The sequence below is a fragment of the Mustela lutreola genome, chromosome 11 (assembly GCF_030435805.1).
Source record: "Mustela lutreola isolate mMusLut2 chromosome 11, mMusLut2.pri, whole genome shotgun sequence".
Taxonomy (NCBI): Eukaryota; Metazoa; Chordata; class Mammalia; order Carnivora; family Mustelidae; genus Mustela; species Mustela lutreola.
In genome coordinates, this window is record NC_081300.1 from 69,770,341 (window position 1) to 70,033,106 (window position 262,766).

Consider the following 262,766-nt stretch of genomic DNA (forward strand, 5'->3'; position numbering starts at 1 on the left):
AGATGAATGTCTTCTTGATTTACATCAGAGGTGCCACTGTAATTACAGAGGGGAATGATGTTGGAATGATGGATGTATGTGGAGATAAATGAAGCCTGACTCACAAACTAAACAACAAAGTTTCCTGTTTAAATATATCATAAATTAAATTTGAAAGCTAAAACAATCCAACTTCCAAATAAAAGCATAGAAGAATATGTTCCTGATATTGGGATAGGTAAAAAATGTTAATACAATCACAAAATGAAACTAAACTAAAAAGGAAAATTGATATATTGGACTTACCTAAAATTAAGAATATCTAAAAAAAAGAAAAAAGAATATCTGATCATCAGAAGATATCATTCAGAAAGTAAAGAAACTGTAGACTAAAGAACTCATATACAAAATATATGAAGAACTACAAAACAAGCAAAAGACATTCAGTTTTAAAATGAGCAAAAGAGTTGAGCAAACATTTCATGAAGGGATTTCCAAGTGGCTAATTAACATAGTTAAAGGTAATCAGAATCATATCCAAAAAATGCAAATTAAAACCATAGTAACATATTCAGCAGAACTGATAACAAGTTAGGCTGTCATTATCAAATGTTGCTGAGGATATGGAGTAACTGGAACTCTTATACATTATTATTTGGCGGTTTCCTATAAATCCAAACGTAAACCTACCATGGGCTCCAACAATCCCACATGCAAGCCTATGCTCAAGGAAAAGTAGTTCATATGTCCACTGGAATACTGCTGGAATATTGCTGGAATACTATCAGCAATAATAAAAATGAACAGACTGTTAATACAAAGAATATGTGTGAATCTCAAAAACACTATGCTGACAGAAAAAAAGCCAGTCGCGAAAGAGTACATGCTATTCATATGATATTCATATGAATGTATGTATGTTCATATGTTCATACATACATTCATATGATGATAGAAATCAGAATAATGGCTACCTCTGGTGTATTAGGTATTGATTAAATGAGGCACAAGGAGTCCTTCCAGGGTGATGGAAATGGCCTATATCTTGAGCTAGGTGGAAGTTACGTGGTATATACTTCTGTAAAAATCTGCATGTTTAAGGTTTGTGTGCATTTTGCATGTAAATTATACCTTAGTAAAAATAGGGGGTTTTTTTCAAGATTTTATTTTTATTTATTTGACACAGAGAGAGAGCTCACAAGTAGGTAGAGATAGAAATCACAAGTAAGCAGGCAGAGAGAAAGGGGAAAGCAGGCTCCCCACTGAGCAGAGAGCCTGATGTTGGGATCATGACCTGAGCCGAAGGCAGATGCTTAACCCACTGAGCCACCCAGGCGCCCCTTATTTTTAATTTTTTTAAAGATTTTATTTAATTATTACAGAGAGAGTGTGAATGTGCACAAACTGGGGGAGGGGCAAAAGGAGAGGAACAAGCAGACTCCCTGCAGAGTGTGGAATCCCATATGGGCTCAACATGGGGCTTGCATTCACAACTCTGAGATCAAGAGTTGCACACTCTACTGACTGAGCCAGTCAAGTGTCCCCAAAATAATTTTAAATAAAATTTACTGAGGACCCCAAAGAATCTTTATGTGAATAATATCTATGATATCTTACCATATTAGAAATTGAAATGGAGGGCGCGCCTAGGTGGCATAGTGGGTTAAGCCTCTGCCTTCGGCTCAGGTCATGATCTCGGGGTCCTGGGAACAAGCCCTGCATCGGGCTCTCTACTCAGCGGGGAGCCTGCTTCCCCCTTTCTGCCTGCCTCTCTGCCTACTTGTGATCTCTCTCTCTGTCAAATAAATAAATAAAATCTTAAAAAAAAAAAAAGAAATTGAAATGGAGAAATTATAGATATTAACTCATTTTAAAAGTATAACTCATTACATATTAAAAGTATTTTTATGAAAATGACTTTTCTAAGACAAAAAATATAGGGGTGACATTGTTTTACATCTTTGCAAATTTCTTTAATGTTTGGCTTAAAGAAGACAGCTGGATGGATTCTCAAACCTGCTTCTGCAACTAATTTGTTTGTTTGTTCTTTTTAAAGATTTTATTTATTTATTTGACAGAGAGATCATAGGCAGGCAGAGAGAGAGAGAGAGAGAGAGAGAAGCAGGCTCCCTGCGGAGCAGAGAGCCGGATGCAGGGCTTGATCCCAGGACCCTGAGGTCATTACCTGAGCCGAAGGCAGAGGCTTAACCAACTGAGCCACCCAGGTGCCCAACTAATTTTTTAAGATATCATGTCATGCAGCCTTTTGGAAACTACTATATGCATATAGGAGAAAATGAGTAAAAAGACAAAAAGCAGCTTATAATAATACTTTTGACCTTATGATCCTCTGAAAGAGTCTCAGAGCCCTTACTCTAAGGGCCCCTTCACTACACATTGGGAGCCCCTGCTCCCACCTTGCCCACCTATGCTGCCTCTTTAGCATGTTGCCAGAAGAGAAGTGAAATACCCAAGTTTAGAATGGGGGCCATGTTAGCTACTATTTATTATACAGCTTCATTACTATCTTTTTCATTTTTCACAGTTCTGTCCCCTGCCTCCTTTACATTTTCAGGGTTCGATAACTATGGAGATGAGGATATTTTTTTCCTCTCTACCCTGCCCCTCTGTAGTGGAGGCCATATTCCAACAGCAGGTAGATGAAAGCATAAGAACACATGAGCAGAGCAGGAACTAAGCTCCATTTCAAGGTAACCATTGTCAATCCTCCCTCTTAGTATAATTATCATCATAATTTGCTTCTAGAATGAGACTTTGTTTCATCTTTCAACTAAGAGTCACCCCTGGGACCACATGGGAAACACCTTTGGGCCGTGACTGAGTAACCTCAGCTGTCTCATACCAGTTCACATTGATGAAGTTCTAGAACCTAGATGAGGTTTGGTGGTGTGAGGTCCAGAGCCGACCACTAAAAAAGAATTCTTAAGACATCTCTGGTGCAAAAAGGTGGTTTATTAAAGCACGGGGACAGGACCTGTGGGCAGACAGAGATGCTGCCCCGCTGTCCTGAGGAGTGGCTGATTATATACACAGGAATTGGGTAGCTATTGTTGGGAGAAAGGTTATTTATTACCAATAATAAAAATCTTCTCGTGAGACCCTTTAGATGTATATCAATGGGCCATATGCTTGGGAATGATTGTCGACACTATCTTGGAGGTTTAGAGATAAGGTTTCCAAAAGGAATCGTTAAAGTAGACTTAAGGATTCTGGTCAGACCTGTCGGAGTAGGGGGTTGGTCAGGCTAGGATTGTCCTTAGCAAAACCTCAAGGTAAGGGCAGTTGAGTCCCCAGGGGAGAGCCACTCTGTCTGTTTCAAGGGATTGTCAGTAGGTAAGGATTTTTAATGATTTTCCTCTGCCTCTGTTTCCCACATCAGCTAAACTTGAGGTGGGATGGCCTTAATTTTCTTGGCCTCCACAAAGAGGGGTTGTCACGGTAAAGAAGACTGTCAGGATATTGGAGGCCTGGTTATTATTGTCAAGCCAAGGCTGTTTTTCCCTCTAATGAGGCACTAACATGAAGACAGTTGGGAGTTTCCTGGTGGAATGTCACATTCCTCCTGTCAAACATCCTTGTCAGTGAGATTTAGGTTTAGAAGAAATTTAACTTTATTTACATTTCCTTCTGCCTCAGCCTCCTTCAGTTTATGGAGGGGAGGGCGACATTAGGGCTTGAGGAACTGAGTTATTTGTCTCTGGAAATTGGGCTATTGATAAGATAGCTTCTTTGTTGTAAATCTCTAGGACATTTGTAGACGGAGGGAGACTCCTGTCTTGCAGGATTGTGATCTCTGCAGGTTAACTATTTGTTTTTCTTTTAGGGCAGCCAGGGGTGCCTGAGGAATGTCACACGTATTACCGAGGGGAGCAGGTGCAGAGGGTGTGCAAGGTGCCAGCTTTTGCTTTGTCCTCAGCCAGCCTCCTGCTCCCTCATCAACATTACTGTACTTTCCAGAGTCAGTGCTGCGTTAAGGACCTTGACTTGGCACTCTCTTGCATTCTTAGTGTGTTTTTAGTTATAGTTTAGAGCTGCTGGATACAGCCAGATAGATGACTGTTAGCAAGATACCGACTTTCTAAAATGCATCTGATGTGAGGGAGTAGGACATATACTTCAGAATTTTTCTAATATTTTATTATGAAAAATTTCAAACATACAAGAAAATTGAAAGAATTTTCTAGCAAATACCAGTATACTCACTGCCTAGATTTTACAATTTACATGTTACTATAGTTGCTTTATTACATACATACATCTAATTATCAATCTTTCTATCCATTTCATAAATCATCTTTTTATGCATTTGGAAGTAAGTTCCAGACATAAATATACGTCACCTTTAAACATTTCTTGCATATATTTAACTAGAGCTTAATATTTGTTTATAGGGTTTTAGTTTTTTTGTTTGTTTTGTTTTTAAGGATTTTATTTATTTATTTGACAGACACAGATCACAAGTAGGCAGAGAGGCAGGCAGAGAGAGGGGAAGGGAAGCAGGCTCCCTGCTGAGCAGAGAGCCCAATGTGGGGCTCGATCCCAGGACCCTGAGACCATGACCTGAGCCAAAGGCAGAAGCTTAACCCACTGAGCCACCCAGGCGCCCCTTACAGCGGTTTTTTAAAGGTGAAATTCACATACAGTTTACCCAAAGACTTGAAAACTTACATCCACACAAAACCTGCACACAGATGTTTATAGCAGCTTTATTCATAATTGCCAAATCTTGGAAGCAACCAGATTGGTTGCTGGAAGCAACCAGTAGGTGATGGTTAAATGAAGTGTATTATAGCCAAACAATGGAATATCATTCAGCACTGAAAGGAAATGAGTTATCAAGCTGTGAAAAGACATGGAGGAAACTTAAATGCATATTATTAAATGGAAGAAGCAGATTTAAAAAAAAAAAAAAGCTTCATCTTGTATGATTTCAATCATATGGTATTCTGAAAAAGGCAAAATTATGAGGACAATAAAACATTTCCAGAGGGGCGAGTAGGGGATGGGGTGGGAGCGAAATGGTGACTAGGTGGAGCACCGAGGAATTTTAGAGCAGTGAAAATACTCAGTATGATACTATAATACTGAATACATGTCATTATACATTTATCCAGACCCATAGAATGTACAAAACCAACAGTGAATCCTAATGTAAACCATAGATTTTGGTTATTTAAGATGTGTCCGTGTAAGTTCATCATTTATAACAAATGTACACTCTGGTGAGTGATACTGATAATAGGGGAGGCTGTGTATGTGAGGGGCATAGGATGCGTGGGAAATCTCTACCTTCCTCTCAGTTTTGCTGTGAACCTAAACTACTCTAAAAAAAAAAAATTAAGTCTTTAAAAAAAATTGTCAAGTCAGGAGAACAAGTTCTGCCTATAGAAGACAAAGATACTGTTAATTAAAAAAAAAAAATCATGTCCAGTGAAGTGAACAAATTGTGATTATACTCTGGTGAATTTTGACAAACATATTCACATAGGTATCCTACGCTGAATTATAAACTATCATTGTTATCCCAACCAGAAAATTATTTCATGGCCCTCCTCAGTCAATCTGAGAGACCGTTCACCACACTCACCATACTCCCAGAGGCAGCATCCTATTTTTAGAATAATTTTTTAACAAAATTTTTAGCAAAATTCCCTCTTTTAATTATTTGGGAACTCTCTGGATTACTTAGGCCCACTGTTCTATTGAAGTCATAGAAAATTTCTAGTCATTCTTTAGATGATAATAGGTATTTTGTATATACAACTTTATTTCCTATAAGTCATTTTAAATTACAAAACAGGGGAACTGATCTTCAAGCAGTAAAGTGTGTTCAATACAAGCATTTTATTTCCATAATACCGAATTACATAGGGGGTGCCTGGGTAGCTCAGTTAACTGTCTGCCTTTGGCTCACGTCATAATTCTGAGGTCCTAGGAATCAAGCCTTTTATCAGGGGAGTCTGCTTCTTCCTCTCTCTCTGCCCCTACCCCAACTTGTGCACTCACTCTGTCTTTCTGAAATAAATAAAATCTTAAAGAAAAAAAAAAAACCTGAATTTTAATGGGTAAAGCTTCCAAAAGAAAAGAGAAAAACGGGTCACTATTACTCATTCCCATTTATCAACAGTCTATTGAAGGCAAATCTTTCAGTGTATTGTGCAAGGTGAAAAGGAAGCTCTCAGGCGTGAGTCGCAGGTTATTATTAAAGCCCTGGGACAATAAACCAGACTGGCCTCAGGACCTGTTTCCCACAAGAATGCATTCAACATCAGCACTCCAGGCAGGTTGGAGCCTTTCAGACCTAAGAGAAAATATTTCCTGCAGCGCTTAATCAGACTCATCTTGAGGACTGAGGATAAACTCCGTATCAAAAGAAGGCTTGAATCCCAAACAACAATGGAGTGGCTTGCTTATTCTTTTGTCCCACTAAAATGGTTTTGTAGTGCATGGATAATTGCACAGGCGTTTATTTGTTAAGTTTTCCTATAGACTTATTCCTGTGGAACATGAGGATGAAAACATGATTCCAGACTTGAAGGGGTTTGCAGTTGTTCAAGAGGAAGAATTTCTTCTGCCCTTTAGCTGGACTAAAAATCAAATTGGTATGAGACAGATTAATGGGAGAAAATCAGATTTAATTCCATATATACTAGGAATCCACACAGATATCAAATTCTAAGACAGTCAGGCAAAATGAGGTATATATGTCATTCTGAACTAAGGATAAAGGGATAGGGATCTGGGACTTCAAAGGAAAGGAATGTAATTTCACAGGAAGATGAAAAAGAGTAAACGTTTTATAAACAAATGTTTGCTGGGCCACTGGGAAACAATGAGATGTAGAGGACTTTGATCAAATAGGCCTTCCGGGGTTCCTCTCTTTTTGCCATACCTAGCTCATTTCTTTCTTTCTTTTTTTTTTTTTTTAAGACTTTATTTGTTTGGCAGAGAGCATAAGCAGGGGGAACAGCAGAGAGAGAGGGAGAAGCAGGCTTCCTGCTAAGCAAGGGCCCTACATGGGGCTGGACCCCAGAACCCTGGAATCATGACTATAAAGTTTTGCAGGCGAGGTAAACACAACACCAGGCAAGGTGGGCACAAGGCAAGATTTATTAAAGGCACTCTCCGGTGAAGTTTCAGGGCTCAGGAGATGGGGAGCCAGGAAAGTCGCACTGGGAGGAGTTGGGCACCCTCTGTCGAGGTTCCTCAACTCTGGCAAGGGGAGTGGAAGAAGTCAGGCTGGGAGGGAGGCAGTGGGGGTCTTCTATCAGGCCAAGGCAGGGCATGGGCTCACATCCATATATGGTAGGGTATTTGGTGATCGGAGGGTATGGGGTGGGGGGTCCTGATACTTCTGTTTCCTGCATAGGTATCGGGTTACTATGGAGACATGACCTGGGCATACATCCTTTTGGCGGTAGAGTCAAGGGTTAAGGAAAGGTGGGGGTGGGGGGGAGGCTGGAAGATGGCGGGGCCTGGCAGCCATTTCTATTGTTCCTCCTGCACTCCTGGAACCCCCCAACCCGACAATGACCTGAGCCAAAGGCAGAACTTTAAGGGACTGAGTCACCCAGACACCCCCTAATTCATACTGTAGTTATCTGTGATAATAGCCTAGCCCTCTTCCTGGAGCAACTCCTCAATCTAAATTCTTTTCAGGCAGTTGACAGGGAGGTGAAGAGCTTTTCCTGAGGGGTGTCTGGGTGATTCAGTCAGTTAAGTGTCTGACTTCAGCTCCTGTCACGATCCAGAGTTACAGGATCAAGCCCCACGTTGGGCTCCCTGCTCTGCAGTGAATCTGCTTCTCCCTCTGCCCTTGCCCTGCTCATGCTGTCTCTCTCATTCTCTCTCTCCAATAAGTAAGTAAAATCTGCAAAAAAAAAAAAGGGGGGGGGGAGCTTTTCCTGAATCTGCTGGTTTTGATTACTTTTTAAATCAAAATAATGTTTATGCCAAAGTGGCATATTTAGGAGCCACCTGTTCTTTGATGCCTACACTAAGTAGTTCTGGGTTTTATGGAGAGAAATGGGAGCATTCTGACTCAGAGGCTTGGAGAGGGGACTCACGGAAAGGGGACTCATGGAAAATGGAAAATTTGAACTAAACCTTAAAAGGTTGGTGAAATTTTGACAAATATGAATGAGAAGAAAGACCCAACCATTTTTCATACTGCAGCCTGAATGACTTTCCTGAAGCACAGATCTAATCATTGCATTCTTCTATCTAAAGCCCTTCAGTGATGACAAATACTAATATTCACTTTGTTTTGTGAGATAATGGTACCCAGCATACATTGTGGATGAGGAAATGAGGCCCAGTAGGGACCATGTCATCCTCAAAGCCAGTGATTAATGGTACAACCAGACTAGAGCTCAGTGCCCCTGGAGAATAGAAAGCTTCATTAAGTTGATAAAAAATATTTTTCACAGGTCATTAGCAAATTTTCCAAAAAAACAATAGAAGGACTTAAAAAATATATATTTTAGAGAGAATGAATGAGTAGGGGGCTGGGGCAGAGGGAGAAAAAGAATCCTGAAGTAGACTCCCTGTTGAGCATGAAGCTGATGTGGGGCTCGATCCCAGGACCTCAAGACCATGACCTATGCCTAAATCAAGAATGGGCCACAGACCAGGGCACCTGGGTGGCTTGGTTGTTAAGCATTTGCCTTCAGCTCAGGTCATGATCCTAGGGCCCTGGAATCGAGCCCCATACCAGGCTCCTTGCTTAGTGGGAAGCCTGCTCCTCCCTCTCCTGCTCCCCCTGCTTGTGTTCCCTCTCTTGCTGTCAGTCTCTCTCTCTCTCTATCAAATAAATAAATAAACATCTTTAAAAAGGGGGGCGGGGCACAGAGCACTTGTGTGTGGCAGTCAATTAAGCATCTTGGTTTCAGCTCAGGTCATGATCTCAGTGTCATGAGATCAAGCCCAGTCCATCTCTGTGCTCAATACAGAGTCTTGCTTGGGTTTCTCCCTCCCTCTACCTCTGCCTTGCCCTTCTCTCTAATAAATAAATATATCTTTAAAAAAAAGTTAGGGGCACCTGGCCACTCCCGTCAGTTAAGGGTCTGCCTTTGACTCAGGTTATGATCTCAGGGTCCTGGAATTGAGCCCCCACCTGGGGGGGGGGGAGAGAGTGTGTACAGGGAAGGGGAGCTGCAGAGGGAGAGGGAAAAGCAAGCGCCCCACTGAGTAGGGAACCTCATGTGGTGCTGGACCCCAGGACTCTGAGATCATGACCTGAGCCGAAGGCAGATGCTTAACCAACCGAACCACCCAAGCACCCCTATTTTTTTTTTTTTTAAGATTGTACTTCTAAGTAATCTCTGCATACAACGTGATACTTGAATTTACAACCCTGTGGTCCATAATCTCATGCTTTCCCAACTGAGGCAGTTAGGTGCTCCAAACAGACTTTTTTTTTTTAAGTAATATCTGTATGCAGCATGGGGTTTGAACTCACCCCCTAAGGTCAAGAGGCCCATGCTATACTGAGCTAGCCAGGCACTCCTGGATAGTCAAATTTTATATTGCAAGCCTTTTCTTCTTCCTTAAATTATACACTGAAGACAAGTAAGTTCTGAAGTTCATCTGAAGGAGGGGTGCCTGGGTGGCTCTGTTGGTTAAGCATCTGACTGTTGGTCTCAGGGTCATGAGTTCAAGTCCTATATTGGGCTTTATGCTGGGTGGGGAACCTACTTAAAAAACAAAATAAAAAATTAAAGTTCATGTGGAAGAATAAACACATAAGAAGGAAATTCTGAGAAAGGATAATGGAGGTGTTAGAAGACCTACCCATTTAGACATTAAGACATTGTATAAAGCTATAGAAATTAAAACAGCATGTTATACGTCAAGAATAAACAAATCAATGGAACAAAGTCAAAAACAGACTATATATATGGTAATTCAGTGTATGACTAGGATAACTTTCACATCATTGGGCAAAGTGTGGACTAGATGATGTTGGAAAATGAGCTAGTCATTTGGGAAAAATGATCACATTAAATGCTGACTTTCTACTTAAGTACAAAGATATATTCTAGATGGATTAAAAACTAAATTTAGGGGTGCCTAGGTGGCTCATTTGGTTAAGTGACTGCCTTTCGCCGAGGTCATGATTCCACCATCCTGGGGCTGAGCCCTGCATCAGATGCCGTGCTCAGCAGGGAGCTTCCTTCTCCCTCCCCCTGCTCTTAGGCTCTCACTCTCTATCAAATAAATAAAATCTTACCAAAAACCCTAAATTTAAAATATAAAACTACATAAAATATAAAGCTATACCCATATATATAATTGGAAAAAGTTGAAATTAAAAAATCTTGGAATAGAGAAATTTTTATGTAAATCATAAAACCTAAAAGCGGAAAATGCTAAGGGATGTGACTATAAAAAAAGTAGCAGGGCTTTGTAGAAGATCCTGGATCAGTCAGGAAAACAGCAGCCATGCTGATTAATTTAACAGGAAGAGCTTATTGGAATGTGGTTCTTTAAAAAGGTATGGAAGTTTCTAAAAGCAGAGGGGAACCCTGAGGTATCATGGAAATTGTACCCATAGGAAACAGCTGTCACCCCTGAGGCTGGGAAAACAAGGGAAGAGTTTGGAGTTATGAGTACCTAGAAGCTTGGAAGAGGGTCCCAACAAAAGCTGGAGCCTCAGCCTCTGATGTTAGAGTATATATTAGTTTTCTGTTACTATTGTAACAAACCACCACAAATTTAGTGGCTTAAAACAGATTTATGCTCTTACCATTGTATAGGTTAGAAGTCTGGCACAGATTGACATCAGTCTCACTAAGCAAAAAAATCAAAGTACCAGCTGGGCCATGTTCCTTTCTGGAGGTTCTTGGGAAGAATCCATTTCCCTTTTACAGCTTTTAGAGGATGCCCGCATTGGTTTATGACTCCTTCCTTCATCCCCCAAAGCTAGCAGAGGCTGGCTGTGTCCTTCATACATTACACCACCCCGACACTGGCCTGCCTGCCTCCTCCTGCCACTTTTAGGAACCCTTGTGATGACATGGGGCCCACCCACTGAGATTATTCAGGATAATCTCCCATCTCAAGGTTCTTAACTTACTCATATCTGCAAATTGCCTTTTGCACTGTAAGATACCATATTCAGCAGCTTCCAGGGATGGAAGAGACAGGTATCTTTGATATTGTACTCTCTTTAACAGAGTACTACCTGTCTGGTACCTTCGAGAGGTGTAATAAATCTCATTCTGGAAGTGCTACAAAGAGCCTGGAAACTGGAACTGAGTGCTGCCTTCATGGTAAAGAACCAGTCCTAGAGCAAAACTGATAGGAGCAGCAAGCAAAACAGAAACGCAACTCCTTTCTCCTGTATTCTTGTCTCTCTCTCGTGCCATGGGTGGGGTTTGTCAGGAAGCCAGCTGGCTAAGGAGAACTGTAGTTTTGCAGAATTTCAGTCCCACCATTGCAGAGCAGAATGTAGGAGGATGTGTTTAAGGCTAAAAACAATAGCTTAGTAACTGATGAAGATATCATTAAATAAAGTTTAAGCAAGTGACAGCCTGGGATTACATTATATTTGATAAAGAGCAACTCCAATATATTATTTTTAATAAGCCAGTAAAACTAAGACAACCCAATAAAAATGGGCAAAAATAAGAAAAATTTCACAATGACCAGTAAACATAGAAAAATATCCTTAACTTCATTAGTGAGCAGGGGAATGCCTTAGGGCCTAGACCCAACAGAAGGAGTTAATTCCTTTTGTTTGGAAGATATCTTGATCCTTTATTCTGACACAGCTAAAACACAAGTTGGCACTTCAAGAATTAGTGGATCAGTGAATAGTGTTTCTCCAGATACAAAACAGAAAGACAGTATATATATACATATGTATATATGTATGTATATAAACATTAGTATACAAGTCATGCTAAAGGAAGGGCCTTCGGGCTCCTGGGTGGCTCAGCCATTGAAATGTCCAGCTCTTGGTTTCAGCTCAGGGCATGATTTCGTGGGTCGTGCGATCAAGCCCTGCATTGGGCTCCATGCTCCTCAGAGAGTCTGCTTGAAGATTCTCTCCTTCTGCCCTCCCCCCAACTCACACTTGCGCTGTCTCTGAAATAAGTAAATCTTTAAAAAGGGGGGGCTTTCATGGGCATGTGCAGATATAAAAATGTATATGTTAATTTTTTATTTTTTTAAGTAATCTCTATACCCAATATGGGGGCTTGATCTCAAAACTCTGAGATCAAGAGTTGCATGTTTTGGGGTGCCTGGGTGGCTCAGTGGATTAAGCCACTGCCTTCGGCTCAGGTCATGATCTCAGTGTCCTGGGATCGAGCCCCGCATCGGGCCCTCTGCTCAGCAGGGAGCCTGCTTCCCCCTCTGTCTCTGCCTGCCTCTCTGCCTACTTGTGATCTCTCTCTCTATCAAATAAAATAAATAAAATCTTAAAAAAAAAAAAAAAAAGAGTTGCATGTTTTACTGACTGAGCCAGCCAGGCACCCCTAGGAATTTAATCTATAGAGTAACATTACATGTAATATCTGCTTTTAGAGAGCTCTTAGTCTGAAAAGAGCAGCCACTTTAGAGAGGTAGCTTGCCCCACTCCTAAGAACCCCAGATCAATCTCGTATGCCATAAGCCAAATATAAGAAGTTGTAAGAAGGAGTAAGACCAGGGTACAGGGCAGTGGTGTGCCTGAACAGACCTGGGAAGGTTGTAGAGCCAGGAGAAACCAATAGAGTCCCTAGGCAATGAGGAGTCACATAGATCATATCATTTATCAGTGTCAAATGAGGTAAAATAGATTACTAAATATAGGAGAGTGACACTAGCATCATGGTGGAATAAGATGCCCTTCATTTTCGTACATTCTCCCCCAACACTAATTCAGCATCCATCCATAGAAAAAAATGCCTTTGTGGGAGCTGTGGGATCTAGCACCATACACACCAAGGGGCCTGGGAGGAGTCCTGCCCATCCATGCATTAGATAATAGACATATAAACCTCAGTCATGGCTGTGGACCCTGCAGCGGCCTGTGAATTGGCTCTCGCCCCACCTGGCTACAGTTTGAGATTTCCTGGAGAATACTCTTAGGATCATCATAGATACAGAAAAAGCATGTGACAAAATCCAACATTTTTTATTATAAAAACCCTCAACAAACTGGGTATAGAAGGAACATACCTTAATATAGTAAAGGTCATATGTCACAAGCCTTCAGCTAACATACTCAGTGGTCAAAGGTTGAAAGCTTTCCTCCCTCACCCCACAGGAACAAGATACTGGTGCCCACATTTCCCATTCCTATCCAAAGAAATACTAGAAGTCCTGGCCAGAGTAATCAGGCAAGATAAATTAAAAATAAATGCAAATTTGGAAGGAAGAAGTAGAATTGTCTTTGTTTGCAGGTGATATAATCTTATATAGAAAATTCCAATGAGGGGGCGCCTGGGTGGCTCAGTGGGTTAAGCCTCTGCCTTCGGCTCAGGTCATGATCCCAGAGTCCTGGGATCGAACCCCACATCAGGCTCTCTGCTCAGCAGGGAGCCTGCTTCCCCCTCTCCCCGCCTGCCACTCTGCCAACTTGTGATCTCTGTCAAATAAATAAATAAATAAATCCTTAAAAAAAAAAAAAAAAGGGAAAGAAAATCCTAATGATTCCACTAAAAAACTGGTTAGAAATAATGAATGAATTCAGTAAAGTCAAAATCAGAAAATGCAGAAATCCGTTGCATTTCTATACACTAACAGTGAAATGTCTGAAAAAGAAAACAATCCTATTCACAGTAACATCAAAATAGTAAAACACTTAGAAATAGATTTAACCGAAGAGATGAAACATCTGTACACTGAACACTGTAAGGCCTTGATGAAAGAAAATTTAAGTAGATAAAAATAAATGGAAAGTATCCCATGTTAATATTGGAAGAATTAATGTGATTAAAATGTTCATACTATGCAAAGCCATCAATAGCTTCAAAAAAATCCCTATCAAAATTCCAGAGGTAGTTTCCACAGAAATAGAAGAAGCAGTCCTAAAAGTCACAGTTCCTAATTTCAAACTATACTAGTAAAAACTAGTAGTGGCATAAAAATAGAAACATAGACCCATGGATCGGAATTGAGAGCCCAGAAGTCACTCTTACATGTATAGTCAACTAATATTTGACAAGGGAGCCAAGAATACTCACTGGGGAAAGGATAACCTCTTTAATAAATGGTGTTAGGAAAACTGGAGAATGAAATTGGACATCTCTCTTATGCCACTCATAAAAATTAAATCAAAATGGATTAAAGACTAAACAAGGTCTGAAACCATAAAACTTCAGTAGAAAATATAGGGGGAAAGTTCCATGACTTGGTCTTGGCAATGATTTTTTTTTTAATATGACACCCAAAACACAACAAGGGTAAAAATTACTAAGTGGGACTACATCAAACTAAAAATTCTGCACAGCGAAAGAATCAACAAAATGAAAAGGCATTTTATAAAATGGGAGAAAATACTTGCAAACCATATATCTGATAAGGCTTAGTATCCAAAATATATAAACAATTCAATAGCAAAAAAATAAATCCAACTTAAAAAATTATCAGGGATCTGAATAGACATTTTTCTAAAGAAGACATCTAGGGTAACCTGGGTGTCTTAGTCAGTTAAGCATCTGTCTTTGGCTCAGATCATGATCTCTGGGTCCTGGGATCAAGCCCCATGTCAGGCTTCCTGCTCAGCAGGGAGTCTGCTTCTCTATCTCTCCTCCTTCCCCCACTGCCATTCCCCACTGCTCATTCTCTCTCTCCCTCTCTCAAATAAATAAATAAAACCTTTAAAAAAAATAAGACATCTAAATAGCCAATATGAAAATGAAAAGATGCTCAACATCCCTGGTCATCAGAAAAATGCAAATCAAAACTAAAATAAGATATCACTGTACACTTGTTAAAATGGCTTTCATCAGAAAGATGAGATGTCAAGTGTAGGCAAGAATGTGGGAAAAGGGACCCTTGTGCACTGTTGGTGGGAATCTAAATTAATTCTGCCACTGTGGAAAACAGTATGGGGTTTCCTCAAAAAATTGGAAGTATGGTAGGATCCAGTGATCCCACTTCAAAGTTATATATCCAAAGGAAATGAAATAAGGATCTGGAAGAGGGATCTGCATTTCCATGTTCACTGCAGCATGACTTACAATAGCCAAGATAATGGAGACAACCCAAGTGTCCATTGATGGATAAACAGATAAAGAACATGTGTTATGTATATGTACACACACACACGGAATATTGTTCATAAGAAAAGGAAATTCAGACATTTATGACAACATGAATGGACTTTTTTAAAAAGGCTTATTTACTTGGGGCGCCTGGGTGGCTCAGTCTGTTAAGTGATTGCCTTCGGCTTGGGTCATGATCCCAGGGTCCTGGGATCGAGCCCCACATCGGACTCCCTGCTCAGCGGGGAGTCTGCTTCTCCCTCTGCCTACTGCTCTGCCTTCTTGTACTATGTGTCAAATAAATAAATAAATTTTTTTAAAAAGGCTTATTTACTTATTTTAGAGAAACAGCAAGTTGGGGGAGGAACAGAGGGAGAGAATCTTCAAGCAGAATCTGTACCAAGCACAGAGCCCAGTGCAGGGCTTAATCCCAAACCCCCTGAATAATGACCTAGCTGAAACCAAGACTTAGATGCTTAACCAACTGAGCCACCCAGGAGCCTCACCATGGATGGGCTTTTAAAGAGCATTATGCAGGGGCGCCCGGAGGGCTCAGTCAGTTAAGCCACTGCCTTTGGCTAAGGTCATGATCCCAGAGTCCTGGGATTGAGTCCCGCAGTGGGCTCCTTGCTTGGCAGGGAACTTGCTTCTCTCTCCGCCTCTGCCTGACGCTCTGCCTGCTTGTGCACTCGTTCTCTCTCTCTCTCTCTGACAAATAAATCTTAAAAAAAAAAAAAAAAGACATTATGCAAAGGGAAATAAGTCAGACAGGGAAAGAGAAATATGATGTCACTTATATGTGGAATCTAAAAAGCCAAACTCATAAAAACAGCAGAGTGTAATGGTAGTTGCCAGGGGCTGGGGAATGGGGGAAATAGGGAGATGTCGGTCAAAAGATACAAACTTCCAGAGTGTTTTTACCTACTTTTACCTCCTTTGTTTTGTTCCTAAACCAGTGCAATTGGTCTTCATTCCCCCTTACTGAAATCTTTATACTGGCATTTAATGGGTTGGGTTTGTCTTTTCTAGATGACAGATTTAAGCACTAAAAGTCCCTGAAAGAAACCCAGATAAAAACTCTGAAAACTTAAGAAATTATTCTTTTATGTCAAAATCCTACTTTTAGATACAGTTGGCGGTTCCTCATCCAAGATACTGCAGAATGGAGTAGTCACCCTACCATGTTGCCCTGTCACATCTAGAATAAACTATTCATTGCCCGAAAGATAAGCGCCTTCTCCAGTGCTCATGGATCCCAGCTAGTGGTAAAATTGTTTCTGCACTTCCCCATTTGGTTACTTTTTGGTCTCTCTCTCTAGAGTGAACTTCAAAAGATTCCTGGATACCCATTTCTTTTCAGGTTGCCCTTCCCTTTCTCTGCCCATATCTGCCCCATGTCAGCCTGGGTTTCTGGTTCCACTGTGGACTGTAGAAATAATCCTGGGCCCTCAGTTCTTCAGAGTGGAGCATATGCTGGACCAAAAAACCTTTCTCTTAATGTTTCTGATAGCTCCCAGCACATATTTTTGTGATTTATGCTAAGTGGCTCTCTCTCGGGGTAGACAAAGGAAGAAATATAGGGGTCCTGTGAAACAGGGAAGACTTAACTTCCATAAAGTCAAACCACATACTAGACCTTTAGGGCCAACATAAGAGTTAATTTTATGTTTGGATGCTGCTAGGCTTTCACAGTGTTGGATGATAATGTACACTTTGTCTTAGAAAAAAAAAAAAACTATAATCACTTAGGGAACTAAATTTGCATATAGGATTATAACATTTTATACTACACCAAGGGAATATTAGAGACCGTAGAGATGGTTGGATGTGTGTGTGTGTGTGTGTGTGTTACATATATATATATACACATATATATTTACTCGCTCTGATGAGAGGGCCAAACAGCAATGACACCCCAGTAGCAGTGGGCATATCTAATGCCCAGATCTTGGTTTCTTTTTTTAAATATGTGTTTTTATTAAGCAAACCCTATGCCCAACTTGAGATCAAGAGTCACATGTTCTACTGACTGATCCAGCCAGGGGTACCTAGGCCTTGGTTTCTTAATTCTGTTCTCTAATAAAAGGAACCAGGCCTCCTTGGAGAAACAGCTGATTCTAGGACTGAAACAGGAAATATACAAGATGAGCCTTATGTAAGGAAGAAAGTAAGGAAGAGTGACTGGGTGGCTCAGTCACTTAAACATCTGACTCTTTTTTTAATTATTATTAACATATAATGTATTATTTGCCCCAGGGGTACAGGTCTGTGAATCATCAGGCTTAAACATTTCACAGCACTCACCATAGCACATGCCCTCCCCAGTGTCCATAACCCAGCCAACCTATACGTTCCTCCCCACCATCCAGCAACCCTCCGTTTGTTTTATGAGATTAAGAGTCTCTTAGGGTTTGTCTCCCTCCCAATCCCATCTTGTTTCATTTTTCCTTTCCCTACCCCTACAATCCCCTGCCCTCCCTCTTAAATTCCTCATATCAGAGAGATTGTATGATACTTGTCTTTCTCTGATTGACTTATTTCACTCAGCATGTTACCCTCTAGTTCCATCCATGTCATCGCAAATGGCAAGTTTTCGTTTCTTTTGATAGCTGCATAGTATTCCATCGTGTGTGTGTGTGTGTGTGTGTCCCATCTTCTTTAACCTTTCATCTGTTGATGGACATCTAGGTTCTTTCCATAGTTTGGCTATTTGAACATTGCTGCTATAAACATTCGGATGCATGTGCCCCTTCAGATCACTCCATTTGTATCTTTATGGTAAATACCCAGTAGTGTGATTTCTGGGTCATAGGGTAGCTCTATTTTCAACTTATTGAGGAACCTCCATACTGTTTTCCAGAGTGGTTGCACCAACTTGCATTCCCACCAACAGTGGAGGAGGGTTCCTCTTTTCTCCGCATCCTTGCCAACATCTGTCATTTCTTGACTTTCATAAATTTTAGCCATTCTAACTGGTGTGAGGTGGTATCTCATTGTGGTTCTGATTTGTATTTCCCTGATGCTGAGTGATGTAGAGCACTTTTTGATGTGTTTGTTGACCATCTGGATGTCTTCTTTGCAGAAATGTCTGTTCATGTCTTCTGCCTATTTCTTGATTGGATTATTTGTTCTTTGGGTGTTGAGTTTGATAAGTTCTTTATAGATTTTTGGTACTAGTCCTTTATCTGATATGTCATTTGCAAATATCTTCTCCCATTCTGTCAGTTGTCTTTTGGTTTTGTTGACTGTTTCCTTTACTGTACAAAAGCTTTTGATCTTCATGAAGTCCTAATAGTTATTTTTGCTGTTGTTTCTCTTGCCTTTGGCCATGTTTCTAGGAAGAAGTTGCTGCGGCTGAGGTCGAAGAGGTTGCTGCCTGTGTTCTCCTCAAGGATTTTGATGGATTCGTTTCTCACATTGAAGTCCTTCATCTATTTGGAATCTATTTTTGTGTGTGGTGTAAGGAAATGGTCCAGTTTCATTCTTCTGCATGTGGCTGTCCATTTTTCCCAACGCCATTTGTCGAAGAGACTGTCTTTTTTTTATGGACATTCTTTTCTACTTTGTCGAAGATTAGTTGACCATAGAGTTGAGGGTCTATTTCTGGGCTCTTTTCTGTTCCATTGATTAATGTGTCTGCTTTTGTGCCAGTACCATACTGTCTTGATGATTACAACTTTGTAATAGGGCTCGAAGTCTGGAATTGTGATGCCACCAACATTGGCTTGCTTTTTCAACATTCCTCTGAGTATTCAGGGTCTTTTCTGGTTCCATATAAATTTTAGGATTATTTGTCCCATTTCTTTGAAAAAAATTGATGATATTTTGATAGGGATTGCATTAAATGTGTAGATTGCTTTAGGTAGCATAGACATTTTCACAATATTTCTTCTTCCAATCCATGAGCATGGAACGTTTTTCCATTTCTTTGTGGCTTCCTCAATTTCTTTCATGAGTATTTTATAGATTTCTGACTACAGATTCTTTGCCTCTTTGGTTAGGTTTATTCCTAGGTATCTTTTGGTTTTGGATGCAGTTGTAAATGGGATCTTTAATTTCTCTTTTTTCTGTCTTACTGTTGGTGTATAGAAATAAAACTGATTTTTGTGCATTGATTGTATATCCTGACACTTTAATGAATTCCTGTATGAGTTCTAGCAGATTTGGAGTGGAGTCTTTTGGGTTTTCCATAGAAAGTATCATAGCATCTGTGAAGAGTGAGAATTTGACTTCCTCTTTGTCGATTTGGATGCCTTTAATTTCTTTTCATTGTCTGATTGCTGAAGCTAGGACTTATATTACTAGCAGTGTTGATAGTGGACAGCCCTGCTGTGTTCCTGACCTTCAGGGAAAAGCTTTCAGTTATTCCCCATTGAGAATGATATTTGCTGTGGGGTTTTCATAGATGGCTTTGATGATATTGAGGTATGTACCCTCTATCCCTACATTTTGAAGTTTTGATCAAGAAAGGATGCTGTACTTTGTCAAATGCTTTTCCAGCATCTATTGAGAGTATCATATGGTTCTTACTCTTTCTTTTCTTAATGTATCGTATCACATTGATTTGCAGTTGTTGAACCAACCTTGCAGCCCAAGAATAAATCCCACTTAGTCATGGTGCATAATCCTTTTAATTACTGTTGGATCCTATTGGCTAGTATTTTGGTGAGAATTTTTGCATCTGTGTTCATCAAGGATATTGGTTTGTAAATCTCCTTTTTGATGGGGTCTTTGGTTTTGGGATCAGGGTAATGCTGGCCTCATAAAATGAGTTTGGAAGTTTTCCTTCCATTTCTATCTTTTAGAACAGTTTCAGGAGAATAGATATAGACTCTTCTTTAAATGTTTAAATGTTTGGTAGAATTCCCCTGGGAAGCTGTCTGGCCCTGGCTCTTGTTTGTCAGGAGACTTTTGACGACTGCTTCAATCTCCTTACTGGTTATGGGTCTGTTCATGTTTACTGTTTCTTCCTGGTTCAGTTTTGGTAGTTTATATGTATCTAGGAATGCATCCTTTTCTTCAGGATTGTCAAATTTGCTGTCGTATAGTTACTCATATTATTATAATTGTATTTCTTTGGTGTTGGTTGTGATCTCTCCTCTTTCATTCATGATTTTAACTTGGGTACTTTCTTTTTTCTTTTTGATAAGTCTGGCCAGGGGTTTATCAATCTTGTTATTCAAAGAACAGCTCCTAGTTTGTGGATTTGTTCTCCTGTTCTTCTCTGATCTTTATTATTTCTCTTCTCCTGCTGTTCTTTCTCCAGCTCCTTTAGGTATAGGGTTAGGTTGCGTACTTGAGACCTTTCTTGTTTCTTGAGAAAGGCTTGTGTTGCTATATACTTTCCTCTCAGGACCACCTTTACTGTGTCCCAAAGATTTTGAACAGTTGTGTTTTCATTTTCATTTGTTTCCAAGAATTTTTTAAATTCTTCTTTAATTTCCTGGTTGACCCATTCATTCTCTAGTAGGGTGCTCTTTAGCCTCCATGTATGAGTTCTTTCCAACTTTCCTCTTGTGATTGAGTTCTAGTTTCAGAGCATTGTGATATGAAAATATGCAGGCAGTGATCCCAGTTTTTTGTACCATTTGAGACCTGATTTGTGACCCAGGATGTGATCTATTCTGGAGAATGTTCCATGTGCACTAGAGAAGAATGTGTATTCTATTGCTTTGGGATGGAATGTTCTGAATATATCTCTGATGTCCATCTGGTCCAGTGTGTCATTTAAGGCCTTTATTTCCTTGTTGAGCTTTTGATTAGATGATCTGTCCATTTCAGTGAGGGGGGTGTTAACATCCCCTACTATTATTGTATTATTGCCAATATGTTTCTTTGATTTTGTTATTAATTGGTTTATATAATTGGCTGCTTCCATGCTAGTGGATTTGGTTAGTTTAGTTAGTTTAAAATTGTTAGATCTTCAAAAAAAAAAAATGTTAGATCTTCTTGTTGGACAGACCCCTCAAGTATGATAGAGTGTTTTTCCTCATCTCTTATTATAGTCTTTGGCTCAAAATCTAATTTATCTGTTATAAGAATTGCTACCCCAGCTTTCTTTTGATGGCCATTAGCATGGTAAATGGTTTTCCACTCCTTTACTTTAAATCTGGAGGTGTCTTTGGGTCTAAAATGAGTTTCTTGTAGACAGCCTTTTGATGGGTTTCATTTTTTTTTTATCCATTCTGATATCCTGTGTCTTTTGATTGGTGCATTTAGCCCATTTACATTCAGGGTAACGATCGAAAGATATGAATTTAGTGCCATTGTATTGCCTGTAAGGTGACTCTTACTGTATATTGTCTCTGTTCTTTTCTGGTCTGTTACTTTTAGGCTCTCTCTTTGCTTAGAGGACCCCTTTCAATATTTCCTATAGGGTTGGTTTGGTGTTCGCAAATAATTTTAATTTTTGTTTGTCCTGGAAACTTTTTTTTTTAAAGATTTTATTTATTTATTTGACAGACAGAGATCACAAGTAGGCAGAGAGGCAGGCAGAGAGAGAGGAAGGGAAGCAGGCTCTCTGCTGAGCAGAGAGCCTGATGCGGGGCTCGATCCCAGGACTCTGGGATCATGACCTGAGCCAAAGGCAGCGGCTTTAACCCACTGAACCACCCATGCAACCCTGTTCTGGAAGCTTTTTTATCTCTCCTTCTATTTTCAATGAAGCCTAGCTGGATATAGTATTCTTGGCTGCAAATTTTTCTCCTTTAGTGCTCTCAATCCAGTCCTTTCTGGCCTACCAAGTCTCTGTGGATAGGTCTGCTGCCAATCTAATATTTCTACCATTGTATGTTACAGACCTCGTGTGTAAAGCTGGTTTCAGGAATTTCTCTTTGTTACTTAGAGTTGTAGGTTTTACCATTAGATGATGGGGTGTGGACCTACTTTTATTGATTTTGAGGGAGGTTCTCTGTGCCTCCTGGATTTTGATGCTTGTTCCCTTTGCCATATTAGGGAAATTCTCTACTATAATTTGCTCCAATATACCTTCTGTCCCTCTCTCTCTCTCTTCTTCTGGGATCCCAATTATTCTAATACTGTTTCGTCTTATGGTATCACTTATTTCTCAAATTCTCCCCTCATGGCCCAGTAGTTGTTTATCTCTCTTTTGCTCAGCTTCTGTATTCTCTGTTACTTGGTCTTCTATATCACTGATTCTCTCTTCTGCATCATTTATCATAGCAGTAAGAGCCTCTTTTTTTATTGTATCTCATTAATAGCTTTTTTTATTTCAACTTGGTTAGATTTTAGTTCTTTTATTTCTCCAGAAAGGCATTTTATTTCTCCAGAGAAAGATTCTCCAATACCCTCCATGCTTTTTTCAACCCCATCTGGCATCTTGATAATCATCATGCTGAACTCTAATTCTGACATATTACTGATGTCTATATTGATTAAGTCCCTAGCCATCAGTACTGCCTCTTCCTTTTTTTTTTTTTTTGTGGTGAGTTTTTCTGCCTTGTCATTTTGTCCAGATAAAAATTGATGAATGAGAGAAAAAGAACAAATACTAAAAGGGTGGCAAAGACCCCAGAAAAATATATGCTAATCAAATCAAAAGAGGTGCAAAACTGGGGAAAGAAGAAAAAGGGGGAAATTTTAGAAATATATATATTAGAATGGTGAATAGAACAGAGCCACCCACTTGATTTTGGGTGTATTCTGGTCTCTTAGATGAAACTACCTCCCAAAATTTCAAAGAAAGAAAAACTTTTATACACACACACACACACACACACAAATAAGGGTAAACACGATGAAGGATGGAATATAACTGTAAAGATGAAAATTTTAAAATATTCTAAGAAAGGAACTGAAAAGAAGTTGGTTGGAAAAAGAAAAAAGAGGAGAGAATGTGATCAGGCTGGAGACTAGAACAAAGCCATGTGCTAGATTAAGGGTATATTTTGATCTATGAGAAGAAATTGTATCCCAGAATTTTAAAGAAAAAAAAACCTGAATGTATACAAAAAAATAAGGTTAAATACAATGAAGGGATAGAATATGAATTTAACAGTGAAAATTTTAAAAGATTTTTCTTTTAAAAAAGGTATTTGATAAGATAAAATAGTTTTAAAATGTTAAAATAAGAAAGAGGAAAAGTTAGGGGCTCCTGGGTGACTCTGTGGGTTGAGCCTCTGCCTTCGGCTCAGGTCATGATCTCAGAGTGCTGGGATCGAGCCCCGCATTGGGCTCTCTGTTCAGCGGGGAGCCTGCTTCCCCCTTTCTCTCTGCCTGCCTCTCTGCCTACTTGTGATCTCTCTCTGTGTCAATAAATAAATAAAATCTTAAAAGAAAAAAAAAAAGAGGAAAAGTTAAATAGAATAAGAAAAAAATAAAATTTAAAAAAGTTAACTTTGAAAGGCTGAAGGATCATGGGAAAGAAGCCATGAATTCAATGTGTTGCTTTCCCCCTAGCTTTGGAGTTCCGCAGTTCTCATTGATCGGTGAACTTGGTCTTGGCAGGATGTTCTTGATGATCTTCTGAGGGAGGGGCCTGTTGCATGATTCTCAAATGTCTTTGCCTGAGGCATAATTGCACTGCCCTTGTCAGGAGCCAGGCTAAGTAATCTGCTTGGGTTCCCTCTCTGTAGCTTTTGTTCCCTGAATGCTTTCCATACAGCTTTGGGGGATGGGGATGAGGATGGTGGCTTTCAAATCTCTGGCCTGTAGGAGGGAGACAAGAGCTCGGGACCCCACTCCTCATTGCCCTCAGAGAAAAGCAGTCAGTCCCTCCCATCTCCAGGTCTCGGGCTGCACTTGGAGCTCACCCATCCTGTGACCAAGCGTTTGTATCTCTGGCATGTGGCCACCCCATTTAGAGTCTCCAAATCCAGCAGATTCCTGCCATGCACTCCCACACTGCTCCTCCCGGAGGAGGAAGGAGGGGATCTCTCCGGATCTGCCACTTGTGGGGTCCCTGCTCAAAGAGCAGTGGCCCAACTGTGCCTTGGGTCATGGTTTAACACGTAACCCTGAGCTGAGAGCCCCCTCCTCGTCTCTGTCTCTGCAGCCAGCCTCCCCACTCCAATACCTGGAAGCTCTGCCACACTCAGACACTCCTGGTCTCTCTATGACCGCATGGGTCCTGAGACTACACTGTCCCTGTGAGGGCTCCACCCCCACTTAGCTCTGGAGTGACTTCCCTCAGTGGAGCAGACTTCTAAAAGTTCCAATTTTGTGCTTCGCTGCTCGCTCTCAGCCCAGTAACCGGCCCCTCCCTCTGCGGTCTGTCTTCCCGTTGCTTCAGATTCATTTCTCCACATGTCCTACCTTCTGGAAAGTGGTCAATTCTCTGTTCTAGAATTGCTGCTCTTCTCTTCTATCTCCTGTTGAGTTTGTAGGTGTTCAGAATGGTTTGATAACTGTCTAGCTGAACTCCTGGGACCTAATGATATTTCAGTCCTACTCTTCCACCCTCTTGCTTCCTCTCCCTCAAACATCAGACTCTTGATCTTAGCTTAGGTCTTGATCCAAAGGTTGTAAGTTCAAACCCCACATTGTGCTCATGAAACAAACAAACAAACAATAAAATAACACAAATATGGCATATTCCAGAGGGCACAGGAGCCAACTAAAAGAGTCCCCAGTGGCCAAGATTAGAACACTTTAAACAATAAAAATAAAGTAGAGCATTAAATTTGCCATCAGGATTAGAAAAGTTTATACTGGGGCACCTGGGCACTCAGGTGGGCTAAGCCTCTGCCTTCAACTCAGGTCATGATCCCAGGGTCCTGTAATTGAGCCCCAGGTTGAGTTCCCTGCTCAGCAGGGAGTCTGTCTATCTCTCCTTCTCCCTCTGACCCTCCCCTGGCTCATGCTCTCTCAAATAAATAAATAAATCTTTAAAAAAAAATAAACTACACCACAGAATGTCAAAGAGACTAGAGATTGTCACATGTAGAAATAGTGTTATCCATCAGTGCAAAATCCTAAGAGTACCCAAGCAGGCAAATAAACCTTATGTCAACTCTAAAGGAGTATAATCCAAAGTGTAAAGTACATATTCATGAGACCATACTGATATTAATCAGTGATCATATAAATAAATTAAAAGAGGAGAACAGACAAATCCCCTTTGTAGAACTCTACATGATTAATATAGATACTGTGCTCTCAGTGGGATAGACCATGACTTCCTACTCTGTAGGTGTGGGCTTCACATAATGATTTCCTTCCAACATTCAAAGTATGGAAAGGGGGAAAAAGAGTCATTTTGCAGTGGGGAAATCTGACAAACACGACCTCAACCAGGTGATCCAGGCCAACATGAACAGGGACATGTTGATAGTATGTACCCTTCAGTGGCTGTGATGAGAATGACACTTTATTTCTATATTCTTTCTCCTAAAAAACCCTAGTCTAAGCATGAGGAAAACATCAAATGCTAATTAAGGGGTATTCTACAAAATACCTGATTAGTACCTCAAAACTGTCAGTCATCAAAAATAAGGAAAGTCTGGGGAGATGGATGGCTCAGTTGTTGGGCATCTACCTGCCTTCGGCTCCGGTCATGATCCCAGAGTCCTGGAATGGAGCCCCGTGTCAGGCTCCCTGCACAGTGGGAAGCCTGGTTCTCCCTCTCCCCACCCCCTGCCTGTATTTCTTCTCTCACTGAATCACTCTCTGTTAAATAAAGAAAATCTTTTTTAAAAACAAAAAGTAAGGAAAGTCTAAGAAAAGCCAAGTAGATTCTAAAGAGATGCTTATTTCTTTTACATAAATCTATGTATATTTTTAAAAATTAAACTGTGATTATATGCTCAACCCAGAAATGCCACTTTTTAAAACCAAATAAAAATATTTACAAAGCATACACAATATATGTAAAAACTACTAAGTGTAATTGTTTTTAGAAAGCAAAACATGGGTAACAATTTACCTGTCCCTATATTGGAAGGCGATTGTATGGTATTGCGCCTGGCAGAATTCTAAGGTGAAGCTGCAGTGACCCTGCCCTTGAGTGTGGATGAGACTTGGAGTGGGATGGATTCTGTTTCCCTGATTAGGTTGTCAGATGGCACAGCTGACCTTCCAAAAGAGAGGTTATCCTGAGTGGCCCTGACCTAAGCAGGTGACTCCTCAAAAAGATTCAACTCTTCCTAGAAGAAGTGTGAAGCTTGAGGTGTATTTGTTACTGGCTTTGAAGATGGAGGGAATCACCTGGTAAGGAATGAAGGAAACCTCTAGGGGCTGAGCGGCCCCAGTCAACCACCAGCAAGGAAGCCAACTTCAGTCCTGAAGCTGCAAGGAAGAGGATTCTGCCAACAATCTGAAAGAGGTTGGAAGAGGACCCCAAGTCTCAGATGGGGGGGCGGCCCTGGGAGACTGTGAGCAGAGGAGCACAGCCACACTGTGCCAGACTCCTGAACACAAAAACCGTGAGGTAACGGCTTTGTATCATTTAACCTGCGAATTCAGTGGCAATTGGGTTACACAGCCGTAGTCAGCACAGGTCTGTCCCGGCTGTGGAGCACGATGCCGCCAGTCAGACCAGGGGGAAACCCACGATTACTGCTGGAAAGTTGGAAAAATTACCTGTAGCATGATCCTGTCTTCGTGAAACTAAGAAGTCTGTGAATGGCAGAAAAGTCTGGGATGATAACACTGAAATGCTAGCTCAGGGGTGGGATTTAGCAGAAGGAACTTCCGGTTGTTAACATACACTTCTTTGGTGCTACAGAGTTTGTTTTGGTAGAGGGTGGTTCTTAATTTATTTACAAGGAGCCTGCACTTTGTTTCTAATTAAAAAGACAAACCAAAAAAAAAAAAAAAAAAAAAAAGACAAACCAAATCGAACTAACAACCCTCTGCTGACCCTGAGAATCAGGACCAAACTCCTTACAGAGGCCCCTCTGGATCTAGCGTCACTGACCTCCAGTCCAAGCCTCCCCTGCCACCTCCCCCTCCTCTCTGTCCAGTCCCACCTGCACCTGAAGCTCCAGCTCCACGGCCTCCCTGTGCTCTGCCTTCTGGACTTAAGATTTACTCTTCTTCCTTTATGCCATTCTTTCCCTCTTTTCTTTGAGGGGCCCACTTGCCCTTTGTGGCTGGTGCTTTCTGACATACTCTCTTCCCTGTTTTTTTGGCACCATAACTTCATTCTTTCCTTTTTGACCCTCTTTGCCAACTCCATTTTTTCTCCCTGGTCTTTAGGTTAGTCCTTGGCCTCCTGTTCCTTCTGTCTGGGCAAGCTCCTTCCCATCCACTGTTCCAGTTCCATCACTCTGCCTCAAATGGCACACATTCCTCTCTACCCCAGACATGCCTCTGCGCACAACACTCAGAGAGCCTTCTTTAGAACAAGCCCCCAGACTTCCCCAGGACACACAGAGCCTCACTAGATGACACCGCTGTCCTTCCCACTGTGCAAGACTGAGATCTGGCTTATCCCCTCTCTACAACCCACACACTTCTCTCTTTCTTTTTTTTATTTTTTTAAGTTTTTGGGTTTTGTTTTTTAAGATTTTATTTGTTTATTTGACACACAGAAAGAGTACAAGCAAGGGAGTGGCAGGAAGAGGGAGAAGCAAGCAAGCTCCTGCTGAACAGACAGCCTGACATGGGACTCGATCCCAGGACCCTGGGATCATGACCTGAGCCAAAGGCAGATGTTTAATTTACTGAGCCACCCAACGCCCCCCCATACACTTTATTGCACTGCTCCTCCCTTCTCATCTGATTGCCCCAGCAAGTGCCCTGCACCCCTTCCAGAAGCCTCTTAAAAACAACTCTGATGAGACACCTGGCTGGCTTAGTCGGGAGAGCATGCAACTTTTGATAACAGGATTGAAAGTTCAAGCCCCCACATTGAGCACAGAGCCTACTTTAAAAACATAGACCCTGATACTACTATTGAAAATCCTTCAAAGATCTCCCCTGGCTCTAGAGATGACAACCACCTACTTTGGGTTCAGACTCAGCTTATCCTAACCTGAACTCACATCTCCTCTTGCCCTCTGCACGCCTCTCTGGTCTGTCAGTGCTTCCCTCAAAATGGCCTTGCTTCCAGGGCTCCTTCCATGCTAGTCCGGCCTGAACATGCCCTCCTAGTAGCCTGCCCTGGCTGCTAGTTGGTGCCCAGTTACCACCTCTGTTTCTGGTCTCAGAAATCACACTCCTCAAGGGATGCCTGGGTGGCTCAGTTGGTTAAGCCTCTGACTCAATCTCAACTCACATCTTGATCTCAGGGTTGGGGGATCAAGCCCAGTGTTGGCCTCCATGCTCAGTGCAGAGTCTGCTTGGGGTTCTCTCTCTTTCCCTCTCCTCCTCCCCCATTTGCATGTGTGCAGGCATTTGCACACACTCTCTCTAATAAATAAATAAATAAAATCTTTTAAAAAAATTAAAAATCACACTCCTCAAGTGAGCTTTCCTGATGCCCAGACTAGACCAAGCCCCTGATGTGGGCACTCAGAGCCTCCTTTCCTTTCCCCCATAGCCCTTCTTACACTTTGCCACAAAGGTTTGTGTGATTATGGATTCACTAGACCTAGGGACTGGGCCTGCTTTCTTCCTATTGTATTCCCCAGACCTAGCAAGGTTAGGCACTCAATGAATAGGAACGTAAAAGTTGAGGGAGAAGAGATCGAATAAAAGGGAGAAAGTACGTGGAGTAAAGAATAGTTTGGTGTGGCTGGGATGCAGGCTCTAGGGCGATAGAGCTGGAAAGCCCAGCTGATGTCAGAATGGGACGCATGCAGATACCAGACGAAGGAATTCAGGCTTTTTGTGAACCAAGGATGTAGGCTAAGCTTCCTGAGCAGGGCAGCAGTTACATGATCAGTTCAGTGGGGAATCAGTGGGATGACCTAGTACATTCTGAAAGCCTTTGATAACCAGTTTGAATTGATACTGGCTATGAACAAGGAATTTGGGGGCGGATTATATTTTCTGTCGATATTACTGCTGTAAGTGACACTGGAAGAATTGCCACTCAGAGGTCATAGTGCTTTATGCGTGAGCTCATCAGGATGCAAAGGGCTGTGATCATAGGCGGCAGAGCATTTCTGCATCCTGTTTAAAACAGCAAGGAATCTAAGCAACATTTTTTTGGTTCAGTTTTTTAAAAAATAGGTGTTTACTGAAGTAAGCAAGGATTTGTGGCTGTTTGGAGCTGGAGTGGCAGATGGAACCAACTTGGAGTCTGGGGCAGAAGTATGAGTTACAACCCAGAGGCTGCTGCATGATGCCTAGACATCACACAGGCCACCTCCACACTAGGAGAGCTGAGCAGGTCTCAGGTAAAGGGTCCCTGATCACTGAGTGATTAGGCTTGCAAGAGAACATACTCTCACTGGTGGGGAGGCCTTGGTGGGAATTTTAGCTTCAAAAGCCAGGCTGGGATTACTCAGTTGCTATTCCCTCTACCTCCTGAGGGACCCTAAGTTGTATTTAAGCAGGCCCATGTCCCTACCTATCACTGAGTATGCCAGAGGAAGTCAGACATGTCTCTGCCTAAGCTATAAAGAACTAATTAACCACACTTAATAGCCCATAATTTGTTATTTCTGCATTTTAGTCCCAAGGTTCTCTCCTAAGTTATTACCCAGGAAGAAACATAAAACTGTATTTCATAGAAACAAAGAAAGTGAACTTTTTTTTTTTTTTTTTTTTTTTTTGCTTTATCTCCAAAGCAGTGGGTCGTAGTTGGAAATGAGGCTCATTCCCAGAGATGGGAAAGAATGCTGCTCCAGGTTCCCCATCATTATGACACAAGTGTACAGATAGGACCAGCTACATAATCTGTGGGACCTAGTGCTAAATAAAGATGTGGGCCCCTCATTAAATACAGTAGGAATTTCAAGCCTGCAATAGAAGACCATTAAAGCAGGGGCAGGGCCCTTCTGAGCGTGGGGAGGCAGAGGCTGCTCCCACAGAATGATTTGAGCACTAGGATGATGAAGGGGCTTTGCCTGAAGGAACTCAGCAGCCTTAGTAGGGAAGGAAGTGTCAGTCAGAAAAGATCCGGTGAAAGCACGTGGCAGCCATAGGGCCACTTCTGTGAGAGTGATTGGTATGGCTAAGGACAGCATTCTCTCGGCAGTCCTGGGTCATGTTCTGCTTGGGGTTTGGATATCAGAGGGACCAAGGATCAGAAAAGAATCAGGGTGCCTTTGGACATCAGAAGGAAGGGGTGATGAATGGGTATAGAGAACACAGGGATTGAGGAGGCATGAAGAGGGGGAACTTTCTAGGCATGGAACTCTCCCTGTTTGGTTTTCGTTTAATCAGCCAATTTTTTTAACTGAAGTAGAATGTATCAAATTTAAGTGAATGATTCTTTCCCTTAAACTTCCTTCTCCCTTTTCTCCATCTTGGTAGGTCATCTGGGTGGGTCACTATTCACCCAGTTGATCAAGACAGAAACCAGGAGGGGCGCCTGGGTGGCTCAGTTGGTTAAGTGACTGCCTTCAGATCAGGTCGTGATCCTGGAGTCCCAGGATCGAGTCCTGCATCAGGCTCCCAGCCCAACGGGGAGTCTGCTTCTCTCTCTGACCTTCTCCCCTCTCATGCTCTCTCTCTCTCTTAAGTAAATAAAATCTTAAAAAAAAAAAAAAAAGAAAAGAAAAGAAAAGAAACCAGGAGCCATCTTTGATTCCTCCTCCTTTATCTCAGTACCATGTACTAAGTCCCATTAGTTCTACTTGTACTGGTACCTCCTGAGCCCATACATCCACTTCTCTCCATATCCTGATGCGCTCATCTTTTCTGGCCATGACTATGACAACAGCCTTTAATTAGGTTGGCTTTTTTTTTAAAAGATTTTATTTATTTATTTGACAGAGAGAGATCACACGTAGGCAGAGAGGCAGGCAGAGAGAGAGGAAGAAGCAGGTTCCCTGCCAAGCAGAGAGCCCAGTGCGGAGCTCAATCCCAGGACCCTGGGATCATGACCTGAGCCGAAGGCAGCGGCTGAGCCACCCAGGTGCCCCTAATTAGAATGGCTTTTAAATCATGCTGACTTGAGTTTAAGTCCTCATTCTGCCACCTGTTAACTAGGTGACCTTGAATGGGGCTCTGAAGCTTTTTGAGCCTCAGTTTCCTCATCTGAAAAATGGGGACAATATACCTAACTTAAAGGGTCATTGTCAGGACTAAATGAAATGATGCCAGTGGCTTAGCACACAGTATGTACTCGATGAATCAGCATCTTCCTTCTCTTTCCCTCATCCTTCAGGCCTCAGTTTAAACATTACTTCCTTAGGTCCCCCTCTCTTGATTTGCCACAGGCTCAGTGCAGGTTCCCAGCAATGCAACGTTCCTCTGCAACGTTCATCACACTTACCTGTCTTCTCTCAACTCTCCTTTCCATCAGGACAAGGATCCTGTTTTCTTATGCCTAATGAGGTGCCTGACAAGGGTTAGAAACTCCCATTTTGTTATTTGACTAGAATCCTCCTACATAATCAAAGGTTCCCGCCCGTGGATACACCAAGGCTGCACCTGTATACGTAGCAACTCCACTGAGAATGTTCTGAAGACTAGCAGAACAGCTCTTCCACAGCTAAAGATAGAAAGAAAGCCACATGGAGAAGAGTAGGAGGGGCAAAGGCATGTTCTAGTTGGGACCCATAACCCTGGTACAGTGACTCACTAGTGGGAGGGATATCACAGACACAGAGATCGTCCCTCAGAAGTGAGGGGTTCAAATCCTGCCCCCTCATCAGGCACCTCGAGCTATGGAGATCTGCACTGGGAAGAGGAACCCTCATAACATCTGGCTGTAAAAAAATCAGTGGTGTGTAACTTCAGGAGCTCTGAAAATTAGCAGGGCTGATCAGGAGAACTGGAGGGCTGTGGGAAAGTGAGAGTCCACTTTTAAAGGGCCCATGTACAAGCTCACTTGCCCTAAGACTCAGCACAGAGGCAGCAGTTTAAAAAGTGCCTGTGCCATATGGGAAGGAGATTTATTGACTAATTTATTTTAATTGTTTATTTTAGGGTCACCTAAGTGGCTCAGTTGGTTAAGCATCTGCCTCAGGCTCAGGTCATTATCTTGGAGCCCTGGGATCAAGCCCCAAGTCAGGCTCCCTGCTTAGTGGGGAGCTTGCTTCTTCTTCTCCCTTGGCCCCTCCCCCCTGCTCATGTTCAAATAAATAAAAATTTTTTAAAAAGAAATTTTTTATTTTAAGTAAACTCTACACCACACATGGGGCTCCAACTCACAGCCCTCAGATCAAGAGTCTTGTGCCCTATGACTAACTAATTTTAGAGTGAGGGCATGGGCTAAAGGACAAGGATCTGTCGGGGCTTTCTCTGAGAATGGAAGCACTGGCAGGCACCCCATTTCTTTCCGTCCCTCTGTCTAGCTGGCCTAATGCTAGACAGATCCACTAGAGGGGAATCCATAATAGCAGATTAGATAGTGCAGAAGAATGCATCAGCAATCTGGAAGACAGGGTAGTAGATGTCATCCAAGCTGAATGGCCAAAAGAAAAAATATATATATTTTTTAAGATTTTATTTAGGGGCAGCATGCAGAGGGAGGGGGAGAGAGAGAACCTCCAGCAGACTCTGCTCTGAGCACAGAACCCAATGTGGGACTTGATCTCAAGACCCTGAGATCATGACCTGAGGCAAAATCAAGAGTCTGACTGTAGTTGCTGAATATGAAGTGTTTCATGTTGGGAACCTCCTGGTTGGAGATGGCCAGGAGTTTCTGTCACCCCTGGAAAGACCTGATCTATTTCTCTCTTCTCTCTGGTTTGGCAGAGTAGACATGCTGTTGCCTTCAAGCATGGTCCAGACAAGGATTCCTGCCGCCTCCCACTTTGGACTACACTGGAAAGCTGGTAAGGTGTGGCGAGTCTGTCAGAGTAGGCATTCAGTGTCACTTGCAGAGCCACTAGGCTGTAAAACATGGTTTTCTTCATGGAACAACAGCCTTGTGGTTTGATTGGACAAATATCCCCATAAGTGAGAAATTAAAGCAGAGTACAGTGGTCAAGACCACACCCTAAATAAGCAGCTAAGGGGGCTAGTTCACAAGTCCCACAGTCTCTGGGTCTGGGCCACCTAGGGCTCCACACACATCAACACCAGACCGTGTCTTCTTCAGGCTAAGAGCTATCTTGACCCTTCATGGAGTTGGTGTCTACTGCCAACAGATTTGTCTCTGTGCGAGAGGTCGAAGGCTTACAGTTGAATGAGGGAGCTCCTCCTAAGAAATTTAGTACATTTTAAAGAGTAGCTAATTCCTTCTTGCAACATGGACTACTTTGTGTGAAATGTAATGTGGTTCTGTATTTTGAAAATGAATAGTCCTGTGTAAATTCAGTGCAATAGCTCTAGTACTCCAAGGGTCCCTTTGGAATTGCTCCTGCGCCTTCTCTGCTCTGATTCAGGCCTTTTATCCTGCACGTGGCCTCTCACTGTTCTTCCCACTCCTTCATCCTCCTAGCACCCACTCCCAGCTGGCTCTGACCAAGGAGAAGCTGGGTAAGAGTGTGTTCTCTAGAGGCAGAGAGCTGGAACTCAAACCATGGTTCTGCTACTTATTTGCTGTGTAACCTTGAGCCAGGGCCTTAACAGCAGTGCAGGCTCTGTTGTCAAATTTTCTTTTCTTTTCTAATTTATTTGAGAGACAGAGCACAAGCTGGGAGGAGAGACAGAGGGAGAGGAAAAAGCAAACTCCCACTGAGCAGGGAGCCTGACGTGGGGCTCAGTCCCAGGACCCTGGAATCATGACCTGAGCCAAAGGCAGATAGATGCCCAACTGACTGAGCCACCCTGGCACCCCTCCACTGCCTTATTTTCAAATGAGGATAGAGTAGTATTGACCTACCAGGTTGATAGAATTAAGTGTGTTAGTTAATTCAAGTAGTTAAACAGTGTCTGACCCATAATAAATCTTATATCATCTTTTTCAGTTCTCTGTTCAGAAACCCCAAATAGTTAAAGAATCGAGACCAGTGTTTAACCGAAAATAGACTTCCTTGGCCTCTTTTTACAAGTACTTCCTCATTTGCTAAACTGTGCGCTCCAACTCAGTTCCCCAAACCTGCCCTCCTGCCTCGGCTCATGCTGACCTAGTATTGCCATGAGTTGACACCACTGCTGCCCCTTCAGGGCAGGTTCTCTGGTCAGATGTGCTGATGGGCTTTCTTATTCCTTTAAGCCGTATCTATGTAGGCCTTCAGAGTTGTAGAGGAAAGCTAAAGTCAGAACACGTGAAAAGTATTCTCCGAACAACTGAGCATATAAAAAATTACTTTCCACTTAGACATTGTTAAACAATAAAAATTCAGCTGAGTAACTTCAGAGATCAAATTGGCTTTGATTCAGTGACTCCTTAGTTGGGCAGGTCATGAATTTACATAGGACCATCCAGCAGCAGAAAGGCGCTGTGAAGGGCTGTACAAAATGCAGGGTTCTTAAAAGCAAAAATGGGATGGGAAAGGGGAATGGTTAGTAAGGAATGCATTGTTTCCGCAAGATGGCCTTTCTCCCAGGATCAGAGGGGGCTATATAAAGTGGATTCTCTCACCAGTACTGACTAGGTAATTCCATGATGACTGGTTAAAGGTTCTGCCTGGGGAGCTGAAGGTACAGTTCAGGTAGCAAGCCAGGATGTGTGGACGTGGGGCTTTGCACAGCTGACTTCATTTGGGGCCTGTTGTCTCTTTTTAAGCATCCCCGTGCTTACCACTCTCCCCGCACCACACCCCCCCTTCCATCTCATACTTAAGATTGTGAGATGTTGTAAATTTCTGACGTTGACAGTACAATGAAATGGTGCCAGAGTACAATTTAAGTTTTAAAATGTAGAATGTCATAAAGTCACAGAGTATTGGTGGGAAACTGCTCAAATGACTACAGTCACGCAAATAAGGGGCTGAGGGTCAGGTCCATTAAGAAAGGAAGAGCTTCGTGGAACCAAAGAGGTGCTTCAGGGGGCAATTTGAGTAATGGAATAAGAGAGGCTTCGAGAGAAACTGAGGAAGCCCCTAACTTTTGCAAAAATGACTGCCCCACGGAAATGTATCCTGTTGTGCAATCGTGTAATTTTAGGAGGGAAATACGTATAAAATAATTTTGTTCTAAGAACTAGCCCATAGTTGCAGTTGCACTTTGAGACCTACTAGTTTTAGTAGTAGTTTCGTTTTCCAGGAATTTCCAGTCAAACCTTTTCCACTGTTCATTATATGTAACTCTAGTCTCCATTTTAAGTAGGTTGACTCAGAGGCTTTTTCAAGCCTCAGTTCTTTTTGGATAATGAACACCCTTTAACTTAACTTTTATCTGCCCCATCTTCCCTAACAGACGGCACACTCCTAGGGGAAACAGCGTCAAGACAGAAATGCCATGTCACCACCTCTTAGGGTGATGGGGGCGGTTATGTGTGTGTGAATCACCAGTGAAGCCTGTGCCAACCCACGGCCCTCAATTACTTGTTAAATGAATGAGTCCTGGTGTATCCAGAGCTGTTGAAAGCAAAGACCTGCAGTGAGGGGCCAGCAAGGAGGAGTGACTAGGTGATCCCAGATAGCCAGGCCCTTGTCCTCAGCTCTGTCTGGGCTTTTCAGGCATTGGCAGAGTTCTCTAAAAGCCTGGAGTGCTCTGCAATGTAGGGCTGGGTGGAGGTCGTGGGAGAGGCAAGGGTGATCAGTTAAGGAGAGGCAGGTGCCCCTGCTGCCACTCCTCTGGCTTCCCCCCGAGTAGCAGACGGAAGCTATATGAGGTGGCGCTGGATGCTCTGGTTTATTCCTGCCTGGTATGGTTTAGAACTTAAGATTAAGCTTCATAGCCAGACTGCATGGCGGAGTGTTTCCCAGTCCCAGGGAAGTGTCTGCAAAGACGTTAACTTCTTACTTGGGTGCGGAGGAGAAAGGGCAGAGTGGCACCAGTGTTCACGCCAGCTCTGGACACTGACCGGTTAGGTCCCCCAGACCGAGCAGAGGACAAGCCCGGTGCTGGAGGCTGTTTGCAGAGGTGTGAGCGCCGGCTGGGGGTTGCCTTGTGGTAAAGTGTACTTTGAGAAGGAATGCTCTGGGGCAGGGACCGGAGCACATGGCTAGTCCTCAGGGACATATGAGCACAGTGGGGGTGGTGGTGGCAAGAGGAGCCTCTGAGGCAGCACCTGGTTTATCATTCAGATGAAAGAATTGCCTGAGGTGCCAGAGCACAGAGGTCATGTCCCAAGAGTTGACATTAAGAGTGGGAGCTGCCCCAGCGAAGACGGTGTGCTAGCTGGTCGCGGCACCTCCACGGCAACTTGAATGAACCACCAGTCTAGGGCCTGACCTTCCACATGACAAGGTGTAGTAGGGCAACCATTTACAGTGAACGCTAATCTGGTTTAAGTTGGGTGACAGAGCCTTAAATACGTTCAGCTAGCTTGGGCTTCTTTGGCACAAGAGATGGCCAGGGTGGAGGGATGGGGATCATATGAACCCAAGGTCTTTTGCTTCGTTTTCCAACCTTGGGGTCTAGGGTCCTCACGGAGGTTTTCTTACTAGATAGCGCACACAACCTGGGCCCAGGCCTCTGCCTCAGAGATCTGCACGGCAGAGGTTAAAGGCCACCTGCTTCTGCCTCCCCTGCTCCTCAGCCTGGACAGCTGGTCTCTGTCTTTAGTCAGGAACCTCAGCAAAGTGAGGCCATGTCAGTCTCCACAGGGCTCAGGAGTTCTTAGGTGTCCCCTCAACCCCAATAAGTGGTTTCTTTCTCTCGGGCCCCCTTCCATTGCTTTTACGCAATTTTAAAAGCATCAGAGCACCTGCATCCATAAGAACATTTTAATCCTTTAATAAAATACATGTATGAACTTTAAAGTTTTTGAGTAGTGATAGTTTTACAATACATTGCAAATGTCAGACCAGAATGCTTCAAGGTCAGAATTTTACCTCCGTAAGGTGGAAGACCCAGTGTGGGGCCGGTTGTCTCCTAGTCTCAATACATGGTGCAACAGACGTCTGCCAGACATGCAGTGTCTGCCAGCAGCCAGAGATAGAAATGCCATCTCATCCCATGAACAGTGGGGAGGGGAACATTTACTAAGCAACCACCTTCAACCGGCTCTTCTGGCAAAGCGCTGTGCTCTAGACGAGGAAATGGCTCAGCTCCCCACCCGCCCACAAGGGAGCTCAGCTGGTGCTGCAGGGCTGGAATTCCAAACCCAGATCTGTGGGCTCAGAAACTCAGGTTCTCTCCACCAAACTAGTGGTTTTGAAACTGGCTTTTGTGGCAGCGCTTCAGGGGTTCTCTGCAAACACTTCAAATAGCTGAGATGGTAAAAATCGTCGCTTATGTGCACAGGAGTTTAAACTGCCTGAGACGTCACTGTGAGGCCTCCACAGCCGCCCCTGAGTAGGCCTGAGGGCTGAGACGGAGGGCGCTAGCCTGGTGGTGGATCGCCAGGCCCAGCTGCTGCTCAGTGCTAGTGGCTCTCATTGTAATTTGAGGGCTTATTTATAACCCCTAGGTGTTTCTTACTACTGATGTAGCGAGGATAAGGATTGAAAGCAGGTGTTGAGTATTCTTCTATTAACTTCTGTTAATCCTTTTTTCCAAGCATCTACTTCACTTCTGTCAATAACCAGAGATTGCAGACAAGCTGTGACTATTAACATTTGCAGCCACTCACCTATTATATGATTTTTTGCTCTAAAGCAAATTCAGAAATAAATTGGAGGCAGAGACCATTCACGACTAACCCATTTGCAGTAGTAAAAATGCCCCCCCCCCCGTCCTGCTGATTTAAGACAGTGTTATTACTTCAACTTAGACAATTCATGCTAATAACACATATTTGAAAGGTTAAAGACAATGATTATAGTATCAAAACTTTTCTTTTTAGATTTATTTATTTGACAGACGGAGATCACAAGTAGGCAAAGAGGCAGGCAGAGAGAGAGGAGGAAGCAGGCTCCCTGCAGAGCAGAGAGCCCGACGCGGGGCTTGATCCCAGGACCCTGGGATCGTGACCTGAGCCGAAGGCAAAAGCCTTAACCCACTGAGCCACCTAGGCGCCCCTAGTATCAAAACCTTTTGATTTGGCTTGGGAGGGAGAAGGGGGCTCATTCTTTAAGCCTTTTGGTAGCATTTACTAAGCTCTTCTCTAAGATTTCTAGCTCAGAGGCAGGTTACCGTAGCCACTTATCTAAGGTTGTCTTCTGGAAGCCCAGGAGCACTGGCAGGTGGTGGAGGTGGAGTTGGGAAAGTTTCTTCCTCAGATTTTGCTGTTAATTCATTGACAATCTTGGGTAAGTCTTTGTGGCTCCCTGAGGCTGTTTCCCTCACCAAAAAAACAGAGGAGTTTGGATAAAATCAAATCATTTTCAGACTTTTATTTTAAGCACCAAAACCTTTCTTCAAATCGTATCTTACTTGTAAGTATAATACTGAATGGGCGTGGCGGCTCCCTCCCCACAAAATAGCATGAAAACCATGAAACCAGATCATTGAAACCAGATCATCTAAGATCCCTTCCATGTCTAATCGTCAGGATTTTAAGTCCCCTGCCTCTGACTCACAAACGCTGCTCAGCTGCCCCTTCCCGGCCAGGCCCCTCCCTCTCCCAGAGGGACCAAGGAGCTGAACTGACTCATCCCAGCACCCAGTATGCTGCTGGTCACCGCACTGACTAAAGAACCACGGTGGCAACCAGAATCCAGGGGCCAAACAACTGTTTGTGGGTGAAGAGGACACGTTTATTTCATTTACATGGTCACTAAGGCTACAGAATCATCAACGGTGTTACAATAGGCAAGCACTACTGTCTGTGGCAACACACAGCGTTTCTTAAACAGCATCCAAGCCTCACAGGTTATGTTTGCATTAAAAAAAAAAAAAAAAAACCAACTTATGAACCAATAGGGAAGCAGTTAAAGGCCAATTTTAAATGCCAATGTAAAACAACTTTCAACTTGAAAATACAATTGAAATGCAACCACTAGGAGCAGCTGTAAGAAAAGGTGACCCAACGCAGGTAGAAAGACAAGATAGGAAGTGGTAAATAAAATACAATAGCCACATTTGAAAACCTTGTGATTCCCATAGGGAGTGGGGGTGGGGAGAGACTCCTTTCCTTCAAGCCTCTGAACATGGGCCTTGCTCAGGAGAGGCCTGTTCTGCAGGGGAGGCAGCTGGTACCTGTGCAGACTGTGCAGCAGGTGAACGCTGCACACAGGAGAGGAAGCATCAGAGTGGTTTCCTGCTGCGGACGGCAGGCCTTGTGTTTTAAGAGGCAAAAGCATAGGAGGGTCACCTCTTACTGCCAGAAGCCTCTCACACATTCTAGGCCGGCCCTGGAGACACCAGGTCGGTAACCTCGACTTAAAACAAATGCTCTTAGAAAACGGGACTAGAAATTAAATAGCTGGGATTCTTGCCATGTTATTCCAAACTCCGAATGGATAATCAGTCACTGCTCCGTGACTTAGGGTCCATTTTTAACTGTGCTGTTAGCCTTTCCTTGGTGAACTCACTTGGGCAGGTGCAGCTGCAGCATTGGGGACGGGTCGCTTGAACAGGCACTCGCTAAATGAAATCCTGCAAGAGCACCTTCACATCAGTCCTAAGAGATGGGGAGAGGCCAGGGCTAGAGTTAACTTCAACAAACATGGAATCTAATCTCCTAGCTTCACGCACAGCAGCCCGAAGTCTATCGGCTGTCTCAAGAGCCTGTCATCTTACTCTAGGGTATATTCTTGATTCCCATTTCAATATATTCGATAGCTGCATGTTGTCTAACAGATCTCCCAGCGCCATGTTTTTCGTTTTCCTTCAGATCTGCCACAGTACCTTTCTAAGTCCTAGAATATGCTTTGTTAACATAGGAATCCACAGTGAGAATATTAGCAAAATAATTCAAAAAATTTTCTGTACTTCCTCACTAGAAAAATCCCAGTGGATTAAGGCAGCCCTTTCATTTTTTAGACTCGGATTAAGGCCAAAGTAAAGAAAGAAGGTAAATATTGAGAAAGTGCCAGGATCAAGTTCAGAGATGAGGAGGACATCCTGGCCAATCACTGTTAGTACCTCACTGCTTCACACCAAGTGCCGCCTCGTGGGGGCCTGAAGAAAGCTGGCGTGGCCCTTGGCCAACCACCGTTCTCTGTACACACACCTCTCCCATAGCAGCTCCCAGCCTCAGCCCCACACTCTGTGCAGGTCTCACCAGCACGCTGGCTTTCATCTTCACCTCCCCCCAGCAGCTCCCCACCTGTAGGCCCCAGCCAGCCTTGCTGGGTTTTCCTCGTGTTTTAACTGGCCAAGGTCTAAACCATCAGACCTTAGGAACAGGAGCAGTGTGTGGACACACGGTGGCTGGAACACACTCATTTTTACAAACTGGTCTGAATGTGGTCTGGCCTCCCTGCTAGCAGGTGAAGGGGCACCTTCTCCCAAACAGGCCATTGTCAAACACCTGCTGGATGGCGCATGCAGCTGAGCTCCCCTCTTCAGGTACTTTACACAAGCTAGGCAGAGTGTGCATCCAGAAAGTGACCGTGGAAAAGCCTGTCCTGGAGTTGAGGCCCTGAGGGAGGCTCTGAGCAGGTCACTCTTTAGAGCCTGGCCAACCCACCAGAGATGGTGGGCACTACTCAGGACAAACCTCTAGGGAGGAAGCACATGATGTAGCTCTCCTACAGACCTGTGCGGTGGAAGGGTGCCCCAGGGTGACGCAGGGAAAGAAAATCCACCTCTGAGAAGAGCAAGAACTAGTCAAGAAGTGACCATTACTATGGTCTTGCCTGCTTGGCTGGTTCTGCAGGTCTACAGAGCAGAGGTTGGGCGCTCGGTGTGGAGGGAGGATGACCTGCAGTCAGACACATGATCCAGTCACACCCATGTCAGCTTCTACTCCGAGGGTCTCTGGGCCCACCCACTCGCTCTCATCCAAGCACAGGAAGCAGCACTTTCTGGACACCTCCTCCTGCCTCAACATCTCCCCATGCAGGGCTCTGCTTAACCAGCCCTGCAGATGCCACTGTGGGCTTAAGGGGCCAGAGCACCGGCTACTGGGGGGACATGGCTAGAAGCCAGAGGTAGTTTACTGTATTTACTACTGATGCTCAGTTCTTTGGATGAGGAACACCACCCCACCCCCACCCCCACCCCCGCCTATTGTTAAGATGCCTGATTGCTTTGCCTTTTTAGCTTGAGAGAGAGGTTAGGGGCAAAACCATGAAGGAAAGGTGTTCCAGTGCTTGGGCACTGTGGAGCACCTGCTTGCCAAGGTCCAGAGTAGAACAGAAACCTGTAGTTCCCTTCTCCAAAGTTCAGCTTCCCGGCAGCACCTCGAACTGCTGCTGTGTAAGAGGGAAAAGGGATGAAGAGGGAATAAACCACAGGGCAAACAATTAGAATGTGTTAGCAAATGCTACCATGCGGAACACTAAACTTTATTCACTTTATTTATATATTTAACAGTTCTAAAGTATTTACTTCCTGCTTTGACAAAAAATGAAAAATATAGGAGCAATGACTGTCTCCTCTTTAGGAGAAAAGGGTTATATGTACAGCTACGGAGAGTTACGGTTCCTCCTTTACATACAAAGAAAAATATTAATAAAAAAGTGCTTCATTGATCGAAAAGGGCTAAGAGCTGCAAGCATTTATTCACACTGTACATCAGACCCAAGAAACCCGTATCATAACCTCTTGGCACCTGTCACTAGGAACTGCACAATCTTTAATTAGACTGACTTCTCCCCACCTGCACGGCCAGACCATACAGAGTGTGGAGAAGAACTACACCCTGTTTCACTAAAGTCAGACTCTGAGCTACCTGCGGCCACTAGGAAGTCAGAGACTCATTCTGATGCTCTTGGCTTTGCCTGGACTGACAGCTCCAGGGGAGGCTCTGAGCCACCTCGTAACCACACCCAGGCACACACAGGAGCACCTTCCTGAGACACAACTTCCCTTGGCCAGGGAATTGCTTCTGAAGGGTCAGAGTTCCCTGGCCTCATCCCCATCTGCTCACCACGATCCGCCATTACCAGTTAGCAGCTTTTAGCAGAGCCAAGCATGGCCCTTCCCCAAGAGGGAGGGCAGGCACAAAACATGGATGCCAAGATTACAAAGCACAAACCTTCCCCACACTCACTCTACCACAAATATTCTTGATTTAAGGCTCTTTTTGGACCACACCAAACTTACTGAGGAAAGGTGCCCCAAATCTCCTACGGGCTGTGTCACAAATTTCCTAAAGAACCCTGCAGAGTCACCAAGTGTCCCCTCACTGCTGGCCAGCAGCACAGGAGCAGGGCAGGGGGATCGCTGGGCCCTTCCCACTGCCCCAGAAAGGGAAGGGAAGGAGGAGGAAGGCTGATTGTATAGGACATGCTCCCCTTTCCAGAGGCTTACACTCTAAAAGGCTGATTCTTACCCCTTAAGGGGGGAGATCCATGATTTGTTTGTTTTGGGAATGGGGAATTTTTGGAACCCTGAGTCTGGATTTCCCTGTGCTGGTCAAGGGAGAGAGATTGTTTGGGGGAGAGGCTTCCAGGTGTGCCCAGGCTCAGGGCAGGCTTTGGCCTTGGCCACAGCAGCAGGACACCGCACTCTGGCCAGTATGCACTCTTATGCCTGAGGGTGGGAAGTACTACACAGCCTGGCCGAGAGGCCTACTCATGACAGTGAAGGGAGCCCTAGACCATCCAGGGTCAAGTTAAAAACAGAATCCCATGCAAAAGAGAACATGCCACCCCCATTCCCAGTCCCTCTCACTCGCTTCAGAGAAACAAACACCTTTCTTCCCTGAAAGAGGGCCTGGAAGGGTTCCATTTACTCTGTGTCCCTCCCTCAAATGCCAATCCCATTCATCTCTGAGGTCGGACAGGCCCAGCTCCTCTCAAGAGAGAGATGGCACTCGGGGCAGTGCTCTGAGGGAAGATGCTTTCAGCCTCCTCAGCAGCAAAGGTTTTTCCAATCAGCTCTGATGTGGCAGTAGCACGAGAAATGGTCACAAACATCAGCCCTGGCTTGCTTCCCCCCACTCACTCATCCTGGGCCTCCACTCCTGACTCTGACCAGCCACCTCCCATCCTGAGGAACCAAGCCAACCTTCAGCATCACAGGACAGCAGGCGGCTCAACAGTTTACATGGGGCCTGGTAACCTCTGGTCTTTCATTTAAAAAAAAAAAAAAAAAATTTAAGACAACCAGGGGACTTCTTTCTTTTTTGGAGGCAGAAGATGCAAAAGGAGGGAGGAGGGACAACAGGAAAGAAAAATCGATCTACAATCCAGTGGTACATCCCAAATTTCTGTCACTCTGCGCAGGTGGTTCCATGCCCCCATTCCAAAGTGCACGGGCCTCTCGGTCTGTCCAGGCTGTGTGGGCCTGTCAGAGGAACAGCAGCTTGGCCTCTGCCCGCCCCAGGTCACTGAGCTTCAGTTTGAAGTGGCAGCAATGGGCTTATCCAGTTCAAGGTCAATGCTGGAGCTTGTGGGATGAAGGCTGCTATAGCAAGACTTGCACACTCGACTGGGTTCAAAGAGCTGCTGGCTGGGAACTGGAACCTTCTGATTACAACAACTGGAGCAGAACACATTCCCACAATTCCTTGAGATGGGAAGAAAAAAAACAAAACACAGTTAGTTTCGGTCGCAGGTATGGTGTGAGGAAACCAACTTCAGAAGACAGAACTTGGTTGTGGTAATTCGAATGTGCTGGAGACTCCTCCAAGACTGAGCTGTTTCATTTTCTAGCCCAGGAAAAGCCAGGGTGGGGGTGGGGGGCAGGAAGTCCCTGCCTAGTATAGCTGCACAGCACTGTGACTTTAGGGCCAAGGACACCTGGCTGTCTCACCATATGGCTCAAGGTTACAGGTGGACAGGGGGGATGCTGCTCAAGAGAGATCCAGGAGAACAAAAGGGCCCCACGCAGCAGTAGGTTCTAGAACACTGGCTAAGTCCTGGCCCAAAAAACCCAGTGAGCCATACCCACTTGGGCAATGGCCTCTGTGTAGCTCGTGGTCACAGAGAGACCAGAGTCCAATGGAACTACCTCCGAGCCCTTTAGAGAAGACCAAACTACCTAGCCAAGCTGGAGTGGGGTGAGGAGCCTTGTCCAACAGGCTACATCCCCAGAGGCTCGGAGGCAGCAACATGAAGAACAGACTGCTGCCATCTAGGACTGCCCTGCTGCCAGCATGCAAAGCCAGAAGACAAGCAACACATGCTCAAGGTGAAAGGACAAGAGAGCACAGATGAACACACGTGCACAAACACCCCCCCCTTATTAGATAGGTGTCAGTCAATTACAGCTCACTCCCCTGCCCCCATGCATTTACCAGGAACTATCAGAGCTTTACCCGAAGGCCAGACTGTACTCAGGCCCCAGGGCTCCCCTCTCTTCCACTTGAAAGCCCAGCTCTGACGTGTCCATGAAGCAAAGGTGCCCACAACCAAACAACTGTCCTTTAGAGCTAAGAGGAAAAGGAACTGGTAGAGAAGTTTCCGCTCACCTTACAACCCCACTCTGCTAGGCCCTAAAGTACAATTCAATCTCAATAAACCCAAGAATGGGAGACTTCAAGGAGCCTGACATAGCCCACCAAAGACGTGGGGAAAGCAGCTGAAGGGAAGTGCTCCCCCTTAGCCAGCATCACTCGCTACCTTTTCATTTATGCTCCTCAGAATATAAACCCACAGAATGTAAACTAAGGACCACCTGGGCACAGAGGAGAGAATACTAAATACCCTCTGGGGACCAAACAACAACAACAACAACAACAACAAAAAGACCCACAAAAGGAAAGGCTAGACATGGGTCAATGGAAGGACAGAACTAAAACAAACACACATAACTTCATCTTCTAGAACGCAGTAAGAACCTCATGTTTCAGAAAAGCATGAATCAGCAAGAACCTGTGGTTTCACAGGAAAATTACCTAAATCTACTTCTGAACATATGCATTTGTTTAATATACCTGCTGGAGTTCATCTTGATATGAATCTGACCAACTAAGCTTTCCTATCTGGCATTTTTCAGGGGATCCTGACAGACCTCAAGTGGAACGCTCCACTAAAGTCTTCCCTGATAAAACAGTTCTCTGGGAAGACCACCTCTGTTCAGTCCTGGTCTCTTTGTTTTAAAAAAAAAAAAAAAAAAAAAAAAAATTGGAGCAGCAATGCTCTCTGACTCAGATATCATGAAGCATCATTCTAGGATCCTACTGAATGACTAACCCAAAGAAAATAGCTCTGAAAACCCAACTGGCTCTGCCCCAAGAGCAGCCCCTGCTGAAGCCCAGCTTCTAAGTCACAAGCAGGACGGCTCCACTGACCTGTGTGGCCAGGAGGGGAGCACATGGCTGCAGTCTGACTCAACCCTAACTGTCTCCCCAGTTGGCTGCTCTGGTTATCCCCCAAGCCCACCTGCCTGCCTGCCTGTGCTCCCAGCCCCAGGCTTCATCCCAGTGAGTGCAGAGAGGGGGAAATGGCAGCGTTAGTGTGAAGTTATTGTAGATGTGCAGACATCACAGACAGGTTGTTGCAAATGCTCACCACGTTTGATCAACACGGTCAGTGTCCCTGCAAGGAGGGGAGAGAGAGCTCAGAGGAGAAGCCAACCAAAGACATACGGGCTTGGGGTGCATGGTAGGGAGATAAACGATCCTGAAGCATCATTACTAGACAAAGAGGTGGTTCCATTTCTACCTGGGTTCTCTCCTGTGGATGAGCTATGTCAGGATTCAGATAAACTTCCTACCCCATGAACACTGCACAGTCAGTCACCACCCTAGTTGGGGCAAAGCATTCCTAGCAGCTAACTACCCCAACCAAGAAGAAAGAAGTCGGGAGCCTTAAGGACTGAAGACTACGTCTCCTCAGCTGTCCCTACTAGTCCCCACAGCTACGTCTCCTCACTACTACCACAAGACAAGTTTGGGGTCAGGGAGCAGGATAAGGAGTAGGAAAATGAAGTTCCCTGCCCACAGCAGGAAAATTTTTCTTGCTCAGGGCAGCCATGTTGAATGGGAAGAACTGGTAGGAATACGAAATGGTAGTCTGGGTGGCGGCTATTGCTCTGCTAATCCAGGAAGCAAAACAGAACAAAAGGGGACATCATTTGCACATTTTAAAATTTCGTCATGATCACTCTGAATTGGAAAAAAACCAAAACAACAAATGCAAAAACCAATTTCAGAGGCACAAAAGATGAGCTGGAGTCCTGTAGACCGCAGGTTCTGCCTCAGAGGGGACACTGCCAGCCAGACGCCTGCATCTCTCCAAGGTGCAAGCTCTGTGGGTCAAACCTCAGCCTCCAAACCCTGGCCCATCCCACCCCCACCACACACCCAAACGGCACCTGCAGTGGTGCTTCCTGCTGGCGAGCCAGAAGGCGCTGTCACACGCATAGCAGTGGGCAGCCAGATGGTCAGGGAGCCAACGGGTCATCTGTAAAACAGGTGGGGCCAGGTTAGTGACTGGAGATGGGCCATCGAGCTGGAGCCAGCAGAGCCATGCTGGGAGCAGCAAGAGTCACAAGGACCATACTGGCTCCAGCGGCACCAGCCCAGCAGGCTGATGTCAGCAGTACAAGAAAGGCGTCCAAATCGTTTCCCTAGCGGGGACTCCAAACTCCCCTGAGATAAAGTATCAGGGTGGCAGCACCCTGGGTCACCATAAGACTGGGCAAGGCTCCAGTTCAGAGAGGCAAGGAGGAGAGAGGACCAGACTGCTGGGTCTCCCTGACTCAGAAATTCTTGGCTCGATGGGGATTCACAGAGGCTCAAGGCTAAGTGTGCTATGAGATTATTCCTTGGCCAGGGGCATGGGACAGGGATGGGGGTGGAGAAGAACCGCAAAGCAGTTGCATGGACGGTACTCAGAACAGGGGCTGAGCCTGTACCTCCGTGTCCTGTTTATCCACCTGCTCCCAGCTGGCTTCAGAGAAAATCTCTGTGCTGCAGCGAGACAAACAGTTCTGATCCAGATTGCTTTCCGAGTCGGGGATTGAAGTCTGTTGGCAAACAAACAGAGCTGAACAGAATGAACCTGGCTCCTCCCAGAAGAAAGGGCTTAGTAAAGAAGGGAGCACTGGGGACTTCGGGTGGGCCTGAGTATTAAGGGCTGCCAAATCTGTTGGCACCTCAGCCATCAAGAAATGGGTTGAGCAGGTGCAGAGACAGGGCTAAACTCAGGTGGAAGAGAGATGCACAGGTCTAAGGCTGTGTGCAGTGACTGCAGGGGAAGGATAGGCCTTGGGCTCCAGGAAGTGACCGGGGTGGCGTGTGAACTCTGAGTCAGCTGCTCCAGTGAGTCTGTTACTCCAACCCTGCCACTTACATCTGTGTGTTGAAACTGAGTGCTTTGGGCATGTCCTCCTTTCTCTGAAGGACTCTTTGGGAAAATGAGAAACCATCATTAGTATGAAGGAAATACCGAGAAGTCAGTTTGAATTGAAAGTCATTGGATGAGCCCGCCTTTAGTGTACGCTGACTGCTTCAGAACCAGGCTCCTTCTTGTACTTGAACACATCAAGTCAGACCCAGCCTGTGAGGAGAGCACCTCCCGGAGAGCCTCCCTTCACGTAGCCACCCCCCGCCGACTTCCAGTCACCAGGCACCATCAGTGCTAACTCCTCCACAGTGCCAGAAACCAATTCCGTCTCCCCATTTCTACTGCCATCACCTGCCACAGGGCAAGTACAAACATTTGTTAATTAAACTACAGCTGAGGGGAGGGGGAGGCAGGGGAGTTCACAGTTTACTAGCTACTGGGGTAGGATAGGCATCATAATTTGACAGAAATATCTGATATTGCCCTACTAATGAACCCAGGAGTTCATGCCTTTTCTTAAAACATGATCCTCTCTCCAAAGAGATCTGACCAGCCACATACTGAGTGCTGTCTTCCTTATTCTAACTGCCTGAACAGGACCCCTATGGTAAGCAAGCAAGGCAGGAAAGAACAACAGGCCGACTGCCATTCACAGCTGATGCTGATTTCCAGCCTCTCAAAAGAACTACTCTGGACCTTTCCAGTTCTTCTAGAAATCTGTACCAATTACCGTGCACAGGGCACAAAGAGCACCCAGCCTCAGTGTGCCCTCTCCTAGGGCAGCTATGGAGGCACTGTGGTCAACTCACCACTTCATCCCCAAAGTCCCCATTGAAGCGGAGGGAGCCAGTCAGGTACTGGCTCTCCAGGCGACTCCTCAGCTCCTGTACTTGTTTCTTCAAGGTCTCCACTTCCTGCTGATGGCCTGACTCAATCTGACGCAGGCGCTGCTGGATAGTGTCCGTGTACACAGGCATGCCATCATCGTCCAGGTGGCTGCGGGAAGGCTGGTCAGGGCTGCCCGTTGTAGATGGCCTCCCCAAGTGGCTGTGCAGCCACTTGTGGTGCAAGTTCCTCGAGTGTAAGTGGGCAGAGCCGCAGCTTGTAGCAGACAGCTGGCGGCTCAGTGAGTCCTTGCTCTTGCCAGCCTCGCCATTGGTGCAGTGCCCGTTGGGGGTGGCATGCTTCTGGAGAGTGCTAAGCCCTGGGGGCTGCTCTAAAGCCTTATTTTCAGTCTCTAGGGCACCATTGCACACAAGCCCCTCTTTACATTCGGCTAAAGGCAAGGCACAAGGAGAATGTGTTGGGCTGTGGGTGCTGCCAGGGGAAGTCCTATGTACCACAGATGCCACCTGGGGCCTCTCAGCTAGGCTCTTCCCCGAAGGCCGGGGCTCCATGGTCTGAGGAAGCATGTGCTTGTCACTGAACCAGCCACTGTTTACCAGGCAAGGTGTATGATGGCCTTCGGGCCCACTTTCCGACTTGACTTGATCTTCTGTTAACCTATCCATTGAACTGTCTATATTTGGTCCTCTGGCCTCAAATGGTACTTGGGAGGGCAGCAGAGAACTTGACTGTGAGGTACCATAGCCATCTTTTGCATCTACTGGGACTGGAAGAAAAGCTTCCTCCCTACCCTCTGTGGTAGCTCCTATTTGGGGCTGTTCCATAGGGACCTCCTGGGCATCCTCTCGCTCGAGGGACTCTGGGAGAAAACTGGGGAGAACACTGTGCCTACCCTGCTGCTCAGGAATATCCTGGGAGAACACAGAAAGGCCAGTGTCTGGACAGTTCACCAGAGCAGCATCACCCAGTTCTGGTTCTTGAAGAAAGATAATGGCTGAGCCCTCGGGGGTCTTTGCCCTGATCTGCTTTTCTAAGACAGCCTCCTCTTCGACCTCCTGCATCTCAACGCTCCCCCTATGGGGAGGTTCCTCTACCCCACTCTCCTCTTTGGTGGCCTCTTGCAAAATGTTCTCCATCTGCCCCTCAGCCACTCCAGCCGCGACAGACAGCTCGGCACCGCCCAGCACTTTGGTGGGCTTTCCCAGGCTGTCAGGATCGAGAGGCTCCTCCCCAGGACCAGCTAGGCTGCTCAGTTCCAGTGAGCGCCGGTGCTCCTGCCACTTCTCGTTCAGACTTGGGTCACTGCTGCGCCGGCTGGCCAGAGGCACTGTGTTGTCACAAGCTGTAGTCAGATTGTCAAATGATCTAGTCTTTGGTAGCCTAAACAAAAGGAGTTTGAGGGAAATGAGAATCTGAGGCTGTTCAGAGGAAAGTAGCAGACAACTGGTTTTAACAGGCAGTTGTTTCATAACTGGGTCCACTGTAGCTCCTCAAGGAGCCATGGCATCTCCCAAGCGTGGCTCAGACTGACAGGCAAAAAGCCCCAGGATTGGCCCTTCTTCTAGTCTGCAAATCTCCTCTCAACCTACCCGACTAGCCCCACCCCACCCCACGTCCCTACAAATAAACAAATAGCAAATGCTGTATTTAAATATTTTAAAAAACATCATGATACTGCTCTGTTTCTCCACTAGTGGCAAAGGAAAGTAGCACTGCTGGTTTTCTATTACAATATTTTAAATTAACATGTTGTTTAGCAGTCTGAATTCAGTAAAGTTAATTCTCCAGTGGCAAAGCCAAACTGACAGCATTTGCCTTTCAACCCCAACAAGACAAATGACAGCAGAAAGGCAAGAGCACAGAGCAGTGGCTGAAACTCAAGCCAGAGGGTCACAAGGAACCTAGAGGTTTGCACATTAACTGAGAAATGGCTTGTTGCATGCAGCCAAGCAATACAGTGACAGGGCCCAGTGCCCTTCAGGAAATGAGACTCTCATGGCCTCAAAGCCTGAAACCCTTATAACCTGCCCTGAGTTAAACTTCAGAGATCTAGGTGAGACATGTGGAGCTGGACGCCATGATCTCTGACCATGCCTGTGTGTGCCCAACACAGAAGCACACCCATGAGGGATTGGAGGCTCAGCATCAAACGCGGGCTCACCGGCTCAGGGGCGGATCATCAGGGCTGGTGCCGGGGGCTGGGTACGGTGCACAGCTGTCGTCCACGGGGGTGGATGGGGATGGACAGGGCAGGTACACTGCGCTCCATAGCATCAGGTTACGCACGTGACACACAGGGTACAGCACCTGACAGGAAAGCAGAGGGGATACAGGTTTAAACAAATCCAGAAATGAGGGTCAAAAAGTCACCAAGCTGTAATCCAAAAGGTGTGTACCAGCTGCATTTCCCACCTGAGGGCCTCCTGTGGGCATGAAAATCTAAAAGATTTTTAAAAATCTATTTCTCATTAATTACTTCTTAGGTCCCCTTTATTGAATGACCTACTTTCATATCAGCTTGGTTTTAGTTGCTTTTACTACATATGAAAGTGAGTCATTTCACTAAATGGTAACTATGTTTCCTTGTACAAAAACGGTGGCTTCCGAAAACACCATCAAACCTGTTGTATAGGATCACTTAAATTTGGGAAAAGAAGGGAATTTTCTTCCTATACTGTGACCGAAAACACTATCAAACCTGTTGTATAGGATCACTTAAATATGGGAAAAGAAGGGAATTTTCTTCCTATACTGTGACTTCCCCAGCAGGCACAGTGAAGGAAAGAGAGAAGCAGTGTAAATCTTTCCTTTGACTACTTAAATGTAGTGAGAAGCATGTTAACAGTCTAGCGAAGCAATACAACCTCTCATGAAGCTTCTTGACTTCTTTAGATTTAAGATGCATTCTGACAAAAGGAATATCACCATGTATCAACACAGATGTGTGTGCCTCCTTTCCTCTGCTTAACTGAAGGTGCTCCTTTGCAGAAAAAAGTCCACCAGCTCTCCATGTGAGCAGAAAATCACATGGACACACATGCTAGTGTCAAACACACTTCTGCTCTCAGAGACAGGAGCTGCAGTGCACATCATCACCTGATGGCACTGGAATGGTGCCAGGGGCCTGGTGGCAGCTCCTAAGCTATCATGGGCACCCAGGGGACAACTAGGTTCCCCTTCCATTTGTTAGACCGAACATGTCAAGAGTGAGTTAAGCTCTAAAAGAGGTGTCAAAAAAGATTCGTGTCTGGAGTGGCAAAACAGAGATGGGTATTAAATCAAACCACCCTAAGCAAAAAGGGGTTAGAAGCAGATCAGAGCAGCACCAGGAAACAAGCCTTCCTCGGGACAGATGGAAGAAACAGAGAAAACAAGTTTGCTTGAGAAAACAGAGATGCCTCTTAGAAAACAGTCACTACCGAAAATGGCTCCCATATGTCACCACCCCCAAATTCCTTCTGCTGATCAGAGAGGAAAGGCTGAAGGATACATACGGCTTCCGACTGAGAGGAATACAGTAGGTTTTTGAAAGCCTTGTTGCCTGCCCGAAGCAACGACCACACAGAACACGTCCGCTCCTGAGTATGCTTTTCCCCTCTCTCCTTGGCATTGTTGCACAGGAATGTTCCAAACAGGCAGGAATAGGTATGTTGCACCAGTTTCACCTATAGGAGTCCAAAATCAAGCAACAGGGTATATGTCTCTGGGGGAAGGGTAGCCCTGCTGAGCCCCCATTCCCCAACATCTCTGAGAGCACCTCAGAATTCACTCCGTAAGGATGGGGAAACCAAGGAAGCCACGGAAGAGCTGCCTCCTCGTACCACCAACCCCAACCACTAGCATTCCTGATTCAAAAGAGCAAAGACAGATTGCTGGCACCCCACTCCTCTTGGCCTCCCTGCAACCAGTTTGAGAAGTCCCGAGTTAACAGCCACACTCCAGAGCGACAGATCATTATCACTCAGGTACAAGAGCAGGTCAGTGTGCAACACAAGTCTGAACTGAAAGCACATTTCTAAACAGCTTTTCACTCAACAAATCATCCTGAGCATCTGACACACCCCAGACATTTCTAGGGGTACTGGGTAGGCGACGACTCTCAGATGACTCTCCTGCCTTGAAAGAGCTGATTCTAACTGTGGGGGAGAGGTGACCACTGCTGTGGACCACAGTAAGGCAGGGTAAGAGGGACAGGGCACACATAGGGCAGCAGGAGAAAGAAGTGAGAGAGCAAGTTAAGAGGGTATCTGAGGGGGAAATGCTCCAAGCAGAGGCCAACAGCCAGCAGCCAGCACAAAGGTGTTGAGGTGAGCGCATGGTTGCAATTTCTAAGAACAGAAGGCGGCCAGTGTCACTGAAGGACACTGCACAAGGAGGGCAATGGCAGGAAATGAATCTAGAGAGGTAAGCTCTAGGACAGCTCTGCAGGCCATTTTAAGGACTGGCTTTTACTGTGTGAAATGGAAATCATTGGAGGTTCTTGAGCAGAGGAATTACATGGTCTCAGTTATGTTTTAGAAGGACTACCCCTAGATCCCTCTAGGAGCCAGGGTGGCTCAATCAGTTAAGCAGCCGGCTCTTGATTTTGGTTCAGGTCATAGTGTCAGGTGGTAAGATCAAGCCCCACATCAGGTTCTGTGCTCAGCAGGGGATCTGCTTCAGATTCTCTCCCTCTCTCTCTCTGCCCCTCCCCCTGCTTGTGTGCTTTCTCTAAAATAAATGAATGGATAAATCTTTAAAATAAAGAAAAAAGAAAGATCCCTCTAGTTGCTGGGTTGACTCTCCAGAATTAAGGCAGGAGATGGTGATAACTTTGGACCAGTGTAGGAATAGTAGAGATAGCAAGAAGTAATCAGGTTTTAGATAGATTTTGGAAGCAAAGCTGCAGATCTGACAGACTGGACATAGAGTATGAAAGGGGGAGGAGGAGAGTTGGGCAGGCCATATGAGTTTCTGCCCGAAGTAAATGGAAGGACTGAGTTGCCCCCTGATGGGGGCGAAGACTTCTGGAAGATCAGATTTTGGGTGGGAAGATGTGGAACTTAAGAACCAAGCTTTGAACAGGTTAAGTGTGAAATACCATTAAGACATCTATGTGAAGATACTGAGCAGTCACAGTTGGGTATGCAAGTCTGGAATTAAGTGGAGAGATCTGAGCTGAAGACATAATTATAAATGTAGGAATCATGGATAGCAATCAGAGCCATCGAGACTGGAGGAAATCCCCAGAGAGGCAGTGAGATACAGAAGCACCTTTGCGGCTGAGTGCTGGAGCATTCCAACATTCAGTACTGGGAAGATATGAAGGAACTAGCACAGGAGACAAAAAGGACCAGCTAGTGAGGCAGAGAAGAAATAAGGCAGAGTTTGTACTGGCAGTCAACTGAAGAAAGGGTTTCAAGAAAGGTGTTACTAAAACAGTGCCAAAGAGTAAACTGAAGAGAGTCAAAGAAACGAAACTCCAGGTATAAAATAAGTCAGTCCTGGAGATGTAATGTACAGGATGGTGAATATAGTTAATACTCTACTGCGTATCTGAAAATTGCTAAGAGTAGGTCTTAAAAGTTCTCACAAGAAAAAAAATTTGTGTGGCAATGGATGTTAATTATTGTGAGTATTTCACAATATACACAAATATAGAATTATGTTGTATACCTGAAACTAGTATTATATTGTCAATTATACCTGAATTTAAAAACAAACAAACAAACAAACTTCTTAGCAAGATGAAGACAGAGAGCTGATCACTGGATTAGCAACATGAAAGCCACAGCTCTGCTAAAGTAGTTGGGGGAACACCTGAACCTGACTGGGTTTAAGAGAATGGGAAAAAAGGAATTTGAGACAGTAAATGCAGAAGACTTGAGCTCTGCTGTGAAGAAATGAGATACAGGAAATAATTAATAGCTGGCAAGAGATGCAAAGCTGAGAAAGGGTTTTCAGGGGATGGGAGGTACTATGCCACGTCTGAGTACTAACGGCAACGATGTGGTAGAGAGGGAAATACGCCAATGCAAAATGCAGAGGAGAGAAATGCTGGCACCATGCAGCTGAGGAGAGGACAAGCAATGGAAGGCGGTGCAGCAGTGGATGGAGAGGCTGGAAAAGGGCAAAGATAGTGAGTCCTCTGTCAAAGGAAAGGGTGCAGTGAGTGTGGGACACAAGCCAGGGTCCAGGGGGGGAAACGGGACAGTGAGGAGATTGGCAGATGGACTGGAGGGAGCCGAGGATATTCTATTATTTCTCTTTTATTTTTAAAAATCTCTACACCCATCGGGAGGCTCGAACTTACAACCCCGAGGATCAAGTGTCAAATGCTTCACCGACTGAGCCAGCCAGGCACCCCCATTATTTCTCTAAATATTTAGGACTTCTATCATCTATTTTAAAAGCTAAGTATAAAACAACTCAAAGACTTTATGCAAACCTAATATATCTATATTCATTGAATAAACACATACTTCTTACTGTTTTTAATTAGAACTGGGAGAAAGAATGGCCCTTATTAAATTCTAAAAAGAATTCATAGTTTCATGTGAAAACTAACCCACTAACATTTGCATTGATACCCCATAATTTTAGAAGGTCCCCAAAATAAAGAATTACAAGCCCAAACTCACAAGGAATGCTTCATTGAACTCAAAAGAGCAAGGAAATTGCCTCTGAAGCTGATGAACGCAGTCAAGCCACTGCAGAAACACGGGGCAGCGCTCGTTCAGATCATCGGAGTTCTCCCCATGACCACACCGGTCAGCAAACTTGTGACCAAAATCCAGCCACTCCATCTCCACGAGGACCTGGAAACCCTGCAGGGAAACACCCGGGATAGACGATTTGTACTTATCTATGCAGACTATGACAGTCCTGAGCCTGTCAGGACTAACAGTAATAATCCCTTTTAATACCCTCCCAGTAAGCCCAACAGGAGGGCCTGACCCAGCCCCATAGCCAAGGTCTCCATGGAACACATCCTTAGGGCAATTTCCCACTTCACTCAACTCCATTCCATAATTATCAAATGGGTACTAATGATTTATCTAAGCCTTTCCTGAGTCTGTACTTTCTTTCAGTATGTACTGTAAGAACCACATTTCTTCTAAACTTATTTTTTCATTTCTTTATTTTGTGTTATACTTAACTAAGTCTTGTTTCTAATATCTTTCCCTACCCCAGATTTACATGTATTTTAGGGCACCTTTATGGCTTTTCTTGTATCTTTAACCCACCATGTGGTTCTTTCAGAGTAGGGCTCTTTCTCTACACAACACTGCAGTGATATCTGGACCCATTATCAGGATGAGCATGCCAAGATCCTACTATAATATCCCCATTTTCCTGGAGCAGCCAAAACTTTTCCAAGTAAATAGACACAGGGGGAAACATGTCTAATTTCTCAATACCTTGTTATCCACAATCTGCTCCATTTTAAAAGACACAAGAACTGTGGGAGGCACCACCACAATTTAGCTCAAGGTAAAGGAGCAATAGTTTTAAAACAAATTTCACTCTCTTTAGGCCTAACCACCAAGACCAAAACTGATCATAAAACCATCCAAGGTTTCGCCCACTCATACTGATGTACCAAATCCTACTCTTGGGATGCACCCACCTCTATGGTTCGGTAATACGGATCCAGCAAGAGCTTAGCCAATGCCACAATCTGGGGAGTGCGGTCCCAGCCATCTGAGCAGTGCGCTAGGACGGGCCGCTGATCACGATCCACAGCGTGTACTACCAGAAGTGCCGACTTCAGGAGCACAGACAGGTGATGGAGCCATTTTGTGCTTTCAAGGGCTGAGAGCCAACTATAAAAATAAAAACAGAAGGGGAAAGGAAATGCAGATTTTTATGATTTACTGCATCATGCCAAATACCCGTGAAATTAAAAGGCAATTCCCAAAGATCTTACCCTCCAAATAAAACAGTGCCCAAACAAATCTCTGTCTTTATAAAGCATGTATATAGATGCAGGTTAACCCCTACTATGCAATAGAGGACAGCTTTAGAAATAGGACAGTAATTAATAGAATTTTTGTTCTAAAAATCTTAAGGCTAGTTTCTGAGAATGAGTATCTAGTATTTTTCAGTCCATGGTAGTTATATATCCCATATAAGTAGTTCTTTCTGGAGTCTTTTGAAGGAAATAGTAATTATGCCACTTGGTTAAAGTCACATAGTCAATTAGTAGCAGATCTGCTGAGACCTCAGCCAGGCTCTTTCTATGGCCCACCTTTGCAGAAGAGAGCACTGCTGGCTATGTAGCAAATACGAGTTGCGATCAGATCTACTGAACAGAACCCAGGGAAACAGCTATGGGCTCTAGCACAAACACCAGAAAAGAGAAAATTCTGTCTTCTTTGGCACCATTTCTGGCTTCCTGAAATAGTAAAATAGGGTCTTTTAAATATTTATCTGTCTGTATTTGTTTCACAGACCATTACTGCTAATTTTTCTTGTATTCAACCAGTTCCCTTGGGTGGGCGGGGAGGGAGTTACTTCACCTACCTCACTGCAAATTTTAACAAGCAATTAAAATGTGGCAATGTTCGTAATGAGAGAGGGTAGTTTAGGACTCAGAAGCAAATGTAAAAGGATTTCACCAAATGGCAAGTTTAACCCTTTTTTACAACATGATGAATAAATATTGACTCAAGGTAAAAACACCCCCCTCCCCAGTTCACAGCAGGTAAGTTTACCTATAGGATGTCAAAAACCAAAGAATTAAAAATGAGCCAAAAACAATGCAGAATATTAGAGGTCCCAGGAAAAACAAGAAGGCAGGGCTTCTGAGGACTGAGATCTGTTTTGTGCTCCACATCTTTAAACCTTTCAAAGGGCTAGATTTTTGCTACTGTGCTCCTAACATAGAAAGGAGAATGCACACAGGGACTGAAAGTAAGACCGAAGTGTACCAAGAAACAGAAGAAAAGATACCTCCAAACTCATTAAGAAAGAAAGAAAAAAGGCAATGCAAAATTAAAGCTAAGGCCAAAGTCTTACTTTCCCGGATCCGGCATCTGTGTGCACAGCAACCGCAGAGACTGAAAACTCCTCCTAATTGAATGAATATTTGCCATCCCCATAAACACGACCTCACAGTTTGGGTAATACTCTGCAGAGAACAACAATAAAGAGAACAAAAATATGTTGACTTTAAAGCCCACATGGCCAAATTTAAAAGCAGCAAACAGGCTATAAAGCAAATCCATTATAGTTGCTAACGAAAGAAACTGCTATTTTGATGCCTATTAGTCTAGTCCTTTTATCACAGGAAAAACAGTGCTTGAATTTTAGCTGTTTCTGCAAAAAGGAAAGTTAGATTTGTGAAGATATGGACATAAAGCAAAAGTTTTTTTGTTGTTTTTTGTTTTTTTAAAAAGATCTATAGCCTGCTATCCCATCTCAGGTTAACTTCTTGGGCCACATCTAACTTGTAGCTCTGGAATCGCTTCGAAAAGAAGCTGGCAGAACAATGCATTTTATGTATTCACATATCGCCTTCACACAACTGCTTTCAATTTCCAGTTGAGATCACATCCTGATGAAGGAGCCTGGAACCTCTCCCTGCTCCATCAGCGTACCACTGGCACTGAAGGGGTCCCTCCTTGGAGAATACATTCAGAAAGCAGGGGTGCTATAGGTCAGGACAGAGGTGTGCTGCTAGAGTCCTATATTTGGTGCTCCACCTTCCACCCCAGCCTTTCTAAGTAGAAGCCATGTGGGAAGTTTTCTCTGAGGTGAGTGAGGAGTAAACCCACCGTCAAAGGCAACGAAAAGCTTTTAGAAGGCTGAGAAATTGAGCCACTAAAGAAGCAGCTTCCAAACATGAACAGGCCTTATTACGGGGAGGATTTACTTTCTTTATCATCTAAAGGTTAGGAAGGAAGATTATTTGGTTTCCCTGCACCTCCTCCTCCACTTCCCTGAAAAGAAACAAGTGTTAAGAATCCAAACAGCTCTGGCTCTCTCAAGATAGGCTGAAGAACATAGTTTGCCGTTCATTTCAAATTGAGAACTAAGACCTAGCCGGGCATGGGCTGGGTTCATGAGAACAGTATCAGGGGACAAAGTACCATACACCTCACCCGGGCATTCACAGCCTCCTCCTTTGGCTCGGTTTGCCACAGCTGCAGCATAGGAACGTGCGTCCAAGATCAAAAGCTTCTGCGGTTGGATGGCTAAACTGTCTGCTCCTGAAGCATTTGACAGAGAAGAATCTAGGAACATCACGGGTAGGAGTGAAAAACTAGAATGAACCCATCTCTCCCCAAAATTGTGCAAAATAAGAATTAAAAACACCTCCTACAATACCAAGAAATAAAAACCCTCAATTAAATGAAACCCACCTAACCAGAACCCTTAATACACAGGACTTCTCTATCTTCTGTTTTGTCTACCAGTCTCCTTTATCTCATTTCTACATGTATAGTCTTTTCATGAAGACTGGTGACTCCTGTCATGGTCTGGAGAAATTCCAGGTCCCCTATCACATACATACCCCACTGTTGTCACAATGACTAGAAAGACAACAGACACATTAGCCCTCTTAAGCCAAGTCTGAAATAGTTGTCTGGTTCACTGTCCAGACCTATGATTCCTCAAATAATCCCATCAACTGAAGCTTCCGCCTCTCTCTCCTATGAAACAAATTATAGGTCTTACAAGGAAAGGCTACTCAAGAAAAAGTTCTCAAAGATACTCTAAAAATTTCTGCTGCTGGATCCAGGGAGCATCTTACCAAATTCCACATCAGAAAGGTCTCCCGCATTGGGAAAGTCTCGAGAACTGTTCCTAGTAGACAGCTTGCTGCCACTTGATCGGGAGTCAGAGGCACAAGCTTTGGCTACCGACTGCACCAGGTGCTCATCATCAGCATTTCGCCAGCCCCACCAGCTGACCTCCGGCTGTCCACAGCGGGCAATGACAGCTCCATTACTCTGGTGCCTGTGCAAGGAATAAGACCCCATTACCCATCTCAGCGGCCCCATTCTGATGCTCTGTGCTCATACAAAAGTCAGATAGTGGATTTTAAATGTGTTAATGAAGAGCATGAATACAGGTAAGTGATGGGTGAGCTTCAAGTCCTCTCAGGGCAGAAATCTTCTATAGCATCAAGAATAAACAACAAAACCTATCTGAATCTACCTCAAAAATTGATCATTTTTGAGGCCCTTGTAAAGTCAGCAACAAAATGATAAATGTGTGCTCTTAGAAAAAAAAATTTATATTCATTAAGCAAACATTTGAATCTTCAAATTTATTTTTTGAAAACTGGGTAAAAATATAATCTACAAATACTACACTAATTCTGCTATTCAATAATGAAACATTAATCTCTTCTTAATACTGCGCCTGAATATCCTGGCATAATAGATGCTGACGCAGAAAAATTTGTTTCCACAACAACTTCTGAGGGCCCACTGCAGCAACTGTACACTTATGGATGGCTTGGGGATTCTTTTTAAAACAAGATCCCACCTTTGGGATTCAAACATTAACCTGGCCCACAGTGGACCATTCTACAAAATCTTCTGAGATTTCATGACTCACAAATTGCTCTTATTATAGGCAGATAGCTCAACATACCAGCTACCTTTCCTTAAGCTCTCAGAAGGAACAGCATAAACCTCAGTAAGCCATACTCTGACCCTTTTTTATTTTTTGATAGATCTTTTGTAAAAATTAAGACCAGAAATCTAAATCAAAAGTCTTTAAAGTGATATTAAAACCTAGTGTCTTGGGGCACCTGGATGGCTCAGTCAGTTAAGCCATCTGCCTTCGGCTCAGCTCATCATCTCAGGGTCCTGAGATTGAGTCCCACATTGGACTCCCTGAGTCTGCTTCTCCCTCTCTCCCTCTGCAGCTCCCCTTGTTTGTGCTCCCTTTGCGCTCTGTCAAATAAATAAATTCTTAAATAAAACTAAAAAAATAAAAAGTAAAACCCAGTCTTTTCCTAGTTAGGAATTTAGTTAGGCAATTTTAGCAATTAAAAAGTTATAAAAGGGGGCGCCTGGGTGGCTCAGTGGGTTAAGCCTCTGCCTTTAGCTCAGGTCATGATCTCAGGGTCCTGGGATCGAGCCCCGCATTAGGCTTTCTGCCTCCCTCTCCCCCTCTGTCTGCCTCTCTGCCTACTTGTGATGTCTCTGTCAAATAAATAAATAAATGAAAATCTTTTAAAAAAAAAGTTACAAAAGTAGTATTTGGCACAAAAGGTATAAAGTTCCAATAAATGCTACAACATGGATGAACCTGGAGTATGTTATGCTAAGTTAAAGAAACCAGTCACAAAAGGCCACATATTGTATGACTGCATTTATTAGAAGTGTTCAGAATGGGCAAATCTGTACAAGGTAGATTACTAGTGACTACTAATGGGTCTGGAGTTTCTTTCTGAGAGGGTGAATATGTACTAAAATTGACTGTAGTGATGATTGCACAACTCTGAATATATTTTTAAAAATCCAACTACAGTGGCACCTGGGTGGCTCAGTGGGTTAAGCCTCTGCCTTCAGCTCAGGTCATGATCTGGGACTGAGCCCCGCATTGGGCTCTCTGCTCAGCAGGGAGCCTGCTTCCCCCACCTCTCTGCCTGCCTCTCTATCTACTTGTGATCTCTCTGTCAAATAAATAAATAAAATCTTTTTTTAAAAAATCAAACTACACAGGGGCGCCTGGGTGGCTCAGTGGGTTGAGCCGCTGCCTTCGGCTCAGGTCATGATCTCAGGGTCCTGGGATCGAGTCCCGCATCGGGCTCTCTGCTCAGCAGGGAGCCTGTTTCCTCCTCTCTCTCTCTCTCTGCCTGCCTCTCTGCCTACTTGTGATCTCTCTCTGTCAAATAAATAAATAAAATCTTAAAAAAAAAAAAATCAAACTACACATTAAAAGGGTGAACTGTGATACTCACAAAGTAGTTTTTAGAAAGTTATAAAAGTAATCGGTTCGTTATAAAACTAAATTAGCAGAGTAAGTAGTAAGCAAAATGTTTAAATGCCTCCCAATTCTATCTCCCGGAGGGGAAGTATCTATGTCTTACTTCCCATTAAAATCTAAATACAGGGCCGGAGTCGTCGGTTAAGCATTCAACTCTTGGTTTTGGCTCAGGTCATGATCTTGGGGTCCTGAGATGGGGCCCTACGTTAAAGAAACCAGTCACAGCACAGAGCTCAGCACAGAATCAGCTTGTCCCTCTCCCTTTGCTCTTCCCCCACCTCACACGCACTCTCAAATAAAATCTTTTAAAAATCTACATACATACATTCATATGCATCTATAACACATACATAGGAGACAGATCTAAATAAAACATACTACTGAATCTATTTGTCATCTTTAAGAAACAATGTGAGAACAGTTTTTATTTTTAATCCTAAAGCTCACAGGCAGTCAATGAAATTCAGCAAGAACCATATTCCATTGGAAGCATCAGTTTACTTTAGTTTTTAAATCCTCCAGAACAGAGAGACTAGCAGAAACTAGTCTCCAGTCAGAAACTAGAGACTAGCAGAGACTAGCAGTAACAGAAAGCACTAGCCACTATGCTCAGTGGGCTCACCTGCTGAATGGAGCCCAACTGGAAATCAAACCTAATTCCCAAAACGCCTACTAGCACATGTAATAGGCATTGGGAAACAACAGAGCTGACCTGTGCCAAACCTTCACAAAAAATGCTAGCAGGGCCTTTCCTGAGCATCTTCTTTCTCTGCAGTGCTCCTAGCAATGCCCAAGAGGAACAGAAGATGGCACTCTTCAGCTTAGATCTTGGATTTAAAGGGTCATAGCATTTCTAACAGCCAGCCTCAACTGAACTGTTGCAATAAGCAGTTTTCTGCAGTCTTCCAAAATGCTTTTAACTGCATGATCAAAAACTAAAACAATACAGCTAAAAATCATGAAAGAGCATTTCTACCATATCAACAAACAGAACCAAGGAAAAGGTATAAAAATGAAGATGTCCAATGGATGAGTCCCCTACTGAACACTGAATGCTTCAATTCTATATAGAAATACATAAATACTTAAACTATTCCTAAGTTAGTATTAAGCAAGCTCACTAAATGATTAGAAATTTCTAATAATCACTCAGTGCACAAAGGGGGGAGCTGTGAATTGCACTACAGATGGATGCCCTTTGCACCTTGCTAGGTTAGAGCAATCTTGGTCTTCAGTAATAAACCCAATTAAACACTCTCTCATCACCGTGGGAAAAAAAAACACTAATGAGGCACTGGTTCAGCATGATGCTGTCAAGTAACTGCTGCTAGCAACTTCAGGAATCCTTACTGCAGTCTACAGACAACTAAATTCAGTAAAAGTATGCTGAATTTCAGAAGCAGCTTGCCACCTGGCCTGGCAAAGCAGAGAGTCGCAGAGTATCCCCAAAACAGTCTTCTATACACCCCTTACAAAACTTCCTGACCATTTTAACAACCCAGTTTGGGGCTCAGAGATTCAAAAATGTTCCCAAACAGAGGCTAGTTCCTAAAAGCCTAGCTGAGTTTGTTTGGACTATACCAAGAACTTTTTTTTTTTTTTTTTTTAATACCAAGAACTTTCATTTGTAATCCTTTGAGAGCAGATTTTCTAAGAGAAATTGGAAATAAATTTTTCATTTATACATATATACTATAATCTCTAGAAAGGGCTGGGGGGGGGGGGGACCCATGGCCCATGCCCTCTGGAATAAATTTTAGAAGGGAAAAAAAGGTTTCTGTTGTTTATTCTAAATTTTTCTTTAACTTGCACTTATAGGCTTCTCTACCAACAAGGAAAATTCACCTAAAGCCCTGTACTTTGAAAATGACAGTCCTTTCCTCTTATGCTCAAAGTCCACAAACCCTACAAATACTAGGGCTGCTGATCTAACACAGCTGTTGGCCACAGAGCAGCAGCTGGCTGCTTTCCCTATTTGAGATAGGCCAATCACTGCTAAGACACAAATCCTTTCAGCTTTCCCTGCTCTCTAATTCCTGTGTCATCCTTGTCACTAGAGTGATAGGTAAATTTGGTGACCTACTTTTCTAGGGGTGTCTGAAAACAACAGTGATGAAAATTGAGATTGAAAACTTAATGGATTCCACTGGGCCAGAAACAAATACTTTTTCATTTCTCTCTATTCAGGACAGCCATCAGAATTTGCCATCAGTGGACTAAATGAACAAGCTGGTTACCTCAGTGGAAATCCCACAAGGAGATAAATCCCTTCCTACAACATCAATATTTAAACGGAATGCTTCCTGGCATGGAAGTCTCTGGGTGAGCCCCAGTGGCTAGGCCCAAATTCAAGGAAAGCCCAAATCTGCAAACTGGAAAAATGGAATGGAGAATGTAAATACTATAAAGAGATGACATCTGAAACAATTTCAAAATAAGAGGCAATGTCTTCTTCAAGTCTTAACTTGAGTCCTTGAGAGCTGAGCTATTCAATGAATTATATATAAAAACAGTCCCAAGGAATACAAACTCCTCCATGTACTGCTTAGAGCAGCCCAGTATTCACAGATGCATTCATGCAGCTCAGCATACCTCTGAAGGAGGACCGTCATTCCATTTTACTAATTAGGAGCAGGCTGAGGTAAATTAGGGAATTTACTCAAGGTGCCTTAGCAAGAGTTATCAGTGAGAAGACCTGAACTCCCAAACCTGTGCTTGACACCATGCCACCATTCCCTTTTAGAACTTGCCTCCCCTGGCTCTTAGGTCTTTGATCTTTTTAAGATCTTCTATCTAGCCAAGCCCTAGCCTTCTCCTTTTAATGCTCCCTCTCAAAACAGAGCTCTTTCATGTGTCAAAGTTTCAACCACAAAGACGATCACAAATTACTTGACTTTAACTCCTCTCTCTCAATCCAAAGGCCAAATGCAGTAACACATTATCTTCCCACAGAATGTCAGAAGGCTCTTAAAATAGCAAGACTAGCCACTTTTCTATTAAAGTTTTCTTATCACCTGAACCATCAGCAAGTATTCTGAATGCGGTAAGTATCAGTGTGTCACTGTAAGAGTGGCTTTAACTATAAGGAAGCACAAGCTTGCCTGGAAAATTCTCTGAACCCTTTCCTTCCTTCCCAGGTTAGCGGCAACAGAGCAGCAGACCACATGCAGTGGACAGCAGCACCAGACCAGGCTGGGCCTGGCTAGGCTTACTTACCTGTAGACGACGGCAGGGATGCGCTTCCAGGACCTGAAGCTTGCTACACTCTCTAGTTCTTTGTCGGTGATCCAGGCAGGCACTATGAGCTCCTGTGGATAGCTACCACATAGCCTAATGGGGAAGGTGAGAAGGAGGGAGTGGGGGAAGAAGACAGGGAGGGAAAGGGGGAGAGACACTAGGTGAGGCCAGTATAAGGATGCTGATCAAGCTACCCAGAGCCAGTTAAAAGGCAATATGGAGCTTTAAGTGAGTCCTGGTCTACTCAGCAAAACTAGTCACCTTAGGTGTTTACTTATGTGTATGTCACCTGACAGTATCTGGCACTGTTCTACTTTAGGCTACCTTTGGGAATTTGGTGATCCTAACATCTGAAATAAGGGGAGCCCACAGGCAATCAGTTACTTCACTCTAACATTCTCTTATAACAAACATAGAAGTCACTTCTTAACTATATAAAGTTCACAGTCCAACTACAGAAGAGAAAGTCTGTCAACCTCTACCAGACCCCCTCACTCTTTCAGGCTTCTGTCAAAGGGAAACATGTGAAGAAAGACAAAAGTCTGCAATTTCAAGTTTCCAGATACCTTACAGAATTACTAACATATTCTCTGATGTGTCCTAATTATAGGTAACAGGTACAGGCAGGGTATGCAGAAACAGTACCAGAAGTCAGGACACTGCATACATAATCACAGTTAGTAATATGAGTAAGCTGTTAATCATAATTTCATAAAACATACTTTAGAACTATATTCAGGGGGGATAAAGCTCTTTTCATTAGGGAGGAAGATAGTAGCTACATGCTAGTCAGGCTGGTGCCCTAAAAAGCAGTTCTTTCTGACAGGTTTTTCACTTATAGGACATTGTCTCTCTATGGGTATCCTAATATTCCTTTTTAGCAGTGAAGGGAAGAAGACCTTTAATCCGAATCTTAAAATACACAAATTCCTCCTCCTCCTGTACCACCACCTGAAGCGGCCCTTGCCTACCTTATGCAGTGGGGGAAGAGGCAGAAAACACCAAGTAGTTTAGGATCATTCTGCAAAAAATATCTACAACATGTTCTCAATTTCCAGAAGATTAAATATCAAGAATTTAAAAGCCACTGCTCTGATGGCTACCCACAAACAGACCAAGAAAATGGCTATCATAATTTGAGGCAGTTTGAAAAACAGAATGATTAATGCCTCCAACTGCTAGATCTTAAGAGGAGAAAAATACTAATTTAAATCTCCTGAACAATTTTCTTTTGTTTCATAGAAATTTAGACCACCAAAATCATAATAGTTAGCTGCCCCCCAATACCAAAGTATTCACACCTTTTAAGGAAACAAGAAATGGGAAATATTTAATAGTGATTATATTAATATTTAATGATTAAATGGTCATAGCTATTTAGTTGGAAAGTACAGAATAGTATTTATGCCTATTTCATAGAATCTGGAGTAAAATTAAGTCATAAAAACTAGCTTATAAGTGTTGTATCACTGCTTTGCGATTACAGAGTCTATCTCCAATGTGACATTAAGTGGTGACGAGACCAATGGAAACTGCCTGCCTACATGAGAACACAATACTGTCTAGGAAACGCACGCACCTGGAACAACAGAGATCTGGAGGGGGGATGGAAAGGAAGGTTCCAGAATCCTATGAAATACCACTTTTCCACTCCAGTAACAGCAATGGGAATAGAAGGCTCAAGAAGTACTCTGAAGACCATGCAGTTAGATATAATAAAATTCCACTGAAAAAATAGGTCTATGTCTAAGTTCAAATGCTCTGCCGCATGAGAACTGGGGTTTCTGCAAAGGCACTGGCTGTGAAGCACAGTCCATAGGCACCCATACAACTCACTTGTACTTCTCATTGATGTTGGAAATCCTCCAGGCATTGTTCATATCAAAACCCATTCGCTCCACTTCGTTTTTAAACCTTGACGTTACATGCTCCCCTAGGGGCCAAGGACAGCAAAAAGAAAGAAATGAATACCATTTTGTAAAACAGGTAGAATAAAAGCATAGCTACCCTGCTCAGTTATATAAATAACATGTACTTAGTTTTAGTTTAAAAAGTCCCTGTCAGCGTAAGACTATACAAAGGAATGAGGAACTAATTTTTAACAGAAATATAGCTAATCCAATTTACATCAGTTTCAGGTCTACAACATAGTGATTCAACAATTACATATATTATGAAACGCTCACTGTAAGTGCAGGTACCATCTGTCACCATACAGAGTGACAGTTATTACAATATTATTGCAATGTTATAATATTGCTATTATAATTTTATATCACAATATTATGGTAGTTATTACAATATTATTGACTATACTACAGTATTACAATAAAATATTATAATATTATTGTATTTACAATATTACTATATTCCCTATGCTGTACCTTGTATCCTTTTGACATATTTCTTACTGAAAGTTTATACCTCTTAATCCCCTTCACCCATTTTGCCCATCGCCACCCCCTACTTTGGCAACCAGAAAACTAATGTGTTCTCTGTATTTATGAATCTGTATTTTTTTGTTTGTCCGTTTTTAGATTCCACATATAAGTGAAATCATATGGTATTTGTCTTTCTGTCTTATTTCACTTGGCATAATAACCTCTAGGTCCCTCCATGTTGTCACGAATGGCAGGTTTTCTTTTTTATGAGTCAGTAATATTCCTGTATGCGTGTGTATGTACACAACGTGCACATGCGCGTGCATATGCCCCATCTTCTTTATCCATTCATCTATTGATGAACACTTAGGTTGACTTAGGTTGTTCCCATTATTTTGGGGCGCCTAGGCAGCTCAGTGGGTTAATGCTCTGCCTTTCGCTCAGGTAATGATCTCAGGGTCCTGGGATGGAGCCCCACATGGGGCTCTCTGCTCAGCAGGGAGCCTGTTTCCCATTCTCTCTCTCTGCCTCCCTCTCTGCCTATTTCTCATTTGTCAGGTAATTAAATAAAACCTTTAAAAAAAAAGAAGTTATCTCATTTAATCACTACTACCAACTCAGAGTGGTTATCACCGAGTTCATTTTACAGAGGATAAAACTGAGACTGAGAGAGGTTATTATGGTAGGTCTGTCCTACCATAATCCAGTCCCTGTCACTGGCTACTCTCCCATTTCCACACCCACAATATACATAAAACATAAAATAAACAAGTTCACCAAGAATAGTAATATAAATCTACAACTCCTCATCAGAAATCCTATGGGCCAGATTTCAAAACTTGAGTTTAAAATCGTATATATAATATAGTATTAGATTAACACTCTCAACAGGGTCTACTAATCAAAACATTAGTATTTCTACAGCGAAATGCATGGATAATTCCCACTAAATGGTAATAAGTAAAGCAGCAAATAGCTTCATGTCAGCTCAGACTGGGTCAAGCTACCAAGTAAGAAGACTCTTGATTTTCAGAGCCTTATAGATTACAGAACTGCAGATAAGAGATCATGAAATTGTAACTTCCAGTACCCAAGAATCTCAGGAAACACCATACTACTAAGTAAAGTGCTAAGCACTTGTAAGAACATCCACCCAAACAAGTATAAACCACCTACATCTGCGCTAATGAAACTGGCTTTCTCTTCCTAAAGACAGCAAGCAACAAATGCAGAAGTGAACCAAACATAAAAGTCATTAAATCTGAAATAACTTTCTTCCTTGAAAACACACAGAGTCCTAGGGCAGTAAAACAAACAAACAGAAAACCATTAAGCAGTATCTTTATATGTAGTGTTACAGGTTGTAAAATAAATTCTGGTGGGGGCTGGGAGAAACTACAATAATAAAAGCACAAAGCAGACCAGACTGCTTTGGTGATCAAAGTAGAAAGCTTTGCTTTCCCTGGGAAAGGAGCTTCAGAATAGGAAACAGCAATTACTTGAATGAAGGACAATTCTATAAAACTACTTCCCATTTAAACTGCTTTTTGTGAGCTTAAACTAGGTATCATATGTTTCCTGAAGGAGAGCTATAAAAAAATGAGGTGCAGAGATTTAGGAAGAAATAATCAACTGAATGTATCCCATTGTGGAAAAGTTTTAGATGTGATGTCGGCTTTCCAAATAGGAAAAAAGCTGTCTGAAATGGGATGCCATCTGTCTATAAATTTCAAGGAATAGTGACCATCAAGAATATTGGAGAGTCCTTCACTTTTAATCCCCATCTAAAACAGTAAAACTTTAAAAAAAAAAAAAACAGTAAAACTATGACAATTTCCAAGTTCATTAATTAATGAGATTCTTCCCACCTGTAATATAGCTCCAAGTCTTGGCAAAAGGTAAATGTAATTAATGACTCTAACATTAGTACCTCTACTCTGGGCACAAATACTCAGCCCTAAAAGGACCCTCTAATTTTAAAATAGTAACTGGCAAATCACCACCACCAGCACTGGCAATTTGCCAAAGAAAAGCTTAGAAGTATGAAATTCTTAGAGTATGAAATTCTGAGCTACATACAAAGAAATACATACTTTGTAACAAGCATAAACATGTTACTGTATAAACAAGGAGAACAAGGAGTTTAGTTACCTTTGTATCCTCTGAAACTGCAAGTTCCTAAGTTTGAAACTGACCATCACAACCCAAATAATTAGGTTTTACATCATAAGCCACTGAATGTTTATTTATTTATTTTTTTTAAGATTTTATATATTTATTTGACACAGAGAGAGAGAGAGATCACAAGTAGGCAGAGAGGCAGGCAGAGAGAGAGAGAGGAGGAAGCAGGCTTTCTACTAAGCAGAAAGCCCAACGCGGGGCTCGATCCCAGGACTCTGAGACCATGACCTGAGCCAAAGGCAGAGGCTCAACCCCCTGAGCCACCCAGGTGCCCCTGCATGTTTATTTTTAAAAGCTTTACTAAACTACCCACCCTTGCTATGTGGGATACATTTTAATATTTTCTATCCTAGGTGTTTCATTTTGTATTTCATTCCTTAAAACTTTTGATTTTATGACCCACAAGTGGATCACAACTTAGTCGGAAAAGCAATGCTTTAAAAAAAAAAAAAAAAAAAAAAACTAGCAACAGACCTTAAATACAGGAGTAATTCAATTGGCTTTTACTAAATTGTGTTAGAAGCTCCCTTATGTTTTTCAGCTAGAAAACTGAATGCCAAGAACATCTATTTGCTGATTTCCCTTATGAATCTCCCTCTAAGAATTCTCTGGTTTTCACTGATTCAATATCAGATATACTATCATATCCTATTTTAAATATTACGGTTTTAAGTTTGTTTGGCTTTGAGTTTCCACTGCAACCCTCCTGTCTGCTCTCCCCCCCCCAATGAGGATGTGTCCTTTTTAAATGTTTATTTCTTTTTTTTTTTTTTTTTTTTTTAAAGATTATTTATTTATTTATTTGACAGAGAGAGATCACAAGTAGGCAGAGAAGCAGGCAGAGAGAGAGAGAGGAGGAAGCAGGCTCCCCGCTGAGCAGAGAGCCCGATGCGGGACTTGATCCCAGGACCCTGAGATCATGACCTGAGCCGAAGGCAGCGGCTTAACCCACTGAGCCACCCAGGCGCCCCCTAAATGTTTATTTCTTGTACTAAAAATGCAAACAGTCCAGCAATTCTTTAGTGAGAATGAAAACCTTTTTTAAAAAAGATTTATTTATTTTTTAAAAGATTTTATTTATTTGACAGAGAGAGAGAGAGAGATCACAAGCAGGCAAAGAGGCAGGCAGAGAGAGAGGAGGAAGCAGGCTCCCTGCTGAGCACAGAGCCCGATGTGGGGCTCAATCCCAGGACCCTGGGATCATATCCCGAGCTGAAAGCAGAGGCCCTAACCTACTGAGCCACCCAGGCGCCCCGAGAATGAAAACTTTTTTAAAGCAATGAGACCCTCTATCATAACCAGTGTCAATAGGCAGTCTAAAAATATCCCCCCCTCAAAAGTCTAGCTCCCTGGGTGATTCTGAGCATTCAAAAGCCCACAATTATACACAGCCTAAAGGTCTGAGAAGAGCCAGTCCTCTATACAGGATGTGAGGAAAAGAACTGCTTCGGAATCAGAGAAGGTGAGAACCAGCCCTCCCAGATTTTCAAATATGGATGGAAGAATCATTCTGTTCTATGAACAAACATTCCAGGACAGTCATCTAAATTTACACTTCGCGGACTTCATTCAAACTCCTAAGACTTGGCTTTTTTACTAAACAGGTAGCTGCACAAGAGTTGTGAGACCCAGACTCCTATGCTGTTCATGGTTCAAGATATGCTTAATGGGCATCTCACAGAAGAGAGATCAGAGAGAGGAGCCTGATGCTACTAAACTAATAACTGAATTGCCCAGTCATTTGTCAGTACCCCTGCTTAATGCTCAAGGACAGAATGATCATCAAGAAGGCAGCTACAATGAAGAGAAGAAAACCAAGCACATGGGAGAGAAGCTTTAAGCTTTCAGTCCATTCCTTTTTTAGAGTTTGAAATGGATCTAAGAGTCAAGAGTTTCACAAAGACTTCTGCAAGTTTCACAGGTAAATTCCAATAGCAATACTGGGACTTCTTCCAAAGCAGATTAAGACTCAGAGCTTATGGCTGGCTTAACTATGACAGCTTCAACAAGTCAGAAACTTAAGATTTATATGAATATAAGGCAATGATACAATTTTCCCATTTCTCTCCTTTCTGACACATTCTACTCTTAGCAGTCTAGGCATAGAGAGACAGAATCCATAAAACCCTTTATTAACTGCTAAAAGACTAAACTCACTTCAACTCTTCAGAGTCTATGTGCTTATGATCTCATATGTTGGAGCAGATTATACAAAGGCATCACTTTGAAATATCTCAAGTGTTGTCTCACCCTAAAGATGACTTGTAAGAATGTGGTTGTCTGGTATGCTCCCACTTGGTGAGTAATGCTGTAGCCACCACGAACACGCAATAATACTGGGCAGAGACAAAAGAACCAGGTTGACTGGCTTTAAAAATGCCACCACAGTATTTTTTTATTAGGACCAAGTTTTCCCTCTGTACTCCACAGTGAAAATATATAAAAAGGAAAAAGCCATACATATATATAATAAACACACTCAAATCAAGTCACAGAAGTACAGTAAGATTCCATGTAAGTGGTAGCAGGTTAACTTCAGTGTGGATTTGTGACATTAGAAAGAAACAGAATACAACCTTTACTCAGATTAAGCTCCAACCAATCAGTTACAATGGTATCACCTTGTATATTCATAAAACCCAAAATGTTCTGACAAGTATGGCACATAGGAAGCACTCAGATATTTACTGAACTGAACTCTCTAGCAATAACAGATTTGATCTTCGCGATACCCAGATCAGCTTGGGTAGGAAGAACAGGAATGTCCCAGTCTGAAGAACAAAGGAAACTGAAGTACAAAGACGATAAATGGCTTGCCCAGTATTTTTTTTTTTTTTAATTAAATGGTAAAGTAGGGTTTGAGTTCAGGTTCCCTAGTTCTTAGTTCGTTACCCTCCAAATACCTCCACCCATCACAAACTAAGGAAAAGACAGAACAGTGTTGATATCTGTAAGCTCTGGCAGCCAAAGAATACCAAGTATCATCAGGAAGAGAAGGATCTAGGGACAGAAGTCATCTCAGCTCAAGACACAGCCATCCATAATTAAAAGAGTGAAGTTCTGACCTGGCACACCTTAGTAATAGCCTAGGAGATGGCTCAAATCCAAAAGAAACTAATTTTATCAAGGAAATAAGGAGTCATCTAAAGAGATGAGGAATTTCTAGTCTGTCATTGTGAAAAAACAGGTTAGGAGAAAAAGCAAGCCTTGCTGACTAACCACCTAAAACTAGGGGTATGCCCATTAGGGTTAGGACTCTTTAACAACTGAAGTTCTTATATAACACTATGCAGCTAGACAGAACTCCCTAACTTCATTATCCTAGGAAATGGTAGAGACTAAAAATTCAGTAAGACACATTGACTAAAAATGCAGCAAAAATACATATAAGATTTGTGCATTTCACTGTATGTAAATTTTACCTTGAAAAAAGAAAAACTTGAAAAGAGCCATAAACAACAATAGTAACAAAATACGATGGCATCTCAATAAAAAAGGAAAATGAAAAAGATGCAATGGATGATCGAGTGAAGTCAGAGACAGTGCAAGCACATTTTCATAACCTTTTCCAGGATGGTCTGAACTCCTGTGGCTGACTCCGGGATTCACTGGCCTGACCAGGCTCATGGGTAGCTTGGATTCCTGAGGCTTTCCTTGTTTTTCATCTCTGCATGCACAACACCCCACAGAGTCAACTCTCAATAGCTGAGAACTGGGGTTCAGTCCTAGCTCTGTCACTGACTGGCAGTGGGACCCAGCAGCAGGCTTTACCTCTGAGTTCCATTTCTGTGGCTCCCAAAACAGAGACTCAGTCTATCCTGCCTGCTTGATGAAATCATGAGGGTCAAACAAAAGTATATATCAAAGCATCTTTAAAAATAAGATGATGCTTACTATTATATTTTAATTATGAACCAGAAACTTCAACCAGTGAATGAGCCAGGGAACAAAGTGATACAAGCAAAGCTAGATTAGCCTCAAATGTTTAAAATCACCCAGGGCAGAATAGTTAAGATATAAAATTCAGGATTAAAAACTGAGGTTTAAAGAAAAAAGTCTCTAGAGTAAGCTGAGTTGGAAGGAGCCTCACAACTCTTCATTGCTTAGAAATTTAAAAAAAAAAAAAAAAAAAAAAAAAAAAAATTCAAGACTTTGCTTTCAGGCTGGACGTAATAAAGAACGAGTGTTGGACCAGCAAAGTTCTATTTATGGCAGCCTAAAATTTACAGAAAAATACACATGGAGAAATAACACGAACTTGATCCAAGCCATTTCTGAAGGAAAAAGAGTGGAACAAAGATCTCCTGAGAAGGCAGGAGGCCTGAACTCCAGCATAAGCTCGGCTTCTCTATTTGTCTCGAGGAAAGTCACCTGGCCTCTCTAGACCTCTGTTTCATCACCTAGGAGATGAAAGGGGTAGGGATAGGAAATCTCTGACATGAAAAGAAGATAGGGAAAGGCCATTTTGTATGCCACTATTCTGCACGCTACCTTCACATACCTATGGACCTTTGTTCATGCAACTTGTGCTAACATTTTCCCCCTTTCTCTAATCAATGAACCCTTCCTTATTCTACCTTCAAAACCTACTCAAAAGCAACTGTGAATGTGAAGTCTTCCCAAATGTGTATACAACATTCATGGTTCCCTTCCATTAGGCTCCTTTCAACCCCCATTAAACCATACTATAGTTGTTTTTAGGCCCAATAGACAGTGATACCAAATATAGTGTTCTTCCCTTCCCCTGAAAGGCAGGAAACATGTTCTATTAAACTTAGAAGTGATGGGCACATGCTAGGTGCTCCATAAAATAGATAACGAATGAATACACATATGCTTAGAGTCCCATTTCATGTGAAGGGTACCTCAAACAGTAGTTCAAAAAAGACACTATTTGGGGTGCCTGGGTGGCTCAGTGGGTTAAAGCCTCTGCCTTTGGCTCAGGTCATGATCCCAGGGTCCTGGGATCGAGCCCCGCATCAAGCTCTCTGCTCGGCAGGGAGCCTGTCTCCCCCTCTCTCTGTGCCTGCCTCTCTGCCTACTTGTGATTTCTGTCAAATAAATAAATAAAATCTAAAAAAAAACAAAAAAAGACACTATTTGCACATTTTAGAAAGGTCTACCTGGTCTGCACAGGTCTCCATGTTGTTCTTTTTCACTGGCGTAGACCTCCATGCACCAAGCGTGGTATGCAAACGAAAACAGATCTTCTATTTTCGCAGGTGGTCGGATTGCATTGTTCAGTCTCTTGAGCCACTCTTGACACTGCTCAAAGGTTGAGAACTGACACCTTTGTAAAGCCAAACAAGTACGGATGTAATTAGCAGATGGCTGACAATGAAACTTGAGGGAAGCCACCATTTCAAGAGTGCCTACGTCCTGGTGCAGTGACAGCTACAATCAAAAGAGCATCAGAGGTGGCCATTCACACGTTCATCATTTATGATAAAAAGAGGTCCAATAAATTTTAGCCAATGGTACAAAATGCCAAAAAGAAAAAAAATGGACGTGTGAAAAACTTATTTTTAGGCTGATGAAACTGCTTCTGAGATTGATTAATGGTAATTATTAAAGTAAAATGGCAGTGTTCTCTTTCATGAATAAGGTTTCCTTCTATGTCTTCCACCAAAGCTTTAGAAAGGTTGTCAAGAAATAGGTTATAACAAAACAAAAAGAACTTCTCCTAAACCTATCAGGCCAAGCTCAAAAATAAATCACAGCACAACTTTTGGCCAGTTTGATAATAATTTCAAAATCTAACTCAGCAATTAGAATAAATCAGCAACTGTAGATCCAAAATAAGACCCTGAAACTTTCAGCTGTGACCATGTAGAGAACCAAACAATTCTATTAGAAATTGTAATTTTAGGTACATATTGTTTGATTCAATTAGGGCAAAAAAATACTTCACCTTTTCAAATGCAGAGAGTGTTTAAACTGAGTAATTAATAAATAAGCTTTTTAAATGTAAGTTGTAGTTAGTATCTATCAAAAGCAAGCCAATCTCAATGGCTAAAAGGCAACTTATATATCTTAAAACAAAGGAGGTCACTTGAACCTCTTGCTCATTCCAATCAATGTGGTTCATCAATATGCCAACACACAGTGTTTACTAGCACTCCAAAATCAAAGAGATAAGGGAATTCAGAACTTCTAGAGCTATTAAATTTAAAAACACATTTCAGGCATCATTTTGCAATCATTAGAGTAAAGATTATATCAGATAAAAACCATAATGGATGTTAAATCAATGGAGAAACTTGACGAAAAGCAGGATATTTTCATTGTCTTAAAGTGCCTTCTATAGATAGTTTATTTGTTGTGAGGGAGAAAATGAAGAAATTGCACAGAAAGCAGGGGACACCTCAACCAGAATGATCAAAATTAACATCACCAATAAGGGACAGATGGACACTGCTTGCCTCCAGATGTAATAGAGTACCCTGAGAAGGATACAACCTACACATATAATACTGTAGCCAAGAATAAAGAACCTCAATTTAATCATAAGGAAACACTGTACAGGCATAAAATGAGAAACATTCAATTGAAAGATTATATTATTTAAAATGTGAATGTCATAAAAGAAAAAAAGAGAGTGAAAAATGTTTCAGAGTGAAGAAGGCTAGAGCGGCGCTTGGGCAGCTCAGTCAGTTAGGTGTCAGCTCAGGTCATGATCCCAGGGTCTGGGACAAGTCCCACATCAGGCTCCTTGCTCAGTTGGGAGCCTTCTTCTCCCTCTGCCTGCCGCTCCCTCTGCTTGTGCGTGTGCGCTCTCTCTGACAAATGGATGAATAAAGTAAATAAATTATAAAATAAAATAAAATGAATGAATACATATTTTTTAAAAACTAAGAAGGCTACAGAATCACAGCAACTAAATGCAATACCTGACTTTGCATGGATCCTATCCTGAATAAGGTGGGGGTGAGAGAAATGCTATAAAGGGCATTATTAGGTCAAATGACAAAATTGGAACAAGGACAGTAGACTGGATAAAAGTATTATGAGTGTAAAGTTGTGAAGCCTGATAATGATACCATGGTTATGTAAGAAAATATCCCTATTCTTAGGAAAGCACACCAAAGTATTTCAGGGTGAAAAGCCAGGATTACGTAACTTACTTTCAAATAGTTGAGAAAAAGAATCAATCACTCAAACACACACATGCGCGTGCACACACACATACACACACACGGCACCTGCAAACAATAAAGCAAATGGGGTAAAATGTTAACAATATTGGTGTTCTTCGTAATATTTTAACTGCTGCACTTTTTTTGGTAAATCTGAAATTATTTCCAAGTAAAAAACTTAAAAATTACTTTTCAAATAGGAAAGTAGCCTAAAGATGAAATATTTCAGGCACTAACTACTCAGAAAATATTCCTAACAAGGCTGACACTCAAAAGCTGTTTTTGTTACCAAACCATGAATCCAATCTTTTAATAATACATAGTTTCCACACTAAAAAACAGCATAAACACATCACATACCTGATAACTTTGCAGTCTTTGCAAGTCAAATGAAGCTGAAATATATCTCGGCATTCAACACTTTCTATAAGCTGTAATGGAACCTGCAATTAAAAAAGACGAAGACCCCTTGTCAAGAAGGCATTAATCCCGCAGTTTTCTCAGTGGGTTCAACAAGAAAGATCCAAAAGCTCTACAAGGGAAAGCAGCAAACAAAGCCACAAATTTATCTGAATCAGTAGTATTCAAGTGATTTACTACTGAGTCAATTAGGGTTTCCCCTCCTTTCCCTCTAAATCAATAGCCTCAAGTCCTATCTGAGCAGGAAGACAAGGAATGAAAGAGCAGGGAAACAGGTCATCTCTCAAGTATCAAACTCAAAATCTCTCCAGGTACTACTTTACACACTACAGCTAGCTGTGATTTGCAATGACAAAGCAGCTGAAGGGAACCAGAGTGGTAATCTGGTCTTGTTCACAGAGAAGTGCAGATCAAGGTGACGGCAGGACTACACTTATTTGCCCCAAACAGCAAAGTGGACTTGTGGCTTTGTTTTAGCAAAGGAACATCCTGAAAAACATTGGAGATCTAAACTGCCCACAAGCCACACCGGAAAGATGTGTTTGCTTGTCAGACTCTGTGTTCAGCAGAATAGACCCATCTAACATCTAGAGGTTAGAATAAACATTAAAGTGGAGGGAACAGGCCACACAGTGGTCAAAGGTCCTAAAACTACCTAAGTCTAATTTGCTTCAAAAGACCAGGAAGATCCCTGTCTGCCAAGTGGGGCTTGATGTATGAACAAGCTGGAATGGTCCTCTCCCTGCCAATCTGGTGAGCAGACTCTACAGAACACAGAAGTAAGGATAATAGCGGAAAGGGCTGGGAGAAGGAAAGGGAGGCAGACAGGGAAAGCATCTTAACAGGTGACAAATCTTCAAGCTGATATCAGAATCCTCCCCCTCTTGGATCAATTCACCTTGACTCAACCCTTGGTTTCAGAAACTAATTTCTAAAACTTCTCAAGAGAGCCTGGTAAAATAATTGTAGATACACTCACTCTTTAGAGAAGGGGTAGACTACTGTTTCTTATACTATATCATGCCCAGGCAAAATATAGCTCTGACAATTCCAAGTAGCATTCCAACAATTCATGTTTAGCACAGGAAGAGACAGGCAGTCTCCAGCACAAAAACAAGAGAGTGCTGCCTGCACAAGGTGGCCATCATCTTAGCTGAGCCAGTTTCAGAAACGGGCTTCCTGCAAACTCTGCCCCACCACGCAATTGCCAGAGTTAGCAGAGAACTCTCAGAAAAATGATGTGAGAATCAAAAAGAAGCCCAGTGCTGGATGTCTGGGATAAGAAACAGAAACTGGGGCAGGGATTAAACAAGAGAAGCAAACAAAATAATATATAGAAAATGGGAGTTTTTACCTCAGAACTCAGAACCTTCTTGCTTAGTTCTAAGTCTATAAAACTAAAACTTCCCTCATAATAGGACTGGGAGTAAGTGAAGAAATCTTGTATTCTGAGAAAAAATGAACTCTGGCCCTCTGGGGTTCTTTTTTTTTTTTAAGTTTTCTCGTTTCTGTTTTTTGTTTTTTTAAGATTTTATTTATTTATTTATTTATTTGACAAGACAGAGATCACAAGTAGGGAGAGAGGCAGGCAGAGACAGAGGAGGAAGCAGGCTCCCTACTGAGCGAGAGCCCATGCAGGGGCTCGATCCCAGGACCCCGGGATCATGACCTGAGCCGAAGGCAGAGGCAACTGAGCCACCCAAGCGCCCCTGGCCCTCTGTTTTTCAGTCCAAGTGCTGTGAGAAACTATAGCTGATGCAGCTAAAAATTCTTTCAAGACCTGTACATCTCAGAAGGAAGAAGGCAATATACATCAACGGGTAGGGATAAGCTGTAATGGAAGAACACATATTAAAAAGATAGAGATAGGTGGCACCTGGGTGGCTCAGTCTGTTAAGCGGCCTCAGGGTCCCAGGATGGTGCCCCACGCCAGGCTCCCTGCTCAGGGGCAAGTCTGCTTCTCCCTCTCCCTAAGTTTGTGCGCACACATACACACTGCCACCTTCTCTCTCCAAAATAAATAAATAAAATCTTAAAAAAAAAAAAAAAAAAGATGGAGATTGGAAGAGGACACTGATCTGTCTGCAGGTCAGTCCTTTGGGTGCCCTATAAGACACTTATACTGCTTTTGGATGCCCTGTAACAGACTCTCATATTGCATTTGCTTTGTTTTAATATAACCCCTTTCCCTTCTCCCTCCCTCCCCAAAAGTGACTGCAAGAATGGCAATTAAGAAGCCTGAATTCTAATCTCAAATTTCTAAAATTTTACCAACTAAGTCTGCCTACTTCCCAATTTCCTTGGGCCAATTTCTAACCTGCTTCTATGTTTTCTGAACATCAAATGGTCACAGCACAGGAAGTCCCAGGCAGAGGGAACAGGAAGGGTCTGGAGTGGAGTGAGAGTAGCTTTACAAACCCACATGGAAAGGCTACTCTCTCAGAAGTCACCTGCATCCCAGGTCCCCTTCAGTCACCTTCCTTATAACTATAAAATCTGAAAACCAACTAATGCTAATAGCAGCTGCTGGAGGAAGTGAACGAGTCTGTGCTACTGTGCTATAAGGAAGAGATAAGCTTTACATGCCCTACTGTTGGATCAGCCTGTGTCCAGACTTCCAGAATAAAGAAACACCTTAGAGCATGCAAAATATTTGCTACCTAAAATGCATTTGATATGCAAATTTTCACACATTTTAACATCACAAATTTAAGGAAAAGGCTAAAAATACCAGATGCTAGTATGCAGATACTACTAGCAAGTCACCATAAACCACCATGTGTACTCAAGTCATAGATATGGAAAACAGATTTTAATGTTCATGCAGACTGTCACATGCAGGGAAGTTTAATATGCAGCAATTTAAAAAAAAGAGACATATAAGAGAAATAAGTGATTTTATATACCAAATGAACAACTCCCTTTTTTCTTCTCCTATCTAGCCCAACGTTCCCTTTGATGTTCCCTCCACAGACTGCCTCCTCTTCCAAAAATGCAGAACAGGCCTTCTCCTCTTACACACCCAACCAAAACACACGAAGTTTCTCTACTTTAAGGCCTGCTCCATTGCTTTAGGTTTCTCAGTTTTCCTCACACATCAAGAGGATCTCTTACCATTTCTGTAAGCAGGCAAACCCCATATTCAACCCTACTAGCAAACAATTATAAATTGTCTTCAATCCATACCATTGAATCCAGGCCATTTTATAGCCCAGGGAGGTTAAGCTTCTACACTATAAGCTAGTGGCAAAGACAGGACCAGAATCCATGCACCTGTCTTCTAGCCCAAGCTCCTTCCATTATAATGGTGCACCTTTCCTTCTTCCTCTAAGATTGCCCCTCCTTGCTGTATGGGCTCTACTTTAATGTTTCTCTCAGAATTAAGTGGGCTCTCCATCAGGGACCTTCAAGAGGAGAATAGAATTTAAACCAGAGTCCTTATGTACAGTTCTATCCATGGAAGAGTATGAAAAAATCTAAAGTCACATACATTCAAATCCTCCCTAGAAAACTGATTCAGTGTTTTGTAGCAACTCATTTTCTTTTTGCTTCTTTCGCCTCTACCTTCTTCCTGCAAGACAATTTTAACTTCCTTTACAGTGATTTTCCTCTTATAATCTCCACAAAACTCGTGCTCAAACGATGCATCAAACACACTCAGTGCTGTTAATTTCTCAAAAGGCCAACAGTTACATCATGGGCATCAAAATCTTAAGAGCATCAATCCAAAAAAGCAGAAGAGCAGCAGTTAAAAATTATAATAGACATGCACAGTATTAAAGATCCATAGTACTATCTCACTCCAGAGGGAATTTTACGTCATCATATCCTAGTATGTTTACTTTAATTCTTTCTCAGTTTGTGTGTGTGGACATGCACATGTGCAGTATTTTTAAGCACCAGAATTTAAAAGTGGGATAGGTCTACCTTTTAAAAACAATGCCCTTTTTATAGCCTGAATGGAAAGTACTAATTCTGTACATCCATTTGAATTAAAAATGGCAGTAACTGAGTGAAAATAATGAGTCTAAACCTAAAATCTGTAATAAGCTGTTAAGTATCTGGGCTCTAAATCTTATATAGAAACCAGTCAGAAGAAGACTGTCACCAGTTAAAGATCCAAACTCTACTGCTCACCTTTTATACTTTATACATCAGTGCTCTTCTAGCACTGATGCAGACACTTCTGCTGGCATATGAATACTGCGGCCAAGGTACATGAAGGAAAGGTTGACAGTAACCTCCTTCTGATACTTGGGTAATAAAGATTTTTGCTATACTACAGTTAGACAAAAGAATGTGAAAAAACGCTAAGGAAAATGTTTGCAGGTGCTACACTTGCACATTTTTCCTAAAAAGCATTAACAGGCCAGCCTGGAAATAGAAGCTTTACTATCTTTTTAAATACTAATTTTGATTTTACAAATTATTCCTAGTTGAAATTCACTTTACATTTTTTGAGGATCACAATTCCATCTGTTTATGTACACACTATGGGGCTTTTTCCTCACTCTACAAATTGTTCTCATCATAATGTACCAGTAACACTTTGTCTAGTAAAATGGAAGGAAGGGACTCATGCAGAGAGGACAAATTCTGCTGCTTTGCAAGGTGAGCTTCTGACAGTCAAAACCAACTTGTTCCAAAGCACGGTGCAAAAACCACCTAGGATTCTCATGCTACTTACTGGGATTTCAGAAGCAGCAGACTGAGAGGCAGTCTATTGAATTACACAACAAAAATTGTTTTAAATTTTCATGAATTCACTTGAACACTTGTTTATAAATGAGCTGAGCAAAGAAATAAACCTGTACATATGCAAAAATACAGTTTTGGAAAAGCACAGAATGGGAGCAATTCATACCTTAAATGTTACAAATGAACTCTCCTATAGATGTTCTTTATTCTAGGACTTGAAAAACTGATACCCAGTGAATATATTTAAAGTAATGATATTATGGTATCTAAATCTACAGGCATGTTTTATTCAATGTGCTATAAAATTAAAAGTAAATATATGATATCAGGTAGCTATTTAAAACTTGATGGTAAGTCATTTTCTAAAGTGCTAAATATGTTGATTTAAAAGGCAAGGAAGGAAGGAAGGGAGAGGGGAGTAGAGGGAGGAGGGGAGGGGAGAGAGGGAAGAGAGGGGGAGAGGGGAGAGGGAATTGTAAAGGTGGGGCGACACCACCAACTCTCTGGTCTCCCCCCAGGACCTAGTACAGGAACAACCACTGTTTTGTGAAGTAGTAAACACAGGTTTAAGAACCTTAGCACTAACCATGATGTGAGTATTTGTATGGAGAAATCCCAGTCTCTCTTGATCTGAAATGTTTAAAGTTGCTGCAATGCCAAAATACTTTTGAACAACCATTTCTGAGTGCAAAGCCATTATCTTGGGACTTTTACATGACATGCAGGTTCTATGCCTTAGATGGTTATTATGCTGAGATAACACTTTTAGGTGAGGAAATGGGTCAAAAGTAAGAACAGTGTAAGTTTTCTTAAGCACTATACCTCAATCATAATGGGGAGTCAACAATTACAGTATACAGCCTACTACTCATATACTACTGTTAGAGATGATGTTGACACAGTCCTAGTCACACAGAAATTTGTTTTTAAATGAGCTTTAAACCCAAAAAGGGTTTTAAAATGGTCTAATATCCATTTCAAACTCATATTAACTTCAATTCACTTAATATTTACTGAATACCACAGCACCAGGAAACATGCTAATTCTGAAGATACAAACATGAAGAACCAAAAAATTAAAACACACCTCGTAAGTGTTGTAAAGGCATGCTTGAGATACTGAAGAAGTCAGAGGCAAGGGTAACAAACTGTCAGGGAGGGAACAGAGAAAGGCTTCACAGAAGTTACCACCTAAAATGGGTTTTGACAGACGAAGAGAAATTCCCCAGGCAGGAAACAAGAGAGAGAATTCAAAGGTGTGTGGTGTGGCTCAATACTTTAAGGAGGGTGGTTTTATTAATAATACAAAGGGGAGAAAGAGGATAAGAGAGAAAATGACAGAAAAGCTGACAGAGACGAAGGATCACACCACTTAGCCTGATACCATGCTAAGTAATTTCATCTTAGAAATACTGAAGAAACAATGGAGGCCTCAGACTGGTAAATGACATGATCAAATCGATGCTTTCTCTCCAACAGACCCTATTTCCAAATAAATCTAAAAACAGCCTCGGAAATACCTGGCTCTAAGGCAGTAAGTTGAGAAATAGGAGACAATATGGAAAAATACAATAACATGAAACTGTATCATCCCCTCATGCAATTTAGTTACAATTCCATTAATTCCAATCAGATAAACAAACACAAGATTAAAGTGGGCAATTCTACTAATTATACTGTCCTTACTTTCACAGTGGCTGGGAAGCAAATTCTGGTTGCCAGGATTTTATAGGAGTTTTCATCCTGTTCCCTCCTATCATGACCAACCAATATCAAATGGACCCTTCTGAACACAGTGCTATATGGTATGAATGCACAGCATGCCTCTTTCCTTGATGTATTTTTAGCTGATGGACAGTCAGAGCCCAGATCTACACGCCAGGAGAAATTCAAGCCGAAACAGCTCTTTGATATAAATGTTTAACTACAAAAAATACTACTACTACATAAATAATAAAAGCCAATTATTTTAAAAAAGGACAGCATTTCAACAAACAAAAGAATTTGACAAACGAATTATGTAACTTCTGGACCACTGAGTAAAGTAAACTTAAGTGACAGATTTCAATGAACCCTAAAACACACAATGTAAAGTTTGAATGAAAGGAGAGTTCTGAACTTTTATAAGAAGTCTTAATACATTTCTCAGGGCTCGAATCAAACTGCAGAAAGAAAGCCACAATACCAGCAAAGGAAAAAGGAAGAAGGCATTCACTTAGTGGAAGTATATGAACTTGCATATCTTTGTGGTGAAGGCACATTCACTGAAAACTAACGATGGCAGTGCATTGAAGAACCAGATCACTGAGAATACCCTCATAACTGAAAAGGGCAAATGCACTCTTGAGAACTGAGGGCCTCCCTTTTCTTCAGTAATACAGTCCATTATGCAAATAAACATTGTATTTAACATCCATGCTTATTCCACTAAGAAGCAATTAGCATTAACTTCGTCCTATAATGAAAGTCTGCATGGAGTTCAAAGTACACCTCATCACTTGACATCAAGGTACCAGAAATTATCTCAACTGAGGCAGCTGTTAAATACTGAAGAATAAAAGCCTCTACAGCCTTTGTGTGTAATGATACACCATTACCTAGTACAAATCGTTTGGTGTTACTAAAAAATGGACAATTCAGCTGACTACATTTATCATTCTGAATCAAGAGTAAGAGTTGCTTGTTAACCTAGTTTCCCCTGAGTGCTAAAGTAAGTGAGAGAGAGAAAAGCAGAGCACACAATGTTTTCATACCCAACTGTGTATAACACTTCTCTGAGAACATAAACGATTTCTTTGGGTTTTTTTACTTCCTTTCTCCCTCTACTTTAGTGGGAAAACAGTTGGTAATCACTTACATTAACAAGAGACTCCTTGAACTTGATGTGAAGTCTATAATTAGAAAGGGCAATGATGGCATCCTCAGCACGGCCCACATACTCTGTGCTTTCTCCATGAAGTTCGAGAAAAGGAACCTTCAAAATGGAAAAAGAAACCTTTCAGAGTTCTAAAGCAGTAAAGCAAAGTCTTCAAGTACAGGCTGGACAAATGGATAATTAAGACCTGTCACTCAAAAATAAATAAATAAGGGACTTAAAAAGGATGATTTATATCCACATATCAAATATACCTGGTTATTCAAATTCCAGACTATTGAAGGAATGACAGAGAGATGATCCTCTCAAATAACGAATTCTCAAGAAATAAGTCTTTCTAAAAAGAGAGATTGTGGGGTGCCTGGGTGGCTCACAGGGTTAAGCCTCTACCTTCAGCTCAGGTAATGGTCCCGGGGTCCTGGGATCAAGCCCCGAATTGGGCTCTCTGCTCGCCAGGGAGCCTGCTTCCCCCCCTCTCTGCCTGCCTCCCTGCCTATTTGTGATCTCTTTCTCTGTATCAAATAAATAAATAAAATATTTTAAAAAAATAAATAAAATAAAAAGAGACTGCTTTCCAGGTTGCATTTCTACTATGAGTATAGTTTAGGGAAAAACAAAAGTATACAGTGCATTACTTCAATCCATTAGCTCTGCTACTGTTACTATGAGGCTAAATACTTACTTCATAATCAAAGTGGCCTGTAATTACCTGAAGATTCTCATCCTCCCGGATCAGCTGCTTCCTGGGAAAAATCTGATTGGCCTGGATGCACTCAAGGCTGTGCCGAGTCTCTTCATCCTGGAAAAACCCAAAACCTTTAAATAATTTCAAAGCTCTCAGTCATCCATATTTTATTTTTCCGCCATGTCGAGTAGCATGATCACAATTCAGAGTCCAGTTACCAAGGTAAACAGGCAGAAAGCTCAAGGAAAAAATATTCATCCCCAAAGTATTCCATACAATATATAAGGTGTCTCTAGTGAGAGAGTACATGGATAAAAAAAAAGTTTTGAGCATAAAGAACATTTTTACCAAGCACAAATAAATTGTAACACATTACTTGTAAGAGAAACCAAAACAGTTTTTTCTCCTTGCTATAACCTTAAATTCTTATTTTTGAATGCTATATCCTGAATTACTGAAGAATTAAACGGTGTAATATCTACAATTTGCTTCAAAATAACTGGAGGGGGAAGGGTAGAAAGGAAGTGAGTGGGAAACAAATGAAACAGGATTATCCATGAGGAGAAAACTGGGAAAAGCAGGGGTTCACTAAACCAGTGTGTCTACTTTGGTTAGATGTGAGAGATTTCCACAACAGAAAGGTTTCTTTAAAAATTTAAGTTTAGGAACTGAATCCCTCAAAAACTGAAAACATGTGACCCACTGTCCCTAGTTTAATCTGCCTTAAATCACCAAACATTTCTATTACGACAATTTCAAAAAAAGAAGCACTAGGGCGCCTGGGTGGCTCAGTGGGTTAAGCCGCTGCCTTCGGCTCAGGTCATGATCTCAGGGTCCTGGGATCGAGTCCTGCATCGGGCTCTCTGCTCAGCAGGGAGCCTGTTTCCTCCTCTCTCTCTGCCTGCCTCTCTGCCTACTTGTGATCTCTCTCTGTCAAATAAATAAATAAAATCTTTAAAAAAAAAAAAAAAGAAGCACTAAATTCTCATCTAAATAGCACTTGAACTAATTATAATGTGTATTTTAAAAGTAGTTTTTTATACTATGAATTTTTATGGTTTAGGAAGACAGGAGTAAAGCAATCTACTGGAAAGCCTAACTGTAAATTATTATAGAATCTGTTTTATACAGCACATTTTACAAAAGCAAAAGCCATATTGTGTCCTCTGACACCATTAAGAATTATAACCACTAATTAGAGGACAGTTCTACCTACATGTTCTGCTTAACACAATTCCAGCAATTCTTTAAATTTCCTCAAAGGAAAAAATAAATCCTACCTATAAATCCTAACTATAAACCCACTTATGGTTTTACCTAATAGCAATCTTAATCATAACACAGTAACACTACTAATGTGGCTCTCAAAGTGAGATCTACAGATTCTAGGACCTTTCAGGAGCTCTATGTGGTCAGAAACACTTCTACATTAGTAGTGAGACATTATCTGCCTTTTTTCACATTGACCTTTGTACTAACAGTACAAAAAGAATTAACAGATAAAACTACTGACACCTTAGTATAAGCAATGACACCAATTTCACTCCAGATGTCTTGGATAAAGCTGAGGAAAAATGATAAAATTTTATTTAATCTTGACCCTTTGTTAAGTCTTTTTTTTTTTTAAGATTTTATTTATTTATTTGACAGAGAGAGATCACAAGTAGACAGAGAGGCAGGCAGAGAGAGAGAGGGAAGCAGGCTCCCTGCTGAGCAGAGAGCCCGATGTGGGCCTCGATCCCAGGACCCTGAGATCATGACCTGAGCCAAAGGCAGAGGCTTAACCCACTGAGCCACCCAGGTGCCCTGGTAAGTCTTTTTATATATAGGAAATAATATGAAACACTTATGCTACATACTGACATGTTATGGTTGTCAAGGTAAAGCATCCGTGCAATGGTTGTTTTTGGTTTTTTTTTAAAGATTTTATTTATTTATTTGACAGTGAGACAAGCGAGAGAGGGAGCACAAGCAGAGGGAGGGGGAGAGGGGGAAGCAGGCTCCCCGACCTAGCAGGGAGCCCAACGTGGGGCTCAAATCCCAAGACCCTGGGATCATGACCTGAGCCTAAGGCCAACACTTAATGACTGAGCCACCCAGGTGCCCCTGTGCAACTGTTTTAGTTAACAGCTAAACTAACCAGTCCCTCCCCCGCCATTAAATACCATTTTAATTGAAAGAACATCTGACAAACTATAATTCAGATTTAAACTCACAGGGTTTTTTTCCTACAAATGACATCATTAATTACTAATGATAAAGCTTTTATGTGAAAATTTGAATCTTGGAAAACGCATCATTTGCTAAAATGAAGAGCTCCACAGATTGCCAATACTTAAGCAGACTTTTCCGACAAAATCAGAGCCAATACTACCAAATGTGATTTTTATTTTCTTTTTTTTAAAGATTTCATTTACTTATTTGTCAGAGAAAGAAGCAGCACACACGTACACAAGCAGGGAAAAGCGCAGGCAGAGGGAGAAGCAGGCTCCTGCTGAGTAAGAAGCCCAAATCAGGACCCAAGCTAAAGGCAGATGCTTAACCAACTAAGCCACCCAGGCACCCCCCAAGTGTGATTTTTGAAAGAAATTACAGAGGTGCCTGGGTGGGTCAGTCAGTTAAGCATCCAACTCTCAATCTCAGCTCAGGTCTCAATCTCGATCTTGGGATGATGAGTTCAAAGTCCTACAATCGGTTCCATGCTGGGTGTTGGAGCCTACTTAAGAAAATAAAAAGTAGGGGCATCTGGGTTGCTTAGAGGGTTAAGCCTCTGCCTTCAGCTCAGGTCATGGTCTCAGGGTCCTGGGATTGAGCCCCGCATTGGGTGCTCTGCTCAGTGGGGAGCCTAGTTCCCCTTCTCTCTCTGCCTACTTGTGATCTCTCTGTGTGTGTCAAGTAAATAAAATATTCAGAAAAAAAAAAAAAAAAAGAAAGAAAAGAAAAGAAATAATAAAATTATAAAGAGAAATAGGTCTATATTTGAAAGATCAACATTATTCAATTAACAATTATTTTCAAAATGACAAATGCATAAATAATGTTACAAAATCATGCACGGATAAAAAAGATCCATTTGAAGTGCAAGATAGACCAATGGCTTTAAATGTAATAGAATATATTGGTGGTGCCGTCAGTTAAGTGTCCAACTCTTCATTTCAACTCAGGTCATGATCTCAGGGTCGTGAGATCGAGTCCCGTGTCCGGCTCCATACTCAGGGCAGAGTCCACTTAGGATTCTCTCTCCCTCTCCCATTGCCCCTCCCCCATCCAAAATAAATAAATCTTTTAAAAAACTGTAATATAATGTAGTAAGTTCACTGATACGGTTTCAGATTCCACAATGCAACTAACTTTTAAAGAAATATTACTTGCCCCCCCCCAAAAGGAACATATATTCCTTGCTTTGGTATAACAGAAGAATACACACAATATTCTCCAGATGGAAAAACTATTAAAATATTCTTCGAACTATATATCCATGTGAGGCCAAATTTACTTCATATTTTTCAACATTTTTTTTTCAACAACAAATTTTAACAAATTAAAAGCAAAAGTAGATATGAGGATCTAGCTATCATCTATTAAGCAAAACATTAAAGAGATTTGTAAAAATTTTAAAATAATGCCACTGTTTACACTATCTCTGGATGAGGAAAAAGTTACTTTTCATCAAAAATGTGATTTATGTCAACATTTAGTTGGTTTTTGTTACTTCTTTTTTTTTTTTTTAAGATTTTAAGTAATCTCTACACCCCACATGGGGCTCAAACTCACAACCCCAAGATCAAGAGTTACGTGCTCTAACATATAAGCCAGCCAGGCACCCCAGTTACTAGTGTTTTTAAATGAACAAAAGAACATTTTAAAGACTTCTCAGGTTTAATTCCTAATAAAGTATAGACAGACATACCCTATGTAAACAAAATCTCTCTAGGGTCCTCAATAATTCAGCAATGTAAGAAGGGATCCTCAAAGCAGAGCTATAGTTTTCTCAACTCTATCTACTATACTGCAACTCAAAATACCATTCAGGTGGGCTCATTTCAAGTCACACTTCCTCTAAAACCATTCTTCCAGCACTAATCTGTGACCAGAAGAGCCATTCAGAAATTGAGTAACAATCCCTCACCCATCTACCACCATAAAAGCAGTCTCTTGGCTACTAGCTGACTGGGCCCATTCCATCCACCCACTTTATTTTGAGGCAGAAGAATCTTACCTTTTAAAGGTTTGATATTCAAAATATAGAAAGACATTACTGACTTCAAGTTCTAAAAATAAAACTGTAACAGCTTTACAAATGGCTCATGAAATCCAAAAAAATTTACGAAACATCAGTCATCATTAAATAAAGTCGTGTTATATCTGAAAACAAATGAGGTGTCAACAGAGTCACATCCCTAGGGCTGTGAGGTATTTACCTTGATGAATTAAGAAATTATGACTGATAAATAATTATAAAAGTTAAAGTGTAAAAAATTCAATTTCTCATAGTAAAAAAAAAGTTTAATCAATGCAGTATATTTCAGTAAGGTTAATATCATGTGGCTTAGAACCTCTAAAAATATAATTACTTGGGGTGTACAAAGGTTTGTAAAAAGGCTCTACTCCCATAAACACCAAAATAACTTGTTAGATAAGAAGAAATCTGTGTCAGTCTGTTCCATTTTTATCCCTCTTCAGTCATTTCCTCCGAGGTCAATGACTGAGTGAAGGAATAACAAGGGATACAGTTATATTTGGAAGGAACTCATTTTTCTGTAAGTGTTACCTTTTTTTCTTTTAACCAATTCTATTTCCATTATTAAGAGGTAGCTCCTGACCCAAAGATCATTGAGTATTTACACTTAAAACCAAGAAAAGATAAGAGGAATCTTGATTTTAGGAAGATTTTTCTCACAAAAAGCAACAGAGGAAAGGTAGGGAACACTATGAGGGGGGGATGCTTTTAAAAATTACTACATAAAAGGGGGGCACCTGGGTGTCTAAGTCAGTTAAGCATTGGATTCTTGATTTTGCTCAGGTTGTGATTTGGGGGTTGTGAGCTCGAGCCCTGTGTGAGGCTCTGTGCTCAGTAAGGAGTCTGCTTGAGATGCTCACCTTCTCCCTCTGCCCCTCCCCCAGCTCTAAAAATCTTTAAAAAATTATTGCATAGGCGCACCTTGGTGGCTCAGTCATTCAGCGTCTGCCTTCAGCTCAGGTCATGATCCTGGGATACTGGGATCAAGACCGGAATCGGGTTTCCTGCTTGGCAGAGAAGCCCGCTTTTCTCTCTCCCACTCTCCCTGATCGTGTTCCCTCTCTGCCAAATAAATAAATAAATAAATTTTTAAAAATTATTACATAAGGGGCGCCTGGGTGGCTCAGTGGGTTAAGCCTCTGCCTTCGACTCAGGTCATGATCCCAGGGTCCTGGGATCAAGCCCCGCATCAGGCTCTCTGCTTAGCAGAGATCTCTGGTGATCTCTCTCTGTCAAATAAATAAAATCTTTTAAAAAAAAATTATTACATAAAAGTAAACATGCCTCCCTGGCATCACATTAACTTTTTAACTCACACAAACATATAGGCCTAAACTTATATTCTCTTCAAGATCATTTTACAGTCATTCATTTCTTCAAGTGATTACTGGACCTAGTTTTTTACTGACCTCTCAATAGCACAGAATCAAAATACTGTAGCAAGCTAAAAACAAAACCAAAAATGAGAAGCCATTACAAATCTACAAATCTATTCTTGCTGGCACATTCACTTGGATGCTAATCTATGCTAATGTATATAACCAAAATAGCCAGTGAAAACTAAAGATGGAATGAATGGCATTGAACATAACAGAGAATTAAGTCAGCAAGGCAAGATCATGAAGTAATATTTTCTTCACAGTCAAATAAAATAAGTGTGCTTTTTAAGACTATCTCAATTCACATTACCTATAAGGCTTTACAGCGGATTTCCCCCTTATACATAAATATGCATTTAATCACTAAGGACTTAATTAATATTAGGACAAGCTACTGACATCCTAAAATGGTATTTCATAACATAAGTTAAATTAACTGCCTAATTTATTACTTTCTAAATTTCATGGGTAAAAAAAGGTCAAACCTATTCTGACAGAATAAGGAGCTGGAAGGAGACAAAAGGGAAGGAAGAAACAGACTAGCAAGTCTTGGCCTCCTAAGAGGCTTGCAAAATTTCTCCCAGGCTACAAGTAGTAATTTATTAGTACTAGGGAGCATATATTCCATATGGTCGATTTCCTAGTATTGCTGAGGGACACCAGATATTGTGGAATCTGGCAATTCTTAGTCTCTACCAGTTCCATAAGGTCAGTGGGACTACCTACAAAATCTTGAAAAGGGATTAGTCACCACAGTTCCAGGCTAGTTTCTGCTACTGGCTTATATAGGGAAGAGCCATAATCCATGCATTAGAGGGGAAATCAATATTACAAAGAAATATTTAAAGAATACAGGAAGCAGAGACTGCCAACAAGTCAAAATACCCATTAATTAAATTCACATACAAACTCCCAGGCTTTAAAAAAAAGAAAGAAAGAGGGGCGCCTGGGTGGCTCAGTGGGTTGGGCCGCTGCCTTCGGCTCAGGTCATGATCTCGGGGTCCTGGGATAGAGCCCCGCATCGGGCTCTCTGCTCAGCAGGGAGCCTGCTTCCCTCTCTCTCTCTCTCTCTCTCTCTCTCTGCCTGCCTCTCCATCTACTTGTGATTTCTCTCTGTCAAATAAATACATAAAATCTTAAAAAAAAAAAATAGAACGAAAGAAACTACTGCTGAGAATAAAATATGTGTAGGAATACCGGACAAAATGTAAAAATGAAAATAATTATCAGTCTCATTGTCAATCCCAGTCATTATTCTTAAGACTGGTATTGAAGGCCATCAAAAATACAAATTTCTCTTGACACAATGCTTGGGATTTGTTTCAAAATAGTCCAAAATAATCCAAGAGTTGATAGTGAAGGAGTCAGAAAAAACAAGTATGGCCATGAATTAATACTTACTGCAGTGGACTGATGCATATAATCGTTCACTGTCTTTCTGTACAAGCTTGAGATTTTCCGTAAAACATGAAAACATACTCTCCTAATGCTGAACATATGAAAAAAGGCTTCAAACTCACTTAATCTTTATAAGATTAAGAGAGAAGATGTTACTCAAATTAGTACAAAGGTATACATTTTAAAAAAGAAAATTTGGGGAGCACCTGGGTCCTGGGATAGAGCCCCACACATCAGGCTCTCTGCTCAGCAGGGAGCCTGCTTCCCCCCCGCCCTGCTGCTCTGCCTACCTGTGATTTCTCCCTCTGTCAAATAAATAAATAAAATCTTAAAAAAAAAAAAAAGAAAGAAAGAAAATTTGGGATGCCTGGTTGGCTCAGTGGGTTAAGTGCCTGCCTTTGGCTCAGGTCATGATCCCAGATCCTGGGATCAAGTCCTGCATCTGGCTCCTTGCTTGGCAAGGAGCCTGCTTCTCCTTCTCCCTCTGCCTGCTGCTCCCGATGCTTGTGCTCTCTGTCAAATAAATAAATAAAATCTTGAAAAAAAAAATTCAGTACTCCTGAATGCACTACACAAAAAATAAGGATTAAGCATATACAACCAAAATGCTGAAACAACAGAATACATCAATTAATTAGGATATTAATTAAATCAATGGTTCAACAACTTGCAAAATGTTATACAGCTAGTAAAATGAACATTAGGAATCCAATGAATCAATACGGGGAAATGTTTAATTCCTTTAGTGAAATAAGCAAAACAGAAATTTAATTATGCTTTAATTCCAAATACATAAAAAAATATACATGAGGACATGAACTACATAGAAAGGACTACAATCATGGGTTTTGGTGGTATAATTATCAGAGTATTTGTAAAAACTTGTTATAATGTTACTTTATGAGAAATTTTTAAAAAAACAGACACATGGCCATACTGTTCCCCAACTACAGCACATAAAAGCTTCTCCAGAGCACACCAGAAGACTATTCGCAGGTCACCAGCAGAGACCCCAGCAGCACCAGTACGAGAACCACACTCTTCCTAGCTACATGGTCTACAATAAAGGACAAACCTTCAGTACAGAACAGAGCTGCTTTTATAAGGCTGTCATTTGTTATTCATTAGCATTAGCATACATACCACATAAATATTAGGCAAGTATTTTTTCAATTCATTAAACACTCTGTGGGAAAACCAATAAAATAAAATGTAGTCTAGAGAAATAATATTAAAGGTTCATCAGTGCCAGGATATATCAAAAAGTTGTTACACCCACAAACTAAGAAAAAACTGGTCCAGCTTCAAAATGAAAGCAGTTACCTTTCTCCCTCTTTTAATATGACACTTTTGCACAACTAGTTTTTCTGCTGTGTTTTAGTTTGTTTTTAATTTTAAAAAGCATTTTCCACCCATGTCCCTAATGAAGCTTGAAATTAACATGGCCTTTTCAATTCCTTCTTTGTGCGCCAGCATGAAACAGTCTCAATCTAGGAAACATAACAAGGTAGAAGCAGGACAATATTACAGAGCACCATTTCTTTTTTAAGCCTTGAAGCACTGTTTACATATGCTCAGGACTGATAGAAATGTGGCTGGCTCATTGCTGCATCTTTTCTGCTTAGACGGAGCACTAAATGGCTCACAAGTCACTGAAATGGCCATTATACGCTCTGTTGTCAAAGACACAGGTGGGGGTGTGGAAAGCTGCTTCACCTTCATTGGGATAAAAATACTATCTTAAACAGAAAGAGGAAGGTAGGGATATACTGCTATCCAGAAAGGTGAATTCATAAAGAATATGTGTATGACCATATCATAATTCTTCTACAGACATAACACACACACACACACACACACACACAGTTTTCACTACATCCTGCTTCCTAGAAAAAGATAAGAAACCTAGAACCATGAATTTTAGTCTTAATTCCACTTACTAACTGACTGAAAAGTAACATACATTATCTAATTCACAGGATTAAACAGAAATAAACTATTCTCAGGGGCGCCTGAGTGGCTCAGTCATTAAGTGTCTGCCTTAGGCTCAGGTCATGATCCCAGGGTTCTGGGATCAAGCCCCGCATCGGGCTCTCTGCTGGGTGGAAGGCTTGCTTCTCCCTTTCCCTCTACCCCTGCTGGTGTTTCCTCTCTCACTGTATCTCTGTCAAATGAATAAGGAAAATCTTAAAAAAAAAAGAAAAAAAGAAAGAAACTATTCTAAAACACTAAAATGCTCCATTATTACTGAATAAACAACAAAAGAAAGGTAACAAGAAGAGAGTTCAGGAAAAGAAAAGTGATTTAAAAAATAAAAATGTGGGGCGCCTGGGTGGCTCAGTGGGTTAAAGCCTCTGCCTTTGGCTCAGGTCATGATTCCAGGGTCCTGGGATCAAGCCCATCGGGCTCTCTGCTCGCAGGGAGCCTGCTTCCCCCTCTCTCTTTCTCTGCCTGCATCTCTGCCTACTTGTGATCTCAGTCTTTCAAATAAACAAATAAAATCTTTTTTAAATAAATAAATAAAATAAAAAAAATTTTTAAATGTATGGACCTATTAGTGTTCACTTAATTTCAGGATAGAGTTCAATTCCAATTTTCCTGTTATTTCTTTTTACTTACCATGACAGGAGGCCCAGATTAGGAGGAGAAATCCCCTTCCTTTCTTCAGTGTCCGGCAAGACTTTCCTTTACACGTGGATCTTTAAAAAGGAAAACAAAGGGGGGGAAAGAACAAAATTGGCAATCTTCCCCTACTTGGCCATATTTTAATTAAAGAACCACACATACATGGATCTGCAGACCTGACCAGAGTCACCCAAGAACAAATATCACCCAGCCAATTCCCCCTAGTTAAATCCAAACTCCATAATGCCTTTGTGAAAATCCTCATTTTCACATGTGAAATTCCTAACATATTTCAGCAAAAATGCAGCAAAGACTCAAGTTTCTAACATTGATAATAGTATGGAAAATGTTATAAACTTTGAATGAAATAATAAAAATTAAAACCAACCTGCAAATGCAAAAACAATATTCTTGTAATACAACCATTTTTTTAAAAGATTTTATTTATTTGACAGAGAGAGAGAGAACACAAATAAGCAGAGGGGCAGGCAGAGGGAGAGAGAGAAGCAGGCTCTCTACCAACCAGGGAGCCCAAAGTGGGGCCCGATCCCAGGACCCTGGAGTCATGACCCATGCTGAAGGCAGCCGCCGAGCCCAGGTGCTCCTATACTTGTAAAATTATAGGATGTTTCTGTGCTGATCTATAAATTCAAAATGGATCTCCCTATCTGTGAGAACCAAACTGGCTTAGTAAGCAAAATATGGAAAAACTGCCTTATTGCCCCAATATTCTATGTTCATCTGAAAGTCACACAATAAAAAGGACTGAAATACTGATACATGATAATATGTGAATGAACTGTGAGAATACTATACTAAGAGAAAAAAGCCAGGCAAAAAACCCCATTATTAAATACCGTTTATATGAAATGTCCAGAACAGGTAAATCCACAAAGACAGAAAGCAGGTTAGTGGTTGTCAAGGATTAGGCTGAAGAAGGTATAGGGAGTAACTGCTCATGGATACAAGGCACTTTGTGGGGTAATAAAAATGTTCCAGAATTAGATAATAGTAGAGTTTAGCACAACATTATATACATTCTAAAAATCCCTCAACTCTAAAAGGTAAGTTTCAAATGATGTGACTTATAGCTCAATTTTTAAAAAAAAATGTAGTTAGGGGTGCCTGGCTGTCAATGGAGTGTGCAACTCTCTGGAGTGTGCAACTCTCAGGGTTGTGGGTTTGAGCCCCACACTGGGTGTAGAGATTACTTAAAAATAAAATCTTAAGGGGCACCTGGGTGGCTCAGTGGGTTAAAGACTCTGCCTTCAGCTCAGGTCATAGTCCCAGGGTCCTGGGATCAAGCCCCACATCGGCCTCTCTGCTCAGCGGGGAGCCTACTTCCCTTCCTCTCTCTCTCTGCCTGCCCCTCGGCCTACTTGTGATCTCTGTCTATCAAATAAATAAAATCTTTTTAAAAATAAATAATTAATTAAAAAATAAAATCTTAAAAAAAATTTTTATTTTTTATTTTTTTTTTAAAGATTTTATTTATTTATTTGACAGAGAGAGATTACAAGTAGGCAGAGAGGCAGGCAGAGAGAGAGAGGAGGAAGCAGGCTCCCTGCTGAGCAGAGAGCCCGATGCGGGACTCGATCCCAGGACCCCGTGATCATGACCTGAGCCGAAGGCAGCGGCTTAACCCACTGAGCCACCCAGGCACCCCTAAAAAAAATTTTTAATGCAAAGAGTGTGCTTATAATCAAATTCTTCATAAAAAACTAAAAAATAATCTTACATCAAAAAAGTTATGGAGCCAGTCCAGCAGAAATAAGCATTCTAGGCATCTACAGTATGGTCTCTAAAGACTAATTCCCACGGCAACTTAAAAAGTGTCAATGTTCTGTAATTTAAAAGGTTAAATTAAATATATACAAAAGCAATACTTGTATTAATTCTGAAGCATATTTGTACATGCACAGAAAAATGATACATGAATTTTTTTCAATGGCTACCCCTCTAAGAAAGAGAAGTGGGAGTGGGGACTTTTAGTTTTTATACTTTTAGAATTTACATTTGTAATTAGGAAAATAAACTTTTATAAGAAGTTTTTTTTAAAAGAAACTCAGGGGCGCCTGGGTGGCTCAGTGGGTTAAAGCCTCTGCCTTCGGCTCAGGTCATGATCCCAGGGTCCTGGGATCGAGCCCCACATCGGGCTCTCTGCTCAGCAGGGAGCCTGCTTCCTCCTCTCTCTCTCTCTGCCTACTTGTGATCTCTGTCTGTCAAATAAATAAATAAAATCTTAAAAAAAAAAAAAAAAAAAGAAAGAAACTCAGAATAACATTGCATAAAAGGTTTTCCATTTAATCTAAGGCAAAGTGTAAAGATAATGACCTCAATCAAAAAAAACAGTAAGAAATGAAGGGGCACCTGGGTGGCTCAGTTGGTTAAGCGTTGTGCCATACTACTAACTCTATGACCTTGAAAGCAAGTCATACTAACCGCTCTGAGCCTCTGTTTCTTCACCTATAAATAAAAATTAACAACTTCATGAAAGACGTGTGAGGGTTAAAGGATAATGCATATGGTGTGCTTAATATAATTACTAACATATAGAAATAAGCACCTTTTAAATCATTAAGATATTCCATAACATACAAAGAACTTGGATAGGATAGTTCCCACCACTGTCCTGTTTTTCTGTATGTGTGCATACACAGTTACTTATTTTTGAACCATTCTTTTTAAAGACTTTGACAGAGAGAGAGACAGAGAGCACAAGTGGAGAGAGGGACAGAGGGGGAGTGAGAAAGAGATTCCCTACTGAGCAGGGAGCCTGGCACAGGGCTCAATCCCAGGACCCTGAGGACACGACCTGAGCTGAAGGCAGACACTTAACCAACTGAGCCACCCAGGTGCCCCTATTTTGGAACCATTTAATAGAGAGCTGTGGTGGTGCTTGGTGGTGCAGTCAGTTAAGCATCTGGCTCTTGGTTTCAGCTCAGGTCATGAGCTCAGAGTCCTGAGACTGAGCCCTACGTTGGGCTCCACGCTCAGCACAGAATGTGCTTAAGACCCTCTCTCCCTCTACCCCTCCCACCCTTCTCTCTCTCTTGCTCTAGAATAAATAAATTTTTTTCAAAAAATGACAACTGTGGGTGCCTGGGTGGCTCAGTTGTTTGGGCAGCTGCCTTCAGCTTGGGTCATGATCCTGGAGTCCCAGGATCAAGTCCCACATCGGGCCTCCTGCTCAGTGGGAAGTCTGCTTCTCCTGCTGACCTCTCTCCTCTCATGCTCTCTTTCATTGTCTCTACCTCTCAAATAAATAAATAAATTATTTTTTAAAAATGACAACTGTATACACCATGCCTCTTTACTCCTTATTACTTTAGTATATACTTCCTAAGAACAAAAATAATCTTAAATAATCACAGCATTAGTATTAAAATTTCGAAAGTTTAACACTGATTTGTACATTAATCTACCTTCTATATTACAATCTGCTCAACGTAACCAATTTCATACCTCATATTAATTTTTTCCCTCAACAGAGGATCCAGTCTAGGATCACATACTGAATCTAGTTGTCCTATCTCGGGTCTCTTTTAATCTGTGACCCATATTATATTTATTCAAATAATGTTTCCTGGCATCAAAATTAATTCAATCATCTCACATCTTTCCCTCCAAACCTAGACCATGTTTCTTAAGAATGTAATATTTTTTAAAACGTAACACTTTAAGAGTGCCTGGAATGGCTCAGTTGCTTGGGCTTGTGATCCCAGGGTCCTGAGATTCGGCCTCAAGTAGGGCTCCCTGCTCTGCAGGAAGCCTGCTTCTCCCTCTACCCCCAACCCCACCACCTCTGTCTCTCATGAATAAGTAAATTTTTAAAATCTTGAAAAAAAAGTACTTTAATTTATTGTTTGCAAATACAGGTATTAGATGCTTTATCAAGTCAATAATGATTCTAAAAATAAAAATCAATGAACACTTACATTATTATGGCAATGTAAAATTTAAACCTGCAGAACCAGGTAATAAATTAGGATTACACTTCCTTCTTTAAAGGTCTAATACAGACCCACTGGGCCAAATGAAAGATAATTTTTACTCCAAACATCAAAGTCAAATGATTGCTCTTTTCTTAATATATGCATGAGAATTTGACATCTAGGATCTGCAGGCTTCTCAGGGCTCTATCATCTGTACCACCCATAGATGCAACTTCTGAGGAGTCCTAACAAAAGTAAAATATCATTTCATCTTCCTAGTGAACATGGTATCTCATCTTTCAGGCACCTATAAAGGAGAAATTACCCAATTTCTTTCTCAATAACTAAAACTTACACTCACAAACAGTAACTCAACTGCAACTCAGACTATAAGGTCATAGATTATATGTATCATATAAACCCTTCATTATACAGAAAGAAGGAAAAAAAATAGTACCCTGAATCAATAAGATTATAACTAATCCCTACTAAATTAGATTAAAATTAGATTATAATTTCCTAAATTAAACAGATGGCACAAAATCTATTCTCCTTTATTCTTATCAAACACACACTCACTCCCACCAAAAACAAAAATCTTACTTAAAATCAAATTATTGTGGAACTCCTGAATCCCAGGACTCTGGAAATGTCTGTGTGAGTTGAAAATTCAAACATGAGCATAGTTTTTGCCTTCAAGGTGTTTACAATCTCATGGGGACAACAAACAGATAACTAATAAGGCAGGATGTGAAAAGAGATACAGAAATAGAACTCCATGAGGATGCAAAAGACAGAAACAGATTCTGGTCTGGGCACTCAAGGAAGGCTTTTTGTAACAACTGAGCTTTTTAATAGTTGAGCCAGTCAGATTCTGAGCTACTGAGACAGAGGGAACAGAAATGGCACAAGAAAAGAACGAGACCGATTAAATAAACAAACAAACAAACAAACAAACATGCTGGAGAGTACTGAAGGGAAAACAGGTCAATGTGGCTACAGCAAAAGGTGCCCCTAGGTGTATGGGGAAATGTTTAAAGCCCACTTCTCAAGAGCCTAAAATGCCATGGTAATGAGCTTGATCCTTACTCTGGAGGCAATGTCAAGCTAAAGGTTGTGAAACAAAGTATTGATATGGATCTAAAAAGTTAAAACTAAAACAACAAATTCTCTTTTCAATAAAATTAGATTATAATTTCGTAAATTAAACAGATGGCAGAAAGAAGAGGCAGTAATGAAGACTGAAAAAGTCATAGATACACACCAGTCTATGAAAAGAACAAGGATTAATAACCACATTGGGGACAAGATTAAATTTTTTAGAACTTTTTTTCTTAAATGTCACCTTAGTACTATTTCTAATGATGAAACATTTTTATATAGATATGTAACAAGAAAACTCAAAACAAGAATCTTTTAATGTAAAAGAATTCCATGTTGTTAAGAACCATCTACTCCATAAACAAAATATTAGGGGTCCAACTTATTTAATCTCAACTTAAATACAAAGTTTCCAAGTATAGTATACTGTATTATGACAAATTATATATTGAAAAAATAATCCGCCTTGAGCCCTCATATTTAGAGATTTAACATTAAAGTGAACATGTAAGAGCTCATCTAAAGGGGCGCCTGGGTGGCTCAGTGGGTTAAAACCTCTGCCTTCAACTCAGGTCATGATCCCAGGGAGCTGGGATAGAGCCCAGCATCATCTGGGCTCTCTGCTCAGCCGGGAGCCTGCTTCCCCCTCTTTCTCTCTGCCTGCCTCTCTGCCTACCTGTGATCTCTGTCTGTCACATAAAGAAATAAAACCTTTGGGGAAAAAAAAAGAAAGGAATATTTTAAAAAGCTCATATAAATAATTATGTACATGTACAAAGAGACCCGCCCCCCACAATTAATCTGTAAATTAGTTTCTGCTGCTCAAAATAGCACAAAGTTGGGCGGAGGGGTACAACAAACTTACCAAGTGAAGTTTGTCCCAAGAACTTTCTCTATTAGAAGGTTTCACAAGTCAATCTGCAAAAGAAAAACCAATAATTTTACAAATATCCTAAGAATCAAGTTAAGCCACTTAAAGCTCTCCAAAAGATTTTCCTCTACAAGGTAGAATGCTGTGACAACATATTTTTTTAAAGTATTTGTTGACTATTTAGTAACAGATTTTAGAGTGCTTAACTGCCCAAAATGAGCCCAGTCAGGCCTCAGGATGCCTTTAGAAATTATAGAACTATTCAGACAGAACTTTCCAACAACCTACAGATACTCCTATATATGGATTTTTCCTCAATCAATCATTTCTGATGGTTTCTCAGCTAAACCTTTGTCACTACATGAACCAGTACTTTAAAAAAAAGAAGATCTTATGTTAGACTTAAGACTTGGTAATATAAGGTGTTTTGTACACACAACTGGCTTCTACCAAGGGATTTTTTTTTAAAGATTTTATTTATTTGTCAGAGAGACATAGAAAGGAGAGAGAGTACAAGCAGGGAGAGCAGTGAGCAGAGGGAGAAGCAGACTCCCCCGTGAACAAGACCGATGCAGAACTAGATCCCAGGACCCCAATCATGACCTGAGTGGAAGGCAGACGCTTAACCAACTGAGTGACCCAGGCATTCCTACCAAGGGATTTTTTTTTTTTTTAAGATTATTTATTTATTTATTTGACAGAGAGATGACAAGCAGGCAGAGAGGCAGGCAGAGAGAGGGGACTACCAAGGGATCTTTTATGTGTAAGAAAAAAATCAAGGCGGAAGGAGTATGATCTAAACACAAATTTTGTTACAACTAGGCACCAATCTGATCTTTACAAAGATAAAATACCTAATTAACTTTCTTTTTTAAAGATTTATTTGAGAGAGAGAGACTGCACACATCATGGGTAGGGGCAGAGGAAGAAAGAGGGAGAATCTCAAGCAGACTCCCTGCTGAGCACTCCTCTGAGCCCAGGTGCCCCATAACAGGATTCCTTTGTAATGATTTCTCTCAGTATTTGCACACAACTCATTCTTTTGGGCTGTTAGAGGACATGAAGTCACATAAACAAAACTGTGTAAAATATTAAAATCTTTAAATAAAGGAATCAGTCAACATAGCACATTACATCCATAACTTCCAGAAAAACAATTTTAATGGGGTAAGAACCAAAAAAGGGAAGCTAAATATGCAATAATCAAGTGTTTTAACAAGTAGGATTTTTGTTTGTCTCCCATAACTTCTAATTTAAATTTTATAACTTAGAGACCATATTAACCACATACTATATGGGAAATAAAGCTGTTAATAATTTACGACGAGATACAAACCATATGAAGTATCAAGTTTAGTCTTTTTTTTGTTTAGAGATTTTATTTATTTAACAGAGAGAGAGCGAGCACAAGTAGGCAGAGTGACAGGTAGAGGAAGAGGAAGAAGCAGGCTCTCCACTGAGCAGGGAGCCCAACTCAGGGCTTGATCCCACTGGGATCATGACTTCAGCCAAACTTATAAACTTCAACTTAACCGACTTAGCCACCCAGGCACCCCTCAAGTTTAGTCTTATTATTTTAAAAGGTACAACACAATACAGAAGAAAAGTTGGAGGTCTATAAATCTGCAGGACCTTTTCTTGCTAGAATGTAATTTTTGCTAAGCACTTAAATACTAAAATACATTTAATTTCTTCCTTTTAAGTTATGTCAGTAGGTACATTATACGATGATTTTTTAAAGATTTTATTTATTTATTTGAGAGAGAGCGCACAAGCAGAATGAAAAGGTAGAGGGACAGGGAGAAGCAGGTACCCCGCTGAGCAGGACCCTGAGACCATGACCTAAGCCAAAGGCAGATGCTTAACCAACTAAGCCACCTAGAGACCTACTACCTAAGACTTTTACTTTAGGATAATAAAGAACTGCTTGTTAAGAAGAACTGCTTGGTCTCTAAGTCTTTGACTTAAGAAAAAAAAAATGAAATAATGTATGTCAAGACACATTTCACATAAAAAGTATTACAAACAAAAAATGATGAAATACGGCTCATTGTAACTCAGCAAGTGTCAGGATACTACAAGGTTAACTGCCCAGTGATATGCATGTGCTCAGAGTTCAGGGGAGAACAGCACAGGGAGACTTCACAGCAGATGAAGACTCTTAACTGTGTTTTATAGACTAGATGGGGTCTAAATAAAGAGAAAAAAAGGATAGGGATAATTCAAGACAGGATAGCTATTAATACTACAGTAGGAAGAAAACATGACATTTTTGAGAAAGAGGTCAGAATATCAAGAGAGAGTTCAAGAAGAGAAGACTAGAAAGGCAGGACACAACTGTGGGCCTTCAATGTCAGGGTAAGGAGTCAGATTTAATTCAATAGCATGAAATCAAGAGCTTTATAAACAGGAAAAACCACAAAAGTGGTTGTGTTAAAACAACAGCAACCAGCAAGCTGAATGGTCTGGAGGGGGAAATTGACTTAGGATGTTCGTGGACTAGTAGTTCAGATATGAATTGCTAACAGCCTAATATCTCAACTGTAGCAGAGGAAATGCGGGGGAAAACATCAAAGTGAGTAAAAGCATTAACTTCCTGAGCTTAATAATTTATTAAAAATGGGAAAAAAAGAGGCAGAGCAAATTGTCAAAGGTAACTCCAAAATGTTAATGCCTGGGGTTAGTGGAAAAAGGATAGTATCATTAAGAAATGAAAGGTAGGATGCCTAGCTGGCTCAGTCAGAAGAGCATGCAACTCTTGATCTTGGGGTCAAGAGTTTGAGCCCTACACAGGATATAGAGATTACTTAAAAATAAATAAACTTAAAAGAAAGAAATGGAAGGTAGTTCCAGGAAGCAATGTCAAGTAGATGTATATCCAGCAGATGGAGGGTAGGAGGGATTAAATTCAAGAGACAGGTCAAGTCTAGGGATAATAATGAATTGATTTAATTCAAAGTGCTAAATTTAATTCAAGGAAATCACCATATCTACTATAAAAACCATATGACATGTTTTAAGTTACTGGTTAATTTTTTTTAAAGATTTTATTTATTTATTTGACTGACAGATCACAAGTAGGCAGAGAGAGAGGGGGGAAGCAGGCTCCCTGCTGAGCAGAAAGCCCAATGTGGGGCTCGATCCCAGGACCCTGAGATCATGACCCAAGCTGAAGGCCGAGACTTTAACCCACTGAGTCACTCAGGCGCCCCTTAAGTTACTTGATAATTTATTCTGTCAAACATATAAGAAGGCCATCAATACAGAAATGTTTGTGTAAAGTTTCCACAGTGTGTAAAGTTCCAAGAGACAGACCAAACAACAGGTAGTTTAAACAAGAAGGTTCAGGCAGGTCTGCTTCAATGCTGGCAATGACTCTTCTTCCCAACAATTACAATCAAAGAATGACTTGGTTGGAAACAAGTATGTCAGTGTGAAACACTGCCAACATCAACAACAACAAAAAACGGCCCACGCCTCTTAGGACTATTTGTCAGATAAAGGCCATGCAGAGAGGTAAGTCTGAAAGAAGCTCTCTGGTGCCATAAGCTACCTGTCAGTGGCAGCAGCAGATATCCTATGATACAATCATGTATACACATGCCTCACAGAGTAACAGCACTTAGGTTTGGGTGACGCTGAATATATACTGAATATATTTCAAGAAGTCCCAGGTGGCTCAAGTCTATTAAGTGCCTGCCTTCGGCTCCTGTCATAATCCCAGGGTCCAGGGATCCAGCCCAGCGTCGGGCTCCGTGCTCAGGGGGGAATCTGCTTATCTCTACCTTTCTCTCTCTCCCTCTAACCCTCCCCGTGCTCCCTCTCTCTCTCTCAAATAAATAAAATCTTTTTTTTCCCCTAAAGGTCGGAGGGCTGAGGAGAGGAACAACAGACGAATGAATAGACGGACGCCATTAGCTTCAACAGGGCAAAGAGGCACACCAATCTGGGCGTTTTATATAATAAAAGAATTCAAACCACAAAAACAACCAGATTGAAATAAAAGGCATCCAAACTGTCAAAAAATAAGTCAAACTCTCACTCTTTCCAAACGATATGATACTTTATGTGGAAAACCCAAAAGACTCCACCCCAAAACTGCTGAAACCCATATAGGAATTCAGTAAAGTGTCAGGATATAAAATCAATGCACCGAAATTTCTATATACCAACAACAAGACAGATAAAAGAGAAATTAAGGAGTCGACCCATTTACAACTGCACCCAAAACCGTAAGATACCTAGGAATAAATCCAACCAAGAAGAAACAATCTGTAGTCAGAAAACTATAGAATACTCGTGGAAGAAATTGAAGGAAGACACAAAGAAATGGAAAAACGTTCCATGCTCATGGATTGGAAGAACAAATATTGTGAAAATGTCTATGCTACCTAAAGCAATTTACACACTGAATGCAATCCCTATCAAAATACCATCAACTTTTTTCAAAGAAATGGAACAAATAATCCTAAAATTTATATGGAACCAGAAAAGACCACAAACAGCTAGAGGAATGTTGAAAAAGAAAACCAACGCCAGTGGCATCACAATTCCAGACTTCAAGCTCTATTCTAATCATCTATCTAATCATCAAGACAGTATGGTACTGGCACAAACACAGACACATAGATCAATGGAACAGAATAGAGAGCCCAGAAATAGACCCTCAACTCTATGGTCAACTATCTTCGACAAAGCAGGAAAGAATGTCCAATGGAAAAAAAACAGCCTCTTCAACAAATGGTGTTGGTAAAATTGGACAGCCTCATACATAACAATGTAACTGGACCATTTCCTTATACCGTACACAAAAACAGACTCAAAATGGAGTCCTTTCTCAATGTGAGAAAGGAATCCATCAAAATCCTTGAGGAGAACACAGGCAGAAACCTCTTCGACCTCAGCCGCAGCAACTTCTTCCTAGAAACATCTCCAGAGGCAAGGGAAGCAAGGGCAAAAATGAACTATGGGGACTTCATCAAGATCAAAAGCTTTTGCACAGTAAACAGTCAACAAAACCAAAAGACAACTGATAGAGTGGGAGAAGATATTTGCAAATGACATATGAGATAAAGGACTAGTATCCAAAATCTATAAAGAACTTAACCAAACTCAACGCCCAAAGAACAAATAATCCAAGAAATGGGCAGAAGACATGAACAGATAGATGTTCCTGCAAAGACGACATCCAAATGGCCAAAAGACACATGAAAATGTTCAACATCACTCGGCATCAGGGAAATACAAATCAAAACCACAGGGAGGTACCACCTCACACCAGTCAGAATGGCTAAAATGAACAACTCAGGAAACAACAGATGATGGCAAGGATGTAGTATTGGTGGGAACGCAAGCCAGTGCAGCCACTCTGAAAAACAGTATGGAGGTTCCTCAAAAAGTTAAAAATAGAGCTACCCTACGACCCAGCAACTGCACTACTGGGTATTTACCCCAAAGATTCAAATGTAGTGATCCGAAGGGGCACATGCACCCCAATGTTTGTAGCAGCAAGGTCCACAACAGCCAAACTATGTAAAGAATCCAGATGCCCATCAACAGATGACTGGATAAAGAAGATGTGGCGCGCGCGCGCACACACACACACACACACACACACACAGAGGAATATTATGCAGCCATCAAGAAATGAAATCTTGCCACATGTGATGATGTGAATGGAACGAGAGGATATTACATTAAGCGAAATAAATCAATCAAAGAAAGACAATTATATGATCTCACGGACATGAGGAATTTGAGAAACAAGACAGAGGATCATAGGAAATGCAGGGAAAAATGAAAGAAGATGAAACCAGAGAGGGAGACAAACCATATGAGCCTCTTAATCTCAGGAAACAAACTGAGGGCTGCTGGATTGGAGGGAGGATGGGAGGGATGGGATGGCTGGGTGAGGGACATTAGGGAGGGTATGTGCTATTTTAAGTGCTGTGAATTATATAAGACTAATGAATCACAGAACTGTACTCCTGAAACAAATATTGTATTATATGTTAATTTAAAACAACTAATCAGATTGAATCAATTCATGAGAAACGAAGAGACTCAGGCCAGGCATCTTAAAATGTTGGGTGGGGGAGATTAGGCATAGGTGGCTAAAGCAGCACTTTTTTTTTTTTTTTTTTAAAGATTTTATTTATTTATTTGACAGACAGAGATTACAAGTAGGCAAGAGAGGCAGGCAGGGAGAGAGGAGGAAGCAGGCTCCCTGCGGAGCCGAGAGCCCAATGTGGGGCTCCAACCCAGGACCCTGGGATCATAACCTGAGCCAAAGGCAGAGGCTTTAACCCACTGAGCCACCCAGGCGCCCCTAAAGCAGCACTTTTTTGGCTAGTGTACATTTTAACTTTAAAAAAAAAAAAAAAAAGGACTATTTTACATATTCCTGTCTCACTTTCAAATGCTGGGTAATTAAGAGTTGAAAACTCTGAGAAGGCAACACTGAATAATTTTAAAGGAATCTTTTATTTTCACTGGATGTCAAAGAAATGCTTTTTCTAAGACATGCACTGCATATTAAGAAACAGATTTACAGCAAAATTTGAGTATGGAGGCAACATAAAATAATTCAGAGATGTTAACTGTTAAGTGGCTTTCCAACTGCTACTATTTAAGGCAAGTTTTTACAGTTTCTTCATGATTCCTTATAACTTTCCTAATAACTTTTCAAATATCTGATGGATGGTATAACCTTCCTATACTAGGATCCTGCATGCTGGGTGGGATTATTCCATGGTGGAGAGATGATTTAAACACCAGCACTCACCAGCTGAGTAAAACTACTATGGCTCTGGGGCCCCTGGGTGGCTCCGCAGGTAAAGCCTCTGCCTTGCGGCTCAGGTCATATCAGGGTCCTGGAATTGAGACCCACATCGGGCTCTCTGCTAGTCAGGGAGCCTGCTTCCCCCCTCTCTCTGCCTTCCTCTCTGCCTACTTGTGATCTCCCTCTCTCTCTGTCAAATAAATAAATAAAATCTCTCTTAAAAAACAAACAAACAAACAAAAAAACCCCTACTATGGCTTGGTCTTACTCCTTAAATAGAAGTGCAAACCTCAGGTTTTCTAAAATCTTTGCCGCTGAAGTCAACCATAAATAAAAAAAGAAACAAGAGTTCAAAAAGCATGCCTGCATTCACCTATCATGGCAAATTCACTGTGAAGGCTCATTTATTTGACAAATATTTGGGAGTGGTAGGCACAATTCTAGGCACTGGGGATTGATGCAGATATGAACAAAACAAAGTTCCTATCCTTAAGGGAGCTGCAATTTTTTAAAATTAACATATAGTGTATTATTTGCCCCAGGGGTACATCATCAGGCTTACACATTTCACACAGCACTCACCATAGCTCCCCCCCTACAATGTCTATAATCCAGCCATCCTATCCCAACTCCCACACCCCCCAGCAATCTTCAGTTTGTTTTGTGAGATTAAGAGTCTCTTACAATTTGTCCAGGAGCTGCAATTTTTGTGTCAACCGTACTATTCTCACATGGCTGAATGTCCTCAGTGTGACTTTTCTCCCCTACCTATTAGGTCTATGCTTTGAAAAAGATAAAAAGAAAAGTAAATATAAAATTGTGTCGGTTACCTTGTTCAGTGAAATTGCTAAACAAGATGATGAGAAAGACGAAGGAACTGACTCTACATGTCTTTTCTATCCCTTTAGAAACACTAAGTAATGTCTGTGAGTTTTGAGAGATCCAGATGCAAATTCATGATCTATGTGCATTTCTCTGCCAGCTGTAGAGCACAGATAAGCAGCTAAAATATTATCATTTCCTAACCAAAAAACAACCATCTTCTCCTTGAAAAAAACCCAGTAAGTTGACAGAAACTGTCACTTAAACTCCATGTTGCAATCACATTTCTGTATCAAGAGCCTTTCACTGGTAATACATCTCTTGAACCAGCAACACTTAAGATAATGTTCAAAATAACAAAAAAGCTCTGTTTCAACAGATAATCACCAAAGATCAATCTTGTATAATCTGTGACTACACTAGTGGTACAGAGTGTGGTTCATTCTACATTCTACATACGTAAGTATATGAATGTATGTTTGTATGCATGTATGTATATATATGGGAATGGGGGGATTAAAGGTGGGATAAATTCTGCATATATTCCACAAAGGAGGCTCTGCAATACACAGAATTTCAAACAGTTGGGTTAGTAATCAATACTTAAAATCACTGGGTGTCATTTAAGTGGCTGAAACACTGACAGTTGCTTTTTCAAAAGTGGACCTCAAATGTGAGAAATCAAAAGCAAGAAATTATGCTCTAGCATTTTTAGACAAAGTTCAGTTGCACTTCAGATGAATGTTACTGCTTTTCCCATCTCAAGTCAGCAAAAGGAAGCCCCAACCATGTTCTCAGAAAAGATTAACTATGATCAAACCAATTTTAGCAAATTAGATTTGTATCTTTATTTTTTTAAACATTTGAATGGGGAGGGAGAGGGAGAGCACAAGCACCCGGGGGCAGGGGGGAGGGGTTGCGGGGAGAGGGGGTGGGTGGTGAGAAGCAGACTCCCTGCTGAGCAGGGAGCCCAGGTGGGACTTGATCCTAAAACCCCAGGATTATAACCTGAGCCAAAGGCAGATGCCCAACCGATTGAGCCACCGGGGTACCCCTGATTTGTACCTCTTTTTTTTTTATTTGTACCTTTTTTAAAATCATTTAATATACAAGTATTTTCCTTTTATTTTTTTAAAGATTTTATTTTTTTATTTGTCAGAGATCACAAGTAGGCAGAGAGACAGGCAGAGAGAAGGGGAAGCAGGCGCCCTGCTGAGCTAAATCCCAGGACCCTGGGACCATGACCTGAGCTGAAGGCAGAGATGTTAAACCCTTGAGCCACCCAGGCACCCCAAGTATTTTCCTTTTAAACTTAATCCTTATACAACAGGGTAGGCAAGGAGAGGGGGAACATAAATCCTAACATGATGTCTTGGTGAAGATATTTTCTGATGGTGACCAGAAAAGATTAAAACCACGGATCACAGTGGCCCCTTGAGTGGCTCAGTTGGTTGAATAACCAACTCTTGGTTTCACCTCAGGTCATTACCTCATGGGTCAGAAGATCGAGCCCTACCTTGGCTCAGTGCTCCGTGGGAGTCTGCTTAAAGGTTGCTCCCTCTGCCCTGCCCCAAACTCACATGCTCTAAAATAATAATAATAATAAAATAATAATAATCTCTAATATAATCTTAAAAATAAAGAAAAACCATGGATCACATACTATTTCCTAAAAAGGGTAAAAATCAAATGATTTTAAGAATGCAAAGATTTTTTAGTGTTCTGGCTTACTCTTTATAATGACTTCTGTAACAGAAAACATTCACTTCATACTACTCAGATATATTACTAATAGTACTCTAAGAAATGTCTATGTGTAATTTATAATGTAATTTTCTGACTCCATGTCCTCCATGAGACAGAAATCACACGGTAGGCATTTTATTCCTGAAATTAAGAATTTAATTTTATAAGGCAGCATTTAAGTTCATCACCTTAAATGAAACATTCCCCACCCTCCTATAACAGAAAACCTTCTGTTTTCTGTTATAATTTAACAGAAAACAGAAGAAATACTTAAGTCTTGGATGTTAAGATAGGAAATCCAGGTATTCAAATCACTAGAAATTAACTGTATTTTTAAAGCCAAGCAGATCACTCTACTTAAGTGCCGGAGGTAGTTCAAATTTATAATCACTACAGAAAGATCAGAAAGACTGGCCGCCATGTCGAAAAAATGTTTCCTGACTTCTCTTTGACTAGTTCTGAGGTCTACCTTTGAGATTTAACATAAGGCAAATTCCTACACACATATTAATGTCCAGCTACTTGCTCCCAGTTAACCTCTGATAAAGACGAAGGAAGTTAACTTTGTTTCCTCTTGCACTTCTCCTTTCTTCTCCCCCACCTTGCCCCCATATCAGAGCTCTCACTGGCACTACATAGGTCAATGTCCTATTTAAAAGAAAGAGAAAAACATTCCTGATTTTTGATCTATAGCTTCTCACAGAAATTTAAATTTTCTTAATTATAATTTCCCCCTTAACATATTATACGATTCTCTCTTAGCATGAGATTACAGACTCTGTCCCTGCTTCCTATTGTCCAAAGAATAAAATTTTAAGGGCATTTTTTGGGACAAAACACCTAAATGACCAATCCCTATGAAGATAAGCAGTTTTATAATAGGGTCTCAAAAAGTTTTTAAAAGCTACAGGGCACCTGGTGGCTCAGTCATTAAGCTTCTGCCCTTGGTTCAAGTCGTGATCCCAGGGTCCTGGGATGGAGCCCCAAATCGGGCTCCCTGCTCCGCAGGAAGCCTGCTTCCCCCTCTCCCACTTCTCTTGCTTATGTTCCCTCTCTGGCTGTCTCTCTCTGTCAAATAAATAAATAAAATCTTTGAAAATAAATAAATAAATGCTTAAATTATCAATTCCTGTTTCTTACATACTCAACAGAAAAAAAAACTAGAGGTGCTGAAGGAGCAGGAGGCTGGCTGAGGACAAAGCAAAGGCTGGCGCCTTGCACCACCCCCCTTCACCCGCTCCCCTCCATATGTGTAGCATTCCTCAGGCACCCCTGACTGCCATAAAACGATAAATAGTTAACTTGCAGAGATCACAGTCCTGCAAGGTAGGAGTCTCCCTTGGTTTGCAAATGTCCTTGAGATTTACAACAAAGAAGTTACTTTATCAATAGCCCAATTTCCAGGGACACAGAACTCAGTTCCTCAAGCCCTAATGTCACCCTCCCCTCCATGAAAACGGAAGGAGGCGGAGGTAGAAGGAAAAGTAAATAAAGTTCAATTTCTTCTAAACCTAAATCTCATTAACAAGGATGCTTGATAGCAGGAATGTAACATTCCACCAGGAGACTCCCAATTGTCTTTACTTGATAGTAACTAGGCCTTCAATATCCTGATAGTGCTTTTTTCCCCCCGCATGCGTGGGCTAACCGGCCAGTTCTGCTTCTGTAAGATTGCTTTGTCTGCTTTCGAGTGGGGTCCCCTGACCCAATTCACTGACGCCAAGTATGCCTGTTCAAACTGTCAATCAATCAGCTCAGCCCCACCTGAAACTGTCTATAAAAACCCTGCACCAACCCAGCTCTCGGCGTTATCGGCAACGAGCGCTGCAGAGGTCCAGGTTCGAACCTGCAATAAACGACCCTTGCTGATTGGCTTTGACTCACGTCTCTGGTGGTCTTTTAAGGTGGGGGTAATACTCAATTGGCATTTCAGTGCCTAGGTGGCTTAGTGGGTTCAAGTCTCTGCCTTCGGCTCAGGTCATGATCTCAGGGTCTTGGGATCGAGCCCCACATCGGGCTCCCTGCTCAGCCGGGAGCCTGCTCCCCTTCCCCCAACACGCCCCGACCTCTGCCTGCCTCTCTGCTTGCTTGTGATCTCTGTCTGTCAAATAAATAAATAAAATCTTCAAAAAAAAAAAGAAAGAACGAAAACTAATCAAATGAGACAGGCAGCAAAAACCAAAAATGTAATTTTAAAAAAGGCAACTAAAATACAGGCAAAATTCAACACACCAATTTCATTTTGAAACTTGCAGATTTACCCGTCTTATTCTAATATGCTTTCCTCAGGGCCCAGCCCTAAAAGGAACAAAAACATAATCTCCAAACCCCACCCATTTTACACCAATCCTCCCCACTCACAGCTGCATAAGAAGTTTCTTTTCTAGAAAGACAAACAAAGTAATTTGAAGGTCAATTTACCATGGGAACTCAACAGTGTGCCCCTGTGTAAATGAGCATGATTTTCCTGTTTTGCCTAAGTACTTGAGATGTTTAACGCCAATTCCAGGAAAAATGTAGTAAACTACATTCTTTAAAAAAAAAAAACAAAAAAAAAACCACCTAATCAGTATTCCAAACCCAGCTAACCTGCGTATTGCTTATTAGTATATTAATATTATATTTAGGAATGTTAATATTCCTCTCCCAGTCTATAAACAGACTGTCCAAAGCTCTGGTTCTTTCCACTCAGTTTTATGTAGAGTAACGAACATCAAAATGGATAAGGAGCAAGGAGTGCCTGGTTGGCTCAGTGGTTTGAATTTTTAGCTGCTGTATTCACAATTAAAAACTGTCCAATTCCCGCTAGCCAAAAGGTACACCCAAGAGGAGAAAAACAAAATTCAAATTATAAAGGTTATGTGCAATGAAAAGAATCTACTCTTCTACTAGCCTAGTTAAAATTAATATTCTGGCAATTAGGTAGGGGGCTACTCATATTTTTGAAGGCAAGCCAATAAAAACCCAAACAACCTCCAGTAACCACACACTACAACGCAGGCTGTGTTTTAAATGGCAAGGTCAAACACCTACCCCCCCCCTTTTTTTTAAGATTTTATTTATTTACTTGCCAGACAGAGATCACAAGTAGGCACAGAGGCAGGGAGAGAGAGAGAGAGAGAGAACGAAGCAGGCTCCCCGCCGAGCAGACAGCCCGACTCGGGGCTCCATCCCAGGATCCTGAGTTCATGACCTGAGCCAAAGGCAGAGGTTTTAACCCGCTAAGACACCCAGGTGCCCCAAATACCTACCCTTTTGAAGCCGTTCTCAATTACTAAATAGCCAAAAGACCTGAAATTGTTTGACCAGAACACCATCTTCTTAAGACCATCCTTTTAAGACAATTAATTCAACAGAACCCCCAGAGAAAGACCCACAATTTTTTTTAAAGATTTTTATTTATTTATTTGATAGACAGAGATCACAAGCAGGCAGAGAGGCAGGCAGAGAAAGAAAGGAAGGGAAACAGGCTCCCCGCTGAGCAGAGAGCCTAATGCTCAATCCCAGGACCCTGGGATCATGACCCGAGCTGAAGGCAGAGGCTTTAACCAACGGAGCCACCCAGGTGCCCCAAGACCCACACTTTTAAACTAGTAACATTTATCTCATGTAAACAGAGAACAACATGTCACTGCCATCCAACTAAATACAAGAAGAAAAAACCTTTCAGCTAAAGTCAAAAAAGTAGAATTCATCAACATTTTTTTTTAAGGATTTTATTTATTTATTTGACGGAGAGAGAGAAAGAGAGAGAGATCACAAGTAGGCAGAGAGCCAGGCAGGGGCGGCGGTGGGGGAGAAGCAGGCTGCCTGCTAAGCAGAGAGCCTGATGAGGGGCTCAATCTCAGGACCCTGAGGATCATGCCCTGAGCCAAAAGCAGAGGCTTAACCCACTAAGCCACCAAGGCACCCCATCATTGACATGCTTTAAACAAAAGGAGGACAAAAGTACTCCAGACTAATAAGAAATGAGCTCTTTAGCTAAAGAGATTTCTCCCTTTTTGGTTTTAAGTAACTACAATTAAAACAACCACTCTAAAAACTCAAGTCATGGGTTCATACTGAAGACAAAAATCCTTAAACTATCATTTTTGCTTAACCCATTAATGGGGAACAGGGAGTAATAAAAAAAGCATACTGGCCTAAACAACTTCTATTTATACTAAACATATTAAAATATAGGTAAAATACTCTCTAAAACAAGATGAAAAACTTCTCAAACATACAACCTACTCTAAACCTATTCTGTACAAATTATGGAATATTCCAAGTATATTGCTTATACATCACAATCTTAAGTACTATTCAATTCAACATGAAAAAAAACAATCCAGGCGCCTGGGTGGCTCAGTCATTAAGCATCTGCCTTCTGCTCAGGTCACAATCTCAGGGTCCTGGGATCGAGTCCCACATCGGGCTCCCCGCTCTGTGGGAAGCCTGCTTCTCCATCTCCCATTCCCCCTTGCTGTGTTCCCTCTCTCACTGTGTCACTTCCTGTCAAATACATTAAAAAAAATCTTTAAAAAGGAAAAAACAGGGGCGCCTGGGTGGCTCAGTGGGTTAAGCCGCTGCCTTCGGCTCGGGTCATGATCTCAGGGTCCTGGGATTGAGCCCCGCGTCGGGCTCTTTGCTCAGCAGGGAGCCTGCTTCCTCCTCTCTCTCTCTCTCTGCCTGCCTCTCTGTCTACTTGTGATCTCTCTCTGTCAAATAAATAAATAAAATCTTTTAAAAAAAAAAAAAAAAAAAAAAAAAGGAAAAAACAATTTACACAAATAATTCAAATTCTCAAGTTTCCAATAAGCGTGTGGACATAACTATTAAAAATAACATCACACCTCCAAGGTCCATCAGCACCACTCAGTTTCTTGCATTTTCCAACCTGAAAATAGTCAGAGGAACCAATGCCTCAAAAAGGCAGAAAGAATAATGTGTTTGCATAGCTCTTTGGTAAACAGCAGGCCTATGACTAAACAACCCATTGTGTACTACTGTTTTCAATCAGGCCACTTACATATGCTAAAATGCAAAGAAACAGAGGGCCTTAGAGCTTATCATTTTTTCTTTTCTATTGATTTACATCCTCAATATTTAACCCAAACCCTACATTCTACAGCATATAGTTATATTTTCAATTACCAGTGTTTTCATTAAGTGGTATACAGGCCATTAGGATATTTGAGATGACTTAAATGGAATATGAATACCTTAAAAAAATATATTTATGCACGGAAAAAATTCTGCACTGAAAGAAATTTCCTTGACTCTGATGCCATTAAATTCAAAGCACACTATTAAACTTACACACCTCTAAGAAAAAAACTCCAATTAAATTATAACACGCCACTGATTCTAAGATGCATTCCCATTTAGCATACAGATGTTGAAAAAAAACATGCAGGTAATGTATTAATGAGAGGTCTAGGTGATAAGATATGCTACTATAAATCCTTCATATATAGAAATTATTACGCAACTATCTTTCTTCAAGATGCTTTATTCTCTCATTTTTCTTCATAAGACATCTTTTCAATTCATTAAAAGTCTGAACCCATTCATAAGCAGACCTGACCAGGAACACATGTAACAATAGCATCTCGTCCTTCCCCCACACAAAAGATAAACTTAAGGTTTCTGCTGCCACCAGAGTTCCCGCACCTTCCCCAACCCCAGAGACTATTACTAGCACAGTACCACAGGGTACAGGGTCTCCCCTGAACTGTCACTGGAGCTCATATCCTAACTCTACATATCCTTAACAAAAATCTATCATCAGCCTCCATCCCCTCCCCCCACCATTCCTTCTTTCTTAATACTCCACTGAAAATCTCAGTAGGCCTAGGACTTCAAGGCTAGCAATCATTTGACCATTTCCAATAAAAAAATCTGATGCCATCTCCTACTGCTCTTCCTGAAATGTTCAATTTCCCTATTTCCATTCCATGAAACTAGTATCAACACCATTTGGTCTAGCTAACTGATTCTCAAACATTTGAATTAAACTTACGTAGACCTTAGTTACCTAAGAAACAAAACAACCAGTTACAAATGAAGTCACAAAAGAACTGGTTCTTTTAACATCACCTGACAAATCCAATCCGATCAATAGAAGTTCCACTAAAACATCCTTGCTCAAAAAAATATGCCCCTATGACATTTATATCCAAAACGAACAACTTGAAGGTGCTTTCAAATTTTCCATCTATGAGTTTTTGTCACTGCTATTACTTCCGCCTAATTTACTCATACTGCTTTAACTATCTGGTTAAATACTATGTATCCTTCAATTCTTCCTTGAAAACAAAGCTTTCACTGTGAAAGCCTCCCTGCAGAGTTCATGTGCACTTTCAATATAAATATAGCTATATTTTATAATACCAAATGTCATTATGATTATTTACATTTCTGTATGTTCTACTAGACAGATTATGATTTCATATGTAACGTCATTTTACTACTTAACAATGGAACCCAATGACCTTAGACTACGCATTATTGAGAGACACTACAATATAGCTTATTAGGTAAGATCACAGATTCTAGAATCAGACTATTCTAGATAGGAATTTTGACTATAAACTTACTTGTGTAAGTCTGGGAAGTTCATGAAGTTTCCTCATCTGTAAAATGGAGATAACATTAGAAGAGTTACTGCACAAGTATCTTCAAATCAAATGAATTCTGACAAGGACAAGAAATATGCTCAATATATACCTTCTGAATTTAAAAAAACAAACCATAATTTAGGTAAATACAAGAAATAAACCATGGCCTTCTATTTAGCACCCATGTCCATTTAAAACCTCTATAATTCTAGTTTTTACCATAAATCCAACAATTCTACCTGCCTGTCTTCATATAGAGTAAGGCCTTATTTCCAATATGCACTTTAACTTTCATATGCATTATAAACTTTCAAAGTTCAAAATAAAAAAGTAGTTATGTGATTTTCTGAAGCAAAAATTCTAGTAGCCATTTGACACTTAAGAAGAATCACTTAACTGAGTGAGCCAAGCAAAATTAACTGCTATTCTTTACACACAATCAACACCTGAACTCTCAGGATACCAATCATTATAGTTGTCAAGATCTAGTGCATCCATCTCAACAATAAGGTCTTCCCAAAATGAGGCCCTTTTCTCTCAAACAATCGGGTCTGCCTCAAATGAGGGTCTTACTCTTCCCCTCTAGGACATTCTATATTCATTCCAAATTCCTTGCCATTGTTTATGTTGTTCCCTATACACAGACTGGACCTTTTACCATGAAACAGATCATCAGAGCTCTTCCAGTATTTTAGACCACTAAGCTTTTACTGCATTTTTGCAGGTACACATGATTTAGCATTTATTATCTTTTACCAAATTCCACTTCTCCACCTTTTCCAAATTCTTCTCCCTCCTTCCCTCTTTCTCTTTCTGTCTCCCTCAAAACACACATAGTCTGCAAGTTCCCTCAAGAGCTACTCAAAATGCTTTGATTAGTTAATGAAATAATATTTATCTCTCTTTAAAGGTTGGGGATAAATCATGAAAAATTTTCTCATAAACAATTAGATAGCTATAGGTGATAATGCTATAGGTGAGGTGCTCTCTACTTTCATGTTCTAACATTAAGCTAAAAATAGGTAATACGCGATCATAATTAATGGTATAATGTTGTCTGACTAACACATAAAGACTTCCTGAAGTGACTAAGAACTTGGTAATAGCTGCAATATCAGTCCTGAACTGGTATTAATAAAAATGTCACTTTTGAAAAAAAAATAATGCCACATATGTATAAAATAATGGTTTTTGTAAAGATAAAAAACACTGCTTCAAGACAAGGATATGGAATATAAAAGTGACAGCAAGAGGGAAGTGGCTTTAATCCTCTTTGACTTCTTTGAAGCCATCATATAAAAGCAGGAGTTCTTATGATCAAGCCATTCTTAGAAAATCCTTTTTACATTCCATTCCTTGTGTAATAATTTTGCTTCTCCCCTGAAAACTGCATTCCTTCTGTCCTTTTCTCAACTTTTCCTGAATTAACAAAGGAAGAGCAGACAGGTTCACAAATCAATGAGACTACATAGTTCCAACTTGAAGCCAATATAATTTTTCAATTGTATATATATAACAATTTCTGATAACTAGCAAAGAATCTGAATGGTACTGCATCCACATGAATAGCTAACTCTATAGCACCAGAAAGCAATGGTAATAATATTGGGCATGGTACTTAGAAAAAACAAAGCCAATTTTCTTTTTTTTAATAATGCTGGTTTTTGTTTTTGTTTTACAGTGACAACAAGAACAGGGAGAGAAAACGCTATCACTACAAGGATAACCTCATATTAATGGGCAACTGAGACCAACTGTTAAGGATGTTTTAAGCAGGGGCTCCTGGGTGGCTCACTAGGTTAAGCATCTAAGGTCATGATCTCTGGGTTCTGGAATCGAGTCCTGCATCAGGCTTCCTCCTCAGCAAGAGTTTATTATAGTTACAGTTTTAGCTCTTAAATTTAGGTCTTTGATTCTCAATTACCCAGGTAATTATGAAATCACAAATATCATGCTTTCAAATCCATAAGTTTTTTATAGTTTAAGTATTAGATGAGACTTAACAGGCTCTGTGCTATGAAAATAGAGATACACAAGATGTTAATTTATGCCCTGCGATTCTGAAACAAGTGTAAATAGGTAAATTGATATACCCATACAATGGAATACTATGCTCTTGTAAGCAGAGGAGTGGGTGAATATCGATCCCCCCCAGGTTGACCAAATTATAGCCTATTCCCTCAACCACATGATCCAAGAAGAAAAACAGAATCTTTCTCCTTTTACACTTGGCTCGCTCAGTAGGTAAACATGCAACTCTCTATCCCAGGGTCTTGAGCCCAATCTCCACACTGGGCATAGAGATTACTTTAAAAAAAAAACAAAAAAATCCCTCCTCTTCTTCTAGAATCACGGTTTCTAAGCTGTGTGTTAAGGCACCTTGAGGGTACCACAGTAAATTCACAGGGGCACTACAGGGAATCTTAAGTTTCTTGAGGGAAATAGCAGTAACTGACGTATGTGAACCACACAAACAACGATCTGACATCATTCATAATTTCAAAAGTAGCTCAAAAAAATTCCTTTCAATACTTAAGAAACAGGGTTTTTAGGCAAGCTGCTATGATAAAACCCAAGTATCATATAAAAATCAGTGCCAATGGGCACCTGGGTGGCTCAGTGGGTTAAAGCCTCTGCCTTTGGCTCAGGTCGTGATCCCAGGGTCTTGGGATTGAGGCCCACATCGGGCTCTCTGCTCAGTAGGGGGCCTGCTTCCTCTCTCTCTCTCTCTCTCTCTCTGCCTTTCTGCCTAGTTGTGATCTCTGTCTGTCAAACAAATAAATAAAATCTTTAAAAAAACAAAAAAAATCAGTGCCAAAAAGGAAAAAAAGCTGGAATACCTGATTCCAAGGTTTGAGAATTTGTATAGTACCCAAAAGGCACACATATTAAAATTAAAATGTTTTCTTTCAAATCATATATATTAATTTTTCAAGTAGCTAAACTATTAGGAAATACTCAAGCTGTTTGGTCCAAACTACCTAATAAATGGAAATATTACTATTTCTTTTGGTGAAGGGGCACAGTGGAAAATATTACTGAGTCACCAAAAGGAAGAAGAGACTTTCTTCACCATGAGCCAAGAGAAGCCTGAGAGAAATCACAGCAAAGCCCAGCAAGATGCCAAACTAGAATAATTAAGACACTGTACCCCCAATTCCAAGTCCTCTATCTGGCTGTCACAGTTCTTCAATTATATGAACTGCTCCAGTATCCTAAGCCATACCTTCTTTTACTTAAGCTCTCATTCAGTTTGTCACCAGCAACCAAGAGTCCTGAATAACAAAATCAGATGATCCACATATTCGGCCTGATTTCCCTAATAAAATCATAAATAATGTATACCAGCTTGTTTTTTTAAACAAGTTAGGGCATTACTAATAACTCAAATACAAATTATCCCAATTACTATGTCCTATATTAACTGAATACAAGATAACTTCTATTGGATATTGCATGCTGAGGCAAAATTTAGTTTTTGAAGTTTTATAGACTTATTTATTTGAGAGAAAGAGAGCATGAGCAGAGGGGAGGGGCAGAGGGAGAGAGAGAAGCATACCCTCCTCTGAGCAGGGAGCCCAAGTGGGGCTCAATCAGCCTCAGGATGCTGGGATCATGAGCCTAAGGCGGCTGCTTAACAGACTGAGAGATCCGGGCACCCCTAAAGACTTTTTTTTTTTTTTTTTTGGAGATTTTATTTTTTCCACAGAGAGAGACAGAGTGAGAGAAAGAACACAAGCAGGGGAAGAGGAGAAGCAGGCTTCCCACTGAGCAGAGAGCCCGAAGACGGCTCAATCCCAAGACGGCTCAATCCCAGGACGGCAAATGCAAGGCAGACACTGAATGATTGAACCACCCAGGCACCCCTATAGATTTCTTCTTGACAAAAACCTCATTAAACTTTCACAGCATGGTAATAAAAACTAAACTATACCACGTTTTTTCTTTCACACCAAGATTACAAATTAAATAATTTCTAAGTAATCTAAAGCTCTAATATACTCAAAATTACAGCTTCAAAGAAGAAAAGTAAAATATTTTATGAATATTACAAGAAGTCATCAAACAGGGGCGCCTGGGTGGCTCAGTGGGTTAAGCCGCTGCCTTCGGCTCAGGTCATGATCCCAGGGTCCTGGGATCGAGCCCCACGTCGGACTCTCTCCTCAGCAGGGAGCCTGCTTCCCTTCCTCTCTCTGCCTGCCTTTCTGCCTACTTGTGATCTCTGTCAAATAAATAAATAAAAATTCTAAAAAAAAAAAAAAGAAGTCATCAAACATTTTCTTAAATAATACTTAAAGCAATTCATTTCCAGAAATTAACCTGGATCTTATATTAATTTTGATTTCTGGAGAAATCTTTTATTAAAAATCAAAGGCAGTAGTAATTTTAGCAATAAGCACAACTAATAGTTCATTCATTGTAACTGTTAAACAGATGTTTATTTCAGTCAGAGAGAAAAGTAAACCTTTCCAAAAACGAGAAAACCCAGAAATATACCAATGGAAAATGGAAACTACAGCTAATCTTCATCTGTGATAAAGCATTTATATAGATTACAAAAAGAAAATTTTATCAGAAAAAAAAAGTAACCATCAGCTGGCTAGCACTCAATTTTTTTTTTTAACCTGCTCATTGAGTATTCTGCCTTGCTCACATTAAAAACCTTAACAATTAACTTATTCCTCAATGAATGTCACTTTACCATCATATTAAAAAAAAACTACCATCTTGCTTCCGCAGAGCATCCATACGCATATTCGTCCCGTCCTGTTTGTGTTGTGTCCATATAAGAAGTTAGATTTGGGGGTACCTGGCTGACTCAGTTGGTAGAGCATGCAACTCAATCTCGGTCATGAGTTCAAAGCCCACACTGGGTACGGAAATTACTTTTAAAAAAAAGTCGGGTTTTTTTTTTGTCTTTTTTTAAAACATTTTACTTATATTTATTTGCCAGAGAGAGAGAGACAATGCACGCACAGAAGCAGGGGGGAGCAGCAGAGAGGAGGGGAAGAAGCAGGCTTCCTGCTGAGCAAGGAGCCTGATGCAGGGCTTGATCGCAGGACCCTGGGATCATGACCTGAGCCAAAGGCAGATGCTTAACCAACTGAGCTACCTTGGATTTATTTATTTATTTACTTACTTATTTATTTTGGAATATTTGAGTAATCTCTATGTCCAATGTGGGGCTTGAACTCACGACCCCAAGATCAAGAGTCACATGCCCGTGGATTTATCTGTCTTATATAATACACAAGTATGTGCATACACACATATTTAGCCCCAGTCTGTAGAAGAAAATGCAAATTTTTCACAGACTACTTCCCTTTTGGATCTGAGTATATCTTCCCTAGACAAATATCCATTTTCATGTAGCAATGTTTATAAAAAATTAACTATTCAGTATTACTTAAATATGTTTAATATTTAAAGTGCCTCTTACCCCAATGCAACCCTGATCTGATGAGACTGCCTAAAATTTCAAGGGTGAAACGTGTAAAAGTCTAAAAAGTTTTTAAAAGCTTAAATGTAAATCTCTGAAGACTATACTGCACATGTTCAATTAAACATCTCCAAAGGAGAATCTGGACTATCAGTCTACTGAGCTGTATAAATTCCTAGAGGCCTAAAGATGAAGATGAAAGAAATATACAGATTAAATGTTTACTTAAAAAGATAAAGAAGTGCTTGGCTGGCTCAATCGAAACAGCATGCAAATCTTGATCTCAGGGTTGAGAGTTCAAGCCCCACAGTGGGTGAAGAGATTACTAAAAAAATAAAATAAAGTAGAACTCAATAATCCGGATATATATTAATGTAAAGCAACTAAAGTCTGCAACAGTTCACTGGTATATCAGTCAAATAAAAAAAGAGAGGAATGAAAGCAGGAGATGAACAAGAGAAAACAGGGCTCCCAGGGATAATATGTACTAAAATAAGAAATCAAGTTTATCTTTATGCCATGGTGCATATGCACAAAATTAGGTTAATCATGTCTCCATTCCCAATGCAAAATATGTTAGCTCCTAGCTTATCTAGTATATCCCTGGTTTTAATCTTTCCCATGCATTCAAAACAATTACCACCAAACTACTTTCTAAATTTTTTAAATCCAATGTTCTGACAACCTCTTTGTGACATTATTCCTTTCACCACCTAATGGGCAGATCCAAGAGCCACTCGAGGTTTCTTTAGAATTCTAATTCCATCTTACACTTACACCCATCTCTGAAAAGAGCTAAAACTTTAAAAATATATTAGACAATATTTCAGATTATCACTGAAGTGAAATGGCAGTTTCAAGTGGATTCAAAGTTTGTCCAGGATCCTTCATTCCCTGTTTCCATTCCAGCACTGCTGCATGTTTCTCCTGCTTCTTTATCCAATGCTTCTCAAACTAGCAACAGAAGGATCAAGCCTTCCATCCGTCCACTACAAAACTAATGGGGGTAATATTAGATAAGTTAAAGCAACTTTCATCCCAGGATGAAGTCAAGTCACAAAAAATCCATTGAACAAACAAAGCTCACAGTATATCCTAAGGTCATACCTTAATCTTTAATATATTAATTTGCGGTTGCAACCCCAACCCCAGTCTACAGTAAAACCCAAGGGAACTCCCTCCAAGCCTATTTATGTAATCAAAGTTCAAATTTTAAGCAGAAGGAATACAAACAAAAAAATTCTAAACAGAATTATTTAAAGTGCCTAATCAGAATCCCAAACAGAAACCCCAAATAAAGAGTAAAACACTTCCAGCAGCAATGAGTAATTCAAATAACTAATGCGCTAAGGACAATAAAATAACGGCCACCAGGGGGCTTTGTCGCTTGAACGTCTGCCTTTGATTTGGGTCACGATCCTAGGGTCCTGGGATCAAGCTAGGCTCTGATTCTCCCTCTCCCTCTACCTGCCACTCCCCCTACTTGTGCTCCCTCTCTGTCAATGAAATAAGTAAATTTTTAAAAAAATAAAATTCTCTTAAAAGCAAAGTGAGAGCTATTATTTTTTTTTTTTTTTTTTTTTTTTTTTTTTTTTTTTTTTAAAGATTTTTTATTTATTTATTTGACAGAGAGAAATTACAAGTAAGCAGAGAGGCAGGCAGAGAGAGGAGGAAGCAGGCTCCCTGCTGAGCAGAGAGCCCGATGCGGGACTCGATCCCAGGACCCTGAGATCATGACCTGAGCCGAAGGCAGCGGCCTAACCCACTGAGCCACCCAGGCGCCCCAAGTGAGAGCTATTATTAAAATTAAACTCCCTGAGATATGAAAGGAGACTGAAATTCAGAGAGATGAATACAATACTTTGATCAGCTTCTGCCCTTGGGTTATTTGCTAAAACTGAAGAGAGACAGAGCTGTACATCCCATCAGTCTCCAAATTTAGGGGGTGTGGGCAGAGGGAGAGGGACAGAGACCTTTAAGCAGGCTCCGTACCTAGTGTGAAGCCCAGCATGGAGCTCCATCTCACAACCCTGAGATCATAACCTGAGCCAAAATCAAGAGTAGGATCCTTAACTGACTAAGCCACCTAGGCTCAGTGTGACTGAGCCACACTGTTAGAAACACAAAACTGAAATTTAAGGAAACAAAATTTGAAAAACAGACAATGAAGAAATACCATGCAAATACTAACAGAAAAATGGTTTGGGTATAATAACACAAGATAAAGTAGACTTTAAAGCATTATTAGAAATAAAAAGGAGAGGTGCACCTGGCTCAGTAGAGTATGAAACTCTTGATCTCTGGGGTCGTGAATCTGAGCCTCCCAGTGGGCAAAGATATTACTTTAAAAAAAAGAAAAAGCAAAAAAGCAATACAATCCAAATCAAAACATTAGCACAGTGTGTTTTGTTTTGGAGGATATGATGAAAGGATTCTAAAAATACAAAAGGTCCAAGAACAGCCAAAATGCTCTTGAAAAAGGGGGAGGAACCAAGGTGGCAAGTTTAAACTACGCCAGCTAAAGATGGTGTGATACTGGCACAGGGAAAGACCAGTGGAACAGAACAGGGAGCCAAGAAACATCCACATGTAACCACTTGATTTATGAAAAAAAGAGGTAATATAAAACACTAGGCAAGGATCAGCCTTTCTATAACGTGTGCTGGGTCTACTGATATGATAATCCACATGGGGGAAAAAAATGAAATTGGCCCCTATTGTAGGGCTTGAATCCACAATCACACGATCAAGAGTTGTATGCTCTTCTGACTAAGCCAGCCAGGCACTCCCCCTGAAAACAGAAATCTTTAAAAAATGTTTAAGAAAATATTTTCGGGGCGCCTGGGTGGCTCAGTGGATTAAGCCACTGCCTTTGGCTCAGGTCGTGATCTCGGGGTCCTGGGATCGAGTCCCGCATCGGGCTCTCTGCTCAGCGGGGAGCCTGCTTCCCTCTATCTCTCTCTCTGCCTGCTTCTCCATCTGCTTGTGATCTCTCTCTGTCAAATAAATAAATAAAATCTTTAAAAAAAAAAAAAAAGAAAAGAAAATATTTTCATGACTTCTGAGCAGAGAAGAAAAGATTTCTCAAGTAAGGCAAAAAAGTAACCATAAAGGAAAAAAAAAATAAGTTTGACTACATTAAAGTTAAGAATTTCTACTAATCAAAAGACCACAAAGACAGTGAAAACAAAGCCAAATGAACAAAAATATTTGTCCAAAGTTAAATGACAAAAATCCAGAATATATAAAGAACTATAAATTAGTATTTTTAAGAAAAATCATTCAATAGACAAAAAGAGAAAAGAATAGGCAACTGCAAAAAAAAAATCCAAATGGCCCATAAAATAGGCAAAGATGCTCAAACCCAATAACCAGGGAAATCAAAATCAGAACCACAAGATACTACTACTTACCTCCCCAAATTTGTCAAAAATTGAAAACACTGACAAATTTGGGTGTTGACTAGGATGCAGAGCAACGGAAGCTCTCATTCACTACTATGGGAGTGTGAAATGATAAATCGCTTTGGAAAACAACATGGCACTGAAGTTGAAGATACATATCCTATGTCTTGGCACCTAAGCTCCTGGGTTTACACCCTAGAATGTGACAAACACCAGAAAAAATGTACAAGAATATTCATAGCAGTACTGTTCATAGCAGCCCTAATCCAGAAACATCCCAGATGTCCAGCAACAATAAGGTAATTTGTAGTGTATTTTCCCCTATTATGATCAAAAATGTACCATATAATAGCAATAAAAATGAATTAGATCAACAAAACACACAGGAATGTGCAAAAGATAGAAAATACACACAATACAGTTCTATTCAAAAACAGTCTAAACTACTGTTTATGGATACACAATATCAATAAAAGTCAGGTAGTGATAACCATGAAGACCAGAACAGTGGTTAGTTATTTCTAAGAGGAAGGGAGAAGGAGCTGTGTATGAAGGAACAGAGACCGGTGCAGCCTGCTGAGGGTGCTGGGGATGATCTTTTTATTGACCTGGGTGGTAGTGGTGACATGGGCTTTCACTTTCTACAACCATTCACTACACTGTACATTTGCATCTGTTTCTCTGTGTGTGTCACGTATAATTACAAAATTATTTTTAAAAAAGACAACTTGGGAGAAAGAAATGCATGAGATTAAAAAATTTGTGATGGTATGTTTTGGAACAAGGGAAGGATATTTCAGTTCTAGGTAGGCAAAAAAAAAAAAGAGTTTTGTGTGGTTGGGAGTGGGGGAATAAGCAAATCAACATTGAAGGCAACAGAGCAAAGTAGCTTGTGAAACTTAAGACCATCACAGAAATGAAGATTGGTACCTACTTTCCAGAAGTCATGTTGCCTCTGTATCCCAGAAGCTACAGATGTCCTAAGGATAACAGAATCTGTTTAGAAAACCACTAATACCATTCTCATCTAACTCAGCTTGGTATTTCCTTATCTACTTCCTGTCCTCTCGAGGAGAAAGAAAAGCCAGTAAACTCAAAGCCTGACTTTTTCCCCTATCATTATCAAAAATGTGACTTCAAGTGAGGACACTTCATCTAGAATAAAATATCACAAAACAGGCAAATCAGAAAGTAAGTTAAGTTCTTACCTGAAACAATGGACAATGACAGATAATATCTTAATGTATTATCCCCTCTACCTCTAAGAGTGGCAAAGGCAGATAAGAAAACTATACACATCACATGCTTCAAATAGTCACGGAAGAGCCAATAAACTAAAAGCTTAAAGGCATTCAAAAGACAGAACATTAACTGCTTTCACACAAAAACTTCTAATTTACAAATATCATACAAAGGGGTGCCTGGGTGGCTTAGTTAAGTGTCCTACTTTTAATTTCAGCACAGGTCATGATTTCAGGGTTGTTAGAGCAAGCCCTGCGTAGGGCTCTGTACTGGACGTGGAACCTGCTTAAGATTCTCTCTGTTCCCCTCTGTTTCTCCCCCTCCCTCTCTTATAAAAAAAAAAATCATACAAAACATTTATTATTTGGGCACCTGGCTAGCTCAGTCTGTAGAGCCTGGGACTCCTGACCTCAGGACTGTAAATCTGAGCCCCATGTTGGGTGCACAGATTACTTAAAAATAAAATCTTTTTTTTTTTTTTAAGTCTTCAGGGGCGCCTGGGTAGCTCAGCCCATTGAGCGTCTGTCTAACTCTTGATTTCAGCTCTGGTTGTGATCCCATGGGTTATGGGATAGGTCCCCACATTGGGCTTTGCACTCAGCAGGGAATCTGTTTCAGATTCTCTCTCTCCCTCTACCTCTGCCCCTCCCCCATCTAAATGAATAAATAAATCTTTTTTTAAAAAATTTCTGGTTATTTAATAGGTACAAATTGTTTGACAAAGTTCTGGAAATACATAGTGACAGTTACAGAACACTGAAAATACTTGATGCAACTGAGCTGTACTCTTTAAAATGGGCGGGAGGGGTGCCTGAGTGATTCAGTTAAGCATCTGCCTTCAGCTCAGCACATGATCTCAAAAGTCCTGTGATCCAGCCCCATGTCTGGCTCCCTGCTCAGCAGGGAGTCTGCTTCTCCCTCTCCCAAAGCCCCTCCTCCCCACTCGTGCTATAATAAATTTTAAAAAATAATAAAATGGTTAAATGATAAATTTTGTTATGTGTATTTTCCTCACAATAAAAAAGATTTTAAAAATTGTTAAAATATCTGCTTATTAAAGAGACCCTTAAGAAAATGAAATTCAGAGTGGGAAAAATATTTGCAAATACATGTATCTAATAAAGTATTTATGTCCAAAAATATATAAAAAGCAAACACAAATCAGTAAGAGGAAGAAAACTTTTATAGACAAAAGATTTTAATGGAACCCTTACCAAAGACATTATCAATGGCCAGTAAGTACATTAAAAGATGTGGATCACCATCAATCATCCCGGAAATGCAAATGAAAACACTACAGTAAGATACCCTTTCACACCCAATGGAGTAACTACATTAGAGACTTACAATAACAAATTTGATGATGTTGAGTAACTGGAACTCATACATTGCTCATGAAAGTATAAATCTGGCAATACCACTTTTAAGGACAGTCTGGCAGCTACTTATACAGTTAAACATCCTATGACCCAGCAATTGCACTCCTTGATACTAACCCAAGGGAAGTGAAAACATGTGATCACAAGAAGGCTTGGAAACAAATGTTCAGAACAACTTTATTCCTAACAGGCCCAAACTGAAAAGAACTCAAAATGTCCAGTATCAAGTGATCAGATAAACAGATTATGGGTGCAATTCCTCAATAAAATACTATTCAGCAATAAAAATGAACAACATGGATGAATCTCAAAAGCATCAGACTGACTCAAAGCAGCAACTTAAAAAAGAGCAAATACTACATGATTCCATTAAAATGAAAAATTAAATAAAACTGATCTATAGTGGGGCACCTGGGTAGCTCAGTGGGTTAAAGCCTCTGCCTTTGGCTCGGGTCATTTCCAGAGTCCTGGGATCAAGCCCCACATTAGGAAGAGCCTGCTTCCCTTCCTCTCTCTCTGCCTGCCTCTCTGCCTACTTGTGATCTCTGTCAAATAAATAAAATCTTTTAAAATAAATAAATAAGGGGGGCCTGGGTGGCTCAGTGGGTTAAAGCCTCTGCCTTAGGCTCAGGTCATGAACCCAGGGTCCTGGGATCAAGCCCCGCCTCAGGCTCTCTGCTTGGAGGGGAGCCTGCTTCCTCCAATCTCTCTGCCTACTTGTGATTTCTGTCAAATAAATAAATAAAAATCAAATAAATAAATAAATAAATAAAGCTGATCTATAGTGACAGAAACATAATTCAGGTAGGAACTGCAGTTTGGGTGGGAGGAGAACAGGAAATAACCAGAAGGGGGCCATGAGTATGTTCCAATATAAAGTTATATATCAGGATTGTGGCAGTGGCTACATAGCTGTAAACATTTACTGAAACTCAAACTGCATATTTCTATCTGTGCATTTCACTATATACTACACTTGACCTTAGCCAAAAGGCTGAGAAGTGATTGCATTTCACTATATAAATTCTATCTTAATTTTTTAAAAATCCTAAAATCATATCCTAAAGCAGGAGCTCTAACCCTCATCCAAAAGTAGTCGGTATAGTATTTAGAAAAAGTTGTACAAGCAGATCATATGAACTACCCTACATAGGTCACCAACTCTGTTTCAAATCTCTTTCTGAGGGAATGCATATGAAATTGTGGTTTTCCATATAACCAAAGGACAAGCATTTACATGTGATCAGTGTTCTGGGTAAAGTCTAAAGTTCTTCTAAGGTACAGAAATTTCCATGAAGTTAATTGGCCTCCAAGGAGATCAACTTCATGACATGATCAAGGGAATGTGTTATATGATGGCTTTTGTTAATCACCCAGTACCTTCTGTCAGAGAAATGGTTATTTAACCACCTGCTAACCTGATGGTGAGGAGGAAGAAGAGGGAGGGAAAAAATGTTGGACCTTTGATAGCATTCGTATTTCCTACTTGGAAAAAAAGGGGGGGGTTACTAGGTTCAGCTCCCATAAAACTTCTTACTGGTTAAAAAAATACAGTAATATTCTTATTACTATTAGTTAAAGCTGTTTCCAGTAGTCTACATCAACTGCTACTCTTTTATATAAAATACATAAATAATCTCTCCATACACAAGACGTCATTTCAGAATAACGTCTACCCAGAAAACTTTAAACAGTTTCATTAAAAAATTTTATCTTCAAGCCGACTGTACTCTTTCCTTTCTCCATGGGGGACCAGCATGCCATGCTGCAAAGAGTAGCCTCCTTGGTGGCATATGGAACCTGCTGACTGCATGAGTTGCCCCAAGAGACCTTGAACATAGCCCTTTCCAGTGCACACTGAGGTGTGACCTCATGCTATCTCCAAGCTAGGCTGCAGACCGGCCTGCGGGGTGCCTTCGGAAAGCCCTATATAGGGCACAGGAGCCAGGGTCCACACTGGCCAAGTCATCATGTCCATCCATAACAAGTTGCAGAACAAGGAGCATGTGACTGAGGCCCTAGACAGGGCCAAGTTCAAGTTCCCTGGCCGCCAGAAGATGCGCATCTCCAAGAAGTGGGGCTTTTACTAAGTTTAATGCAGACAAAGTTGAAGACATGGTAGCTGAAGAGCAGCTCATCCCAGGTAGCTGTGGGGTCAAATACTTTCCTAACAGTGGCCAAATGAAGGCCTCTGCACTCATGAGAACCTTGGCACTGCTCCCTCCCTATTCATGCCCACCAATAAATACTACTTCCTATCAAAAAAAAAATTATCTTCAGAAATTAATGTTTGATTTAGCTCACTGGGAAAACAAGCACAGGGCTTTTGCTGAAAGTAGTTTTAGCTAACCTTAATTAGCAAGCCTGAAAGGTTTATAAAGTTATTTCAAGAGTGAGGTAAGCACATGACCTAAAGTCGCAACTCAGGATCATCAATTTCAAAAGTTATCTCTACAAGACCTCAATGTCTGAATAAAACAAAATAAAATAAGATAAAATAAAATAAAACAAAACATTTTTAAGATCCAAGTTTTGTGTTATTTCATTTAAACCTATAGTAAGAACATTTGTACTGTGACACTCCTTAACCAAATCTTAAGTTAGAAAATAAAACTAGCATAAAAGTTTAAGATTTTAAATCCTAACATGGACATATTTTCTTCAAATAAAAACAGTAAAATATACACTTATATGTCAAAATTAGAAAATGTACACAATTTTTCTAAATTATCTATTGAACAGGGTGCCTGAGTGGCTCAATTAAACATCTAACTATTCTTGGTTCTGGCTCAGGTCATGATCTCATGGGTGGTGAGACTGAGACCCCACTGTGGGGGGGGGATTCACCCTCAGCAGGGAATCTGCTTGAAGATTCTCTCCCTCTGCCCCTCCAACCACTCGCCCACTCTCTCTCAGAAAGAAATCTTTTTTAAAAATAAAATTAGTGGGGCACCTGGGTGGCTCAGTGGGTTAAGCCTCTGCCTTTGGCTCAGGTCATGATCACAGGGTCCTGGGATCAAGCCCCACATCAGGCTCTCTGCTCAGCAGGGAGCCTGCTTCCCCTTCCCTCTCTGCCTGCCTCTCTGCCTGCTTGTGATCTCTCTCTGTCAAATAAATAAATAAAATCTTTAAAATAAATAAAAAATAAAAATAAAATTAGCTGTTGAAGAAATGACAAGGCCAGCTTCATGAGTGCACAACCTGTACAGTCACATGACTCCATGCTTGGTTTATTTTTCTGCTATAATCATTCTGAAATTCTTCATTTTTTCTTTAAAAAGGAGCCCTGAAAATTATATGGCCAGTCCTAAGCAAGGAATCTATGGGGGGAAAAATTTTTTTAAACACCCATCACTCCAATGACCAAGAAAAATTTAACTCTGGGCTCACAAATCAATACAAATCTTTTTTAAGTATGCCAGAAAAGCACATATGGTTCCAAATCAGACTCAGATTTCAGAAAGGTCTGTACCGGGGCGCCTGGGTGGCTCAGTGGTTTGGGTTGCTGCCTTCGGCTCGGGTCATGATCTCAGGGTCCTGGGATAGAGCCCCGCATCGGGCTCTCTGCTCCGCAGGAAGCCTGCTTCCCTCTCTCTCTTTCTCTCTCTATGCCTGCCTCTCTGCCTACTTGTGATCTCTGTCAAATAAATAAATAAAATCTTTAAAAAAAAAAAAAAAGAAAGAAAGGTCTGTACCTACTGAACATCATCAACTAGAAGAACAAGCTTTGGGAAGTTTTTTCCATCATTCACAGATTTAGATCCTTTAAACACATTTATGAAATGCAATTTGATGTTTACTTCATTGAGACCCAAAAATTATATGGAGTGCTATTATTCACCAAATTTTACATTCTAAAAACTAGTATTTTATAAAAACAAACCTTCAAAGTTTTATGAAAGAAAAAAGCACACAAGCACAACAAACAAGTTGCTTCTGAGCCCCAAGACTGCTGTGATAGATCAAAGGTAACAATGTGTGGTAAAGAAAGGCATCTCCAGAAAAGAATGTCTTGATGCTCAGTAGGCACTCAAACAACTAAGTTTTATAGCCGTGTAAATGTCAGCATTCTCCTGAGAAAAGAGATTCACCCTGCTAATAAGGGTATTAAAACTGCTAGATTCAAATGAAGACAAAATAGAGTAAAGCTAAAACACTAGTAATTACTGACAAGAAAGATAACAAAGATCCATTATCAATAAGTATCTTACTTTTGTCAGCTGCAGAAGTTGAGTACTTGATAGAAGGTTTGGAAAAGGGGTAAAATACTAGCCTTTAAAATCCAAACATCACATCAAATTCCCCAGAAAGTCTTTTAACCACGGTAGTAATATCAAAAACATAAGCATCTTAAAACTCAAATGGAGGGGCGCCTGGGTGGCTCAGTGGGTTAAACCTCTGCCTTCAGCTCAGGTCATGGTCTCAGGATCCTAGGATCGAGTCCCTACATCGGGCTCTCTGCTCAGCGGAGAGCCTACTTCCTCCTCTCTTTCTCTCTCTGCCTGCCTCTCTGCCTGCTTGTGATCTCTGTCAAATAAATAAAATCCTTAAAAAATATATAAAAAATAAAAAATAAGACTCAAATGGAAAGGATGAGGGAGGGCCATATTTTTTCAATATTACAATTTTACATTCTATTCAAAGAAATTAACTTGGGGGTGCCTTGGCTGTCTCTGCCAGTGGAGCATGTGCCTCCTGATCTTGGGGTTTTAAGTTCAAGCCCCACGCTGGGTGTAGAGGTTACTAAAATAAAATAAACATCTTAACTTAAGAAAAAAAAATTGGGTGGGGGGCAGCTCATCCAGGATATGAATTTTTTAAAATTTAATAAAATAAAAGAAATTAACTTGGAAAACTGTAATGAAAAGCAAGTTTTGGGACACCTGGGTGGCTTAGTTGGTTAAGTGGTTATGCAGTTAAGCCTTCGGCTCAGGTCACAAGCGTCCTGGGATGGAGTCCCAAATCAGGCTCTTTGCTCAGCGGGGAGCCTGCTTCTCCCCCTGCCTGCTCTGCCTGCTATTCCCCCTGCTTGTGCACACATGCTCTCTCTCTGACAAATAAATAAATACAATCTTTAAAAAAAAAAGAGAGGGGCGCCTGGGTGGCTCAGTGGGTTAAGCCGCTGCCTTCGGCTCAGGACATGATCTCAGGGTCCTGGGATCGAATCCCGCATCGGGCTCTCTGCTCAGCAGGGAGTCTGCTTCCCTCTCTCTCTCTCTGCCTGCCTCTCCATCTACTTGTGATTTCTCTCTGTCAAATAAATAAATAAATAATCTTATTTTTAAAAAAAGAGAAAAAGAAAGAAAAGCATGTTTGGGGGAATACAGGAAAACACAGAATTTGCCAAGGCAAATAAATGGCTATTAAATTGAAAACTGGGTGTCACTAAATAATGTTCTACTACAGATTGTTATTAAATAATATATTAAATTAAATTTAACATTAAAATATTAAACCCGTCAACACCTTCTGAGATGCTAACAAAGGAAAAAATCAGGGGCGCCTGGGTGGCTCAGTGGGTTGAACCTCTGCCTTTGGCTCCAGTTATGATCTCAGGGTCCTGGGATCAAGCCCCACTTTGGGCTCTCTACTCGGCAGGGAAGACTGCTTCCCCTGCTCTCTCTCTGCCTGCCTCTGCCTACTTGTGATCTCTCTCTCTCACTGTCAAATAAATAAAATATTTTTAAAAATAAATAAAGGGAAAAAATCCATTCACTCACAGCTGAATATTTTTAAAATAACTTCAAGCTGGGCACTGCTTTCTACTCACTTCTTAAAGCCTATTTCAGCACTAAGACAATCTAAATAAGAGAAAGTCAGGAAATCAGGTTTTCCATTAAACTCGCAGGCTCACCACCCTCCCAACTGGCATCTAGTACAGGAAAAGCCTCCAGGGAAGGAAAGAAGTCTATTTGCCCTGCATTATTGAGCTGTAAGTTTGTGTTGTTATGGGCACCAGCACAATAAAACAAATGTAAGGGCAAGGAAGCAAAAAGCTGACCGGATAAGACAATTGGTCTATGTGTTCAGTATACTAATTAGACTGTAAGTACCTAAAAGTTCCCAAGCATAACCAAATACAGAGTTAAATATATGTATTTTTTAATACATAAAATATATACACACACACACAGAAGTATTTATATATATAAAATTAGGGGGCTAGGGTACCTTGATAGAACCATAGAAGTTAAGGAATCTTTTATTCTTCTTAAATCTAATCCTTCCAAATTACAATTATAGACTACAGAATAGGAAGAATGCAAACCTCTCTAAGGGCTTGCAGAACAGATAGCTGATTTTGTCTCCAGCCTCTAAACTTTTCACCAAAATAAGGGTAAGGGAAGATAAAAGATTATTCAACCAGATAGTAAACCTAATAAAAAAGGCAAATTCTTTTGCAAAAGTCAGTATTTAAGACCACATCTCCTGCTTTTATTCCCTTATTCTACTCCCCACAGCCTGTGGCAGAGTGGAGGAATAGGATTTCCCTTTTTACTATGCACTGTCACTTCAGTGTCTGCTCTTTTAAACAAAGACTTCAAGGGAATACCAGTATTTAAGAATTAAAAACATACAAGGGCACCCTGAAGAGTGTTCTCTTTTAGGCATTCATTCACAGCTTTAGAGTCCGGTAGACCTTGCCTCAAAACCTAATTCAGGCATTTATTAGTTTTATCATCTTGAGCAGGTCTCTTTTCATTAACATGTTTGACAGCAAAAATATCCCACGGTGTTATTATAAGTGATCTAAGACACAGAAGCAACCAGAAGTGTACCTAGCATTTAGTAATCACATACATGTTAGCTATTCCCACTAATACCCTGCTATGTATCCATAACTTAGTTACACCACACACACTTTAGGTATCGGTTTCTTGAGCTCTCAAAGGAAATATAATTATCTGTCTTGCCCAATTTCATGGGATTACTGGAAAACAAACCAATATACAAAAAAAGCTACTAAAAAGTCTTCCAGAGGCGCCTGGGTGGCTCAGTGGGTTAAGCCGCTGCCTTCGGCTCAGGTCATGATCTCAGGGTCCTGGGATCGAGCCCGCATCGGGATCTCTGCTCAGCAGGGAGCCTGCTTCCTCCCCTCTCTCTCTGCCTGCCTCTCTGCCTACTTGTAATCTCTCTGTCAAATAAATAAATAAAAATTTTTTTAAAAAAAGTTTTCCATTATAGATCTATCCATTACTCTGTTCACAAAAAAGCTACAGTTAAACACTGCATATGGAGCTCTGTTTTATATTATGGACCTTTATCGGCTTAGTAAAACTAGTCTAAAGGAATATTTAAGTATTATTTTGTTAAACAAAACCAAAGTCTGAATAAGTACCATTATCTTCTACTTAAAAGCTAGTATTTACTGACCTGTGCCTATCACTGAGCTATGTACTTTTCATACATTATCTTATTCAATCTTCATAAGGCTGCTGAGGTAGGTACTATTTATCCCCACTTCAGTGAGGACAGCAAGTCTCCCAAGAATTAAGTAATCTGCCCAAGGACTAAGTAAGCTGCCCAAGGTCAAAGGGCCGGTATATTTCTAGATTCTAAAACACCACGCTAGAATGGACCCTTTACCATGATGTGACATGATCACTTGAATGCAGTTTTCCCCTAAAACAATGGTTAAGATCTTTTCAAATTCTACTAAAACTCAGATACTAAGGAAAAGAGACATTATAAATTTTACATGAAAATGCAAATAAAACCAGAAAGAACTTCTGAAGTTACATGTACAAGAGAAAAACTGGGCTTCAGAATATCTAAACAGGGCACAAGGAAAACCACAACCTTCTTTAGATACTCCAGCATGGATAGTGGTTCATTTGGTGAGAGGTGTACTAAGACCTTTAGTGTACTGAGTTTAATTTTCACAAGCAAATTTACTCACTTCCATAGAGAGTAAACACAATACAAACGCCTTTATCCATACATCGACTGACCTAAAAACTTACACTATTATCGGGAAAACAGGAAGAATACATGTGGCTTTGACAAGCATGTCACTTCTGTAGGAGGCAGTGATAAGGGACAACTAAAAATGCTCTGTTGAGTTTATGTATCATCTTGACACTTCATAGTGTTAGTTTACAAAGAACCCTGACAGACTAAAGTCTAATTATAATTAGTACTTCTTAGTTCAAAAATTATGTTAAGATACTATAATATAATATATCTGGTGACAACAACCTAATGATATACAAGCCAAAGTTAGCAAGATGCATTTTAGTTTTCAAATTTCAAAACATCTTGACCAAAAGCAAAATAAACCACATTTGCATTTAATTAAGCTTAAAAACATACTGAAACTTCTGTTGATAGAGGAACCAGAGGTGGTACATGAAATATCTTGCCAACTGTGAGGTGTATCCAAGAGCTTAGATATAAGATTATCATTAAAATTAAACTCTAAAAATCCATAAAGGATTTCTCCATGGTTATATAAGAGAATGTCCCTACCTTATTCTTAGGAAATAAACTCCAGAGTATTCAAAGGAATTCTGGAGGGGCACAGTTCCTTCAACTTACTCTCAAAGGGTTCAAAAAAAAAAGGGGGCGGGGGAATTATAAAGCATATGAAACAAAAGGTAAACAACTGGTGAAGGGTAATGACTGGTAAATTCCTTATGTTATTTCTGTAATTTCTACTAAATCTGAAATTATATCAAAGCGAAAAACTATTTTTTTAAATCTGACACAAATATGACAGATTAATATTATTCAACTAGTCTGCAGGTACATGAACATTCATTATATTACTTGATTAATCTAAATTCTCCTTATGGTTAAAAAAATTCAAATGAAAAAGAAGGTTGTACTCTAGTCCCAGGCAAAGTATATTCTGTCCATGAGGAAGGCTCCATAACTACTAGAATTTTGTTATTAATCATCTATCATACAATTAAGCCTTGTTCACTTCCATGCCTTTCAAGCTATCTCTGATTATAGTATCCCTAACTTATTAGGGATGCTACCCTGGTGCTCTTTACAAGCAGAAAAAGAAACATTTTTAAAAAGAACTTTTACTATGAAACTAAAAACAAAAACAAAGACACTATAGTGATAAAAGTCAAAGTGTGATTATCTCCTTGGGGTATGTACTGACTGGGAAAGAGTCTGAGTGGAGGAGAGCTGTAAGTGTTTTGTTTTTGTTTTTGTTTTTGTTTTGACAGAGAAAAGACAGAGCGAGAGAGGGAACACAAGCAAGAGAGTGGGAGAGGGCGAAGCAGGCTCCCCACTGAGTGAGGAGCCCAATGCAGGGCTTGATCCCGGGACCCTGGGATCATGACCTGAGCTGAAGGCAGTTGCTTAACCAACTGAGCCACTCAGGTGCCCCTAAATGTTCTATCTTAATCTGGGTGCAATTACATGGATCTATACACATGTAAAAAGTTATCAAGCTTAAGGTTACTATACTTTATTATATGTACAATTATTTCCCAATTTTAAAATAAATTAAAACAAACTAGTGCTTTCAGAAAACAGACATTCTCAGTTCAAATCCAAAACCAACAATGGGACGGAATGACACAGATTACAAGGACACTCAGATTTATACCAGTCTCTGTAATCTTGGTTAACAGCAGTATACCTCTGAGGTGGGTTTTTTGTTTTTTGTTTTGTTTTGTTTTGTTTGTTTAAAGAATAACCATTCCAAAATTTTAAATAGAAGGTATTCAAAGAGATTATGCAAGGAAAAAAAAAGAACTGGCAGTCAGGAGTTCCCAACAAATACCATGAAATCTGTAATATTATGATCTGTAACATTATCATCTTACACAAGAAATCAGGTTAGACAGATTCCCCTCTACTGTTTTATGTTTTAGTCTCAGCCACCTTGAAAAGATAAATAATGGGGCACCTGCCTGGCTCTGTTGGTTAAACATCCAACTCTTGATTTTGGCTCAGGTCATGATCTTAGGATGGTGAGATCCAGCCCTACTTCTGGTTCACACTGGACGTGGAGCCTACTAAAGATGGTCTCAGGCCCTCGGTCCTTCTGTCCCTCCCTCTCTCGGAAAAAAAAAAAAAAGGCTAAAAAGCATGGATTTTTTTTTCTCCCTTTGCAGAAACTATGGAAATAGAAAACATTTTTAAAAATATAGCTTTGGCAAGAAACTAAACACTAACACTGTGGATGTTGTCCTTCATTCAAAACAATGTCTGCAAATTCAGGACAATATAAACCAAAATCAATGTATGTAATGATAAACGGGACGATGAAACTAACATTTAAGAAGCAAGTATGGAAATAGGGAGTAGATCAGCTACTGCTATCTTCCTCCACTGGGCTATATTTCATTACAGATTCAAGTACTGTTACCCTTATTGTGTCAGTATTTCCACAGCAGAATTGAAACAAAATTTTTTTCTAATTCAACAGTGACGTCAAGTTGCCAAGTCACCATTCAGAAAACTGTCTCAACCCTAAAGAAATTTAGGAACTTTTTAGCCAAAAGCGTCTAGAAATTAATCATTTTTTTAAGTTCACTTTCATACAATGCTAACCTCAGAAGTCTACATAAGAGGTCTGGGAATGACCATTTATATCAAATTTCTATAATAAGAAATGCTAATCTACAGTGACAGAGATCAGATCAGTGGTTTGCTGAGACTAATGGGAGGATTGCTAAAGGGTATTAGGAACCTTTTCTGCAGTAATGGAAATATTCTCTATCAAGAATAGAGTGGTGATTTTATAAGCCCATATGCCTGTCAAAGTACAACAGGTGAATTCTATTGCATATAAATTATATCTTAATAAAGCAGACTTAAAAAGTAAATACACCCAATTTAGAACTTGAAAAATGATGGGAAATCAAATGCTAAGGAAAAAAAATTCACTGAAACTTGATTTAACTTAAAGATATCTGTATGGGGGCGCCTGGGTGGCTCAGTGGGTTAAGGCCTCTGCTTTTGGCTCAGGTCATGATCTCAGGGTCCTAGGTCCGCATCGGGCTCTCTGCTCAGTGGGGAGCCAGCTTCCTCCTCTCTCTCTCTGCCTGCCCCTCTGCCTGCTTGTGATCTCTTTCTGTCAAATAAATAAATAAAATCTTAAAAAAAAAAGATCTCTGTATGGAAGACAATCAAGGGGACTTCCAAAGTCACTTGACCCTCACCAGCTCTACTGTCCGCATACCTACCACTGCCACTCCTCAAACACTTGGCTCAATGCTATAAGCATTTCAGTCAAAACACAGATCCTTTAAGCATCAGAGATACCTTTAAAAGTAACAAATCTGAGAGGGAAGGAACCAAGTCTGAGTAAATGGACAACAGAAAATAATGCACACTTTCCTAACGCTATCTTACGATAACCTAAACCTCATAAGCAATCAGAAAAATACAAAATAAAAACAACGAAGATAACTTTTTCCTATATTCCAGCCACTAGACTGGCCAAAATTAAGATACCATTTACTTTCAAATACTGAAATAAACATGGAAGATTACTACTTGCATACACTTGGGTAGAAGTAAAATTGTTACAGCTAACTTTTTAGTTGTTGTTTTATTTTTTAATACAGATTTTTTTAAAGATTTTATTTATTTATTTGACAGATAAAGATCACAAGTAGGCAGAGAGGCAGGCAGAGAGAGAGAGGGATGCAGGCTCCCTGCTGAGCAGAGAGCCTGATGTGGGGCTCGATCCCAAGACCCTGAGATCATGACCTAAGCTGAAGGCAGAGGCTTTAACCCACTGAGCCACCCGGGCGCCCCAGTACAGATTTATTTTTAAATAATTCTATATTCAACACTGGGACCCAAACTTAAAACCCTGAGATCAAGAATCAAATGCTCCACCCACTAAGCCAGTCAGTCATCGCTATTATAGCTACTTTGAAGAGCATTTTGGCATCATATTAAAACTATAGGTACACAAGACACCTAACTGGTTGAGTCGGTAGAGCATGAACTCTCCATCCCAAGATCAAGAGTCACAAGCTCCATGCCGGCTCATAGCTTACATGGGGGTGAGGGGCGGGGGGGAGACTGTAGCTATGTATACCATATGACCCAGCAAATCTGTTTTGCCTTTTAAGTAATCTCTACCCCCAAAGTGGGGCTCAAATTCACAACCCTGAGTTTAAGAGTCACATGCTCTACCTACTGAGCCAGCCTGGAGCTCTAACCCAGCAAATCTATTTCTCAATACTTCAGAGTAGTCACCCACTGAGAAAGATGCTTTGAGACGTTAATTAATTAATTAATTAATCAATAAAACCTTCACTGCAACAGCTAATAAGAACAAAAGACTAAAGATAACCTAAATATCTACCAGTAGAGTAACTAGATGAACAAAAAAATTATGTTTGTATTATGGAATATTATATAATATTTAAGCAAATATCTCTGAGACACACTGAAGAGAAGAATGATGTAGAGATGTACAGTATAGTAAAAAGAAAAAAGGTAAAGAATGCCATATATTATTTAGGGATGGATACACACACACACACACACACAGGCATGGGGGAAAAAGCCTGTGGGGGAGGGAATATGCTAAATGAATTATAGTAATTATCTCTAGAGAGAATAAAAAGACCAGGACTGAAAATCACATTTAAAGGAATTTTAGCCTTATCTTTAATGCTTTAATATTTCACAAGGAGAAACTATTCACCTGTAACTCACATACTGAAATTTTATTTTGGAAAGCACTAATGCAAACAAGAAATGGATATATTAGGTTTTCCTCCCTTAAATAGTTCAAACTGAGAAATATTACTATTACTTCAAGTAATACTTCAACTATTTACAAGTTGCTGTGCCTCTATCATGCACCATATTACATGCTACTTTGGAAGGCCCATCAATACTCAAATTTTCTCCTCTAATAAACTACTGCCACAAAGGAAGAATAACATTATTAATACACCTCAAAACCTGTAAGAGACAATGAAAAAAAAAAAAAAAGATTTAAAACAAAAATTCAGGGATGCCCAGGTGGCTCAGTAAGTTAAGTATCTGCCTTCAGCTCAGCTCATGATCTCAGGATCCTGGGATGGAGCCCAGAGTTGGGCTCCCTGCTCAGTAGGGAATCTGATTTTATCTCTCTGCCCCTCTCCTGCTTGTCCCTCTCCATCTCTCTTTCTCTCTCAAATGGACAAATAAATCTTTAAAAAAGATGGCTAATTTTAGGGACACCTGGGTGGCTTAGTTGGTTAAGCAGCTGCCTTCGGCTCAGGTCACGATCCCAGGGCCTGGGTTCAAGTCCTACATCGGGCTCCTTGCTCATAGGGAGCCTGCTTCTCTCTCTGCCTCTGCCTGCCACTCTGCCTGCTTGTGCTCTCTCTCTCTGAGAAATAAATTTAAAAATCTTTAAAAAAAAAAAAAAAAGATGGCTATTTTAAACAAACATTAAGTAATAAAGTTTAGGGGCACTTGGCTCACTCAGTGAGTGGAGCATGCTTTCCAATCTTGGGGTTGTGGGTTCAAGCCCCGTGTTGGGTATAGAGATTACTTAAAATTAAAAAAAAAAAAAAGAATAAAGTGTTGGCTACCATGTGGAAAATTGGGATTCTTGTGCACTGCTGATGGGAATGTAAAATGGTGCAGCCACTGTGGAAAACAGGACGGCAACTCCTCAAAAAAATCAAAACATAAAATTACCACATCATCCAGCAATTCTACTTCTGGATATACATACCCACAAGAACTGAAAAGTAGGGACCTGAACAGGTATTCATATATCCATGTTCACAGCACTGTTTACAGTAGCCAAAAGGTGGAAGCAACCCAAGTGTCCATCAGTGGATGAAGGGATAAACAAAACATGGCATGTATGTACAGTGGAATATTATTCAGCTTTAAAAAGGAAGGAAATTCAAACACATGCCACAACATGGATGAACCAACATTACGCTGAATGAAATGAGGCACAACAGAACAAATACTGTATGATTACACTTACATGAGGTACTTAGAAAGCAAAATGTTTTTTGCTAGGGGCTTGGGAGAGGGATGAATGGGGCATTAGTGTTTATTGGGTACAGAGTTCCAGTTAGAGAAGATGAAAAGGTTCTGAGATGGATGGTAGAAATGGATGCACAACAATGTGAATGTACTTAATGCCACAAAACTGTACACTTAAAAATGGTTAAAACGTGGGGGGGGGGGGGGCTCAGTTGGTTAAGCATTGGAGTCTTCATTTAATCTCAGGTCATGATCTCAGGGTTGTGGCACAGAACCCCACATCAGGCTCCATACTCAGCGCAGAGTCTGCTTGAGATTCTCTCCTTCCACCCCTCACTTGAACACACACATACTCACTCTAAATATTTTTTTAATGGCTGAAATGATAAATTTCATGTTATGTATATTTTACCACAACACTCACTCTCTCTCTCTCTCTCTCTCTCTATATATATATATGCATAAGGTAAAAGTAGTAAAGTGAAATAAGTTTCACAAAATGAAAAATGCATTAAAAAATATAAAAATCCGGGGCGCCTGGGAGGCTCAGTGGGTTAAAGCCTCTGCCTTAGGCTCAGTTCATGGTCCCAGGGTCCTGGGATCGAGCCCCATGTTGGGCTCTCTGCTCAGCGGGGAGCCTGCTTCTCCATCTCTCTCTGCCTGCTTCTCTGCCTACTTGTGATCTCTGTCAAATGGATAAATAAATAAAATCTTTAAAAAAATATATATATATATATATAAATCCTAAGCTCCCCCAAAAGAAATTCCCCAAAATATTAACAGAGTGTCCATTAACAGGATGTACAAGAGGACCCAAAAAAAAAACACCACCCTGGAGTTTTTGTTACAACTCTGACTTGTAAATTTGTAAACTTTATTTTTTTCATTGAGGTACAGCTGACACACAATGTTTCAGGTATACAACACAGTGGTTCAACAACTCTATACCTTATGCCATGCTCACCATCTGTCAACATACACACAGCACTATTAAAATATCTATGACCCGTGATATAACTTTCACCCCTACCCCCCCACCCACCCTGTGACTTATTCATTCCATAACTGGAAGCCTGTATAGCTCCCACACCACTTTACCCCATCCTCCTCATATTCCATTCCCCATACCTTGTGGGTATGTATATTTTTGTACATTCCCCCCATCCTCCTCCCCTCTGGCAACCATCAGTTTGTTCTCTGTATTCACAGATCTGTTTCTGTGTACATTTTAAACCTTTATAGTAAAACCTGAAGAAGTTAGTCACCCATAGATCTTCAAAGAAGAATAGCAAAAGGCAAAAAAAAATTAGAAGTAAAACTTTTAAGTTTTAGCTTTTACATTTGGTCACCAGCAATCTTTAAACCAAATGCAATTTATTTCTATGCTTTATATCAAAGTCTACACAACAGATTTCTAGGGATTTTTTTTAAGTAGGCTGCACACCCAAAGTGGGGTTTGAATTCACAACCCTGAGATATAGAGTCGAATGTTCAAGAGAATGAGTCAACAAGGCACCCCACTAGAGATTTACATATAAGGCTGAAAACAAAAAGATGCTTTATCCATAACAGATGTACAATACTGCTCTTGACATGATTTCCTTCACCTGTAAGATTCTTTTCCTACCATTCAAAAAGTTTAAATATCAACCATTACTTTTTTAAGATGCAAAATATAGGCATCCAAGTGAATATAACATTCAAATATTCTAAGTACCAGTAGGTACCAAAACAGTATGCAAATTTAACAAGGTATTTCTTACTGAGTCCCATATCCAGACTTCAACTTAAGTGTCTTCTATTCCTTAAGTCTTAATCTTGTATGAATTCTTTGATGGCCTTAGTTTTACAAAGTAGGCTCCAACAAAATGTTATTTTCTCCAGCCAATTACAGATGGTTAAGTTAGCAGAAATGAGTCACTAAGTTAGCACAATATGGAGTTATCTAATAATTTTTTTCAGCTAATAAAGACTGAGTTCCTGAGTCATCTGATTAAAGTTTTATAACAAAATTACCTTAATAGTAATAATAAAAGCACAGGAAAAATAAAATACACATGCAGTCATCACCTGAAATCCTAATAAAGTGAAATACATTTAAACATAATTGTACTGGATTGAATTTAATGTAGAAAAATACTTCCTACAGATTAAAACCAGGACTACACATGCCCAAAGGTGAATATAAATTAATAGATCAGAAATACTTTATTAAATTTCAAGAGACAAATGTCTTACAGGGCATATATTACTATATTACAACATTAACTTTATTAACTTCTTTAAGAAAACTTCCCCTTCTCATTTTCACAACTAGCTTTTGCTTTCAACGTATTTACAACTGGACAGTTTAAACCATTTTGCCAAATGTATCAGTGAGAAATCCATGCCAAGACAGAATGCCCTTTTTTTTAAGATTTTATTTATTTGACAGAGATCACAAGTAGACAGAGAAGCAGGCAGAGAGATAGAGGGGGAAGCAGGCTCCCTGCTGAGCAAAGAGCTCAATGCGGGGCTCGATCCCAGGACCCTGGGATCATGACCTGAGCCAAAGGCAGAGGCTTTAACCCACTGAGCCACCCAGGCACCCCCCCCTTTTTTCTTTTTTAAACAACCCAGCAATCACACTACTGCGTATTTACCCCAAAGATACAAATGTAGTGATCCACAGGGGCACCTGCACCCCAATATTTATAGCAGAAATATCCACAATAGCCAAACTCTGGAAAGAGCCCAAAAGAGCTCCATCAACAGATGAATAGATAAAGAAGATGTGGTGTCTATATAAAACAGAATATTATGCAGCCATCAAAAATGAAATCTTGCCATTTGCAATGATGTGGATAGAACTAGAGGGTATTATGTTAAGCAATATAAGTCAAACAGAGAAAGACGATTATCATATATCTCACCAATATGTGGAATTTAAGACATAAAAAGGATCACAGGGGAAGAGAGGAAAAAATGAAACAAGATGAAACCAGAGAGGGAGACAAACCATAAGAGACTCTCAATCTTAGGAAACGAACTGAGGGTTGCTGGAGGGGAGAGGGATAAATGGTATGGGGTGGTTGGATAATGGACACTGGGGAAAGTATGTGTTGTGGTGAGTGCTGGGTGTTGTGTGAGACTGATGAATCAGACCTGTACCACTGAAATTTTACATTAATATACTAATGTATTAATGTAAATACATTAATACAAATATGTTTTTTTAAAAAAGGAATTAACAGTTGTTTTTTTAATGCCATTTACTTTTTTTTTTCCCAAGGTAGACTCCACACCCAAAATGGGGCTTGAGCTCATGACCCTATCAACAGTCTCATATTCTACCAACTGAGCCAGCCCGGTACCCCAGAATGCCATTTACTTTTAAGTATGTACACTTTTGGTTTAAAGAATAAAAATGTGACATGCTAAAGAATTAAGAGGAGGTGGGGACTATAGAAAACTTTTTTCCTCCCCAGGAAAAAAGAAAAAAAACAAAGTAGGAAACACAAAATGAGGAAACTTAATGACCCAGTGACTATGGGTAAAAACTATGTAGTCCTATGACATGACATTCAAAGTTATAATTTTAGATTTTAGCCTGATACTGAAATGTCTCTTGTGGGGAGAAGACATTCAAATGAACATAAAGACAATCTTTTCCGTGCATCCTTAAAGGCAAATAATATTGCATACCTTTACCTTTTAGAATCCATAACCAGTAGCATTTTTTTGTTATTATTAAATTCCCTTTACCCTTAACATGTGACATGAAATGATCCCTTTAAATTAACAGCTGACTGACAATTTCTTGACAGATTCTGGTAAAACCCCAATGTACCACAAGAAAGCAGAAGCCTATCATTACCATTCAGCATATTCTATCCACCTGACTCAAGAAAGCAACTCAAGAAAGCAACTTATACATGAATAATTCCCTACTCCTTTCCCTTTATAGGCTACAAATTGAATGAAGTCAGAGACCATGTAATCTTGCTCATTACAGCCTCCACAAGGCCTAGGGCATTGGAGTGTCTAGTAAATAGGTGGCATTTGGTAAATATTATATTTATAAACCTAAGTCAAATCCTACAAAGGAAAGGTAAAACTTAAAGAAGAGGTTTCAAGGCAGGGGAAATGCCTCAGAGAGATCTTACTGGTTATCAAAATGAAAATTTTTAAGTTCAAAATTAATAATACATGGAAGTTATTTTAAATTATAAGACCAATTTAGAGATGCTTAACATCATGGAGTTATTTTCCAGGTATCTATGAAGTAAAACCTTATTGTGGCACATATAGTAGACTAGTACAAGAAAGAATTATATATACTCTAAAAGTTCTAAACCGCACCAAGTACAGATCATGCTCCCAATACTTCCCTTCCTAGTTCATCTCACACCACATAATACCAGCAATTACTAATCTTTTCTAAATTAAGCACTTAAACTCTCTGCATTAGCAACCTAAGACATTTGAGGATTTTAGATTGGAAAAAGTATTTTATAATTTCAGGATTAATATGCAACTTCCCTGGGTCACGTGATCCCTTACCAGTTATTCAAATCCCATTTAATCATTAGTAAATACTAGTACTCAGAAGATCATCAAGCTATAAGAAGATCTTACTTTTCCATGAACACAGTATGTCAATTTACCTATAAATTAACTTTTTACCAAGACATAAAAGCTATAAAATGAAAGTAAACAACAGGTATTAAATTAATGCACAATATTTTTATAATCTTCTATTCACCTAATAGTAATAATGACAATAAAATGAGGGAGGGCACTTGGATGGTGTAGTTGGTTGAGCTTCCAACTCTTGGTTCTGGCTTAGGTTATGATGTCATGGTTGTGAGACTGAGCCCCACAGCAGGCTCTGCTCAATGCAAAGTTCCCAAGAGTCTCTCTCCCTGTGCCCCTCCCCCACTGCATGCAAGCTCATGCTTGTGCTCTCTTTCTCTAAAATAAATAAGCCTTTTTTTTTTTTTTTTTTTTAAATGAGGGGAGGGTGCCTGGGTGGCTCAGTCAGTTAACTGACTGCCCTTGCTCCGGTCAAGACCCCAGAGTCCTGGGATCAAGTACCACATTCTGCTCCCTGATTAGCAGGGAAGCCTCCTTCTCCCTCTCCTCCTGACTCGTGCTCTTTGTCTCTAATAAATGAATAAAATCTTTGGAAAAAATAATTTTAAAATATTAATAAATAAATTAAAAAGGAGGGGAAATTACTGATCATCTTTTGTCAATATTTAAATGCTAGCACTATTCTTTAAGTGGTGCCAAATTTGGCACTAAGATTTGTTCCAATGAAATAAAGGTTCTCATGAACAAAGACGGTCTAATTTCGGGAAAATTATTTTAAGTAATCTCTACACCAAACATGGGGCTTGAGCTCATGACCCTGAAATCAAGAGCTGCTTACTCTTCCAACTGAGCCAGCCACATACCCCAATTTCGATGGAAATTAGATGGAAATTATACATTAAGATTGTAAAGTCTACTAGGTATATGTTGCAACTTTTAATACAAATCCCAGTACAGGGGCGCCTGGGTGGCTTAATCTGTTGAGCAACAGACACTTAATTTCAGCTCAGGTCATAATCTCAGAGTTGTGAGATAGAGCACTGCCTCCACTTTGAGCTAAGCATGGAAGCTGCTTAAGATTCTCTCTCCCTCTCCTGTCTGCATGCTTTCTCACTCTTAAAAACAAAACAAACAAAAACAAACCCCAGTACAGTGCAAATTTTTAAATCTTACAGGTGATGAGGAGTGGAAAAGAAAATAATATTAATAAGAAAATGAAACTGAAGTCTGTAGTCCTAAAAAATGACCCGACTATAAAGAGATACCTTTAGCCACACAATTTTTCCTTTAAGCAATACATATGAAAATTTAATGCCTCCTTCATCTGAAGAAAGAGTCATTTAAAATCACCTTTACTCTTCTAATGTTAAAGTGGGTTCTTAAGAGGCTAATCCTCTTAATTGTTCCCATATTCTAATGAATACCAGCTTGTAAAAGTCAATACAAAATCATTTACTGAAAGTGTTAGGGTATTACAGAACAAGAACAGAATCCATAATTAATTAGTGACATTGTATCTTTAAGTTACAGTGGCCAGTGAGACAGTGCCAGCTATCAATTGGAGGCATTAGGAAGCAACTGGTGAAGTAGCAGATCCAGGGTACTATTTACAATCCTATTAAAAAGGTTAACATTTCTTAATTTACATAAAATCCTGTAATAAATAATTAGAACATGGATATTGGCTAAGCCGGGACAGCTGCTACAAAAGGTTGCCTGCAAAATGCAATATATTAAGGTAGTCAAAGGCTATAACAGTTTTTGGTTGTTTTTTTGTTTTGTTTTGTTTTTTAAAGATTTTATTTATTTGACAGACAGAGATCACAAGCAGGCAGAGAGGCAGGCAGAGAGAGAGGAAGGGAAGCAGGCTCCCCGCCAAGCAGAGAGCCCGATGCAGGGCTCGATACCAGGACCCTGAGATCATGACCCGAGCTGAAGGCATTAGCTTTAACCCACTGAGCCACGCAAGCACCCCTGGTTGGTTTTTTTTAAAGTAATCTATAACCTGGCACTTGAACTCACAACCCCAAGATCAAGAGTCACCTCATCTACTGACTGAGCCAGCCAGTTCCCCTAACAGAAGGGAGACAAACTACCTGAGACCTATGACTACCTAAACTTTTTGCCCCAAAGCACTTTACACACCCTAGCCAAAAAGGGGGAATCCAAGCAGAGCCAAAACCCAACAGAAGCTCAAATACAAGTGTCAGAAGGCTGAGGTAGCTGTAACCTATGGGGCATTCTTGTGTCTTACTTAACTAAGCTGTACCTGCATAGAGTGAGAGTCCAGGAGAGTGGGTAAAGAAGAACCATTGGGAGGGTGGCACCTGGGTGGCTCAATCAGTTAAGCATCTACCTTTGGCTCAGGTCATGATCCCAGGACCCTGGAATCAGGCCCTTCATCAGGCTCCCTGCTCAGTGGAGAGCCCACTTCTTCCTCTCCTCTGCCAGTTCCCCTACTTGTACAGGCTCTGTCAAATAAATAAAATCTTTAAGAAAGAAAAAAAAAAGAAAGAAAGAAAGGAAGAACCACTGGGTAATGAGCAACTTGGGTACTATAAACATAACTACCACTAGACTTTACAGACCTCTGATTCTGACCAACCAGAATAGAGACCCTACTGAACACTCAAGAGCATTCAGATGAGAATGCATCAGCAGAGTTAAACTAGCTGGAGGACCAAGACTCTTCTCTTGGCCTACCTAACAAAGCTTTCTATAAAAACAAGTCTTCAAGTATTTGAATATAAAATAACTTTTTCTCTTTAAAAGATAGCTTTCTGGGGCAACTCGGTGGCTCAGTCGTTAAGCGTCTGCCTTCAGCTCAGGTCACGATCCCAGGGTCCTGGCATTCGGGCCTGCATCAGACTCCATGCTCAGTAGGGAGCCTGCTTCTCCCTCTGCCCATGTTCTCTCTTTGACAAATAAAAATCTTAAAAAAAAAAAAAAATTAAAGCAAATATAACAACACTGAATTATGGGTTTTATAAAATATCTCATAGTAAAATGACATTAACACAAGACCAAGAGGAAGGAAAATGGAGACATACTACCAGAGGACTCTAATGTTATACACCAAGTAGTATAATATTATTTAAAGGTAGACCATGATAAGTTAAAAGGATTGACTCTAGGGACGTCTGGGTGGCTCAGTGGGTTAAGCCTCTGCCTTCAGCTCAGGTCATGATCTCGGGGTCCTGGGATCGAGCCCCACATCGGGCCCTCTGCTCAGCAGAGAGCCTGCTTCCCTCTGTCTCTCTGCCTGCTGCTCTGCCTACTTGTGATCTCTCTTTCTGTCAAATAAATAAAGGGTTTACTATACACCCTACAGCAGCTAGGCAAATAAGTACAGTTAATTTACTAATGTCGGAGATTAAGTATCACAAAATACTTAATCCAAAAAATGGTAAGAAAAGAAAAATTAAGGATAGATGAGATGGGGGTGCGGTGACTGGCTGGCTCTCAGTGGAGTATTCAACTCTTGATCTCAGGATCATGAGTTTCAAACTCATTTGAAGCCCATGCTGGGTGTAGAGATTACGTAAAAAAATATTTTTTGTAATTTAAGAAAAAGGAATAGAGGGGCGCCTGGGTGGCCCAGTGGGTTAAGCCACTGCCTTCGGCTCAGGTCATGCTCTCAGGGTCCTGGGATCGAGTCCCGCATTGGTTTCTCTGCTCAGCAGGCAGCCTGCTTCCCTCTCTCTCTCTCTGCCTGCCTCTCCATCTACTTATGATTTCTGTCAAATAAATTAAAAAAAAAAAAAAGAAAAAGGAATAGAAGAGATGAAGTGTCGGGAAGAAACAACTTTTCCTCTTCTCTATTCAGTTCAATTAGAGGCCTGCAAATTAAACTGAAAATGATGGCGGTGGGATGCAAGGTTTATTCACATGTATATGAACACACAAAAGTAGTGACTTTCTAAACAACTAAAGATGGGGCCTTTTATACTTAATTTATTAGGAGAGGGAGGAGCTGAAAGGCTCCTACAGGAAAAACAAATGGGTTTCTAAGAGAATAAACAGAAGATAAGAACGTTTGTGATAATGTCTATTTATGTAGGGATGAGTAGTCTTACTCATTTTTTCTTTATGGCCATAAAAATTCCCCTGGAAGGAGATTCATGGCAAACTCACTGCCAAATTTCTGCTTCTAGAGAGACAAAAGAAGTTCCAAGAGGGTTTCTACATTTGCTGTATATCAAAAATTGTCCATTTAGATTCCACCTGACACTAATATAATACTATATTATCAACTATATCTCAATAATCTTTTTAAGATTTTATTTATTTATTTGAGAGAGAGAAGGCAAGAGGGAGCATGAGCAGGGGGAGAAGCAGAGGGAGAGGCAGAGGAGAGGCAGACTTCCCTTCTGAGCAGGGAGCCCGATTGGGGACTCGATCCCAGCACCCTGGGATCATGACCTAATCCAAAGGCAGCCGATCAACGGACTAAATCACCCAGGTGCTCCTATACCTCAATAATCTTCTATCAATTCTGGAGGTCCCAGTAGATCCCCAAAACAGAAATCAAATGTAAGATGGCAGACTTAAACCTAACCATATCAATACTTAAATGTTAATGGATCTTTGTAAAGACACTAATTAAAAGGCAGAGACTGTCAAACCAAATTTAAAAATCAAGGCCTGGGGTGCGCCTGGGTGGCTCAGCTGTTACGCATCTGCTTTTTGCTCAGGTCATGATCCCAGGGTCCTGGAATGGAAACCCGCATAGGATTTCCTGCTCCATGGGGATCCTGCTTCTCCTTCTCCCACTCCCCCTGCTTGTGTTCCCTCTCTCACTCTCTGTCAAATAAACAAACAAAAATCTTAAAAAAAAAAAAAGAAAGAAAGAAAGAAAGAAAGAAGAAAAAAAATCAACCAAGGTCTATGGAGTTTTGAGCTCCAAGCTGGGTATAGAGATTACTTAAAAATAAAGTCTTAAAATCAAAAAAAATATTACCGGGAGGCACCTGGGTGGCTCAGTCGTTAAGCATCTGCCTTTGGGCTCAGGTCATGATTGATCCCTGGGTCCTGAGATCAAGCCTCACACTGGGCTCCCTACTCAGTGGGAAGCCTGCTTCTCCCTCTCCCACTGCCCCTGCTTGTGTTCTCTCTCTCTCTTGCTGTGTCTCTGTCAAATAAATAAAATCTTAAAAAAAAAAAAAAACTAATTATATGCTAACCATAAGAAATACACTGTAAATATAAAGACACAGGCTGAATATAAAACTATGGAAAAAGATACACCATGCAAATACTAGTCATAAAAAAGCTACAATAACTATATTCATACCAAGATAGAATGGGACAAGTCATTTGTGATTAAAGAGTAAATTTACTGAGAAGACCTAACAATCCTAAAATACGTATCCCTCAAAAACAGACCCTGAAGGGGCACCTGGACAACTCAGTCAAGCACCTGCCTTCAGCTCATGTCATGATCCTGAAGTCCTAGGATTGAGCCCTACGTTGGGCTCCTTGCTCAACAGGAGAGTCTATTTCTCCCCTCTACCTCTGACCCTTCCCCACCAGCTCATGATCACTCTCTCTTGCTCTATCTCAAATAAATAAATAAAATCATTTTTAAGATTTTTAAGAAGCAGGGGGAGTGAAAGAGGGAGAGGGAGAAGCTGGCTCCTCGCTGAGCGGGGAGCCTGCTGTGGGCCTTGATCCCAGGATGCTGGGATCATGACCTGAGCTGAAGGCAGATGCTTAATCAACTAGGCTGTCCAGGTATCCCATAAATAAAATCTTAAAACAAACAGACCTTCAAAATACAAGAAGTAAAAACTGACAGCACTGAATCCCCACCTATAGTTTGAGATTTCAGCACTCCTCTTTCAGTAATTGAACAAGTCGACAAAAAATATCTAAGTATATAAAAGACTCTAATAAAGGGCACATGGTTGATTTCAGCCTAAGTCATGATCTCAGGGTCCTGGGATCAAGCCTCCACATATGGCTCCTTCTGCTTGAAATTCTCTCTCTCCCTCTCCCTCTGTCCCCACCACTGACTCTCGAGTGGGTGTGCACTCTCAAATAAATAAATCTTTAAAAAAAAAAAAAAAGACTCTGGGCGCCTGGGTGGCTCAGTGGGTTAAGCCGCTGCCTTCGGCTCAGGTCATGATCTCGGGGTCCTGGGATCAAGTCCCGCATCGGGCTCTCTGCTCAGCAGGGAGCCTGCTTCCCTCTCTCTCTCTGCCTGCCTCTCTAACTACCTGTGATCTCTCTCTGTCGAATAAATAAATAAAATCTTTAAAAAAAAAAAAAAAAGACTCTCATGATACTATCAACCAATAATTGATATCTACTTGCAGGACACACTTTCTTTCCTAGACATAGAATATTCACTATGTCTTCCCACAAATCTCAAATTCAAAAGATTGAAAGCTTATAGTCTGTCCTCTGATCACAATATTAAATTAGAAATCTGTAATAATATCTCAAACAACCCCAAATATCTGTTAATTGAGTATATATCTAAATAATCCATAGCCAGAGAGAAACTGGAAAATATTTCAAACTAAATGTAAGTATATAATATGTCAATTTGCGGTATCTAGCTAAAGCATTAGAGAAAAATGTAGATAACCATATACAAAAAGATGAACCTCAACCCTTACCTCATTCATTAAACAGACTTTACACCTTGAAGTGCTTCACAGACCTAAATGTAGAACACAAAACTATAAAAATTCCTGAAGAAAATTTAAGTAAATATTAGTGACCTTAGGTTTAGAGGAGATTCCTTAAATAGCTATAAAGGGCATTTACTATAAAGGAAAAGTGAAACAGTAGCTTAGACTTCATAGAAGTTTCTCAGTCTTTGAAAGATACTGTTAAGAAAATGAAAAGACGGGCGCCTGGGTGGCTCAGTGGGTTAAGCCGCTGCCTTTGGCTCATGTCATGATCTCACGTTTCTGGGATCAAGTCTCTGCTGAGCAGAGAGCCTGCTTCCCTCTCTCTCTCTCTGCCTGCCTCTCTGTCTACTTGTGATCTCTCTCTCTCTCTCTGTCAAATAAATAAATAAATAAATAAATCTTTAAAAAAAAAAAAAAGAAAGAAAATGAAAAGGCAAATTACAAATTGCAAGAACATATTTACAAAACGTGTGATTTGCAAAACCTGGGATCAAGGACTCATATCCAGAATATATGAAAAATTCTTGCTACTTAAAAGACAACCTATTTTTTTTTTAATGGAGAAAAGAGTTCAAAGGGACATTTTCAGTGAAGAAAATAAATGAATGACAAACAAATAAAAGGATGATCATACGGAAATTACAAAATAAAACTACAATAAGGTATCACTACAGACCCACCAAGAATGGCTAAAATTCATATAAAGACTCACAATAACAAATGTTAAGGATGCTGATTTCCTGAAATTCTCATACACTGGTGGTGGGAATGTGAAGCAGTATAGCTATACAATCCTGCAACTTCCACTCCCCCTAGGTATTTAACCTAGAGAAATGAAAACACATGCCCATACAAAGATCTCTATGCACATATTCATAAGAACTTTACCATAACAGCCAAAAACTAGAAACCCAAATATCCATCAACTGGTGAAGAGAGGAGTTGTGGAATATCCAATGGAATACTACTTAGCAATTAAATAGAACCTACCACTTCTTTTAATAAAAGGGATGAATCTCAAAAGCACTATGCTAAGTGAAAGAGGGTACATACAAAATGTACATACTGTATGATTCTATTTATATGACATTTTAGGTGAAAAGGCAAAACTATAGTTACAGAAAGTGATCAGTAACTGCTGGAGATAGGGATAGGAGGAGGAGGGTGACCATGAAGGTTGCAAGGGGTGTCCTTTCTGAGGTGACAAATTGGAGTAGCTAAATGACTTTTTACATTTATAAAAACTCAAATTATATAAAGATGGGTGAATTTCATTTTGTGCAAATTATGCCTCAATAAATTTTTCCCCCATTTGGCAGCAAAAAAAAAAAAAAAATCAGAAATATAGATATGTGCTTTAGTAAAGAAAGTATTCTTCCTAAATCTTAGAGTTAAATACCCTTAGTAACTAGTGGAACCATGTTTAGGGGGTACAGACCATTTCACTGAAATCTAAACTCAGAATGTATGCTGTACAGATGACCAAGAGATTTGTATAACTAAGTCCCTTCTGATGGAGCTCCATGATCTGCATTTAACCCACAGTGAAGCCTTAAAGGAAGTTTCAAGTTACACAGGGCAAAAGCTAGCTAAAACAGATTAAACTAAAAGTTGGATAATGCAGCACAGAGATCTCAAGCGCTAGGCCTACCACGCTTTTGCCAATAGTCAAGTTTATTTGGGGACTGGAATATTTTTTAAAGTTCTTCATGTTCACTGCAGCTCCTACCCATTAATTCCATTAATCAAAGGCTTCCAAAAGAACAATTCTGAAAAAAGTTCTAAGTATTCACCTTTCATTCTCACCTAATGTGTTACACCCCACCAATTAGGGTCACATTATAAAAGAACCAAATTTTGCTACACAACTTAATACCAACAGCTTATTAAAAAGCAAGACAAAAAACTCCTGATTCCCTCATGAATCACATCTACTTTACTACAGCTCCTTTGTGAGAAAACACTAAAGAGGATATTTATGCCTAGATCAGTACAATCATTATTACAATCTGTCTTCCTATCTTCGCTCTTCTATTTATTATGGTGATAATCTCTTTAAAGGAAACTTCTACACTGTATAGGTATTAGTGGTTGGAAAAGAATACTTATCTGTTCCATATCCATTTAAACATGTTTCACTCTAAGCAAAGACCCCGCTGAAAATGGAAAGATATTTATTTTCACTCCTCTATGGGCTGAGTTTACCTATGTATCTTAAACATTTACCCTGATCTTGAAGTCCAAACTATCTTTAAATACTTAGAAAGTCACTGTAGAAACAGTTTTAGACTAATACTAGACATATTAGTTAGAACCTTCAATTGTTAAGTGAAAGAAACCCAAGCCAACAAAATCAGAGCTGACTGGCTCACCGGATACTGAAACAAAGATGAACTTCAAGCAGTAGGGCCTCAAAGGCTCAGCGCAACCAGATGCATCTCTTTATCTCATGTTCCTCTTTACTCATTTGGCCTCATTCTCTCCCAATGGAGACAGAACCTCCTGCCTCCCGCTAGCTTCCTAACTTCGCAAGCCCAGAAGAAAACTGACCACTTGCTCCAGTCATCTGTTTATCAATACTAGTCAAGCATGCCTATTGGCCCTTTGGGTCAAATGCCAATCAGTACTCAAGAGGGACAGACCTGCTACACATGTTCAACCATAAGACACCAGAAAATGAAGACTAAGATATCTTGCTGAATAAATTAAAATCAATGACTTGCTACTCTATATAAATTATTCTGACTCCGTGAATTAAATGCAAGATCTCAAAAACAAACAAAAACACAATAAATACCCTATTCCTTTTGCTATATATATAATAAAGTACTGGAGGAGTCCCTAATGTCCAAAAAATTGATTTAAGGATACAATCTAAGAATTGGTAATAACCCCTCCAAATATAATCCAAAAAAAAAATAAGGAAAAAATAAGGAAATCTAACCCTTGGAACAGAACCACTGACCTAAAATTACAGGGAAGTCCTATGATGGGAAAAAAGGAGAAGTTCAATTTAATGGGTTTACATATGACAGTTTATCAAGAAACAGAGCAATCTTATTTTAAAAATTCTCTCAGTGGGATGCCTGGGTGGCTCAGTTGGTTAAGCAGCTGCCTTCGGCTCAGGTCATGATCCCAGCGTCCTGGGATCGAGTCCCACATCGGGCTCCTTGCTCAGCAGGGAGGCTGCTTCTCCCTCTGCCTCTGCCTGCCATTCTGTCTGCCTGTGCTCACTCTCTCTCCCTCTCTCTCTGACAAATAAATAAATAAAATCTTTAAAAATAAAAATTAAAAAAAATTTTAAAATAAAAATAAAAATTCTCTCAGTGATGGCACAAATCTGAAACTAAAGGATAACATGAGACCCATATTGGGGGCAATCAATCACCACAGCAATGGCTAAGATTCATCCAACACTTGGGGAACTAAATCTCTCTGCAGAAATGCCTCCTTTAAAAAGACATTTTGTAAGTGGAAAGGAATCTCAAATTTTCTGGTGTATCTGAATTTTAAATTACTTTGTTTCAAGGCTAATCATTTCAAAACAATTGGATGTTATCAATAAAACTCAGCAGTCCCAGATTCTCTGCTGATCCATCACTCAATTTAACTAACAGTTTGCTACCAACTAGTTTTATCTTTCAGTACTTCCAGTCCCATGCAAGCTGATTTTGTTCTACATAACTGCATTTATACTCAGAATTCAAGTTGAACAATGACCTACATTTAGTAGTATCTGGGTACCTCTAAGACACAGAAAAGGGCTCACTTTCTACTAATTTTTTATCTTTCAAAGCTCAACCTGAGGGAATAAACACTATTTTTCAACAAGTAGCAAATTTATAGTTATTTATAATAAAGAATTAAATACAAATGCTTATTATTTCTTTAAAAAAAGTTCTATTAGATTCTGAGTCATACTGCCTCTGAAAAAATTACAAAAAAGAGTGCTACAAATAATGTAGGGGAGAAGTCAAGGCAACTATTTATAATAATTGTAATAACCAGCACAACAAAGAGCACTTAAAACAACAAGTTATCATCCCATTTTACAGAGGGGGAACTTAAGGCACAAAGAGATAAAGTAACGTGTAACTTGTCTAAGTCATAAAGCTAGCTAATAAGTAATTTACACATGAAAATTCAAACCATGTATTAAGGAGGACTAGCACATGTCAGGCCATCTCAAAAACAAAATGGTCAATGTCAAAGTAGTCCATTCCAACAAAAAGGCAGAAAAGAAGCAGAGACTAAGAGGAACTAAGTTGTTTGTTTGTTTTTCTCTCAGTACCATGAAACCAGACCCAGATCCCTGGGGGGTAAAATGTCTATATTCTCAAACTATACAAAAATATCACAAGTAACTCTTCCTTTTTTTTTTTTTTAAAGATTTTATTTATTTATTTGACAGAGAGAAATCACAAGTAGATGGAGAGGCAAGCAGAGAGAGAGAGAGAGGGAAGCAGGCTCCCTGCCGAACAGAGAGCCCGATGTGGGACTCGATCCCAGGACGCCGAGATCATGACCTGAGCCGAAGGCAGCGGTTCAACCCACTGAGCCACCCAGGCGCCCCAAGTAACTCTTTCTTAAAGAAAAACACTTTCAGGGGCACCAGACTGGCTCCGCCAGAAGAGCATGGGATTTTTTCTCAGGGTCATAATTCCAGCGCCACACTCAGTATAGGCATTACTAAAAATAATATACCAATAAACTTTGAAAAGGAACGGAAAGAAAGCACTTTTAACTTTTAAAAGGCACATTCTTGACAAAAATCATATGAAATGGCAGCATTTTGAATACTGGTTATTCATTCTTAAATATTATGCTTGAAAGAATGAAGCAAATCCCTCAAAGCAATCTCTCATAATACCCCATAGGAAAGAACTACCATGTGCAACAACTTTTATTGAGAAATAGAAAGTACTACAATAATCAAAAATAGGTCAATCTATCATCATGGCATATTCACTTAGCTTTATCTCAAAAATATTTTCAGATTATTAAGGGGTTTTCTTATCTGAAAGACAACCCTTCCAGAACATGAAAAAGACATAATGCTATTTCCACCAAGTTAACAATTAAGTTAAGGTGACAATCTGTCACCTAGAAAAATATGAAGCTATGAAACTAGATTTAGAAATGGAGCTGCAATCATTCTAATCCACAAAAACAATAAGAATTGGTATTTATTTCACAGTTCTGAAGCAAATCTACTTTCATGGTGTTTTTACTCCTAAAATGTGCAGTACTAGTAAGCAAAAAGGGTCTGTTCCTCAAAATTGAACTGATTCTGGTCTTGCTTTGGTTTCTTCTGCTCTGTTCAAGTAGGAAACAGTAGCTACAGTGTCTGATGTGAACATGATACTTGTGCTTACTTACTAGTGAGCTAAGTATATTCCCTGAGCTCTAGAAAACTGATACCTATTGAGCTCCTTGAGTTAACCCTTAGTCACTACAAGACTATTTTCATCCAGGCCCAAAAAGGAAATGCCACTGCAGCACCACAAAGGTCACCCCCATTCTGAATCCTCACTTGGTTTCTGTCCCAAAGTTTTACAAGATTGGTAGGGAAAAAAATCTTACTTGCATCCTACTACTTACGTCCTTCCTACCATTATCCCCAGGAGGTACAAGCAAGATCTCATCTTGATTTCTTGGCTGCCTTTCACTGATGTAATCATAGCATGAAGCTTTGAAATAGGACCCTGGGATAGGCCATTCCCTTCAAAGTGTCTATCATTACTCCTTGGTGAGTCAGCTTCTGGACTGCCGCCAATGTGCCTTTTTGTTGAGTTAATCATGAAACCATATTTCTGTAGAGTTGATATGGTGGCCACAACACAATTTCAAAAGAGTCCCTAAAAGTGTTTATCAAAGAAAGGACACAGATACATATCCAAGCAAGCCACTCACATGTTTCAATAAGAGAAGGGACAAATAATACAAAGGAGTTTTCACAGAATCATAGTAAAAAAAAAAAAAATTATCTAACATGTAAGAGTCCAAAAACGTACTGTAAAATCTCCTGATATTTTTAAGTAGATTTTATGCAAATGGATACATTTAAAAGTTTTTATGTCCTTGAGAAAGAAAAAGTCGTCTTTTATGTATCAGGTAAATGAACTGAAGAATTTTTAAGTTAATAAAAACATGAGATAGCCAAGAATTCCCTGAAATTTTCATCAACTATCCCAGAAGGGAAAAAAAACCTATTCCACTCTATCTTTTTAGAGGAACCCATTAATTTTTTTAAAAAATGTATAATTCTTAGTTTTAAGAAGGGAAAATACTGTTGACAACAGAGGAATAATATATGCAGTGGAACTAACTAGTTCCACAGAGCAAGAATGGGAAAACTCGTGGCTCTGAAGAAAAAATGGATAATAATAACATCTACTTTCAGGATATAGAAAGTAAGGTATATTCATGTATGGTTTTCCTTTAAAAAAAAAAAAAAAAAAAAGGAAGTGTTTCCTATGAATTTGAGAAGAGAGCAAACATTCAGGATGAATCTACTCATAAGATAAACAGAGCTCATTTCAGGTTTGTCAACAGAAGAATACATAGTAACTCTGGAAAAAAGCTAATATACACAGTTTTACCAGTTTAAGAGACTTACCATAACTAAAAATGTGCTTATGCAGAATTTTAGTGTGTAAATTTAAAACATGCAGCCATAAAAACCCATAAAAGTTGTTTTAATACCCACAGGAGAAAAGCTCTAAGTATACAATAATAATTGCAAATTCAGGGGTGCCTGGGTGGCTCAGTCGGTTAAGCTTCTGCCTTCAGCTCAGGTCATGACCGCAGGGTCCTGGGATCGAGCCCCACATCAGGCTCCATGCTCAGTGGGGAGTCTGCTTCTCCCTCTCCACCTCCCCCTGCTTATGCTCTCTAATAAATAAAATCTTTAAAAGAAAAATTGCAAATCAGGGGTGCCTGGGTGGCATAGTCAGTTGAGCACCTATCTCTTGGTTTTGGCTCAGGTTATTATCTCAGAGATCTGGGATCAAGGCCAACATCAGACTCCCCAGCGTAGAGTCTAAGAGTCTCTCTCCCCTCCCTCTCTGCCTCTCCCTCCTACTAGAAGGCATACTCACTTTCTCTAAAGATAAGTAAGTTTTTAAAAAATAGTAATAAGTGGGGCACCTGGGTGGCTTAGTCAATTGGACGTCTGCCTTCAGCTTAGGTTATGATCCCAGGGTCCTGGGATCAAGCCCCACACCCTACTCAGCAGAGAGCCTGTTTCTCCCTCTCCCTCATTTGCTGCTACCCTTGCTAGTGCTCTTTGTGAAATGAATAAATGAAATCTTAAAAAAAAAAAACATAATGCAAAAAAAAATTCAAAAACACTAAGTATAAAATATATAATTTATATAGCATTATTACAGTAAAGGCAAGATATCCCCTCCCAATATAGTAAATTCAAACAACCTGCATTCAATTTAGAATGCTTGAATAAACATTATCTTATACCAAGGAAGTACCTTACCCACATACAAGGACTCAAACACTAAAAGGCATAATCCTCTAACATACAATTCAGAATTCCCTAGCCCTTAAGAGTTTTATGCACATGGTAAAAGAGCTCAAGAAATATTCACTAATTTAAGGAGATATAATTCCCTGTTATTCATACTAGAATAATGGTGAATATGTTTATTCTGTATAACAACTAAAAATGAAAATGTATGGTAAACGTCTTACTGCTTATGTAACAAAGCCCTAAGAACCGTATGTAATAGAGGGCAACAACTTAGTGTTGCTTAAATTTTGGTGCAAAGTAAATTTCCCAAATATTATATGTGATGATGATTTAAAAATTTACCTCCTCAGCACTGATAGTTCTCTCTAGCCCTGTCCTAAAGCTCTGCCTTAACTATTTGTATTTAGATATCCAATTGCTTCTATGCTTAAAAGCAAGACACACACACACACACTAACACTCCTTATCTTTCTGCCAAAAATCAATTGCCCTGCTACTTATTCTCCTGGGCTCCATCTGAATCTATTATCTTTGAATATTCTTGTATTTACTTTCTTTCAACTCTGACACTGATCCCTGTGGAAAGAGGCAGTGTTCTTGTTAGCACTGTAGTTAAGAGTAACAACAACTGCACAAGCATATATGGAATGCTTACTATTGGCTAGCTACTGTCTAAGCACTTAATCCTCACAAAAGGACCAAGTATCATTATTTCCAGTTTTTTAAGACTTTATTTGTCAGAAAGAGAGAGAGAACACAAGCAGGAGGAGTAGTAGGCAGGAGAAACGGGCTCGCCACTTAATAAGGAGCCCAATGCGGGGCTCAATCCCAGGACCCTGGGATCATGACCCCAGCTGAAGGCAGGGGCTTCACCAGGCAGGCACTTAACTGACTGAGCCACCCAGGCGTCCCTTGTTATCCCCATTTTAAAACTAAGAAATCTGAGGCACAAAGTTAAGGAATTTGCCTAAGATTAGAGAGAGGTACTAGTGGTGGCACCACAATTCAAACCCAAGCCTGAGCTCTTCATCACACTAAACTGCAATAGTGCCAAGAGCATCCAACTTGATGTCAGAAGATCTGGGTTCCAGTTCACCTATTCACTAGCAGTGCAACTTCAGACAAGTCCTGACAGCTGTGAAACAATTTGTTTACTTGTAAAGTGTGAGTTACAATATGGCCTATTCTGCCTACTTCAGATAGTGTGCAACTAATACAGCAAATTAAAACCTTATTTGTAATACTAGAACCACAGTTGTTACCTCCATATTCCCATGTTTTTAATGTTGGCGACCTTATGCTGGAATTTTAGACCTGGATCACCAACACTGTAGTATCAGAAAAAGTAAAAGCCTAATAACTAAGTCTTGTCCCTATCAAGTAACCACATACAGAAGACCAAATTTGCAATCTCCATTCTGTCAAGATGGACACCTCCAGATAGGTATTTCCATGTGAAAAGGCTAGAAACATGAAAACCCACAAATGAAATATCAAATAATCACTTACCAAATGATACTTGAAATGTAACATCTCTTTTCTAAACACAATATTCAGTATTCTGAGTATTTTAACTTAGAAGAAATACACACTTCTGAAAGAAGACCTACAGCTCTGTACACCAAGTACTTCAATCATAGGATTTAAATCTAAAGCTAAGATTCTAGACTAAACAAAAGAAACACGCAGACATACTATTCTTGAAAGTGTGAAACCACCTATGGTCCTTTCTGCAGTCCTTTGCAGGGTCAGAACTGGAAGCTCGAACCCTTAACTTGCAAAAATTGCCTGCAATGTCTTTTCTAATGTAAAAAGGTCCCATCTCTCCCTCAGTCTCATATTGCAAGAAAAAGAAAGTTCACAAAGCTACTTAATTCAAGTAGCTAATCAACCATAAGCCATGAAACCTAAGTTTTATGTCTTGTTCACATGAAACTATGACTATTAATATTAATACCTCCAGGCACCTTAAGACAGGGGAGGAAATGCAGCAGGAACTCTAGCTAAACATGTTTTACTTAAAACTTTTCAAAACCAAAATTACATAACCACCCTGCTACTTAGAGGAACAAAACAAAGTCAAGGATTCACAATTCAAGAGCTACTAAAAACATAAAATATAAAATAATGTACTAAGGAGTTTTATAAGTTTAAAAAAAAGGGAGTTTTGTAAATAAATTTATCCATTGACTAAATGTGTCTGCCTTCTTCCTTAAAGAAAAGTCTGATTTACAGTTTACAAGATTATTTATGTAACAAACTATTCTCATTCCAGAGTAGGCTTCCTTGGGGATGAAGTTTAATAAGTAATTTACAATTTTCTGTGAAAATTAATAAGCCTCAAGTTCCACGGTAAAATTACAGAAGCTCTGGGCACCATATTTTTCAAAAATGCATTAAATACATGGAATGGTGTGCTCCAGGTCATATTTCGCACTGGGCATGGAACCTGTTTCATATTCTCTCACTCCCTCTTCCTTTGCCCCTCTCCCTCTGCCCACCCCCCAAAAGAATACATGGGCATGGAGCACCTGGCTGGCTGAGTTGGTGGAGCATAGGAATCTTGATCTTGGGGTTGTAAATTCAAGCCCTACATTAGGTGTAAAGATTACTTAAAAATAAAATCTTAGGGGCACCTGGGTGGCTCAGTGGGTTAAAGCCTCTGCCTTCAGCTCAGGTCATGATCCCAGAGACCTGGAATAAGCCCCGAAACGGGCTCTCTGCTCAGCAGGGAGCCTGCTTCCCTTCCTCTCTCTGCCTGCCTCTCTGCCTACTTGTGATCTCTGTCAAATAAATAAATAAAATCTTTTTAAAAATTTAAAAAATTAAAAAAAAAATAAAAATCTTTTTTTTTTTTTAAGATTTTATTTATTTGCCAGAGATAGAGAGAGAAGAGTACACACAAGCAGGCAGAGAGGCAGGCAGAGGCAGCGAGAGAAGCAGGCTCCCCGCCAAGCAAGGAGCCCGATGTGGGACTGGATCCCAGGACCTTGGAATCATGACCTGAGCCGAAGGCAGAGGCCCAACCAACTGAGCCACCCAGGCGTCCCAAAAAAATAAAATCTTTTTTAAAAAAGGGCATGTATACGTGTATGTGTGTAAAAATGTTTTTATAGCAGTTTTTTGTAGTCACTAAAAACTGGAAACAACCCAAATGAGCTTGAAAACTGAATAAACTATGGTACGCCCATACAATGAAATGCTGCTCAGCAATTAAAATTACTAATTCACAAAATATGGATATGTCAAAGTACAGTGTGTTAAAGAAGCCAGTCTCAAAAAGCTACATACTGCATGATTCCATTCATAAGGAATTCCTGAAAAGACAAAACTGTAATGACAAAATAGATCAGTACTTGCCAGAGATGAGAAGTGGAGGAATGGGTGGACTAGAAAGGCCCAGGAGAAAAATCTCTTGAGATAATCGAACTATTCTGTATCTCCATCACATCTCACAGAACTGTACTCAAAAAGGGTGAGTCTTACTATATGTAAATTATACCTTAGTTGTAAAATTTTTCTAAGAGAAAAATCTCTTGAGATGATCAAACTATTCTGTATCTCCATTACAACTCACAGAACTGTACTCAAAAAGGGTGAGTCTTACTATATGTAAATTATACCTTAGTTGTAAAATTTTTCTAAAACATGGAGATGGTAGAATCTTAATCTGAAAACAGGACCAGATGCTGCTTAAACAACAAAGCAGGTACACCAAACCTACCATTAATATTTTTGTCTAGAAACTAAAATAGTATTTGTAAGGTAGTTATAAATTCCCTTAGGATTAAAAAAGTAAATATATATATTCATTGATTGGGTTTATCCACGTAATACATAAATATATAATAAACATAAATACAGGGCACCTGGATGGCTCAGTGGGTTAAAACCTCTGCCTTCGGCTCAGGTCATGATCTCAGGGTCCTGGGATCGAGCCCCGTGTCGGGCTCTCTGCTCAGCAGGGAGCCTGCTTCCCTTCCTCTCTCTCTGCCTGCCTCTCTGCCTACTTGTGATCTTTGTCAAATGAATAAATAAAATCTTTAAAAAAAAAAAAAACCATAAATACATATATTAAAAAATACACATATATATATTTGGGGCACCTGGCTGGCTCAGTCAAAAAACAATGACCCTTTTTTTTTTTTTAAGAATTTTTATTTATTCATCTGGAAGAGCAAGCCCATGCACGAAAGCGGGGGTGCGCGGTTGTCAGAGGAGAAGTAGGAAACTCGTGACTGAGCAGGGAGCCACACACAGGGCTCAATCCAGGGCCGTGGGATCACGACGTGAACTGAAGGCAGACACTCAAACAACTGTGTCACCCAGGCGCCCCAAGAATGTGACTCTTGATCTTGGGGTGGTGAATTTGAGCCCCACATTGGGTTTTTAAGAAAAGTTTTTTAAGAAAGCTACCTATTATTTACATCCTAGTAGTGCTGGAAGAAAATAAGCTTTGTCAAGGAGAAAATAAAACCCAAACAATAAGTATTAACACCAAAAAAATATATGAACACCAATCTTATCTAGATTTATTACGGTCACAATAAATGAGCTTCCTCTCTTAATTCTGGTTCAAAAACCCAAAATTTCACTTCAAAAAACCTGCAAGAGATTAAGATCTTAACATGTGCCTAAAATCTTTAAGTGCTTTCACTTAACTAAGCAGTACAGCAAAATGGTTAAAAGCTCAGACTCAACAACTCAACTACCTGGGCAAGTTATTTAACCTTATTTTGCCTCAATTTTCTCACCAGCTCAGTGTCCTTGGACAAATCATTTACTTTTGTGTATTCTGCCCTGTAGGGTAAGAGACCTAAATGCAATGCTCCAAATACTTATGCATTAATACTATTCTAAGTTCCTATCATTTCACCTGAACTACACTAAGTCACCCTACAAAGAATGTTAAGTAATACCCCTGTTATACAGAAAAATCCAAGGCCCAGGGGTGCCTGGGTGGCTCAGACCATTAAGCACCTGCCTTTGGCTCAAGTTATGATCCCAGGATCCTGGAATCAAGCCCCACATAGGGCTCCCTGCTCAGCAGGGAGCCTGCTTCTTCTTCTCCCTCTGCGTGTCACTCCCCCCTCCTTGTTTGTGCACACATTCCCTCTTAAAAAAAAAAAAAAACTTTAAAAAAAAAAATCTGAGGCCCAAGTAAGTTTAATGACTTGCTCAAAAGGACAGTAAGATGAAGGCAAAGCCAAGAAAAGGATCTGCTGTTCTGAGATTTCTCAAAACTTTGTTCTCTCCAAATATTTTGGCCCTCCATCAAACCCTTCTCTTCTGATACAGGTATGACATACCAAAAAAACAAAAAACAAAAACAAAAAAACCCTCCAATTTATGCATTTTAAAAATACTTTAAGCTACACACTTTTTTGTGCAGTCCTCTGTATGCTTTTTTTTTTTTCTTTTTAAGATTTTATTTATTTGGGGTGCCTAGGCGGCTCAGTGGGCTAAGCCTCTGTCTTTGGCTCAGGTCATGATCCCAGGGTCCTGGGATCGAGCCCTCAGCAGGGAGCCTGCTTCCCTCTCTCTCTGTCGCGCCTGCCTCTCTTCCTACTTGTATGTAGCCTCTGTCAAATAAATAAATAAATAATCTTTTTTAAAAAAATGTATTTATTTATTTGACAGAGAGAGATCAGAAGTAGGCAGAGAGGCAGGCAGAGAGGGAGGAGGAAGCAGGCTCCCCCCTCTGAGCAAAGAGCCCGATGCAGGGCTCGATCCCAGGACCCTGAGACCATGACCTGAGCCGAAGGCAGAGACTTAACCCACTGAGCCACCCAGGCGCCCCTGTATGCTTGTTTTATATCATAATTGAAAAACGTAAGGGGTGCCTGGGTGGCTTCATCAGTTAAGGGTCTAACCTCCAACTCTTGGTTTCGGCTCAGGTCTTGATCTCTGGGTCGTGGATTTAGGCCCCATGCTGGGCTCCACTCAGGGCATGGAGTTTATTTCAAAAAAGAAACAAAGGGCACCTGGGTGGCTCAGTTAAATGACTGCCTTCAGTTCAGGTCATGATCCTGGAGTCCGGGATTGAGTCCCACATTGGGCTACCTGCTCAGCAGGGGGTCTGCTTCTCCCTCAGACCTTCCTCCTCATGCTCGCTCGATCTCATTTTCTCTCTCTCTCTCAAATAAAATATTTTTTAAAAAATACACAGGTAAAATGTTTCATCATTAGGGGCACCTGGGTGGCTCAGTAGGTTAAAACCTCTGCCTTCGGCTCAGGTCATGATCAGGCTCTCTGCTCAGCAGGGATCGTGCTTCCTCTTCTTCCTCTTCCCTCTCTTCCTCCTCTTCCTCCACTTTCTTCTCCACCTCCTCCTCCTCCTCCTCTCTCTCTCGCTCTCTCTCTCCCCACCCCCACCCCGCCTCTCTGCTTACTTGTGATCTCGGTCAAATAAATAAATTTTTTTTAATTTTTTTTAAAGATTTTATTTATTTATTTGGCAGACAGAGATCACAAGTAGGCAGAGAGGCAGGTAGAGAGAGAGAGGAGGAAGCAGGCTTCCTGCCGAGCAGAGAGCCCAAGGCGTAACTCAATCCCAGGACCCTGAGATTATGACCTGAGCCTAAGGCAGAGGCTTATTAGCCCACTGAGCCACCCAGGTGCCCCAAAATAAATAATTTTTTTTTTTTTAATTTTTAAAGAAAAGTTTCATCATTGTTTTCTTTTATGAAGAGAAGTAGTAGAAAAGTTTAAAGAAAAAAAGCAAAAGGGAGACAAATTCAACTGATTATGTTTACTAGAATTTTGTGAGAGGGTAAAAGCTTTAAAAACTGAGGTATAGGGGCACCTGGGTGGCTCAGTGGGTTAAAGCCTCTGCTTTCGGTTCAGGTCATGATCCCAGGGTCCTGGGATCGAGCCCCACATCGGGCTCTCTGCTCAGCAGGGACACTGCTTCCTCCTCTCTCTGCCTCTCTGCCTACTTGTGATCTCTGTCTGTCAAGTAAATAAATAAAATCTTTAAAAAAAAAAAAAAAAAAAACCTGAGGTATAATATACCTACAAAAAAATGCACGTAAGTATAAAACTTAATGACTCTCAAACAGTTGTCTGAAGAAAACCATGAAATCATCACCCAAATCAAGACACAGAACATTACCAGCACCCCTAAAATCTACCTTGGGCATATCACCAAGATAAACAGCCATTCTCCTGAGTTCAATTACCATCTCTTACTTTTGTCTGTTTTTTAAACTTTGTAAAAATGGAATCACACACTTTGTGTTATCTTATGAATGGGTTCTTTCATATACTTTTTCTTCTTGCAAACAGAAAGCATTTAGGTTACGTAAATAGTAAGAAACATTCTCCCAACACTATCAAATATTCAAATTTAAACCATAAATTATTCTCAAAGCAAACCATTTCTCAATCTAAATACTGATTTATTTAAAGTCAAGTATAACTGGTATTTCATCTCTACCTAATGAGTTTGGGTGTTTTGTTTGCTTGAAAATTGAATTTTTCTTTAAGTTTTCATTTCAAGCACACTCCTTAAAACCCATCACCTATTTTACCCATGCCCCCGCTCACCACTCCTCTGGTAACCATCAATTTGCTCTCTACAGTTAAAGTCTCCAATGAGATTCCTAAGATAGGTATTTTCAGTTACTTTTAGTTAGAGAAAACAGAGACCCAAAAGGTCTCAAATATTACTCTTTCATCAGTAAAATGTGAATTGCAACCTTTTCTTAAAAGACAGGAAAAATAATCATGAAAGGATAGCAGACCATAATTATCTTAAAATTACTTTTTTTTTTTTTTTAAGATTCTATTTATTTGACAGAGAAGACAGCAAGAGAGGGAACACAAAGCAGGGGGAGTGGAAGAGGAGAAGCAGGCTTCCCCATGCCGGGCTGAATACCAGGACCCTGGGATCTTGACCTGAGCTGAAGGCAGACACTTAACCAGCTGAGCCACACAGGCAACCCTTAAAATTACATTCTTCAATGTTGCTCTTATACATTGAAAAGAGTCATTAATTACTGCCAACACTGAACACAAAGAGTAAAAATATAAAAATCTGGTTTGCACTAAAATGTCTAATACCATTTCAATAGAACTGCAACAAATTTTTTAGATAACTAAATGCCTCTATTTTATCCTGAGATCTCTTCCTATGGCTTAATCTGTTTCACTGAGTCCATAATCTGTGCTATCCAACAGGACAACCACTGGCCATATGTGGCTATTTAAGTTTAAACTGTCATCTATACTACAGGTAAAAAAAGGAAATTAAATTAACTTTTAAAAAAATTTTTAAATTTCGTTTCTTGGTCAAACTAGCCAAATTTTAAATGTTTAATATGTACTGGACAGTGCAGATATCGAATGCCAGAAAGATCATCAGAAAAAGTTCTACTGAACCAGCACTTGTTCTATAAATGCAATCTCACCTCCCACTCACCTCTAGCCCTTTACTATGCTAAAACTTAATCTAAGAAAATCATGATCAATGACTAGCATGGATCACCAAATCCAATTATTTCATCTTCCCTCATTTCACTCAAACTGATTATCACTTAATTTGGAAATCCTCTCTTCTCCTGTTTCTACTATACCTAATTAACCTAATTTTAACTGTTTTAATTTTATCTTCTTCTCCCACCCCCCAAAATGTGATACTCAATCTTTGTCTCTTCTAGATTCAAGACCTTATCTAGATGAAGCCAACCTATCTTTTTTCCTACTTGAAATTCTCTATATCCAAGTTCCTGCAGGACATTTTTCCTTATCCCCTGGCCTCAATCTTAAATGTATGAAGGATTTCATTTTAGTCCTTTTCCAGAACCAGCTCCTCCTCCCAATTCCACATTTCTGTACTATCATTATTCACGAAAGCCCAAAACCCATCAACTTTGAATCATTGCTGCTTACCTCCAATTCAACTAGTTCACAAATGTTCATTTCCTTTAGGGTGTCAGCTAGCAATCTTCTACCTTAATCTTGCCACCTCAATTACCACCCTGCCACCACCTTCATTCAGGTCCTCATTACGTGTGTGTACAGTACAGATTCCTCACTGTTTTCCAATCTTCGCCTGCTCCCAATCATGCAACTGCTATTAGACACATCTTCCCCAAAATTGCCTTTTAACTCAAAAGCCCAAAAGGACTCAGTACAGAGAGTAAAAAAATATTCAAAAACTTTAAAATTATTTGATGTCAACAATTTGTAGCTTACACACTTTGCAAATGTGTCTTTGAATCCTCTATCTTCTATTCTGTCTTAGCTAGCAAAATCAAAACCATTCCCCAAACTATTCCCCATTCCCCAAACATTCCCCATTCCCCAAACATTCCCCATTCCCTATACAAAGCTGGACTCTTCCTCGTCTCTACAATTTTTTAAGCAGGCTACACTCCCCATAGAGGATTCGAACTCGACCCTAAGATCAAGAGTCACATACTTTACACACTGAGCTGGCCAGGCTCCCCTCTACCATGCAATTTCAATATATTAATTTATATATTAGGAAATTATCTTTTCAGCATCTCATACGAGCACCCATTTTGAACAAACCTAAATGAACAGACCAGGAATAAGAAAGTTACAAATACACATAGTGGTTTAGCTTTAATATAAAAGCCATTTATTTATTACATGCAATTCCATTCCAAGAATTTATTTTGCAGAACTATTTCTGTAGAAATAATCCAATTCTTGTTCAAAAATATGAAGTACAAGACTATCCATTACAGACGGCACTTTTGAGGATAGAAAAAAAGAAAAACCCTAGATGTCAATCAGTAAGGGACTAGGATAAATAAGTGTCTATTAAGTTTAAAAAAACAAAAAAAAACAAAAAACCCTCATGGAGGCACCTGGCTGGCTCAGTTGGTAGGGCATGCAACTCCTGATCTGAGGTTCATGTGTTTGTGCCCCACACTGGGTATAGAAATTACTTAAACATAAAATTAAAAAAAAAAAAAAAAAAAACCACAGTATTTTAAAATGGGTATACTTACATTTTATGATAGGGTAAGATGTAATACATTATTATTGTGAGAAAAAAAGCAAATTGTAGAAAAGCATGTATACTTTGATCCTATTAGAGGGAAATTTTTCAATCTACACATTAACTGAAAACAACTATCAACAGGGGACTAAAACTTTCCTATTCACACAACTGAATAAATGAAGTAAATACATACATATTGATACAGATAAATTTCAAGCTCTCGAATTGCAGAATACATATACTTAGGTATCATACATATCTGAAACACATAATACTACAAGTTAAATAGATCTAACTATAGGAAGAATATAAACAAGGGCTAAGAAAGATAAATAATCTCTGGGTAATGGAAACAGGATCTAGGAGGAGAGCAAAAGGGACTCCAATTATATGATATTTAAATTTTAAAAACAAACATCCAGGCAAATCTAACAAGATGTCAACATCTATTAAATCTAAACCAACATCTATTAAATACATAACATTTGTTAAATTATTCTTTGTGTATTTCTGAATTTTTGAAATACTCAAATTTTACTTTTAAAAAAGGAAAGGCAGGGGTGCATGGGTGGCTCAGTGGGTTAAAGCCTCTGCCTTCAGCTCAGGTCATGATCCCAGGGTCCTGGGATCGAGCCCTGCATCAGGCTCTCTGCTCTGCGGGGAGCCTGCTTCCCCTCCTCTCTCTGCCTGCCTCTCTGCCTACTTGTGATCTGTCTGTCAAATAAATAAATAAAATCTTTTAAAAAAGTAAAAAAAAACAAAAATTTAAAAATAATAAAAACGGAAAGGAAGGCATGGAATTTAAGGACAGAGGAGAATGGGCTTTGTAGACTTCTACAGGGTATTTTCTTTTCACAAGCTTATTATTTACTATAAAACTTCTAACTGAAAAACTCCATTAACTTACAGTAGTACCCACATGTATTACCTTGATTGCTCTTCAACTTTAATCTTATTCTTTAAAAAAATAAAGGGTAGATAATTACAAATGCCCTACCCCAAAAATCTAACATTTAATGTGCAGGAAAAAAAAACAACACAAGCTGACAGGCTCTATCTAATCACTTAAACTCTAAAGGATATATTATATAGATCTTCCTAAAATATCACTAGTATATAAATTTACAGTGGCTCAACTCTAAGCTGTAAATTAACAGCAAGACCCCAAAAAGACTACACTGTCATAATGAAAGCAATTTATCTACATATCATCCAGTTCAAATTACATGTATAAAATCCTATCACCTCTTTGTTGCTATAATCCCGCTTAATATTTAAGATACACACAGCTATAGAACTTGCTCAAGTTCACATGGCAAGTGAGCAGGAGAACTGGGAATTAAGGTTGAGCCCTATATTTAGGGTTCACAGAATCTGATTTTTCTTTTCAAGGCATAACTCATAATTCTCAATCAGCTCATCAGGACGAAAATTAGATGAAGCTCTTCTTTGTGTGTAAAGGTGATCAAAGCTCAGTCTCAGTCACAGTGGAGTTTACAATCACAAAGTTCAAATTTGCCACCCTGCTTAAGAACTGGAGCTGGTTAACTACCCACTTTTTCACTGGTAGCTATGACTTAAACCCTCTTAAGACACCCAATGAGGGGCACCTGGGTGGCTCAGTGGGATAGGCCTCTGTCTTCAGCTCGGGTCGTGATCTCAGGGTCCTGGGATGGAGCCCCGCGTCAGGCTCTCTGCTCATCGGGAGCCTGCTTCCCCCCCTCCCTCTCTGCCTGCCTCTCTGCCTACTTGTGGTCTCTCTCTCCGTATCAAATAAATAAAATCTTTAAAAAAAAAAAAAAAAAGACACCCAATAAAAACTAAAGACATCAAAATGTGCTTTAAAATAGCCATTTTTCCTAGTAAGAGTAGTACATGCTTGGGGCACCTGGGTGGCTCAGTGGGTTAAGCCTCTGCCTTTGGCTCAGGTCATGGTCTCAGGGTTCTGGGATCAAGCCCCGCATCGGGCTCTCTGCTCAGCTGGGAGCCTACTTCCCTCTCTCTCTGCCTGCTTTTCTGCCTACTTGCAATTTCTCACTCTGTCAAATAAATAAAATCTTTAAAAAAAAAAAAGAGTAGTACATGCTCATAGAACACTGGAAAACTACAGAAGAACATAAAGCAAAAAACAGTGACGTTATCCCACCAGCAAAATATTAATCATTATTAATATTTCTATTCCTGTGGGGGGCCTGGGTGGTTCAGTTAAGCAGCTGCTTCAGCTCCAGTCAGGATCCCAGAGTCCTGGGACAGAGCCCTGCTTTGGGCTCCCTGCTCAGCGGAGAGCCTGCTTCCCCGTCTGCCTGCCGCTCTGGCTACTTAAACTCTGTCAAATAAATAAAATCTTTTTTAAAAAATTTTTCTATTCCTGTCTTTCCAGGGTCTCGCTTATTTACAAAAGTGTATTAGTTTACCTTCTGAACAGGATTTTAAGTACAGCAGAAAAGGGAAATAACTTACTAGTTCTTTCGAAAACTAATTTTTTTTTTTTTTTAAGATTTTATTTGTTTATTTGACAGAGATTACAAGTAGACAGAGAGGCAGGCAGGGGGGGGGGGGGAAGCAGGCTCCCCGCTGAGCAGAGAGCCCGATGCGGGACTCGATCCCAGGACCCTGGGATCATGACCTGAGCCAAAGGCAGCGGCTTAACCCACTGAGCCACCCAGGTGCCCCGAAAACTAATTTTCTTCAGTGTTTTCTAAGCCAAAACCATGTGTGTACATGGAACTGGAGAGAATGAGACGAATCAGAGAAATTCACCCCATGGCAACCACTGAGTCCATATTTCAAGAACCATTATATACCCAAAAAGTAATGCTTCTGTCTTAAGTAGCAGCCTACTACATAAATCAATCTCTCTCTCTCTCTCTCTCTCTCTCTCACACACACACACACACACACACACAGTCTTGGCAGTAGGAGGAACACACATAGTAAAAGGAATTAAATAAAGACTGATTTTTTTTTTTTTCAGTCTCTAAACTATCCTTAGGAGAAGGTAAAATATCTGAAAGGCTGGGGAAAAAATTTAAAAATTAAAAAAATTAAATACCTGAAAGGGTGATGTAAAATTAATCACCCCTCCCACAAAAATATGCTCTGTGCACATCAGATGAAAGAACAACTACAAAAAATTGTAACTATTACTTTTACAACTCTATAACTTATGTACATGTGTAAATAAATACATAAGAGTTTGAAGAGTCCAGAAGTATAGAAACCTTAACTCTGTACCAGGTAGTACAAGTGCTAGGGAGTGAGAGAGAACAGCCATCCCTACTTCTGCAGGGCTCACAGTCTACCTCTTTAAATATGATGTCAAACACTAGGCATGCGGCCTCAAAGGAACAGAAATCACATCACTCATTAAACTACGCTCTTAATTCCTTTGAGTCTAAGAAGATATGTGAAAGCACCTTATAAATCATGCTATGTAAGTTAAAAAGAAAGCACTAAATTATCTCATTTCTTTTAACTGACAAAAAAATCACGAGTTGCTCTTTCCACAATCTCTAAGACCTCAATATTATCTTTCTCTGACAATGAACCATATGAAATAACTGAAGTTTCCCACGATGGGAGTAGAAAGGGAGATTCATTTTACTGGTACAAAAAGCACCATTTCCCGATTTCATAACATATGGTAGGGGGAAGGGGGAGGCACAAATCAAAAGCAACTTATTCAAACTTAATTTAAAAAGTTACTTTTTAATCTAAGATTTATCATGGAAAATTTCAGCCCAATAAAGCATTTTTTTTTTTAAGTTATAGGTTTAGGCTCTTCCAAATGGAGTTATAGTGACAGGTTAATTGCGGTACTTTGCAAGCAAAGGAAGCAAGTAGCAATTATTCATCCCTTCCCTCAGTTTCGAGGTTCTTAGAAAATAGGGATATGTTATAGCCAAACTGCTTTCCGTAAAGCACATACTTTTTAAAATACACCCTACACAGTATCAATTCTTCATATCTAAGAGAAGTAGACTACTTAAGACTGTTTCCTATCCCGTGATTTTCCCTTTTCAAATTCAGCCACCTCAACAATGACAAAAGGTATCAAATACTTTCAGCAAGGTTTATATGTTTGCCCTTATTGCAGATATAACTCTCAAAAGCATGGCACACTTTAAAGACTATCATAATCCAGTTAGACTGACCATCTGCAGAAGGAGAGGAAATGCCCAAAATCAATCATAAAGGCCCAACAAAATTTTATAAGTCTAAACCAGTGACATTAAAAAAATAAAATAAAAAAGTAATATACCTAAAGGTATAGTCCCAAACACTCCACTGGGGTAAAGAAGAAAAATATTTGAACTTTACTTTTAATTTTTTTTTTTTTTTTTTTCAGAGACAAAGAGCGCTAACGTGGCAGGGGTCGGGGGTGGCAGAGGGAAAAGCAGACATCCTGCTGAGCAGGAAGCCTGACTTGGGACTGGGGGCGGGGGGCTGGGGGTGGATATCAATCCCAGGGTTCTGGGATGATGACCTGAGCCAAAGACAGAAGCTTAACACACTTAGCCACCCAGGTGCCCCACTTTATTTTTCTCATCCTTGTTAATTTTCTTTGTTTATATTTTATAAGGTACATAATAACCAGTTACTATCCATATTGTTTGTAAATTAAATACTTAAGGGTGAAGATTAATATTCAAATTTTTTTTTTCCACTGAGATGATCAAAATTTTGGAGATCACTGGCCTGATGTATTCTGTCACTGCACTTTCATTTTTACCCACCCCATTCACAGAGTTAAACTGCAGAGGCTAAGACCTGATGCTGAAAAAAAACAAAAGGAAAACTATTCTCAAACTATCTTAAACTCCCACCAACAATTTAAAAGATAATAAATCACTAGCAAGAATAACAGAGAACTGGACACTAATATACTATTGGTGGGACTTTTTTTTTTAAGATTTTATTTATTTATTTGACAGAAGAGACACAGGGAGAGAGGGAACACAAGCCAAGGGGAGTGGGAGAGGGAAAAACAGGCTTCCTGCAGAGCAGGGAGCCCAATGTGAGGCTCAATCCCAGGGGGATCATCACCCAAGCCGAAGGCAGATGCTTAATGACTGAGCCACCAAGGCAACCCAGGTGGGACCTTTTTTTTTTGAAGATTTTATTTGAGAGCATGCACACCTGCCAAAGAGCACGAGCAGGGGGGCGAGGCAAGAGAGGGAGAAGACTGCCTACTAAGCAGGGAGCCCTATGTGGGGCTTGATCCTAGGATCCCAAGATCACAACCTGAGCTGAAGGCAGACCCTTAACCACCTGGGCCACAGGTGCCTCCTGGGAATTTTTTTTAAAGATTTATCCATTTTAGAGAGAGAAAGAAGATACACGCAAGGGCACACAAGCAGAAAGGGGCAGGGAGAGGGAGAGAGAATCTCATGCAGACCCAGAGCCCAGAACAGAGCTAAACATGGGGCTCTATCTCTTCACCCTGAGATCATGACCTGAGCACAAACCAAGAGTCCCAAGCTCAACCAACTGTACTACCCAAGCACCCAGGGTGAAGCTTTAAAACAGACATCCTATCTACAGGGCACCATGAGTATATTCAAATGTAAAATGCACAAATCCTTTGACTGTATGAGCCCACTTTAAGAAATTTAGCCCATGGAAATAGCACAATTGCATAAGAAAAAGTCCTAACGATTTTATTTATTTGACAGACAGAGGCAGTGAGGTAGGCAGTGAGGCAGGCAGAGAGAGGAAGGGAAGCAGGCTCCCCAATGAGCAGAGAGCCTGATGAGGGGCTTGATCCCAGGACCCTGGGATCATGACCTGAGCCGAAGGCAGAGGCTTTAACCCACTGCGCCACCCAGGTGCCCCCAAAAAAGTCCAATTTAAAAAATTAAAATACATTCAAAACCCAGGAGTTCATGACATCACTGTTTTAAGAGAAAAACTGAAAATGTCCATTAACAAGGAATTGTAAATTATGACACATCCGTATCACAGAACAGTAAATCAACATTAACAGAACATCAATTTGACATGAAAAGTTGTTCATTTTGAAGTATTCAATAGATAATGTATAAGAAAAAAGGAAAATACCAAATGTTACTCTAAGTGGGATCATGGGTTATCTCTACTTTATTCTCCTGAGTTATCTCAAGTCTTTGTTTTGTAGGATTCCCCCCCACCCCACCACTACCACCACACTGAATATGTACTTGTAGCTTTCACGATCAAAAATAACAATTTCAGGGGCACCTGGGTGGCTTAGTTCGATCAGAGTCTGCCTTCTGCTCAGGTCATGATCCCGGGACCCTAAGATCAAGTCCCACACCCAGCTCTCAGCTGGACAGGGAGCCTGTTTCTTCCTCTGACTGAGGTTTGTGCTCTCTGTCCCATACACAGGTAAATAAATAAAATCTGGAAAAAAAAATCACAATTTCATTTTGAAATTAAAAATTAGACTAAGTTGGGCAGCTTTCATAATCAGAAATAACAATTTCAGGACTGCCTGGGAGGCTTAGTCCAATCAGAGTCTGCCTTCAGCTCAGGTCATGATATTGGGGTCCTGGGATAGAGACCCACGCCAGGCTCTCTCCTCAACGCGAAGTCTGCTGCTCCTTCTCCCTCTTCCTCTGTATTTTCTCTCCCTCTCTCACTCTCTCTCAAATAAATAAAAATCTTTAAAAAATAAAAAATAAATAAAAACAAATCACCACACTTATCTTTACCCTATGATGTTGCCACCTGCCATTTAGAAAACACAGCCCTAAACCTCACACAAAATGTACTAAACTCCTTCCACTACCACTTTAAAAAATCTAGCAAATCTATTCCAAGTACAAATTGTAAGACGTCCCAGGTCCCTCTCTGAAGTTTCTGCTGAACTGAGATGATTCCTTGGATTTTTCTTTTAATATTTAAGTACTCTCTACAACGCAACAGGGGGGCCCAAACTCACGGCCCCAAGATCAAGAGTTGCATGCTCTTCCACTTGAGCCAGCCAGGTGCCCCTGTAACTATTCCTACGGGCAGACAGGTTGCAAGTGCTCAACGCTTCTCCAGACTGAGTACAGAAATCTTTTCTGTTACCATATTAGTAAATTCTACACTTGAGAACATGTAATAGGTTTACCACTACTCCACAAGCCAACTCTTCAAAGAAAATAAAACAGGACTCTAATATAGTATCATACCCCTACATTTTCAGATTGCTTTCCATATGCACCATTCCATTTGATCCTCCCTGATGAACTGAGATGAAGTGTTACTCTTCCTTTTATTAATGAGGGAATTGAAGCAGAGAACACTTACATGGCATGCCAGAAACAACACAGCTAACAAGGAACACAACTCAAGTTTGAACTGAAGACTTACCTGTCTACCCATTCTCATGTTACAATTTTCATGGTGAACATTTGATACAAATATGAACTTAAGAAGTATATTAAGTTTCTAGATATGAGGGGCACTTTGCTGGCTGAGTCTAGCATGGCACTCTTGATCCCAGGATTGTGAGTCAGAACCCAACACTGGGTATAGAGCATACTTACTTAAAAAAAAAAAAAAAAGTTTTTTTTAATGTCTAGATACAAAAGTGAAAATGAAAGCATATCAATATGGTATCAAAATAAAGATTAAAAACAGCAATGAATGTCAATTTTGGTAGCCTCTAAAATTACCAGGAATTCTAGTGCAATCCAATATGGATTTGATCTCATACTGTGTCTTAAGTGAACCTTTTACTGATTATAAAATTACATATAAATTTACCATAGAAAATTACAGAATTGGGTGTCTGTAAGAAACAACTGGGCACATAAATTACACAAACTTCCCCAAACCATTCTTAAACTTGCGGCTTCACACTAAATTATGAAGTTCCTTATGTGAAATCCATTTTGATTTCGACACTAAGTGAATTACAACAGCTAAGTGTGTTATTTCTGCGTAATACTTGCAACATGCACTCAATTTCCAGTGCACTTTTGGACAATGTATAAAATCTGTAAGCTAAGAGTAGAACCCAAAAACATTCAAGTTAAAAAAAAAAAAAAAGGTTCATCTACCTACATAAAATAAATACCAAATAACAATTACAATTTACTGAAGATTCGCAGAGGAATGCCTGGCTGGCTCTGTCAGTAGAGTACATGACTGTTGATCTTGAGGTTGAGAGTTCAGGCCCCTTGCTGGGTAAAGAGCTTACTTAAAAAAATGAAATAGTTCTTAAAAAAATTTTTTTGCAGAATTAGGATGAAGAAACTACTCGAGATCAACAAGTATAGGCCTTTAATTGTATAAATGAGAAAATAGAGATCCAGAGAATTGAATTCCTAACAGCAGTCATAGACAATTAAAGACACAATCTCTGCCAATCTACAGCTTCCCATTATTCTAAATGTCTCTGCATCTAATAAAGTCACTAAAAAGGGCCATTATACCTAAAAAAACACAAAAACACACACACATTCAAGACCCAGGATAATTTACAATGACAGTCCTAAAAAGACCCAAAAAAAAAAAAAAAAGGAAAAAAAAAGGAGAAAGAAAAACCTTCTGTTTTCTAAAGATGTTATTTTTAAGTAATCTCTACACCCAACATGGGGCTCAAACAACCCTGACATCAAGAATCACATAATCTACCAACTAAACCAGAGAAAAGCCCCTATACCATAGAACCTTCGAAGGAATCCCAAAGTTCTAAACCACATGAGCTAAAAACTGGCTCTCTGATCCAAAGCAAGGTATCAAGTGGGTTTTGTTGTTGAGTTTAAGATTTCATTTATTTATTTATTTATTTGAGAGAGAGAGAGAACGCACAGGGGCAGAGGGACAAACAGAGTCCCTGCCGAGTGGGGAGCCCTATCTAGGGCTGGATCTCAAGACCCTGAGATCATGACCTAAGCTAAAGTCAGAAACTTAATCAACTGAGCTGAGCCACTCAGGCACCCCCTCAAGTAGCCTTTAATAACTAATGTTATCAACCATCACAACTTCTTTCCCCCATTTCAGCAGTCATAGACAATTAAAGACACACTTCATTATCTCAACAAATATCTGAGAGCACAGTATACGCTGTGGGAACTATGGCAGACACTGGAGACACCCTGAAAACAAAACAGCCTCTAGCTCTCAAACTGGACAGTAGGATACACTTCTCTAAAACACTATTCCATGATTTGACAGGATATTTACCAAACTCCTTCACTACTCTACAGAACTATGATTTTTTTTTTTAAAGATTTTGTTTTATTTATTTGACAGAGATCACAAGTAAGCAGAGAGGCAGGCAGGGGCAGAGTGGGGGGAGGAAGCAGGCTTCCTGCTGAGCAGAGAGACCGATGTAGGGCTCAATCCCAGGACCCTAAGATCATGACCTGAGCTGAAAGCAGAGACTCAACCCACTGAGCCACCCATGTGCCCCAACTATGACACTTCTCCCAATTCTTCCAAACTTATAACAAACTTCACAACATGAATACTTCTTGGGTAATTCACCACTCTGCTTTACCACAGAAGGTGTTAACCATAACTACAACAGATTTAAAAACTGACTTTACCACTCCTCATGGCCTGGGGCAAATTTCAAGAACTTTTCATAATCCACAATAAACCTTCCAGATGCACAACCCTCATCTCAAATGACTGCTAACCCACCCACCCTACCCTCACTTTACTAGATACCTGAGTCAGCTGGTTTAGGAGCAAGTATGTTGAGATGTTGGGAAGCACCTTCCATGGACCTCTTTGTGAGCCAAAAGCAGATCTACTGCTTCTCCCTCTCCTTTTCATTCCTCTAGATTCTTTTATGTATCTCTAGATATACCTCCAATCAAGCAGCATCTAATTTTATCACATGTGTTCCCAAAGACTGGCACAAATAACTTCTAGCAACAAATCTAATTCCCCTACCTAAATCCATTACATTTTAAGAGATATGTTCAATCTTCAGTTTTAAATTTCCCAGGCTTCCCCTTCTTCCCTATCAAATTCTTAAAGCTCTATAAAGAACTAAAAGCACTCTCAGAAGTCATAATTAATGGGAACCTTATGGAATACCAAAGGTGACCTAAAGCTGACTTTCACAGGTTCACAAACCTGGCTGACCAGAATCATTCAGGGAGCTTTGTAAGGATGAATTCCCAGGCCCCACCCTCAAAGATTTTAATTCACCAGGCCCTCCTGAATGGAGTTCAGGGCAATCTATACTATTTCTTATGACCATATTGAAGTAACCACTGAACTAAAGAACCTAGCCTACAAGTTGAGAAAGAGGGGTTCTCCTATGGCTTGCTATTAACTACAAGTGGGTCTGCACCACTGTGCTGGTCACTTGAATTTCTCTGGGTCATCTGAAAATGAGGGAAGTAATTACAGCTGAAAGAGGCCTTCATAGGCAGCTAATCTAAAATTCTAGAATCCTCCAAATTTAGTTTAATATCACATACGTACGAGGCTTACTCAAAACTTGGTCATTTTGTAAGCTCTTCTACCCACGCAAGTCACAGACCCTAGAGGGAAGACTTTTTGCATGGCACCAATCCACCTTATTGGGGTCTCCCAGTAAAAATAACACATATCATGTCTCTAGCCCTACAGAAACACTCTTTAAAAAGGAGAAAGTCCCTGTCACCTCTCCATGTAAAAATCACAAACGTTTTACAAAAAAAAAAAAAAAAAAAAACTCGTGTAATTCAACCCAAGCCTTCGATAGAATCACCATTCAAATTGTGAGAACAGTTGAACCTCAACTAGAAGAGTATGAATATTCTTTTTTCATTATGAAAAATTAGGTTGTGAGATAAGCAAAGTGGATGTCAATATATTCAATCAGTCAAGAATTCAGCCTCTGACCGGAGAAGACACCTGCACATCAATAGGTAACTGAAGACCAAGTGCAAAACTCAAGCAAGATTATCAGACCCCGAGAAGTTTATTAAAGTGCCATAAAATTGATCCCATTATTTTGAGGTAAGTTTTCCAGCCCAAAGTACAAGCAACAATATTATCGCAAGGGTCCTACGCCGCACTATTTCCACCTGAGAAATAATCTCTCCCGGAGCAGTTAGACCAGTGTTCACTGAACTCTCAACCGCCTCCAAACCATCCTTCCCACCCAAGTACTACCAGGTCAGGAGGATGCCCGGCTGCACAGTCAGTCGGCCACTCCTCCTTCCCACAAGTCCTGGGCCCGCACCACTCGCCCCGGGGGCTCTCCTGGCCCCCGACCTCCGGCCTCTCGCCACAGTGGACTCCCACAGACCTGGTCGGGCGCGATGGAGGCACACTCACCTCCCGGGGTCCGCGGGCACTTGTCGGGACGCTCCGGGGGCAGCACTTCACAACCCCAGCCCCATGGGCCCGTCCCTGCCAGGTTCGGGACGGCCGCCCGGGACCCCGCCTCCCCCTCGCCGAGTCCGGCCGCTACGCTCCCACTCCCCACGCCTCCCCCTGGCGGCCGCGGCCGCCACCCAGAACTCCCGTCCCCGGGCCACGCACGCTGTCCCCAGCCCCCCACGGGCCGCCGCCTCCTCAGAGGGTGACAGCCACTGCGCCGGGGCCGAGGCCGGCCCCTCCTCCAGCCCCTCCTCACCCCCAGAGGAAGGGGAGGGGGGGCGTCCTTACCGGGCGGCAAGACATGGCGAGGCCCGCCACGGCACGGCCACCTCCGCCACCCCACTAGGCTCCCAGCCAGGGCCGGCGGGGGTCAGCGCCTGAGCCGCTGGAGCCTCTCCTCCGGCTGCTCCTCCGCTGCCGCCGCCGCCTTCTCACAACCACAACAACATGGCGGCAGCGGCCACACAGAGCGCGCTCCCGACGCCGAGCCGGGCCGCGAGCGGGGGCGCGCGCGCACGCTCGGGCCCTCAGTCCGCGGTCTGGAGAAAGGAGGCAGGCCTTCGCGGGTTCGGCAGAGGCGGGGCCCGGGCCGGTGGCCACGCCCCGGTTGTGGGCGGGGCTACAGACCAGCAGAATGCCCTCCGCGGGAAAAGCTGGAAGAGCAGCTCAGGTGGAGAAAGAATTAGAAACAGGTGGGAAATAGACAAGGAAGAAAACCAATGGTGGCCCTAAGATTTGGGGGAGGCATCTTTTCCCTGCCCTATAGCCCTGAGCAAGACAAAGCCTCACTCTACTTAACCAGTACAATGGAACAACAGTAGTATTTTTTTTTTAAGATTTTATTTATTTGACAGAGACCACAAGTAGGCAGAGAGGCAGGCAGAGAGAGAGAGGAGGAAGCAGGCTCCCTGCAGAGCAGAGAGCCTGATGCGGGGCTCGATTCCAGGACCGCTGGGATCATAACCTGAGCTGAAGGCAGAGGCCTTAACCCACTGAGCCACCCAGGCGCCCCAACAACAGTAGTATTTTTCACCTGTAGTTATGGTGAGGCTAAAACTAATTTAACATAACGCATATAAGTTTTGTGTGCTCAAGGCTCTCAGAAATACAATTTCAAACTGCTTCAGCTGAACCTCAGCTACAAGAAATGAGTTTTCAAACACACAAAAATTGTACCCTACCCACAATAGCCTGAATGGAATTATTTTAGGCCCTTAACAGATTAACTTCTTCAGAGTTGCATTTCAACATTATACCATTGACTTTTCTGGAAAATAGCTAAGAGAACCAGCCAAATGAAATCTGTGTTTGCAATGTTATATTTTTTAACCCCACAGCACTCCCTGCACTTATTTATCCATCTTTCATGTTTATTGTGTTTCTATCCCATTCCAATGTAAAAGCTACTTTAGAATAAAATTCTTGTTTTGCTCATTACTTTATCCCCAGCACCGGGAACTGCCCATGGCAAGTAGTAGACAAATGTCTTTTTTATTTAGTTATTTTTATATTGTATTTATTCAGAGAGTGAGCGCTGGTGGGCTCCCGGGGCTCCAGATTGCAGGAATAGGGGTGAGGGGCAGAGGGGGAGAAGCAGACTCCCCTCTGAACAGGAAGCCCTTGCAGGGCTGGATCCCAGGACCCTGAGCTCACGATCTGAGCCAAATGCAGATCTTAACTGACTGAGCCATCCAGGCACCCCTGAAATTTCTTAACAGCTAATATTTAGTTATACAATTCATCTAATTGAATCTTCAACAGCTTTAATAGGCAGATACAGTTATCTCCATTTTACAGATCAAGAAACTGCAGCCCATAATAAGATGCACTAAAACAAAATTCAAACTCAACCCCAACTGACAACAAAAATTACCCCTAAAATAGAATCCCAAGTAAAAAGTCACATTAGAATTCAAAGTTAGGAACAGCTTTGCTCTACTCCCATAGAATGAGGTATGCTTCCTTTCTCATAATTAGTGTTATGCAGCTAATTGTGTATCTTTTCACCTTGGCTTCCCAAAACCCCAAGGCTAAATCTGAAGTTCAGTGGTAGCCTACTGTTGGCCCTTCCAGCCTGCATATTTTTTCTTTTTTTTTTTTTTTAATATTTTATTTATTTATTTGACACAGAGAGAGCGGGGGGGGGGGGGGCGGGGGGGAAGCATGCTCCCCGATCAGAGAGCCCAATGCAGGGCTCGATCCCAGGACCTTGAGCAGGAGGCAGAGGCTTAACCCACTGAGTCACCCAGGCGCGCTCCAGTCTGCATATTATCTGTGGTTTTCTCTCCCGCCTCAACTTTGCCCTTTTATTTATACTTTAATGTCTTGATTTCTCCTTTCCGTTATGATTATAGCCTTTACCGAATGAGAGAGGAAACAGTAGGTACATAGAATAAAAGAATGATCACACACACACAGAGAGAGGTTTCTCACCTGTTTTTCCAATTGTCTGATAAAATAAGGCTCCCAACAGGTTTGACCTCTCTGTGCATATTCGGCTTCACAGGCCTCTCTGTTCAGGCAAAGACTAAAGGATGGGTTTCTATAGTTGGGTGGCCTCTGATTGGATTGAAGCTAGCACCTGACTCCAGTACAGCCTGCCCATTGGCTGGCTAGCTTCCAATGAGGTGTGGCTAGGGGCAAAGATTCAGCCAATGCGACAGCTTCCCTGAATCCACAGGGAAAGAAGTGCCTTTGGTGTACCGCTTGGTTTTCTGTTTTAGGCAGAATATCACTGTTATTTGTCCTTTAACTTGGGCTAAGGAATTTTAAGCTAGGTCCTCAGCTCGTACATAGGACAGGGAAGGAGTTTCTCTGTGCCCATGAAATCACTATTTGTGTCTCCTCGTTCTCAAAATGGCTAACATGGATTGAATCTTAAGACGTGCTGACGCGATATGAGTGCTTTACATGTGTGTGTAATGTAATCTTAACAACCCTAGGCGCAGGTATTGTTACTCTACCTGATTTTACACAGGAGGCAGTATAAAAGGCAGAATTTGAACCCAACACAATTCTGATTCGGAGAGTATGCTTTTAAGCTTCAGCTACTTGTCATCCTCCACCACTGCCCACCTGCTTTTCATTAAGCAGACCTTAGTAAATTGTCTTTAAATGAGAAAGAGAAAACTACTGCATGGCCTTGAGAACTCACTTCAAGGGGAAAGGCCTAAAAAAGGAAAAATAATAGAAAACTGCTTTGGGCCTAAAGATGAATTTGAATCCTGGCCCCTCCACATACTTGTTCTTTATTACCTTTTCTATGCCTCAGTTTCCTCATTGGTCTTCTGAGGTCCTAATCACTATTCGGCTCACCTCACAGAGGTGTGTAAGGGTTCTTTAAGGTAATGAGTTTGAAAACTTCTTGTAATTTATGGAAAGCTAAACCAGTGCATGGAATTCCTCTTGGGCTTTGGCTGAAAACAAAGCCTTAAATTTGTGCAATGAGTCAAGAAGAGAGAGAGAAAACCAATCCAGGCTCAGTGAGGGCTCATCACTGCCCTATTTCTCATGTGAGGTGCCCTCTTCTACCCGCCTGCCCTCCCTCCCCTCCTCCTGCTACCCTTTCAGCCTCCTTCCCCCCACCCCTGCTATCTTCAAAGTTGAAAATGGTCTTCCAGCTATTCAGGGACTCTTTGAAGTAGCCTAAGACAGATGGAAAGGTTGATTGATAGAGGCCTCCTGAGGTCACAAAGGGCCCCTGAAAGGAGGAGTCCCTCAAGTACCTCCAAATGCAGGCTTTTCAAAGCTACATCCTGCTGCTTCATGATAAAAGTCACTTCTTCCGTGAGCTCTTTTGTGAGGATTATCCCCAAAGGGTTACAACTGCAGCATCTCCTTGGCCTCCTCACCCACCTAGCAGACAGGGATAACCGGGGGTCTCAGATTTGGAGGAACTGGTTGCCCAGGGTCAGCTAGAAACTAGAATTGAACTCAAGTTTATGTGATTCAACATCTCCAGGGATTTTCCGGTGTCCACATTGTACCCTGAGAGCTGGGGTGGATCAGCTCAACGACAATTCAGCATAGAGCAGTGGTCCTCAAAGTGTGGCTCACGAATTTCTTTGGGGTCCTGAGATTTTTCAGGGGCCCATATGGGTCAAAATTATTTTAATAATAAATCATTTACCTCTTTTTTTTAACCATGATGCCATTTGCACTGGTGATACAAAAGCAGTGGTAGGAAGATTGCTGGCACAAATCAAGGCAGTGGTACCACCTGTATTAGGAGTCATGGTAGTCTTCACTTAATGTGTACTGGTAGTAAACAAAATGCCAGTTTCACTTAAGAAGATCCTCAAGGGGCGCCTGGCTGGCTCAGTCGGTGCAGCATGCAGCTCTTATTCTTTTATTTTTTTTTTAAGATTTTATTTATTTGACAGAGAGAGATCACAAGGAGAGAGGGGGGGGGGTGGGGGGAGGAGGAAGCAGGTTCCCTGCCTAGCAGAGAGCCCAGTGCGGGACTCAATCCCCAGGACCCTGAGATCATGACCCGAGCCGAAGGCAGAGGCTTTAACCCACTGAGCCACCCAGGCGTCCCTCACATAAAGCACTTTTAAACTTTTTGCTGAAGTAAAATTCACGTACATAAAATCAGCCATTTTAAAGTAGCCAGTTCTGGGGGGCCTAGCTTGCTCAGTTGGTGAAGCATGGGAGTCTTGATCTTAGGTAGTGAGTTCAAGTCCTACATTGGATGTAGAGATTACTTAAAAAGAGAGAGAGGGGAAAAAAATAAATTTAAAAAAATAAAGTGACCAGGGCGCCTGGGTGGCTCAGTGGGTTAAGCCTCTGCCTTCGGCTCAGAGTCCTGGGATCAAGTCCCGCATCAGGCTCTCTGCTCATCAGGGAGCCTACTTCCCCCTCTCTCTCTGCCTGCCTCTCTGCCTACTTGTGATCTCTCTCTCTCTGTGTCAAATAAATAAATAAATAAATAATCTTTTAAAAAGTGCATTAAAAAAATAAAAATAAAGTAACCAATTCTGTGTTTTTTGTTTGTTTGTTTGTTTGTTTTAAGTAATCTCTATAGGCCACATGGGGCTTGGAACTCACAATCCCGGATTCAAGGGTTACATACTCTGCAGCACCTGGGTGGCTCAGTTATTAAGCGCCTGCCTTGGGCTCAGGTCATGATCCCTGGGGTTGAGCCCTTCATCAGGCTCCCCATTCTGGGGAAAGAGCGGGGAACCTTCTTCTCCCTCTCCCACTCCCCCTGCTTGTGCTCCCTCTCTTGCTGTCTCTCTCTCTGTCGAATAAATAAATAAAATCTTATTAAAAAAAGAAGTTACACACTCTTCCAAGTGAGCCCTGGCCAATTCTGTGTTATTTAATACATTCACAGTGTTGTGTAACACCTCTATCCAGTTCCAAAACACGTTCATAGCTCTAAAATAAATCCCATACCCGTTAATAAGTTATTCCCCACACAAAAAGCACTTCTGCTATGTGTAGAAGTAGAATGGATGTTGCAAGGGAAAGCATTTATATGATCTTTGGGTTGCAAGCTAAACTAGCCTCTTTTTTTCAAGGGGAGGGAGGAGTGTAAAAAAACCCCACTATTTTTACTTTACCTGAAAGAATGGTCAACATACAAACTACAGTTATTTAGATTTGGGTATTTGGCAAACTTTTCTCAAAAATGTATGAAATGAGCAGTGCCCAACTGGCTGAGTCAATGGAGTATGCAACTTGTGATCTTGGGGTTGTAAATTCAAGCCCCATGTTGGGTGTAGATATTACTTAAAATCTTTTTTTAAAAAATGTATTGGGACGCCTGGGTGGCTCAGTTGGTTAAGCAGCTGCCTTCGGCTTAGGTCATGATCCCAGCGTCCTGGGATCGAGTCCCACATTGGGCTCCTTGCTCCGCAGGGAGCCTGCTTCTCCCTCTGACTCTGCCTTCCACTCTGTCTGCCTGTGCTCGCTCTCCCTTGCTCTCTCTCTGACAAATAAATAAATAAAATCTTAAAAAAAAATGTATTAAATGAGTTGTCATGCCAAGTAAAATAACTGCTAGTATTTGTTACAAATTATAGCATTTCAGATTAATTAGAATTTTGGAAAAATTAGAGGGGTACCTGGGTGGCTCAGTCGGTTAAGCATCTGCCTTCGGCTCAGGTCATGATCCCAGCGTTCTGGGACTGAGTCTTGTGTTGGGCTCCCTGCTCAGTTGGGAATCTGCTTCTCCTTCTCCCTCTGCTCTTCCCTCCTGATAGTTCTCTCCTCTCTCTCTCTTACTCTCTCTCAAATGAATAAATAAAATCTGAAAAAGAAGAGAAAATTTGAACATCCCACTATGAATTTGACAACTTCCCAATCCCTAACATCTTTTCTACTCAGATGGGTAGTAATATTTAACAAGTGGATTTTTTGATATTGTATCGTGAACTGTGCTGAAAACTGGAAGAGCTGCATAACCCACTGAACCAATATTTTCCAAATGACCAATGCATGATGTTACCATATCACATGCATGAATAAAAAATCCTTTCACAATGCAAGATAAACCAATGGATTTTAGGAAAAATTCATTCATGTGACTTATGCAACTAAATTTGAAGAAACTTCCACTTATGTTTTAGTGTAGGATCAAAAAAGAATCTGCTCATTTATCTGAATTGTATGATGCTGGATTGTCCTCATGTACTTCAACTAAAACAAATTGCCACAGACTGAATGCAGAAGCAGATATGAGAAAGCAGAATTTTCCTATTAAGTCCAACTTTAAGGAGACCTGCAACTGTGTAAAACAATGCCATTCTTCTCACTAAAATGTTTGTTTTAGAAAACATAGTTTAATTATTTTTCATAAAGATACGTTATTTATGTCAAGGGTCATGTGTTTATAATTTTTTTTATTTTTTATTTTTTTTTATTTTTTTTATTTTTTAAAGATTTTATTTATTTATTTGTCAGAGAGAGCGAGCGGGAGCGAGCACAGGCAGACAGAGTGGAAGGCAGAGTCAGAGGGAGAAGCAGGCTCCCTGCGGAGCAAGGAGCCCGATGTAGGACTCGATCCCAGGACGCTGGGATCATGACCTGAGCCGAAGGCAGCTGCTTAACCAACTGAGCCACCCAGGCATCCCTATAATTTTTTTTAAATCATGCTTATTTTTTTATGCATTTAAAACAAATTTTTAAGTAAGTTCTACAGATCAAGAGTCCCTAACTGAGCAGGCCAGGCTATTTTTGTATTGCTATTTTTGTAAATTAATATATAATTTAATATTTTGTCAGTTTTATTTCCTAACAAGATAAATATCAATTGACATAACTTACATAAACAAAATCTCTTTACGGTCTTCAATAATTTTAAAGAAACTAACAAGTTTGAGAACCACAAGTACAAAGTATTCATTGGTATTTCTCAAATGGAAAGGCATTTTTAGTCCCTACTTGGATTTTTTGTTTAAATAGTTATTTAATACATATGGTAAAATATAGCCAACCAAATTCAGTCGTCACAGGTATCATTGCTTGGGAATGAGGCTAAATTTATTTATATAAAATTATGAACTGCTTTAAGGAAAAATATGAAGTGTTAAAAAAAGAAACAAGCCCAGAATGAAGTCATTTGCCCCGCACAACAGAAAACCAGACTGTGTTACAGTTTCAGCCTCTCCCAGGAATGTGACCTTTTATTAATTTTTGTTTATTGTTTTTTGGTGCCAAAACAAAAATTGAACAGAAATGTGACTTTTTTTTTTTTTTTTTTAAGTAAGCTCTACACCTAATGTGGTGCTTGAATCCATGACCCAGAGATCAATAGTCACAGGGTCTACAGACTGAACCAGCCAGGTGCCCAGGAACATGATTATTTATTTATTTATTTATTTATTTATTTATTCGACTCTTAGGTCGTGATCCCAGTTCCTGGGGTCAAGCCCTGGGTCAGGCTCCCCCCTCAGTGGGTAGCCTGCTTCTCCCTCTCCCTCTGCCTGCCGCTCTGCCTACTTGTGCTATCAAATAAACAAATAAAATCCTTTTGAAAAAAGATTTTATTTATTTATTTGGAGCGGGAGCGGAGAGAACATCAGCGGAGGAGGCGGGGAGTGGGCAAGGGCAGCAGACTCCTCGTTGAGCAGGGGACCTGAAGCCGCCCAGTCTCCCAACCAGAAAATCATGATCTGCAGCTGAAACAAGAGTTGGCCACTTAACCAATTGAGCCAAAGTCTGAAATGTTCTTAACAGGGCTACTGAAATTAATCTGAATAGTAAAAACTCTGCATTCCCTTCTTCCAAAAAAGTCTGCGGTCCTGGCAGAACAATCTTTTCTTTTGCTAATAACTTCCGCGCCCCACCCTTCTTCCTATAAAACCTTCCATTTTGTGGCGTTCCTCTGAGTACCTCTCTCCATGCTAAACGGGCTGTTTCCCAATTCATGAATTGCTTAATAAAGCCAATTGGATCTTTAAATTTACTCAGTTGAATTTTGTTTTTTAACAAAGGTAAATATTAGTACAAAGCTGATGGTGTCAAAAATTCATGAGGCTGTGGGGCGCCTGGGCGGCTCAGTCGGTTAAACTCTTGTTTTTAGCTCAGGTCATGATCTCAGGGTCAAGAGATGGAGCCCTTAGGTCTGGCTCTGTGCTCAGCGTGGAATCTGCTTGAGACTGTCTCCCTCTCCCTCCTATTCTGCCCCTCCCCCTGCTCGCATGCATTCTCTCTCTCTCTCTCTAATAAATAAATAAATAAAATTATTAAAAATTTCATGAGGATAGTACCCAAATGACTGGACTCTGAGAAACCCTCAAACAGTGATGGAGTTTTTGAATAGACAAACCTGCCACCATACCTTACTACGTGGGTAACTTCATCTGGAAAATGAATTATTGTCTAGGTTAAATGAGTTAACGCATGTGCGGTAGAGCTCAGGAGATGTGCTTCCTATCCTCCTCCCAGGGAAAGGTACCTGGTAGTCCAGTGTTCTGGACGCCTGCTGCAATGAGAGGTAGGAAGCCCAGATTCCTGACACAGCTGAGCCACTGACTCACTGACCTGACTCCACCCTCCCGGCCTCAGTTTTCTCATCCAGAAAATGACGGGGTGGGATGTCATCCTCTCCGGAGCCTCCCAGTTCTACCAACCATCCTCTGATTAAAGGAGCCAGCCTTAACCTCTTTGATCATTGTGTCAGAGAATCACAGAACTGCAGCTGGAAAGGATTCTGTACCTCTCCCTGGCATGCCCCCCACCAATTCCAAAAACAGAGAAATTTGAAGCCCAGAGAGGTGGAGAAGTCAAGCCACCTGCTTAGCCACATGGGGGAGGGGCAAGGGAGGCAGTAATGCCTCAGGGTCCAGTGGGGAAATATGAATGCTTCCTCTTCACTTTGATAAATGATATAGGCATTTGGTGGTTTAGACACCATTCACGCCTTAACAAATACCCTGCAATTACACTGGGGGATACAAATCCCACTTCAGCTTGAGAAAAATCGATGCTGTGGGCTAGGAACACTGTGTTAACTGGATTGATGGACTGCTTGGTGTTACTAACTAAATCCACCTTTGAAAAGTCAGTCGCCCCCCAGAGAAAGCAAAGGAGATGAAATTGGCAAGAAGAGGCTAGAAAGGGAAAGGGTGGTGGGGGTTGATGAGGAAGACTCAGAGAGGGAAGGGGCAGCCTTCCCTTCTTCTCTCCATTTCCCCTCCTTTCTTTCTCCTCCCCCTCCTCTCACCACCTTCTCCTCTGTAAGACAACACACCCCTCTCAGTGGCCAGCTTTCTCTACCCAAAGCTTCCCTGCAGCCTGGGCCAATTCGCAGACACAAATAGAACCAGAACCCACTGAAAATAGCTCCTCCTCCCTCCTACCCAGAGTTTCCAAATGCTGGCAGGGATGCCTTGCCCCTACCAGCCAGGCCCCAAGCAGGGAACTCAGGTAGAGTGACACCAAGGCTAAGGTTGGGGACCACCTAAGGAGCAGCAGCCCCAATAACAGACTCTTATTAAGTGCTGGCTCCGTGCCAGTACCACCAGGAGCTTTTGTCCCTAGCAACCCAATGAAGAAGGTCTATAGGGAGGTGGGGAGTTTGCCTAGAGCCACATAGCCAGTGGGAAGTGGACCCAGAGTCCCCGTGGTTAAACACTTCACTATACTCCAAGGCCGCTGTACCATCTAGCTCCACATTCCTGAGGCTGCGGGGAGCTCAAGGCATCCAGATTCTCCTTAGCCAGTTGGGGAAACTGAGACCCAGAGAGAGGAGAAGCACTCAGTAAACACATAAAGCAAGCACCTAGGTCTCTCAGCACAGAGCACGTGGTTTTTGCAGAGGTTGAAGCAAACAGAGACTCTCTTGTTCCTTTTCTGTGAAAGCCCCATGGGTCTTTTTCTTTCTTTCTTTCTTTCTTTTTTTTTTTTCCATATTTCAACTTCCTCTCCTTTACCCCCAGAGGAGAAAGCCCACCCCAGACACCCGTCTGGCAGCCAGGCATCCCGAGATTACCTCTTCTTCCCCCTCTGCTCAGGGTGTTTAATGTTCTAGGGGAAGAGAGCAAACAGCAGGGCATAAATCATGGGTGACGCAGGCTGGCTTTCTCCTTTGCTAAATATGAAGCAGACGGGACCCAGCAAGGGAAGAGAATTAGCAGGGATTTGCTGGCTCATTTAAATCCGAGGTCCAAAGGCACACATTTCTCCAACTCCTGAGAGTGAGATAAATTTTCTTCTGCCTCAAGATCCCATTTGTTATAAAATAATTCTCCAAAACAGTCTTAACCTCTACAGCGATGACAAGAAAAACTGAAATAGGCTGTGGAAGCTCTGTTGGCAAGGAAGGAAGTTATTTAAAAGAAGTGGTTGAGGGGTATTTGAGCACCTGGCTGGCTCCGGAAGTACAGCATGAGACTCTTGATCTCAGGGTTGTGGGTTCAAGCCCCACATCGGGTATAGAGATTACTTAAAAATAAAATCTTAAAAAAAGAAAGAAAGAAATGGTTGAGGGGTATGAAATAGAGCCTCACATCTAGTGTCAAAGAATCTCAGTTCCATTCTGAGCTTTGCCACACCTCTACAAAGTCTGTCAAGCTGCCTCGGTTTCTCCAATGTGTCTGAGAACCAAGGAGTTCAAAGAGTATACACACTCAGTCAATCTCTGTTGCAAGTGTATCCCCCTTTGTCTAGCCTCAGGCCAAGCTCTACAGATGAAAGAGTGACAACAGTGACAAGAGAAAACCAAACTCACAGTCTATTTGGAATAGACTCACAGTCTATTTGGAAAGACAAAGTCAACAGAAGGTCGGCTGAGTGCTCTGATGGAGAAGATAGAGGACTTATGGCAGCAGTCATGTAGGGAACCTACCCCACACTTACAGGGTGGGAGCAGGTAACATTGAAGCACAGACTAGAAGGAAAGGTAGAACTTAATCAGACAAAAGAGAAAGGATGACTCAGGAAGATGGAACAGCATATGAAAAGACCTAAAGGCAGAAGAGAACTGACCTATTCATTAGACCAACCAACTGGAGCAAGTACGGGTTTATTTGGACATCTCTCTGTGAGACAAGCTTACCATTCATTCTAAGGCTAGAATCTTGCTGAAATTCAATGATTTAATGTTGTGTTAATCATAGAGTGCAGGCAGGATCCCATAATGGTTGCATTCTTTTAATATGACAAATTTCTCCATCAGCACCCCTAGGAAATAATCAACCTTGTTCCATCAAGTCTCTGGATGTTAACAAATCCTTTTTATTGGATGTGTTCCATCTGTCTCCCTGAGTCCTATGTTCTTGACTTTTTAAGGTCAAGTATTCTAGAACCTGACCCACTCCATCCTCCTTTATCAGAACATACATGACATAAAGGGGCAGTGAGTATAATCCAGAGGCCTCTATTATTCTGGGAAATCACAGAATTTTTACCCAACCAGAGAGAAAAAATAAAGTCCAAACCTCCTCTACCAGGATCACAACAGCATGGCAGATTGCCAATGAATGCCTTGGTGAGAAACGTGCCTCCAAAGGCAGGAAACAGGATCAGAGATGTCTATGTATGTGGAAATGAGCTTTCACTTCTGAGGCTCAGAAAAGCTGGGTCACTTGCTCAAGTTTCTACAACCGAGAAGGGGCCTGCCTGCCTGGTCAGTTTTCAAACCAAGTGATTGGCCTACAACTTCAGAATTTCCCGAATGTTTCAGGTGAGTGATATTACACCGCTATCATTGAAATAAATAGAACAAAATAAGAGTTTTCTAGGCTGATAAATTGGGGAATATGCTGAGTTCAACAAAGGTAACCAGGTTATTTTCTCTGCTGTTGAACTTCTCAGAGCTTGGTATGCTGATAGACCTGGTGACGTTCTAAGAGGAAGTTAAAGAGTTTTCAGTTTCCAGAAGTCATTTGAGTGGAGGACATGTTGTTTCTGGGCAATTCCTGGAATCTGGGCTCCTTGGAATTCACATTGAAAATTACTGCCCTGGGGCACCTGGGTGGTTCAGTCTGTTAAACATCTGCCTTCAGCTCAAGTCGTGATCCCAGGGTCCCGAGATCAAGCCCTGCATTGAGCTCCATGATCAGCAGGGAACCTGCTTCTCCTCTCCTGCTCCCCCCTTCTTGTTCTCTCTCTGTTGAATACATGCATTTTTTTAAAAAGATTTTATTTATTTATTTGACAGACAGAGATCACAAGTTTGCAGAGAGGCAGGCAGAGAGAGAGAGAGAGAGAGAGAAGAAGAAGAAGCAGGCTCCCCACTGGGCAGAGAGCCCGATGCGGGACTCGATCCCAGGACCCTGGGACCATGACCTGAGCCGAAGGCAGAGGCTTTAACCCACTGAGCCACCCAGGCGCCCACATGCATTTTTTTTAACCTTAAAAAAAAAAAAAGAAAAATGCTGCACCATCCCATGATTTTGGGAGCATGTTATCCTTATACAGAAAGGGAGTCCAAATCTATTGTTGAATGACAACACTGATACAATTTAATAATGAGTTGAATGTCCTTTATTCAAGAGGAAATAATCCATGGATTGGGAAAGTACAATGCCTCACAAGCAGTGGAGCTCTCTTCCCAAAGAGCAAATTTTATAGAACGTTATAAGCAATAACATGGAAATAGGGCACGATGGACTAGGAAGTCAGGGATTTCCTGGTAAGGGTAGCAGGTCCTATTTTCTAGGGTAAGGGGAGCTAGCTTAAACTGAATTGGAGGATTGTGATTGGTGTGTGTTAGGGTTCCAAGCCAGTTTTGAAATATTTTTCGTTTAAGTGGGGGTTGACTTAAGTTTAGGTTTATGATGTGGCTCAGGCCACTGGGGCAGCCTCCATTTTGTGAGTCCCAATACACAAATCTCCTTTATCACTATATATTTTGGAAGGATGGATGAACACATAGCTTGACTATTTCCTTGTTGTGTGACCAAGGTATGTGACATCCTTCTCTTCTTGGAGCCTCGGTTTTATTCTCTATAGCAGGGGCCAGCAATTTTTTTTCTGTAAAGGGCCACATAGTAAATATTTGGGGATTTACGAACCACATACATCTTTGTGGGCCTTCCCTTCCTTCCTTCCTTCTCCCTTCTTCTTTTGAACAATCCCTTAAAATTTGGGGGACCTGGGTGTCTCAGTTGGTTAAACATCTTACTCTTGGTTTCAGCTCAGGTCATGATTTTGGGTTGTGGGATCAATTCCCACACTGGGCTCCGGGCTCAGAGGGGAGTCTGCTTCTCCCTCTCTCTCCTCCTCCCCTCCCCCTGCCCACACATCTGTTCTACCCCTCTGTGTGTCTCAAATACATAAATCTTAAAAGAAAAAAGAAAAAAAAAAACAGGGGCAGCTGGTTGGCTCAGTTGGTTGAGCATCTGACTCTTGATTTCAGCTCAGGTCATGATCTCAGGTCATGGGATTGAGCCCTGCATGGGGCTGCATGCTCAGTGCAGAGTCTGCTTGTCCCTCTCCCTCTGCTCCTCCCCAGCTCACTCTCTCTCTCTCTCAAATAAATAAATAAATGGAATCTTTTTTAAAAAATCAAAATGTAAAAATCATTCTCAGCTCTCAGGCCATACAAAAACAGGCTGAGGGGAGAGAGGAGGGCAGAACTGGGGCCTAAGCCATAGTTTACGACCACTGGTGAACAGTGTTTAACACAAAGAAGGTATGAAGAAGGCACTAGGTATTCTCCATTTTGTTTTTTATTGGTTCTCCTAAACAACCTTAGGAGATGGGCATCAAGTTTCTACCCCTTTCCAGGGAATAGCTGATGTCCAGAGAAAGATGATCAACCTCATTTGGAGAGTGAGTCAGTGGCCAGATAAAGTTGAAATGGGGACCTTTGAATGCCAATCCTGAGGACAATCCCACCACATTCTGATATTCTGGGGAAAAGATGTCCAGTGTATATAGTATGCTGTACTATGTACTGTATGTAATTGTATGTATACCGTACATGTATAGAATCTTTGCAGTTTCTATAAGAGGAGAATTTAAGAACAGTAGCTTGGTTGAAGGGAGGGACTCAGTGCTGTATTTGGAAGGAATATTGACAAAGTACACACACTTTTTACTTAGAGTGGATGAGTGGGTTAGGGTTGATAGAGAATGTGAGATAAGACCTCCAACCCATCCCTCAGATTTGTCTCTGACATAGCTATTGTGGACCGAGTTCATTGTCAACCATTCTTCAGACCCCCATCTCACTGGTTTACAAACTAGTCCTGAGAGGCAGGTAACATGATCTCCATGAAGAAGGGGAAAGGCGATGCCCCAGGTTAACTTGCTTATCTGCTCAATGTCTCTCAGATGATAAATGATGGACTCACAGTCTGATTGCAGAGCTCTGGGACCCAAAGTCAGGGCCTGTTTCAATACACCCTGCTGCTTTGGATCACTTTCCTGAGCCTGTGTTTGAATGATCAGGGTACTCACAGCCAATTTCTTCCAGTGTCACGCTTAATTACATAGAGCATTAGGTTGTTTGATAAATGCATCACATGTTAGTCTTCATTCAGTCTTTGTATGGATTGGTTTCTTGTGTGTTGTTCGCCCAAGTTCAATATCTAAGTCAAGATTGTTTTTGGTTCTGGGCCCAGAAATAGATCCGCACAAATATGGCAACTGATTTTTGTAAAAGCAATTCAATAGGGAAAAAAATAGCCTTTAAAAAAAAAATGTCCTGGGCGCCTGGGTGGCTCAGTGGGTTAAGCCGCTGCCTTCGGCTCAGGTCATGATCTCAGGGTCCTGGGATCGAGTCCCGCATCGGGCTCTCTGCTCGGCAGGGAGCCTGCTTCCCTCTCTCTCTCTCTCTCTCTGCCTACTTGTAATCTCTCTCTGTCAAATAAATAAAATCTTTAAAAAAAAAAAAAAATGTCCTGGAGGAATTGGTCATCAATAGGCAGAAAAATTGAACAGTGACCTAAACCACACACCAAATACAGAAATTAACTCAAAACAGATCAAGGACTTAAACATAAAACGTAAAACCATAAAATTTTTAGAAAAAATATGGGAGAAAATCTTTGAGATCGAGGACTAGGAAAATGACTTGACACTAAAAGCATAAGCCCCAAAATGAAGAGTTGAGAAGTTGGACCACATCAAAACAAAAAACTTGTGCTCTTTGAAAGACCCTGTGAAGAAGATGAAAAGGCAAGGTACAGACTGGGAGAAAATATTTACAAATTACATTCCTAACAAAGAACTCAAATTCAACAGTAAATGTGAAAAATTAGAAAATAGGTAAAAGACCTGAACAGATATCCCACTGAAGGGACATATATGGATGACAAATAAGCAGAGTTTCCACATCATTCGTCAGCAGAGAAATGCAAATTGAAACCAAAATGAGATATAACCACACATGTATAAGAATGACTAAAATATAAACTAATGAACCCCAAATGCTGATGAGGATGTGGAGAAACTGGATCACTTAAACACTGCAGGTGGAAATGTAGAATGGCAGAGTTCCTCTGCGAAAAAGTATGGCAGTTTCTTACAAAACTAAGTGTATGCTTATCACTACTCAGCAATTTTGCTCTTGGACATTGATTCCAGAGAAATGGAAACTTATGTTCACCAAAGCCTGTGTGTGATCATCCAGAGCTTTCTTTATAATAGCCCCAAACTGAAACAAATGAATGTCCTTCAGTGGGTGAATTTAAAGCAAACTGTGATACATTCACACTATAGAATACAACTCAGCAATGAAAAGGAAGTAAGTATTGATCCATGTAATAACTCCAGGGGATCTCAAGGGACTTATGCTTGAGTGAGAAGGAATAATCTCAAAAGGGCTACATACTGCATGATTTTGTATATATGCATAACATTCTTTAAAGGATAAAATGCAAAATTAAATACATGGAGAATAGATTAGTGGTTGCCAAAAGGTTAGGGAAGTGAAGAGGAAGGGAAAGGCTATGACTATGAAGTGTGACCCAAGCAACCCTTGAACTGCAAGTATTGGAAGTGTTCCATATCTTTTTTTTTTAGTTTATTTATTCATTCAAGTAATCTCTACATGTAACGTGGGGCTCGAACTCACGACCTGAAGATCAACAGTCGCGTGCTCTTCTGACTGAACCCAGAAGTGTTCTGTATCTTGATTGTGGTAATGGTTAAACAAATATACACATGTGATAAAATTGCAGAGAACTAAGCACACACACATACACAAATGAGTGCGTGTGAAACTGGTGAAATCCAAATAAGATAGATGGGTTGTATCAACATCCATTTCCTGGCTGTGATAGTGTACTATAGTTAGATAAGTTGCGATCGTTAGGGACAAATGGGTGAAGGGCATAGGGAATCTCTGTTGCTACTATTTCTTACAATTAGCATGTAAATCTATGATTGTCTTAAAATAGGTGTTTGGGGTTTTTTGTTGTTTGTTTGTTTTGTTTTGTTTTTAATTCTTTTGACTGCTTGACCAAGATGGTTTCTTTCTGGAGAAGATGCATTTACCCAATATAGGGGCACCTGGATGGCTCAGTTGTTAAGCAGCTGCCTTTAGCTCAAGTCATGATCCCAGGGTCCTGGGACCAAGCCCTGCTTGATGGGAGCCTGCTTCTCTCTCTCACTTCCCCTGCTTGTGTTCCTTGTCCCACTGTCTAACTCTCATTCTCTCTCTCTCAAATAAATAAATAAAATATTTTTTTTTAAAGATTTTTTATTTATTTATTTGACAGAGAGAAATCACAAGTAGGCAGAGAGGCAGGCAGAGAGAGAGAGGAGGAAGCAGGCTCCCCGCTGAGCAGAGAGCCTGATGCGGGACTCGATCCCAGGACCCTGAGATCATGACCTGAGCCGAAGGCAGCGGCTTAACCCACTGAGCCACCCAGGCGCCCCATAAATAAAATATTTTTAAAAAAGAATGGTCTATATATGTCAGGCACTGGGCTCTGTGCTCTCTCCATAGATTATCTCTTTTAACTGAACCTAGCAAGAAGAAGACACTGTTATTAGATCTCCATTTAACAGATGAGGACATGGAGATTCAGTAGAATAAAGTTTCATTTGTCCAATCCATGTAGTATTACAAGCCAGTAATTAATCCAGAGCCTGAGTTCAAGACTCATACCCTTAAACTCTACGTAACTCCTTTCTTGGAGTAGAAGCAACATGGCCTTGATCTTTGAGCTAAGCTGGCTTAAACCTGGGACAAAAGGCCAGGGCTGAGTAACAACCAGGTATGACAGTATAGTGGAAAGACCACTAGATCCTTCCACTAGATTCCTCTAGACCGTCCTAATTCCCAAGACTACGTTTAAGAACCAACACCATCACTTGCAAGCTGTGTAGCCTTAGAAAAGTCACTTCTGTCTGAGCTTTCTCACCCTCACATCAGAGCTTGTCATTCTAGCACTGTCGGTGGATCAAATGAAGTAAAGCATTTCAAAAGGCTATGGACACTCCAAAGGGGGGCAGTTATTATTAATAACAGGGCACCATGAAATAAATTCTAAATATAGGCCACTCGTTCCTATTTATCCTCCAGCTTGATGATAAATGCTCTGAGGACATGGGCTGAGTTTTAGCTTTTTATTTGATCCTACCCTCCCTTATAAAGTGCTCACACAAATGGTAGATTTCTTTAAGAGTCCTTGTTAACTGCTATATTGGTGGAAATGTGATCAGAATGCAAAAAGAAAAAGCGAAGTGTTGACAGTAAAAATAAAGAACCCTGTGCTTTAACTGAAAATTGCAAAAAGAACCATGAATGAACTCAGCCAAAAATCGGTCCCTGAATTTCCTGCCTTCTAACCCCAGGTAACTCCTTGTTTTCAACTTTGGAAGTGTGGGTTCTATCTTTTTAGGGGCATGGAAGAATATGAAATTTGTGAAGTCCTTTGAGGTACAACATGTTCTTGCTATTTATACAGACCAACCAGGATCTGTGGCTGGTTTTGGGCAAGGTTTTTCCACATAAAATCAACTTTTTTTCCCCCTCTCCCAGTTATGACAATCTTGCAAACTCACAAACAAATTCCTCAGCTTTATTACTAATGCCCATAACATGGACTTTGAAAATTGCCTTTCATCTCAACATCTTAAGCAATGCTGCAAACAGTAATTAAAGTTCAACACCCTAGTGAGGTAGGCATCTATTATTCAACCCATTTCCCAAACAGGTAAACCCAGACTTACAAATTAGAGACCTGGCCATAGGTTACTAGGGGTCGGAGGAGGGAGGAGGGTGAAATGAAGAGTTCTAGGCTCCCCAGCTCTTGGATTCAGCAAGTGGATAGTAAGATGTTATGAAGATGTCTTCTCAGGGAAGGTATTCACCAAGGTGGGGTGATACAGAAGGGGCAGAAAAGAGGAACAGGCCAGGAACAATGACACTCAAAAAATAGGGGGTGCCTGCGTGGCTCAATGGGTTAAGCCTCTGCCTTTGGCCCAGGTCATGGTCTCAGGGTCCTGGGATAGAGCCCTGCAGCAGGCTCTCTGCTCAGCAGGGAGTCTGCTCCCCCCCCCCCCCCGCCTACCTCTCTGCCTACTTGGGATCTTTGTCAAATAAATAAATAAAACCTTATTTAAAAAAAAAAAAAAAAAAAAAGGAAAGGAAGAGGGGCACCTGGCTGGCTCAGACGGTGGAGTGGGCAACTCTTGATCTCAAAGTCACAAGTTTAAGCCCCATGTTGGGAGATAAGCCTCCTTAAAAAAGAGGGGGGGGGCGTGTCTCAGTGACTCGGTCATTAAGTGTCTGCCTCCTGCTCAGGTCATGATGCCAGCGTCCTGGGATTGAGCCCCACATTGGGCTCCCTGTTCATTGGGAAGCCTGCTTCTCCCTCTCCTGCTCCCCCTGCTTGTGTTACTGCTCTCGCTCTCTCTCTCTCTGTCAAATAAATAAATAAAATCTTAAAAAAAAAAAAAAAAAAAGGTGGGGGGAGGGAGAAGAGGGCCTAAAACTACTTGGAAAAGAAAATAAATTTATTTGATTCATAAGTTTGGTTTAAGGTAAGAAGGAGGGTGATTGAAAAAAATATATATGTTTTTTAAAAAAGTAATATGTTGGGATGCCTGGGTGGCTCCGTCTTTTAAGTGTCCGCCTTTGGCTCACGTCATGATCCCAGGTCCTGGGATCAAGCCCCATGTTAGACTCTGCTTGACAGGGAGCCTGCTTCTCCCCCTCCCTCTGCCTATTACTCCCCCTGCTCGTGCTTTCTCCCTCTCTCTGACAAATAAATAAAATCTTAAAAAAAAAAAAAGTAATATATTTACAATGTCTGATTTTGTAATGGAAGTAGGGAGCATACGAATTTTTTTTTACTTTCATATTTTGAAATCATTACAGGCTTACAAGAAGTTGCAAAAATAGTGCAGAGAGAGTCTACGTACTTCTCCAGCTTCCCCAATGGCAACATCTCATGCAACTACAGTGCATTTTCAAAAACAGGACATTAATAAGACTGCCTACCTTACTCAGATTGCACCAGTTTGGGGAGCATAATATATTTTTAAAATTTTATTTCACACAGAAAATACACAAATTTTTTTAACTACATTTTTTTTTAAAGATCCCACTTATTTATTTAACAGAGAGAGAGATTACAAGTAGGCAGAGAGACAAGCAGAGAGAGAGAGAGGAGGAAGCAGGATCTGGCAGAGCAGGGAGCCCAATGTGGAGCTCGATTCCAGGACCCTGGGATCATGGCCTGAGCCGAAGGCAGAGGCTTTAACCCACTGAGCCACCCAGGTGCCCTGAGAATACACAAATTTTAAGTGTCCAGCCCAATGAAGTTTTACGTATCTAATCATTAATGTAACTAACATCTCTATAAAGGTATAGAATGTTATCAGCCTCCAAACCTACCTAAGTACTTTCTAAGTAAACAGTAATGACCCCTCTAAGTAAATAGCCTTCCCCATAACCTATTTTGTGTAAACTTTTTATGTAAACCTATTTTAAACTTTATGTAAGTAGAATCATATAGGGACGCCTAGGTAGCTCAGTGGGTTAAACCTCTGCCTTCAGCTCAGGTCATGATCCCAGGGTCCTGGGATTGAGTCCTGCATTGGGCTCCCTGCTCAGTGGGGAGCCTGCTTCTCCCTCTCCCTCTGCCTGCTGCTCCCCCTGCTTGTGCTCACTCTCTCCCTCTGTCAAATAAATAAATAAAATGTTTTAAAATAATAATAAGATAAATAAATAGAATCATACAGCATATTCTCCTTTATGTCTATCTGGCTTTTTCACTTAACATTGAGCTCATGAGATTCATCCATCATTTGACACATAGTAGAGCTTTGTTGGTTTTCATCGCTGTGTAGTATTTTATTCTATGATGATACTGCAATTATTTCTCCATTCTACTGTGGATGGACATTTAGGTTGATTCTAATTTTGAGTTACTATGAATAAGGCTGCTGTGAATCTCCTTATACGTCTCATTTGATGGGCCCAAGCACTCATTTCTCTTTTTTTATGATTTTATTTATTTATTTGACAGAAAGAGACACAGTGAGAGAGGGAACGCAAGCAAGGGGAGTGGGAGAGGGAGAAGCAGGCTTCCTGCTGAGCAGGAACCCCGGCTGGATCCCAGGACACTGGGGTCATGACCTGAGCCAAAGGCAAATGCCTAACAATTGAGCCAAGCACTCATTTCTGATGGGAGTGTATGTAGGAGAATTTGGGGTTATAGGTGGATGTGCAGCTCTGGGAAGTAATCTCAGCAAGTTTCCCGAAGTGGTTGTACCAGTGTCATTTACCCTCCCACCAGCCGTGTGGGAGAGCTCCAGCAGAAGTAAAAAACTATATGTCATTAAATCCTGAAAAGCAATTGCATACAAGTCCAATTATGATCCATCCGTGCTTCCAAATCCTCTTTTCAGAGTATTTTCCTGTTTAGATCCAGAAGTAGAGAGTACCTGAGAAAATCTCAAAGGCTATGGGGCAGGAAATTGACATCACATATCAGGAAGTTTAGAAACTAGAGTTGTCATTTTGTTAGGTGATTCTGAGCCAGTCATGGCTCCAGGCCTCAGTTCCTTTCTCTGAAAATGAAACAGATGGATGAAAACATTTCTTAAGTTCCTTTTAGCTCCAAAGGCAGTGATTCCAAGATGAAAAAATGTTGATGCTGTAATGTTAAGTGAAGGGTAGAAATAGCTCTTGCTGTAATTGGGGTAAATATGCGTTCCCAAAGGCGAAGACTGGAGGAAAATACACAATGCTCGTGTTGTTAGGTAGTTGCGTATTTATTTACTTTCTGTTTTTAACAGTGTTTTTTTTTTTTAATTTGTGGCCATATGAGTTTTAAAATATGTGTCTGTACAAATATATATTTGACATATGAATATAACTTAGTAATTCTTTTTTTTTTTAAGATTTTATTTATTTATTTGACAGACAGAGATCACAAGTAGGCAGAGAGGCAGGCCGGGGGGCGGGGGGGGGGGGGAAGGAAGCAGGCTCCCCGCTGAGCAGAGAGCCCAACGTGGGGCTCGATCCCAGAACACTGGGATCGTGACATGAGCCGAAGGCAGAGGCTTTAACCCACTGAGCCAGCCAGGTGCCCCTAACTTAGTAATTCTTTTTAAAACTTTTTAAAGATTTTATTTCTTTATTTGACAGAGAGAGAAACAGCAAGAGAGGGACACACAAGCAGAGTAGGAGAGGGAGAAGCAGACTTCCTGTTGAGCAGGGAATCCAATGCAGGGCTCAATCCCAGGACCCTGGGATCTTGACCTGAGCTGAAGGCAGATGCTTAACCAGCTGAACCACCCAGGCGCCCCTTAACTTGGCAATTTTTTAAAAAGATTTTATTTATTTGAGAAAGAGAACATGAGCAAGGAGAAGGGCAGAGAGAGAGAGAGAGAGAAAGACTATCTGCTAAGAAGGGAGCCCAATGTGGGGCTTGATCACAGGACCTCAGGATCAAAATCTGAGCTGAAGGAAGACTCTTAACCAATTGAGCCATGTAGATGCCCCTGTAACTAGGTAATATTATTAATACTCCCTATTAATGCATGAATTATTTTTCTACTTTTAAGTGTTATATAAAACCTGAAATTTTATTGCCTTTAATAAACTCTCAACTCAAATTATGAGACACTTTGAAGTCTCCTAATATTTATTCAACAAAACTTACTTAGCACCTTCTCTGTGTCAGGCATAGTGCTTGGCCCTGACGGAATGATGGTAAACTAGGGATAGTACTTGAATGTCAAGGAATTTATTGCCTGTTGTAAGAAACAAACACATAAATAGGTATAGGGCAATGTGCTAAAGTTTATGTGGGGTAATTTGGGGGCCTCCAGGAGAAACCTTGCTCAGTTTGAGAAAGTAAGGAATGCTTCCTGGAGGAGGTGGCAGTCAACTGAGACCTGGAAAATGGTTCAAAGTAAGCCAAGTAATAGGGGACTAGGAGTGAAAATGCCTCCTGTGCAGTGGGGCCAGCTGATGGATAAGCATGGGAACTAGAGGGAGTGTGGGATGGTCATGGAGCTCACTGGTTGGAGGTTATGCGACACAGATGAGACAAGGCTTGAATACCCTACACAGGCTCTTGAACTACCATGGGCTGCCGCTGAAAATTATGAAGCCAAGAAGTGGCACAGTCAGATTGGGGTTAATCAGTAACCGTTCAATCCTGCCCCAGATTCCTCTGATAGGCCTGTCCATAATCTGAGATACGGCCAAATATGTGTAAATTGGTCTGCTTTTGTGCCCTGTCGACTCTGCTATGTGTTTCTGTTAGGGAGGTAGAGAATTGTGAAAAGACAAGATGCACTGGGCCTGTTGACCTTATTGGCAGCCAGGAGCAAGGGTTGAGCCCAGGAGAGGTGGATGAAGGCCCTATGGGAGGGGGGTGTGGAGCAGAGCAAGTATAGGGGCAAGGGCCAGAGGATCAAGAAAGAGAGGTGTTCATCCAAATGATCTCAGGGATTGTCAGTGGGCATCAGTGGAGGAAACTGAGCCCCGGGGAGCAGGAAGCAGAGACATATGATGACAAGTCTGTAGCCAGCTATGCAGAGGCAAGGCTGCTAGAGAAAGGGAGACAACCCATTCTCCAGGCCCTTCTCATCGTCTCTGCAAAGGTTTGTTTTGTGCCTTGTTTCTGGCAGGCCACCCCAAGAGAGCACTTCAAGCTCTAGTGGAGGTGGGGATGTGTCAGTGTCCTGCCACATCAGTCAGAATCATAGGGTCTCAGCTGAGGCAGGGCAGCCTTCCCAGTTTGCCTGGTAACATCTTGATATAGTTCCCAAGGCCTCCGGTCAGCCTCTGACAGCTCCTCGGGAAAACAGTTTCATCTTGGGCTGCTCTTGCTGCCTGCCTGCCCACCTAGCTGTCAGGCTGCTGTCTCCTGCCAGCAAAGGCTTAGGACTCACTGGGTTTCAAGAGTTTTTTGACTTTCAGTCCCTGAGTGCATTTTCTTCTGTGTGGGCTCCCAATCAGCAGGCAGGAGGTTAATGTAAAGGCATGAAACTTACTTTTGTTAATGTCTCACATGTTGCCTAAACATCATAAAGCCTTAAATCTAAATCTTGGACTAGCTCAAATCTTTGACTTATCTTGGGTTCCCCTAGAATTAGAGTCTGAGATAAAGGTTTCTGTGTGCATAGTTTATTTAGGAAGTAGCCCCAGGGAGCAGGAGTGAAGGACAAGCAAGGAACTCAAGCCAGAACAAGGATGAATCATGAGTATCCCTCGGGATCTTTTGAAATCCCTTAGGAAATATATCTCAGGAGCATCGACTCCAAGAACAAAGGAGGAAGACTTTAAATATTTTATTTTAATTAATTAATTTTTTTAAGTAAGCTCCATGCCCAACATGGAGCCCAGTTCAGGGCTTGAATTCACGACCCTGAGATCAAGACCTGAGCTGAGATTGAGAGTCAGACACTTAACCAACGGAGCTACTCAGGCACCCCATAAAAACTTTATTCAGGGGCGCCTGGGTGGCTCAGTGGGTTAAGCTGCTGCCTTTGGCTCAGGTCATGATCTCAGGGTCCTGGGATCGAGTCCCGCATCGGGCTCTCTGCTCAGCAGGGAGCCTGCTTCCTCCTCTCTCTCTGCCTGCCTCTCTGCCTACTTGTGATCTCTCTCTGTCAAATAAATAAATAAAATCTTTAAAAAAAAAAAAACTTTATTCATAAGTAATCTCTACACCCAACATGGGGCTCTAACTTACAACTCTGAGATCAGGAGTCCCATGCTCCACTAACAGAGCCAACCAGTGCGGAAATATTTAACCATCAGCTCCCATTCCCCATGGTCAAGAGCTGATTCACGGAGCATTAACATCTCACACTTTTGGGCTATACATGGTGAGTACCAAGCCTGACAAGTACCCCCCATCCCTTGTGGCAGAAGAGAGAGCGGTGAGGTGTTGTCAAGCTGCACCTGGGATCATCTATCACAGGTCAGAATAAAAGGTGAGCCCAAGAGGACCTGAAAAGGTACACAGAGATGTTTGATCTACTCTATAGATATACAAACATCCCCCCTTCCACCACCATCCACGGGCCCTCTCTTAACCACCTGCAGTAGACATCTTGCATTCTTGCCTGCTCGGCACCTAGTCCTCCTTTTCTGGTAGCAGCATCCCTATTTGGGGATTGGAAAACCAAGCCTCCCCCACTTTCAGTTCTTATAACTGGGTGAAGGTGACCTCCCCACCTCCAGACACCCTCAGCTCCAAAGTTTGGTCAAGTCCCAGGTCCAGCCAATATGCATGGTCTGTTCCTCCCCTCTAGCTAGAATGATTGGTTCAGGAATGGTTACTAGATCCTATCCATGCTTAGATCTTCATTTGGGTATCTGCATGGCCATATACTGGGGGAGGTGATTCCAAGTTCCAGAGGTGGGACTTAAAGGGCTTAAGCCAACCTACACCCCCATTCCATTAGATGTAGATGCTAATTTCAGAGTGGGCTTGTGACTAAGTGGCCCAGCCAGGCTGACACCAAGGGTTCAGTCATGGAAAGCAGGAACAGATGTGTTCTTCTGGGCACTAAAATGAATAAGAAGGCCACAGTGCCAACTACTGCTGGAGGTCATTCCGGATCCTGAGGCCCCAGTACCAGTTCTCACTTGTATACACAGAAACACAGGAAACACAGAAAAAACTGGTCTCTGAGGATGAGGACATGTGCGAGTTGTCAAATCAACCAAACCTGAAACTCCACCTACTTCTGGTTCTCAGTTACCGGAACCCCTTGCTCTCCTTCACTGCCAAGTCAGGTTAAGGTGGCTGTCCCATTATTTGCATGTGAGCGCAATCCTAACCAGGACTTTGACTTCAGCAAAAAAACCATCAGTTCACGCAGCAGACAAGTCCCAGGGTGGAGACACTCTGATTAAACCAACACTTGACATCTGTGATCTCCTGTGATCACCATACTGCACCCTTGCAACTACTACTCTGATCCCCACTTAAAAGACAAGGAAAAAAAAAGGCTCAAGGAAGAGAAAACGCTAACCCAGTGGCTCTCAAGTGGGAGCAACTTCCTCCCCACTCCCTCTGCCCAAGGAACACTTGATAATGTCTAGAGACATTTTTGGTTGCCACAACCAGGAGGAGAGGAAGGTGTGCCACTGGCATTGAGTGGGTAGAGGTCAGGAATGCTGCTCAACATCCTACAGAACAGTCCCCAGCAAAGAACTATCTGGGCCAAATGCCAATAGTACTGAGGCTGAGAAGCCCTGCTGGACTACTCTGGGACCTCTGGGATTCTAGGTTCAGAATCAAACTCAAGTCACTCTGCCAAATGTCCCTGAGCCCACTCTGGACATGCAGGGCAGCCCAGCCCTGGACCCAGGCAGGAGGGCCACAGCTAAGACCCAGTAAAGCCAGGGGCCTGAGTGTCAGGGGAGAATGGAGCCCAGTCATTTCATGGGCACCATGATCTTGTGCAAACTTTGCCCTCAGTCAAGTGCATTCCAGGGAGAGCCCCTTGCAGATTCCTGCATAATTTCCTGGACCTGGTGGCCTTGTTGCTTCAGGGGACCTGGGGAGGTCTGTGGCTCCATGCCCAGGGTCTCAACTCCATTTCTACCTGTTTGCCAGGCATTTGCTGTACAGAATTGGAAATTAATAATTTATCTTGCAGGATGAATAATTCATCAGAGGGGACAAAGGGCCGCCAGCGATGATTGTCATCACAGAAACAACCCGTATTGCCTCCTAAAGGAAGAGGGAAAACAGGATTCTACAGCTAGGCTGGTGTCTGGACCAAAACAACTCTGATACTGAACAGTTTAAACAAGCCTTCCTTTGGGGAATGGGGAGTTGATGAGGACACTGGGGCCACCAGAAGGGAATCTCGGACCCTATCCTCTTCCCATCTTCCCAGTCTCTCAAACTTTCACAGTTCATTATAGGCCACCTATTCCAGGACACTCTCCCTGATATCCCCACCCAACTGAAGCTGAACACCTACGTATTTATTTATTTATTTATCTATCTATCTATTTATTTACTTATTCAGAAAGCCACTTTCCCTGAACACTGCTGACCCCACAGCCTCACATTAAGCCATGTTTCTGCTACCAGAGATTCTTGGGCTGTGGAGTGACTTTTCCAGCTAGAAGGAGATGAAAGGTTTAGCAGAGAGCTGGTGTGCAGGATTCTTAGCATTTGGGGGATCTTATTCTTTTGAGGATCAGAAGAGAGTGTTGCAGCCTCACTACTGAGAAAAGAAAAAAAACTACATCTGTATGCAATTCAGGAGGTACATAGATCTTCGGAGCCCCTCCATGGACCCATCTTTAGAATTCCTACCTCAAAGGGAGTCATCTCTTGAGGAGAGGGACAGACTATAACGGTCCAGGGCATGGAAAACAGCTCAGCCCCTCAGCTTTGCATTTCCCTGAAATAGCCCTGTTTTAGGCACTACTCTAAGTGAATAAATAGCAAGGAGCTATTAGACACTTCTTCTGTAAGCCTGGCCCATCTCTCTGCCATATTTTCTTCACTTGGAACTGGAAGAGTTGGTCTAGATTAACTTGTTGCTTTGATTCAATCATTCCTTCTGCAAATATGTGTTTTTAAACGTTCATTTTAAGTAAGCTCTGCACCCAACATGGGGCTCAAACTTACAACCTAGAGATCAAAAGTCAGATGTTCCACCAACTCAGCCAGCCAGTACCCATCCTTTTGCAAATATATATATATATATATATATATATATATATATATATAATTTATTTATTTATATGACAGAGATCACAAGTAGTCAGAGAGGCAGGCAGAGAGAGAGGAGGAAGCAGGTTCCCTGCCAAGGAGAGAGCCCGATATGGGACTTGAACCCAGGACCCTGGAATCACGGCCTGAGCCGAAGGCAGAGGCTTTAACCCACTGAGCCACCCAGGTGCCCTGCAAATATATTTTTTTAAGGTTCTATTTATTTACTTCACAGAGAGGGAAAGAGAGCACACACAGAGGGGGAGCAGCAGGCAGAGGAAGAGGGAGAAACAGGCCCCCCGCTGAGCAAGGAGTCAGATGCGGGATTTGATTCCAGGACCCTGGGATCACAACTGGAGTTGGAGGTTAACTGACTGAGCTACTCAAGTGCCTCTCCTTCCACAAGTATTTATTGCACTCTATCAGGTGCCAGTTACCAAGCTAAGAACTGGGGATGAGGTTGGGAAACAAAACAGAGGAGGTCCCTAACTTGTCAGAATGCATAGTCCAAAGAGGGAGGGGGTCACTAAGCAATCACACAAGAAATATAAGATGATGAAATGTGATCAGTGCTGCACAAGGGAAGAGCAGGGAGCTAGCTAGGAATGTGTATGTCAGGGAATAATTATAACCTGGCTGCATTCTGGAGTCCTCTGGGTTCTATGCTTGGAAACATGAGAAGGCTAGGGTTTCCCTCTTTTTGTGATGATCAAGGCATATAGCTTCTAGTAACTTCGTTTTCATGCCCTCCCTAGGAAAGCTAAAGAGCGGGCAATATTGCGTGGCATGTAAACCCCAGGTTCAATGGTTAAGAACGTTAAGTACTAACCTCTCTCATCTCTAAGTAGCTGAAACACCTTCTTCTCAGGTCCTATATGAGAAGCACAACATGGTACTAGATAAAAATTGTTTAATCTTAAAGTAGCAAAGATCTCCCTGCCCCGGCCCCCTCTGCAATTTAAACCATGTCCCACCCTTTGAGAAATTATTTCCACCTCCTGGTTGTGTGGTTCCATCGTCCTACACTGATGATTATGGAGAAGCCCGGACGTGCCAATTGCCACTTTGATGGGTGGTCTGAGCGCAGTCTCCAGGCTGCATGGGGCAGACAGAGCTACCCTTTCATCTCCTTGGGTGGAGTTTTAGGTTGGAGCCTGCCCAGAAATTTTGGTTCCAGTGCCCATTCTGCCACCCACCAGTTACAGGGCAACTCTAAGCAAGTCTCCTCTTTGGGCCTCAGTTTCCTTATCCATAAAATAAGAAATTTAGACTATGTGTTTAATAAGATTCTTTCTTTGACTTGGGGATTCTCTAACCTCTTCTTTCAAAAATGGGCTAAATCAAACATTTTTTTCCCCCATCTTTTCAACAACCGTTCACAGACCAGCAACAGAAGGCAAGACAACAACTATTTGTAAATGATCATGAGTGGATAATTAGTGGCCTTCAAATTAGTCCTCCCTTCTTGGAAGCCAGGAGGCTTAGTTTCTAAGTTGTTTATCATTATTATCATTTAACACTGTTTTCTCACTAAAACCCAGAGGGGGAGAGGAGAATGACAAGCAGATGTTTTGTTATTAGGGGCCCTGGGGGATGATTTGAGACTTTTCACTGCAGCGATCATTCTCTAGATTCTTCTCGAGTCAGCAGAAGCTTTGATGCTTTGATCAACTCAACAGAGGGCAGGGGGATTGGACAGGCACAGTGCAGAGGCCTGTTGAGAGAAAGCCCAGCTTAGCAGAAAGCTGCTGGGGACAGCAGTTCCTGGCTGGGGACAGCGTGGATTATGAAATTAGTATTTTTATGTAACACTTTGCAAAGAGATTTCACTGCTATTGTTTCATTTTCTCCTGGGGAAACTGCTACTGCCTGAGCTCCAACCACTATCACCTCCCACGTGAATCTCTCTCATTGTGTAGTCTCCCTGGCGGTGGTAGATTGCCTGGAAAAAAAAAATGGCTACCCCAAATCAGTAGAGGCAGGAAGTAGATTAGTGGTTGCCCATGGATGGGGAAGGAAGGCTCATTCCAATCTCCTTGAATCAGAGCTGGCCTTGAAGCTTGCTTTGACCATTAGAACGTGGAGGAAATAATTCATGAGTTTCAGAATCCAGGCCTCAGAAGATCTGGCAACTCCCACTATTACCATCTAGAGGTCCAGTCACCACGTAAAGAAGCTTGGGCTAAGACTAAGGTCTCTCAGCCTTGGCGCTATTGACGTTTTGGGCCGAACGGTTCTTTGTGGTGGTTCTTCTATGATGGGCTATCTGATGCAATGTCAGAGGGTTAGCAGCCCCTTTGGCCTCTGCCTTCTAGATGCTCCACTTGTGACAACCAAAGTGTTTCAAGGCATTACCATGCATCCCCTGTGGGAGAAAAATCACCCCTGCTTGAAAACCGCTGGGCTAGACTAGTGAAGAATGAGAGGCTATGTTGCCAGAAAGGCCCAGCCAGCCACCAGCTGCTCCAGCCACCCCAGTCAGACATAGGAGTGAAACTTCTTGGATGTTCCACCTTCGAGTGAACACCCAGCTGAATGTAACCAAATGATAACCTTAGCCAACAGCACGTGAAGCAGAAGAACTGAGCCTAGTCAATTCACAAAATCCCAAGAAATAATATGTCATTGGAAGCCATGAAGATTTGGAGTCACGTGTTCTGTAGCAACGGATAGTGGCAATACAAGCCTATGTCTGTTCTTGCTACCATTCATTCTCTGCACTTTCAAGGCTGCTAGAATGGCCTTTCTAAAATACATTTGTGGGGGTGCCTGGCTAAGTTGGTGAAGCATCTGCCTATGTTTCAAGTCATGATCCCGGGTCCTAGAATCGAGGAGCCCTGTATCAGGCTCCCTGCTCAGTGGGGAGTCTGCTTCTCCCTCTCCTACTACCATCCCCCCTGCTTGTGCTCTCTGGTTTTCTCTATATCAAATAAGTAAATTAATAAATAAAATAAAATACATTTGTGAAATTCCTCAATTCTATTCAGACCTTTCAGGGCCTTCACCACCATCAACAGGAGGAGGTCCAAACTCCTCAGCATGGTCCACAGAGCCCTTTATAATCTGGTCTTTCCTTATGATACCCACAAACCCTGAGATTCAAGCTATACAGGTCTGCTTGCAATTTCTTACTAGTCCATTCTTTTTTATACCTCTAGGTCCTTTCCCAGGCTGTGCTCTTTGCCTGTTATCCTCGTCCAACCTGTAAATTCCCACACTCCCTGAGAATTCAGATTAAATAGCATCCTTTTCAGAAAGTCCAAGCAGATCCCACCATCTGAGACACTTTCTCCTTTGTGACCTCAAAATAACCATGTATATATCTCACATTATGTACATTTACCTCAAAACACATTACATTTCATGTTTTAATCATACTTTTTAAAAAAGATTTTATTTTTAAGTAATATTTACATCCAATGTGGAGCTCTAACTCATAACCCAAGGTCAAGAGTCACACGGTCTACTGACTGAACTAGCCACATGCTCCATGTCTTATTCATACTTCTGAGGAGACTGTGGAAACCTTGAAAACTAGAACTGAGTTTTTTGTTGCTTTGTTGACAGTACCTGGGACATCCTAGGTCCTCAATGAATGTTTGCTGCATGGACATAGTGGGTTGAATAAGTATTACTATTTCTATTATGTAGATAAGGAAATGGAGAGTCAGAAAAGCTGAACATCTTGTCCAAAGTTGCCTAGCGAGTAGGCGGCCCAAATCAGGTCTTCAGGCTCCACCATCAAGCTATTTCCCACATTTTCTTAACCAGCTTTACTCCTGAACACACTTGGTCTACTTAAAGGACACCAGATGGCACATACCCAAAGTGTACCTGGTCAATCCACAAGCTGGATCTCATTACTATGCCGTGACTTGTAAAGCTAGCAACTTGCAAGCTTGAAAGTTAACAAGCAACCTCTCCTTCTTGTCCCAGAGGGTGCCAATCATAATCTTCAGAAAAAGCTAATAAACTAGACACAAGAAGGACTCTGCATCTATAAATTGTGTAGAATGGAAACCCAACTCAAAATGGCTTAGGGAAAGCAGGAATGAACAAAGTCTGGGGAATCTGGGTTCAGGTGCACCTGCATCCAGGTGCACCTGGATCCAGGGATCAAATGACATCATCAGGCTCTTTCATCTCCCTCCACCCCACTCCCCACTTGCCATTTCTTTTCCCAGCTCTGCTTCCTTTGTAGCAGTTTCATTCTTAAGTTCCAGGTAGTAGCCTCTGGCAGCTCTAGGCTTAGCTCTTTCTTACTGTCATCAATCTCAACAGAAAGAGAGTTTTCTATACTTTGGCTCCAACAAAGATCCCAGAATTAGTATCATTGGAGAGGCATGGATTACATATCCATTCTTGAGCCAATCACTATGTCTGCAGGTTTGGAAAATGACAATTGGCCAGACTCATCTGAGATGGATGTGATGGCCAGCTTCTGAATTGGCCCACAGCAACCTTGTCTTCCGATATTCATGCCCTAAACCAAGGCTGGCCTATGTGACCAATAGAAATACAGCTGAAGTGATACCATGTGACTTCCCAGGCTGGGTCATACAGGTGTTGCTGCTGCTGCTGCTTTTTCTTTTTAAGATTTTATTTATTTATTTATTTATTTATCTGAAAGAGAGAGAGAACGCACATGCAAGTGGGAGAGGAGCAGAAGAAGAGGAAGAGAGAAAGTTTCAAGAAAACTCCCCACTGAGTTGGAGCTTGACACAGGTTCTGGCTTGAACCCAGAACCTTGAGATCATGACCTGGGCCGAAATCAAGAGTCAGACACTTAACTGACTGCACCACCCAGGTGCCCCAAGGAGAGAGAGAATCATAAGCAGCCACCATGCCCAGCATGAGCCTGACACAGGGCTAGATCTCACAACCTTGAGATCATTACCTGAGACAAAATCCAGAGTTGGATGCTTAACCAACTGAGCCACCCAGGTACTGCTGTATTTTATTCTTTTTGATGTTATTGTAAAAAGAATTGTTTTCTCAATTTCCTTAGGGCTCAAACTCACAACCCTGAGAGCGAGTCACATTTTCTTCTGACCTAGCCAGCCAGGTACCCCATGACTATTATTGTCTTAAGTCACAGAGTTTTGGGGTGATTTGTTGCACAGTAAGACATAACAGGCACAATTTCTTATCCCTCAACCCTGGGTAAGGAATCAGTTCTACTCCATGTGGACTGAAGTGGAAGGAATGATTCTCTGAGGAGTAATCAAGTTGCTGTTAATGGGAAGGTGAACAGAGGAAATGAACTTTGGGTGGGCCACACAACAGCTAACCCAACTATGGGTTCTCCATAGACACATACTTGCTGGAAGAGTGAAGCATTAAGATGATACTAATTCATTTTAGGTGGCTCTGAGCACCTGGGTCAGTGGGATTCAGGCCCAGATAGGCCTATGCCAATTTTCCAGCTCCAACTACTAACAGTTTTTCTTCCAAGTTATCCCAAGACTTGATTGGTTATGGGCAACACAGGTGATTTGCCTTCATTGTCAACCCAAATATTTGCTCTTAAAGTAAGCTACCTGTTTTTTTTTTTTTTCTTTAAGATTTCATTTATTTATTTGACAGAGGGAGACATTGAGAGAGGGAGTACAAGCAGGGGGGAGGGGGAAGGGAGAAGCAGGCTTCCCACAGAGCAGAGAGCAGAGGCAAGGCTCCATCCCAGGAGGCCAGGATCACTGCTGGATTGCAACAGGAGCCAAAGGCAGACGCCCAAGACTGAGCCACCCAGGCATCCTGTTGTTTTTCTTTTAATCTAGAGAATCGAAGCCCCCAGATTCCTCGGTATTGTGACTAATGTATGGCTTCTTCTGTTACAATGACTTTCTAGTTTAATTTCAATTGGACACATGTAGGTTTAGACAAAGATGTCTCCCTTGAAAGTTCACATTCCTTATTAATCTCTTCTGGCAAAGAAAAGAAAACAGAGATAAAGGAAACATAAGGGTTAACACTCCACCTGATAGGGAGTCTCCTTTCTTCCTTCCTCTCCTATACATTTCTTGAGCATCTATCCTGTGCCCGGAATTGTCTGTATTGTCTCATTAAACTTCTTGATGATGATGAAGTAGGTATTAATGACCCCTTTTAACAACTGAAGAAACAGACGCCTTTGGAGAAGTTAGTTGTCTTATTGGCTGATTTGTCCTTTTACAGGTCTGTTATTTAGCTTGTTGATATTAATACCCATAAGTAAAGATGAAACTCACCCATACATTTTTGCCAGAAGTCTTATTTTAAGTTTTCTCTGCGCCACAGACTGCTATTCATGATTTCCTTCCAACCAATCACCAAGATACAGATTATATTTCCTGTGTGTCCAATGTGTGTGGTGCCAGAGGGAAAAAAACATGGTGTTTCTGGCAACTTTTTCTGCCCCTTCTGTTACCAGACCGAAGTGGGTCTACTCCTTGGCGAGTTACAAATCAGAGACTACATCAAAAGGAGTTGTCATACACGTCATCTGTATTTGTACAAATAAGGAGATTATAGGGAACAACTTCCAAAACTGTGACCTCCAAACAAGGGAAAGTAGGGTCCTTTGATTAAGGCTTGGGATGAATACTCAGAAGGGGATTTCAACATTATAAGGAGGCTGAGGTAACTGTTGGTCACTTTTGGCACTTTCTGATTCATCACTGCAGGCATCTTCCTCAAATGTTTCTTTTTCTGTCCTGGCAGTTTGTTAGTTTGTTTCTAAAAAGTAAGGTAGACAGAAGAAGCTAGGAGTTTAGTTCCTAAGAGGTAAGATGGACAGTGACGCAGGACCTTCTACTAGAAACTTCCTGAGTTCCTGGGTCAGTCTGGTGTCATTTCCATTTATTAGATGGTCAGCCTTGTTTGAAAAATGACAGCAATTAAGGGACACACCCACTCTTTGTGATGAAGTCCCAGAACCTAAGTCAGGTTCGGTGGGGTGAGGAAGTTCGGAGCCGACGACTAAAGAAAGAATTCTTAAGACGTCATTGGTGCAAAATGGTGGTTTATTAAAGCACGGGGACAGGGCCCGTGGGCAGGCAGAGATGCGGCCGCCCCGGGTTGTTAGGAGTGGTTGGTTATATACACAGGAGTTGGGTAAGTGAGGACAAAGGGGTGTTCAGAAGGGCTATTGGGGCAAAGAATACTATCAGGATATTGAAGGCTTAGTTGCTATCAAGTAAAGACAATTGGAAGTCTGGTGGAATGTTACATTCCTGCTATCAAGCATCCTTGTTAATGAGATTTAGGTTTAGATGAAATTTAACTTTATTTACTTTTCCTTCTACCTCCACCTCCTTCGGTTTTTCATGGAGGGGAGGGTGACATTAGGGCTTGAGGAACTGAGTTCTGTGTCTTTGGAAATTGGGCTATTGATAAGGTAACTTCTTTGTTGTAATCTCAAGGACATTTGCAAACCAAGGGAGACTCCTATCGTGCAGGATTGTGATCTCAGCAAGTTAACTATTTATCATTTTATGGCAGTCAGGGGTGCCTGAGCAATGCTACACCTATGGAGGGGAGCGGATGAAGGGGGGGAGGGTTGCAAGGCTCCAGCTCTTGCTTTGTCCTCAGCCAGCCTCCTGCTCCCTCATCATTTGGACTCAGTCTGCAGCATTTGGTCACAGAATTCTTCCTGGACTGGAGACCCCCAAACTTGTTTCATGGAGCCTGGGCAAGTCCTTGGTACAGAGCTTATGAGAGCAAGCTTTGGAGCTAGACAAAGCTGGGTTAAAATCCCCAGTCCATCAATTTATAAGCATTGTGACCCTGTTTTAATCTCTAAACCCCTCTATAAAATGGTACAATAGTTTTTATCACTTACAATTCTTTTTTTTTTTAATTTTATTTTTAAGTAATCTTTACACCCAACATGGGCCTCAAACTTACAACCAAGATCAAGAGTCACATGCTCTACCAACTGAGCCAGCCAGGCATCCCTTGTAATTCTCTCTCTCTCTTTTTTTTAAAAGATTTTATTTATTTATTTGATAGAGAGAGCACAAGCAAGGGGAGCAGCAGGCAGAGGGAGAGGGAGAAGCAGGCTCTCCACTGGGCCAGGACCCTGGGGATCATGACCTGAGAAGAAGGCAGATGCTTAATCAACTGAGTCACCCAGGTACCCTTCTGGGTTTCTTTTCTTTTCTTTCTTTTTTTTTTTTTTTTTTTTTTAAGATTTTATTTATTTATTTGAGAGAGGGAGAGAAAGAGAGACAGTGCATGTGCACACATGCAACACACACACACACACGAGTAGGGGGAGAGGCAGAGGGAGAGGGAGAAGCAGACTCTTCACTGAGTAGGGTGTGCAACATGGGCCCAATCCCAGGACCCCAAGATTATGACCTGACCAGAAGGCAGACAGTTAACCAACTGAGCTACTCCAGTACCCTGGCAGTGGTGGTTTTTGAATCCTTACTGTGTGCTAGGCACAGAGAGAAAGCCAGGGTTGTGTATTTTTAACTAGCTTTCTGTGATGATTCCGATGCGCAGCGGGACTTAGAAATACCAACCTTATACTTATACCACCTAAGACATTCTGTGGAAAATTTGCATTTTGCTTTTAAGATAGCTATACCACATGGGGGCTCAGCCTCCACAGCTGAGCCTAGAGCCTGCTTCTCCCTCTATGTGCCACTCCCCCTACTTGTGCTCTCTTTTTCTGTGTCTGTCAAATGAATAAAATCTTAAAAAAAAAAAAAAAAAGATAGCTATAGCACAGCCTTCTTGATTTAAAACAAACAAAAAACAAAAACAAAACCTATTTGTATTGCATACACACACCAATGTGCACAGCTCATAGGTGTACAATTTGATGACTTTTCCAAGTTGAACACATTTATGTAGCTACCCAAAGATGAAGACATGCAATGTCCCAGTCTCACTTGTGGCCACTTCCAGTCACCAGCCCCAGAGGTAACCACCATTCGAATCCCATCACCGCTCACTAGTCTTGCCGGTTCTAGAAATTCCTGTAAACAAAATTGCAGTCTGTACTATTTTCCTTTTTTTTTTTTTTTTGCTCAACATCATGTTCATGCTTCTGGCTTATTAAAACTACTCTTTTGGATGAAATGTGTAAAACGATGATTGAGAAGGTTAGTAAGGAGATGGAAGTCTGAGATTCTGAGAGACCAGGTACAATACTTGCGTTTTCCAAGAGGTGGAATCTCTTGAAAGAAAGAATGGGGAAGGGGCCGTGGTTACCGTCCAGCCTGTTCCTGGTGGGGGCGAAGTCTTTAGGCTGGGGGCGTGGCCATGGGCCCGGCTTCCCGGCGGCGGTTAGCACCGGGGGCGGGGCCGGTCGGGGCTTCCTGTCTGCGCCTGCGGAATCGCCGTTTGACCCCGGAAGTGCCAGCACACTGGGAGCTGTCACTGTGGACCGCGGCAGCGGCGGCGGCGGCGGCGGCGGCGGCGGCGGCGGCACAGCGCCGGTAGTGGAGCCGCCGAGGTGAGTGCGCGGCTGGGCCCTGCCGAATAGGTGGCATCGGGCCTGGGACGAGCCGCAGCCATGCCCCCGGCGGCCACGATCCTCCTCGCCTGCTTGGCGGGGCCGAGACTGATGATGCCAGAGGGACTGTTAGTCGCACCTGAGGCCAGGCCGCTAGAGCTGGGAGTCTCGGGTTCGAGGTTCAACCCCAGAGTGACCTTGGACGAGTCACAATCCTCCTACCGGCACTCCGGGTTTCTGTTTCCTGGTGTTCATTCATTCGTTCAACAAATGCAGGTCCATCGCCTCCTACGTGTCAGGCACAGATCTAGGCACTGGGGATACAAACAGCCAGACAGATAATGTACCCTCCTTCATGGAGCATACAGTCCAGTGGGAGGAGACCGTTAACGACAAATAAAGGCACAATATAATTAAAGATATGACAATAACTGCGGAGTGAATACTTTAGACTGGGGAGTCTGGGAAGGCCTTTGAGGAAATTAATATTGAATTGAGACCAGAAAGGTGATGACAGTTAGAGAAAGTGAGGCAGCAATGGCCCTGGAAATGCTCCCAGGCATCCTTGCTTGCACCAAGCTCGCCTTCTAAAGAAAGCCCTTTTCTAAGTTTTAGGCTTCTGCTGCCCTGCTTGGCATGAAAGATGCAGTGGTGGACATAGATGTCATCGTGATCAGTGTCCTTTACCTTTTGGAACTTAGAGTCTCATCTTTGCCTAATTTCTACCTGTACTTTAGATGAAAACTCGGATCTTCCTTGCTTGACATGCTCCCTCCCTCAAATCTGTTCTCTCTGTTAAATGCTGTCACAGCCCCATGTGCCTGATCTACATAGCATACACCATGGTACTCTTTTTGATTCATATCTGTCTTTCCCATAAAGACTGTAAGCTCTGTGAACGGCAGGACCAAATCTGTAATTTGCCCACTTTGGTATTCTCCAGGCTTCAGTGCCTGGCACATAGTAGGTGCTCAAAAAACTTTTTGAATGGCTGAGTGAAATTATTAACATGGTCTTTGCTCTCCAGTGGTTCATAGGCAGTGTCTCTGCCACTGGGTTGTTGTCTTTTCTTTCTGATTATATCTCTTTTCTACTTAAATGACTCCTCATTGCCTTTAGATGAAAGACCAAAATCTTTAGCATCACACTGGATGTTCTTTTTAAAATGGCTTCATCTTTCCTATCCAACCTCCCCTCTCAAGTTCTATCATCCCCCCTACCTGACCTTGTGTTTTCAGCCATACCAGATGTCTCCCTCTTCCTTCAAAGCCACTGGTTCTGAGCCTGTGTTCCCACTTGCTCTTTGCTTTGAATGCCCTTCCTCCCCATCTTTTCCTCCTATCCTTCAACAATCAGGTTGTGGGTCACCTTCTCAGAGACTTCCTCCTTTTCTCTATTGTGATTGCTTTGAAAATTCCCTGTTACAGCTCTGATCACACTGAATGACAGTCATTTACATGCCCAAGACCCAGAATGTATTCAGTCAGCCTTTGCTGAGTAAATGAGGAAGTCCAAAGTGTTCTGCCTATGGTTGGGACTTGAAATCACAAGTAAACTTTATTGAGTGCTTATTATGTGCCAACTACTGTGTTGAACACTTAGCATTGATTACTTCTCAAGTCTCAGTTTTATAGATGAGGAAAGCAAGGCTTAGAGAGTTTAAGGAACTGTCTCCAGGTCTCAAAGATGGGTAGGAAAAGGTGGAGCTGGGATGTGAATCCAGGCTGAAGAACTATAAAGCTCTCTTTTAACCATCATGCCCGCCTGAGTCGGAACCGCCTTTACAAGCACTGGCTTGTAGGAGTGGATTTCTTCTGAAATCAGGTGCTGTGTCTACCTGTCTAAGCCTGGCCTCTGGGGCCTGGAAGTTAAAAGGTTGAAGAGGCACCACCTACTATGGCTCTTTCCCCAACCTAGGTCCCTTCACTGGACACTCCCACAACCCTCTTTGGCAGGTGAACATGGAAAGAACTGGACCCATGAGTCATTTAGACTTCTGGACTGGTGAGCAGACCCTCTGGTGTTCCCAGCTGCCCTCCCAGCATCACTGGGTGGTTAGGAAAGAAGTATTTTTAGTCTGTTGAGCACAAGAGATCCAGGTGCCAAAGCAGACGGGCTGGGCTTCAATTTCAACTTGGTCACTAACGTGTCTGTCCCTCTTTGGACCTCTGAGCATCAATAATCCTTGTTGTCTGTAGCTAGGTTGTTGTGATATGCTAGTACAATCATAACTTGATTCAAACTAACATCTGTGCAATATGTGCACAGATTACCTATGTTCTGGAAAGCTGAAAGGTGAAAAGTCACCCCAGTCCCATTCATTACCTCATACCTTATAATTTTTGGCGGGCTACCTCACATGTACAGGGACCTTGTGGCTGACCCGCGGAGATCCTAGAGTTGGCATTGAGGATTAGACATAGTGGTCCTGTCTCTTTTACATCCTTCTAGAATGGATATCTTCACAGTCTTTTAAAAAGCCCATGAACTAAGGTTCCTTTTGTACCAAGCTGCTTCCAACTTCCTTACCTTTGCTCCTGCTCTGTCCTCTGCTTGCAGCACCCTCCTTCCTGGCTACCCTCCACTACCAAGACTCAAGGCAGGCTCTCCTGATCATTTAGGCTCCCCAGAAACATTTTCCTGACAGCAGCACTCCCTACAAGCTCAAGTACACTAGACTCAATACCGCAAATGGTTAAGAGCCGGCGAGCTTCACCAACTACGAACTAAGTCCTTAAGTCCAAGGGCAAGTTTCTTATCTTCTCCGCATCTCTTATTTCCTCACTGATAAAATGAAGATAAAAATAGACCTAACCTTAGAGTTTTTCTGAGCACTAATACATGCATAGCAGGTTAATGCTGAGAAAAGCCCTAGGGACAGTACTAGCACATGTTAGAAGTGTGTTGCTACTACTGCCATTATCATAATTATTGGGTTGTAAATTCCTGTGGGGCAGAAACCCTGCACTATCGCTCTGTCTTCATAACACCAGGGCCTGGCCTGATATCCGAGATATGGGACATCCCATAACTCAGTGGCTGACCGTGCCTCCTCAGCTCATCTGTGAGGTTCTCAGGAGGTGACGGATGGTTTCCTCATTCCAGCCTCAGTATGTCTTTGTGCTGGCCTCATATGGCATGTGTTTTAAGGGGCCTGATTCACTTTCACTCTGTGATCCAGCCAGTATGTGTGTCCCTTTCTGTGGGGCAGGCGAAGTAGCATTGTGGAAAGAACATTGGATGGGAAGACGAGAGATGTGGCATCTACCACTCACTGGCTTGGAGGTGCTTTTGGGCCTCTGCAGAAAAGAGCTCACACTGGCTGTTTTCTGTGAATTCTGTCATCCTCTCTGGTCCTTGTGTTCATTCACATCCTTCTTCCCTGAAGCCTAGGGAGGTTGTAAAATCTTAAAACCCCCTACAAGTGAGGAATGGCGGGGCACCTGCGTGGCTCAGTCGATTAAGCAGCTGCCTTCGGCTCAGGTCGTGATCCCAGGGTCCTGGGATCAAGCCCCACATTGGGCTCCTTGCTCAGTGGAGAGTCGGCTTCTCCCTCTCCCTCTGCCTGCCGCTCTGCCTACTTGTGCTCTCTATCTCTCTGTCAAATAAATAAATAAAATCTTAAAAAAAAAAAAAAAGTGAGGAAAAGCCCATTCCTCCATCCCTGAAAAGACTGCAGATCTGCTTAGAATTTTAAGAAAAATGTCCTTATATTCAGTCATTCATCAAACATTTGATGAGGCCGACTCTGCACCAGGCCTGTGCTGGTCACAGAAAAGATAATAAGAGGAGAGACCAGGCATTGTCTTCACAGAGTTCACAGGCCAAGTAGGGTACAGAGCTGGAGCCATAATAAAAATAACCTAGGTCCCCTTAGCCAGTACGTTACAAAGAGGGCGGGAGTATTTCAGGAGTCACCTGGTGAGTGTTTTCCTCCTCAGCTGAGAGCTCTTGCTTTAGGCAGAAAAGTCAGCACCATCTGGACTGTAGGTGCAGGCTCTGGGCCTTCAGGGCTCAAGTCAGGAGCCTCCTGAGGCCAGAGGGTGAAGCTTCTCTCCTGGCTCTGGGATCAGTTCCAGGGCAGGCCCCTTCCACCAGGAGCCTATGTGTCTGCTCTCTTCTTCCCATCCATATTCCTTTCAGGAGGGTCACGCAGCACAATGCCAGCCCTGCCCTTGGACCAACTTCAGATCACCCACACGGACCTGAAGACAGGAAAACTGAGGACTTCCCCAGCGCTGGTGAGCCGGGACCTTGAGGCCGTTCAGCCTGATACTATCGTTCTTGCAATTTCAGAAGCAAAAAGCAAATTCCTCCTTTATCTGTTCCAAGAATGACCCGAGGGCCACAGTCAGCAATTCAGAAGCTGGGACACTACTAGGTCCTCCCACACCCAGTGCAGAAGTTTCCTTTCTGAGAGCAGCAGCTTGAATTTGAGTCCTATTTTCCATGTTGCCACCCCATACCTTGCCCCCAAAGCATTTCATTTTGAATCAGAGTCTGATGGCAGTTGTGGCTCAACCTGAGCTGGCCTAGAAAAGGATCCAGCCCAAAGCCGGGTTTGGGGATTTGACCCTGCGGGAAGCGTTCAGGTTTCAAATAGGCCTTGTTTCAGAGCTATCTCACCTGCTATCCACACTTCAGGGGGGAACACCAGTTTCAGAGGTCAGGCTGTCTTTTATCGCACCGGGCCACGAAGCGCCACCTGCCACATACCGACTCTGCAGGACTTGGGAGACTGAAAAATAAGGAGGCTGTGAGCGTGCTGATTACCAGCTGCAGGGTAAGATTAGGGCTACGGAGAGGTGCCAGACTGCTGAAGGAGACAGACGTGGGGACCGGAGTCCCCACACCCACTTACTGTTTTCCCAAGAATATGAGCTTACTTGAGCAAGGTGGGAGGAAGTATTTTCTAGGGGGGCTTGAGTAAAGTCGTGGGAAACAAGAGCTTGGTGTTGGGTTTCCTGCTCTCTGGATGGCTTCTTATTACTTCCTAACTCCTCTCTGATAATAGGACTTAATGTTTATAGAGCACTTGCTCTGGGCCAAATCTTTCTAAACACTTCACCTGGATTATCTCTTTAAGCCACGTGAGGAGGTATTTTGATTGTCCCCACTTTACAGATGAGGAAACTGAAAGTTCAAGGTCACAGAACTAGGAAATTAAGGGAGCAGGAATGGGAAGCCAGCTAGACTGACTCTGGATCTCATACCCTTAACCTTTCTGCTATAAGCCTGCCGTTTCTTTTTCTTTTATTACCTTTTTATGTGAGAAGGTATTTATCAGAAAATCCAGATCTGTTCTGCTCAGCCTGGTAGCCACCTCGTGCAGTAGTCATTCGCCACAAATAGGGGTTACACATTTGAGATGTAGACATTTGAAGGAGCTACATTTTATATTTAATTTTAGTTAATTTGAATTAAAATAGTCCATGTGGTGAGTGCCTACTGTATTTGCCAGCACAGATAGGGAACAGTTCCATTAACACAGAAACTCTGATTTTCCACCTCAGTCCTTCCCTGTGTACTTAATACCCGGGTTGCTAGGCTGTGGGCTCCACAAGAACAAGATCCTGGTCCCTTCTCTTCATTCTGGTTTCCCGGGTGCCAGGTGCTTTTCTTTCAGGAAACATTCAGTAAATGAGTCAAGGACTCCAGCCAGCCCTTGTGCCAGATCCTGGAGCTACAGAGAAAAAAGACATAGTTCCTGCCTTTGAGGAGTCTATGAGAAGACCAGCAGTGAAGAGAAAAGCAGACCAGTAGTTTCTCTACGGTGTGATCAAGGTGGTGTTAGAAGTGGCTACTTGAATGCAGAGCCCAGGGCACTGATCCAGACTGAATGGGGTCTAAGGGGCAGGGATGCCCTGAGGCTGGTGGGAGGGCATGTGCAGCTAGGGAAGGCTTCATGAAGGAGGGGAGGGACCCCAGACTGGGTATTGAAGGGGGAATAATCAGTAGCCATGAGAGCAATGGGAGAGGATGAAGCTGGCAGGCGGACCCAAGTATACCATCCCAGAGTCCTGAGAGCCCGAGTCCTACCCAACCACCACTTCCTTGGGGTGGAAGCAGTATCATTCAGTTGGAGCACAAACTTTGTGTTAAATCTCACACATACTTAACTACATAACTAGAACATTGTAAGCACTCAGTGACAGTGATGGTAGCAGTGACAGTGGCAGAAGGTTCGAATGGGGAATAAGGTGGGAAAAAGATGAGCTGAGGGAGACAGCTGCCTGATGAAGGAGCGGTCTTGTGGAAGAGATCTGTACTCACTCTATTTGTCTTGTTAGTCCCAACTTAAGACAAGGAGATCTCTAGCAAAGGGACAGCCACCATGTTGCCTTTGCAGGGTGATAGGTGGAGCTAATGTTTATTGAGTAGCTACTGTGCACACAGCTCACAATTAGTGCTATTGAAAACCCAAAGGAAATAAAGTCTTGAGCCACAATGAGTGAATGAGCTCTTGGGGAAGACAAGACTCATGTAAGTGGAACATGGAACAGGCAGAGAATAGGGCGAAATGGTTTCTTATCGAGATCGGCAGAACAGAAGTTTGATGGGCAGAGAATGTCCAGAAAGCCTCACAGAGCAAGTAGGACCTGAGCCAAGCTTGAAGGGTGGAAAATAGAGCTGGGCCTGGTAGTCTCTGCCCTGACATCTCCCACGGCTTCTGCTACCTACAAAATTAAGTCCCCACTCTTGACTTTGGCATTCAAGGTCCTTCAGAGAACTTGGTGGGATCTAGTCCTTCTTTACCCGCATCGATGCTTTGTCCAACCAGCATGTAGATGGAGAGTCTGCTCCATGCCAAACGCTCATCCAGGGACTGGGAATGCCATGGTGAGCAAGGCCCAGACTGCCTCTGCAGACCTATAGGCTAGGAGGGGAGACAGAGAAGGCAGGCCCTTCCTTTTCATATAACTTGATGGGGGCATGATTGAAAGACAGTCCAACTGCACATACTGAAAGTATACAATTTGGCTGGTGTTGACATTAGTATGCACCCAGGGTACTGTCATCATAGTCAAGGTAATGAACATTTCTACCCCTCCCAGAAAGGTTCCTTGTGCCCTTCAGTGACCCAACCTTTCTTCTGCCCCCATGGGCAGCACCCACTGATCTGAAGGTACTTTTGATTCAGTTCGACAGTTGCCGTGATTGGGGGAGCCCAAGTGCACACCCTGCCTGGTCAGGGTTGGGAGCTGGGAAGACTTCCTGGAATAGATGAGGTCAGAGCTGGGATCAGCAGGCCAAGCAGAGGGAGCAGGAGAGCACATGGTTACTGTGGTGGGTCATTGAGTAGGTCTGCAGCACAAGCTTTGGTTTAAATCCTGCCTCAGTGGCCTCCTTAGCCCTGTGACCTTAGCAAAATTCCTGCCCCTTACTGATCATTTCCTCCTCTGTAAAATGGGGAGAATACTATCTCCCTTTTAAATAGTTATTAATGAAAAAGAACTAGCCTGTGGGGCATTCGCACCCAGCAGCCAGCACAGAGCAGGTCTTGTCAAGTGGTGGCCTTTATTTTCACCATTCCAGTGTTCTCTCCCTCCATATCTGTTTCCCACCACCCAGTGCAATCCTGGCCCCTTTTTTTGGTTCTCGACCCATTTTTATGCTCCATAATGTACCATTTCTTCCATCAAAAAAAAAATCCTTCTCATTTCCCAAGGCCCAGCTTAGATGCTGCTTGCTCTGGGAAGTTCTCCCTTGTCCTCTGGGTGCAGATAATCACCTTTGCCTCCCCGCCCTCCATGGTCCCTCTGCCAGATTTGGGCTGTCACTTTCTCTGCTTTGTGCCCACTTGCTGGCTTAGATGTGCATCTCCTCTCTGGAGCATAGGCTCCATGAGCATGCTGATGTTTTCTTCATGTGCCTTGCCACACCTGGCCTAACGTTGTGCCTGTAAATGTTTGTAGGAATGCAAGGACGGTAGAATCTTGGGTCGGGGTTGTCTGTCTGTCTGTCTGTCTGTCAGAGGAGTAGGGGGTGATGAGGATCCCTGATTGAGAAGTAACCTAAGAGATGAGGTGTCGACAGAAAGACGAGGGGAGGAGCTTGGAAACCAAGGAGATAATTTAGGTCCAAGAAAGTAGTTTTGAACTTGTTTCAATTGGCAGGAGTCCCTTTTTCAAAAAGCTTGTCCCTGGAAGCCCACTATATAAATTCTGATTTCCATGGGGGCGGGGTCCCGAAGACCCACCTGATGGGGACCCCCTTCCCGAGGAATCCTTATGGAACCCAAAGACTCCACAGTTTGAAAACTCTTATCAGGCTGTACTGAGGCATAGGGGGTTCTTGAGGAAACTGACCAATCCATCATGATTTTCCTGTCCCCCTGGACTGACAGACCTGGAAGTAGGTAGATTGTGGTTGATAACCACTGAGACCTTGCCCAGCCTTCCTCCTCTTTCCACTTCCCCCGGAGAAAGCAGCCGTTATGTAGTCAGAGGAGAAAACTGAGCTCATCATCTCATCTTAATGGTGAACAAAGTAAGGTTTGTTCATGGCAAGGTAAGGGTTGGGAGAGAGAACTTGTGATTCTAAGCTGAGACCTGCAATTACTTGATTAGCGTTCTTTTCTTTAAAAGAGAAAAGTTACCAAGTTTTTTTTCCCCCCCAATTCTAAGAAGGATATAGCATGATACATACAGTATGGTCCTATTTATATAAGAGAGGAAAATAGATCTCACATATTTATATGGGCATATTTTTCCCGTAAAAGCCTAGAAAAGGTTTGCAAGGACACTCACCTGATGCTGAGTGGTCACTCCTGGGAGGATGTAGGGACTGGGCGTGTGGCCCCAGGAATCTCACCTTCTCTACAGGGTTGTAAGTTTTGAAAGAAAAGATGTGCATGCCTGCCTTGTAGAATTGCAAAATAACTTAAAAAATAATACGTGTATGTGTTTTTTAAACTGGAAAATGTATTCCAGTCATAATATGGTCATAATCTCCCCCACCAAAGATAACCACTATTAGCTTTGGTATCTTGAGCCCCCCACCCCGCGCAGGTCGGTTGTTTTTTTTTTTTAATCTGTGTTAAAAATATATACTTCTTTAAAAATCCCCAAACTGATTTTATTAAATAGGTTTATATCCCTGCTTTCTCTTGCCTTGACCTTTCCCCATGGCATTAAAATATCCTCCAAAACACATGGTTTTTAATGCCTGCCTAGTGTTCCCTGGGTGCAACCAAGCCCCCTTTGTTAAAGACACTTGGTTCTTTATGCTTAAAAACTCCTTGGAGGGTCACCGGTTGGAACAGCCAAGTGTTGTCATTGCTGTGGGTTGGCAAATGGGCCCTCGCTGACTAACCTCTGCCACGTTAACACGTGGTTTTTGGATCCGTAGCACCCCGAGCAGAAGGCAGACCGGTATTTTGTGTTATACAAACCGCCCCCTAAAGACAACATTCCCGCCCTAGTGGAGGAGTACCTGGAACGCGCCACCTTCGTAGCCAATGACCTCGACTGGCTCCTGGCCTTGCCTCACGATAAATTCTGGTGCCAGGTAACATTCTATCAAAATTAACACTAAGACAAAGCACATGACATGCCGTTGGTTGGTTGCTGTTGTTGTTTTTCTCCCCCCTAGGAGATGCTTTTTTCCCTACTTCTTACACTGGATCCTTAACAGCAAATTGTGGTTTGGATTGCTCTGTCTTGTATCACAATCTTAACGATGTTTACACAACGCCTTCCCACGTGTTTAGAAACTTGTGTTTAGCCCTCATTCATACCTCCTTAGTCCCTCGGGGTTGGAGTGTTTGCCTTAGGCCAGGGCTGGTAGGCCTGTGAGCCCCTGCACAGTCCACCCACAAGCCCTTGCGCCTCAGTGACAAATCCTCGCTCTGATCTGTTGTCTGGCACAGGTTATCTTCGATGAAACCCTGCAGAAGTGCCTGGACTCCTATCTGCGCTATGTCCCCCGAAAGTTCGACGAGTGGGTGGCCCCGGCCCCTGAAGTTGTTGACATGCAGAAACGCCTCCATCGAAGTGTTTTCCTCACTTTCCTCCGCATGTCCACTCACAAGGAATCCAAAGTAAGCCCCTGGCCCCACGACAGGGTGCTGCCAGACACCCAGCACCTCTGTGCCAGACTCTCCCGCCCCTGGGAAGGAAGGCTCTGGAAGGCTCTGGAAGTATCGAGTTTCCTCTTCGTCTCCCCTCTGCCTTCATTTCCACCTTTAGGGAAGAAATCTGTGGCCACCCCCCTTATCTGTGAATTCACTGGGTCTGCGTTACATCCGGTGTTTTCATCAATGGGAGCTGAGGGCCCTTTGCCAGTTGACGTGTGACTGTGCCATTTTTCATGCGTCAGAGGGTGAAAACATTGATTCTGATTTGTTAAAGGAACTTTTATGTGCTTTTTAAAAACCTTTACTTTTCTCCCCCCAGTTTTCAAAATAATGTGCTCTCTAAACAACTCAAACATTGCAGAAATATTTTGTAGGTAGTGAAAGCCACCAGAAAATCCCTTTCCCCAAATATAACCACCGTTATGGTATGTGTTCCTTCATGGAATTATTTTCCTTTCAATATGCTTGTGTGTGATTGAGTCCATATTTATTTTTACAATAAGATCTTGCTTTTTTTCCCCAAAAAAACTTATTGTAGTGTGGAAACTTTCAAATATATGCAAAGGCATAATGAACCCCATGTACCTACCTATCACCCAACTTCAACAGTTATCAGTATTTTGCCACTTTTATTTTCTTTCTTCCCCTGAGGGTTTCCCCCCCCCCTGGAATTTTTTTTGTTGTTGTTTTTTGGTTTTTTTTTTGAAGGAGAGAGAGAGAGCATGAGAGTGCAGGGGCAGGGTAGGGGAAGGGCAGAGGGAGAGAGAATCTTTTTTTTTTTTTTTTTAAAGATTTTATTTATTTATTTGACAGAGAGAGAGAGATCACAAGTAGTCAGAGAGGCAGACAGAGAGAGGGGGAAGCGGGCTCCCTCCGGGCAGAGAGCCCGAAGTGGGGCTCGATCCCAGTACCCTGAGATCATGACCTGAGCCGAAGGCAGAGGCTTTAACCCACTGAGCCACCCAGGCGCCCCTTAAGCAGATTCTACACCCAGCACAGAGCCTAACACAGGGCTCAGTCTCACCACCCTGAGATCATGACCTGAGCCAAAATCAATAGTAGATGCTTAACTGACTGAGCCAGCCACTTAGGCACCCCTTTCCTGGAGTATTTTATTTTATTTATTTATATATTTTAAAGATTTTATCTATTTATTTAACACACAGAGAGAGATCACAAGTAGGCAGAGAGGCAGGCAGAGAGAGAGGGGTAAACAGGCTCCCTGCTGAGGAAGAGAGACCAACTCAGGGCTTGATCCCAAGACCCCAGGATCATGACCTGAGCTGAAGGCAGAGGCTTTAACCCACTGAACCACCCAGGCGCCCCTCCTGGAGTATTTTAAAGCAATTCCAAACATCATAGTAATTTATCCACAAATATATATATATATATATATATATATATATATATATATATATATATTTTTAGTAAGCTCTATGCCCTATGTGGGGCTTGAACTCAAGACCCCAAGATCAAGAGTTGCATGCTCTACTGTCTGAGCCAGCCAGGCGCCCCAACCCATAAATATTTTAGAATGAATGCCCAACCGACTATTTAATAGCGTGTTTTTGCCTCTTTTTACATTAAAATGAAGAACAGCTGTTGCTTCAAGTCAATATATGAGGCTCAGACATGCCCGCAGTATGGATGGACCTTCATTTATTAGCCAGTCCCCCATTGTTCCTTGTGAGCTTGCTATTACTTTACCAAGAGTATGCTTTTGAAAGGTCTCTCATCCTCTCTCTCTGCACTGTTCCTTAGGATCACTTCATTTCCCCCTCTGCATTTGGAGAAATCCTCTACAATAACTTCTTGTTTGACATCCCAAAGATCCTGGACCTCTGCGTGCTCTTTGGAAAAGGGAACTCGCCTTTGCTCCAGAAGATGATAGGTATGTAGGGCACAGGGCCTGGAGGGCTGCACAGAGCTGGCCCCCACAGGCCAAACTAGAGCATCTAGATGAGCACAGGGGAATTCAGAACTGCAGTGGCAAATGGGGTTTGGACCTGACTTAGCAGGTATGTGTCTTTCAACTCCGAAAGACACAACTAGGTGGCCATGGGAGAGTGGAGACAATACTGGACCCCACGGTCCCTCAAGGGTCTTAGTATTAGGCCACATGTCAAACTGTTGAAGGAGTGGGCAGGTTTGTTTCTGTGGTAACAATAAGAATAGCAGTGATTGCTCACCTTTAGGTGAGCACTCACTGGGGGCCTGTCACTCTGCCGAGCTCCTTGTATGTGATCTTAATTAATCCTCACGGCAGTCCTGGGATGTGGCTCTGTAATCATCCCTCTTTACAGACAAGGAAACTGGGGTTAAAATGTAAGGCACTTGCCCCAGAGCTCATGACTGATAAGTGGCCAAGCTGGGATATATGTCACAGAGGCCTGACTCTCCAGCTCTTCCTCTTTGTCACTCCCTGCCTCAGGGATATTGGGGCTGCCTCAGAAGTCTCATGATTTGCATTGTTGCTGAGATCAGTTGGAGACTGAGTTCAGAGAGGACTCTTTTGGGTTGAGAAAGGAATGACTTCAGCAGTTGGATCCCATCATGAGGAAGTGGGCTGGAGGGGTCAGTCAGAGACTGAAGCTTGGTTGGGATGCTGCAGAGGGAACAACACCCTAGCGTTAGGCAGGACACCACTGTCAGCCCTCCTCACCCTGAGATTATAGGACATAGTCTTCCCAAATGCCCAATTTCAAAGCTAACTTGTCCCTTAAAATGGTTTCCTTTCTTCCTCCTAATGAAAAAGTAATAATAAAGGTAATACAGGTTAGTTTAAAAAGTTTGGGGAGAATATAAAGTAAAAAGAAGCAGGAAAGCAATTACCAAATTCTGGCACCCATAGACAATCATTGGGTGATAATTTCCTTCCAGTCTTTTCTCTGCATGTTTTTGAAAACCATGTCAGAGCATAACGTATATGAAATTTCACATCCAGCCTTTTCATTGAAATGGTGTCTGGTTTTTCATTCAAATCTAATTGTTCCCTGATCATCAGTTCAATTCTTTTATTTTCCCAGAGAAAAACTCTTCATAATGTTACTATAGACAGAGAGCATGGAGTGAGTGAGTAAAATCAGGCATGAAGATAGTTAGCAACAACAGGAGATGGGGAAAGAGGGCAACAACAGGAGATGGGGAAGGGGAAGCTGGGGCCGGATCGGGGAGGACTCTATGCCAGCCGTTAGCACTCAGGGAACGGTATGGCATGGTGGTTCAGAAGGCAGGCTCTGCCCAGTTCACACCCCAACCCTATTCCTGGCTGTGTTACTTTGTCCAGATCAGTCAACCACTAGAGCCTCAGTTTTTACATCTGAAAAATGGGAAGACGAATTCCCTACCTATCTGATAGGATGGTTGTGAGGATTAGTATAGTGCCTGGCTCGTTATAAGTTCCGGGTTACTGTGAGCTCTTACTGGAATGAGGCCACGGGAGCTGTGGAGAGGAGCTGTCTGATGGTATAGTTAATTTGGCAGCGTGCCAATGGGAAGGGTGGTGACAGGAGACTGAGGAGGAGGCTAGTACTTCAGCGTGGGTTTGAAGGTGAGAGCCTGGGTTGACTGAAGAGGACATCCTGGAGGTAGAATAAAGCAGAGTTTAGGGAGGTGAGCTAGAGCAAGACATCAACAATTCTAGAGAAAACTGGTGTCAGGTGCAGGAAAAGTGGAGGGTGGAGGTGGGGGGGGCCGTGTTGCAAGTGGAGGTACAGTCAGTGTTAGATCTGTGGGGTGTGAGATGCTGTGCAGATTTAGGGGGAAAGGACTTCTGCCTGCAATTCCAGGTGGGCAAGGGTGGGTGAGAAAGGTCCTAGTTTTTTGAGTCAATGACTTCTTTGAGAATTAAATGAAAGTTTGTCCCTAGAAGAACATACTCCCTTATAAATTTTGAAGTGTTGTAGAATGTTTTTGTCCCACAGATTGAGAACCCTTAATTGCCTCATTTAGGAGAGTCTTTTCTTTGGCTCTTAGAGGGTGGTTCATGGAAAAGAAGGCAGACCAGGCATCAGGAGCCCCTTCATCATGTGTGCATTGGGGGGGGGGGGGGGGTGTTGGTGTGGAGGAGGGGCCTGGAGACACACGTGCACATACACGCCCCCCACCACACACACACACACATACAGCAGCTGTCTTTCCAGCCCTTGAGCGGAAGGCACAACAAGGGGCAGCCTCCAATGTCTCTACTTCAGAAGCTTTTGAGCCAAGCAAATCAGCTGTAGTAAGAGTGTTGACAAGGGAGAGAAGGAGGGAACAAGGGGACTGGACATTTGTCCTGTGGGCAGAAACCCAGTCCTTACTGGGTACCCTCCCACCCCCCTCAACCTTCTTACACAAACACACCTTACTTTTTTTTTTTTTAACCTCAAGATTAGTGTACTAAATCAGGAAGTGTGATTTTGAAAGCAGGGCCTTCCAGTTAGACTCTTGGAGGTATTTTGTGAAAGCAGGAGTACGTCAGGCCTTGGCCCCATCAAGGACTACACCAATCTCTTTGGCAATCCCTTCCCTTCACCCTGCATTACTTAACTGCTTTAGTCTGAGAAGGATGCTACCATTGTCCCTTACTTCTTAATTGTTTCTTTAAGAGATCTCAAGTCAGATCTTCACCATCACCGGATCAGATAAAGGAGAGGAAAGGGTTAGTTGTGAAATGTTATCTGTTTTAATGCTTGTAAAACATCCCTGTTACTCAGACACAAGCACTAGAAGGATTATGAAAGAGTGCCCTACCCCGGGTCAGGTGGTTAGGGTGCAGTGGGGTCTACTGTATGGTACTGTGGGGGGAGACTGGCTCCTGACGCCTGAGTCAGGAGGCACTGCCTGAAGGAGGTGACACCTGCCTTATGGTGGACTCAACTCTGGGAGGTCACTCCAGGCAAGGGGAGGGGACAGGGCTTGTTCTCTGAGGTTGAGGAGGTACAAGAGAGAATTAAGCCCAGGAAATGGAGAGAGGGTGCGTGGAGGTGCTTTCTGGGCCAGATCTCATATGGCCCTCTGTGCTCTGGTCAGGAGTTCAGACTTGACCTTGAGGATGCCATTGGCTGGGAGGGTTTTATGAGAAAGAACAGAAGTTGGTGGGGAGACAGCTCAGTCCCTGCTTGCTGTTAAGAGTAGGAGGTGGCCACAGATGGTCAGGGACTACCTTCACAGGTTGAGGGATCAGCACCCTTCTGAAGGTGGGATACCCTGAGCAAGCTCGTGCTTGAAAACTCTGCTTTGTGGAGTCAAGGAATGAAGGGGCATCCAAGAAATCATTAACAGAAAGTTCAGCTACATAGTGACTTGCTTCCTCACCCAGTCCCATCTGGCCTTTGATCCCATGGATTTTCAAATCCTCAAGGATGGGGCAAGGGCGTCCCTTGGTTTTCATTAAGGAAACCAAGGACAGACCTGCCCAAAGACAAAGGATGGCTAGAATTCAGCACAGCCTGACAGCCAGCCTTTGCCATTAGGATTGTGGTGGGCTGAAGAACCCTGGCCTCTTGTTAAGGGTGTTGGTATTTTGCATTAGCATGTCTCCTGGCTAGCTATGATTTTCCCTTCCCCCCGCGCCATTTGGGCAGCCGGAACACTTGGTCTCTGTTCCAGTTACCATATGCTCTAACCTACGCACTCACAGCAACAGCAGTGCTCGGAGGTAGTAAACATTTGGAAAGGAGCTTTGTTTTATAGGAGCAACTGCAAATGCGTGGTAAACCTGTCTCTAGGTCCCTTCCAGGCCTCTCCCCTTGGAGGAAGGTAGGTTAATATGGCTAACATATTCAAAAACAGAGGGTAAGAGAATTTCCAGACAAATTTCTCCCTAGAGTCTCCTCACATTATTAGAGGTGTGGCCTGCAAGAGTCCTGGATTGTAGCATCCAGGTTTCTTGAGCAAAGAGATCATATCTCCTGATTTTCCTGGATGACTAACTCCCACTTCCAAAGCCAATGCTGTCATCTAAGGCACGGTGCCCAAGTATGATCACTCCCTGGGGATTTCAGCATGAGCTGGTTTGACCAGGGCAGACCTTTTTTTTTAATTTTCCCTCTTTCTTTCTTTCTTTTTTTTTTTTTAATTAGAGAATGAGAGAGAATGCAAGCAGGGGCAGAAGCAGAGGGAGAAGCAGACTCCCCACTGGGCAGGGAGCCCGAAAAGGAGCTCAATCCCAGGGCCCCAGGATCATGACCTGAGCCACCCAGTTGCTCCCAGAGTAGGCCTTTGATGTAATTCGCTAGGCAGAGGTGCTTAAAAGGTTAAATTGTACTGAGTTGGGCCAAAGCTCTGTGCCAGCAGGGCCTGGGGCCAGGACTGCTCTAGTGCAGACAGGCTTAAGAAAGGGGAGAAAGGTCACAGAACATGCTGGCAACCATTTGTAATGTGTCCTCCCCTCCCCCACCCTCTTTTCCGAATCCCTACCTTTCTTTTCTCTTTTCAGGAAACATCTTTACGCAGCAGCCCAGTTACTATAATGACCTGGATGAAACCATGCCCACCATCCTTCAGGTACCAGCTCTCATCCCTGCCCACATCCCCTCCCCAACCCTATGGCATGGCCCTGGACTTTCTTAGAATAGCGTGGAGAAATATTTACTCCCCACCCCTCTCTAGCCCCATCTCCAGACAGTCTCTGGTCTTGTGCCTCAGCACACCCTTTCAAATTTGCCCTTTTCCCCACTTGAACAGAACTGGAATCTAAGGGCTGTCTAGCACTCATACAAAAAGAGCTTAAATTGTGTGCTGTTTACCAACAGCCACAAGCCTCTAAGGACACCCCTTTAAGAGGCCTGTGTTGCTCAAATAAGAGTTTTAAAAGTCTATAAAACTATTTTATTTTTTTTTATTTTATTTTTTTTTAATATTTTATTTATTTATTTGACAGAGAGAGAGATCACAAGTAGGCGGAGAGTCAGGCAGAGAGAGAGAGAGAGAGAGAAGCAGGCTCCCGCTGAGCAAAGAGCCCGATGCGGGGCTCGATCCCAGGACACTGAGATCATGACCTGAGCCGAAGGCAGTGGCTTAATCCACTGAGCCACCCAGGCGCCCCTATAAAACTATTTTAGAATATAATAATGTTCACTGTAGAAAATTTAGAAAATATAAACAACCAATAAGAAACAAAAACTCGAAGATTAACCCATCATCCCACCACCAAGAGACTCTACTATTCATGATAACATTTAGGGTAGTTATGTGCTAGCTTCCTTACAGATGGTACAGTGAATTCAGGACTTATGTGATTTTACGATGGGCTGTTTTCTTCACACCATTGATTTGTTTTTTATTTCAATATATTTCCATAAATTGCCATCTCCAGAGGATCCAAAACATATATTGTTGAAAGTGTATCTTAAATGTTCATTACCATATACTTGCCCAGCATATTCATTCAGATAATTTCTGAATAATTTGATAAATTCTGATAATTTCTGGGGGCTTTTCATACATGTGTTGTTTGTTTGTTTGTTTGTTTGTTTTTTAGTTTTACTTAAGTAAAATAATTTTTTTTTTATTTGAGCCCCCATCATGGGACTTAAACTCACAACCCCAAGATCGAGAGCCATAAGCTCTTCCGAACTGAGCCAGCCATGTGCCCCTCTACATTTTGTGTTTTTAATCCTCTCCACAATCCTGTAAGAAGAATAACCCCTATCATCCCGATTTTATTGTTTCCACTCTAACCCAGTGTCCTGGCATTCTCTCAGCTGGTTTCTTGGAAACACTGGCCCATACTCGAAAGATTCTAAGGCAGCTTCCAGATCTCCCATCCCCGATTGCAGGTCAAGGGTCCTAGCTGCTGGTTCGACAGGATGTAGGAGGACCCCTTCTTGTGTTTCACAGGTTTTCAGCAATATCCTCCAGCACTGTGGTTTGCAAGGGGACGGGGCCAGCGCCACGCCCCAGAAACTCGAGGAGAGGGGCCGGTTGACCCCCAGCGACATGCCTCTCCTGGTGAGGTTGCCCTTCAGCCCAGCCTGGTTTGGGCCAGCAGAGGACCCCACAGCTCCTTCCCCTGCTTGTGACCCTTTTCCCCAACTCCAGAAGCAGCTAGTCCCATCACATAGGCTTAGAGCATTTTAGTAGGCTTTGTATTTTTCCCTGGGAGCTTCTTTATGAGGCAGTGGAAGGAACAGGGAACTAGAGTTCTGAGAGGGAGGTTCAGTCTTCACATAGCTCAGCACAATGAGCTCATTCGTGTTATTCATCGAGCCCTGTGTTGGGTCCACAAATTTGTACTGAGGAGGCTCCAGCAGGTGCTGAGCCTTCAGGGTAATGCAGCAGGGCAGAAGCAGGCATGGGATTTGCAGTCTAAGCCAGAGGTAAATAAGGAACACAGACCTGTGTCAGGCCTTACGCTAAACACTGGCGATAGAGCAAGAAAGAGGCAGCCATCGGCTGCCCTCTTGGAACTCAGAGCCTCGTGGGAAAATGGGCATTAAACAGGTATTTCAGAAGGAGGCACACCAAGTTCTGTGGGAACAAGTCATTTTACCTGCTGAAACCTCAGTTTCCTAATCTGTATGATAGAGATCCGAACAGCTGCTCAGCCTACCTTTCAGAGTGGTCAAGAGACTCCAGAACACATGTAAGAATGTACTCCGTGTTCTGTATGGACTTGATATTCTTGTCGTCAGTGGGACGTACCTTCTGTGTAGGAGCACAAGCGTTGTCTTCAGGTCTTTCAGCTCAGAAGAGAGAACTGTATTACGCTAGAATTAGAAGTAACCCCAGATCATTGGGTGGCTGCCCGTCGGAGCTAAGGTAGCAAGACCTGAGGTAGGAAGGTTGAGTAACTGGTCCAGATCGTGCTTCTAGAGACGGACCAGCCAATCTTCACACAGATCTCCAATGATCTCTCCCCCTCCCGCCTCCCTGCCCGCCCAAGGCAGCTGCCTTTTGGCTCCCACTAGTTTTGTCAACTTTGTCTCATACCCACCACAGAGCTGTGTATGGGGGTGGAGGAAAATAATGCAGTGTTTTCTTTTGGCAACAGGAATTAAAAGACATTGTTCTCTACCTTTGTGATACCTGCACAACGCTCTGGGCCTTTCTGGATATCTTCCCCTTGGCTTGCCAAACCTTCCAGAAACACGACTTCTGTTACAGGTACAGCGGTAATTCCAACTCCTCAAGTAGAGGTGCTAGTTGACATCCTCATTCAGCAGATATTTAGTGGGTACTTAGAATGTGCCAGGCGTTCTTCCAGCCTGGAGATACAGTAGTGAAGAAGACAGGTAAGGCTCCTGCTTGTGTGGAACCTGCATTTTATCTTTTTTTTTCTCCTAAAACTTTAAAAAATTTATTTGAGAGAAGAGAGCAAGAGCAAGCACGAGCAGGGGGTAGGAGCAGAGAGAGAGGGAGAAGCAGACTTTTTGCTGAGCAGAGAGCCTGATGCAGGGCTTGATCATAGGACCCTATGATCATGACCTGAGCAGAAGGTACACACTTAGCGACTGAGCCACCCAGGTGCCATGGAACCTGCATTTTAGAAGCATTCCCCCCCCCCTTTTTTTTAATAAGATTTTATTTATTTATTTGACAGAGAGAGCAAGAGACACAAGCAGGCAGAGCAGCAGAGGGAGAGGGAGAAGCAGGATCCCCACTGAGCAGGGAGCCCAATGTGGGGCTTGATCCCAGAACCCTGGGATCATGACCTGAACCGAAGGCAGTCGCTTAACCAACTGAGCCACCCAGGCGCCCCAAGAGTTCCCATTTTTGGCTAAGAACTAGATAAGGGAGAAAAAAAACCCAAGTTCAGTTCCTTGATTTCAAAGCCCCTCTCATGGGCAGGCACAAAGGGTAACAGATCATAAGAAGTGGTCTGAGGTGGGCGTCTGGGGGGCTCAAATGGTTAAGCGTCTGCCTTTGGCTTGAGTCATGATCCCAGGGTCCTGGGATCGAGTTCCTGCATTGGGCACCCTGCTCAGCGGGGGGCCTGCTTCTTCCTCTCTCTCTGCCTGCTGCTCCCCCTGCTTGTGCTCTCTCTTGCTCTTTCTCTCTCCCTATCAAATAAATAAATAAAATCTTAAAAAAAAATGGGTCTGAGGACTTCAGCATCTGGTCTCGAGCAGAGCACACTCAAAGAAACAAGCAGATAAGCTCACATGTGGGTCTGGCTGCTGTGGCCATATTATGAAGCACTCTGGGAACACAGAGGAGGGAGGCAAAATTCCACCTGGTGAAGTAAGAGATTTCATGATGGCCTTTAAGTTAGAATGGACAGGAACCTTCCAGATGGAAGGATTACTCCAGCAGGCAGAACAAGGGTAAGAAACCCCAGAGGGTGTCCAGGGAGAGCCAGGGAGTGGAGTGGGATGAGGCAGGGCCCAAAGCAGCAGGAAAAGGAGCAGCTAACAAGAGACACTCTGGAGAGGTTGGTAAAAGCTGGATTGTGAGGATCCCTGACGTCACTGGCAGGGAGTGGGGCCTCTGTTCTTTAGGCAATAGGGAGCCACTGGGAGCTTTTATCCAAAGGAGTTATAGAAAGATCCTGCCAGGATGAGGAAAGATGTAGGGAGGGAGACCCTCCTTGCACACTTAGCTTCACAGGCATCTGTCTGTTCCTTGTGCAGCGAGAAAGGGGTGCACAGGCCTGGGCTGGTAACCTGCATGTTGCCTGGGAATGATGTGGGGGTAGTACTGGCCTGTTCTCAGTGGCCTCTGGCTGTTACTCTTGCCAGACATCTCCCCAGCGTTTGCAGGAGCTCCTGGGAGCTGCCCAACTCTATGTGCTCAGCCACCAGTCCATTCAGTCGTTTTACTCACCCACTCAACAAAACTTATCTAGCACTGACCTGTGTCAGAGAGGGCAGCTGGTGTTCTGACCCCACCTGGGTCCCCTCAGCTCGGAGAAGGTCGCATGTGAGGACTAATCAGCCTCCCAGAGGTTGTTAGAATAAAGCACCAGTCAGCACTCCTCCTGAAGAAAGGTGTTAGGATAGGCCTGTGGCAATCCCCACTCCCCTTTTTTTAAGATTTTATTTATTTATTTGACAGAGGCACAGCGAGGGAGGGAACACAAGCAGGGGGAGTGGAAGAGGGAGAAGCAGGCTTCCAGCTGAGCAGGAAGACCTGATGCGGGGCTTGATCCCTGGACCGTGGGATCATGACCTGAGCAGAAGGCAGAGGCTTAACAACCTTGCCACCCAGGTGCTCTGCCATCCCCTTTTTGAAAAGGTATCTTTTCTCATGGTTAAAATGGCAAATGCTCATAGGAAATTTGGGAAATCTCCAAAGGTAAAAAATTAAAATCACTATGAGGGATCATGCTATTTTTAGGATTTTGTATCCTGCTTATCTTCACTTACATAGGCATTTTCTTTTCTTTTCTTTTCTTTTTTTTTTTTTTCTAAGTAAACTACCCCTAGTGTGGTGTTCAAACTCACAACCCCACGATCAAGAATCACATGCTCTACCGACTGAGCTATCCAGGTGCCCCCATAGGCATTTTCCTGTTTTGTTAAAGCATCTTCCCAAACATGGTAACAGATTGCTTTTGAAAGGGTCTGTGTAAACAGAGGGTAATTTTTGGAAGAACTGACTTTCCTGCAAGGAACAGTAAAGGCCGGGGAGCGGCTCCACCCATGTCAGAGTGAGGAGGGAGGAAGAAAGGAAAACAGGGTTGGCTACAAGTGACACTGCCTTTGACCCACAAACAGCTCCGGGCTGGCCCAGAGTGTTCTCACTGTGTCGGAGGCCAGGGAACGCCCGGTGAGCAAACGCAGCCATCTCAGTGCCCGCAACTTTCTAGAAGGGTCTACAGCCACCAAATAGCTCTGTGGCTAATCCTCTCAGGACAACCTCCTTCCTCCCGGATATCCTCAAGTATATCTGAGTAACTCTTTGTCATGTAATCTTACGAAAAAGTAATACATTCACGTGGCTCAAAACTCAAAATATATAATGAGGGGCTTCTGGCTCAGTCAGTAGAGCATGAAACTCTTAATCTCTAGGTCATGAGTTCAAGCCCCACATTTGGCGTAGAGCTTACTTAAAATAAGTAAAACCAATAATAATAAAAGTAAAGTGTATATATGAATACATAAAATGCAGTCTACCTCTTCCCCTTCCCCAGTCTCGTTTTCACACACCACCATTGTTGTTAGGGATTTTTGGTGGCATTTTCCAGAGATATACATATTACATATTACCCCCGTCATCCTTTCATTTATTTATTTTTTGAAGATGTTATTTATTTTATGGAGAGCACAAGCAGGGGTGGAGGCAGAGGGAGAGAGAGAATCTCAAGGAGACTCCCTGCTGGGCGCAAAGCTCCGTGTGGGGCTCGACCCCACACTCCTGCAAATGAGACCTGAGCTGAAACCAAGAGTCAGATGCTTAACGGACTGAGCCACCCAGGTGCCCACCCCCACCCCCTGCCTTTTTTTTTAAAGATTTTATTTATTTATCAGAGAGAGGGGGGAGGAGAGCAAGCACAGGCAGACAGAATGGCAGGCAGAGGCAGAGGGAGAAGCAGGCTCCCCGCTGAGCAAGGAGCCCGATGTGGGACTCGATCCCAGGACGCTGGGATCATGACCTGAGCCGAAGGCAGCTGCTTAACCAACTGAGCCACCCAGGCGTCCCCACCCCCTGCCTTTTAAATTAACTGCTGACCTATTATGAGTACTATATGTACTGTTTGCATTTTATTTAATTAAATAATTCATTTGTTCAGCGATAGAAGTTTATTTCTCACAGTTCTAGAGGCTGGATACATTTTATTTTTCAAATTAATGTGTGTCAGGACACAAAACAACCTCCATCTTTGGTGCAGCTGGATAGAATTCTGTTGTACTGTATGGAACACCAGACCCCATAGACTGACCTTCAGATTTTTTTCAGTTGTTTGCTATTCCAGAAAAATGTTACAAAGAATAGCTGCACATACATCATTTTGCACCTTTGCAAGTACATCTGAGGAATATATTCCTAGAAGTAGAATCACAAGAACAGATGGTTTGTATATTTTAAATTCTCCTTGATCTCACCAAATGGCCCCCCAAAAGGGTTGTTCCAGTTTACACTCCCACCAGCCATGTATCCTGGCAACACCTGAATCTGCTTGGGCCAGACTGCCCCCTCTGTCTTTTTCTGGGTGCCATGCCGTGGGCCTAGAAACCCTGCCTCTTTGGGCCCAGTTACCCTCTGCTGCGTACGGGACTACACTAGCGTAGAAGCTGCCAGAATCCAGCCAGTGGGTAGTAAAGTGTTTGCAGAGTGCCTGCCACAAATTCAGCAGCGGTTCTAGGCCCTGAGGTTACAGTTCTGGCTTCGGGAAGCCTAAGATGTTCAGAGGAAGAATTTGACCACAGAAGAGAGGCGGCTACATTTTAAGTTGTAAGGGTAACATATATCGGGTGCTGGGCACCTAGTTCCAGGAAGGAGTTATCACATGGGTGAGCATCACCAGGAAGCGTGTGGCTGGGACAGGGAGTTGGAATCTGAGTTGGGAAGAGGGTAGGTGTGATGTAGCTGAGGTGAGAAGCAAGGTTGGCTGCTCCGTGCCAGCTATGCATGGTACCAGAGAGAGTTGTTAAGAGTTTGATGTCATGGGAGGTGGGGAGCTCCTGGCAGGTTTGAGCAAACAAAAAGAGTGATCTCATTTGTTTTGCAAATCTCAGTAGTTCTGAGGAGCTCTCTCATTGCTCTGTGAGAAGGAGCCTATCTGGGCCTCAGTTTCCCAGGTGAAAGGGGACAGGAGCTACAGGTCACTTCTCACGTGGCTCTTCCTGGACCAGCCACGGTGGGGCCCAATCTGGGGTGAGCTTGGGGGAAGAGCCGGGCTGGTTCCGGGAGCAAATTGCTGTGGTGACAACTCGGGAGCAAGAAATGGGCCTTTCCCCTTCCCATGGGTTGCTGTTGATTTTTCTGAAGAAGTGTGGTATTTAGGAATTAACCCCACCCTCTCCCCATGTGTGCCTTCACAGACTGGCTTCCTTTTATGAAATCGCAATTCCTGAACTGGAGTCCGCAATGAAGAAGAGGAGGCTTGAAGACAGCAAGTGAGCAGGGGACAAAACTAAGTGCCTTGTCATCAGGGAGAGAGAGGCCCTGCTTTCCCCGGGCTTCAGCATCCCCATCTCTAAGAACGAGGGGGTAGCCCCATGGAGTGTCCCTGCCTAGCAGCCTCCCAGCCCCAGCATCCTAGGCTTTTCCCCTCCACTGTTGCTCCAACCTCTTAGTAATCGGTGGGCCGGTTTCCCACCCACTGTTTACAGAGAAGCAGCTGGGGAATCCACTGGGCTCTGGGGGCCTGTAGCCTTTTGCCAACTGCTATCCAGTGATGCGTTCTCAGCCCTAGGGAGGGACACCTGCTACTGTTGAGAATAAGCTCCCTCTGGGCCTTTTTAATCTCCTTAATCTCTCTCTATATTTTTCCTTCCCTCTCTCTCTCCGGCCTTCAAAGGCTGCTAGGGGACCTGTGGCAGAGGCTATCCCATTCTAGGAAGAAGCTACTGGAGATTTTTCACATCCTCATAAACCAGATCTGCCTTCTCCCTGTCCTGGAAAGCAGGTAAGTCCTTGGTGGCAGCTGCCTAGGTGGCTAGCCCAGCAGAGGTATCCCCCTCTCTTCCTCTGCCCTCTTCCTCGTTGAGCCGAGATGGGAAAAAGAGACCCGTGCCTCTTTCCTCTCACTGGCCTGAGGCCTTGCAGAGGAGCAGGGAGGGAAGTTCCAGATCATTTGCATCGAGCGAGCTCATCTGCCCTGCTGTCCTGTTCCAGCTGTGACAACATTCAGGGCTTCATTGAAGAGTTCCTTCAGATCTTCAGCTCCTTGCTGCAGGAGAAGAGGTGAGTGCAGCTGAGCTGGGACCGGTCGGCATGAGGCCTTACATACTACAGCCTCTGCCAAATGCTTATCCTGGTCTGAGGTTCTTGGTTGGGCAGCAGACCAGTGCCCCTGTTGCCCCAGCCTTGTCCCTTCTGTCTGCTCCCTGGCCAACAGGTTCCTCCGGGACTACGATGCACTCTTCCCTGTGGCTGATGATGTCAGCTTGCTCCAGCAGGCCTCGGCAGTCTTGTATCCTTCTCCCACAGCCTCTGGGACAGGACCTGGCCTGACCAAGTTGGAGATGGGCTGCGAGGACCCTGGGGAGCAGAGGGAGGTTTAGCTCCAGAACCCATGGGTCTCCAGAATGCCCGCCAAAGTCCCAGCCCCTGTCTCTGGAGGAGATGACTACTCTGGTCCTCAGAGCTGGGTGGGGTCAGAGGCCTGCGTTCTGCAGGTGTTTACTGAGTGTCTGGGCCTGTGTGACCAACATGGACTCAGCCCTGCTCTCACAGACCTCATAGCAGGAGGGGAGACAGACAAGGAAATAAGCAAGCTCGGGGTAAGGCTATGAGACAGAAGTGCTGTCCAAGCTGAGAATAGCAGAAGAGAATGGAGGAGGCCAAGACCAGGGCTAAGTGTTCCCAGTAGATGGAGGACAGAGAGGCCCTTCTGAGGAGTTCTGAGACATTTTATGTGGCTTAGGGGTGTGGGATTTGGGGGACCGGGGTCTAGCAGGAAGAAACTATGATGTGGTAGGTGAGCAGACCTGCATGGCTGGTCTGCATGGCTCTGTCCTACAAGCACTGGGGTGTCATCGAAAGGTGTGAAACGGGGAGTAACAGGGTCAGTTTTATACTTTGGAAAAGCTCTGTCTGGCACAGGGAAGAGAACAGACTGGCCTGGGACCTCTGTGAGGCCCAGGGACTGGTGGGGATGCTGTGGCTGGCATCCAGGTGTGGCCAATGGGAGTGCGGTTTAGAAGGGGTGGGAGGGCATCTAGGGCAACACCCAGACGTCGGGCTTGGCAGTGCTGGAGTGGTAGAGAGTGAGGAAGGGCAGGGAAGAGGGCCTGTGGGCCATGTTGGAGGCTGGGTTAGGTGGCTCAGGCTCGCGTCAGGGATACCCGCTGGGCCCCCAACCTTTTTTTTTTTTAAGATTTTATTTATTTGACAGATCACAAGCAGACAGAGCAGCAGGCAGAGAGAGAGGCAGAAGCAGGCTCTCTGCTGAGCGGAGAGCCAGGCCCCCAGCCTTTGTAGGAAGCCCTCAGCTAGTTGGACAGGAAGCCGGGTGGCAGGACCCACATCAGGCCCTCCTCCTAGGGGTCAGTGCAGAGGAGGAGCTGCTGGCTCCCCCAGATATCACATCCCAGAGTGCCCCTGGCCCTGTCTTCATCCAGACCTGCTCTCTGCTGAGTGTGAGGCACTGGGTTTTAAGGCCAGGATGGTCGTGGCCTGACCTGCTTCCCCACGCAGCCCAGGTGCCCATGATGCCCACTGGGTACAGTTCAGATAGCCCCTAACACAAGTCACAGGGTCAGGTGCCAAAAAGGGATTGAGAAACTATGCTGCCTCAGAGCAAGGGAGGCAGCGAAGGCCCCCGCCCCCAAGAGAGAGACACCTTAACCCGTGTCAACAGGGACGAAACGCGGACTGCCTACATCCTCCAGGCCGTCGAAGGTGCATGGGAAGGGGTGGACCGTCGGAAAGCCACAGATGCTAAAGACCCGCCAGCGGCTGAGGATCCTAATGGGGTCATTGCACTGGCAGAGCCCGTTGAGGGACCGTCCTCACATCTGGAAAACTCAGAGGAAGACGAGGTGTGTGTCCGCAGCGGCGTTTTCACCGGCTTCCCTTGCCCTTTCCGGGAAATCTCTCCCCCTACTCTGTTACCGCTCTCAGAGAAAAGGGTTTCTTTTGGAATTGACAGCCTCGAGCTGCCTGTGGAGAGTCCTGCAAGTTACTTCAGCTGCCAAAACCCCAGTTTTTCCCCTCTGAAGTGAAGTGCTGGAGCTTTGGGAGATCCTTCCTGGAGCGCTCCTCTGAGCAGATCGCCGCGGCACTACTTCGGCTGCAGTGGAGAGCTGCGCCTGGTCTCACTGCTTGGCCAGCCTGGATTCCCCACCAGAGCACAGCACAGCTCCACTGAGCGAGTTTCGAAGCCCCCAATCTAGCACTTTCTCTCCAGGCTTTTCCAGAACTCACCCAGTCTACAGCTGTACAGATGGGCCACTGAGCCCAGGACTCTTCCCTGCATGTCGGGAGGCTGTGTGATGTGGGGATCAAGGCCACCCAGTCTCTGGGATCTGGCAGCTCAGGGCTCCTGCCACTCACCAGCCGTGTGGCCGTCACTCCCTTCTAGCCTCTGTTCCCCATCTCTAAGTGAGGACGGTCACCATCCCTACCTCCTCGAGTTTGTGGGGATTCCCAGAGGGGTTGTGTGGAGCACCCCAAACCCAGCCAGCCCTCTGTGCTCTGTTAACAGATGCCATTCTCCTTCCTGTTAGACTCAGGCCCATGACTGCCACAGGGCCTTGGAAAATGACAGTCCTTTTCCACCTTTCTCGCACTCTTCCCCATTTGGGCTTCTTAGCAGAGATATGGACGATTCTTTTTTTTTTTTTTTTTTTTTTTAAGATTTTATTTATTTATTTGACAGAGACCACAAGTGGGCAGAGAGGCAGGCAGAGGGGGAGGAGGAAGCAGGCCCCCCACCAAGCAGAGAGCTTGATGCAGGGCTTGATCCCAGGACTCCGAGACCATGACCCGAGCCGAAGGCAGAGGTTCAACCCACTGAGCCACCCAGGTGCCCCTGACATGGATGATTCTTATTGTTGTTTGTTTGATTTACAAATTTTCTTAAAAGGAATATAATCAAAGGGGAGCAGCTCCCCATGGTCCAGGGCTGGTGATTGCCATTCCTCTCCAGTGCTATTCCTCTCCATCAACTTGTTAGAGCTGGCTAAGGACGAGTAGAGGCCATGGCCATTTACATAGTGTCTAGTTTTCTCCATGCACTGTGCTCAGTGCCTCGGGTGAATGATTCTCTCCGAGCCATCTGAGACAACCCCATGAGCTGTGTGGTAGTAGGCCTATTTTATATGGAAGGAGCTCGGGTTCAGAGAACGGAAGTGCCCTGCCCAAAGTCACACAGCTAGAAGTAGCTCTGCCAGTAAGTCACAGAACCCTCCTTTTCCCAGGGGAGGAATGAAGACTAAGGCCTAAGTCACTAGGCTGAGATCCTTGGCCCAGGTGTGGCAGGGCCAAGGCTCACACCAGGTCCTGTGCTTTTCAGGGCCTGTGGCCCTCTCACCCACCTGGCCCGGTCTTCCCCCCCTTCACTCCAGCTTTCTCCACAGTGCATGGGGGCAGCAGCTGCCCTGGGCCCTCCCGTGGGTGGTGTGGAACTGGATTCGCTCATCTCCCAAGTGAAGGACCTGCTGCCGGACCTCGGTGAGGGCTTCATTCTGGCCTGCCTGGAGCACTACGGCTATGACCCGGAGCAGGTGATCAACAACTTCCTGGAGGAGCGGCTGGCCCCAGCCCTCAGCCAGCTGGACCGCAGCCTAGACAGGTGGGAGAGAGAGGTGGGAGGTGGCTCCTGGTGCCCAGGCTGTGGCATGGCCCCAGCTGGAGGTGCTCTGGGGGTCTTGTCTGGGCCCCTTCTTGGCTTCTCTGCTTCCCCCTTCTGTGCCAGAACTCAGCCCTCTGTCTCTTGCCCATGGTAGCGTTTACCAGCCATGTAATTGATTGCCTCCTCTGGAAAACCTCAAAACTTTAGGTCCCTGGGGGGTCCTCATGTGCCCCCTGCAGGGCAGAGAGTGTACACAGCAGCACCTCACTGGAGCACCGATGTGGCATGTGACAAAGGGGTTGCCGAGCCTTTCAGAGTGCCGAAATTTCTGGCCTGCCCCTGTCATTGTCACCTTTCTAGTCAATTCCCAAGGGAGGATGGCCAGCGCTTCTCACTTTCCTCACACCTCCCTTTCAGAGTTTGGCCCACTGCTTCTCAGAAGGCCCACAGGGCCGCAATGATGGGTATGCAAATGGGTGTTTCTCCCATGAACAAATTACGTTTTTTGAATGAATGAACTTAGCTCCATCTCTGGACAAGTTCCTTAGCCACTTTGTGCCCATTTTACAGAGGAGGGCACTGAGGCCCAGAAGGGTTGAGTGTTCTTAGGGACCCATCTTGTCAGACTATTGCAAGTGTTCGGTGAGGGAGGGAACTTAGCTCCATCTCTGGACAAGTTCCTTAGCCACTTTGTGCCCATTTTACAGAGGAGGGCACTGAGGCCCAGAAGGGTTGAGTGTTCTTAGGGACCCATCTTGTCAGACTATTGCAAGTGTTCGGTGAGGGAGGGAACTTTGAAGAAAATCCATATGACCAGCCCATGGGACCAAGGGGGAGCCTTGAGTGAGGGATGGCTGTGTCCCCAGGGAGGGGCCAGATGGAGCAGTGCTTTAGATCGTGTCTTGTGTTGAGGGGGAGTGGAGAATCTGATGGAGGTAACGTGGTGGGTGTCCATAGGGCACAAGGTAGGTATCAGCTTACCAATCAGTCCCCCTTAAATTGATTTCTGGGTCACTTCCAGGCAAGTGAAGCCAGACCCGACTCCCCTGCTGACATCTCGTCACAACGTCTTCCAGAATGACGAGTTTGACGTGTTCAGCAGAGACTCAGTGGACCTGAGCCGGGTGCACAAGGGCAGGAGGTGAGTACAGGGGGTTGGGGGGTGCCAGGCTCCCCTACTCTGTATGTGCAGAGAGAAAATCAAAAGACAGTAAGGCCTCCGTCTTTATGGAACTGGCCTGAGTTTCAGTTTAGGGTCTGCCTGAGAAGTTCAGGACCTCTGTACTCCCAGCAGGCAGGGCCAGCTTCTACACTTGATCTTAGCCAAAAGGCAGAGAAGCGATAGGGCCAGCTTCTCTAATGGTTACATGTTAAGCTCTGACTCTGCCCGGGGTGGTTTTTAAATGAATCCCCTTGTGGATAGCAAAAGGCCAGAGGAAGCTAAGCTGTCCCCCTCCTCCCTTCTTATATCTTTGGATGTGTCAACCGTCAAATCTTTGGACAATAGAGCCGAGCGGTACTTCTAGAAGCCGCCCCTCCACGTGATTTTCTCTGTTCTGTGACAAAATGAGAAAATTAAGGGCCTATACTGAGTTTTTCAGAGGGTGAATGCATTCTATTTTAAGGCCTTTCTACTTATTTTTAGTGTATGTCCTTTGTACTTTTTTGGGATTGAAAAGCCCATTTATGATTTATTCATTCATTCAACAAATATTTGCCTGGCGCTTACGGCATACTAGGGCCTGGATTTATTAGGTGCTGGAGATGTAAGTGGGCAGTGAAACAGACACGTCCCCTGGTCCTATGGAGTTTGCACTAATCAGTTGTTCAAACAAGCAGATCAGTTGTTCAACATTGCAGATCTAACAGGCACTATAAGGTGAAGGTGTACAGACTTCCGAGCTTCCAGTAAGGGATTTGATCTGCGTAGGAAGGCTCCTCTGAGGAAATGACATGGGACCAAGAGCGGAAGGATGAGGAAGGGTCAAAGGGTCAATTCTGAAAAGAGCGGGCAAGGAGAAACTTTCTGGGCAGAGTAAACAACAGGGACGGTGACCCCGAGATCGTGGGGAGCATGGTGATGGTCCGTGAGCTGACACATTTTATGCTTTGGAAAGAGGACCTGGCTTTGGAGTAGAGGCCCATTGGAGGGACCACGAGTCAGTAATGATGATGGTTTAATAGAAAAGGCAAAGTAGGACATTGACAACACTGTGCTAGCCCCCAGGGTTTCTTTAAATGGTATTGGTTCATGAAATCTGGGAATCTGGGAACTGCAGGACAAGTACAGGCTACCCCCATCTCTCTCCCTCATTATATACATAGGGAGACAGTGAAGTTTATCGAGGGGCAGTGAGAGACCTGCCCCGTTCTTATGATAGGAGCCTCGGCAGCAGAATTGCAAGCTTCTTCAGTGAGGGCCCCATGTGGCTTCCTCTCCCCAGGGCCATCTCCTGCTAGAAGCTCAGCTGGCTGATCGCTTCGGGGAGCGGGCACAGGGCAGCTATAAAGCCATCTGGCTGGCTGGACAGGAAGCAATTGTAAACTGCTTAGTCACACACGTTGCGACATCCCCAGATCCCGGGCTAGAGATGTTATCCTGCATCAGCGGCCACTGTTCCAGACTAGCATGACCCTCGCAGCTCCTGCTGTGGAAAAAGGGGCAGATGAGGAGGGCTGTGCCTTGCTCTGAGGGTACTCCAAGCCGCTGGGCAGACAGACTGGGCGGCAAATGTTTACCAAACTCGTGAGGTTGGGTCGCCTGGGGGCTGGGGATTGCAAAGAGGCAAAGCCTCCATTTATGCGTTCATTATTTATTTATTCATTCAGCAAATATTTATTAAGTGATTTACTAACTCCAGATCCTGTGCTAGACACCAGGGAGACAAGGTGAGCAGGGCACTCGGGGCCATGCTCTCAAATGGTAAGGAGACCGTGGGAAAGACTCAGGCCATTAAACGAGTAGCAACAGAGTGAGAGAAGTGCTGGGGTGGGGCATACAGGGACCGCAGTGGGGACGCCTGTCCTAATCTGGGCAGGGCAGTCAGCAGGCACACAAGAAAAGTAGCACAAGGTAGGTCACACTTGAGTTAAAAGGTAGGTGTGTGGTTAAATCAAATAGCTGCACTCAGTGGCTCAAGTAATAGGGAAATCTCTTCCTGGCATGACAGGGAGTTACAAGGTAGGGCAGTCTAGGCTTGGTTAACCTGTGGTACAGCCTCCTCATCAAGGAAACATCTTTGCCATCTCTCGGAGCTAGTTCCTTTGAAGCCACTGGGCAGCTGCAGCTGTTTCAGCCGCGACCTCCAGAAGTGACAGTGCCAAGAGGAAGTCTGGACCAGATCTTCCTGTATCTCTTTTAGAGACCAGGAAGCCTTTCCCAGAAGTCTCCAGACTCCAGTCTCATCCCAGTGGGGAGCTGGGTCACAGGGCCAAGGTCCAGGCCTCTAGCAGAAGGGGGAAAGGTCAAAAGACCTGAACCAAGTGAGGGTCTGTTAGGAGTGGGGTGTGGTGGACGATGGCTGTTGGGTAAATGCCAGGCACATGAGCCAAATGAAGGAGGCAGTGTGTATAAGGTGGGGTCCCATAACTCCTTTGGACTAAACTCATAATCTGGAAGATTATGAGTGTTTTCCCTCAGAAAAGGGTCTCTGGCCAAAAAAATGTCAGTGCGCCTGGCTTCTTAGAGAGGCGCAGAGCCCATTAGCATGTTAAAGGCCCTGACAAGTCCTGCAGTGAAAAGAAACAGGATTCACTTTGTTGAGCTCAGTAGGTGCCAGGTTCACTTTTAGTCATCATCTTATTTCATCCCTGGGATGTAGAATTAAGACTTGGCAAGAATAAGAGGCTTACTTGTGATGGATCATACAGCTCAGGAAGTTCCTGAGCAGACTCTAGTTGTTAGACCTGTATTCTGGCCCTGGCTCGGCTGGTAGAAGCTGGGTGACCTTGGGAAAGGTGCTATGCCTTTTGGGACCTCCATTTCCTCGCCTGCAAAAGGAGGGTTTTTTTGCCTCCTCAGGTCCTTTAGGAGTTCAGAGGTGGGAGTCATCCCCCAAGGGCCAGTTGCGCCTTGAAGGATAGGCTGGAAGAAGTGAGGAGGGGGAAGGTGGCTGGGCTTCAGGGGAGCCCACATGGTCCCTGGGCTCCCTGTCATCTTGTAAGAGGCCAAAGAAGCACCTGCTCCAAAGTCTCTGAAGTCACTGTCGCTCGTGTTTCCAGACTTGACTGGAGTTCTGGGCCTCGGATGGGTCTTTTCCTGGCTGGCATTCATTGCCCCTGACTTTTCCTTCTTGGCTCTAAATGGGGTCATGTGGCCGAAATTGCACCTCCCTGGATGGGATACCCAGGGCACCAGGCTCCACTCTCCCTGCATGTGTCCTCTCCAGGACTCTGGGTGGGCAGAGTTGTCAAGGCTTTGCTGGCCCTGCCAGGGAGCCACATAACCAGAGGCCTACAGTGGGACCTTATGCACAAGAGCCAGGGACTGGATTGACCAGGAGCTGTGGGGTGTGGCAGAAAGGACTGTGACCTCTCTCATTTATCCCTGGACGCCTGGCTCAGCACAGGTCCTAGCACCTAGTAGGCCCTCAGAAAATATGTGTAGAAAAAGGGGATATGCTCCTTCCAGTGGCGCCAACCACTTGGATGAGCTCGGGCCCCTTTGCCTTGCTCCCCTCTTCTTTCCTCTTTAGCCCCCAGCCTGATGAAGAGGACCAGGTAAGGGCTGGGCCCAAAGTCACAGGCCCCCTTTCTTGGCATGATATGAAATTTTCGTGTGGACCAAGAATTTTCCCTAATCTAGATCAAGTGCTCCCCAATGCCCCCCACCAAGAGCCTCCATTCCCTCGTCTTCCACCCCACCCCCACTAGACCCCCCTGAAGCCAGAGGTCATGTTTCCTTTCTCTGTGTTCCTAGGGCATGCTTACCTTCATTCAGCACATTTCATGATAGCTGCCATTTGGTCGTGACCCTCTCTAGACTATGAGTTCCATGAGGCCAGATCCAGACCTTACTCTTTTCTTGCTTTTTAATATTTTATTTATTCATTTGACAGAGATCACAAGTAGGCAGAGAGAGAGGGGGAAGCAGGCTCCCTGCCGAGCAGAGAGCCTGATGCCCGGCTGGATCCCATGACCTTTAAGATCATGACCTGAGCTGAAGGCAGAGGCTTTAACCCACTGAGCCACCCAGGTGCCCCGACCTTACTCTTTTTTGATTCTCTCTCACAACTCAGCCTTAGTACCCTGCCTGCCACCTAGTAGGCCCTTAGTAAAAACTACTGAAAAATCCAAATCCTGACCTGCCCCAGGCTCCCAGGCAGACAGCCGGAGTGACGCAGGCCCTTGTCCCTCCCTGCATCAAAAGCCAGTTAATAGAAGATTTTTATGGAAGCTGCGTATGACTTTGTACCTCTTTTTCTTCTTTTTTTTTTAACCCCCCCCCCCCAAACCCTTGATACCTTCCAGAAAACCGATTTCACAGCTAAGCTGGATTTTCTTGCCTGGCATCTCATATTGATTTTCCCCTGCAGGGCTAGAAACTACATTCCACAAGGCTGCTATGTGTCTGACAAGCCAGGTTTTTCTGCGGATTTGCAAAGCCACAGTTAAGAGGCCTGAGTCCCCACTGAGGCTGTGCTACAGTTCACAGATCTCAAGCACATCCCTCTCCCCTCCACCGTGCTCGAGTTTCCTCACCTGTGATATATAACAGGAGTTGAACTTTTGGACTTTTTCTTCCAGTGCAATCTGACGTGGAAGATTGAACTGTAGAACAGATAGAAGGCTACTGTGAGGAAAGCAGGGGTGCAAGGAAGAAGGCAGCTACCCCTGCTCTCCCCTCACCCCCCTGAGGTCTCCTGTGGCTCCCCTGAGCTTAGTAAGTGGGCCATATATGGCCTCGCTCTTTCTTAAATTTTTTTAAATTTTTTAAAGATTTTATTTATTTTAGAGAGAGACAGCATGAGCGGGAGGGGCAAAGGAAGAGAATCTCAAGCAGACTCCATTCTGAGCACGGATCATGACCAGGGGCTTGATCCTGGGACCCTGAGATCATGACTTGAGCCTAAAGCAAGAGTCAGAGGCTTTAGACTGTGTGCCACCCGGTGCCCCTAAATTTTTGTTTTTTACTTTTTAATTTCTTTTGTAGATTTTATTTATTTACTTGGCACAGAGAGACAACTAGAGAGGGAACACAAGCAGGGGGAGTGGGAGCTGGAGAAGCAGGCTCCCTGCTGAACAGGGAGCCCAACACAGGGCCGATCCCAAGACCCTAAGATCAGGACCTGAGCGGAAGGCAGACTCTTAATGACTGAGCCACCCAGGCGCCCCTAAATTTTTGTTTTTTTTTTTTTTTTTTTTTTTTTTTTTTTTTTTTGTTTTTTTTTTTTTATTTTTAAAAGATTTTATTTATTTATCAGAGAGAGAGGGGGAGAGATCAAGCACAGGCAGACAGAATGGCAGGCAGAGGCAGAGGGAGAAGCAGGCTCCCTGCTGAGCAAGGAGCCCGATGTGGGACTCGATCCCAGGACGCTGGGATCATGACCTGAGCTGAAGGCAGCTGCTTAACCAACTGAGCCACCCAGGCGTCCCAAATTTTTGTTGTTTTAAAAGGTTCAAATAATCCCAGGCCCGACCTAGGAGTAACCATTGTCATTTGACAGGGGACTTAATAGCTCTTTGTGCATTGACATGTAAATTATAATCTATGTGCTCATAGGAACACATAGTTTGTCTGATTTGCCTTCTGCTTTTTATACAGCTGGGATCTTACTGCATACATTTTTCTGTAGCTTACTCAGGAGTAAGTCTTAGAATTCTTTCTGCATCAGCACAAATAGATGAATGTCATTCTTGATAACAGCCGCGCAGCATTCTGTAATATAGATGTGGCACATCATTTGGCCATTTCACCTGTGATGGACACTAGTTGTTTTCTATTTTTCACTGTCACAATCAACGTTGAAAAGAAAATTCCCCAGCAGTTCCCTAGGGTGGGTGCCTCTGAGAAGAATTTCCCAGCCGAAGGGTGGGTATGTTTTACATGGCAGCATCACTTTTGGGATGCCTTCCAGAGCAGCTGGACCAGGTCACAGGGCCACCAAAAGCGGGGACAACAGCCCCCCCCCACCCACAGCCCCGCCCCCCCTTTGACATGGCTGCTTGTCAGTTTGCACCAACCCAAGCCCGCGGTGCGTTGGACACTCACGCTCACAGCCTCCAAGGCCTGATGGTTTTCCTTCCTCTCTCTGCGCTGTCCCCGCTCGCCGACGCCAGGAAGGAGGAGAACACGCGAAGCCTGCTGAACGACAAGCGGGAGGTGGTGGCTCAGCGGCAGCGCTATGAGCAGTACAGCGTGGTGGTGGAGGAGGTAAGGACCTCAGGCCTTTGTGAGTGGGGGGCAGAGGGAGTAGGCCGGCCCCGGGCCCATCGGCCCCACACTCCTTGCAGGTACCCCTGCAGCCTGGCGAGGGCCTGCCCTACCGCGGGGACGACTATGAGGATGAGTACGACGACACCTACGATGGCAACCAGGTGGGCGCTAATGATGCGGACTCAGATGATGAGCTCATCAGCCGCAGGTGAGGCTTCAGGGCGCTAAGAGGGTGGAGTTTGGGGGCGGGGCCGGGGGCGGGGCACAGCTGTGCTCCCGAAGCCTCTTGTTCTTACTGATGGGGAAGCAGAAGCCCCAATGGCATTAGCAAGTCAGTGGTAGAGCCAGGGCCTAAACTGAGCCCTTTTGACTCCTGGTGCAGTGCTCCCTCTAGCCCCAGACACCCCCTCAGCCAGTTAGTCCAACCCATCCCCAGTGGGGCAGCATTTATTTGATTTCATGCAGTCCTTTCAGATTGTTCTTAAATGCAGAAAACTCTTAGCCATGGAATCTTAGATTTCCCAGTGTGGATAAAAACAGAGCTGCCCAGCTCAGCCTCCCCTAAGCCTCCGCCTCAGATTCTGGTACTCTCAGACAGTCTGGGGGCTGGAGCAAAGCTGGCTTAAAAGCACCCAGCCGCCTGAACCCATCCCCATCCTGATACCCCCTCTCACCCAGCCCCATTGCCTCCTCCCCGAGGCTCCCTTTCAAGGTCTAATCCAGTCTTTGATCTCACTTTCTCTCTAAACCCTCAGGCCCTTCACCATCCCTCAGGTGCTGAGAACCAAAGTGCCCGGAGAAGGGCAGGAAGAGGACGAGGAGGAGGAGGAGGAGGCTGAGGAGGAGGCCCCCAAGGTACCACCTTGGCAGGTGGCAGATGAAGGGCAGAGGGTGGTTCTAAAGGGCAGATTGGGGCCACTGCGCCCCTGCTTGCCTGCAGCTGGCTTTGAGGCGGCCTCACTGCCCGGGAGAAGAGGGGTTCCTCTGAGCCTAGGATGTCTGCTTGGAGAGTTGCTGGCTTGGAACTCACCTCAACTGCCCAGTGTGGGCTTAGGGGACAGGTTAGAGGCCAAGCCTTTGAGCGGCTGGGTTTGTCAGGCCCATGAGCCTGGGGGCTGAAAGAGGGACAGCTCTGGGCCACCGTGCTCAGGATGGCAGTTCTTCGATTTGTTTGTTTGTTTTTTAAAGATTTTGTTTATTTATTTGATTTGTCAGAGCAAGACAGAGAGAGAATAAGCATAAGCAGGGAGAGAAAGCAGGCACAGGGAGAAGCAGGCTTCCTGCTAAGCAAGGAGTCCAATGCGATACTCGATCCCAGGACCCTGGGATCATGACCTGAGCCAAAGGCAGACGCTTAACCAACTGAGTCACCCAGGCATCCCAGGATGGCAAATCTGAAACTCACAGAGATATTAGAGCCCAAGGGCCCTTGGAGGTCATCTGGGCTAGTTGGTTTGAAAATTCTGGTTTTTGGCAGCTGAACTTTTACCTCAAATGAAACCTCAACTAGAACGTCAACATATAAAACAGGTTAAGGGTGGTGCTGCTCAGGTTGAACAGAGTGGCACCCTGGGACCCCTGTATCCCCTCGTGCCCTCCCACCAGGGTGACAAATTCTGATGCATCCAGGCCTGGCTCCGGAGGTAACGAGTAGCAGAGACTGCCAGAGACCGTGGCTGGTGGGGCAGAAGCACACATATACCCTGTCTGAGGGGTTTCTCAGCAGAAACGGAGGCCCAGAGCTTCCAGGGCTTTCTCTTCTTCCCAAGCAAGCCATCAGCCCAGATTTTTCTATAAAATCTTTCAGTTTTTGAATGTTATGGTTGCACTTGTTTGTGTTTCTTTTTAAATAGTACAGACTTTGGCAGCCCGTGTGTCATCCTTCAGTCCCAGCTCTCCCCACTGCTAGGCCAGGCTCCTTTGCTTACTGGCCAAAAAAACGGTCTTCAGGAGTGGGTACTCCGGGAGCACCCGGGGGGCGGCCCTAGAGTGAGGACCAGGCAGTTCCCAGGGGCAGCTCTCTTGGCTTTCAAGGCCCTGTGTGGCCTCTCGTGGCCATCCTGTCCCTCATTTGTCATCCATGCGCCCATCTGTGGTCCACCTGCTCCACCCCTTGTGCAGGAAGCCTTCGTCCCTTTAGCGGCTTCTAAAGGACGAGAGAGGCTTCTCGTGGAAAGCTTGGACCCAACAAGGGTGGCTGCATTACAGGGCCTTGCCCTGCCACTCTGTGGCATACCCGCACTCCTGGCCCAGAAGCGTCTACAAGATTCAGCCAGGCTCAGCTTCACAGCTACGTGAGGCTTGGGCAAATGGGGTGGCTCCTGACTCTAGATTTTTTTTCTCCCCTCCTCTCCACAGCCCGATCATTTTGTGCAGGACCCTGCGGTGCTGCGGGAGAAGGCAGAAGCCAGGCGCCTGGCCTTCCTCTCCAGGAAGGGGTGAGCATTTTGAAGAGCTGTGTCTGGGGGGAAAGGGGCCTTCAGGGGGGAAGGGACCCATCTGGGGAAGGCTCAGCCAAGCACCTAGTGTGTCACGTGTGTTAGTTTAATCCTCACGACAGCCCCATGGCGTAGCCACTTTATTATCATCCTCATTTTACAGAGGAAGAAATAGACCCATCTCCATCCCCAAGCCCTCCTCTCCTTGCTGTGGGCTGTGCTCAGCCCACAGCTGGTCCTTCCTGCAGATAGGGACCCTCTGGAGGCAGGGTTCAGAGAAGAGAATTCACCAGACACAGGACCGGCCAGTGCCCCCAGAGCCCTTGTGGGGCTCCATTTCTTCTCACTTGCAGTGGGACAGGGTTGTCCTGGCCCCAGCTGTGTGTCCGTTCCCAGGGACCTCTAAGAAAGGCAGTGGGCTCTTCCCATTCCCTGGGTGGCTTGTTCCTCCCTTAGGTACAGGCATGAAAGCTCGACGGCAGTGGCTGGCAGCCCCCGGGGCCACGGGCAGACCCGTGAGACAACCCAGGAACGCAGGAAGAAGGAAGCCAACAAGGCAACACGAGCCAACCACAACCGGAGAACCATGGCTGACCGCAAAAGAAGCAAAGGCATGATTCCATCCTGAGGCCGCCCTGTCAGGGCCAGCTGGGAGGGGGCAGCAGCAGACCTGCCAGGCTGAGTTACTATAGCCTCGGGTCTCCTCACCCGTTGGCCTCCTGCCGGGGCCCCAAGTTCAACTCCACCCCTCAACAGCCTCAGCTTCGCAGCCCCTGAGAAGGCCGCCTCGTCGTCCACCAGCCAGCCGTGAGCGCCTTCTTGCAGAACACACAGTGCCTTATCCCACAGTAGAGGAGCCCCTGGGCCCAGCGAGCAGGCGAAAGGGATGGGGACAAAGCCCCAAGGCAAGCCTCACAGACCTCATGCAGCAAGACACCACTTCTCTTGGTGGTTTCCTTCCCGGATGGCAGGAAGCCTGTAAATTCAAAAACAAAAACAGAAAAGGCCTGCAAATAAAGTTTTTGACCCTTTCAAGCAATGATCCATGAGTGCCCCCAGCCTGCTCCCCCTGTATCCCATTCTTCAGTGACAGCCACCATCAGGAGAGTGAGAGAGCAGGGTGATCGCCCGCTCTGCTCATCAGCCTGGCTTGCTTACCTCTTGCTTTAACCCCTCCTGAGGTTGCCCTGCTTTGTCATGTGGCCCTGAGCACATTACTTCCTCCTCCGAACCTCTAGTCTCTGCTTGTGGAAAGAAGAGATGAAGGTGTGAGGCCCTCTGATCCCCTCCATGTCCTCATTCAGTCCCTGCAACCTCCACACCTAGAGGGAGGGAGTATTTCCAGCCCTGTGGTGTAGGTGAGGCGCTGAGAGCTGGAGGTGCCTGCCCAGGCAACAGGCAGGGGGGTTGGGGGAAGAACAAGGATCAGACCCTCAGTCTGACCACTGGCCTTTATAGAGTCCTAGACTCCCATAGGTGGTGTCATTGCCATCTCACAGCTGTCCCGAGAACACTTGTCCAGTAGCAAAGCCAATACCAGAAGTCAGATCCTTCAGAGTCAAGGAGTCAGAGACCAGAAGACGCCTGTGAAGGAGGTCCGTGCCAAGCCCTGTTGAAGGACTTGGGCCTAGTTCCTCAAAACCCCACCTGGGTGTGGTCAGTTGGTTGATAGTGTGGCAGCAGGTGCCAGGCATCCCGATTCCTGGTCTCCCCTCACCCCCAGATTGTTGCTGATCAACAGAGGATCGAGAGTGCAGTGTTTGCCGGCCTGATCCTCCCCAGCCCGGCCTGGAGTCCATCCATGGGAGCCAGGGCCCCTGCCCAGCTGGACCTTGACAAATCACCCGAGATGCTTGTGTAATTTATTTGCACGTGGTTTGGATGAGTGTCCGGAGCAGCGAGGCAGACAGGCACTTGACGAATTGGTTTTGTTAGGTCAGCCGCACAAGTGAAAATCAATAGCAATTCCTCTGAGTCACGCCAGTTTTCTTGGTGCATTTGAGATGCAGACCAGAGAGGGGAGTGGTGTCTTCCCCTCCAGCTGCTGAATTAGCTGAGATCGGGCTCGGGTCAGCCACTCTGACAGGCAGCAGGAAGACTCTGTTTCCTCCCAGAGGCCTTTGCCAGGGACCACACAGGTGAGGGTCATTTCTTTACTGTCTCCCTGAGCTCCTCAGACCCAGCTCTTGGCCCTGGAGCAAGGCAAGGTGAATTGGGGGAGTCCTGGGCTTTACCCACCTTAACTGTTACTGTTCAAAAACAGCCCTTTTCGCCTTCATTTTGTCATACGTACCTCCTGACCTCTGGGAGCGGCGTTCGGGCCTTACCTTGGCATCCTGGTCTAAAGGATTAGAGAAGACAAACGATTTTTCAAACTTTCCAGAATGTACAGCCAGGTCAAACTTGATCTCCCTTGAAGAACTATTCTTCCTCATTGCAGGTCTTGAGGGCGCCCCCTTCAGGGATGCTTTGCAAACACCTCACTCAGTAGTCCTCCAGAGCAGTGCTGGCAAGCACAACCCTTCGCCTCTCAGGGCCTCAGTTTTCCCATCTGCAAAGTGGGTACATTGGGCCAGGTGAATAGTTTCCACTTGGTGCCAATTATATCCTCTGAGGAGGCCCCAAGGTTTAAGATGGGTAATGGCAAAAGTGTTACAAGTGAAGTGGGGTAGGAGCCCTGTACCCTGCTCACTTGATCCCTGGGCCCCACCACCCCACCACTGCTCCTAAGCAGGAATTTCTAAGTGCCTTCTCTGCACCCTGTTAGAGAACACGGCTATCACAGGCATTTCCCAGGAAGCTTTTACGACCCAGTACCCCCAAGAAGACTTAGGATTTCGAGTGCCATTGTTTCTAGCTCACGAGAGGCACTGATGGCAAATGTGTCTGTCTGAACAGGGCTTCTGGGCCTCTGTGAGGTGGGGAGGGTAGGGCAGGGCCTGTCATTGATTCTTTAAAAAGGGACCCGGGAGCCCAGGGAGGCAAGTTAGCAGAGGAGCCTGGATGCAGGTCGGTCCTTAGCCCCAGGTGCAATCCGGAAAAGGAAACGATTAGCAGGAGCCTGCCTGTCCCTGTCACACCGGGAGCTTGAGTTGAATAATGCATAATGCACAGAGGGAGACCAAGAACCACAAACAAAAATAAACCCACCAAAAATGCAGGGGGTGGTTATGGAGCCCTCTACTTTAAATGATGTCAATGAACACTTGGTAGCAATGTGAGAAAATATTGAAGAGTATGTTTGTTGGTGGTGGTGATGTTTTTTAAGAGAAGGAACTGGATGGTAATGCTCCACGATTGTGGAAAACTTCGTGTACAGACTAAGTCTGTAAAGCAATGTGCATAAATGAAAATGACAGTAAGACCATGATATTTGTAATGAGAATAAAAGCACTTACCGAGAACTCACCGTGGCCAGTTTTCTGCTGGACTCTTTCCTTGTGTTATCTTGTCAAACTCATACCAGGTAGGTTCAGATGAAAAAACCAAGGTCAGAGAGGGCAGGTGACCTGTCTAACGTTCCACACTTACCACATGACCAAGGAGGGCTTCAGGCCCAGGATTTCCTAAAGCCCACGCTTCTACCCCATGCCACGTGCCATCCTTTCTTTCCCCACCTCCGCATCCTTGTCACTAGTGTTCTTTTTTTTTTTTTTAAGATTTTATTTATTTGAGAGAGAGACAGTGAGAGAGAGCATGAGTGAGGAGAAGGTCAGAAAGAGAAGCAGACTCCCCATGGAGCTGGGAGCCTGATGCGGGACTCGATCCCGGGACTCCAGGATCATGACCTGAGCAGAAGGCAGTTGTCCAGCCAACTGAGCCACCCAGGCGTCCCATCACTAGTGTTCTTAAACAAACAAAGAAGAAAATATAAGCCTAATAGCTATAGGACAAGAGGATGGGAAATCCCAGTTCATCAGACCTTTTTTTTTTTTTTTCACTTTGTTTTCAGATTGGTTTGTCCTTCCCCTGTGTGTCCAGTCTGCCGCGAAGCCCACTGAATGATTCTTCATTTTTATGTCCAGGGGAAGCAGAGAAAAGGCTTGTGGGGCGGGGGTGGGGGGTGAAGAGAAAAGAGCTCTCTCAGCAGAGATGGAGACAGCAGACCCTGAGGAGCACAGAGGCCTGGGAGGGGGCAAAAGGGTCCAGGGTGAATATGGAAGAAGGGTGGGAAAGAGGATGGGAGCCCCAGAATTAGGACCACAGGCCAGGCCATGGCCCAGACATTTGTCCAGAGCAGCTCCCGGTATTAACTGGCTGTCCTCAGGGCTTGGGGCATGGACGGTCAGCCTGGTTGGGAGGACCAAGGGAGGAGAGGCTAAATGCATCCACTCGGCACATGTTTACCAAGATCTACTAGGTGCCAGGCGATGAGTCAGGCATGTGTGAGAAAGACCAGCCCCCCACCCCCTGCCCTCGTGGAATTCACAGTCCAAGGTGGGATCTGGATGTTAAGACATTTTGGGAAAGGGATTTAGTCACAGTTGTACTAAGCCCTAATAAATGAATGAAGAAACAAACAGACAAGATGAACAGAAAAAAGCCAAGAGCAAAGAGACTTTCCAGAAGCAGCAGGTAGTGGGGGTGCCTGGGTGGCTCAGTCGGTTAAGCGTCTGCCTTCGGCTCAAGTCATGATCCCAGGGTCCTGGGATAGAGCGAGTAGTCAGGATTTCTGCTCAGCGGGGAGCAGAAAAAAAAAAGCGGGGAGCCTGCTTCTCCCTCTCCCCTCCGTGTCCCCTACTACCTCTGGCTCTCTGTCTCTCTCAAATAAATAAAATTATTTTTAAAAAAGAAAAAAAAACGGGACGCCTGGGTGGCTCAGTTGGTTAAGCAGCTGCCTTCGGCTCAGGTCATGATCCCGGGGTCCTGGGATCGAGTCCCACACTGGGCTCCTTGCTGGGCGGGGAGCCTGCTTCCCCCTCTGCCTCTGCCTGCCTCTTTGTCTGCCTGTGCTCGCTCGCTCTCTCTCCCTCTGTCTCTGGCAAATAAATAAATAAAATATTTTTAAAAAAAAGAAAAAAAAAGAAGCAGCAGTAGCAAAGGGTAGTGGTCACAGTGTCAGGCAGCAGCTGGGAGTCAACCAGGCTAAGTCAGTGAGGCTCACGGGGGCCTTGCCCCACCTCCCAAAGAAGGGAAGACATGGAAAGAATGAAAGGTGAAGAAGAGAAGGAAGGAGAGTGGGCCCCTCTTCCAAGGAACATGGCTTCAGGAGGAAAAGAGAGCTGAGAGGAGAGGAAGGAGCCTTGGAACCCAGACTGGGTTTTTTTGTTTGTTTGTTTGTTTTAAAGATTTCATTATTTTATTTATTTATTCGACAGACAGAGATCACAAGTACACAGAGAGGCAGGCAGAGAGAGAGGGAGAGGCAGGCTCCCCGCTGAGCAGAGAGCCCGATGCGGGGCTCAATCCCAGGACCCTGGGATCACAACCTGAGCCGGAAGGCAGAGGCTTTAACCCACTGAGCCACCCACACACCAGACCCAGACTGTTTTGATGGGATGTCTAGAAGGAGGAGGGGGAGGCACCAGGGCTCTAGAAGATGTGCTTGGGGGAAGGCTAGTTCCCAGTAGGAGTTCCCCAGGTCAGCCTGGTGTCCTGTCCCAGCTAGATCTCTGAGTGCTGGGGCAGGAGAAAGGGACCTTGACTATGGCCTGAGACTGGTGTTACAATTCTGCAGCCTGAAGAGAGGTAACCAATGTAATCTAAAGGTTACTATCTCCAGCCCCGGGGCGGGGGAGGGTGGGTTGGTATGTGTGTCTTAAAATGAGAATCAAATTCTGACTTCGCATCATACTAGAAATTCTCTCCCAACAATCGATAATCATCAAGAGAATTTCACACAG

General features: G+C 42.6%; 2 protein-coding genes, 2 long non-coding RNA genes and 1 other non-coding gene across 19 annotated transcripts; 3 read left to right on the forward strand and 2 right to left on the reverse strand.

Annotated features, from left to right (window-relative positions):
• The first annotated feature begins 22,078 nt into the window (after positions 1-22,078).
• Positions 22,079-66,295, forward strand: LOC131811567 (uncharacterized). The gene is made up of 6 exons (XR_009345996.1): positions 22,079-26,583; positions 29,259-29,440; positions 32,913-32,992; positions 63,404-64,259; positions 64,354-64,558; positions 65,940-66,295. It is a non-coding gene; the product is annotated as an uncharacterized LOC131811567 (long non-coding RNA).
• On the reverse strand, positions 41,543-182,208 carry MTMR3 (myotubularin related protein 3). Of its 7 annotated transcripts, none has more exons than XM_059140213.1 (23): positions 181,988-182,208; positions 116,309-116,344; positions 100,373-100,425; positions 94,466-94,545; positions 91,850-91,937; positions 84,854-84,943; positions 84,127-84,243; positions 76,512-76,594; positions 74,139-74,305; positions 66,290-66,386; positions 64,433-64,546; positions 59,025-59,230; positions 58,372-58,503; positions 57,287-57,398; positions 55,896-56,091; positions 54,907-55,092; positions 51,781-51,951; positions 50,448-50,593; positions 48,250-49,666; positions 47,010-47,120; positions 46,467-46,555; positions 45,662-45,688; positions 41,543-43,715 (listed from the first exon to the last, which is right to left on the reverse strand). In XM_059140213.1, exons 5-23 carry the CDS (start codon positions 91,865-91,867, stop codon positions 43,544-43,546), a joined length of 3,651 nt encoding a protein of 1,216 aa, XP_058996196.1. In that variant the 5' UTR covers positions 91,868-91,937; positions 94,466-94,545; positions 100,373-100,425; positions 116,309-116,344; positions 181,988-182,208; the 3' UTR covers positions 41,543-43,543. The 7 variants fall into 7 exon arrangements, with proteins under 7 accessions (XP_058996196.1, XP_058996198.1, XP_058996197.1 ...); XM_059140215.1 differs by lacking the exon at positions 181,988-182,208 and adding an exon at positions 181,655-181,766; XM_059140214.1 differs by lacking the exon at positions 116,309-116,344.
• Positions 129,508-129,637, forward strand: LOC131811990 (small nucleolar RNA SNORA70). Its single transcript, XR_009346223.1, has one exon. It is a non-coding gene; the product is annotated as a small nucleolar RNA SNORA70 (small nucleolar RNA).
• A 34,034-nt stretch (positions 182,209-216,242) lies between the features above and the next one.
• Positions 216,243-222,848, reverse strand: LOC131811067 (uncharacterized). The gene is made up of 2 exons (XR_009345794.1): positions 222,594-222,848; positions 216,243-219,018 (listed from the first exon to the last, which is right to left on the reverse strand). It is a non-coding gene; the product is annotated as an uncharacterized LOC131811067 (long non-coding RNA).
• ASCC2 (activating signal cointegrator 1 complex subunit 2) lies at positions 218,581-260,327 on the forward strand. Of its 9 annotated transcripts, none has more exons than XM_059139130.1 (21): positions 218,616-218,704; positions 220,622-220,708; positions 222,848-222,945; positions 228,056-228,214; positions 228,576-228,746; positions 230,544-230,673; positions 235,204-235,271; positions 236,607-236,717; positions 237,760-237,872; positions 242,693-242,767; positions 243,172-243,279; positions 243,489-243,557; positions 243,712-243,786; positions 245,176-245,356; positions 246,884-247,110; positions 248,132-248,251; positions 254,389-254,482; positions 254,563-254,693; positions 255,241-255,340; positions 256,844-256,923; positions 257,380-260,327. In XM_059139130.1, exons 2-21 carry the CDS (start codon positions 220,666-220,668, stop codon positions 257,549-257,551), a joined length of 2,325 nt encoding a protein of 774 aa, XP_058995113.1. In that variant the 5' UTR covers positions 218,616-218,704; positions 220,622-220,665; the 3' UTR covers positions 257,552-260,327. The 9 variants fall into 9 exon arrangements, with proteins under 9 accessions (XP_058995115.1, XP_058995121.1, XP_058995122.1 ...); XM_059139131.1 differs by having other exon boundaries at positions 246,896-247,110; XM_059139132.1 differs by lacking the exon at positions 220,622-220,708 and having other exon boundaries at positions 218,581-218,704.
• The last annotated feature ends 2,439 nt before the right edge of the window (positions 260,328-262,766 follow it).

Excerpts from the sequence above, each read along its gene's own strand:
- MTMR3 (XM_059140214.1), bottom strand. Across the intron at positions 59,231-64,432 it reads ATCCCTGCCGTCGTCTACAG|GCACCAGAGTAATGGAGCTG; the intron begins GTAAGTAAGCCT and ends TTCCTTGCACAG. Across the intron at positions 43,716-45,661 it reads GACCGTGTTGATCAAACGTG|GAATTGTGGGAATGTGTTCT; the intron begins GTGAGCATTTGC and ends TCCCATCTCAAG.
- ASCC2 (XM_059139130.1), top strand. The coding sequence starts at position 220,666 with ATGGAAAGAACTGGACCCATGAGTCATTTAGACTTCTGGACTG. Across the intron at positions 242,768-243,171 it reads AGGAGGCTTGAAGACAGCAA|GCTGCTAGGGGACCTGTGGC; the intron begins GTGAGCAGGGGA and ends CGGCCTTCAAAG. Across the intron at positions 256,924-257,379 it reads GCCTTCCTCTCCAGGAAGGG|GTACAGGCATGAAAGCTCGA; the intron begins GTGAGCATTTTG and ends TTCCTCCCTTAG.